General features: G+C 32.5%; 3 protein-coding genes across 5 annotated transcripts; 1 reads left to right on the top strand and 2 right to left on the bottom strand.

Moving 5' to 3' along the window:
* The first annotated feature begins 61908 nt into the window (after positions 1–61908).
* Positions 61909–178640, top strand: LOC143922301 (discoidin domain-containing receptor 2-like). Its single transcript, XM_077445527.1, has 13 exons — positions 61909–61959; positions 72390–72496; positions 83118–83223; positions 116080–116311; positions 162433–162580; positions 163827–164107; positions 174386–174593; positions 174708–175286; positions 176783–176919; positions 177076–177198; positions 177277–177386; positions 177602–177856; positions 178202–178640. The coding sequence occupies exons 2-13, from the start codon at positions 72400–72402 to the stop codon at positions 178638–178640; spliced, it is 2715 nt and encodes a 904-aa protein (XP_077301653.1). The 5' UTR covers positions 61909–61959; positions 72390–72399.
* A 7555-nt stretch (positions 178641–186195) lies between these two features.
* Positions 186196–264490, bottom strand: Mical (Molecule interacting with CasL). Its single transcript, XM_077445742.1, has 29 exons — positions 264387–264490; positions 210424–210479; positions 210134–210340; positions 209880–210056; positions 209558–209807; positions 209293–209480; positions 209041–209211; positions 208327–208723; positions 208031–208231; positions 207711–207932; positions 207493–207626; positions 207325–207403; positions 207128–207246; positions 206704–206940; positions 206091–206354; positions 205781–206011; positions 205544–205701; positions 205257–205453; positions 205043–205181; positions 204865–204959; positions 204347–204436; positions 204128–204243; positions 194462–197632; positions 193916–193948; positions 192706–192814; positions 192564–192633; positions 191329–191600; positions 188461–188560; positions 186196–188381 (listed from the first exon to the last, which is right to left on the bottom strand). Exons 3-29 carry the CDS (start codon positions 210317–210319, stop codon positions 188303–188305), a joined length of 7485 nt encoding a protein of 2494 aa, XP_077301868.1. The 5' UTR covers positions 210320–210340; positions 210424–210479; positions 264387–264490; the 3' UTR covers positions 186196–188302.
* A 6720-nt stretch (positions 264491–271210) lies between these two features.
* Positions 271211–279142, bottom strand: LOC143922942 (transmembrane protein 198). 3 transcript variants are annotated; one of them, XM_077446370.1, is made up of 9 exons: positions 278994–279142; positions 274574–274881; positions 274393–274503; positions 273241–273404; positions 273078–273150; positions 272187–272278; positions 271957–272101; positions 271500–271636; positions 271211–271428 (listed from the first exon to the last, which is right to left on the bottom strand). In XM_077446370.1, the coding sequence occupies exons 2-9, from the start codon at positions 274782–274784 to the stop codon at positions 271222–271224; spliced, it is 1140 nt and encodes a 379-aa protein (XP_077302496.1). In that variant the 5' UTR covers positions 274785–274881; positions 278994–279142; the 3' UTR covers positions 271211–271221. The 3 variants fall into 3 exon arrangements, with proteins under 3 accessions (XP_077302496.1, XP_077302498.1, XP_077302497.1); XM_077446372.1 differs by having other exon boundaries at positions 273253–273404; XM_077446371.1 differs by having other exon boundaries at positions 271212–271428; positions 273247–273404; positions 278994–279137.
* Between the last annotated feature and the right edge of the window lie 9216 nt (positions 279143–288358).

Here is a 288358-nt window from a genome sequence, read left to right as displayed (position 1 = left end):
TTACTAATGACAGATAGTTTAGATATAGGACGGTAATTCTCAATAAGATTCTTATCACCTTTTTTAAAAATAGGGGTGATGTAAGATAATTTCCAATAGTCAGGAAATTTACCGTTCGACATAGAAAGATTGAAAAGGATTGTTATGGGAAGAGATAATGGGACAGCACATTTAACAAGGAAAAAAGAAGGCAAACCATCACAACCCGCACCAAGATTAACATTGAGAGAGTTGATGTGACTGAGTACAGTAGATAAGTCAAAATGAAAAGTAGATAAGTTACAAGAAGAAGTATCTGTATTAGAGATAGAAAGGTTAATGGTAGAATCACTATTGAAAGTGGAGTCAAAATAGTCAGCAAAAATGGTACAGATTTCAGAACCATGTGAAGCCGACTTATTTCCATAATACATTACGGAAGGATATGAAGAGGAGGTATTTTTTTTTGAATTTATATATGACCAAAATGATTTGGGATTAGTTTTAATATTATTTTGAATAAGAGAAATATAATTTCTAAAGCAGATTAAAGAATATTTTTTAATTCGAGCTCTTAATAGTGAAAAACTTTGATAATCTAAGGGATTTGAATAAATTTTAAATTTTTTATGGAATTTGTTTTTTTCTTTTATTATTTTAATAAGAGACGAGATTTTAGCTTATTATTCTGCTGGTATTGCATTTCCTAGTAGTCTGAGTATCTTATTTTGTCTGAAGCCTGTAAATTTGGAGTTGTGCAGTTCGATCCAATCAGACCCATTATGTGTCTTCATCTCGGACTAATGCGGTGCTGCTTATTTTAACCCTTTAGTCGCCGATAGCATCAGACCCGTCGCCAGGTGCATTGCGTGGGAGGCTGACATGACTCCTTCCCATTCGAATCATACGATCCGTTTTCGAATTATCGACGCCGCGATAATTATATGCGAGCGAGCAGCGATTACTTTAACCCCTTATCTGACTCGCGTGTATTTTTTATTATTTTTTATTTCCCCCCGGCATCGAGTGGGTGTTGCATTTATCGACGCGCGGAAACAAACGCCAATGAATACGCGATAAATCTTGTCGGGGTGGGTGGGTAGGGGTTAGCGTGGCCGCCCATAGATATTTGGCATTATCCTCTTTACTCTTCCGCCAGGTCGCTATGGGGCCTTCTAATGCCGTAAGAGGATAAATATTGCAATACCTGACCCGCCAGCATACATACCGCATAAATCAGTCCCGTTTTCGCTACCGGCCGTGGATTCTTCCCTTATGTTTATTTCCCGGAACTTCACCCTCAGAGAATCAAATTGCTCCTTGAGTGGATTCCAAAGAAATGGAAAATTCATATTGTCTTTTGAATTGTTGATTTTAGTGAATTCGTTTTAAAAATATTCTTATGCCTTCAGTGGGAACGGTATAATATACAATATACCTATACATATTATCACTTAGGTGATTCTCTGTAGAATGAATCCATTTTTACAACTTATAAAGTTACAAAGTTGATAGAAGATAGAGGTAGTCTCGAATAAATATAAATTTGTATAGCGACACTTTTTACTTTATATTCGTACATACGTAGTAACAATAGATGAAGTTTTGTGATCATACGAAAATTCGAACTCGAGATTTTGACTAATTCGAACTCAGAATCGTTAAATTATCATGTTTCATGGTTAAAAAAATGTGTGTGTGTGTTAGTATGTGTCTGTGTATTTTAAAGATTTTTTGATCACAAATTGCAATTTTTTTTCAAATTTAGTAAACCGGAAGTGGTACCTCCCCTTATTGGTGTCTTCTTTTTTAAGTTTTGGGATTCAATCATCTGCCAAGCTGCTCAGCAAACCAGCAAACAGAAATAATAAATTTCATACATTCATATTTTTTAAAAGTATTACTTTTACTCTAAAGAGCCAAAGTTCCTCATGCGTTTCTCAGAAACCTTTCGGTGTATTACACTGAAATTTCATACCTGGAAGTTGTAAATTATTAAATTGTTAATTTATAAAGTGGCAGTTTACTCTTGTTCGATTTTTTTCAACACTTCCAGTATAATCCTTGTATCAATATCTTCCAGTATAATCCAATATAATCCTTGTATCAATACCGGAAGTGGGATTTTTTCGTCTTAGAAAAGTAAAAAAAATGTTTGTGACCACACGATGTATTCCAGACTACTGAACGTATCGAGCTGAAATTTGTACTAACATAGAGTTGATAAGGTTTTGGTTAAAATTTGTTAGCCGGAGGAAGTAATTATTTTATTTTGACCATTTGATTTATTTCTATAATTTATGCTTATAATATTTATAGTGATATAAAGTAATAAAATTTTTTGAAAAATATCCGACAACCATGACTTATATCCGACAACCATTAGCGCTCAAACTTTTATCGAAAATGCTATCAAAGTCGATATGTTTGAACGTGTATGTGTGGGTCATTATCGAATTTTGTTTCTTATAGTTCTTATATTCCTCAAATATATAGATAAAATCATGGGTTGGTCACATCCGAATTTTTTGTGTTGCGAAAAGCCGTAGTTTTACGTCGGTAAAATAAAACGAATTCACGCGATGAAAATCATTTGGATTTGAACAAATTTTCCGACTTTTCCGGTGAATTGTGCGGTTAGGCGCCGCTAAGGGCCACGAACGTACCACCTGTACCCCGGCTCGAAATCTAGTTCAACGGTCCAACCATAAATTCATTTGATACAATCTCGCCGGGCGAATCTGATCTTATCCGAGGGCGAAGGGCTTCGGAGGGACTCTGCCCTCTTCCCGTCCCCCTACATCGCCCCTTTCTCCCATTCGTAATATTTATAACGCGACCACTTGAACCGCACCGCTCCGCTCGGACTCGGAATTTCTCGAGAAATCCCCGTTCGGAATTGAAACGTTCCGAGTGGATAGTGCTGACAGTCGAAATCCTGCCGAGGATTTGGCCGGCCGGTACAGCCGTTATTTATTTTCCATTTGCAAAAAAATCCTTTTCCACATTTTTTTTGAGGGGAAATTTATATACTTCCGCCGAAATAGCCGCAACACAAAACAAGAAGTCCATACATACATACATATATTTATGTATGTATACGTCCGCAGCCATAAACTTTACATATACAAAAGTGTCCGTCAAAAAAGAAGGAGACAAATGGTCAACTTGTCTCAACAATTTTCTTGGAACATTTTAAACCGAATTATAAACACTAATGTATGTATGTAAAACTTATATGTAGTATCCTCTACTTTAATATTATATAATAGTATCCTCTACTCAAAATACATATAATAAAATCCCACTTATATGATATTTAATACTTAAGACTTTCTTTATATTTTTAGACCAGATTTTTTTTTTAGATATCTTTACTTTTAACTATACATAAATCGATTTTATTTGATGGATGCTCCAAATTGTCTACAAATACAAATTTGGAATACTCATATATATCATAAGTAGAATATTTATAAAAATACAACCTTCTTTATATGCAGCTTAAAAAACGAGAGTGGAAAAATTAGCTTTACTACTGTTTCAATGAGTTGCAAAGAGGTGGTAGAAAGAAGCGTATGGAAAGCGAACTGACATCGCTCCAATCTGATACTAGATTCCGATGTAAATTTTAATGAGCTCCTTAATGATTAAACTCCTCTAGCCTCATGTCGGAGACATCAGCTTACTTGAATGTTGGCTAACCCCCATATGTCGATAGTAAAGATATCAAAGAGTATATAGTAAAGAGTGGAAGTGATTCAAAATCAAATCAAGTTTTTGTTATGATCTTATCTGAATGAAGCTAATAAAAAGCTATTTTTCGACAAAAATCGAACAAAGTAAATTTTTCTGAACTTATAGTGTGTCATTACTTAAAGATTCAGTCCAAATTATGCAAAAAACTGGTTATTAAAGAGAAATATGCAATTTTCATTATGAGATAACGCCACAGTGACCCATTTTTATTATTTTTTAATAGATGTTGTTTTGGTACGGTATTATATTATTACAGGATACGTAAATTATTATTTATAAAATTTACATTTTTCCATAATGCCATTACGGGTTGTCCCTGAGCGTCACCCATGGTTTTGATCTTGTACATAAATAAATATGTAGATAATACATTTTGAAATCATATTCAAATAATGGTGACATAGCAGGTATGATTGTTTTGCCAGTTTGATGAGGAATAGTTTCAAGCCACGGCTTAAGCCCGGGTATTTCTCAGTGGTTAGCATTAACGCAATCATCAAACTATACTGCTGGATAACAAATTAATTCGCACTTAGGTCTTTCAACAATAAATTATCTATGTATAAACCCATTTTTGTGTAAAACACTTTGAATGGGAAATATGTGTAATTAAAATCAAGTTTCGATCCTTCTCCTAATTGAATGAACGAAACAGCTGAAAAGGGCAATGAGTCCAATGTATTAAATTTTGTACTTTCATTAAGTAAATTTTGTGATTCACATTGAATAGATTTATTAACACGACTTAAAATCGACCATTATTTGTAGTGAATGCTCTAAGCGTGTTTGTGCGGTCACAAAGTCGCGGCACGCACGGGGTTAATCCTCGTTTTCCACACAGGTAACCGAGAGAGAGAGAGAGTAAGAGCGTATCATACGCATTCCACGTGAAATATAATACAAGCTCGCGTTATTAATTGTACCTGTCGCGTATCGCTTAAACGCCATAATTTATTTTACATTTAGAATGTCGACGTGGTAAATTATTATTAATTCTATGTGCATTAACTAGGAACTTTATATATTTTCTCTCGACGAAATACGATCTCGACTTATGACGAACGGTTGACTAAGTGCGAATTTCATTCATCGGATCTGTTTTTGCTCCAAACTTATAATGGATATAATGAATGTACACACAAGCTTACGAATGCATGTATATTTATATAATATAATTTAATTGATTATATAATAAATTAAATCAAGTTTATTAAAAAATTTGAATTTTGTCAGGAATATTTATATACCACAAAGGTTTTGGAATCGGTCTAAATTTCTCAATGTATGTTGTTAAAAATGAAAATCATAAAAACAACGGATTATCAATTTTATTTTCTAATTTTAACTCGATCATATTTCGAATATATATTTGTAGATGCGATTATTCCAGGTCTGAAGACGAGCAGATTCATATCGTTCATTATTATCTATGCTTAGTTGAAAATTTGAAATTAGCTGACATTTAGGGGATGAATTCGCTCACCGATGCACCCGACGACTCGGAAGAAATCATACATCACCGTTTCGGACGGCGCCGTTGAGCCGGGGGAAGAGGGGGAGGGAGAAATAGAGGGAGGGGTTGGATGGTGAGGGTAGCACTGGGGTAGTATCCGCCCCAGGATTTATTTTCCGGCATGTATACTTAGCATACCATTATTGCTTATTACAGAGTGCTCTCCACCAAACGAACTTTATATTACGGGGTGCAATCACCGCCCCTCCATCCACCTAGCCCCCGTGTTCGAACAAACATGACGTATATTAAAATTCACGTTAAACGCTTTGGCATGACGGCAAATTGCATCGCTTCTTGTTCTTTGTAAGAATGAAGATTTTGTCAGTTTGGGGTTATGTGGAGCCGGGGTGGTGAGTTAGGGTAGGGAGAGGACGGTAGACTACCCAGTTGGTATCCTTAATTACTGTCTGGTATCCTTTAATCGTAAAACCACCCGAGAGCAGATCCTCCAGACGACATAAACTTGATTGAAAAGCTTCTATGCAAGATGTGCACCAGGACGCAATTAAATGTGTACTTAATAATTATTAAAATACCACTCAGATTTAACCTTCCGAGGCTATAAATTACGAAGCACTAATATATTTAATATGCATTTAAATTGAACGTTCGCAATATTGGACTTTAGTCAATAAATCAAATTTCAAATTTAGTATATTACCAAGCAGTAGAAGCTTGTTAATTGAAAGAGAAATGCGAATATGGTAAAGCAGTGTTTTAAAGACAGTTTTTTTTAGCGTACCCCCAGTTTTTACAAAATTAATTGGGATTTAGAAAATATGTACACGTTTTCTTTTTAATTGCCTAAAGATGGAATGTACTTAAAACCTTTTTCCGACCGAACTGAATAAAAAATGTTCAAATAACTAAAAGTTTTCAGAAGTTTGTTTGGGCTGGTTTTTTTTTTTGAATTTTGATTAATATTTGGTACGTAATATTTAAACACCGGTTTGGAAAAGATTTCAAAGCCATTCAAAATCGTCAATATTTAAAATAGAAATACTTTTAGTTACAATTAAAACAATTGAAATTATATGGATTTTGATTTTTACAAAAATGATTTAATTTTAAAATTTGGTATTCTAGGAACCCGGGAATTTTAAAATCCGGTTCCCGAATCCAGCTTTGATATCATTACCCGGCGTGTTCTAGTACGTGTCTTCCCGAGACAGAAATTACCAGGAACTCATGGAATTTTTGATGTCTCGAATATCTTGAATCCCATGAAAAATATAACAATCAAAATGTTTTTAAATGGTTTGATAAAGGTGAATTTACATATGTACATATATGTATCCTCCGTCCCATGGTCCCGGGATTAAAAAAATCTGGGAAATCAGAAACCATAGTACACATACATACATATGTATATTCCTATATATACTGAGTATGATCACATGTATGTCGTACAACATCGCAACGTATTTTAATAATATTCAAAATGCCTAATAATAATAATATATGTATGTACATAGGATACATAAAATCATCGCAACAAGAAAAGTACCAATTGAAATTCGCAAAATGCGCTTTTGAATACGACCCACGCGCGCCTATTAAAAAGCAATTTTGAAAAACCAGTGGCGGCGCTGATTTATCGACCGACCGCAGAATGACTACATAATAATAATAATAATAATAATAATAATGCGAGATGCGTACGCCTCTCGCATAATTATTATCACGCCGGCATCCGTTGACGTACAATTCGTATACCCACAGACGTGACGCATCAATGTATTGTCCGTCAAATCTAACGCTTTGATCTCTTCTAGCTGCTGTTTACTTCTACTTCTGTCATTATTCATTTCCGATCGTTTTATGATCCGTCAACGATGATAACGTTAAACTTTATAAATTTGTATCACATATACTTCCTACGTATGATTTGACACGTGTGAAGCTAATTCACAATTTATACTCAATTTGCATTTATTATCTACAAATTTTAATTCGAGTGAAGAAGTGCTAGATTGGTCCCCGAGAGAATGTTAAAGGGTGCAAGAAAGACTGCGGGGGAGATGGGTAGATGAAATTATAATAGAAAAATGTTTTGGATGAGACGGATGAGAGTTGCGTAAAACAGAAACGAATGGAAGTCAGGGCTCAAAATGGACGGGAGCGCATGGGAACGCAACTCCCTTTCGTGCAATCCAGAAACGTAGCGCTCCCTCTCGTGAAAAATCCAATATTTCCATTCCCTTTCGCAAATTTAAAAATCCTTCAGTCTTGAATATCCCTCCGATGAGAAAACGAATTTAGTGATTGTATCAAATAAATTAGTAATAATTAATTTGAGAAACCGTGATGCACCGCACACAAAGATGTCGATCTATTATGAATGCATATGTACGTATGAAAACTTTTGAAGATACTCTTCTTCGAACAGTGCCCATTAAGGTTATATTTTACACGGATATTTTATACAGACATTCTCAAACATTCGAAAAAAAAATCGAACGTTTTTAAAATATATTGAATAAGGATTAATATTTTATTTCTGATTAAAAAATACTTACATATTTACTAAATTTTTATTTTATTTTATTTTATTTAAAAAAAATCAATACCACAGAGACTTGACAGGTTGCCCCAAAGCGTCAATATGATTTTAATACAAATAATAAAAATCATAAAAATTATAAAAAAAACATAATAAAAAAATAATAAAAATCATAAATAAAAAAAACATAAAAAAATAATAAAAATCATAAATAAAAAAAAACATCATAAAAAAAATAATAAATATACTATAATACATAGATACAATAAAATAAATCAAAATCATGGTTTGAAAATTATCGAGCGCTCCCATTCGTGAAAATTTCGATTTCGAACCCTGGTCGAAGCTATTCAATTATAAGCTTTATCTACATATGTGCCATTATATTTGAAAGTGGCGGAAATCCAATTTTCAGTTTGACTTAATTATCAAATAGTTATCACTAATTTTAATTCGATACGTCCAGAATCCCGAAAAAGCATAATAAACTTATTACAAGCCACCAGTACTTTTAAATATTGTAAAACGCAAAACATTATATTAAATGTTTTGCGAGACATTTCTCGAAATGAAAGAAAGTGGACTTGGATTTTTTACGGAATTGATCAAGAGCGATATTTCCCGTATGCTGTTCCGCTTTTTGTATGGTTGGGCAGAAGAGTAGCGGGGGTGTAATCTTCTTGTGGGTTTGATTTCTCAAGACTGTATCACCACTGCAGTATAACGATATGAAATTTATTCATGTATACTTTCAATATGATCATTAAAAATGCATATATACGTACGTATATATACATATGTATGTATGTAGTGATGTACATACATATGTATGTGTGTATAAGAAAGCGATACAAGCCCATCGCTTCATTAGCATGCCGCATTCGCATTAAATTCTATGACTTGTTTGCAATAAAATATTATTTATTATGACCACATTGTTGGGCTATAAAAATTCAACCACAGTAATGATAAATTAATTTCGTAAGGCGATCAAAACGACCGACGGCGCAGGAAATGCGACTTGTCATTCAAGGATGTCAAGCGGCGACACTGGCGCCGAATTCGCATTCGACAATTGATTTATGCGATCGCCAATGTGTTTAACCCGTTCCGTGCCGACGCAAATGAATTCGTGATTTTTTTCAAGCATCGATCTTCATTGTATGTGACACTTTAGGCCCAATCCACGCGAGCGTTTCGGCGGATGTGACAGAGTGTAACGTCCGCTTTAGAACAAAGTTGGAATAAAATGGAGTGGTTGCACGAATAACGTCTGAAAAATATATGTACGTCATCATCATCATCATCTCCAGCCACTCACCATGAACTGCTGGATAAAGGCCTCTCCAACACGCTTCCTCTCGTCTCTGTTTTGCGCAACTGTCATCCATCTCACCCCACACATTTTCCTAATTTCGTCTACCCATCTTCCCTGCGGTCTTCCTTTTACCCATTTGCATTCTCTCGGGTACATTCTACATAGTACTTCTTTTATCCACCTTTCGTCCATTATTCTAGTGCCATGGCCCGCCCACTGTCATTTCAATCTCTTTATTCTATCCAATATATCCACTACCCTTGTCATACTTCTCACCCACGTATTCCGCTTCCTGTCTTTCCTCGTTATGCCGAGCATATAGCATTACATACTTCTTTGAGTGCATTGGACTTGAGTGTAGCATCTAGGGGTTCAATGTTCACATCTTTTTATTCGGGCAAAGTGGCATTTTTGATTTAAAAACAAAATTCATTCGTCCAAATGCACTACATCCTAGTTTCATACGTCTCTTTATTTATTCTTCTTTACTACCGGACATGTCTATTATTTTACCTAAATATAAATAATTATTTACTACTTCTACTATTTCATCATCTAATGAAAAGCTATCAGGCATGCTATTGAACATTAGGTTGGTCTATGTATAATTTTTTTAAATGTTAACTCTTTTTAGCGAATGTCGTATGTTTAATTCAGATGTGTAACGAAACGCTTTAACTTAGTGAGTCGCATTCGCGACACATATCGGTTGTTTGGGAAAGTTCGACAACTTTTCCTGTGACGTTTTGATGCGCATATATTTTTTACAAACATCCTTTACGTTTCACTTACGATTACAATTCAGGAAAAGATTTGCCTCTTATCCGATCGTTTTCATACTTTGCCATATTGCTCATTTTGGTCATCAATATAAGTAAATGGATCTTCCGCCATTACGATAGAGATAAAATATCGTTTAAGACGCGTTTCAAGTTTGCAAATTTTAAATCTGGGTGACGTCTATGTAGTCTTTATTTTTATATATAGATGGCGGTAGTAAAATAAAATTATTGGTATTATTATTCAAAATAATAATTTATATATCTAAATATTATATACAAAAGTAAAAAAGAGATTTGTTTATAAAATACTTTTTATTTACTTTATCTATGTATGTAAGTAGTAACAAAAGATGAAATTTTGTTTTTCGATATATTACAAGATTAAAGGTCAGTTTATATTATCTAGCACTGCGTGTCAGAAGCTCAGCACAACACTGCGGAAAAGATTACTATTAATACTAACAGCACCGTCCGTTTTCATCACGTTCATACTTATTTTGGACGAGTGCAAGGAAAAATTGCCTTACATATATGTACATACATACATTACAGAGTGCGACAATGCGGCGCAATAATGCCTGCGTCGTATTGTTGAGTCAATATTGTCACAATGTGACGCTTCCAAAAATATTATTTTACGCAAGCCCGCACTTTTGTTAGTACGAGTGCACTCGCCACTTTGACGCCACGTCTTGCGTGAATATTTCCACAGTGGCCAAAGAAAACCGGTCCTGCTTGATACGTTTTGTACATATGTACCTTTTGTTATGTACTGCTGTATAATATGAATACATCGTGTTGGTGACCGCTGTTTTGGATGCGCCGAGTTCACATTATTGAAGATATGATTGTATCCAATTATAGAATGTACTAAATATTTTTCTTGCTGCTATATAAGAATTGATTTTAAATTTGATTTGAATTGTCGGTGGTGCCAATTTTGTATGGAACCGTTTCAGCAATTATTATCAGATAAATATCAGCCAATTCTGACAGGTGGCGGTCGATCTAGATTTTATAATCATTCATATCTTACCAGCCGAAATTGTTAACATCAATAATTTTTTCGATAGATTACGGTAGAGGTTTTCAAAGGATGTAGGCAACGAATAATATATAAACTGTGTACTTTCAGTAGTCCAACGTTGTGAATGGATAGAGAAAACACGAAAAACAGAATAAAAAATGAATAAAGATATAGTGATAAATATCTTTCTTTTTAATAATTTGACAAAAAACCAATTACATATGTAGTCCATATATTAGATCTCCTTTTGGCCATACGTCGCGACGAGCCATTCCTATGGAGCAGTCGTCTTCTAATATAAGTCCCTCTACAAATAGACGACGGAGTCCCAAATTGCCTGCGAGGAAGAGAGGATGAAGGGAAGATGGAGGTGAAGCCTCTGTACCGAGGGGAGGGGGGATGGTTTGGTATCAACCGGCGCCCCATCGACGCCGTACCCGCGAAATGATTTATTGCATATTCGGGTAGAAGGGAAAAAATCCCGCCTATCCAGCCCTCGAATGTGCATACATTCCGTGAAAAGAGGAAAATCCATTCGTGAGATCACTCACGCGCGTTTTATTAACCCAATATGGCCGCCGAACGCACCTGATTTCGAAAGGTCAAAATATAATATTTTTTAGTATAATAATCTTATACTTGTAAAGGAAACTATGTCATATCGTTCGAATAGAGAGCTTTATATGTATGCTTGGATTAAAATTTACTATAGTACTGTGACGTCACTAGCCCTTTTCAAGAATCAATTTAGTGTTTAAAAAAAATTAAATGATTTGATTTAAAAAAAGCGTTTTTTTATCCTAGTATCTGCACATACATGTGAATATATGTATGTATGTACATACATATGTACCTATATTATAAAGTTACAATGTTTAGGATATTGATGCATCATCTATCAAACCCAAATATGTATATCCAACTGTCTGCCGCGTTTCGATTTCTTAGTATGACAAGACTTCAATTAATTTTTTTAATTTTTACTTATACGCTCATTGAGGTGGAAAATATCACATTAAGGCACGGCGGCAAAGATTTCATTAAGAAGTCAGATAGGTCTTGGAATGGAAATATTAAACATATATACATATATACATAAAATTTCAACAGAATGAATGAACATTATAATCTAAATAGTATAAAAAATGCACTTTTGAAAATTTTATTTCATTTTAAAGACATGTGTGAATATTTTCAGCAAAATAATTCGGTTTTATTTTTAAACTCATTTTTGATACGTAATATTAAATTTGAATTTGAAATTTATGTACATATGTTGCTCGAAGCCTTAGGCCCAATAACAGGATTTGATCCTACGTATTAGCATATTGGTAGTAACTGATGAAGATATCAGTTTGGTACTATTTACAATTAAACGAACATTTATAAAATAATATACATTGTACATTATACATTGTATGTAAGTACAAGCATGTAAATTGAAATTAGATCGCATTCGCTCCGTTGCTTTGGATGTGTTCGTCGGTCGAATGTCTTCTCCCTTCCCGTCGGTCAGAGTAATAAGATGAACAGAAGGTGCATTCACGAGTGCATCACATACAACGCTCGCTATACCACTTTGAATTTAAATTTCGTATAATTGAATTTGCGAGAAGACTCGAGTGAGCGCGCGGTCAGATATAAAACAAGGCAACATGTGGCGAACACTTCGCTCGGCGCGCATTCTTATTTCTTTTTTTTTACTTCTTTTTCATCTTCTTCATTCATTTTTTATTCCTCTCGTTAGAATCTGGGCTTCTGAATTGAATGAAAATAAATAGGTGCTCTTTTCCTCGCACCGAATCATTTGTGCAATTTCAATACAAGCACATTCGAAACCGGCTTTTTTCACGGTGAAAGACTCAAAACCAAATTTTACAGTAGCCATTGTTTGAATTGAAATTTTTGCATGAAAGTGAAATAATACCAGATACTACATACATTTTATGATATTGAAAAAATATACTTACGGAAAAGCCTAAAATAAATCACTGGCAGAAAAAGTCAAAATTGAATGTTTTGAATTTTTTTCCAAAACATGAATAATGATTTAAGTCACAAAATGGAGAGCTTCAAACTTCTTGATTTTCGAAAAAATCGATTTTCACAAAACAAGGATTTTAGACTTAAAGCTTTCTGCCATTATACTGACAAAACAACGTATACGTACATACATGTTCAGTCGAGTACAAGTGTATTAGACCACTTTTAAAAAGTAATTATTTAAAAAAATCACTATTTGCATCATATTTTACTAGGAATTCTCCTAATTTATAGGTATATATGTACAACCTACTTTCTCTTCCATGGGTTGCTTATTATTAAAAAAAATCAAAATTATCCTTTTAATAAGTTTAAAGAGAATTCATTGCGTCGCGTTGTTTCGATGGATACCTTTTTTTTTTCTTTTTTGTCTTTTTTTAAATTAAGTGCATCATATTTTATTAAAACATGCCAAAAATACGGGAATCGAATATAAAAGATAGAGCTCAGATTATTTTAATAAATTTTTGAAGGTCGGGTAGATAGAAATTTTCGAACTACATATGTATCTATGTAAATATTTTTAAAAATATATATAATCAGTGGCAATCCCTAATGGGCCACAATAGTCGAAATAAAAATCATAAAAAAGAAAAAGAACAAAATTCTCGAAAATGTACATATCATAAATAAAGATTCCTTTTCCCCACCAATTTAAATTTTAAAGATTGGAGAGAAAAATAAACCGAAAGTTCTCAATGAAAAACGGCTGTCGTGAATAATACAAGCAGAAGAAATCAAGCTTTTTATCGAATAATCAGGCTCGCTATATTATTGTAGGTTTGCTAGTTTCCTTGTATCCAATATATGTATGTATATGTATATAAATACATAGATGTGCAGTATTTCTTATAATATAAATACGAAAATTTCATAAATGAGACCGGATCTCATAGTAACATGTGTTTCAAAAGGTAGGCCAAGGTTGTCGAATTGATAAATGTCGGTTAGACCCAAATTCATAAATTTGTACCAAAAGTCAATGGAAGACAGATCCAACAAGTGCTCGAATAGCCAAGTAGGCATAGAAAATATCTACAAGAAACAGATGAACTTTGGAAAACATTTTACGATACATGAAACCGCAGAGGCCTTCTTCGGTAGATTGTGAATGGTTGACGAGTTTAATACGAAAACGAAAATACACATGGAATAACTTTCTGAACACTAGTATTCCGAGCATGTTCACCGCAACATCCACTTATCTCATACGCCGAAACAATGGTGAAAGATGTGTTAGCTCGATTTATGTATAGTATGTATGTATGTACATATAATACATTTGTACATATGTCCGTACAAAACGGAATTCTCGCCCTGTAGAGAAATATTTCAAGATGAAGTGACGTTAACACTCAATGGTTCTGATGCTTACGTTTATTACTAGCTCGAGAAGATGATGATGACTCACGAATATACCGAACATCGATTTTCTGGGTAGTTTTAAACCAGGAGTTCTTAACCTTTCTTGTTATACAGACACCCCTCTGCGAGTCATAAGATTCAACTTATAATTAGTTTTTTTTTATAATCGTCATTGACAGGTCCGCAGACTCCTTGGATGAACCCCGATTCCATTTGGAGTGAACCATAGTTCATATTTTAGCTATATTATTATTTATTTTCTTAGAGCCATTTCCAAAATATTCTTTAAATATTGTATTTATTTAGAAATGTTTAAAGGTCCGTTTATATTATTCAGTACTGCACCGCACTGCATGGAAAAGAATACTTCTATTCATACTTTACAGCACCGCCCTGTTTTTCGGCACGGCTTGTTTTAGACGAGTGCAAGTCAAAATCGGCTTACATATACATATATTACATTCGAGTCAATATTATCTCAATACGACGTTTCTGTCTATATTCTTATGCGCAAGACAGCTTTTTTGCTAGCACGGGTGCTCTCGCCAATATGACGTCACAAAATGTGTGAATATATTCACAGTGACCAGTTCTGCTAGATAAGTTTCGGCGACATGCACTGCTGTATAATATTAATAGATTGTGTCGATTATTGCTGTTTCGGATACGTCACGTACACATTACGGAAGATATTAATGTATCTATATATGTATAATGTACTAAAGAATATTTTTCATACTGCTGTTTAAGCAAAGTCTCCGGATTGAGCTGTGCTGGCTTAAACAAACCTTTATTGGCTAAAGAGATTTTTTTTTACTTTTTATTATTCAATTTACCATTACTAGTTTTCACATTTGATGACGCATTACATACGTATACACATATTTTGTTTTAAATTGTTAGATATATATATATATATATATATATATATATATATATATATATATATATATATATATATATATATATATATATATATATATATATATATATATTCATTTACCTAGAACTGGTAGATCACAAGTTCAAATCGAAGGTGTTGCATTTTGGCATTTTATGCAAATACGTGATTTAAAAAAAACATGTCGGAAAAAATCCGTATGGTAACCCTATAGCCACCAAGAGAAATAACTACATATGTATGTGTATATATACTATGTATGAGTTTTCTGTATCTAATTGAAATATGTCCAACTAATGGCAATCTTGGTCGGTGCTCTTCAACGTAGATACAACGTACATGAATGCCTCAATACAAGTACCCGCTTGCGAATCTTAACAAATCGAATTAATCAATTAATTAATTAGTCGTCGTCGACGAGCGGTTGTGGCAGCCCTGGTCGTCCGGTCTCAAAACGATTACTCAGCCAATTAGCTCGGCTGCGGCCCGCACGAAATTTGTGGCGCGAATAATTGAATTAATTTGGCACCTGAGCTATTTCCATCGGCAACGAAGTGTCACTTTTCAGGGCTGCCAATTTAGTCCAAGACGACTACAATGTGAGTCAAAATCTTACTTACAAAACGACTACAATATGAGTCTAACTACAAAGAGTTTAATATGAAACTGCGATTTATTCATTACAGTGAAATTATAATCACACTGGCCTTTCCGTAAATTCATATCCGATTACACATTCACTTGGTATTGTTATATTTTCAGTACGGAAATTACATATTCACATACCCTGATTAGTGAAATTATAATTTTTGAAAGATGAGTGATAGTGTAATACAAACTTTCATACAACTATTTACAATTAAATAAGTAATTATTGACATCTCGTAGGCTGAATAATCAAAATTTTGCTATATGTTTCAATAAGAATCCTGGTATAGATCCACCTTGGCATAGGCGAAACTTTGAAATTAATATTTTCGTTTTGCATGATGATATTAACGATGTTCCATTTAACATGAATGTGTTGGATCTTTCAAAAAATTTTAGATCTATTTTAAAGTATTTTTCCGGTAAACTTGAAATTGACATCATGAAAAAATTTTCATTTTATTCAACATAATTAACTCATACAATATGATTACTACAAGTAAAGTTTCAAAACCATTTTATATCTTATTAGATATGACAAAGTGTTTAGCTTTTACATATTTTGAAAAAAAATATGTATGTCAATACATACCTATGTATGTATGTATGTATATAAATATGTATGCTAATACATACCTGCATATGCCGTAGAAGGATATTGTGATAAAAAAAAATTGAGAATCATTTTGTAGTGTATTCAACTTGCCACCCACCGAACGAAACTCAATATTGAATTGATTTCTTTCCAACGAAGAATTTCCACTTGTACCTATTCTGAAGTATCCGTTCAGATTTTAATGAACCACTATGATAGAGATATTATCATTCGCGCTAATGCAACTCAATCAAGTGCTCGACACGAAGAGCAAGCTGCTCCGAATAGCTCATTGACGTCATTTATCTTCATTTCAAATGCCCGCCTCTCACTTGTCTGACTGATCTTTCCCGCGAGTTTTGCTCTCGATATTTATTTATTTATATGTAAATAAGTACCTACAGATCGGCTCTTCCTTCGAACCGAACGTAAAATTTTATATTCAAACGCTTGCTCTGTGTATTTTTTTTTTCACCAGAATACGAAAGAATAATATGGCGTAGCGTTCAGCAAAACCACCATACTATTCGGCTGTAGTTGGGGTAGAAAAAAAAGCGGTCCGTAAAAGAGAAAACGTTTCCCCATAGAATTACATTATGCAAATGGAGATGCGTACCTCACTTAAACTATAAATCAAGACCAGAAAACTATATACATATTATGTACATACATACAGAATGGCTGGAAAAGGAATAGTAAAAATACCTCCAACAGGAAACATTATTAGCTCGAATGCGAGAAAATAGTATCGAAAAAAATTTGCAACTTGCGTATAATGTATTTATATACGTATAATGTATACATATGTATTTATAATATATAAAATGTTTAGAACGTGTATTTATTGAGTGTCGCTTGGGTGATTGTGTTTTGGCAATAATGGTACGAGCGTTTATATTTGTTTGACTTGTCTGTCGTTCGGGAACATTCCCTTCTCTTCCCGCTATTTTCCTCTTCTACCACTCTCTCCCACTGGGCAAACAAAAGGGCAAAATTGAAAGAAATAATCCTGGGACGTTCTTACGGTCGGTCAAATATTATATATGTAATTTCTTACATATGATTGTACCCATATATTATATCACGTCGGAATACGAAGAACTGATAATAACAATTAATCAAAAACCACTTAATTTTTTTTTGAGGCGATTTTTCTAATATACAGTTCAATATTTTTCCCGATACTATTATGATCAATATGAAAAAGTCTAAAAAATATAATGTAATAGAGATTATTAAAATGCATTTATTTATATTTTTCTAATACTTTCATTCAAAGATTAAAAAAAAATGTGTGGTGTTGAAATTTAAGTTTCAGGCAACTAAATTTCAAAATGATTTACAGAATATATGTGTATATAGATTTACATACATTTCGAACTACGGCAAAAAAAATAAGGAATACGTGAAAACTCCCGACTTAGTGTTAATAATATATGTACACCTGTACATATAGTTATCTTAAACGTAGGTATATAGGATATACATACAGTTATCTTAATCGTAGTATCAATAAAATTTCAAATGCAGTGTACTCTATTAAATAAATCTATTTCCATATTAGGAATAATCTTTCTCCATGATCGAACCAGTGTTTTGGTTTTACTTTTTTACTTTAGATTTTGAAATTCCGTGTATTTCATCCAATATACTCATTTTGTTCCTAAAATTGATCAAGTTATCATCTTAAAACAATATTTCAAGTTTATGTTTACCTTTTTGATATTTTATATTTATAATCTTTAAAGTAAAATATTAAGAAATAAAAAATATGAACAAAATCCGTCAACCAAAAGTGTGGCTTATGTCTTAATAGAAATCTATAATGTGAATCGAAAACGATCTCATAGCCGGTGCGTCATTTTCAAATTTTGTTTTTTGATACTTCTTATATTCCTTAAATATATTAATGAAATCATTCAAATTTTTGAAGTAGTGTCAATATAGCTTTGGAAAAAAGAAACTGACGTGTTAATTAAATAATTGAGCCGTTATATTTAAGAGGGGTGGAAGTCCAATTTACAGTTCCAAAAAAACTATTTCTGTTTGACTTAATTCACAAGTTCTTATCACTTCTCTTAATTCAATATGTCCTGAATCACCGAAAAGCAGAATAAACGAATTACAGGCCATCATTTTAAATATTGTTAAACGCAAAACATTATATTTAAATGTTTTGCGACATATTTCTCGAAATGAAGATAAGTGGACATGTGCCACTTTGAATAGAATTAATAGTTTCAGAAACGTGTTCAGAATAAATTATGGTCCTTTGTTAATATTTCTATAATATAAAATTATAATATACATTTGTATATGTACATATATTACTATTATTATTATATATGTTTGTCCCGGTGTTAAGCAACGATCTGCCATATGTTTAAGATGATGATGTCGTTCGAAAATGTTTTAGTGTCGAATTTTATTGAATGCTTAAGCGTTATTGATGTCTTTGTTTCAGGTCAGATAGGCCTCTGACAGGAGGGGTGTGGGCGGTAGCCGCCGGTGAATAAATTGTTTCGCGAGGGGGGCGAAAACGGGAAGGAGGCGCCATCGCGACAGTGAAGAGGTACGTACATACGTGACGTGTGTACATGTCATGACACCGGTCACATTCCACACACGAACTTTTTTGGAAATTTATTTTATTTATTTTCGAAATACGAACGGTGACGCCGGCTAGTCATAGCTCATTCTTCGATTGATCCATATAAACAAGCCGATACAACGTTTTCTTCCAAATTCAAAACAATTCAACTAACATAAAATTGAAATTCCTTTTATTTCGGTACTACTAGTAGTCTATTCTGTACTACCCGTAGTACAAAATGGATGTCTTAGTCAAAAGGGAATAATTGGACAGTTTATTTCTTATGAAATATGATTATAAACGCCGCAGGGGGATGTTTTCCCCGAAATATACCAATATTAGTGTAGTTACATATGTACATATAAAAAATGATTTTATGAAACGGAAATTTGCTGAAGGTAGACTGTATCCAAACTATAATTTCATTGATTTTTAATAGGTTTTTTTTTTGTAATTATGAAATGTTTTGTTGAAAATATTTGAATTTTTGGATATTCTTCAAGTAAGTGTTCGTAGCCTTCAGAGGAGCTCGTAATTTTAAATCTCGGAACTACAGTAAGATGAACTACATATGTACATACATATATGCACAAACATATCATGCAACTATTTTTGATATGTATTTCTATAAATACTCAAAAATATTAGTATTTAAAATAAACCAGCAACTTAAAATATTTGGTGTAAATCTACATCTACTATGTTTTTATTAAAATGCAAAAAAAAACTTCTCTTTGTCAGCAACGCTTAGAAATGATTTTTTTGCTGAGAAGCCGAATCCGTGTGCATATTTCATTTACTACCTGCTACGCTATATCAATTGTGAATGTAACTAATCTCAACAATAGATTTTTTCAAAGCTGTAATGGATTTTTAATAAAATTAGGGAGATTTTAAATGTAACAACTGGTTTTCGAAAACTTCGGTTTTTTAAAAACGCGTTTCTGGAAACCCTCGGAAACCCGCTGGGTGAGAGCACTGTGATACAACTACATATGTATGTACATACATAAGTGGTCGATTCATAAATGATGTCGGAGTTTCATACTGGAAACGAGTGTGTCACGTATAAATACACGCTAGTCTGATTATTTCATATGGATAAAAATAAAGGAGGAAAGTCGGAGAGTGGTTTTTAATATATAATAACGATTGTCGAACGTATGTGGTGGTGAGTTATGACCGTTCCGGAGTTCCGGATCGCGCGGTACTGCCGCTCGATTAGGTTCCGGACCCATTAAACTTCATAAATCAGGACACGTCACCAGCGCGTTATTAGCGCAAACGTCACAGCCACGACCCGGCTCGTTTGATTAACGGAAAATGGAAAAGCCGATGTTTACATACGAGCGTGCGTGCACGATTGTTTTATTCCGGAATGGGGAAGGGGTTCGGAAAAGGAACGGTGGGGAGGGGAGGGGTGGCCCTTATCGACGCCCGGGGGACCCCCGAAAATATGACTATCAATTTCCGGCGAGGACGGTAATTTCCGGAGAAATTTTAAAGTGTGCTCCCAATGTATTGTATGGATATGTATGTATGATCATGTTTTCGAAAAAGGCGTCCCCTTTATGTGCAACAGAAAAGTTGATCGATTGATCTCTCTGCTTCTACTTTATCCCTTAAAATATTTGGAAATGTCATCGATGAATAGTATACACATATTTTTTTGCTTGTTGTACTTTAAGATGAAAAAATTCGGATGTGACCAACCCATGGCTTTATCTATGTATTTGAGGAACATAAAAAGGTCACAAAACAAAATTCGATATTGAACCGCACATACACATTTACACATACCGGCAGCATTATGAAATACTAACAGCTATGACAGCATTTTCGATACAAATTGAGCGCAAATGTATGGAAACTTTCACAAGACAAAAGTTCTATTATACATCCGGTTGTCGGATTTTGTTCAAATCAGTCGAAATCTCGAGTTCGAATTTTCGCACGATCACAAAACTTCATCTATTGTTACTACGTACATAGATAAAGTAAAAATGGAATATTATTCCTTATACATAATTAAATATCCCAATATGAAATTTTGCTTAACTAAACAAGCGCCTCAATTCTATATATTTTCATTTAGCCAAACGAATTACTTGGCATTTCTCAGACGGGTGAGAGTTGGAAAAAATAATAAAAATTCAACGTTTTCAGAAGATTTCGTATTAGTCTCAAGCCAGTTTCAAATAGGCTACAGTCTAAGTTATAAATTATAACTTTGTAATTTATAAATTTTTACTATGTAAATTATACATAACTTTGATTTATTTACTTATAATACTAAGAATTATTATTATAATCTTAATTGAAAATAGTAAATGTGCATAGTTGACTAACAGACAAATATTGAACGTTATATAGTAAATTTAGTGGTTTTAAATAAAAAAAAAACTAGGTTATATTGCAATTTACAATGTATTTATAATATAATATACGTACATATATGTGTATTTATATATATATATATATATATATATATATATATATATATATATATATATATATATATATATATATATATATATATATATATATATATATATATATATATATATATATCCATACATATGTATATCGTTAGTTTGGTTATCATTAAAATTTAACGACCGGATAGAAATCCTTTGTACAGTCTCAATAACCTACTTAATAGTATATATGTACATACATATATGTATGTATGTCCATATTTCCCAAGGTGAGATAAAAAGAGAATAAAAACGGAAAGGAAAAGAAAATTTTCTGTGGTTGTTGAGGATCAAAGTTACGGCGTGGACCCGAACCTTCATTATTTTTACAAAGAAAAAATATGAAAAAAATGGTTTTTATGTCGGAAAAATGCAACAATTTATTATAATAACTATTAGAAGGTTTTTCTTTATCTAAATGTATTGAAATATAAAAAAATAATCCGAACCTAAAATATTCCCTGACGTATTTAAATTAAATATAAATTAAAATAAAGTTTAATATAATTATATCGCTCTTAATTTTAATTTAATTAATATGTAGGTAATAAAAGCTTCCACGAGCGTTTGGGGTGGTTAAAAAATAATCGATTGTCATTGGTATAAGTGTTATACATAAACGACAATGTATTCGTTTCGTACACAAAGGATAAAGCTCCTCGGATATCCAACTCAAATCCCGTTGTGCGCGTTTTTCATCGTCGCCCAAAAGGAAAACAGTTTTCTTTTGACCGTGAGAGGCTCTCCGCTTTCCCCACTCGACGATCCCATAAATACGCTTTTCGTCATTAAGTCACTCGATGGCGTGGTAAATATTTAACAGCCTTTTTACTCTAGAGAAGCTGGGAGGAGGTGGCTGCCGTCTACGTGCCTGAAGAAAAGGCCAGGGGGAGGCTGAGGGTTGTACTTCTCGTACACCCACCCCATCCCCAACTGAGGGTAGAAGAGCCTGCTAGTAAGTGGCACCTTTCACGGATCAATGGCCATCAGAGGAGGCAAACAAAAAAATGATAATACCGGCGGACTCTTGACGAGGCCCTTTGACTTCAAATATAAATTGGCGCTCGTGAAACCTCCCACCCTCTCGCAAAAGTGGGCGGGTGACTCTCCGCTCATCGGTCGTCTATATTAGCCCAGCTTCATCCACTTGTTTCATATTTCCAATATCGCGAAAAAATAGAAAGAATGGGAAAAAAATCGACACGAAAAAAAAAAGACATTTCTTCGTAAGCTTTCGCTCTGTTCGGTGCCCTGTTCCAGTCTCCTTCTCCTCCCCTTCTCTCGTCCGCTTCCGCATCCGGTGGAGAGGACGTTTTAAAATTCAAACCGTGCTCTGATTATTATCGTCGGAGGGAAAATCGAGTGCGAATATTTATCCAACAGATTTTAAATGCTAATGTACGTCGGATTCGAATGCCATTTATAATGAAATTTTTTTCGTGACTCTCACACGGCTTTTTATGTAAATATAATTTTATTGTTTATGCACCTGTATAGCTTAGTTTCGCTGATATTTTTTTTTGTAAATGCCTTGTACTTATAATCAAGAACCTCTGATACTTCTTATATTGTCTCTGAATTCAATTGGATCAAAAAAGCTGTAACTATAATAAAATGTAGCTTGAACAATCTGATCGGTTCAACGAGTCGGAGATTGGACTTTTCCTCTTGTTCTTTCCACGTTACTAATCACTACAATTCACTAAAAATTGTCCATTGAATATTTATTCATTTTCATGCCAATTTGATAATAACAAAAGCTTGTGTAATAAAAATCAGATATTTTGAATTCGAATAAAATAAAATCTTACCTTTTGTGATTTATGATTTTTTTATAATGCAAATTGATTTTAAAACTCGCGAGTATGAAAATCTTTTTCTAGATATTATTAACAAACTAAACAGAGATTCTATGACAGAGTTATAACACTAGTGAAGAGTCTCGCTGATCACTAGACTTCGGCGGCCAGGATGCTTGTACCCACAAAAAATGGTTCACATTTATAATAATCGCTATTAGGTTTTTAAGATTTGTGCTTAAAAAAATATGAAATAAAGATAAAAATTGTAAATTCTAACAAAATAAAAGTGTGAAATAGATAATAATCAGTTGCTATTACATAGAATAGATTTAAGATTTACTTATTTTGAACATAATTTATGAACAGTAAAAATCATATACATGAAACATGGAGAGGAAACACTACAATCAATGATAGTCGGTGTTCACTTCGATTAAAATAATACATTAAAACCAATTATTGACAAATGAATATATGTACTATGTATCTAGGTTAGTAGTGAACTGAATCACTATCAAAGAACGTAAAAGATACTGCTGAAATAATGTCGAAGGATTCCAATTTTTTAACATCAAAATCCAAGTAGTTAACTATTAGTGTTTCCACTATTTGTATTTACATAATAAAACAAAAATGGTACAACAATTTATGTAGACAATTATGGTGCATATTTCTTAAAAAAAACATTCAGCGTTTTATTATATTTATTCATCGATTCATCGCGGTTTTCGGTGTAAAACGAATTTTCGAAAATGGAATTTTATAAATCTGTTAAATTTTTTATTGTACATGTATTTATAAATATACTTGTGCCGGGTGTCTGTGTGCAGCTGTGTGTGTGTGTGTGCGCGCGAGGGGGTGAGTTATTTGGGCAGGCGGCGTAGCATGATTTCGGCTCGGGTCCCATTATGGGCATAACTGAAATAACTCAGGGCCGAAATGGTGTAATTAATGCGCTCCAGAAATACTTAATTACCGCGCCGGCCCTCTCGGGATGTGATTTGCTTCTGAAGTGATCATCGCTACACTGCCAGCTTCTTCGGGGAACGCAGGGAGGGGTTGAAATCGTTTGTTTTCCCACCCGCCCTCCCCCTTGACTCCTATTCAAAATCAACCCTATCTGTATCTTCTTTGTATTCGGCGGGAGTGAAAAAGAGATTCGATTCAATAAGTTTTAATAGTCAATTAAAAATCCATATATAAATTTGACAAAAATCGTGTGACCTTTTAAATTAATTAAAAAAATGTTTGTTTATTTTACTGGTATGCAAATTCATTTTGTATAATGACTATTGGATTTTATATAATACATATATCATTATAGTTTAAATTAAACCGAACATATTTAAGTTTTGGAGGGACTCGAAGGTTTTATTCTTTAACTTAAATCCACCAGGGCAACGCCAGTTATGTAGTATTTAAGTGAATATTTAACTTTAAGTTGTGACCTGATGTAAACGATACATAAACATGTTATTAATTATTAATTGCATAGCAATGATATTTATGAATATTAATTGAATAATATTGACCCATTATAAAATAATGATTCGTTGGTCTGATGGTTTAGAAACAAGGATGAAATGAATTAATCTTTTTATTTTCGCAAGAAATCCTAAGCTGTATGTGTAGTTCTAAATTTAAACATACATACGTATATATGTACATATATGTATAATTTTTTTTTCTTAATATTTTTCTTAGAATTATTAGGCAACTTTGCATGATAGATGATTTCAATCCTAAATACACTTTTAGATATATGTACTCAAGGTAGTGCTATATGCATATAAAATAAATCTTTCCGGCACTGTACATACGAGCAGAGTGAAAGCCGTAAATCTTTCACTATGAAATAAAAGGCGAATTTTTTTTAAATTCATACACATTTCTGCATATAAAAGGTGCGTGTAATGTACTACTTGATTTATTATAGGTATTTATATTAAATATGTTTTTAAAATTATACTCCATTGCTGAATATCCTTTTCATGCTTTCTGTGCGGTATTATCATGCCGTTGCCTTCATCCCCACTTTTCGGTTGTTTATAGGGGTGGGTGGTTTCCGGTCTACCTGCTACCGGTTAATTTCTGTCCGGCCATATTGGATTCTGGCCGATACATGCCGTTGACATTCCAAGTTTTGAGACGCGGCGTCGGAATGTCGGGCTCCACCGGAAAAACATCCCGGTTCGCATTTTCCGAATTCCGGAACACTAGACGAATGTTCGAATGTCCTCGCGCCAGAGGCTGACGGACGCCTGTAGTGAGACAAACTCACACTCGTACCTTTCATTTGGGTTGGACCTTTGATTTTTCCGAGTTTTCTGATGAGATTTTCTTTGAACTATGTATTTATTGCCCTTACACAGAGATAGTTGCTGAAAATCAAGGACAATATTAAAATCGAGTAGCACATATGTATGTATATGTATATAGTTGTGGGGTGAATGGATGAGAATTGAGCCAAAAACAGACGAGTGAAAACGTGTTGGATAGTTCTTCATCCAGCAGTGAATGGTAAATGGTTGTAAATGTAATACATTGTATATACCTACGTATATATTGCACTTAAATTTGAGAGGATTTTTCTTCAGCAAAATCGCATCAAATATCCAAAAACATACATACCTGTAAGTGAATTATTAAAATCTTTCATTATATTTCAAATTAAATTAAGTTAAGTAAAAAGTTACTTTTCATAACTTAATAAGTAAAATACGTAAATAAGAAGTTTTTTTCTATATAATCATTACTGTTAAAGCCCCGTTACTAAGATAGACCTTGCAATTTATGGAAGTAATCGTCATTTTAAGTTATCAAAATTATTTTGACTAGATGATTCCAGTCCAGTCTACATTTTTACATTTCAAGATAAACCTTGTATTAGCGAAATAAATGGGCATTTAAAGTTATTAAAATCGTTTTTGACTGATTTCATGTTGCAAATTTATTTTAATTAAAAAACTACTGAGATTGGTTTTATACACTACTTTATAACACTTATAAAGTGTGCGGTATCTTTTTACTATGTCCTTTTCACAATTTTTTTTAAATTTTTAGTGACTGAAAGGGTTTGCTCAAAATAATAGTTAGTTCTTTAAATAGCATTTGCGAGATAAATCACTAATTTTTCAAATAAAAGTATATTCTGCAAAACCGTATAAATTGAGGATATGTTCTCATACATATGTATATTCGTAGCCACAGCATAGCTCACTGTAGTCAAGTAATGATTCGATTTATATTTGCTGCTGGCGAGATCAAGGTGGTTATTAAAACTGCATTCAATTATGAAAATAGCGATGAGCGCAGGCAGGCTACCAGACAAATTGGTTAAAATTATATCTAAAAACCTACGCTCACTGAGGTGAAAAATATCACATTCAGGCTCAGCAGCAACGATTTCATTGAGAAGTCGGATAGGTCTTGAAGTAGTAGCCATTCGATAAATAACTGTGCGAGCAGAGGTACAACCATCAAATGATGATGTCTACCACGCACATAATTTTTAAGGACATAAAGTCCCAAATGTTCCAGCAACGACGGAAAAGACGTATTACCACGTAGAAACTGGAGAACAAAATTAATTAATGAGAAGTTTTTCCAAAGTTCAAGTGAATTATACCCAGGAAGGCCCAAAAGAAAAGGAGTGGGGTAGAGATATGGATAATACCCATACTCTTTCCTATATACGAAACGAAAGAGTGCGTTTGGACTTTTTCAATCATTAGAGAGTAATTTTCTTCATGCGGATTCCACACAATCGCATTATACTCTAGCTTGCTTCTCACAAGCCAGTTGAAAAGCATGCGAGAAGACAAAGGGTTGGAGAATAACCTATCACATCTCGAGACATATCCGAGTCGACAAAAGGAAAGTCAGCGACTGTATTATAATATTTAGAATTGTTAGTACTAATGGAAAAAAATATATGAAATACCTGTCGCCTAGGTACAAGTAAAAATGTAAAAATATGCATAGCAATTTACAATTTTATACAATTTTTGATATACGGTTGTCATAGTCTTTAATGAATTTCAGTTATGGTTGAGATTTACATACATACATATATATATATATATATATATATATATATATATATATATATATATATATATATATATATATATATATATATATATATATATATACATATATGTGTACATATGTATCGATGAGAGATTTGGTTTCACGTGCGACTTTTACACCTAGTCTAAGGTGTTTTTAATACTCACAAAGTTAGGTGTAGATTTTTCGTCGCGATAAAGCTGCGAGGGTCGATACGGTCACGTTGATTAATATTCAAAACGTTTGGGTCGCGGCTATCTATCGGCCCAAAAGCATGTTTCCATTGGCGACGGGCACCTGGTACCCCCAAACTCCCCCCTACCCACCCCTTCGTCCTCGTCCTCTTCCTCACCCACCCCTGTGGTTTAATTAATGCCAGATCCGGAGGGTTGATTATGACGCGCCGACGTTCGAATTAATCAAAGCGAGAGGAGCGGCCCTCCTAGATACGCCATATACTGTGAAAAAAGTCAAAATGTAAAAAGATAAAAATACCTTCGATCGGAGGATTTTTATGAAATTGTCGAGTGAAATTAGCCCGATCTTTTACTTGAGTCGTCATGAGGAATTTTTTTATAGAAAATTACTCAATATCTGAATTCCCAAAATTAATTGTATCCTTTGTAAATTTTTCAATTGTTTTAATTGACCTGAAATATTATTTGTATCGTAATATTATTCAAGTTCCATTAACACTCGCCATACTGTTCTAAGAAAATCCGCTAGCCAATGTGCTGGACACCGAGCGTCCATTTATAGATGTGTGTATAATAATATCCAGATATAGATAATGATTGTAATTAGCTATAAAAATAATTTTTATCATAAACATTGAATATTATAAAATAAGTGCAAGAAATGGAAAAAAAGAACGGCTGAAGTAGAGCCATCATTCCAAGGCGGATATCATTCTCACACTGACCGTTGAGCGTGGCGCATACTGAATTCCCCCTCTCTATTGAATCTGTGGGGCACATGTACCCTTAAGGGCCTTCCCACGAAGATAATTAGTTTATTGATAAATATTAGTAAATGCTTATAGAGGTTTTGATGAGGAATACCCTAATAAAAATCCTGCATTCAGGGTATTTGAGGAAATAAAATAAAAGTGGTTATAGATTTAAATTTATTTGTTCCTCCATATTACGGTGCTATATGTAAATGTTCCTCCACACTATGGTGCTATGTATGTATATGTAAAAAAAATAATTAAAAATTTAATATTTTCCATTGCTTATATATAAAAAAATTATAACCCGTTTCATTCCGTTTTATTATTAGGTTGTATAGTTTGAAAATAAATGACACCCTGTCTTATATTATAATCAAAGAAATCAGACCCCGGACATTTATATAAAACTAGGATTCGTTCAAGAATTTTTGAAATTAATCAAAAGGTTTGAAGTGGCAGAACGACTGTAATACCTATACATTAATATCGTTGTAGTTTTCAGATGTGACGGACTGATGACGTGCGGGACAAGCACGCAGTTTTTGAAATATTTGCAAAAGAAAAGAAATGCTTACAATTCTTCCCTAAAAGAATGAATCGAAATTTAAAAAGATACTCAGATAAAAAGATAAAGATATGCAATAAATTTTCAAAATATTTTGTCATATTCTGCTCGTACTTAAAAATTTCCATTTACATGCATATGCACTTATATGTATGTATGCAGTTTGAATAAAGCAGTTTCTGGCCACATCTATAGCGTTTTCGTTGAATGACAGGAAATGTTTCTTTTATTTCATACACACAATAGTCACGATGCAATCCAACGTAGCGAACGAGTATTGAGACAATTTAACCCCTTTGGCGCCGGCTGTCTAGTGCGAAAAATGTCACACCACGATTTCCTCCCCCTGCCATTTCGCAGAACAAATATACAATGAAAACGAGCTATTTTTCCAACGTCGACCATAACACGTCGATCGACCGGCTAAAATCGCTTTTACTGTACCTCAATTGTAATGTAATCATTAAAACCCTGTAATAGTATACAATTGAACTTCGGGGTAAGTAAGTATAATGAATCACGTGTAGTTAATTTAATTTATTTTTTAATTTAACACGTTCGAGACTCTCTCTCTCTCTTTTTAATTTAGTATTGGTTCGACATCGTGGTGTACGTGTTTGAGCGACGAAAACCGCAATTTGTGTGGATTACGTCATTCGATAAGCCCTTGTGACAACATTTTGTCACCATAAGGCAAACAGTCCGATGTTGCGACACGTCGTTTATTCTGTTAATTACGAGATAATAAAATACAATTGACATAATTTAATTAGTTTTAATTATTAATATATATGTAGAGTCTAATCGATTTTTGTTTTGTAAATTATTTTCATTATTTTCAAATCAAACGATTCTCGTTTTAAAGTGAAAGGTGACTATTTAAAGGAATCATACTCATTGCGATAATTTTTAATGCTCAACTTTAAGTTTAGCATGTTGTTTTAAATTTTCGTCTAAAACAACATGTGTACATATACATATGTACCTACATATGTACATACATATGTAGGTATGTATCGAAAGGTATGTATGTATGTAGTATCAAAATCCCTTTACAGATCTATAAAATAAAATAAACATATTTTAATGAAATTGCAAACTTTTGACGTAGAAATATAAATATTAGGAACTTAATGAGTTTTCAGATCTAATATAATATATTATATTATATATTACAAACAATGGAAGTCTTGGAAAGCAATCGTTATTAAAGTTTCTAGTTGAGATCAAATACGGAACGTGGATAAAAGGAAATCCCTGAAACTTTATTAGTCTCTTCTTTTTATTGAGATTTCCTAATTAAGCTATAGTAATTAAATGATTAAAAAAAGGTTACTGTACTATATTTGTAGTACTTACAAATCATTATTAAAATTAGTTAAAAATTTATTTCTGAATTTTAAATAGTAAAGTTGCTATTTCATAAGGATTAATAACATCATCTTCTATACTGCGATAGTTTTATTCCGCAAAAAAATAGGACACCTATAAAAGAAGGTACCATTTCCGGTCGACTTAAAAATTAAAAAAAAATTACGCCGTATTGATAAGAACTTCAATAACCGACACAAAGTTTCATTTCGATAAAACAAACGGTGTAAATCCCCAAAATACACACACTCAATTTTTTTCCCGACCATAAACACATGATCAGTGATCGATACTGAGTTCGAATCAGTCCAAATCTCGAGTATGAATTTTCACATAATCACGAAACTTCATATATTGTGAATACGTACATACATAGATAAAGTAATGATGAGATTGATACGCTTTCTTTGATTTTAACTTACTTATTTCAATTTTTCCTCTTAAGTTTCTCAAGACTGTTTGCTAACTGTTCCAGCGTATTTTGGGAGTGTTGATTTTTGAATATCATTGAAATGAATATTTCGTTTATTCATACAAAAATTTCATAATTTTAATTATTGATTTATTTTAATACACAAGTATAACAGTGTCTTCACAGGTCACCCCAATATGACACTGTGGCCAGAAAATAAATAAAAGATATTTGTATAAAATATAAACAAAATAATAATAATAAAAAAAAAATTATTAAAAAAATTGTACATAAATATAGAAAATTAAAAAATAAAAAATTGAAAAATTATAAATGAACAAAGTCGTAAACTGAATCACTCAACCATGTCACAGTGAGTGCAATACAATCATGATGCTGTGCCAAGACAGAGGAAAGGCATACTTGAAGCAGTATCGTGAATTGACTATAAATTACCAGGCCAACTAATTTTATTATAAAATGTCATTCTAAATTTATACTATATATTATACTAGCTGAACCCGGCATGCGTTGCAATGCCACAATAACGTGTGCAATTCCCGTTCCCGAGCACATTCGAGTGCGAGGTAGGCGCGGCGCGATTATTGTCACACTCGCGGCGTGATGCGTTAAAGGCGGGAGAATACCTTTACTTTCGCGTCAGTAAAATCTTCATTACGAATATTATTATTAAGAGGTTTTTTCCCATTTTTTATTCACAGTAATCTTCCCAGACATGCATACAACAACTCCATCGTAATCGGTTCAGTAGTTTAGGAGCCTATTCGAGACACACAGACAGACACATTCATTTATATATATATAGATAACAATAAAAGAATAATTTCATCAAAGACATTTACTCATGTCAAAGTTTCCTAACGAATAGACATACATAGTTAGTTCTACATTAAAATGTTAAAATACAAACCTCCACACTATACGATCAACAGCGTCGATTAGTGGTGAAGTTTGTCGGACTTTCGACATGGCCTGTCATGTGATGTCATGGCGTCACCATAAACTCACCCCGTGACCATATCTAACCTTACAGCGTGAACTGAAATAAAATAAATAAGCCGAAATGTGTGCGAGCGTGTATCAAAGAGAGAGAGTCGTGCCAAGCGACAATCCATTGAACACATGTAATTATTTTATTCCACTCCAGCAACGTTTTTCGGCCAGCGGTAATTCTTTTTTAGTGGCTTTCGTGAGTGGAAGGAATGGCGTGCGCTCGTAAGTGGCTTAACGACCTGGCGAAGGGAGGCCCCAAGGTGGGGCCCGCGGGGGTGGAAAATGGGGAGGAAACGGGGTGGCAAGCCGGCACGCCACGTCCAGCAAACCCTACTAGGAATTACACCACCTCCGTGCATGACCCGTTTTTTACCGTTCCTGTTATATTATTATAAAGGAATTTTCTTTTTTTTTTTTTTTTTGGTCCGTTGTGTGATTTGCCGGCACGTACGAAATTGCGAATCGACCGCAAATGTGTTGCGAGACCAATAATAAATCAATAGCGTTTTGAATGCGCGTGTTTTTCGTTAAAACCGCGACGGAAACGCCTCGATCGTAATTCAAAGTTAATGCCACAAAAAAAATAAAATACATCCCTTGCGAAAACGTACGCCATGGCTCTATTTAACGAATTCGGATTTAGCATATTGTACGTACATTAATGCTTTATCAACTAGCGATTTTTTTTATTACTTTGTATTATATAAAATATACTACTGGAAGTGTCTTGTCAATGTTATTTGACCAGCAGCATAGCTTGGTGGTTGCGTTAATGCTAACCACATATATGTACATTATTAAATAATAAAAAAAACATTAATCTTCCGATTTAAACACGAAATCAGAGTAAAAGTCAATCCAAAAATCCACGACTCCACGAGTACAACTCCACAGCCATGCAAAATATGTATATATTGTATGTATGTATGTACATATGTAAGAGACTCATTGACATACATTTGAACATATTGTATGTGTGTAGTTACCGGTCCAATGATCGTTAAATATTTTACACATTTTTTTAGTATTTATAAAAAAAATCTAAATCAAACTTAAATAATCAATTAATCTCAAATTGTGTTAAAGATTTAGTGGAATAATTAATAATTAATTATTTGAATCGGGTATATTTTTCAATTAAATAAAATCAATGAGTTATACATACATACCTGTATAAAAATAAAATTTTCTCACAAAAATACTTTATTTTGCGTACTAATGAATCGATCGCCGTACTTCCATTTAGATTTGTGTCTCTCTCGAGTATCGTCGAACAACGATAAATCTTCCAAGCATCCACAACAGGTGTTCTAAAAAAGATATATAGCAGCGAACGCGACATTTATTTAGCCTTTGTCTTTGGACTTGATAGTTTGAATGCCACATGCGCTTTTATACCAATTCACATATACATACATACATAGGTATATCTACGTACCTTTCACGTATCATAAAATTTCCCTTTTGCATTTTCCACAGTCACTTTTCACAGGGAAAATCAATTGAACAGAACAGGGGTTGTTGATTTACTACATATGTATGTACATATATGTATGTATATTTTATACTGCGTGGTCAATCCGCAAAACCGAATTCGGTTGAATTTGAATATGCATGTGTATGTCTGAATGTATGGGAACCACATTGCGGATCCTACGCTTGACGACACCTGCGTCCCGTCCCGTGAATTATACACCGATGGGGGGATGGATATTATTACGCCGAGATTTAAACGAAGGTAAACATCCGGCGCCTGAGGTCCCAAGCGACGTGACGCCCCTGGCTAAAGACTCCGCAAGCGTCTTCCCATCAATCACCAATTTCAAGGATGGTCTGAAAGTAGCATTAATTTCAATTTAAAAAATATCATAATGAAAATACAACTCTTGCAACGTTACTCTTTTGTGATCGTCATCATAACGAAACTAGATGAATGAAACTACATATGTAGACACATTTCCTCTCTTTCTCTACCACTTTCACTTGTGATCTTCCTTGCACCTTTGTACATATACTCTCTTGGGTACAGTTCGAGCAATATTCCTTCCCAACTTTTGCTTCTACCGATTTACATTATAATATATTTACTACGTCAGTCAATTCATGTACATACATAGATCTTTCGTTGTTTGTCTCCTATCGATGTATCGAGCATACAACTTAACTAAATAAACTAAAATAATTAGAGCACCACCCATAATTTTCTCATGTCATCTGCTCATCTCATTTGTCACCTATTTTACTTGAATACTTTTTGATGCTCTTGAATACCATTCATTATATACATAGGTAGTTACGTGACCCGTCCATTAGAATTTCAATCTCCACTCACTTAACTATGCCAAATACTCATATATTATGTACATCTTACCCATATATTCCGTTTCCTGTATTTTCTCATTATACCTAGCATGCAACATTCCATGTTTGAGTGCATTAGATTTTAAGCAACATTTCAGCATTCGATACTCAAGTTTCGCATACAATACTCAAAACAAAATCATTCTTCTTCAGACAATTTATTATTTAAAACTAGCATCCATTTATCCAAATGTACTTTATTTTAATCTCCTTTTTTATATCGGCTTTGCAACCAGATTCATTTGTGATGATAAAATAATACTGTCGCTACAATTTGTTAATAGAAACCGTGTATGCAGGATTGATCGTAAGATAAACGTTTACACCTCATAGTAGCTGGGGAAATATTTTGACGGGAAAAAAGACAAGTGGAGATTACCATTATTTTACCATAAGAAATGTATGTAAATACCTCGGCAGTGGCGTGCTTTAAATTGAGGTGAAGAGTTTTTCTTTTCAACTTTACGCGCTTTCTTTCTACTTGCGCACGGATTGCTATATGTATGTATGTATAGTAAAAGTAGGTACGAAAACGAAGTATGGAGAGAGCGAGTAAATGCGGTAAAGCGCGAGGGCGGAGGGAAAGTGAAAAGAAAAAGGGAAAAATAAAATAAAATAAAACAAAAAAAAGGAAAAGAAAAGTTCGTTCGCGGTGCACATAATTCAGGGCGCGGCTTAAAGTACTCCCTCGGTGAAATTTCGCATACGTATATGTGAACATGCGTGTGTCAGTAAGTATGCATAAGACGTGAAGTCAAATTTAGAAATAAAATATGAGTAAGTAGAGAGGGCTCTTCGTGATGTGGCGTGATGCAGACAATCAGCGAGAGTTTCGTCGTTTATGACTGCGATTTTCATCCTTTTTAATACGCGTATACTAAAAAAAAAATATTCTGCACATCTGAGCCTTTAGATGTCAAATATTATACATAAATGATCCCTATTTTGTAGTCCCAGATCCCTCTTGGGATGGCCACTTCGCGGCCTATTGGAGGAGATAATAATAGGGTGAAGGGGGACTGTAATTTGGTTGGTCGGAAAAATATTCAATAAAATATTAAATAAAAATATAGTAGCAATAATTGGCAAAATTTTGCAAAGAACAGGCGATCGCGATTTAAGATTGTTAAAATGTTGCCAAAATTTATCAAACTAAAAATCTTTGAAAACCAGCAAAAAAAGTGGATATAATTCTTACTTGTAATTAAGTTTGAATCATTTTCTTATTATATTTTATCCAATAGGATTATGACAATCTTAAAAACAAACGCTTTGTTTTTAACCATTGTACAAAAACAAAATATTTTTTGAATCTAATATTTTCTATTAAAATTTGGGGACAATTTAAGTGCGCATTTATCGTAAACATTTCATTATATATGTGCGAATTAAAAAAATATATTACATATTTCAATTAAATATGCATTTAAATGTGCAATTCTTTTCTCAATTCTTATTTATTTAAAAAAAACAGCAGTTACATATATAATAAAAACAAAATAACACGTAAAAAACTTATATTCCTTAAAAAATGAAATAAGTAATAAAAAATTAAATGAGCAATAAGACCTTTAAGCCTCTAATAAATAAATTTATAAAAATACTCATTTTAAAAATTACAAATTCACTGCTTTATTTGGGTCAGTATTTTAATATCAAATTCGGGCATTTGATTACTTACTTATACAACAAAAACATGGATAAAGTAAAAATATTAAGCAACCTAAAATGAACGAAATGTGCATTAACGCTGAGCATTAAATATCTCGCTTTTTTTTACATACTACAAATTAAATATTTCTCGATGTAATATTTTTTATTTAACAGAAATATATTTATTTAATGCCCAATCACTTTTATTCCAAGGAACATTATTTTCTTAAATGCATCGTTAAATCGTATTCTTAAAATTTACTTTAAATTATAACATCTCATTTGGAATACATCCTTTATTCTAAAATAGTTTGAAAATTTCGTTTGCCTCACTATCTCCTGAATGTTAAACTTAATTTATTTTCGGAGTAATATTTAGATTAGTATTTGTAAGAAATACTCATACATATTTACTGAATTTAATATTTTTTATTTTATTTTATTTTATTTTATTAATTGAAAAATCAACAGACAGGATGTACAGAGATAGGTATAAAAAACACAAAAAGTAAATAAATAATATATGTAACACCCGAGTCCAATAATGGATTTTTACAAAAATGAAAAAGATAAATATAAGGAAAACAAATTAAAAAGTAAAGAATAAAGGCATGACAAAATATGTAGTACATTGCATAATTAAACTATAGTATTAAAATAATTGGAAAAGGTTATAAGATAGAATATAAGAAGAAATTGAAATTTACAAATATAAAAAACAAATGAAAAAGGTAAATACAAAATAAACAAATGAAATGGAAAGGAATGAAAGCTATAATATGATTAAATAGCACATTACATAACTAAACTAAAGTATAAAAATAATGGAAATATTGGAAAAATAGAATAGAAGAAAAAATGAATCAATCGGTCAAGATTCTCTTGATGTTAGACCTGAATTGATGTAGGGAAATACCAAACAGATCAACCTCATTCAGCTCTCCGTTAAACATACGATAAACGCGCTGCAGATAAAAATATTTTTGGGAATTAGTATTGAAAGGATCAAGTGAAAAGAGTGCAACGCGTCTAGGGTATCGAACTGGGATTCTGAAATTAACCTTATTCAGTAAATCAGAACAAACAAGGAAACCATTTATGAGCTTAAAGAAGAATATAGCATCAGAATGTCGTCGCCTGACAGAAAGATTGTTAAAAGAAAGGATTTTTAAAATGTCGGAAACAGTAGAATGGGTATAGGTAGGAAAAAGGTAGCGTAAGGATTTAATAAATTTAAGTTGAACTTTCTCAATACAATTAATATGGGATAAATAAAAAGGTGACCAGATAATTGAGGCAAATTCAAGGTGAGACCTTACAAAGGAAAAATAAAGTAATTTTAGTACGTAAGGATCATTAAAGGGTTTTGTTGAGCGGAGTAGGAATCCAAGAGATTTAAATGCTTTGTTGGTAATAAAAGAAATATGTTCAGAGAAATCTAGTTTATTATTGAGTATTACACCAAGATCCTTAATAGAAGATGACGTGTTAAGGATTGAATGATTTAATTGATATTGATTAGTAATAATTGACTTATTTCTAGTGAAATTTAAAATAGAGCATTTTTCTAGATTAATAAAAAGATCATTATTTAAACAATATATAGAGAATCTATCTAGATCTTCTTGTATCTTATGACAATCGTCTATGGTGTATATAGGTTTGTAAATTTTTAAATCATCAGCGTAAAGAAGTATAAAGGAATGTTTGAAGATGTATGAGATATCATTAATATAGAGTAAAAAGAATAAGGGACCTAAATGCGACCCTTGTGGGACACCGGAAGGAATATGTCTAAGTGATGATCTAAAACCATTGAGAATTATGATTTGGTGACGATTTAGTATATACGAAGAGATCCAACGAAATAAATTTCCTCGGATTCCGAGGGACCAAAGTTTATTGAGTAAAAGGTTGTGATTGATTTTATCAAAAGCTTTAGAGAAATCCGTATAAACGACGTCTATTTGGATTCGTTTGTCCATATAAGATGTGAGAGTACTAGTGAAATTAAGCAGGTTAGTCTCTACCGATCTCCCCTTAAAAAAACCATGTTGTTCAGGTATAATGTAGTTTTTGAAATTGGAGAAAAGGAAATTATAGATAATTTTTTCAAAGATTTTACTAATGACAGATAGTTTAGATATAGGACGGTAATTCTCAATAAGATTCTTATCACCTTTTTTAAAAATAGGGGTGATGTAAGATAATTTCCAATAGTCAGGAAATTTACCGTTCGACATAGAAAGATTGAAAAGGATTGTTATGGGAAGAGATAATGGGACAGCACATTTAACAAGGAAAAAAGAAGGCAAACCATCACAACCCGCACCAAGATTAACATTGAGAGAGTTGATGTGACTGAGTACAGTAGATAAGTCAAAATGAAAAGTAGATAAGTTACAAGAAGAAGTATCTGTATTAGAGATAGAAAGGTTAATGGTAGAATCACTATTGAAAGTGGAGTCAAAATAGTCAGCAAAAATGGTACAGATTTCAGAACCATGTGAAGCCGACTTATTTCCATAATACATTACGGAAGGATATGAAGAGGAGGTATTTTTTTTTGAATTTATATATGACCAAAATGATTTGGGATTAGTTTTAATATTATTTTGAATAAGAGAAATATAATTTCTAAAGCAGATTAAAGAATATTTTTTAATTCGAGCTCTTAATAGTGAAAAACTTTGATAATCTAAGGGATTTGAATAAATTTTAAATTTTTTATGGAATTTGTTTTTTTCTTTTATTATTTTAATAAGAGACGATGTAAACCAAGGGGGATATTTGGTACGTTTAGATTTAAGAGTAAAAGGGACGTGGCATTCAATAATATTTTGTAAGGTATCGTAAAATTTTTTACAAGCTAAATCAATATTTAAATTGGACAAAAGTGAATTCCAATTGATATCGCTTAAAATTGGAATAATTGTAGCATAGTCAGCTTTTCTAAAGAGGAAAGTTTTATTATAATTATAATTCAAGGGTGAAGATTTGTTGTAAATTATTGAGATGCAAAAGGATAAATGATGAGAATCTTCATGGATTAGCGTAGAGTCAGCACGAGAAATATATAAGGGGAAACTACTAATAGCTAGGTCAAGAATACGATTATTAGTATTTGACAAATAATTGTATTGATAAAGTTTATTATAAGATAAGAATTGAGTAAAGGAAAGGGAAGAAAAATTAATACAATTGGAAGGAAATAGATGCAGATTTGAGTCGTATTTTGTCCAATCAATAGTGGGAAGATTGTAATCACCGAGTAAAATGAATCGATCCTCTGGATAATTGGTTATTAGATCAGATACTTTATTTAAATGGGTAACTAATAGAGTTTGGTGAGAATTACCAGGAGGAATATAGACAGTACAGATATTTAGTTTAAAAAATTTAGTGGTAATAGTAATCCAAAGGTCTTCTGTGGAAGTTAACCAATTATTTTGAATGACAGAGGGTAGATTATTTTTCACAGCTATGATTACACCACCACCAAATATTTGGTTATGAAGAGAATAATCTCTGTCACGTCGAAACACCTGATATCTGGCATCAAAAAACTCACTATTATTGAATGAGTCATTTAGCCAAGTTTCTGATAGACAGATAATATCATAATTATTAACTAATACATTTTGAAGAAAAGAGTCAGATTTAGTTCGGAGACCTCTGACATTTTGATAATAAATGACAAGACGATTAGAAGACATTGTAAAAAAGGAAGTAGATAGAGCACGTAGTGATATAAATATAAATATCCATATGCATTAATGAAAATAGATATATGCATATAAACATACACATAACTGCATACACAGATAAAGATATGGAATTATTAAGCAAACCATCCTTGGTGATACCAGTTGAAATACAAAGGTATACATGGACACAAATATAAAAATGAACTCGTACCTTTTTTAGTTTATGAGTAAAATATATGTAAATAGCATAGTTATATAGTAATAATAAAAATAATAAATTATATAGCCATACGTACATAATTGTTTGCACATACATTATAATATGTGATGCAGACCAGTAGACAATAAATGCATAGATAATTATTAGGTTATTAAAATTTAATATTGCACTTAGTCATTTGATTTTGCAAAGATCTGATTCTTTTGAGATTTGTATGATATTGGAGCTCGCACTTTTTCTAATCATGATCTTGCAATCTTTAACCCACAAGTAGGCGTAGTTATATTCAGTTTTCAATTGGCGTGCTCGCTTCAATAATAATTTATTCGTTGGTGTAAGGTGATCCGTGACGTATAGGGTGGTGGGCGGGCCTGGAATATTGATGTGGTTGGTGGTGATGCCGCGGCGGGCGCGCACGGCCGCCATCAGCAGCTCCTTACGACGGCGCTGAGTGAACCGTACGACCACTGATGACGTGCGCACACTCACATCGCTGTTGCCCTCTCGCTGTTGCTGTTGCTGTTGCTGTGAACCTGCAACGCCCTGGGACGGGTACGGCCGCACACGGTGTATGGTGTCAATATCTGTGTCGCACAATTTGTGACCCACGACAGCACATAAGTCATATAATATAGACACTAGATTTTCACCCTTTTTCATAGGTATGCCGGATATTTCTACATTGTTTTTTCTAGAGAATTGATCTTGCAGATTGTTTTCTTGTTTCAGTTCAACAATAGTATTTTGCGCCTCAATTAAACCTTTATTTACATCAGAAAAGCAGGAAATTTTCTTTTCAGCAGTGGTTAGTCTCCCATCAAATTCATCAGACTTAGCCTCTATTGTGAATAATTTATTGTTTATGTCTGTGATTACAGATTTTATGTTTTCAAACTCATTTTTCATGGTATTAAAGTCTGCTCGAAAGCATTTAATTTCATTAAGTATATCAAATAAAGATGGCTGAGGACTGATGACTGAATCTTGAGAACTGAGCATTAGTGATGAGGACTGAGACGGCGGAAGGGGGTTAGGATGGATACGGCAAGAAACGCATCGCCATTTTTCCTTATTCTTTGACGTCATTTTTTTGTATTTTGTTTCCGAAATCCCCACACAATCATGGTGGAAAGGTTCTTCACAAAGCTCGCACAGCACATAATTAGTCAACAACACAACACTTTTGCATTTATAGCAAATCATTGTTAAGTATTATTAGTTATTAGCGTCACAATTTATAATTTAAATAAGAGAATATTCTCAAAATTTCGCACAAAAATATGTATGAAATAAATAGTTTTTTGTTTAACAATGTTGTATTATGCTGTAATATTGTAAATATGCTCTGGGTTCGAGAGTTAATATATAATTTCAGAAATCAGTTTGATCACGTTCGTTGCCAAACGAATATTATTTGAAGAAACAAAAGAACTTTTTTTTTTTTTTTTTTTTCTTCTTCTTTTTTTTTTTTTTTTCAAGTGAAAATTATCTTTAAAATATAACCTTAGAAATCAGTTTAACCACTGTATTTAATCACAATTGCAAAAATTTTAATCAAAAATTAAAGCAACACCAATAACTCTACACAATATGCAAAGCACGACACCATTAACCGACAATATTTACGAAAAAAGCATCCAAATAGCGGACGAGCAAAACAACGAACCAGCTAGTTATTATGCTACCTAGCAATATGCTAGTTATTATGCTACCTAGCAATATAATCAGCCTTTCTTGGAGTGTTTCTATTTATACATTTTCTTATAAAAATTCTTATGAAACCTGATGATTTATTCTCTTTTTAAGCTACACGAATAATGCGAATTTACATAAAATCAAACGTTGAAATTCTGATTACTATGAACGAACTAATGAATTTATTCTGTGTGATGTACAGTATAAATACATACACTATCAAAAATTAACTTACATACGTGTCACTTACAGATTGTTTGTAATAATAGATTTTATGTCGAATCTTAAACTGTTAATTTATTAATGGCACAAATTCCTCCATTACTTAAATAATATATGTACATATACATTGTATGGTGAATGAAATCAACCCAGCTTTGTTACGGAAAAAAAACCCAACCATGGGATTCGTCGTACTTATGTATGTTCTCAACAGAATAGTTTCGCGGTAAATAAAGACTTATTAACCCTTTGAGTGCCGTTAGCGCCACATTTACGCTTTAGTTAGTCCGTTAACGTTCCCCGGATACGCAACTTTAGCACACACGCACACACAAACTTCAAATAAATATTAATTACACACCTACGTATGTTTTGCTCAAACAATACCACAACTTTAAAACTACACGTTGCCGTAGGTACACGTACACATATAACGAGTGCAATGGCTACATACTATTGCTGAAATTTAATTAAAGTCAATGTCCGAATGCCGGTTTATGCGCTCTGAAAACGAGACTCATTAACGAACCGACAGAGGGTAATATAATCTTTCAGGGCGTCCTTTATATCCTAGTATATTTTTTATGGAATAAATACATTTGCTATTTAAAAAAATGCTTTTCTATTTTTTTTCGCGTTAACCCTTTCGTTCGTGTAATTTGACGTGGGGCTTTTTGGCTCGGCCGTCTAAATTATTCATTTCGGGTATGGTCGCTCTCGAACACCGGACAGTGGCGTGTAAATATTTTATCATATCGTAAAAAGCGACCGTAAAAGTCAGCGGGGGGGGGGGGGAAGCGGTGGGAGGGATGATGTGAGGATGGGGAGGTGATGGAGATGGGGTTTTGTACGCCATAAAGCTGAAGAACGGCGTACGGGCTCGTCTTTACGACGACGTCAGCGTCTGCCGATGATGATTGATTGATGGCGTATCCCGGGAATTCCCGCGGGATCTCGACTCTCTAATACGTGCTCGACGGATCGATCGATCTATAGGAAGTGAAAAAATTATATCCAATTTTCTGGCTGTGGCCGTTTTTGCTATTTTCCGCTAATAGTATTACTTTTCGCAGTAAATCTGTCACCCGAAAGGTTTTCCATTTGAAAATTGACGCGGTTCATCATTTTATTGTGTGATCGATTTCCAATGAGACTATTAAAGATTGGAAGTAAAAGTTGATCTATTATACATATACATTAAATTCAATTCTCACACTATGGTGTGTTTCAATCCACGTTTACATGCAAACTATGGGACAAGTGTCTCACCGGTATCCATCACCGTCATCAACGAGAAACCGTCAACGTATCAAACAATCAAAGCTAGTTTACACTCACAAAACTATTTAAAACTACATATTCAGCAAACCTGTTATATATAAACAATCAGCCTAATCCGTTAGACGGATTAAGAGATAATTCAATTACAAAAACTTATACAAAAAAACGTAAAGGAGGTTTGTAAAAAAGAGGAGACCTCTAAGAAAAGGTACCACTTCCAATCTGATCAACCTAAAATTTAAAATGTGTATTAAACTACATATGTATTAAAATTTAATTTTCCAATACAAAGTTACAGTGTAATTGGATTAACGATGTTTGAACTACATATCTCTAATTTACAAACACACTCACACACATTTCAAACTACGGAAATGTGACTAATGATCGATTATAAATTCAAATCAGTCGAAATCTCGAGCTACATCTTTTTTCAAGGAAATATATTAACAATAGCCGCAACACAAAACAATTCCGCCTCTACATACCTCCCACCCATTTCTTGAAAGGCAATGATATTTGTATCTTTAAATAAAGCAATGCTAATACTTTAATGAGTAATTGATCTGGTGACTTACAATTAGTCCGTAGTATTGCTTCAGATCTATGAGAAATGCGTATGAAGTCCAGTAAATGAGGATACTAAATGTAACTATTGTTGATTTAGAAGACAATGGCAACAACAATAAAACAAACGACTCTACGTATTAAATATTTCGATTATCTCAAGAGATCCTAAGCTAGAACTAAGGATTCCAAAAATACTGTCATTTTTCACTACCGGTACTACCAAAAAACTTCGTGATACCGGTAGTATCGGCATTGATTTATTGATGCAATAAAATTTAATAATAACCAAAACCGTTCTACAGCGTGTGAAATACCGATCAGCGAGTGAAAAAAAAATCAAATAAATTTTTGTATAGAAGGTTGGTTTTGCCTTTTAAATATTACGAATGTATTCAAATAATTGCGTCAAGTGAAAAAATACGTTTCCAAAAAAATTGGGAATCGACGATGCTCCCAATTTCTATATAACATTCAGTTATCAAATCAACATCAAATCAAATATGTACATACGTATATACTACGTATCTGGAAATAGTCTCTGGAATAAGTACGATATTATCGGTATATTTTATCTTTGATTTTAAATGTAAGATGCACTTGACAGCTCCTTTGAATCGCAAGTCAAAAAAGATGTTGAGTTTTCATTGGTGACTCATTCTTTGACTAATTCATACAAAACGATATAACAATATAACGATTTCTTTTCAAAATAATTCAACTAACATAAAATTGAAATTATTTTATTTCGATACTACTGGTAGTCTATTTTGTACTACCGGTTGTATTGAAGGTTGACATTTGACAAAAAACCAATAGTACTGGTATTGGAATCCCTAGATGAACGTACATTTAAATATGGTGGGTGAATCTACTTCGGCCCGCGCATTTTGTACTACAACGAAACTTTATGTTTAAAATTATAAAGCAATTGGAAATACTACCTTCTATGGCTTTCCGTGCAGTGAAGTACATATGCACATACTTAATAATGTCTAATTGTTCTTCTGTGTAGTCCTAGCACATTCATCACGAGCTAAAAATATACGGTATTTTATAATTGCAAATAGTAAATACTAAAAAAATACACGTCAAAAACACGTCTAATAATACTGCCAATATTATACGTTTCAAAAATGAGCACTTTGAATGCTGAAAAAAAAAATTGAACCTTTTCGATAAGAGCGAACGCCACACTTTCAGTCTACTGACATTTGCGCCGCCATTTGCTTTATCGACTGGCGCTCGCTTATTACGGCACATAAAATCGCATATTTAACAACGTAATACACCCCTGGCACACTTTATTACTAGCGCGATTTGATCAATGTTTTCCCATCTACAATTTTACACGGAAGCACAAAAAAAGCGAAGGCAGAAAAATATTTCGATATTTTCCGCAGACAAAAATATTTGTCGGGACGCTTTAGTATGTACATATGTATATGTACCAGTTTTATTATAAGTAGATATATGTACATATGTATATATGCATATTAAGATGAGGGGTCTCTTTGTAATAATAAAATAAGATTTCCCTATCCCTTTTTGCATTTCCGTTTCTTGCTTTGATTATCTTGTTTTCTTCGCAGCCTACATTCCTTTGAAGGGAGCTAATGCGTTTTGGCATAAAAGAAGCAACGCAACTGAAACGCTGAAAAATCATTCTTTTCCGTTTCTATAATATATTTTACTATAAAAATTGCTCTCTATAGATGGCTACGTAGTGATTTTCTGGCTAAATTATATATTACGAGTATTTTTTAAAATTATATTCCCATCTTTCGCTATTACAAAAAGTAACTCTGATGTTGTTGATAATACATTTATTTTATAACTGTTCATATGTGAACTAAAATTCGTGACAATTATAATATGCCATTAAGGCATACTAATTAGATTTTTTCTTGGAGAGTGAAAAAAAATTTTTTCGCAACGTAATACATATGTATGTATGTATTTGTCAATTTAATTTCACTGAGCAACAAAATAATGACATTTTTTACTTACCGGAGCAAAGACTAATCTATCATTACCAAATTTGACCAATTGAATTAGATAATGACAATATTTTTTGTCGACTTACTCTCGTTTAAGAGATGTGTGTTTAAAAAAAATATTACATTTTAAGTGCAGTCTCTACAGATTTTTGACTTTTGAAGTTTAATTCAAAATCTAATATTGCTGTGCCAAAAGTAACTATTTAAATCAATAGTCAAATGTTTTTTCTATATATGGTGATTTTTTGTTATTTTTCTAAATGCCTATAATTAATTATCTAGTGAATTTTAGAAGTCAAATTTACGCATTTTTTCAAATTAGCTCCGTTAATTTAAGCTAATATAAGCTAATTTTTCACTTTACCACGTTTATTAAAATTTTTCACTTTTCAACGTCAAAAATTGCCTTTTTTTTAAACGCACATCTTTAAACAAGAGATAGCCATACAAAAATAATTGTCATATTCGAATTTACTGAGTCAAACTTAGTAAAGATTTATAAGTTTCCACTCTGGTAATATACATATTTTGTCGTTCAGTGCTATCGACAAAATTGGATTATCCATAGCAGATTTGTAAAAAATATATAATGTAGAAAGTCAAATATTATTTATGTAAATTCGATTTTAATATTTAAATTGTTGCGATGTGAATAGATTTTAGACTCATAAGAAATTCAGCTTCTTCTTGTGTCACTAATGAGTTTTGCATTTAGATTTTAAACTTATTTTGAAATCGCATATATTAAAGTCATGATTCCACAGCATGACGCTAATTTTGACATGATACTTCTCAGAACCGAAACTTCAGTAATCTGTGGAACTTTTTAACTTACATCCTTACAACGCAAAGGTGTAACTCCACGAGATATTTCAATTGATGGTTTTAGAAATGAATTGTAATCAAATATATATATATATATATATATATATATATATATATATATATATATATATATATATATATATATATATATATATATATATATATATACATATATATATATGTATGTATATATATATATATATATATGTATATATATAGATTGAATATATCATATGTACATAACCAAAAATATAGCAATGCTATAATATATACATACGTATCTCCAAGATTTTTGCAATACGTGATCGAAAGAGCGCGAGGGCGCCGTGACATTTTCATCGCAGTTTAATTCTATTTTGCGTGTTTGGTTAGTGAGGGGGTGGAGTTAAGGAATTATCATCGTTATTATTATCCCAATGTCCATGTTCGAATCCCAGTGTATGAGGGTACGGTCACGAACCGGCAACACGTTAGCTCGAAGCCCCAACCAGTGGACTATCGATCAGTACCAGTACTCTTTCCTCGTACCTATGTTCGTTCTGTTCGTCCCTTATCCTCTTCACTAAATGACAAGGTGAATATCGAATTATATTGCCAAATAAGTTGTCAAAAGATCGCGTGTACTTCAATCGGATACTACTGTCTTAGGATCTCAGTAATGATATCAGTATTTAAGCATTTCCGTTTAAATTTCTATGATTTTAACTGTGAAAAATCATACTTAATTGTCAACAAATGAGTTTTTGAAATAAAACTTATTTACGGACGGTAGCGTATCTTTTGATGCTTAAGTCAAGAACATTACACAAAATTAAATTTGCTTCCACACTTTTTTTCTCGAGTAAAACTCTTATTTTATGAGTTTATAGAAATTATCTGCGGAACGAAATAACATTCCAATGACCAGCACAGCTTTATTTACAATCATCCAAGGTCAAATTGTTCGTAATAGCATAGCCATAGCGTAGCTCACTTGAAGAGCTATTATTTACAAATAAAGTTAGTCTTAGTTTCAAATTCCGGCCAAAATTCGCTGCTGACGAGATCTTGGTGGTTTTTAAAAACACAGATAGACCGTTTCTTGCTTGAATTGTCCTATATACGAATCCATTAAATCAGTATCCTCCCCCCCAGTTTCTTGCAAATTCGATTTTCTAGCATCTTCAATTTGTTGATTCTTGTACCTATACGCCTGATTTCACTAATTCTTGTTAAATGAACTCTTCGTTTCTATACTCGAATATTTTAATTTGCCATTAATTTTGAATAAGACTAATAGTTTTATATTTACCACAGCTACATGCATATGTATTATGTATGTATTTTATAATTATAATATAGTCGATTTATAGCGGTCACATATATTTTATTATTAATGGAAATTTATATTTTTTAGACGGTAAAAGTAATTGTCAACGTCATGTCATGGACAGCAAAACTAACAGTAATATTATTAAAAACCTTGCATTGAATTATATTATAATAATATTATATAGTTAAATTACAAATAATTAAAAAAAATATATAGAAATTATTTTACGTCATTACAATGTTACAACACATTGCAAAAATGCGACAGCATGCTCGGTTCTCGTAAGTCTCACGCTACATCGAATCCACTATTCCTCCTGTCTAATTCCTGTCACCAATGATAAAAATGTATGTAATAAAATATGTCAGTGGATCATTGGTATCTATTAAATATGGTAATTAAATTAACTCCTCTTTAAAAATGGTTGTATACCACTGCTCTAGATTGTTATTTTATGGCCCTGTTCAGTATGTATAATAAAAACTGAAACATTGTCAGCTCAGAGTTGTCTTTTGGTGCGAACTATTATACATATATGTACATATACAATGGATGTACATAAACACCATACGACCGTGACATCCGCCCGCATTTTAGGAAATAATCTGGTCAGATCCTATGTACCTTGATGTTTGTACACCAGTGGCACACAATCTGCAGTCCGCATGTAAGATACGGCTCTTCACTTCATTTTTACTTACCTCTTATACAGTTCACATGGATAGCTTCTTTTAAAACTTATCTTCGACAACGACTAGTAAAACTGTCATTTGTCAGTTGGATACCGCAAACAATTACAGAATAGATAAATTACAAAAAGGTTTGCAGTACTATTACATATTTTGGTAAGATCCTGCGAAAAATATTAAACGCGACATAATTCCAATAGACTTCATAGATATGAAACCTGTTATCACGACACGGATTGTCAATAAAGAGCACACGAGACATGTATACAGAGAGGATACACCTGACGGTTAAGGCAATATCGCTGCGTCTTATAGGTTTAACGCTCGCGCGTGCTTTCGCGCATGAAAGCTCGCCAGCTCCGATTTGCGGCCTGGAACACGAACAGAGGATTACCTATTAATCTGACAAAGGTCCAGGGACCTGTATCCGGTATCTATTGGCGAGATTTTAGAACGCGTCGACATTTTTTGCCATGAGCCGAGCCGCATTGATCTTTATACATATAGAATAACTAAATAACTAAACTTTGATATGATAGTTCAAAAATAGCCTAGTAATCGAGTAAATTTTATATTTCTTACTGGTATGTACATAGTTCTCAGGATAGATTTAAAATGTGTAATAATTGTTTATAATTTATAATAGATCGACTCATCGTTCAAGGTCCTTTTCATTTTTAAAAATGTACGTACATAAATACCAAAAACATGCCTTAATTAAGAATCTGATAATATTTTCAAAATTAAAAAATAGATAAGGTTACGATAATGAGATAATTCATACGCTATCCCAATGAATTTATATATTTAATATATGTATGTATGTATATTAGGCCAAAGCGAAAAATGATAATGCTTGAATACCATCGATGGGTTTAGTTGAAAACTTGCATCGTATCAAGAAAACGTTTAAATAAAATAAATAATATTTAACCAATTTCCAGTGTCTCCAACCAATCGATTTATCGTGACGAAAATTTCGAAAGAGTTGGCTATTTTCATATATATATACTTTTTTGGAAAATAAAATGTCATATTTTAGGTCAAAACGAAAATAATCAACTTTTTTTAAATTTTCGTTGAAATAAATCGATTAGTTTTAGGCACGGGACATTGATTAGCACTTGCCGCACTGTGACGGATGGCGAGTGACCAGGATTTATGTTTTATTTTATATCTCCAAATATAATTAATGCATATTCATATTTTATGTATTCCTCATCAAAGCCTCTATGATTCGAATTATGTCATTACGAAATAAAAACATTGATCAATATCAAAAGAAATAATTATTTTCGTGGGAAGCCCCTTGTACACGTTCCTCACAGATGCGAAAGGGAGGCAGAATTCAGTACGCACCGCGCTCAACGGTCAGTGTGTTAATGATATTCACCTTGGAATGACTGCTCTGTTTCAACCGTTATTTTTTTCATTTCTTGCACTTATTTTATATTGTTCGACGTATAATACATGATAAAATTATTTCGAAATATAATTACAATTTTTTGCATTTTTTAAATTTGCATTATTTAAACATAAAACACACATTTTGACTAGACATTTAGCGTCTGGCACAGTGGCCTGCGGATTTTTTTAGCACAGCAAGGCAATATTATTATTTAACGTTTCCTTGATAGGACAAAAATTTTCCACTGGATCCATAGATGGAATTCCAAAATTCGCGTTTTTCGCTGCGACCTACATATGCACATATGTACATACATATTTTTGTTTAAATAATAATAAAAATCATTTTAAAATCAAAATCAAATATGTATGAGTGTAAATTTTTTGTAGGTTATTATGGATAGATTAAATTCTTTAACATGTATGTATCTGCAAATGCATACTTTTATTTTTATTTCGTTTCATATAAAACGCAGCACAGTTACAAAAATAGTGCGTGATGCGATCGCGTTACAGTAAATTCTGAAAAAATAAAATAAAACAGAACAAAAAATAAAAAAGGAAAACACTTTACGGTCGCTAAAGGTTAACGGCGATAGAGAAATATATATTTTTATTGCCGTTTTGCCGTAAAATATTATTATTTAAAAAAATAACACATAGAACCTCAAAACGCGGTTTTTCTGTTTCTTCCCTTTTTCCCGGTGATTATCGTAAATGTGAAATACGGCGGGTCGAAAGGGCTTTCCCCGCTTTTGAATTTTCCACGCATTTTATTCACAAATTTATCGACCCCCCCATTCCTATTATTACTAAGTCGATAAAAAAGTCAGAAAATTAACGACCTGTTTACACCGACCACCATTTAAGTTTGAATTTACATAAGTTTCAACAAATATGTAAGTTCACCTCGATTGAAGTAAGATATTTCGATAAATAATTTCAACTAATATATAATAGTGCATAGTTTGTATATAATTTTGTGCATACATAGTTTGAAACAATCCGTTTCACAAGAAATGCAATCACCATAGTCTGGAATTAGGCTCAAAGTTTGAGCAATCAATATGACCGAAACAGGCCTCATATTCACTGGCCCGAATAATGCGGCCGTTTATGCAACTGTAACAAGTTTCAGTACGAAGTTTCTTGAAATCGCGAATGCATCGTGCATACTCCATAGTGAGTATAATACCTGGCGTTGGCATGGAGTATTGATTCGGGTATGAGAGGGACTTTGCTTGCGAATTGCACTTCGCTACCGTGCTTTCACTTTTGACAAACATTGCCATTATACAATTACATCTGTATTTTGACTCTAGGATCATTGAACGTCAATTATTCAAGTAAATTGCTTAAATCTGACGCAAATTGTACACTTGTCCAATATGAACTTTGATCCAAATACAAATACATTTGTACATACATATATCATACCACAATTTTAAACGTTATTTTTCGAAAACAGATCTTAAACATTTATTCATTATAAGCTTTTTATTAGATTCACTTGGTTATTTTTAAACTATACTTTTATATATGTATGTATACTTTGTATAGAACAGATTTTTCTGAAGTTGCTCTTGCTAAAGACATGTGTCTAATCATGAATTCTAAATAATAAATATCATAAAATCCCCGATTATAAACTGTAATATCTTGACGATGAAACGGTTTGGAGAAGAACCATTATTTAATTTAAAATACCACCGTCCAAAAATTTATTTAGGTCACAGTTTAAAGCTTGCATCTCCTAATTCCAACCTACATATATTTTTGAACATTTTTCTATGCTTGAACTTGGTATCACCAAATCATCAATCAACCAAATCAAAGAACAACAGTACCACTTTTTAATTATGAATTTCATATATGTACATATATCTATGTATCTGCGAGTAAAGGCATTATATCCAAATTCACCGAAAATTAATGTTATACACTATTTTATTTGAATTCCAAATTAAAACTATCAATTATTATATATTAATTAATGGAATTATCTTTCTCTAAAAAAAACATTATAGATTATTATCCTTCGAATGATGAACGAATATCATCATCATCATCTACAGCCATTCATCATATACCCATATTCACTGCGATTTTCTATTTACCCTTTTGCATTATCTCGGGTATCATTCTAGCACTTCTTTTGTCCACCTTTCATCCATGTGGCCTTGGGTATCTTCTAGCCATGTGGCCCGCCCATTGGAGTTTCAATATATTCACTCCATCTACTATATGCACAACCTTTGTCATACTACTCACCCACGTTTTCCGTTTTCTGTCTTTCCTCGTTATGCCAAGCATACAGCGTTCCATACTTCGTTGAGTGCATCTTGGACTTTGCGTATCATCTTAGCATTCAATGTCCAAGTTTCACTTACATATGTACGTCATCACTAGCAGGACACATTGATCGAAGATCTTTTTCTTCAGGATTTTTTTTCTATATAAAGATAAATAAATAATTGTATTCACTTGAACAAAAATGGACTTAAACACTACACATAGAGAATTGTTTTCATTTAAGTTCTATTGAAATGTAAATATGTATGTACGTGAGGCCTAATTTAAAAATGAATAAGTAGATATGTTAATAAAAATCATTGCATACTATGTATTATAGAAAGGATAGCTTTCATCGCAAATAAATATTATATGTACAATGTAATTGAAATAAAGTACGTAAATATATTATTATATCTGCAGTGTTTGTTGTTACACAAAAATTATGATATGGTTTTAATCAAATCATAGGGGATGCAAATGCGTCCCTTTAAACGAATATTTTGTATGCATTGTTGAAAAGCCGATTGAATATATCAATAAATATTTACGAGCTGGGGGAGACATTTGCATACATTTTGAGATCGTCGAATCATGTCGGTGTTGCAATCGGTCGCCGATAGTCGGCGCTGGCGTGATCTGGTAAACAGCCCGCCAAACAAATTTCAAATACGCGAGAAGCTCGCGCCCGTAAATCATCGGTAACTTTGCGGCGTGTTGGGTGGTAGGCAGGTGTGAGGGTGGTTGCGGGTGGTGGAAGCTGATAAGCGAAGCCTTACGGAAGTGGGCTTCGCCCCCTTTGGCCGCACCTGAGCCACCCCTCCACCCCCCCCCCACACTTCTCTCGCCCAACAATGGAGCCGTCGCGGGACGATTAATGAACACTCGGTTAATAGGTTAAGTTCCACAGAACGTTCATAACGCGACCGGTTCGCTACTACGATTCTACATATTGCAAGCCTTCTAGTACAATGGTTAATCGATTGATACTTACGATGCTTTTAACGGAAATATTCGTCGGTAGATCTTTCAACAAAAGAAATGTTGGTATCAAAATTGTTAATAATGCCAATTTTATAAAATACTAGCTGAACCCGGCACGCGTTGCAATGCCACAATAACGCGTGCAATTCCCGTTCCCGTTCTCGTTCCCGTTCCACAGACATACATAGATATATTTGTTGACGTGGGCCATCCGCTGTGTGTTTGTGGTACATCCCTGAATGGTCAATACATTTGAGTGCGAGGTAGGCGTGGCGCGATTATTATCACACTCGGGGCGTGAGGCGTCGAAGACGGAATAGCTTTAATTGCGCGTCAGTAAAATCGTAATCACAGTTATCTTCCCGGACATGCATACAACAAATCCTGAAAGTTCCATCGTAATCGGTTCAGTGATTTAGGAGAATATTCGAGACACATTGACAGACATTCAATTTTATATATGTACGAGTATATTGTATATATGTATATATATATATATATATATATATATATATATATATATATATATATATATATATATATATATATATATATATATATATATATATATATATAGACTAGCTGAACCCGACATGCGTTGCAATGCCAGAATAAGGCATGCAATTCCCGTTCCCGTTCCCGTTTCAAGTGATGGTTGGAGCTCAACTAACGTCTCTTCAACGCCGTGTCGTCATAAACTAACTGGTAACATGGTTACCAACGAACACATTTCCTTGACTAGACAATGGCGCTTCAAACCTTCGCGTCGGTAAAATCGTAATTACGGATATTATTATTTAGAGGTTTTTTCCCGTTTTTTTTTCACAGTAAGTTTCCCGGACATGCATACAACACAATCTGAAAGTTTTAGAGTGGTTTAGGAGCCTATACGCGACAGACGGACAAACAAACAGACATTTAATTTTATTTATACATAGATAATGTGAAAAAGATAAAGTTTAAATAATTCAAATCTGGCTAAACGAGTGGGGGGCGGAAAGTCGAAGATATAAGGCTACAGGCTAGTGACTGTCACCGTCTCCAAAATTCTTAAACGTTTTTGTTACGAAGTGGCGGGACACCCTTAATGATTCAAATGAATTTAATATCAAAATACCCACAGTTAAAATACCAATGTTCAAAATAATAACTTTTAAAGTGATCGTTTATTGCTAGTTATGATATTTTCAGAAGCAATAAATATGTACTTATGTACGTACTTACATTTAATACACTCGTTTATACACAAAAATACGTATTTCAAATATTATATTACACTAGTGGCCTGTGTGCACTCGGTAGAATATCGCAATTCGGATCAACGCAATTAGATCGAATAAATTAAAGATACGATTATTTTTTCAAAGAAATTAATGATATTTTAAAAATTATAAATGTGAACGAAGTGATATGCGCACAGTAACAGCGAGTACTTTATACACACGCACGCATTAGACAATTATTGTATACGATAGCTTCTTGGATCACATTTGATGAAAAGCGGTATTTTTCATTTAAAAAATACAATATTCATCTAATATATATTTACGAAAGAGACTGTGTGTATGTTTGTTTGGTTCGTAAAATCCGTGAAGTTCAATTTAATAAAAAAAACAAATGAATATTCAAATAAATTTAAATAAAATAAAACTATTCAAACAAATTTAATAAAATGTTTACTATTAGATTAGCCATGTGTAAGCGGTTTATGTTACAAATACCGAGCAAAGCTGGGTAAAACCACTAGTATATTATATTTTTTCATAGCGATCCATCTTTAAATTTAAATCGTATAATTTAATTTTTTTTAATAAAATTGAAAACAACTTTTTAAAAATATAATTTAAAACATCCACATATGTGTGCATGTATCAATAATAACGAAACAACTATTTTTAAAATAAAAATACATGAACTCACTGGTTTTAATATTTTTGGACGCTTTTAATTCAATGAAATATTTACGGGACACCCGGGCTCCGCTCCAAAGCCCTGATTTTGTACATATTATGAATGTATATGTATGCATGATGCATGTGAAAGTTAAATGTTTTGCGTCTAAATGTATTTTCTCAGTATTTTGTTGGACATCATCCAAATAAAAACGAGACAATGTGTTGGAAAAGACACTTTCTTTGGGAAAAACATTTTTAATCATCTCAAATGAATGCGATTAATTTCATATTTTTATTTGTTCATTAAATCTTTGCTTGGATACAATTTTTTTACTGCGTATTATAACAGAACCTATTTATTAAGGAAAAATTTTTGTTTAATATTATGTATTTGAAAAAAGAAATAAAAAAAACATAATTTTGCATTTATTTTTTTTTTATAAATACAGATAATGATTTGATGCTGCGACAAAGGGTGTTGTTGTGCCCTTAGTTAGTGCAGGACCAATGATCGATCGTCCTCGCCCTGTCTCGCTTTGTCCGGCGATTTATCGTCGTGTCCACTTAGCCACGATTAACGGTGTCGACGCGATATGATTTCACTTTCGCCTTTTGTCGTGTCTGCCAAAGTGTCCGATGGTGTGGTGAGTGGGTGGAGTGAAATGGGAGGGATGAAAAGGGAGGAAGGGCATGGTGATAATCCTCGGCTCGGTTGCCCAAAGACAAAACAGATTTCGCGCGTGAAAAACGAGCTTTTCGCGTGTCGTCCCTTATCTGTCTCGACGCGGAAAAAATAAACGTTCCTACACGCGTATTCGCGAAATCCCAACCAACGTTTCCCGAAATTCGGCTTATCTGAAAATTGTACGTGTTCTGAAAATTTCTCGCAAAAAATTTACCGACGCCGTAATTGATTCAATATTTTTAAGAATGTCAAAGTTACTATACATACATAATATATAATATATTGTAGCAAATGCTAAAAGGAGCCGCCATTATAAGTGGATTTCGAGGATTATCTCCAGGCTTAAGTGTTGTCGGCTAACAATGGAGACCCCCCCAAATGGACAGCATTCGGTCGCTTCCCGCTAGAATTCTCAGAACTGACAGCGCGAGACTGTGAGACTGCATATCTGGTACGTGACTATAACAATAGGTAAACAAACGCGTCGAGGAAAATGCAGTGAGCGACCTGCCCTTTATAAGCAGGTACTAATGCCATATGAAGGCATTCTGGACGGAGCACTGGCAGTGCGTGGATCTCCTTAATCACTCAATAAATGCTGTGAAGCGACTTTTGCCTTTTCTTTGGATTCTCCACCCACCCCTACGCAACAATATATAGTATAAGAATAATAAGTAAATAGCAGCATAGATCAATTGGTTAGAATGTAATGCGTTCAATTGTGTGATCATTGGTTCAATCATTGGCTGTGCTGCTGGCCAGATATTGGATATACCAGATACACCAGGAAGGCTTTACCCCAATGTGCCTTCATAGACAATTAATTACAAACAATGCAGCATTATATTACACAAATCACTGTATTTCGATAGCCTGAAGAACACAAATTAACAATTAATTAATCCATTGAGACATCTATGGATATAATTTTATATAATTTGTACATAAAAGACTTGTACATAATTTTTTACACATTGTACATACATTAAATACAGAAGATTTGTGACAGCAGGTAGGATGATTTTTTTGCCAATTTTGATGAACTGATAAGAAACTATCGATTTGAACCAACAGTATTAAATATTAGCCCGGGATCTAACCCAATAACCTCTTGGTGCTAAAAATAAACGCACCCACTGAGCCATACTGCTGGCTATGTATGAATATAGCGTAACGAGGAATGGTAGAAATGGAATACATGGGTAAGAAGTATGAAAGTAGAGAGATTGAAATGGCAATGGGTGGTTCACGTTTTTGTAAGAATAGACGAAAAGTGAACAAACGAAATGCTAGAATGGTACCTGAAGAATTGCAAAATGCCGGATATTAGAAGGATACTAGAAAAGTGGTGGGATGAGAGTTCTGCAAAACAGAGACGAGTGGAAGCGCGTTGGAGAGGCCTTCATCCAGCAGTGCATGGTAAATGGCTATAAATGATGATGTATGTAGGTGTGATGAACCGTTTCCGCGAATAAAAGAGGTAGGGATTGATTATGAAAATTTGCAATCAATACGACATGCAAAAGCTGACACGATACTAAAGCAGCATTTTACGACCAGTACCGGCTATAATCCCAAAACTCGGACCAAACATTCGGTTATTGGGCCGCTCGTTGGCCTCCATAAAACGGCAACGTTTCGCATTTGCATTCGCGCGCGTTCGCCGACCGGAAATGGTGGCGCTGGCGACTCGGCGAAAACCGGAGGTTCCGGTCGCAAACTCACATATCGACATGTTCGACGTTCCGCGAAAACTGCGAATGTAAATTTTTAAAACCCCCATCGAATTGAATCCACTTGCATAATACATACATACATTACACAAATATCACTTTGTTTGTAAGAAATGTTTTGTCACAAACTAATAACAATTTGTATATTTTTCATTCAATGTATCTTTTAAGTTAAAGTACATAAAAAAATTTGTTAAAAGAAAATAACAGTAGTTTTTAAATTAAATGACCAGTTGCTACATATACGCGTTATTACTTTTGTAGAATTCTTCAAAATGGCCGTTATAAAAATTGGAAAGTCACTCACGTGTTTTTGGCTTCAAAAAACCATTAAATTGTGGATAATAGCAAAAGGGAACTTCATATGTCAATTAGCGAACTACGTGTCTGTTAAATTAAACTGACCATGTAATTGAAATACAAATTTTTAACCATGTACAAATATATGTACATATATTTGTATAAAGGGCTCATTTCGCCACACACTGATTACACTGAACAAGAAAAAACGCGTTCTTTACTTAATGTAGCGGAGAACAATCAATAATCACTAAGTTTGACCCACTGAATTAGAATATGAGAATTATTTTTTTCTTGTTTATGAGATATGAGCGTATATAAAATTTTTACAGTTTTTTGGCATATTCAAATTCACAAAATCATTGTCATATTCAAATTCAGTGGGTCAAACTTGGTAAAGATTTATTAGTTTGCGCTGGTAATTTATTTTAGTAACTGACCCCTGAATTAAATATCATTAGCAAAAAGAAACTGTCATGAACAAACCAAACATTTTTAAGATCTTTGGATCAAGAGACGAGTTTGATAATGATTTGTTGAAAAAATCAGCCAGTTCCTTGAACTATTTGATAGAAATTTGGTGGATATTAACAACATATGCATGTGTTTTCCAATTAAAAAATCTTTTACTTCCCGAAAGAGATGAAATTCAAATTTTTTGAAAGACAATCAACTGGTGGGATTGAAGATCAACATGGTGAATACGTAACTGAAGAGCATATACAAAATTGCTCCATGTAACTGACAGCTTCACATATAATACAATTTGAGAAATGTTTCATGTTGCATTCCAAAGCCTCAACTTGCGTTATTATGTAGTATTACATACATATATGAAAACGATTCTTACTTTAAAAACACAGATATGCACACATGCATACATACTAGTAGTGTCGTATCGTTTTATATCGAACGAACGTAGTCGTAATCGTTATGGAAGCGCGGTAAAGAAAAGTCGTGAAAAACTTACACCGCCCGTTGGGAAAAACTCGTTGAATTTAAATATGCCCTTAAGAATATACGGCGCTGTCGCATAAAACCGTCGGATGCGTTTCGTTTAAATTAAAATCAAACTTTGGACGATCCCGACTGTATAAGTTTGGGTGCACGGTACTTAAAAATTGAAACGGTGCTATTATGAGATCTAATATTATCTCTTAACCAACAATATCATGAATAATGCATCGGTTGGTAGAGCGGTCGGTTAGAACAGTTCCATTCAAACTTTCTCTCACCAAGGCACCACTGTGAACCCTTTTGAATACACCCTACAACAATGAAAGTGAAAGCATAGTCTATTCAGTAAAAACTTTTCATAAGTAATCAAAACTAAACACTTTTCAAACTACCACATATTCAAAATGTGCATACAAATTTAAACGCTTGTAATTTGTATACGTAAATATAAACAAGTAATTTTCTAATTATTCAACATTTTGTTGCTTTTTATATTCAATAAATTTCTGAGGATAATTGACTTTTATTTAACTTAATTATTTATGTTGTCTCACAAAAATAAATATTTTTTTATAAATCCGGAAGCTAGCGTTGTAGTAAATGTCCTAACTTAAATTAAAACTTTTTTCAATTTTTGAAATAATCTTTATGCCTTAAAAATATACATATACTGTTTGAAATAACGGGATAATGAGAATAATTGCGCTTTTTTATAATTGTAAAAGCTTTTTATATTTGATAAAATATATACATATGTATTTACATACATATTATAATAGTTACTACTTTGCCAGGCTTCATCAATTGAGCTTCATTTATTTTAAACACATTTTTTGTTATTAATATTTGTTTAACTTTAATGTTAGTATTTACAATTCTCTATTTCCAATCTCAAAATCCTATTAACAATTTCATTTTTCATTGTACTGTTGGAAAACTTGCTGTAAACTTTCTAAAATACGCTGTACACTTTTTGAAATTACGTATCAAAAACATATTCAGTTGTGTATTTAGCTTTTAGTTAAAGCCTGTAATTTAAATTGAAAATTTTCATATTGAGAATGATTTGTATAGATGAAAATAAACGGAAAAAATTTAATACATTACATAGAAAACAAGATCATAAATTATACATATTATCTCATATTTGGATTGACTTCTACAAACTTAAATTAAGATTCGCACTTACATACCTCCAATGATATTGTATTTATATTTATTATATTTAGGTGGAACTATAATTATTTACTATTGAAGATTTTTAAGTCCTTAGGTTATCTCTATCTCTATGACGTATAGCGAGGTCCCCAACCTTTCTGAGAAATGAGCCGATTCAGAATTTTGAAAAGTATGGAGGGTCAGATGAAAAAAAAACATATTGGAATCCAATTCAAACAATTTTGCTTATATTTTTTATATACATATGTATGTATGTACATTTTTTCCAATAAATTAAAAAGGTAAAATTTATTTGCATATTTGTATATAATGCGAACATGGATTTTATACCTAAATTATGCATACGTGTTTATGTATGTCTGTAAAAAGGTTGGTAGCTATTAAAAAATCATTAAAATTATTACATTTATTTATTTTATTCTTTTTACATACAGGTGTGTACATATAATTCAAAATTATTGATGGAACAAAAATATGTTCAGATTTTAGAAACTAATTTTCAGAAACTAATTTTATAATGTCTGGTTTCAAATTTCAAATCTGGTAAAAAAATTTCCTGATGCCAATCGGTTAAACGCGATTTTTTAATTTAATATATTTCATATTGAAAAACGTCTGTTCGCAAATGTAAAATCGCAAAAATTGCATATCGCAAAAAAAGATTTTTCCAGCAAATGCTTGTATATTTGGATAATCAGACTCCTCCAATATAGTATAAAATTTAATTAACGTTTCATTTTTGAATATTGACTTCAAACCATCATTCGCTTGAAGATCGATTAATTCTAATTGAAAATCTTCTTCGATATCGTTGATATGGATATCAAATGAATTTGGAAAAATTGAAACTTTTAAATTACTTTTAAAATCTATAAGTCTATCTTCAAACGCTTTCTGTAATAATTTAATATTTTGAATACAATTTTCGATCAGAAAATTCTGAATAGGTATAGTTTTAGATAAATTCTCAGAACAAGGAAAACAAATGACGCACGGTCGCCAAGCTAAACGGAAAGTTGTTTTTTGCATTTCATTTGGGTCTTAACGACTTGGAAGCCATACCCCAATAGAAATTGTGAAGGAATTTGATTTTTTTTTATATAAAATATCACGATCAAGGCAATAATTTTAATAAGCTCAAAAAGTTTTCATTTTAAATTAGTTTTTAAAAATCAGGCCAATATCGCAATATCCTTGGGCCGGATGAAAATCTTTCGCGGACCGGCTCGGGCCTGCGGGCCGTAGGTTGGTGACCGCTGACGTATAGCTTTCAGTTTTAATATCCCTGTTACTTTCATCCCTGGTATTCGTGCAAAAAGGCACCATTATTGTGTGCCGGTGCTAATTACGACTTCGCAACAAAGCGCGTCTCGATTTATCAAAATTTACGTACGTCAAAAGCATAAAAAAGTATGAAATAATAAAATAATAAACGCACAGAAAAAGACGGAAGAGACTGTTAAAATTTCACTGAGTAATAAAGACAAATGTTCCTGGCGCTGAGCTTAACGATATCTCACTTTTATTATTTTTCAGCATAGCCGATTTATATTCCAAGATTTATTACATTGAGAACAATATATGTATGTTCATAGGTACAATAATAATAAATATTTTAAAGGCACTACTGATAAGTGGATATGCAAAAATTTCAATTGAAAAATTAACTTTTGAAATTTCATAAAGTATGAAAAAAATAATGTATGTTATAAAAAAGCGCTAAATGAAAATAGAAAGATAAGAAATAATACATACATACATATACATATACATGTACATATATTTATACATTTCTACATATGTATGTAATTATAATACACATGTAATATACATAGGTGATAATGACAAGAGGCTAAATGATTTTGGTAAACTACAAAATAGTGAACGTATGCTTTTTAGCAAGGTAATTTTCATACTTTCTTAAATTGATAAGGTAATTTTGCGTAACAAATCTAACAAAAATTGTTTGAACTTTCCTAAAATGAAGCCCTCGGAATGCTTTCGCACTTTATCAACATTAAAAAAATAACCCGATTTATATATAAATTTAAAATAAAAAAAATTATAAAATATTGAAATATAAAATTTACTTTTTAGAATAGATTTTATGTTTTTTTTTAATACATACATATGTACAGATGTACTTATACTCAAAATCTTTGAATCTTTCGAAAAACACATAGAAGACACATTAAGTATTATAAAATTATAAATATTATATAACTAAAAGTATTTTTTTAATTTGTTACAGATATCGAAGCCCACAAAGCTATTCATTACATCAAAATCCGCAGTTTCAAATGTATGTACATAAATAAATATGCATATGTATGTCAAATTCTAACATTCCTTGCTTTGGCGACAAAATAATCATTATAGATTATCGAGGAGACACGCACTATCACTGTATCGTCTATAATACATTCGTATTTGTACATATCTATCGCCATTGTTGCGTCATAAACGTTTAAAAGTAGAGTTGTAATGCATTCGTGTTTGTAAACGCGAAAGGCACGTACGGCACGAAAGACACGAACTAGTCGGAGGCCATAAAAGTCATCCCTCATTTTATGGCCGTATTTATGGAATTGCACCGCACCAAATAGACATAGTCCATTACGGACGCGGGTGGGGCAAAACCAAGGCGTTGTAAGGGGTTAAAAGCGGGGGATGGTGGAGGCGATAGTCCAAGGTTGGAAGTGCGCTAGACGTTATTAAAAAAAATTATTAAATAAACGTGTTCGCGGGAGTCTTTTGAAAATTTGCCAAGTCACATGAAAACTGCAGTATGTAGAGCGCACGCCAATAAAGGCGCCGCAAAGTGAGTGCTTTGAGGCTTAATTAGTCGTTAAGTGTCGGAGAAAAACCAATTTTCTAACGGCAACGTCATTATAGGCGAGATTGCACTCTTCTGTGTACATCTTTTCATTCGCGTAATTTATCAAATGCTACATAACATGTGGTGTTGTAGGGATTTTCCGTTTTTTTAACACTTACCACACTATGATGGATAGCATGGTCTTCATATTTTATGTACATATATTCCTCATCAAAACCTCAATGATTCGAATTATGCCATTACGAAATAAAAACATTGATAATTATTTCGTGGAAAGCCCCTTGTACACGTTCCTCACAGATGCGAGAAGGAAGCGGAATTCAGTACGCACCGCGCTCAACGGTGAGTGTGAGAATGATATCCACCTTGGAATGACTGCTCTGTTTCAGTCGTTATTTTCTTCATCTCTTGCACTTATTTTATATTTTTCGACGTTTAATCTAATATATAATTTTGAAAGAGACTTTGTATGTAACATTCGTTGGTTGGTTCGTTCGTAGGTGACAAGTTCGATTCATTTTTTTTCGATTCATAGTCGCCGATTTGATTTTTTTCGATTCAAAGGATTCAAAGTCCACGGGGGCGAAGCCCTAGAGGGCAAATCCCTAGGGGCGAAAGCTCCGAGGGCGCTAGCGCCGGATTCTGGTATACATATAATTTCGAAAGAGAGTATATATGTTTAAACGTTTCTGCGTGACAGTCAATTAAATAAAAAAAACTATTCAAATAAATTTAATAAAATGTTTACTATTAGATTAGTCATATTTAAACGGTTTATATTACAAATACCGAGCGAAGCCGGGTAAAACCACTAGTACATGATAAAATGATTTTTAAAGCTAATTAAAATAATAAACCTCGCAAATTTTACATTATTTCAACTTAAATGACGCATTTTTTACTGGACGCTTGCCTTTCAGCACAGTGGCCTGCGGATTTTTTTAATACAGTAAGGCAAGTGCTAATCCAGTGAAAATATGATATCGAGAAGTGTACTTAGACTTATAAATGAACCATTTTCATTTTTCATCGGCTATAAATTGAGGATGGGATATCTAAGTTAATGACCGAGCTTCGTTTTATGGCTCCGTAATGTGTACTCAGGGAACTGTTTAGATTAGCGATGGTGAACCTTTTTGCCAAAATTTGAGTTTGAAAAGGTGCCGCGAGTTTATAAACCTCATAATTTGGCAATACTTTGCCTTTTCGGTTAAAAGTCATTAGATCGGTTCAGTAAGTAGTATGAAAATAGTAAGAAATTTAAGAAGAAAAAAAACTGAAGACAATTGTAATCACGTGTAATATTTTCTTTTTTCTTTTCATTTTTTAGTGGAACCAATATTTTACTGTTTTTCATTATGAGAATTTTCCAAGGGCAATTTACAAAACAAAAATGTTTCTACGGGACTACTGTTGAATAATAATTGCGTCAAAATGATTTAAATAATAAATTTTAATTAAACACTTATTTTTTTAGTATTTTTTCACCCAACATATAAAATAGGCAATGTATAAAAGTAGCCATTTTTCATTTGAATTACCACTTATCTACATACATGCAATAATTGGCAGAATAATAATCATACTAACTTTCGTAATATCCCAAGAAAAGAGGTTTCATTAGAAATCTGGAAAACTTTAATTTTCCATCACACTTTCATGGCCAATTCACTATATTTGTGGCGATTAGCGACATGGCTACTCATTCCGGTGTCAAACTAACTTTTCTGCGGCTTACCCAGAACCGTTTAAATGTGTAGATACTTATGTATGCATAGTACATAATTCGATCAACCATTTAAAAAATTACATTAGCAGATACATATTAGTTTTAACATATCATTGGAAACCGTATTATATTTACCGCTAATTAAATATTTACTGAAAATATTGAATTGATATTTTAGTCGATGCATGCACTTTTTATGTCAGTTTTTATTTATTTATTTTTATACTAGACTTGCATCGTACCGAGTGTCAGACCACATATGTATGTATGTACATACATATGTACGTATTATACAAACAATGCACAGGAAATCATAGTACGAACAATGAGCATTTTCCACACGTGACTGGTCTTTTTGTCATACAGAGCTAAATAATAATAATAAAAAAAAAACTTGCACACGCACATCTGTTCTAAAAATCTGGAATATCCGGACCGGGATTTTCAGATGACAAAGATCTTCCTTTTCGGCCATTGTCTTCTTACTGGACTGTGTTATGCGCTAGAGTTGTTTGCGGGTTCGTCTATGCATATGCATTTTTTCCCGTTTCGCACGTATACTTTGTACAAGTACGACATGTACATATGCACATAAGTAGAGTATGTAGTTTTTTTTTGCACTCTGTTTTGTATGTCTATATATGTACATATTTTTTCTAAACAAGAACTGAAGCTCTTCCCTGCGCGAGTGGCTTTGTTTCGTTTGGAAAAACAATGCCATCGTTGTTTTGCTGCAAAAAGAGAGCTTTCCATTTTAATTATTGAAAATCTCCATGGAATATGTACACTCGTAGTATCTACCACAATAAGAGTTTTTTTAATGGACGTAAAGCATCAGTATCAATCGCCTGCCGATATAGTTTTTCATCTCTAGATCCCAAATTTAATTTCTTAGCTTACTACATGTAATAAATAATGACTCGTAGAATTAGCTGGCATTTTACAGATCAAAAAGCCATTTTTGACAGATGAAAAAATTAAAACGCTGGCTTATATCACTATCCACTACTAATTTAAATATATGTTACTTGTTTCGAAATTAATCCCAGGAACTATGTAAAATATAAATCAAATATATTCATCCAAATAATAATATTATTATAAAAATATTCATTCAAATCAAAATCTTTTCAAACAGTTTTAGAATATCTTGTAAGCACTTTCTTCTACAGACTATTTTAATATGTATAATTATGATCCATCAAAAATTATTTACTACTACTCACACTGTTGACTGTTTTTTTTATTTAAGTTAAGAAAGTCAAAAATAAGTTTTAGTTCCAAATATTTGGTCCTATTCAGTAACATCGATTGTTAGGTACTTTGTTGAATTTATTTCAAAAACCCAAAAGTACTTAATAAATATACATAATTCCGTTTAATTTAAGTTCAAGAAATTAAATAAAAATAGCCAACCATCTGCATATGAGCAGGTGGCAATTTTAAGTTCAACTATCAACATTTTAAATTGTATGTATTGTTGTATAGATATTGTGAAAATTGACGAAACGCGTAAAATTTTTCCACCCCTCTACCCCACTCCAATCAACGATTCAGCGAAGATTTATCGGCCATTTTAAAATCAATTTGAAGGCATAGAATGGCCGTCGCGGTTGATAAATTAACCCCCCCCGCCCCCCAGAATGAGAGCGCTCCGCATATACTTTTTCCACCTTCCCTTCAACGCGTCCCATTAAATCAGGAGGGGCTTGCTAGGAGGGTAGATGGAGAGCAGGGGATGTCAGGGATGTCCCGGACCGGTAGAGATCGGATCGGAGCTAAATCCGAAACTCGATCTGCTTAATGCGTTGAATATTTCACCTGTTGCGTGTGGAAACTCCCGTTTCGCTAGCCGGAGGCCTATCTCCATTAGTTTTCACATATCATATGTGCCGATATAACGAGCTTTGAATTTTCGAAGTTTTGAAGCAGGAAATTTACACGATTTCCATTCCGAAGCGAATTTTCCAATTACCGATGTAACTTTTATCGCCAGCTGCACCAGGTGCGGCCAATCTTATGACGCGTTCGTGCCGACTTTACAATTTATTTAAGTATGAACGTGCCAATGACGATTTTTGCTATCGCTTCGGCAGCGCCGAGTCGATCGGGAAATTGCATCTTTTGTGCCATTTTCACGCGAGGTCTGATGATTGGAATATTTGACCCGATTCCCTTACTATTAGCTGTCGTATAATATTTATTATTTTGTTGTGATGGAAAACTTTCAGCAATTGGTTATTGTATAAATTCTAATTTTGGTTTTTGGTCGATGGACGTTGTGGACAACTTTTGCCGTATCAGAGGATGGTTAAATAAAAAATTTCACTAATTTTAAACAATGTAATGTGCCTCCAACCAGTGGATTTATCTCGACAAAAATCTAGAAAAAGTAGTTTATTTCATATATGTACATATCTCTTTAGGCATCAATATTATACACATTTTAATATTCACCTATTGAAGTTTATTTGAGACGTTTATGATATTTTTACTGATTAAAGATAATTTAGACGCCATTTTGTTCGAAAGTCCCCATACAAAGCGCTCAGCGCTCGCAAGTAGTGTTTGTATGAAGGAAGCGCTATTTTCAAAAAATCGACATTTTTTTTCATGTTTCCGTCGTTACTTTGAAAAAAGAAGTCGTTGAAAGCTTCTTAGGTTAATTACGGATTTTATGAAACTTAAGGAAGCGAAAATGACTTATGTATTTTGAAGTAAAATGTCAAAGTTTACATCTAAACAGGCTATTTACACATAGGTCTCCTTACATTTCTTAAAATCATTGATTTTTTTCAAATATTTTTGTGTTCACATTAAAGATATATTTAAGGAAGTTTTTAACGACTTTTATTTTCAAATTATTCCCGAAAACATGAAAAAAATTACGATTTTCTAAAAATAACGCTTCCTCCATAACAACACCCATTGCGAGCGAAATCTGCTTTGTATGGGGACTTTCGAGCGAAACAGTAACTTTGAATTCTAATTTACCAGTCAAAACTCATCATAATCGACCCAAATTACACCTCAATAGGAGAATATTAAAAGATTGTTTTTTTTTTTTGATTATACGAAATCAAAACTATTGTCGATTTTGATATTGAAAATTTTTGTTAATCTTGTATATAATTTCAACAGAGACTTTGTATATATGTATGTAAGTATTTTTGATTGGAAATCGAAAACAAGTCAAAGTTTCTAATATTAATATTTAAGATTCGCCATATTTAAGCTGTTTATATTACAAATACTAAGCGAAGCCGGGTAAAACAACTAGTATTATATAAATCAATTGGTTGGAGGTGCAGGACATTGTTTAAAACCAATGATTTTTTTATTTATACTTCTCTTGTTACAAAGAAATTTTTCCACTAAGTCCATCGATGAAAATCAAAATTCTCGTTTTTCGCTCCAATCTAGTGTATGTATGTACGTCTTTGATAAACAGTCAATTTAAATTTATTACGAGCTAAAAATGGTGAGACTATATCCTCACCATTTAACTCGTCGTGTAATACTAAAATATATCGTTTTATTACAAGATCGACACATTGGATTATATAGTGCGATTTAATAATAGAGTACTTTCTATTCGTTGGATTTCATACCCGACGGCTATTTAAAACTTTTACTTTGGCGCGTCTGGAGCGTAGCGCACTCGCCTTCTGTCGAAGTTTTCCTCAATTTTTCCGACGGAAAATGCGACACTCGCTCTCCAAAGTGGTGAATAAAGACGATATGAACTTCTTGAATCCTTTCAAGTTGGTTCCGGCGCCGACAGTAACACGATAGCTTGGGCCTAGGAAAAAAACAACCCCAGATGAAACGAACACGCCAGTTTCGTATTACGCACAACAAAAATTATTAGCGACAGACTTCCCCTCATATGTATGCGCTGTATTTTCACCTTAAAATAAATACTGCGAACGCCACGCAATTTCTTCACAGAAGCTTGAGTACGCATTATGATGTTTTTTATTGAAAATTATTGCATTACCACTGTTTTTAATTGCGAAGATTGCGAAGAAGTATGTATGTATGTATATGTACATATGTGCTGAAAAGCGGCACAAATATGGTATAACACCAAGCCCGGCATGTTTTCAAATGGAATATTTTCCTATAGCAGTTATTGAAATAATTTCAAGCGAAATGAATCTTATTTAATAATTAGAGTTCAGTCGCCCATGCGAATTGAACGGGGCGGGCCTGGTGGTCAGCACGAACAATAATTACGATGCCTTGAAGCTGACTTAGTATACATATTGTATGAATTAGAACGAGCGAGGGTTTTTCTTGAGGGAAGACTAATCTGAAATTCTTTGAAGTCCGCCCCTGGAGTTCGGCCGCCCGTGTGAACTGCACGTATTTAACAAGTGAACAGCACCTGTATAATACCAATAATAAGAATTAGATATTTTATTTTAATAAATCAGATATGGCTGATGTGGATTAAATAACATATACTCTGGGAACTCCGTACATATCTTATTGATATACGCAGAGTTTTTATGTCAAGCTATGATTCGCACTAGTAAAGAGGTCGTATTTTATCCCCTGGAAAATTGTGATTATACATATTTCAACATTTTTTTAATACAGAAAAAGTTTGCCTATTTATATATTTATACACATATGTATGTATATATAAAAATGAATATTTATAATGGATAAAAATTTTCAATTTAAGACCCCCAAATTTGACTGTCGACGCTTTTTGGAAGTTTCCATCTGCGTGAAATAAAAAATAAACTTTTATTCATTATATACATAGATACATAAGTACAGAGATATAAATTGTGTATTAAAAACTAGACTCTGGCTTTGACTTTGACCTTATTTTGACTCTGGTTATAAGCCTCCCAATTTGCATTTACGACATCTATTTGCCAAATATTAACCTTATAATTTAAATATCATGTAGAAGTTAATAATAAACTCATACATATTATATGTACATATATTATTCTTGCGTACATTACATATGCTATTTTCGAAATACGACAAAGGGATAATCGCATGCCGTAGTAAATTTTTATATCTTTGAAGTTGAAAAAACGAATTGTTTTGAAAGCTTGCAGCATTAGCGTATCTGTAAGAATGCCTCGAAAAAAATCAATCGTCGTAACTATGTATTTGAAACAGTACACTCGCTCCAAATTGAACCAGATGAGATCCATTAGTGCTGCGGTCACGGATGGGGAACGACTCTAGAATTTTTCCATGAACTCTGATGCACATTATCATATATCAAAGGGCTGTCCAGGGAACGGGGAGCGAGGGGAAGGAGGAGAGGGACAGTCGAATATCCCTTCCCACCCATTACTCGATACGTTTCGTTATGCTTCATAAATTATGAACTTACACATGTTTGCGGTGAAAATGCACAGTCAGCTCCGGTTGCTTTGTTTATTTACACGTCTTTTGAGATGAAATTTTTCCTTTTCCGAACCGCGAGATGATACTCGTAAAGTGTTCGCGGTTTGCATACTCGGATATTGAGTTTAACAGCACTTCCAACTATTGTGTTCCATATATTTTATGTACATTTGTACGTATATCATTGTGGTTGTAATAGTCAATAACTTTTAATATTTCTCAATTTTTATTTTTCCATATTTTAAAACTGCACTTCCTATATATAACTGCTGATTGATCACTTTTGTTGGGATTTCAGGCCCAAAATGTTAGCCTACAAATACTGAAAAGTTGTGATTAGTTCACACATATGTACATACGTATGTATGAACCTTTAAGAAGTCTCTCAGTGGTGATCAAAAATCAAATAAACAAGATGACCAGTTGATAAATACACTACTAAAGAGCTGTTTAAAAAAAATGAAAAATCACGATTTCTACACAAACTTTAATGGGCTCCAGGCAGTGTAAATATTTTTTTTTTTCGAATTTTTATATTATTTCTTACGCAGTCCCCATAATGCAAAAGGTCTTCTCCAATTTAAGCTATTACCAAATTCCAAAATCCGTTTTCTGCAATTTACAACTCACTTGTCAGTTGCAAAATCGTAACAACACTTCTTCGCTCACTTCAATATTTATCTTCCTGCCATTATTATATATTTTTGAAGTATCTGCGGCAAAATAATAATTTTGAGATACTTTTTTCGAGAACGTCGTTAGATGCCCCCGAGTGAAGTGGTGGTCCGTTCCTTCGGCGAAGGTACATACTTTCATCCACTATACACAAACCGAGAAAAGTACCACTGGAGAAACATGGCACCACCCCTCGTCTTGTTTGAAGGGCATGTTGACACTAGGATGGAGAAGAAGTGGAGGATGGGAGCGGGCCGTTGTTGACCCTCTGACCTGTGGTCGTAATGAAGCGCTGAAAGCTCCCTTCTCCAAGGAGAAAGAAAAAAGCCCTCCGAGGATTATTTTAACATTAAACCACCGACTTCGTTCGATACACAACTTTTCCCATCGCCGAGTTTTTTAAGTGAGCACTTCTTCCTCTTCTCTTTCTGGTCGATTATGAGCACTTTACATTTCACCGTATATAACAAAAAAGTATATTCATTTCCAAATCATCCTGCAATCCTGCTATAACCCAATATGAAAATAAAATAAATTTAGTACATACATATGTATATATGAGCCGTTATATTAGAAAGTGCAAAAGTCCACTTATCTTCATTTCTAGAAATATTTCACAAAACATTAAACATAATATTTTACAATTAACAATATTTAAAAATAATATTGGATTGATGACCTGGAATACGTTTATTTTGCTTTTCCGAGATTCTGGACATATCGAATAAAAATAAGTGGTAGCAATTTGTGAATTAATTCAAATAGAAATAGTGTTTTTTTGAACTGAAAATTGAAATTTTGTCACTTTCAAATATAACGGCTCATACAATGTATATTGTATTGTAGCTAACTTACCAAAAAACAATCGCCTCCTTTTAAACTCACTCTATGTACATATGTTTGGATATTGCATACTAAAAGGCACACTAAACGTTAGTCAAATCGACATTAAACCTCATTCGCATTTTAAACTTTAATTTGAAACAGACGCAGATACACGTGTACATATGTAGATGGGTTTATCATTTATATACACAGTTCTTACACATTCTCCAGTGTATATTTCACACAATAATAATGCTGAATGTCGAGTTTCAGGGGAGCATAGCCACCGTTATGGGCCACCGGTTGAATTGTATTTTTGTGCCAATTTCGACCGAGCCACAAACCTCATAAATATAACTTTTGGGTGAAATTTTGTTATGCGCGGGTGGAGTTTCGGATGTATTATATTGTATATATATGTATATATGTATGTATGGCCAGAGGCGTATACGTACATATATATATATATGTATTACTAATAAAGGTCTCGCCCCACAATGTGTTCTCGTTTGCGGAAAATTCGCTTTCCCCTGCTAGGTCTCTGTATTTCTGACCTGACGTTATTAGACTTATTTTTCAATGGAATTTTATACGACGTACATACATACATATATGGATGTATACACGTTCGTATCTGACAGCGTTTTAAATAATACTTGGGCTATATTTAAAATCAATATGTAAACATTTTTAGACATATCGGGATGCACCTTAAATTTCTCTATTTTTGTATGTTTTGTAGCTACAAACATATGATGAACATTTTTTTTACCTTTTAACAATTCATTTTTTGGCTTTTATAAGCTTGCGTATATTGTACTATGTAAAATTTTACATATAATAAAAAATATTATAAAAATTACACATAAAAAAAAAAATTATATATAAAAATTTTGTAGGCGTTTTCAATTGGAGTGGTATATACATATACATATGTATATACATATGTATGTATACCATAACGGCTCATACATATACATATATGTATGAGCCGTTATATTTGAATGTGGCAAAAGTCCATGTTTCTTCATTCCGATAAATATCTCGCAAAACATTAAATATAACCTTTTACAATATTAAATAATAATAGTGGCCTGTAATACGTTTATTCTCATTTTCCGAAATTCTGGACAAATCGAAATAAAATGATAACAATTTGTGAATGAAGTCAAACACATATTTTTTTCGGAACTGAAAATTGAACTTTTGCTACTTTCAAATATAACGGCTCATATGTTTATTGTATTTTAGTTATATTAAATATATATTGTAATTGTTTCAGATGAGAATACATGGCACGACACATTGAACTCATATTCAATATGGAAGCTTATTACATCCTTTTGCTTGCCACTGTCGTCATGGGAGATGTTCCAGCTTTCGAATCAAGTGAGTACACTTAGTCAAGCAATTTCCGAATTTTCAAGATAGCACTACTGTACCAAGTCCACGACACGTTGTATAAAAAATCATTTCTCATTTCTAAATATTTTAAAACTCTGTATTATAATCAGTACTAAATAGCAATAAATTGGGCAACAACAACAGTGTGTAATTGCGTAGTAAAATCAATGACTAACTTTTTTTATTCTTTTACTTTGAATGATTTTAGTCGTTTGCTATTCTGATAGTAGAAATAAATTAGTGAATTAAAAATGTGCATAAGAAATAGTGACAGCTTCTGATATAAAATTTATATACAAGATAGTGTGAAGAAAGAAACTGTCATAACTGTTGAACTACGAAATGTCTAAAGTTGTTTGGAGGTTGTGAGGTTGGTGTCGATCTGACAGATGATTTCAGTGTAATTTTTAATGATTTTGTTAATTATTAAATTCCTCAAGCATCATGTTGGAGAAATTTGATTTTTTATTGACAATAAATTATCAAAGCGATCGGAAGATTAGATGTGGTTAAAAATCAACTCACAAAATGTCGAACCCCATCTAAAAGAGTTAAAAGAAAGTAAAGTTAGTTTTATTTTATTTCATTACATCATTTGTGCCATGGCAGGAATTATACCAAAGAAACATACATATATGATTAGATTATTTTTGTAAAGAAGTACTAACAGTTTTTCAAACATGACAGGACATAGAATAAAATAAAATAAAATAGAGACATCTATGGAAACAAATTTGCGAGACATACATACATTATGTAGGTAGCATTTTAAAAGACTCAACAAATTTGAACTGCTAATAACTTGAATTTGCAAAAAACTAGAGGGAAGATACCGATTTATTGGATCTGTATTTTAATAACCGCAAGACCTCGCCAGCAGCGTATTTGGCCGGGACTTGAACCCGTTACCTCTCTACTGGTATGCAGTAGCTCTACCAGTGCACTACGCTATGGCACTGGTAATAAAAAGTTTGTAAGAAATTATAACTTAATAATACATATATAACTAATAATTGATTGTATCGATAAAACAATATTTCATCCAAAAGGGTCATAAGGTCAAACATTTTATTTGACTCAGCATCTGCTCGAGATTCGTTGGCTCCTTTCGATGGTCACGAAAGGGTTGAGCCTGACCAACCAGAACGTGTCTCATCTTTAAGGGAGTGCGCGGGGGGGGGACATTAAGGGGTTAAAACGCACGCAACCAAACTCCCACCCCACCCTCCCACTTCCTACCCGCACTTCCGGTCACAGCTAGCAAGCCGCACAATAGCCGCATAATTCACAGATGAATATTTCATCGTCGGGGGCCGAAACGTCATTTGCGACACATTGTCGACAGTGCGACATTCACAATAAACACGAGCCCGCGTGATTAATCGGCTGGCCGTTAATCATCGGCCGACGCTTAACGGGTCATTTTGCATTCGACGGTGCCAAGTATGCGGATCGTTCGCATTGTACTTTGTATTAACACGTTGGCGGTGACAAAACAAGTGTGTCGTTTTCAGCGTTTGGCTTAATCATCATTCAATTTGGTGATGTTGGTGTTTTCGTTTCTTGTTCGATGACACTTCGGAGCTTTCTCTATACATATGTATGTATTTCATTGCATGGCTGTTTGCAGTAAGGAGAAAAATACGCGATTCTTATTGATCGGGGAAGATGTTCAAACGCGTATAAGGTTCACGTTTATAGCAATGTTTTTCAACCAATGGAATTGAAAACAACCAATGGATTTTTTCTACTGGAAACATTTTTGAATTGGAATATAGTCAGCATAGTCTGCGTAAGAAATCTTTAATCATTGGCTTTGGAATTTTAGATTTATTAAAATAATACATATTGCCTGTTTTATTAAAATAATACATATTACAGTTGAGATTAAAACAAATTATGGATTAATTTATATTGATTTAAGATTAGAAGTCGATGTTAGACGATTTATTAAAATAATACATATTACCTGGAGAAAAAACGTAAAACTCCGAGGAACAGTTGAGATAAAACAAATTATGGATTAATTTATATTGATTTAAGATTAGAAGTCGATGTTAGCCGATTTATTAAAATAATACATATTACGTGGAGAAAAAACGTAAAACACCGAGGTTATACAGTTGAGATTAAAACAAATTATGGATTAATTTATATCGATTAAAGATTAGAAGTCGATGTTAGCAGATTTATTACAGTTTGTATGTTTAACGATATACATATTACAATCTTTTTAGGTACTAATAATATGAGCCGCTAAATTTGAAAGTGGCAGAAGTCCAATTTTCACTTCCAAAAACATTATTTCAGTTTTATTTTATTCACAAATTGATATCAATACTTTTAATTCGATATGTTCAGAATCTTGGAAAAGAAGAATAAACTTATTACAAACCAGTATTTTTAAATATTTAAAAACGCAAACATTATATTTATTGTTTTGCGTTTTATATTTTATATATATTTCTCGAAATGAAGAAAAATGGACATGATGCCACTTTCAACCGCTCATATGTAGGTATGTGTTTTTTTACCTTATTTGTAATTGTGTATATAAAATTATGAAATTACGTATAAAATGTTAAAGTTTGTTTGTTGGTTCGTTGATTAAAAGTGGTTTTGGAATTATATGACATTACAGTTACCATTGAATTTATTGACTGTTAATCAAATTTCATTGGTCATAACTGGGGGTGGGACCGGAATACTAACAGAGCCGAATTGGCAACGAGTCACTTATACATATTATTTATGTATTAAATATGCAGATAAAATACTGAGAAAGGTAATGAAAAAACTCAAAAAAAAAGCGAGAACATTTCCTATTCAATTTTTTTTTTATTTTTCATATATTGTTAGTAAGTTATATCAAAAGTAAATTATAATAAAATACTATTTTGGTATTATTTAAAATGATAGTGATACATGTGAAAACATACTTTTTATAGCACACACTGCAATACAAATGTTGATTAATTAACCCAGTCTATTCCGTTCCATTTATTTATAGGGTGGATGGAAAGGTTAGGTTTTCGTATAAACGTCACTCGACTAGTAAAATGAATTGGAAAGTCACATTTTTGTTTTGGACACATTCTTAGAGTTATCGTAAAATGATAGTCATTGCCATAATTATGTATGGATGTATTTAATTATGTATGGATGTATTTATGTTTATGTTTAATTGTTATTTTTTTTTTTTGTGTTATATTTTTTGACCATTGTGGCGCTTTAGGAATTCCTGTTATGCCACAATGGTCTGTTTAGAATAAATAAATAAATAATTCGTAATACCTAGCAAATATTAACGCATTATTAAATTCTAAAAATCTTTAAGATGTGTCTCAACTTCTTCCAAAAGAATTTTAAATTCTCTTCTCTGAGCGTTTAAATCTAATAGAATTAATATGTTTTTATATTTTATTTTAAAATATGGAAATCATTATTATATTCAAAATTCACAATCGTAATTTACTGATATCTACCAAATTTTGCTTCGCGATCGACCGGTTGGGAACCTTTGCACTAAATGCATCGTGAGGAATTCAAAATTTTCGTTTTTGGCTCCGGTCTAATGGACAGTCATCATCATCATCTACAGGTATTCACCATCCACTGCTGTATGAAAGGTTCTCCCACACGCTTCCATTCGTCTGTTTGGCGCAACTCTCATCCATCTCATTCTGCATATTTTCCTAATTTTGAGTGCGTTGGACTTTGTGTAGCAACTTGGCGTTCAATGTCCAACTTTCACATCCATACGTCATCACTAAAGGTCGGAATCTGAAGGGGCCAGAAACGTGCCGCCTATTGTTCCTTCCTTTGTAAAAAAGGTTCGGCAAACCTTTAACAATGCATTTACAATCTTTGAACAATAAACAGCCCCTTCATATTCCGGTCTCTAGTCATCACTGGCAAAACATATTGATAGGAGATCTTTTTCTTCGGGCAAAGTGTCAATTTTGATTTACAAACCGCATTCATTCGTCCAAATTCACTACATCCTAATTTCATACGTCTATTATTATTTTAGTCTTATATACGTTAATTTTTAATCTTACCTTCCCTGTCCAGCTGTGTTAGTCTGTTAAGAATGTAAGTCAGCTGGATCGCGAGCTATTAAAACTATATCGTCTGCGAACCGAAGATGACTCAAGAAGCTGACCGTTGATATTTACTCCTGCTGTGTCCCATTCCGAGTTCCTGAAAGCTCCCTCAAGTACAGCATTGAATAACTTGGACGAGATGGTATCTTACGCCTTACTGCTTTTCCTATGCCAAATCTATCTGTATCAAAGGTTTTAGAAAAAAGTTTTACCGAAGCTGTGGCGCTCTTGTATATTGCAGCTAGCAGCCCCACATAGGGTTCCGGCACTCCCTGTGTTTGTAGAGCGTTAAATTCATGGACAGTATGGGGTGAGAGATAGTGGTTAGCCAATATCCTCAATGCAGTATTTCATGCGGACAACGTAAACATTTCGATTGGCTCAAAAGTACGAACCAAACTGTTGACTTCCCTGTTGAAGTGTACGAGCATGTATAATAGAATAGGTCTTTGGCGAGTGGAAAACGTTTGTACAAGAGTGTGGATATGATTCTCAGTAGGAACGTGCCACACACAATGGCCGTCACAAAGGATGAAGGAGCAGAGCAGACGTCAGCACCAATTAAACTGTCAACGCCGCCAAAGCGGTCGACGCGCAACCGCTGATTAGCAACTTTGGTTATTCCAGACGCGTCGACCGTCGTCAGGGGTCGACAAGCATTTCGCCTGAGACGTTCTGCGCTATGAACGTTATGTATTGTAATTGACTTTGAGCCAATATTAGCGAGTGCGGCTGGGAATTGAGCGCGATTTTGTGGACGTGATACGATTAATTTACGGGTTTTCAAATTGCAAATTAAACTTGCATCTATTGATTATTGTTTCCAATTTGCTTTGAACGCATACAATTGCAACATGATTCGCCAGTTATGATAATTAACCTAGTCAATGGCGCGTCGAAAAGTAATCAAAACTTTTGTATACATACGTACATCGTTGAACGCCAAGCTGCTAAACAAAGTACAATGCACTCAAAGAAGTATAGAGCGTTGTATGCTTGGCATAACGAGGATATACAGGAAACAGAAACGTGGTTGAGAAGTATGACAAGAGTAGTAGAATTTTTTTTTATTTTATTAATTAAATTAATCATGCACACTCGCCTAACAGATTGCTCCAAAGAGGCGAGTATGCTAAACATATTAAGACTCAAGAAATTATATATATGTACATACATACATACATATCTATATATATATAAAAATGAATGTCTGTGTGTGTGTCTCGAATAGACTTCTAAACCACTTGCGAACCAACCGATTGCGATGGAAATTTCAGGATTTGTTGTATGCATGTCCGGGAAGATTGTGAAAAAAAGCGGGAAAAAACAGGAACGGAAACAACGGAACCAACTGCCTGCGTTTTTCCGACAAATGGGAACGGGAACGAGAACGAAAACGGGAACGGGAACCGGGACGGGAATTGCATCCGTTATTGTGGCATTGCAACGCATGCTGGGTTCAGCTAGTATTAAATACATAATTATTGCATACATACATAGATCGAAACAATACGTGACATCTATGGTCAGACATTAGAAACATCGTATACAATACGATCAATAACATTTTCATGTGACAATACGAATTTTTATATTCAATAAACATCCACAGGGACATCTATGGAGAGAAATCTGGTGAAACCTGAGATATAACAATAACTCAAGGTTTGCAATGGAAAAGCCAATATTACAGGAACCGCAATATTGGCTTTCATTCAGCAGTGGATGGTGAGCGGCTGTAGGTGAAGATGATGATGATTAGGATTGTATATAATTGACAATTGTATATTGCAGCCAACAAACCAACATTTAAGATTTACATTTTCCATTGAGAAAAAATAACGCACTACTATTGTATTTTATAAGTCTTCATCTAGCAGTGGAGTTTGACAATAGATGTCGTGTAAATTAAAATAAATGGGTGTATATCCGTATAAATAAATAAATAACACGGCACAAACAAACAGCGGTCGAAGTTATGCATATTTAATAGTTTAATAATTTGACATTGTTTTTGATGACTTTTAACTGCGTTTCTTTGTATTCCGAAGAACGACCTTTTTGACAAGTAGATGACAGTAATAGACATTAACACGTAAAAATGCAATCAGAAGTACTTGAGCCGGTCGAATTTTTTTTGTATTGTATTTTAAAATTATTCTAAATCCACCTCTTTAAAAAAATTTAAAACCATAACTATTAAAATTAAATTTTATATTCTCCTAAACAAAATGTAATTTTCGATTTCATTAGATCATGATATGCTGAAAAAATATATTTGTCATATAAAGTAACTTATTCTGCTTTTTAAAATAAGTTATATCACACATATTTTTTGCATAACCAGAAGAATTTTAATTATTTTGAATATACATTAATAACTGATACAATCTTTATAATCACTGGTACATTTGTGAAAACAATTTCCATACTATTTGATGTTTGGCTGTGAATAAAAAAATCGACACTTTTCAGGTGATACTATTGTAGATACATTGATAAAGTAAAACCTGAAAATTTTTAAAAAAATATGTATTTTGAAGAAAGTTTCTAGAACTACGTAAATTTATTTGCAGTATATACATACATATAATGGGCCATCATAAATGTTGAAAAGGTTTACGACAGACTTTCAAGACTTTGACGCGTGCCGCCTATGGCAAGAAATAAACTATACCAACACTTACGTACAACAGTGTACAATAATTACAGTGCCTAGAACAACCAATTCAGACACACAAGAAACGACCGACCATTGTTTCGGCTAAAGCCACCATTAACCAAGTTGAAAAATCATTGATAACTGCATTTTGTGATACGTCTTTATTTTCTTTGAAGGTCGAGTAATCGTGTCATAGCAGAAAGCGTTTCTCTAATTTCACCCTACGTTGCAACATTAAAGAAATTGTTTCATCCCGAAAAAAAAAATCTAATTTTTTATTATAATTATTTTTAATAATCGAAGAAATACGTGTACTCCCATTTATGAAGCACCTACAATGATGAAATGTTTTAATTTTTTTAAATAAAAATAAATTGACAGTACTAATTGAAGTTGGACCCAGTCTTCGGCAGTTTTTTTTATTTCATTGCGAATAAAACTTTTCATCTTAAACTTTTAATTTAAATTTATTTTAAAAATAAACGATCGTATGCTTTATTTCTTACCTACACAGTTACATTACAACAAGTAATCTAAGAACCGGCATTTTAATTTTAAAAAATGATAAATAATTTTCACAACTATAAATGCCAAATACTCCTATTACCTTATTGTTATGTAGATAGTTCAAAAATTAAGCCTGCAAACTGTATATTTGATACTTATGTAAAATAATGAGCCAATGGCATAGCTTTGTGGTTGCACTAATGTTAACCAGCGACAGGTTGTTGGGTTCGAGCCTTGATTGTAAAGAATTGGTTTGAGTTCGATTGAAAATAATGTATGCCGAGTATTTCGGTGCTGCTGGTCAGGCTTAGATATTTATGACTCCAATTCAATCGTTCTCTATCAGAATTTCACAATTTATTTGATTTCATTGTTGAAACGATTCCTCATCAAATTGTCAAAAACCATCCCACCCACTTTTTCACCAATAATTGAATATAATTTCAAAATTTATAATATATAAATTTATATACATACATATGTATGTACAAGTTTAATACCATATACTTCGTTTAGGGGCAACCCTTAAATGGCATCATGGGAAAATATAGAATTGGGTCCATCGGCTATTCTAAGTATGGTAATATGATTTGAAATCCAGAACAGTTTAATAGTTTATAGCTAGCAGTTTGCCAACAATAATTCTCGAGATGATTTCATACAAATTGTCACCACAAAAATCATAATCCAATCTACTCCAGAAAGCAAAACGAGATAATATGTATATACAATATTTTACATGATGAAGTCTGTTATACTCAGGAAAAGTTTAAGAATTGAACGAAGGTTGGGTTTCAAATGAAAAATAGTATCATTATGAAATTAATATATCGTTTTTGAATCTTATTCAATTATGTGTATGATTTTGAAGCGGCATACGTAGTTTCATATCGCACCCCTGAAAACATACGCATTTTTTTCACGCCTTGTGTGCACAAACAGATTATATTTATTCGGTACTCTACGTGCAAAAAATGTTTGCATAGACGCTCGCCGGTGTCGACGCTCCATTACACCGTTTTCGTGTAATGTATTTTCGCGCTTTCGAACGATTTATCACACGTTCGTGCGCGTATGGCAACCGCTAGATAAAAAGGACTCGTTTGAATTTATGCCTCCTCGGCGGATGGGTGGATCGGGGGAGGCTGGGAAACGATGTCGACATATTATTGTACGCTCAGAGGACGTCCCGATGCATCCGTAATCGGCGAAGACGCCAACCCTCTCAGAGGCGTCATGAATCCACCCCTGGATGGAAAAAATTATGCGGAAACACGAACTGCGTGAGATAAGTGGCATTCTGTTCGAGCATTCGACCAATACTTGTATTTATTGCGTCTATAAGGTTTGCCTTAGCACGTGTAATATGTATGTATGTATGTATGTACGTTTACAATAGTGGGAGACAGTGTGGGTGGTGGGGAGTTTGGGATGGTGATGGGGACTTAAGTGGTGGGGTAGCTTAGTTTGAATTTCTGTTTGAAAATATCCTTATAATGTGATATATGTGAGGACGTGTTGATTCTGACGCGTAATCAATTCCCTTGAAGTACTATCATATGTATAATGGTGGTGTAAATTGTACATAAATAACATTTGTTTTTACTTTGTGCCATTTTTATGTAGATATTTATGTACGTTACAGCCAATTTGTGGAGATGTCAAAAAATGCTTCAAGTTTATGAACGGTGTAAGCCTGTTGCTCGATTCTTATACTCGATTCCAAGTATAGCAAATTTCACCTTCTCAAATATTTATACTATTAATATTGTAGTAAAGTTGTCTTTGAAAATGTTTATATATCTAGTGGTTTTTCATTTTGGCTGTAAAGAATGAAAATTGGAAATATTGAAATGATGATTTTTATGGTAAGGTTGGATTTTTAGCGATGCTTATTTTTATATCAAAATTGGAAAAACTCTGATCAGCATACATTGAACTATTCATAATCATCGAGAAAATCGAAAAAAATTCCGGTTTCGGTCTCCATCAAATGCCATCTTACGTTTCGTGAAGAATATTTTATATTTCCTCTGGGTTTACTGAGTTTTTACTTACCTCCTTTACATTTCACATGGCTTTCGTGTCAGTGGTCATTTTTTTTATCTCTTATCTCTTATCCGATCGTTTTCATACTTTGCCATATTGCTCATTTTGGTCATCAATATACGTTATTTATCATCTGGATCACTAATCAGGTGGACATTATATCGGGTGGATCTTCTTTCGTGGTACTTTTGTCGTTGGATCTTATATAATTGGACCTTATGTCGTGGAAACTATTCTCAAAAAAGATATACATATGAAATTCAAAAAAAACCTACTTTTTCTAAATTTTTGTCGAGATAAATCAATTGACATTAACAATTAACAATTAACAATTGACAATCAAGGACATTGTTGAAAATCAATAATTTTTATTATATATCGTTTCCCTGATACAATGAAAGTTTTCCACTAGGTCCATGTATGAAAATCCAAAATTCGCGTTTTTCGCTCCGGCTTAATGTACCTATAGATGCACTGAATCCTCGTTTACCTATTTTTTAACATTTGAAAGTTGATCTAATTTTGGCATCATTATGACAAGAAAAATATCAAATATGTCAGAAATGTCTACGACAAAGGCACTGTTTTAGATAAGAATATGGACTTTTTTATACCCGAAACGTTGTTATGAATTTTCCCCTACCGAAAATTCTCACTCAGAAAGTTATTAAATTAATTATTTCTTTGTATTTATGTTTATGTAAATATCACAATTGTGCACATGTATACTAAACACGTAGAGCGAATCAGGTGTAATTTTTTTTGTGCCCACATATTTTTTACCTTATTTTGAATAACGACACCATTAATTTGGATAAGTGTGACAAACGCAGAAGCGTCCATAATTCAAATATAAGTTTTGTTACGTAAACAGATTTTCTTTTTATTAACGAGCGGAGGATGGGCGAGGGGTGTAATTTTTTCCAACCCTCACGGCCGTAAAAATGGATTACTTAGTCGACACTTTTGCATTGGTGGGGTGGGATGGGAGGGATGAAAACAATTTTTCCATTGGACTATGACGACGACATTTTTCCCATTATTATTCCGGCAATTGAATATGATAAACGAATGATTTATATGCGGCTAATTTTACCTTTGCCTTTATCTAGTGACATGATTTTTTTATATTTCCACTGTTTTGTTGGTTGAATTCATGTTTGAATTCATGACAATATGTTTATAATATTAATTAAACTTATTTAAATGAACAAACATAATGTTACATATATATTGTAACACATCTTTTTAAGATATATTTTTAATTTGTTTTTATTTTCAGTGCACTGTGGAGCGCCTTTAGGAATGGAAAATCGCGCAATACCAGATCAAAATATCTCTGCAAGTTCATCCTTTGACGATGGCAACGTCGGTCCTCAGCATGGCAGGTAAACTCCACAATATAAATATATATCGCGAGTCATATAACTCGGGATCTTCTCTTATATACAAATTTATCATCGAAAGTAGATATACCCTTAGATAGCCCTTATTGACCCACGGGAAAAAGAAGTACGTCGAAGTTTTCGTCGAACAAACATCTCTCTGCCGGTATCTCAGATATCTCGCATCGGAAGGAATAACAAACGGAAATCAAATAAAAATAAATATTTTCGCTGGGAGACGAATATCGAAAGCCGCTGGAAAAATAAGTCAGAGTTTTCACTCTCGACCGCAAAAATAGAATACAACGTTTGAGAAACGTCGCGATAGATACCGAGGTTGTATAAATCTTGAATAAATTTTGGCACATTCAGATCAAAGTCGATTTTAGTTGTGTAAACAGATTATTTTCAAACCATTAAGACGAAAGAAAAACCATTTTTATGGTTCTTATTCTGTATCAAATTTTAAAATATATTTTAAATAAATCAAAATAAATAATTGAAATAAATTACATTAGCTTCTCCAATGTTGTATTTTTAATGTTATATTTAACTGTCTATAAAATAATTGCAAAATTCGGATGCTCTATCGGTTCCATATTAGCTTGATTGTATATGTAAAAAAATATGTTCATTATAAAATAAGACTAACAACTTGTATCAATAATGATTTTAATGTATATGCATACATACATACATAAATGGCAAATTTGTATAATACATTAATTAAAATTATACATACAAAATCATTATTGATACAATTTGTAAGTCTTATTTTATAATCAACATATGTACATATTATATACAATCAAGCTATTATAATATGGAACAAAAGTTTGTTCTTTGATTAGCTTGACTGATATAGCACAATTTACAGAAAAAAATACATAACACAAATATAACATACCTAGAGCGCAAACTGCACTAGATAAAAAAAGGCAGCATTTTTAACACTTGTCGCACTGTGATGGATAGCGAGTGACCAGGACTTATATTTTATTTTATTTCTCCAAATATACTGAATGCAGGGGTCTTCATATATTAGGTATTCCTCATCAAAACCTCGAATTACCTCAAAACCTCAAAATACGAATTACTTCATTACGAAATAAAAACATTGATCAGCATCAACAAAAGTAATTATTTTCGCGGGAAGCCCCTTGTACACGTGCCTCACAGATGTGAGAGAAAAAGGAAATATTCAGTATGCGCCGCGCACAACGGTAGTGTGAGAACGATATCCGCCTTGGATGACGGTTCTGTTTCAGCCGTCATTTTTTCATTTCTTGCACTTATTTTATATTATTTGACGTTTATTACACGATAAAATGATTTGTATTATTAAATATTAATTTTTGCATTATTTTAACTTTAAAACATACATTTTAAGGATTTTTTCATGACATTTGACATTTGTTCATAATTCACACCAGAACTAACCGTCTTTCAATTATAAACTGTTTTAACTTTTATTATTTTTACCGCTAGACATTTCAATTGGTAGTTTTTGAAATGAATTGGTGCATGATTTTCATTTAACCTTTTGAGTAGTGAGTTAATTTGAACACCAGAAACGTCTCAGGAGTGAGTTTTTTTTTCGGAATCAACTGACTTGAAAAATCCGAGCGAACACTCTTATTTTGTGGGAAGTTTTAAAATAAAAAAATACGACTTTTGTGCATTACACTGCCAAACTTAGAGTACGTTATTTTGAATAGTTATCAATATGCATTGATAAAATTTGTAAACAGGAACATGGCTGCATTGATAAATCATTTTAGCCGAATTGTAGAACCTTTAGACGATATTTTTTTTGGGTCTACCTCACGGCACCGAAAGTCAAAAGATCGAAAAATCAAATATCGGAAGGCAAAGATCGAAAATCGAAAGATCTTAAGTCGAAAGATCGAAAAAAGGGTGCATGGTAAACGGTACTATATATATATCAGTGGCATGCGGTGAAATTATCTCTCTTTTTGTCATACAGCCTTGTTTAATGTGCGCGCGCAGAATACGGGAGGAAAAGCCTGTTCCTCTTGTTCCTGTTGTATCCTGCTCGTGCAAATTAAGTGAGGATGTACGACGGGGGGAGAGAGACTTTTACCGTACGCCACTAATATGTATATATACTAAACGTTTTTCATATGTATGTATGTATGTTAAACGAACATTTTCGATTTTTTAACATTCGGTGCGGTGACGGTCACCCATTTTTTTTATATTATATATGTACATATATTTCAAAACGAAAAACGTATACATCGTATTTACCAATTCGAAAAATTCCACGATTTCCAATTAAAATCAAAATTTTTCACTACTGGTCGCCATGACGACGGACTTAAAAACCTCCATCCAATTACGTATCAGAAAAGCGGCATGGAATCAAATGTCGCCCCAGATCAATTACGACCGAAAAAATGTATATTTGCACCATTGCGAAACTTTCTGCGACAATAAAACTTTGACACGGGAGGTCTCCATCCTCCCTCCACGCCCCCTCCCCCACTCAATCGTCCCACACCCTCCCACCACCCCGTACATACTTCGGGGATGCCGAGTCAGCAGAAAAGAGACGGAGACGAACCCAAAGGTGACCAAGTTTTGTCGAGACATCTTGTTTTCGCCCCGGGATACCTAAGATTTTTCCTGGAGGGGCGTCGAGACGCTCCGGGGACAACTGCCAAAGTTCCGACTGCACGCGTCGAATTGAATTTTATTATGGTATCAAACTATATTTAGGAAGTTGTTATCGTATCGGGTGAACAAAGGAATGTGTGCAACCTATCCGGCTAAAAAAACTTAACTCTGAGCGCAATACGTATGGTGGAAATCTTCTTTCTCAAAGTAGCAGTGCAAGTATGATATATTCGATTAAATACTGCAATGTATGACTTTCTCTATATAACTGGACACATCCAATTTATTTCTATCCCTAATCCACTGAATACATTGAGCTGAAACTTTCCATACTTTTAATCGCATTTTCTTATACACACAACTTTTTCATCTTCGAATGTAAAATTATAATAGCATATACATACATATATCGTGTACATACATATGTTTATTTAACGTTCAAGTTCGCGGTACGAATTTTTGATTCGGTAGGTTAATTAATTCTCCCCACACAAACGTATCAGATGAGGAGCGAGATGGGGAGGTTGAACCGCATTCGCGAGTGTATATACAGAGGGGGTGATTAAAAGTTGAAATTGTTTTTTAACTACCCCAGGATTCGAACGCGGCCCCTAATGATCCTAAAGCTACCCCACAGCCACCCAATCCCTGCCCCCTCACCTGCCTTCTCCTGTCATCCGATATCCTTTGTGTGTACATATACAACGCGTATTTACCAACATATGCGTTTCTACCGTCAAATCCGCCCCCCGTCGATTCCACCCCCCCCCCCCATGTGAATTTTTGTGATATTATTATATTAAATTTAAATTATGGAGATTCGCGAAATTCGTGTAAATGTTACTCTCCTTTCTGGTTAATTTTCAATGAAAAATTTATTCAATACAAAAAATTAAATAAGATATTAGTTTAATTAGGTTAAAACGTTTCTAATTCGGGTTGTGCTTTTTTGTAGAACTATGTTTGCATATAATTTAAAATAAAAAAAATTAATATTTTGTGTTAAATTATTCATCCTACAGTTTGTATAATATTTTGCCACAAAACTATTTATGCATATCTTACTGAACAATACATATGTATTATCGTCATTAGATGGCATATTTTTATTGAAAAAAAATCATAGTAATAGATATTCTTCAATTTAAATTTAAATTCATTTAAAATTATTAAATGAATGTTTTTAATGTCCTGTATTATCCATATGTATATTCTAGGGTTTATTTTCTCTAATTCAATTTTTTTCAGTCAATAGATGATATATTGTTTACTTTCTTTATATTTTTAAATAAAAGAATTTTATATAAATAAAAATTCAATTCAATTGAAAAAAAAAATACATATGCCCCGGGATTCCTGGGAACAATCCTGAGCTCCGTACCGTGTCCTGGGAATTGAAATTGTTCGAGAAATCAGGAACTCTTATACATACATATGTACATACATAAATAGCCAAATTAACCAGCGCCCCCTGGTTTCAATTTTTTAAATAATAATTTGAATATAATTATAAAAATAAGCATGGTTTCACTGAGATAGCGAACAACTCGAAACCGTCTACAACTCGCGATACAATCTTCTGAAATTTATCGAATTCATTTCGAGATATATAAATTATTATGCTCCAAAAATACTATTCCAAAAATACATACATACAAAGTGATAATCCCATAATTTGGCTAAATTGCGAATTTGTACAATTTCATGTAATGTAATTACAAATCACATATCAATTCCTTTCTGAAACCACCAATTCGAAACTTTAATCTATCTAAATGAAATTTACAATTAACAGTTATCTGGGGTGAATGATAGTGTTTCGGGGTAGTACATATTTTAATATACATACAATTAAAACACTGTCCTTAACAAGTCTTACACATTAAGCGCTCCAAGTCGCGATATACATATCATAAGCATAGTTACGCGAGAGCAAAATTGCAAATAAATACGCCAATACTCATCATTTCACTTGAGACAAACAACATTAGTAGAACGAAGATATGCATGCGCCCTGGCACTGTCCCAGGCAACGCCGAGCACTCGCGCCCAGCAATCTTTCCATATCGTTCGGCGGCTCCTCGAGACAGTCGCAATGCCTATAATGATCAATCATTTCCGGTCCCGCGGGTAGCACTCGGTTTCGTCTCGACCGGAAGGAATATGAATATTTACGGCACTCGCTCCCCGTATATATAACGTTATATTACTTTCCGAACTCGGTTTGATATCGCCGACTATTGCGATCTAAACCAGCCACCCCCTCTCCTCGAACCGGAAGTGCACGTATGCACGCATGAATCATTGGCGGCTCGTGACTCGAGGCCGTCCCTCGCATCGGCCTACCGCGTTTATCAACATCATTCTCACCCCTGTTTAGCATATTTTTCTTTATAATATCCCCGCAGGCGGTTGAGGTGGAAATAAGGGATGGAAAGGTTGGCTGCGGAGGGAGGATGATGGAAAATGCACTTTTCTCGCCGATCGAATATCAATCGCATTAAGGTGTTCCCACTTAACCACAACGCACCCTATACTTTCACTTGGGGTGACCATTTCTATGTGTGAGCGAATAATATTGGGGGGGAAATTAAGACAGTTTCAATTAAAAACAAAATGTATTCAGCTTTAAGCGGCTTAGACGAAGAGAAAAATTGTAAACAGCCCCTTGCCAAAAATAATTTTGACGAGGAATTATATCTATTCGTTATTATGGTTAGCTGTAACATGAAAAAATACCATCTGTGAAAGTATTTTCAAATTCAATATTATCTAATCTAATATATAATTTCGAAAGAGACTTTGTATATATGTATGTATGCATATATGTAACATTGGTTGGTTGGTTGGAAACAACACATTCGATTTTTTCGATTCATATGTAGGCGCCGATTCGATTTTTTTTTTCGATTCATATGTAGGCGCCAATTCGATTTTTTTTTCGATTCAAAAGATTCTATGGTCCCGGAGGCAAAGTCCCCGGGGGCGACGGCCCAGGGGGCAAAGGCCCAGGGGGCGAAGGCGCTGAGGGCGAAGGCACCTTAACGCCAGGGGGCAAAGGCCCCAGAGGGTGCCGGGGGGACCGCCGGATTCTGGTATACATATAATTTCGAAAGAGACTTAGTATATACAACATATGTTTGTTTGTTCGTGACAGTCAATTTAATAAAAAAAAAACGGATATCAAAATAAATTTATATAAAATAAAACTATTCAAATCAATTTAATAAAGTGTTTACTATTGGATTAGTCATGTTTAAGTGGTTTTTATTACAAATATCGAGCGAAGCCGGGTTAAACCACTAGTAGTTTATAAGAAAAATCGCGCATTGCACGAATGCGACAGCATGCCCGTTTCTAGCAAGTCTCACGATACATCGGATCGATCAAGTTACCAAGAACCTTTATATATAATACTGTCTATATACATACAATAACTTTTTTACATAAAAATATCTTACAATGAACATACATTTTGAAATGCTTTTAATTGTTTATAATACATATTCGGTATATTATAGTAGTTTCTGATCTAGTGATCATCTATTATTTAAAATGTATCTCAAATAATAACTTCAGTGAACCGTTGAAATTGTTCAAAGCTTGCATAGTGCACACATTTACAAAGCCGAACGTTTGAGAATGCACAATAAAACAGGGCATTTCTTCGAAAACTGAGTCGTTAGGTTACCCTAGGATGGCCACTCCCTACCTTATTGAAGTGCAATAAAGGGACTGCAGTAGAAATATCAGGGAAGGGATCCAAATGGCCGCTGGCCCCTGCATCTGTTGAGCCCGGGACGTTTCTTGAACTCTCATTTCTTTTGGGTATATCGACAGTACTTGAACTTTTCTTGTTTTATTACATGTTTGCACCGGTCTTGTTACACATATCGACATTTTCCCTTGTGAAATGCGATTTTCAACAGACGAGTGTTGGAGTGAATGAAAAGTTATATATGTTTTGTATTCTTCCTTTGACGGATTTAACAATAATTTCACGTATGTACATACATACATATGTATGTACATATAAATATGATTAAAAATTTCCAAAATAAAAATTGTATATAAAATACTATTAAATTTAAAAGAAAATTGATTTTAATTTGAAATTTTTCATGTGTGTATTAAAAGTATTTTTTATCATTATATGTAGATACAAAAATAAAATATTTGGCTACATGTTCGAGCCATAAAGAATATACCAATACTTTATCACTTCATTTACATTTAGATCCGAGTCGGATATGAAGCTGCCAAGTTCGTTTATGTGCAGAAATCTCAATATTTCAATTTGTATTGTAATTTTAAATTTGCATTCTATGGACTTTACTTTCGCCAAGCAAATAAGTTTACAAATATTCAAACATACATACATTTTCTTATTCAATTTAAATATTCATATTCTGAGATGAAATTCGAACTGAATGATATTTTTATACATGCATTTGTACATAGATAAAAATGTACATATGAAATCGAACACATTAAGCGTAAATTTCATATACATATAATACAATCGAACCAATAATTATAACGCACCCTTAAACTTAGTGAGTGAAAGGGACCAAAGGTGGACGGTTAAGGGTTCAGAGTCATTTTTGGCTTAATGACGTTCTCGGGTCAATTTACACGTAACCCATATATAGCGGGTGAGGGGGTGGTCGAATTTGGGACTAATTGCCGACGAGGGCAACCATGAACGCACACACGGATCGAAGGGAGAATTAAATTATTATTATTATATAAGCGAGACCCTGGATATATGTATATATAATATGCAGGGGGGAGAGAATGGAAAATTACATTTTGAATTTAATTAAAGTATCGGTGATGCATTATGCCCGAAACATCAACATTATAATGGGCAAATATAATATTGAAGTAGTATATTTTGGAAACAGAATCTGGCAATTGTGCATCAAAATCGCGGAAAAATAAAAAAAATATTTTTAAATACAAATATGTTCACACATATTGTGATCGCGAGAAAGTTCGATTTCTATTCAGTATATTGATTCAGTATTGACACCATTAATCATATCATTGTGAAACTTCATATTGTATAATAAATTGCTATGCTTATGCAAAATGTAATTATTTTTTTGATATTTCATATCAACATCATCATCTACAGCCATTCGTCATACCCTGCTGGATGAAGACATCTTCAATACGCTTCCACTCGTCTTTTTTTTGCGCTACTCTCATCGATCTCACTCCACACATTTTCCTAATTTCGTCTACGCATTTTCACTGCGGTCTTCCTTTTACCATTTTGCATTCTCTCGGGTACTATTCTAGCACTTATTTTGTCCACCTTTCGTCCATTCTTCTAGCCACGTGGCCATTTCAACATCTTCACTCTATCCACTATATCAACAACCCCTGTCATACTTCTCACCCTCGTATTACGTTACCTGTCTTTCCTCGTTATGCCAAGCATATGAAGTTCCATACTTCTTTGAGTGCATTGGACTTTTTATAGCAACTTGGCGTTCTATGTCCAAGTTTCACATCCCAAACGCTATTACTGACAAAACACATTGAACGAAGATCTTTTTTTTCAGGCCGTATTCCTCAAATATTTGTATGCAAGTCATAGATGTTTATTAAGTCGCCTATTTGAGCAGCAATCACGTTCGATGTTGCTCCTTCTGCAACTAATCGTGGTACGATTCGAAGTTTTTCGCGGACGACGGATACGGTGTCAAAACTTCCGCTGCCAGACCGGAAGTTAATAGTTCGCGGCGAAGATGAAAAGTGGGCGAGCTTTCGCTGAATTTTTCCCCCGGACGCGCCACGTAATTGAGTCATTTTTCAAACGAATTTTGTTCCATTTTCTTTTTTTTGTGGCTTTTTTCATTTGATGATTTTTACTTTCGCCTCTTGCGACTGTGGCGAGCGTAGATTATGAGTACTTAAAAGTTTTAAGTTAATAATTTCAACTAGTCGTTCGTCGTGATTAATGAATAGTATATACATATAATACAATGTTTTTACAACTTTTTTTACTCAAAGCAAATACTTCTGTTATTGCTATTGAAAACTTATGTACGGTATTTTTTGATTTGTTTTATATTTGTCTGCTAGCAAAAACAGTATAATAGACATTGGCGACGCTAGACGGTGAGCCATCATTATCCAATTTTCGCATTTGGCCTTGACATACCGATGGATCCATTTTTATATACCGAATGATTCATACATAGATTTAAGTATAATTGGGATACATTGAAAGTGACAAAGGAGCCTATTGAAATATACATCATCCATACACACATATGTATAACAAATTCAAAAATTTTAAATAACAATATCCACGTGTAATACATATGACATATAATATAGTCTTACTTTAAACTCATTGATTCAAACCCAATTTGGTTGATTTAGATTTGGTTTCACACGTATTTGAATATTTTGTATTACATAAGGTTTCCAAAAGGTCTCTTGAAAAAATAATTTTTCTCTATCTTTTGTTAAATATGCTCAAATTTAGGCTTTGTTGTGATTTTTTAATAAAATTAAATATCTAAAAAAAAGTCCTCTTTTCTAACTTCTCAGTTGACAACCCTAGTATAACATCTTTGTTTCCAATATCAAAGTTCACAACCATACGTCATCACCGACTTTAGCGGCGAGGATGCTGCCATAAAATAACAATAGACCTCTCCATTGTCCGAGAAAGCAAGATAGCAAAAATAAATGGTTGACAATAGTGAACCATTGTTTTTAGACGTCGAGCATCGTATCCGCCAGTCATCACTGGCAAAACATTGATCGAAGATCTTTTTCTTTAAGCGAAGTGGTATTTTTTATTTAAAAACGGCCTACATTCGCCCAAATGTACTCCATCCTAATTTCATACGCCTCGTTATTTCCTCTTCTTTACTACGTGACATATCTATTACATATGTATTTGCCCTAAATATAAATATGTAATTACTGACTACTTCTAGTATTTCATCACGTAATGAAATACTATCAGGCATGCAATTATCTATTTAGCATTAGTTTGATCTCATCTACTTTATTTAATTTCCCTGTCTAGCTGAGTTAGTCGGTTGAGTAATACAACTGAGAATGTATGTAAGAGCACGTAAATAAAATAATAATCGGATTATCACTTACAGTTCAAGTTAATATTTCAAACCAAATTCCAGTATCAAAATCATGCCAAGATATTCCAAGATCACATTCTATTTATTTTTTACTGCTGCTTATAATAAAAAATAATCTAACCCTTAAATAGAATTTAGAACGGAAAAATAAAGGAAGTTGAGCAGTTTATATTTATTATAATAATATATAAATAGTACATGATTATAAATTAGTATTCTTGTAATAGAATCTTCGAGCAGGAAACATGTAGGGTGAGTCAGCACTAATTTGTAAACAATATCTACTGTAGCGTTGAGAACGTGTCGCAAGCCAACGTCACTAATGAGCGGTAAGATGCATCTCCAGCTCCAGCTGACAGAGCTGCATCTACTGGACAGATTAAAGCTTGATTTTCAACCACCCACCCATCGGTAGAATTATAAACAAATTAACGCGGCCCGTTCGATGGCCATTAATCATCGTTTTAACAAACTTCTGGTGGTGAGCGGGGCTCCCTCGCCCTGTAAACGTGTTTCAGATGTTGAGTAATGGATGTTGGACTTTTTTTTCAGCGAGGAAAAAAATATATTACGCGCCCGAGTCTGGCCCTCCTCTTCTCAGATGCGAAACGCTTTTTGCGTCCGTGCGTAATTAACTGATACGACACGTTTCATCAAAACGTACGGAACAAGGTTAGACGCCCTTTCACTCGTGTTATAAAATGTACATACATAGTATGTATTATATGTACACGTGTTAAGTGCGGTTTAAAAAAAAAACACTTTTTAGCACTTCGTACGGTTTTTTTATTCGTAATTTCTGAGACTATTGTGAAGTAGATTTACTTTTTTCATACCGATAGGTACATATGTACATATACCTACTACAAACATACATATTTTACATGATTTATTATGATAAAACCTACCGAATCGCGATATACATTTGTATGTAAGTAATATAGACCTTTGATTGCTTTCATGACATGATTTGAAATTCAAGAGTGGTTCAAAATACTTTTATCTTATTTCAGATTTTCTGCAACGCATATTATAAATTTAAACCCGTACTGAATAGTTGAACAATACTACTAGTTATTTCTCGTAAATTCTCGTACAAATTTATTTAAATCGAGTGCCGAAAATCAAAAACAATTAATCATTGTTTATATTTCGAATAGTATTTAATAATATTTACCCATATACCTTTAATTTAGTTATTAATAGTATATATCCAACCCGTTTCCTTTTGGGCATGCTTGGGTATAATTCCCTCGAACTTTGGAGAAACTCCAGCTTCTAAGTGACTTTATGTCCCTAATAATTGTATGCGTGGCACCATTTGATGATTGTACCTCCTGCCCACCCAGTTTTTTTATCGGATGGCTCCTATTCCAAAGAGCTTTTCGACTTCTTAATAAAATCGTTACTGCTGTGCCTGAATATGATATTTTTCACCTCATTGAGCGTAGGTTATCGGAGATTATTTTAACCTATTTATCTGGTGGCCTGCGCTCATAATTGAATGTGATGTATGAGTTTAGTTATGAGTCAACCTGGAATACTCTCTTCGATTTAAATTTCATTGTATTGGATGAACCCATACGGGCACCAGTTACTGGTAGCAATTTTAAAAGCTTTGTGTTGAGTTCCTTCACATCCAACTTTATTGAGAAGAACTCTTCGCGGAATTTATTCATTTTTAAGGTATCAGCCGGTACGATGTGGCTTAGAATGCAAGTGGAGGGTATGGCTGGAGATTGAAACTTACTTTTCACGACGAGTGATAAAATGCGAGCGTCTAGTCGGTTGGCATTTCAAAAAGTTTTAAAAAAGAATTCGCGTAGTAGAAAAAATATTATATTTGATAACGAAAAAGAAATACCCCACCTGAGCGTTGCCTTTCCTACCAGTTCTCTTTTTCGCTTGGAGGAATTCTAGAGGGTTGTACGGGGGGGGGGTGAAAATACGGGGATGAGGATGAAGAAGGGTGACTCCGGTCGCCCGGAACCGCCCTGCCCGTTGGCCAGACGTTGCGAAATCGGTCGGAAACCGGTGTAAGAGTAATGGCCACAATCAACCGCCTCTACCCAAACTCAATACCGTTCGACAGTGGAGCGTTACTTTAACGAAATAAAAAATTAACCCTTAACACCCGATCGAAATTCGTACTGAAGGTATCACGGCTAAACAATCAAAGTAATCGAATAAATGACGAATACATTTATATACGAAATATATAAATATATAATATAAATACGTAACCAGTGTATTGTGTTCCAAACTCAAGATAGTGACTAAAATTTTCAAATTATGTATTTTATATTGCAATTACTTTTTTCAAAATTTGGTTAAAGCATTTTGCCGCAAATACCCAGCTGACTCTAATAAGCGAAGCTGAATGATTACTATTATTGACTGACCCGATTAATTGCCGTCCTAATTAAGCGGAAATCACTGTACATTTATGTACATGTATGTATGTTTGTAGGCATAGTAAATTTTGCCAAAATATTACAGTAAATAATATAAACGTATATACTAAAAACCCGAAATATTTTAAATAAACCTTTAAATGGAAGTAAAAATTCCATATATACATACATATTTATATGTATGTATATGTATGAGCCGTTATATTTGAAAGTGGCAGAAGTCTAATTTTCAGTTCCAAAAAAATTATTTCTATTTGAAAATTCACAAATTGGTATCACTTCTGCTTAAATCTCGGAGACGCAGAATAAACCTATTACAGAACGCCAATATCTTTCAATATTGTTAATATTTCTCGAAATGAAGAAATATTTCTCCAAACGAAGAAAAGTGGGCTTATGCCACCTTCAAATATAACGACTCATATATTTAGATAGAATAGAATTAAACTCCGCTACTTTGATAATGACCGTCGAACAATTTTCCAGCAAAATTCAGCATGACTTATTTTATCTCAAGAGGGAATAATATTTTTAATGTGTTTTTTTTTTTAATTACAAATCGACTCATAAATTTAAATAATATATAATACTTTTCCCGATACTCATTATTCTCCTATTACATATTTATTATATAATATGTATATCCATTCGGATACATACATATATGTACTTGTTTGCTTAAGAACATCATCAACATTATAAAGTGAAATTACATCAAAATTTCTCTTTCATTTTTAAATTTTGAAACGACAACAAAGGTTTAAAAATAGAATCAATAAAAACGTCAAATATGTTTAAAAAAACCTTGCCGACTTTGAAGGCAGTATGAATACAGAACGTTACGTGGAAAAAAAAGGTTAAAGCCTACCATGAAAAGCGAACATCAAAAGCTTATTTACATTTGCGACATATTCGTTTTCGAGCTGAAAACCACCCCACCACGAATGAACTCTAAGGACAATGCGCGAAAGGGTTATTTGCTATGTACGCTAAGCTCGCACGGGTACATACCTATTCGAGCGCCCATTTCCGGTTCACAAACATCGATTCGAAGAGATTGAAACGAATCTCCTGGATATATTATACATACATAGAATCTTCGTTCCGATTCTGAAATTTCCGTATTACCCGGGCCGAGAGTTCAAAATGCCGAGACGGCCATTAGCCAGAATCATAAAGGCGAGTCTTGTCCGGCCACTTGAGTTAATTTGCCGATGCAAAAACAAGGCGAGACCAAAACGGCGATGCCAAAACTTTTCTCAGAAGGGTGTGGGTGGAAATTAGAGTGGAATGGAAGGGGATAAGCGAGAGGGTGTCCTCGTTTAATTCTCGACAAAACAATCGTTTACACGGAATCGAGTCACGACCGAGTGACGCAGATGGTAATTGAGTTTAATTAGTAGTCAGCTGATTTATTATGAAGCTGTTATTCGCTTAATTTCTTAGGAAAGCCTTTCTCAACGTACGGTCCGCGGCCAAAATGTAATTTCATTAGTGAGTTAATAATTTCATTTCTCGAATTGCCTCTTCGACTGCGTACATTTTTACAACAAAAAAAATTGTTAAAACGAAATATATTTTTTTTAGTAATTAATAGCACATCATCTATACACATATATATTCGTACATATATGCACGTAAATGATGTTTTTTATAGGTTTGTTTTTTAATTGGCAATACTTTTTTCAGCAACAGCCAATTTAATAAATGACAGCTGATTTTTGCTCGGTTTAGTTTCCCATTCTACCATTAATAGACTTAAGCCAGAACAACACTTGAAAATTATGCAAATTTATTTTAAAAATCGTGGTTCAGTTCGCGAACCTTACCACGCGCTACGTCCATTTTACGGTCGTGAATTGGCCTTCAAGATCGTGCAATTTAACACCTTTGGACTATTTTCTGTGGGGATATGTTAAGTCGCTAGTTTACACCGATAAACCAAAGACGACTTCGAGAAAAGAAGCCTTCGACGCGTTATTGCCGATATACGACCCCAGCAGCTCGAAAAAGTGGTCGCCTATATGTCCAATATATGTAATACTTAAATACTAATGACATAACATTATCTTCCAATAATTATCTTCCATGGCCATTACCATGATTTTTATGTGTTTTATTTAATTTTAAAGTTATATATTTATATAAAAAAAAACACCTTTTTGTTTTTATGATCAATTTTTCTTAAATAGGAACAAAATTTTCCTTCCCTTTTACCCTCTGTGTATCAAGTGCATGAATTACGTACACCAATAAATTAGTACGTATTTGTACATACATAATATGTTTTTACACTAAATCCAATGTTCAACTTGTAACCACCAAATTTGGTATAGGTACTATCTGATAGTACCATATATTTTATGTTTGCGATTTGTATGGGGCTAAAGACGTTTGAAGGTTCTTTTTGCGACCTTTATCCACCCGAGCAACGCCGGGCAATGCTGTCTAGTATGTTAATAAAATCACATGTGCATGCATGTCTATAAAGATGCAGAAATAGTTTAAGCCGTTCGATCATGCAAACAATCGCAGTCATCCATAGAAACACCTGTCATGCAGTTTATCCATGTGAGTACAGTTTGGGGATCACTGTCTAAGACTAACGACTAATTTCGTTATTAAAAATAGGCGAAGGCGTCGGATCGACGAACCGTTTGTCGCGGCGCGGCAAGTGAAACGCTTAATCGAGTTAAAAATTCGCAGACGGATTAAAGTTTAGCGAGTGGAGACGTTCAGCGGCGCCATTTAAACTGTTAATCCAATCAAAACTCGCTCTCAAAATTACTATTCCTCATTTGAGAGTTATGTCTCTCCCTCTCTCTACTGCCTGTCTTACTGTTGTTTTTGATTCAATTTCTAACACCTAATAATTCGTGAAATTATTTTTATCGATTTAAGTACCAATCTCATATTGTTGAATGTATATAGGTATGCAGCCAAAGCGTAGTTGACTGGTTAAAACATTATTTACTAGTAGAGAAGATGAGGGTTCATATCCAGGCCGGAATCGAATAATTATTCGATTTATAAACGCTGCTGGCAAGATCTGGTTGGTTATTAAATCCAGGTCGACCGTCTCTTGTTAGAGTTAGCTACTTTATCTAACTTAATTGTTATGATCTGATGAAATTGGTATCCTTCATACACACACACATACAAAAATGTGTAGAAGAAATGTATAAAATTTAAATAGAATAAAAGCAAATTTAAACGCGAGAAAATAACAGGGATTTAATTAAAATGCTAATTTAGATTTAGTTGAAAAACAATTTCAACTCAATAAATATCTGGAAAATGAAAATAGTAAGAATCTAATAATAAGAATATGTAGGAGTTCTCAATGTGTATTACATACATACTGGACACAAATATCAGCTATGACGTCAGCATTACCGGCAAACAAGCGAGCGAATTTCTATAAATCCTATTTCGCGGTGCGGAAACGTTAGAAGATTAATGGATCGTGTCCGTATCGAAAGTAAAATTTCAATTTCGCACTATCCACTGCATTATTTTACAAATATAGTACGAATTTCTTTATATAAATTTATGTAGTTTTTTTTATTTTTGTATTGTATGTACATATATATGTATGTACATATATATACAAATATATTTTATTTTTACCATAGGTGCCATGAAAGGCTGCCCCAAAGCGACACCTATGGCCAAACTTGTACCTTCGGCCATATTTACACTCTACAATGTACATACATACATCAGTGGCATGCGCTGAAATTCTCTCTTTTTGTCGTACAGCCTTACTTAATGTGCACGAGCAGGATACAAGAGGAACAGGCTGTGCCTCTTGTATCCCGTTCGTGCACATTAAGTAAGGCTGTACGACAAAAAGAGAGAGAATTTCAGCGCACGCCACTGATGTACATACATATCTACAAATGTAGGTATATTTAACAATAAAAAATTAGGATTTGCGAGAAAAGAAATGTGGGGGGGGAGTGTGATGTCGATTTTATTGGATCTAAATTTTTATAAATAAATAAGGTATATTGTATATATAAATAAGGATATGTGTATGTACCTGACTTCTGGTTGATCGTTTCGTATCAGAGTATACTAATTTATCTGATTTCATTGTTGAAACGATTGCAAACAAATTTCCAACCCTCATTTTTCGCCATTAATTAAATATACATATGTAATTTAAAATTTATTTCTCACAAATTCGTCCAATATACTTTCTCATAATTCGTTAAAATATACTTACTAACATTGTATGTATGTAGAATGTGTTTCTCGCAAATTCGTAGTACTACATATGAACATACATACATACATATCGAATTTGTTGATTTATACAGTTTCTCCATAGATGACGCTATAGTATTGTATAATAGTAATTTTATTGTAATGCCGGCAATGCAAATTAATAGAATGTAAAAGCTTCGTACAAACCAGCAATATACTGGGGAATCTGACGTTTGAAATCTTATACCTCGCATTCTTTATTTCTGTCAACAGTTTGTAGTATTTTAGGGACAGCCCTTATGCAGAAAGTTTGCGCGAAAAAAAATTAAAAGAACGGCATATACGCTTCAGTAAATTTGAATAACGAGATTTGTTTCTTATTGGAACAGAAATAATGCGAATGCATCGAGCCAACGTTCGACGAATTTACATTAACCTTTCGTAAACATTATCAAATACATTATCCACGAATTATGTGGAGGGCGTAATTTCTGGGTCATAGCTGATAATTTAATTAGTTAAAAGGTTTATCCTCTTAAAAATAAGAAAATAACTACGGCATCAATTCGGACGCGATCAATTTAACGGGTATACATATGTATATACATGTAGTTCAATACATTGAAAGCACACGTCAATGTAACTAACTCTCACGTTGCAGGAAACGTTTAGAAACGTTAATTGTAATGATTATTACTTTTTTTACGAAATTCAATTGAATAACACGAACGTATTTAATTTCATTCGAGTTGTTGAAAATTATTTTTATTGTGTTTCAAAAACACGTGAAAAGCAATTTTGCATTTGCGTACACGTTACGTAAAATTATTTCCAGTAAACAAATTTTTATGTTGTTTTATGATATATAATCATTAATGAATCGAAAAAGTTATGAGGATTCTTATAAAAAAAATGGCTTTGAAGTAGCATTTTCACAGAAATTCATACCCGAGGGGAAATATGTACATAATATCGTTCTATAATAATTGTCAAAGTTTAATTATCGATGTAATATTTTTAAAGCAAAAAAATTACATTCATTGAGAATATGGCATGTTTATACAACGTCATTTTTCATTGGTACACAGTTTCAAATTGAAAAGAACCACAATTTACTTGTTTTTTTTTTTCATTTCAATTTTTTCAAAACAAAAACGCTGTTTTTCTTTGTCTGAAGAATAATTTAAATGAAAACAAATATTCTCCTAAATTACATACGCACTCACGCCACTGAAACATTCTACACTCTAACGTACAGGCATTATATTTGTATAAATTTGTGAGAAATTTTATTATGTAACGAAGTAAAATTATATACATAATACCGGTGCTGTTATTTTAAGTATCGCTGGTTCTTCAAGACCGAACACTTTTTTAACCACCAATTTAAACTTGCGTATTTTCATAGTGCCATTGTACACTATCATAAGTGAAATCAAAATATTGGTTTGATTATATGGAAGGAACTATTACGGTGTTTGTCAAATCCAAATCTTTGACATAAATTATTTCAAATATAGATACAATGGGAAAACCAGCTGCCAGAGGGGTGAATATAAAAATGTTGTAATTGTCATTCGTAATTGTCATGGTTGTTGTACAAAATTTGACTATATGTAGGTATCGCCTTGGGGCAACCTGTCATGTCACCAATAATAGGAATGTATTTATAATAAAATTAAAATAAAATATGCATGTATCAACCTCGTAAATCGAAAATGGCTGTATTGGTTCCGTTTGGCAGTCAAAAACTACGTTCATCGACGTTTAATTCAGTGTCGTTGAAATAAAGTTTAGCCATTCTTTTCGCCGATAATGTTGAAGGTGGATATGCTGGAGGAGGATAGGGGAGAGAAATTGGTGAATGGGGATGGGGATGTGGTGCATCTGAGTTGCACAACCGCGTCAGCCGAATCTGCACATTAATAACGGCCCACTCCGGAAATCCGCCGCGCGAACAACGCTACACCCACACAGTTTATTTTATAGATATACATATGTATATGTATTCAATAATTCATTTTTGTTTTCGCACAGCCCTCTAGCTCTATATTGAGATTTATGCGAGGGGTTGAGCTAACTGTCCACGAACAGACGGACCTACGTCGCCAATTCCCTATACGCCCAAACTTCCAAATTCTCCCTCCCTTCTTCCAGCTTATCATGCTCTTGCCACTCTCCTCCTCTTTCTCGCTTCGGTTTGTGCATACGTAATGGAATATTGTTAAGTTGCTGTTGTACAAAGCCTCAAAGGATTATACGCTATGTGTGCTTTTATTGCCACGACAAAGGGGTTGAAAGACTGGAGACGGGTGAAGCGGGATGGAGGATGATGGTACGATTTTTTATGTAAATGTATATTTTTTCTGTTTGGCATTAATTCCGTCCGAAATATTACTTCGCCTAAGAAAGAAATATATCCGTAATAAATACAATGTTTGTATTTATTATAAAAATATAGTGACTCTTCTGGTTGACACCCTGTTCACCAAATTTCATACATAACTTTGTATTAAGCTTAAACTTCTAGATATGAAATCTCAGTTCAATACACCAAAAGGTTTCTGAGATAAACATAAAAAACCTCGATTCTCTAGAGTAAAAGAACTACTTCCGGTTGGAGTAAAAATATTTGAAAAATATTATTGTATAAAATTCATAATTTATATTAATCTATTATTAAAAAAATTCAATCTGATTTGTTGAACGGTTTAGAAGACAATTAAATTAAAAAACTTAAAAAAGAGAACACCTAGAAGGGGATGTACCATTTCCGGTCAACTTAAAATTTAAAAAAAAAATTACGTCGTATCGATAAGAATTTCAGTAACTGATACTAAGTTTCAGTTCGACCAACTGTGTTCAAAGAATCCCCAAAATACACAGACACACACAATGGTTTTTGATTTTTAAAAGCTTTTTATTATTACGAAATTATGTTCACAATACATCTTATATCTATTTTAATAGCTACTGATCTACTGATCATTTTCTATTTTACAATTTAATTTAATTTGGTTAGTAATCATAGTATTATATTATTCTAATGTTAATCTACAGCATAATAGGAAAAAGAGCTCAAAAACCTATTTACAATCCTTATAAATGTTCATAATACATCTAATACATAATATTAATTAAAGACTCTCTAAAGTCGATGACCTAAAGCAGATTGTGTTTAGGTAATCTGTGTTTATACCTGAAGGGTATATACATTTTGTTGTAATCACCGAGACTCTTTAGTTATTAGTAATTCTGTCATAGAACCAAGTAATCATAGTAATCATAGTGTCACAGACAAACACATACATTTTTTCTAAAGCATGAAAATGTGATCAGTGATCGATTCTGAGTTCGAATCAGTAAAAATCTCGAGTTCAAATTTTCGCATGATCACAAAACTTCATCTATTGTTACTACGTACATAGATAAAGTAAAAAATAGTGGCCCTCGTACATTAAAACGTACATACATATGTATGTATGAACATTGAGATTATTTTAGATCGCCTTGGATTATTTATACGAAATGTTAATTTAATTTGTGGCATAGACGGGATCATCGCACTTACATAAGACATCCAAAGTGGAATTTTTCACACGTGCATTAAACAGACAAGGTAACATTAAATTTTCACGTGTATTTCAAAGCTATACCGCCGAGGAAGATACGATTATTCCGGACCGGAGGTCTAAGTTTTCACATTTGCAATTTGCCACAGGTCGAAAGCTTATTTTGAATGTTTTAAAAGCCATAGTAATTACACCGTACGTGTTCAAGTAGTTGCATATATCGAAGCAAAATATTTTACGGTAATTATTATACACTAGTGTTGTACCCGATGAAATATCACCGCACAGGTGTTGGCATATTAAGTTATTATATTAAAAAAAATTAGAAGAAATGTGTCGGTCCTGTGTTCAAATACCTTTTAAATATAGTTAATTTAATATTTATATTTACTTGTTTAATATGAAAAAAAATGTAAAAACTCTACCTATATAAAAACAATATATGTATAACACCAATAGAAAAATTAATTAATTAAATAAATTTTCAATTGATGGCGGTAAATGCTCATAGACTTAGCGCCGTCTATAAGCCTAGAGGAAAAATTGGTAGCAAACAGTATACATATATAGAAGTTTTTTTCTTCGTATTATATTATATTATATTGTACGTTTTTTGGCATTGTTTTAGCTGTGACGTACACATGTATGTCGAATCGAAACGACTAACCGATACACAGACACACAGAATAGCAATATTATATATATGAAGCAATATTATATATATGATATGTAGAACAAATTCGTTATTTTATTTGAATGATATTTGATATTTGAAGCAAATGAACCACGGCTGGGGAGTTCTGTATGTAATAAGTATCGGGTTAAAGTGCATTAAACGTCCGAAGCAGATGCACACACACACACACACACACACACACACACACATACATAATGCATTTGCAGTTTACGGCTTCGGTTACGGGATAGCACTTCACGTACTGTGAAATATGTCTCTATTATCGAAGTTATTTATTGTTCCATGGAATGGATACGTTCCCTGTTGTTTTGTAAGTTTTTCTTTTTAATTTGTTTTTTCAACCCTACCCGTGTGGCTAAAAGTCAATTTCAATTGCAACTGCATATAATCCGCACCGTAAACGAACGTATCCATTTTGTCCTAAACTGCAAATGCATTATGTACTAAATTTATTACTCACTTCACATAACTTTTAATATTTTGTAAATTCTCCTTAAATCTGCATATGACCTCAATGGAAAATCACAAACTTCACCCATCTTATAGATTCAATATTATAACCGCATGCATGGATAGTTGACCATCGTAAATGTCAGAGTTGACATTGTTGAGGTTTTTTTATCAAACAGTTTAAATATAGGACTCGAAAGCTATGTTTATTTGTATACATACATACATACATATATGTATGTATGTATATTAGATCAGATCAAAAACGCGAATTTTAGATTTCGGAAAACGAGCGTCGTATCAAGGAAACGTCAAATAAAAATTTTACGGAATATTTATAACATCGTTTCGGGTAAAAAAGTCCGTATTTTTATCTGAAACAGTGCCTTTGTCGTAGGCATTTCTGACGAATTTGATAATTTTCCTGTCACAATGATGCCAAAATTAGATCAACGTTTAAATGTTAAAAAAATAGGTTTGAGGATTCAGTGTATCTGTATCTGTATGTATGTATGTACATTAGGGCGGTGCGAAAAACGCGAATTTTGGATTTTCATACATGGACCTAGTGGAAAACTTTCATTGTATCAGGGAAACGTTAAATAATAAAAATTATCGATTTTAAACAATGTCCTGTGCCAATCATTCAACCAATCAATTTATCTTGACAAAAATTTTGTATAGTGTGTATATGAAAAAAAAATATAGAGTACCTACATATAGTGTGTATTTGAAAAAACCTACTTTTTTTAATTTTGTAACATTAAATTCAAACTTCAAAAGGTGAATATTAGGTGTTTTGTTTTTTTTTGAAATTAATAAAAAATCGAATAATAAAATAAAATATTCTGAAAAAAGAGAGAGAGAAATTTTTGTTGAAATAAATCGATTGGTTGGAGGTACAGGACATTGTTTAAAATCATTTTATTTAACGTTAATCTTTGATACAGTGAAAGTTTTCCACTTGTTCCAACGATGAAAATCCAAAATTCGCACTTTTCGCTACGACCTAATATATTATCCACGCATACATCGTAAAATGAACAAATCTAAACTTAAAAAAAGAAAATTAATAGAATGATTCTACATAAAGCGGTGGGGAGGGAGCCTGGTTGGTTTGCATATTCACGAGGAGGTTCAAATTGGCGGTTCGAAAAAGTTTGTTGTGCTAGGTACCAAAGTAGGTTGGCTTATCCTCGCTCGGATTCCTTCCCGCTCTCCTGCGGCGAATCGTTCTGAAATTCATGAGCTGAAAAATTCAAAGGGTGTGTGTTTACATGGGGAATCCCCGTACGCGCGAGCTCTCGTTTGAACACCACTGCAATTTACATTCGCCTCTCGAGCCTACTGGGTGGTTCGGAAATCGCCGAAATTTAAAATTATCGACCAATCGATCAACGTGAAATATGCATATACATACGTACATATTCAGTGTGGTGTATCGAGTTATACCATTTTTTTACATTGGCAAGTTATTTTAAATTAAATTTTACGTACAATTATCGTATTCCGTAAAAAAAATTATACAACTACTACACGCTACAAACATCGTAGCGTGTAATAAATATCTCGAGAAGTGATAAATTTTTGCCGATGCGAAGTTGCAACCGAAAAAGCATAATGTAGTAATTAATGTTCGGTAAACTAATTTAGGGGAATTTTGCAGATTACATCTGCGACTCAAGGAAAACTTAGTTCGAAACTTGGTGTTGCCACTTTAAAACTGCGCCGAGCAATTAAATCGCCGCAAAGCAAATTTTCAACCGGAAGTGTAAAATCTCGCGCAATATTTAAAAACTCCGACCGCAACGTCGACTTGCTCAGCCAAAGTTTGCGAATTGTTTCCGCAAACAGCAACCGATATAAACAAACGGGGAGGGAAAAAATCGAAGCATTTCATAAACGCGCGAGCACATATTTATTATTATTACACGTAGATATGTTATTTTATATAATGCTCGCAACTAGATCGAATAATGTGAAAAGTTTCTTTCATTTCGAAGACGTATAGTTTTTCGCGTCGAACTTTTGCTCTTTCCCCAAAGTAGAAAAGTTCCCACTTGGTTTGTTTTGTGTGCGACGATTTAGCATTTCGACTTTCTTCAAGTTTACATAAAGTTTGCAGAAACAAAAATACGAAAAAAACGATGAAATTGTAAATTACACACGAGATAGCAGTAAGGGATTTTATTAAATCAACAAAATAAATAATACATATGTTTGATCATGAAAATAACGCGTCACTAACTTATAAATAAATCCCCAATTCTGCTAGGGTTAAAATTTCTATATAATAAATGCACTTCAATAAAAATTATTTTGATTCCTTATATTTTATATTTTTCAAAAGCAAATAAGTAAATATATGTATACAATATATGTACATAAGTATATTTTACAGTCGAAGTGTATTTTCTACTATACGTATGTATGCACATAAATACATTATATTATATTAAGTGACGTTTTAGGTCATTCATATTCGAATACAATTCAAATAGTAAATTATATCACTACAAATATACTTTCAACAATGTGCGCCAGTTGTAAGTGTGCCAGTTGAGTTTTGACAGGTCTAATGTTTTAACGAATGCTTAAGAATTCAATAATGCGTTAACATTTGCTAGGTATGATATTATGAATGATGATATTATAGCATAGATCGGCGGCCAGGATTCACTATTGTCAATTACTATATAGTAATTGACAATAGTGATTAAATTATTATTATTTGTTTGTATATATATATATATATATATATATATATATATATATATATATATATATATATATATATATACATATATTGTCAATAACTAAATAGTAATTGATAATAGTGATCCACTTTTTGTGCATAAAAGAATCCCAGCCGCCTATTTCAGGTAATAAGTATCGTATTACGATAACTCTAAGAATGTGCTCAAAACAAAAATGTGACTTTCCAACTCAGTTTACTAGAATTTACTGAGTTTGAGTGACGTTTCACGAAAACCTAGCCTTTCCCACCTGGTGCCAACTTATAACTGAACTGCATTTTAAGTTGTAATATATTTTGACCAGATAGAATGTAATTTGCCATATGAATCAACTTACGTAGGTTAGACAGAATATACATATTTCAACTAGTCAAAATATCTCACATCTGAAAATACACTTCAACTATAATGGTACTTGGTATAAATTAGATGGAATAAATTAAAATTAAACGAAATATATTTTACAACTGTAAGATACACTTCAACTGTACTATATACATATGTATGTACATATAAGCCGTTATATTTGAAAATGGCGGAAGTTCAATTTTCAATTCCAAAAACACTATTTCTGTTTGACTGAATTCATAAATTGTCATCACTTTTAATTCAATATGTCCAGAATCGTGGAAAAGCAGAATAGACGTATTACACTATTGCGAAATGTTTCTCGAAACGAAAAGTGGACTTACGTCACTTTCAAATATAACGGCTCATATATACATGAATGTACATATGTAGATATGAGAAATAGTTCAACGAAACGAGACACCTTTCCGTAGATCAAGAAAGCCGATGTCAGACCGTTGGACTACGAATATGTGCACAAATTTAACACCTGAAAGCATCACCGGTGTCGACATCTACATTCCACACCCCTGGCCACGACGTTAGGGGTAGTCAAACATAAGCCAAAGCTGATGGATCCGACCTGAGAAATCCTAGACACCATTCGTTGCATGCATAGATTTTTTCATGTGGTAAATTGATCAAAAATTTAAAAAGTTCCCCCCAATTAATATACCACCACATAGGACACACACTACAGTCGTTAGCAATGTTAAAATCGTTGATTACTAAGATTTAAACAAAAAATAAGAACCTGTGACATTGCTTAGCACAATTTATATCTTGTTTCTACTACTGATAGCAATATTTTTTATTTACCAGCAATTGGGTTTGGCGTATTATTTCAAGTATTCTACACGCAGAAATCAAACAAACTTTACTTTCCACGTATTAAATATATTATTAAACTAATTTTCAGGCTGTGCCAAAAAAATTAAAAGAAAAAACTTACCAATGTATGTACATATGTACATATTAGAGTGTCAATGAAAACATACATACATAGCATTTTATTCATTTTTAATTACACTATTTCATCTGAAAACTTTATACTACCCACCTGAATTGTCTCGCATGCCACAGATGCACTTCTCCTGAAATGTAAAGCATCCAAGCAGAGAATTTAATTTTAATATAATTCATACAGCGAAACGTTCATAGTCCTTTATTAAAATGTTCAACACGTTGAGAAAAGTTCTTTAATATTATACGAAAAGTTTGAAAAGAAAAGCATTTTTTTATTTTACTTTTAGTTTAATATAATAGTAAAAATTACCAACAGAAATACCACATATAACCAATATAAAAAACTGATAGAAAAATTAATTAATTAAATAAATTTTCAATAGATGGCGGTATATTATTTCTAAATTATTTCGGTCTATTTTCCTAGCGAAAACATTCGCATCGAACAATATATATGAACACTTTTTCTTTTGTTATTATTCGTATTACATCGTACGTCCTTTTGTTGGAAGCGGTCTAGCTTAGGTACACATGTATGTATGTCGAATCGAAACGACTAATTATAGAACGGCGAGCGTTATCTCAGACAGACAGAAACACAGACATACAGACGGAATAGCGAAATTATATGCATGATATGATGATATGATATGAAATATTATTCAAGGCCAATTAATTATACAAACATCGATCTTCAAACATTATAATCATCATAGGTGACATCTATTTCAGCATCTCACCAAACTATGAGATGCTGTAAACTCAAATTATGCGAAAAATAGAAAACGATTGCCAATATTTTAGAACCGTTTCCAATGAAATCAGATAAATCGGTAAACTCTGAAAGGAAACGATCGACCATGGAGTCACAAATTCAAGGTCTAGCAACCAGCAACAAATCCAGAGACAGAAACCGTGACCACACAATCTAAAGCATTACATACTAACCACCGATCTGTGTTGATGGTTAAAATTTTTAAAATAAATAGCACGACTTTGGAATATATTATACAATAGACACTCCCGTCTGAAGATGATTAATTGGATTCAACACACATTTTAATCGTTAAATTGGCCATCTTGTTAGCGTTTATAATTACTTTTCCCACCAGTATTTAAAGATGAGGCTTCGCCGAAATTTTCCTCGAGGGTGCGAGAAATGGGGGGGGGGAGGGGCACGTCATAATCGAACTCGAGAGTGTTCCCTCCTCTCCGCTGGTAAACTAGCGTCGAACTCGAATTTATCAAAAGCGAACGAACAAAGGCACTATTGGCGCGAGTTCGCCGTAGCGAATCCAGTCGATTTGTCTCTTGGCGCGAAAAATGAGCCTCACTTCCGGTCGCCGATGCGGTGCAATTCTCGATTTCGCGTGCGAGCGAACGCTATCCGAAACAAAAACAATAATACGGGTGGGTGGAAGTGAGGTGGTGCAACGACAATCACTTCCGGTGTATTGATTTCGACATACGTGTCCGGGTTTACGGCACGTACGGATTTAACAAAAACTCATAAGCGTTGATCGATTTACATATGTCAAACAAACATTCATGCGTGGTTCTTTTTTGCACGTTTTTTAAAACTATTTTGAAATAACTCGGTTTGAAAAAACGGAGACACATACTCGTACATACATACACACATAAACGAACATCGCAAATTTTGTTTACTTGAAAACATTTCAAATATTAATACAAGAAGTAGTCATCATACATACAATGGTTTTCGGGGGTTTTCTGTGACCCTTTTTAACATTTAAAATCTTGGAAAAACTGTTCTTGAAGGTTATTCACCTATTTTTGAAGTATTAAAAATGGAATAGTTTTTAGAATAAATAAAATACAGTAGCAGTGCGTTATTTTTTCTAAATGGAAAATGTAAATCTTAAATGTTGGCTTATTGACTGCCGAAAAATATACAATTGCCAATTATATACAATCCTAATCATCACCTACAGTCGCTCACCATCCACTGCTGGATGAAAGCCCCTCCAATACGCTTCCACTCGTTTCTGTTTTGCGCAACTTTCATCCATCTCACAACCCACGTTTTCCTAATTTAGTCTACCCATCTTCCCTGCAATCTTCCTTTTACCTTTTTGCGTTCTCTCGGGTACCATTCTAGCACTTCCTAATAATCATCGATAAATATAAATTAGACTCTTTGATGATCATCCATCAAAAAACAGGTTGTCAAGAATATTTAGAAATTATCTACATACACATATATTTTAATGTAATGTCATACATACATATGTATATACTCGTATTATTTTTATAACTACATTACAGTAACTTTTATTGAAACCGGTTGTCACGGATTTTGCATGAAACTGTGATCTTCCAACAATCTTGCAACGTAATTTTCAAAATGCAATCGTTAACTCGAAGCAGTATAAATGTGAGACTATTCGCCTATTCGAGGCAATATATGGTATTTTGCAACATTCCTGCAGCGGCACTTTGAGCTGACTTCAGCTCCAGAAATTCCGTATGAATCGCCTCGGTAATGAGCTCCATCCGCTCGAAAACGCTCCTCAAGTGATGATAATAATACTAAAAAAAATGCTAATTACCCGAGAGCATTTCCTCTCGCGCCGCTTGCATCTTCCAGAGATGCTCAAATAAGTGCACCTGAATATACCTACTATAAGTATGTACATATGTATGCACTAAATTTTTAATTCAAGCTAAGCGAGTTGAATGTGCTCGTTTTAGATAATCGTTTTCTGTAATACATTATATGTATGTATGTACATATGTATCTGTAAGAATTTCACAAATCTTTTACCATTTTATCGAGGAGAATAAGAGGACTGTTTTATTTTTAAATAACAAAAATTATCTTGCAAATAATCGAAATAATCGAATCGGTGTCTAAAAATGCGTGACGATTAAGTGGTTAATCCTACTTTCCCCTGTCCAGCCGTGTTAGTCTGTTAAGTACGTAAGTCAGCTAGATCGCGTGCTATTGAAACTATATCGTTTTCGAACCGACGATGACTCAAGAAGCGACCGTTGATGCTTACTCCTGCTGCATTCCATTCCAAGTTCCTGAAAACTCCCCCAATTACCGCATTGGATAGCTTGCCTTTGCCTCACTCCGTTTCCTATGCTGAATCTAAATCTCTTAGTATCCGAACATGTCTAAGATTATATAAGTGTTACGCTTCAAAATCGGATTCTTCAGATTGTATATGGTGGGCGTAAAGAGCATAAATTCACCAACGATATCTGGCGTATCTCATTTTCGAGATGAAATCTCAATCTACATACATAGACAGGTGATACAGCGGATTTGACTTTACGTTTAAGCCGGAATGTCCGTTCCGCGGTCACATACATATGTATGTATGTATTATACATAGGTGTGGGTAACACGTTCCCACCCTAAGCCGCGATAATTTAATCGTCAGCAGGTTATTTCGAAGTTTGTGCCGTCGTAATTGACGGCGTCCGATGGCGTCCTCCGATAGCGATAAAAGATTGGTCAAATTAGCATTTGGCGTCCGTCCTTAATTAGCGTGCACATCAAGATAGGAACGCATGCGCGCCGATTGACTCGTTAACTTGGACCCTTTTTGCACTTTACCATTTATTTTCAGTTCGTTTTGTTTTGTACGGTTTACTTTTTGCTATGGAGATGGACAGCGGCGAGTTGCCCGTCGGTCAAGACCGGATCGGTTGGATGAACGACTTCATCAATTTCACAGAAATTGATCGATACAGCCAATTTGTCGATACCTTTTTCCATTAAGCAGTGTACAAGCTAATTTAATATTGTTATGATGAAATTAGAAGCTGACATATGTGTCGTAAAAGCACTTGCAAATTCCAATCTTATACATAATAATAATTGTCTGATGCGTGCATGCGTGCGTGCGTGTGCGCAAAGTACTCGCTGTTAACACCATGCTCTCTTTCTCCCCTTGGAATCGTATATCGTAGAAAGAGACGAAGCTTGGTGAGTGTTTACGAAGTACTCACTCATCATGCTTCGTCTCTCTTTCTCCCCTGGGAATCATATATCGCGGAAAGAGACGCGGCATATCACTTCGTTCAATATGATCGCCCAACAAAAACAAAAGGGTTTTTCAAAAAAAATGATTAAATTTAAAATTATTAATTCCACTGATCCGGATTGCAATATTTCACCGAATGCACAATTATATTCACACAGGCAACTATTTTATTTATAACAAGCTAACATGTGCATACATATGTACATACAATTTTTTTCTGTTTTTATCCCACATCCTTACTTACGTGAATGTAAGCGGGATAAAAGATAACTAAGTATGACGTTACTGCGTCCCTTTGTATCCTGCTCGCGCACTGCAAAGAAAGGCTATGCAACAATAAATGAAAGTGAAAAAAGTGAGAGGAGTTGCGAAGGGACGGTAGAAAGACGTGTTTGGATAATTAGCTGTCATGGCTTCAATCTGATACAATTTTTAATGATTAAACTCCTCTAGCTTCATGTCGGAGACATTAACTTACTTCAATGTTAGCTGACTCCCGTATGTTAGCCAGCAGCATATATCAGTGATGCGACCAATTTTATGGTGTGATTTGCTGCTGGCCCGAACAAGGTCGAACGTTTTTTATCAGAGTTTCATTGAAACGGTTCCATCAAATTGGCAACCCTATCCTATTTCTCGCGAAATTCGAGTTCACAGCATCTCGAATTCGCCGAATTATAAAATACTGCAAATTTGTTCAAAAATGTCTCGCAAATATCCATTTTTCAGCATCTCAAAGTTCAGCGATTTATAAACAAAAATGCAAATTTACCATTTTTGGATAAATTTTGACAAAATATGTCAAAATTTATCCATAGATATCTCTATGATGTCCTGTAAAATTACTCCATAGATTGTTTATGGAGTGTTTGTAATTGGAAGGTGCATTGGGGCTTATATGTCAGGACTTCCTGGTATATGTACATATAATGTATGTAAATGTCGGTATGATATATCAAAGCAACCTGAAGAGTGAAAGTGGTTCAAAATCAGATCACAATTTCTGACGGGCAGAAATGTTATTGAAATAATAGACTGAAGCTAATTGAAAGTTTGTATAAGTAGAATGCGTTTCTCCCAAAATCGTAGTATTTTAAACTGATTAATAATACTACTATGTATATATGTAATTGTTGATTATACTAGTTTGTCCATAGATGACGCTTTTATATTTCACAGGCATAATAATAGCTGTATGTTTAAAAAAAAATAATTGGGCAAGGAGGAGCATTGGGTTTACCTGCAGGCCATTCTTGTATCATGTACATATAAATGAATATAAATTTTTTGTTCGATGTATGAAATGTTATACCATAAATTCAAAATGTAAGCAGTAAAAAGCTACAGTAAAATTGAAAGACGATGTTAATTGTGTATGTGTGGAAAAAATATGCTTACAGGTAAATTGCAACTGCGCGGAAAATTAATTCTCTCATCTTCACTGCAACCTGAAAAGTTAAATATAATATTTAAAATTAACATTCATGTATTATAAAATAAAGTCGCATAGCAAAACAGTGTGAAAATTTACCAGGTGTACATATGCTGTCTTCGTAGCAATAGCTTTTAATGCCTTTGCTAATCAACTCCTTCAATATATTTATGCATTTAAAAAGATTGCACATTATTTAAAAAACAATGACATTTATTTACATATGACTCGATTTAAAAATATGTTAATTATTTTCAAAATTTAAATTCACTTTATAGAAAAACAAATGAATTTATTTTTCACACGCGAAAAAAGTTTCGAAACTGTTATATGAATGTATGTATGTCTGTGATTAAAATTATATTTAAAACCCGTACCGAATTCACTTTGTATCACAAGACGTAGCCAAAAGTCACTACTAACCGATGCGAATGATGATATATCTAAACAAAATACGCGGATGCTGCTTACGAAATACGGATTCGAATAAAATTATGTATGTATGTATTGTACATATTTATAGTCCACATTTCGACTAATTTTCTTGAAAATTCATTCGCGAACTATCTAATTGTATTTATTATGTTTTTGATCACACAATTTTTGACTAGTGTAAAGCTCGACCGTTCTTCGTCGACTAAATTTGAATAAAAATAAACAAGTGAATTATATTTTTGTATAATTCAAATGAATGTGCATGCATTTGACTACTTCTTAAGTAATAAATTCATTAAATTGAAACGTCTTTCGTGTTTTGAACTACTATGTATGTAATTGCAATAATATTTGCTTTAATTGGATTGGGCCTCTGAATATTGATTATGTGTATGTTGGTGTTACAATCGAAGTTTATTTTCAGTTGTAATATAATCCAACTGGCGTTTTAGGTCGTTCATATTCGAATACAATTCAACTAGTAAATTATATCTCTAAAGCGCCAATACACTTTCAACAATGTGGGCCAGTTGTAATATAACGTTGACAGCTCCGATGTATTCACGAATGCTTTAGAATTAAATAATGCGTTAATAAGCTAGGTATTACGAATAAAGGTAATGAGTAACATGTTGCGATAACTCTGAGAATGTGTTCAAAACAAAAATGTGACTTTCCAACTCAATTTACTAGTCGGGTGACGATTTCACAAAAACCTAGCCTCTCCATCTAGCCTGATACCTACTTATACATAGTTGAACTGTATTTTCAGTTTTAATATATTTTGACAAGTTGGAACGTAATTCGCACATGAATCGACTTACGTAGGTTAGACGAAATATATTCCAAAAGCATAATATGTATGTATATTATAACTGAAAATACATTTCAACTACAACGGCAGTTGGTACCAGGTTAGATGGAATATATCCAACTAGTCAAAATACATATATCACAACAAGATACACTTTAATTGTAACATTGGCATCGATAAAATCACAAGTCATCAAACGGCTTTTTTGAAAAACGACGATTTTTAGCACCTTAACTTCATAACACTATAATTATCATTCATGCGTCAAGTTTTTCGATTCTTCGTGACATACCCAACTACATATATTATATAATATAATACATACGTAGTTTATCTAAGATTTTAACACTCTGTACCTAACTTCCGCATCAATACGTCATTAAGACATAAGACATTGATCAAAACCTTACATCTTACTTACTTTCAATAGTAATACCATCCTTGCACTACATGTATGTATGTACTGTGACAAATAAAGTAAAAATGCAATCCAACAGCCATCTTAACATAAACATGAAATTAATAGTCGCTGACCTTTTTGAGCCTCGATGATTATCACTCCCGCTATTTATTACACACCTGCTCGAAACGTTTCAGCTAATTATAATATAATGAATCTCTCCTCCCAGTAAAAATATAGCATGACTAATCGCAAGGCCTTCTCGATTTTCACTCGAAGTCCACTCCCCCATCGTTTAGAACGAGAAAGAGAGAGAGAGCACCCGACGCTCGAAGGGTTAATGGAGCGTGTATAAATGATATCACACGTCGTGCGAGGGCTGGAGATGTGCTCATAAAGACATGATAATTTGTGACAAGTCAGTCGTCAACCGAGGTTCTACTACCCGATAATAAATACCCGCTAGAACGAATTGATTTATCGCCGAAGTCATATTTACCAAAAGGTTTTTCTTTGGCATATATGTACATATGTACATAGACTTTTTTTCACCGAAAATTGTATGTTTGTCTTTCAGATTGCGCAGCGAGAGCCATGGCGGAGCCTGGTGTCCCAAAGAACAAGTGACGACAGACAGCGATGAGTGGCTACAGGTCGATCTTGGTCGGGTGGCTCTAGTGACCGGAAGTGGAACTCAAGGTCGATTTGGAAACGGTCAAGGGCAAGAATTTGCAGAAGCTTACCTTCTGGAATATTGGAGACCTCGTCTCAGCAAATGGCAACGCTACAGAGATACGGCAGGCGAAGAGGTCAGTCTTCATATATTCACTTACATACATACATACATATGTAATTCGAGTTGTCCCATTAATTATATAATATATTAGAGATTATGATTGATGGAAGAAAGATTATATGATTTTTCTAGGGGCCGTAGATAATCACACAAAGTTATTTATATCCATGACGAATGATATGTGTGTATGTATGACAAGGAAGAGGAAATGAGACGATGCTTTTAGAATTGTGGTTTCTAACCTTTTTTAACTCGCGAAAACCTCGACGGCACATTTAGTATAAAAAATGTTTGTAATTCCATTAATTGCTAATATTTCAAACGACTTCGTGACAAACTACACAAATCATTTGAACGTACTTACATATGTACATATAATTAGTATGAACTTAAATTTAATTAAATAACAACGAAGATTTGTCGATTTTTAAAAATCGGTTTTGAACATTTTGTTTTGGCTATTCGAAAATTGGGAAACCTATATAAAACTTGGATTTATTTTATTTATAAACATTCGTTTATCAATATTTTGAAAATTTTATTTTCAAATGAATTAATGAATATTTTTTTAATGAATGAATCAAATTTTATTTCAAATGAAATGAAATAAAAATTAGTGATTTTTAACGATATCATTAAATACATATACTCAACAGTTTTTTTTTTATATAGTTCATTAAACTTTGTTATATTTGTCAGTGCTTGATTTTTTTTTATTTGAATATTCGAATTTTTAGAATTCTTTGATATATTTTTACATTTATAGATTTTTTTGATATATTAGTACATGTATGTAAATCGGTTTTTGTATGAATTCTTATACCAAAAAATTAATTAAAAATGAATATAAAACAAATATGTATAGGAAAACGTCCCATGAAACGATTATCAAAATAGATAGATAAACATACATATGTACATAATTCCATAGCTCATAGCTCTATCTCGACTCAATTCTCGCCTAGCTAAAATGGTTTGTCTTAACTTATATTTAAAAGAACTTAGTATACGTATGTATATTGTTACAATCGAAGTGTATTTTCAGTTTTAATATATTCCAACTGGCGTTTTTTTAGGTAATTCATATTCGAATACAAATCAACTAGTAATTGTAACTATAAAAGCGCAAATACATTTTCAAAAATGTACGCCAGTTGTATGTAATATCTTTGACAGTTCTGATGTTTTTACTAATGCTTAGAATTCTATAACTTGCAAAGTATTACGACTTTTCAACTCAACTTTCTGGTCGACTGACTTTTTCACGAAATCGTATTAATGATATGAATCAACTTGGGTTAGACAGAATATGTATATTCCAACTAGTCAAAATATATTACAACTAAATATATGTACACTTCATCTATACTAATTGGTACCAGGCTAGACGCAATATATTTCAACTAGTCAAAATATATTACGACTGGAAGATACACTTGAACTGTAACATATACATATGTACATATGTATATGTATATCTAATGGTTCTCATCTACAAACTAGCTAACATATCGCAAATATTATAAATAATAGATTGTGAAAATATATATGGTGATAATGTGTCATGATAAGATTTAGGCTAGGGATTAGTGCACCATTTTTCATTTCTTAGAAAACCATGCTTGCTTTAAACACAATGGAACAGTCTATTGTTATTTCCAATTGCACCGATCCCTAGCTTAAATTTGGTCATGAAATTAAATTCTACAAAAAATCTAAGAGATCATTTTTATTAAAATTGAGGTAAAATAAATGATTATATGTATTATAGAAAAAAGCTCATTAGTTGAACTAACTAAAAAAATGTATGGAAAATAGCTTGATAATGCATTGCATTCTACATGTATATTTATAATATTAAAAATTATCAATTTGATATTAGAAATATATTTATTTATTTATTTTATTTTTTCATTTAATTTACACCAAGAAGGCCTAACAGGTAAACCCAATGCACCTTCCTGGCCAAAGACAATTATATAAACATATATGTATACCATCCATATATACACAAATTCTTACACGTATACACAAATACAGATACATACATTCATAAATATAAAAATACACATATATACATATACATACATACACACCTACATATATATATATACATACACACATACATATACATATATACATATACATACACACATATATATACATATATACATATACATACATATATACATATACATATACATACATATATATATATATATATATATATATATATATATATATATATATATATATATATATATATATACATATATATATACATATACACACATATACATATATATATATACCCACACATATATACATACATATACATACATACACATATACATATACATATACACATACATTACATACATCCATAAACATACAAACATTATACATGCATATACACATAAACACATCAATACACATAAATAAAGATAAATTACTCATATATATATATATACATATATATATATATATAAATAAAAAATAGCATACATATATAAATATAGATAAAACCAACATACATACACATTATGCTAAATAATAACATTACAAAATGAAAACAACATGTGTAAATATGTATGTAGCTAGAAGTCATTTAAAATATGCTGCCTGACAGAACTGTATGATGAAGTAAAAACATCAAGGCTCCCAGAAAGCAGGTTAAATAGTCGAATGGCTCTTGAAAGGGGTGAGTCATCAAGCACATTAGTCCTGGCCCGAATAGGTAGGAATAGAGTTCTGGAGCGAGATTCTCTCAGTTTCTCAGGTACTCTAAGTTTAAGATTACACAGAACTTCAGGAAGATGATATTCACCCCTTAGAATTTTTAGAAAAAGCTTACCAAGATGATTGTTTCTACGTGAAGCTAAGGAGTCAAAGCCCAAGGAGCCCATGACAAACTTACTAGGAAATAAGTAGGGATAGCGCCCAAACTCTCTCATGTAGAGATAGCGAAGAAATTTTCTTTGCACCCTCTCTAACATTAGCGTGTACCTTAAATGATTAGGACTCCATATGGCCGAACCAGATTCAAGCAAACTGCGCACCAATGTAGTATACAGTAAACGCGTCACTCTGGTGCTATTAAAGGCGCGTGAGTTTCTGATGACGAAGCCTAAAGTTTTTGTAGCCCTATTGCACACATCTTGGATATGAGAATTAAAATTCCAGATATTTGAAAAAGTAATTCCCAAATCCTTGATATGTGTGTGACGGGCAAGAATAGAGCCATCAATATTGTAACCAAATTCAATTGATGATCGAGATCTGGAAAAAGAGACAATGTGACACTTTTCAACGCTTATCGGAAGACAATTTGAGTGTGACCAAATAACGAGTGAATCTAAATCGCTCTGTAGCAGTAGAGCATCGGAAGAAGATTCAACGCACCTAAAAAGTTTTAGATCATCTGCATATAATAAGAAGTTGCAGTTGTGGAATATTTCCCTAATATCATTAACAAATAAAATGAATAGTAAGGGGCCAAGATTAGAACCCTGTGGAACACCAGAGCAGGTTGGGTATTCAACAGAAGAATAAATTCCATATTTTACAAACTGACGTCGATCCTTGAGATAATTTGTGAATAACTGAGAGAGACCATATGAGAAGCCATAACCAATTAGTTTATTGATAAGGATGGAGTGATTTACTTTGTCGAAAGCCTTTTCGAAATCCGTGTAAACAGTATCTGTTTGAATATTAGCATCCAAGGAACCTGTTACAAAACCAGAAAATGACAACAAATTTGTGGTCGTTGAACGTTGTGGACGAAATCCATGTTGCTGATCAATAATCATACTCTGGCAATGATTGAAAATATACCTATGAAGTATAATTTCAAAAAGTTTTGCAGAAGAGGATATTATAGCAACCGGGCGATAGTTTCTAATGGAATACTTATCACCTTTTTTATGGATCGGAGTTACTTTCGAACACTTCCATGATACAGGAAAAACTGAAGTCTTCAGCATTAGATTAAAAATAAAAATCAATGGAGGCGAGAGTCCAGGCTCACTACCCTTTAAAATGAAATCTGGAATGAAATCTGGTCCAAAAGATTTAATATTTTTAATTTTACCAAAACCGTAGCGTAAATCAGATAAATGGAACTTGTCAACAGACAATAATGGAAACATGGAGGAATCTAAACTAGGGGAAGTCATAACAGTAGTCGAATCAAAAACCGAATGAAAATAGTTAGCAAAGGCATTTGCGATGCTGTCATGACCAATAAAGTCCTCATCCATATCGTGCATTTTCGTAAGTTTTGAATCTATAATTCGTTTGCTGTTGATGAAGCTCCAAAAATTTTTCGGATTCTGAGCAATTGAATTTTCACAATTAGTAATGTATTCCTCGTAAGCGGAAGTCGAGATCCGCTTAATTATTAATATTAATTATATATAATTAAGAGATATTAATCTTCAGCAAAACAAGCACAACTTTATATTCACTCAAATAACCAAATCATTGTTCCTGTCAATAGATATGTCAATAGAAATAATTCGAACAGACTTCACATGCAGGAAACTCGCGATTAAAATAAATCAAAACCATTCGATTTGTATTGAAATTAAACGACCACATTTTCACGTTATTTACATATGGATTTTAATAAAGTTAAGCTGCACTAATAGATAATGATAATAAAATAAACTCAACCCGTTAACCATTTTGGTAGGCTGGGCTACTCGTTATTATTATTCATGTGCGACGTGTACACAATAACCGCATCAATCGAAGCGTTTTACGATCCAATCGCACTCGTGTATTATGATGCAGATACATATGTATGAGCATACGGTCATGTTGTATAATACATTGTATGTACTTAGTTTTATATAATTTGCACTCGTACTATCCCTTTGAGGGTCGCATGCAACTGTGCTTTGGAGTGATCGTTTTTTTTGCGCAATTTTGGTACTTAAAATTAAACTCGCAAATCCAATTTGTTTGAGGCGAGCTTTTCATATTTGCGAATTGGAAAAATGTTTCACCATGTATGTACATATGTACACACGTGCATATGACGAGACGAAAGGTGTATACATCGCCACTATGAATTTCATAGTATAATTTGCATGGTGTATGCAGACCTAACGTCAGACCTCATATCGATTATACTTCTCAATCATTTAACTTCGTGTTCTTGTTTAACTTTTAACGATGAATAATAGTAAAAACATATAGAGTTTTGTATGTGCAATAAAAGCTCTGGTAGATCAAATCTGTACCGTTGCGTCTCTTCGCAGACCTCACCCCCCAGTAACGTTTTCTTTGTATTGATACAGGTTTGACAGTGATTGATAGCCGTGATTCTTATATTTGAAGAAATGTTCGAGAAACTTGTCGAAATAATACGATCCTAATAATTAGCAATGAAATAAAGACACACCTATAACAGCTCGCGTCCCGTGCCGTACTTTTTAGTGTGTTCTTAGTAAGAACTTCTTACCAATATCGCCAAAGAAAGAGCGACTATTGAACATTTTTATATACAATATTTTATTTATCGCTACTCTTGATATTTTCTAATACATACATATATGTATTATTCTCCAAAAAAATACATATATTAAATGCTTATTTTTTTAGTGAAAATATTATATTTTTACTATGGTGTCATTACAGGTTGCCCCAAAGCCATACCCATAGTTAAACTTTTTCATAAAAAAAAGGAATTCTATTAAAATAGTATCTATTTTGGTTGCCAATTTTGGTGAGGCACCGTTTCAAAAATGATATCAGATAAACTGTTAAACTCTGATAGGAAACGATCGATTCGGAGTCACAAATATCCAAATCGGACCAGCAGCACTGCAGAAATACTCAGAGTAAATTCTTCTAGGTCAAACTAGGGCTCGAACCCGAGACCTCTCATTGCTTATCACTAACGTAATCATATAGCTAATTAGTTTGGATAGTTTCCGTGAAATTTTACCTGTTATATCATACTCTCTAGTTCAATTATTTCAAAAAATAAAGTAATAAACAACAAACATATACGTACATATGTAGTTATTTTCTAATCGTTTTGATAGATTTTTCGCAATATGGAACTATTAGATTATTCATTTTTAATTATGGAACTATTAGTTTATTTCCCAAGGGAACGGTATTTCTCTCGGTGGCCCTGAATGTACATATACATACATATGTATGTATATATTTTTATGCGATAGGGATTTTTGCTTATAGCCGGTCATTATAATGTTTTTTCTTAATATGAAGATTGTAAAAATTGATACTTAATTTTCATTAAAAATTGAAACGTAAATTACGTGATTGTTTATAGCAGTCGGAAAACTCGTATAAATGTTTGCATACTCGTATAATATATATATATATATATATATATATATATATATATATATATATATATATATATATATATATATATATATATATATGTATATGTATGTATATTTTAAAGGCTAACGTAAAAAATAAAAAAGCAAGACATCGCATTACATACATCATTGCATTTATTCGGTATCGTTACGTGCGGGGTTGAATTCCAGTGGAAAAATTGTTTATGCAAAATGACTTTACAAGAACTCATAAAAATGCAAAACTTTCGCGAAACGCGAATCCGCACAAGTTCCCCCCCTTCCACAAACGAGATCAAAAACAAGATTTATTCGAGTAGACGCGACGGACTGTAAATAGTATTTGCAAAAGTCGCAATATTTACATTGAAATTCTGTTAAAACAACACTTCATTTTATATTACATACGATATTTAATGCGTACTCTCAGTGAGCCAGTTCTATTCACCCTTTCTTTCAAAGCTATTTATTTAAAACTATTACAAACATGAAAGTTTTACTCTTGTGCAGTGGACAGTAATGAAAAACTTCTGAATTTGGTCCAGATTTTAGCTGAGTATTCAGTATTTTGGGTCTATTTGATATAAATTGGCTGTTCCCATATATGTATGTACAAATTGCTAGAAATTTTACGAATTATGAATAGTTGAAATTCGCCTGCGAAATTTGCCTCCACCTGATGGAGACTGAGACCGTTACCTAGATTGTATATACAAATGTATATATATACATTTATACAAGATTATATACATATATACAAGATTATATACATATATACAAGATTATATACATATATACAAGATTATATACATATATACAAGATTATGTAATATACATACAGTACACATTATATTGTATGTATATTACACATATTAAGTCATACAATTTGGTATAACTTCCACAGTGTATACAAACAAACGGTTATTTTTTGAACTGCGGACGTACATGGAAATTTATTTGCTGAAAATAATAAAAATGAAAAATTCGCAACCGCGTCCCGCTAACCTGTCGGCAGCGTGAAGCTGGAAAATGGCAAAGAGCGCACCGCACTGTTAATGAATACTGGGGGGGTTGTTGATGGTATGAGAGATCAAAACAGTCGCTTGCAAACTTTTTTTATGAACTTCAAAAAAAATTGTGATTATTTCATAACGTTTATATACTAAATCTTTCATGTTATTTCATAACATTTATACAATCGAACACATATGTATGTACACGCCTTTACAGATTATAGAAAATGCGATTTATGACGAATATCATCCACAGTGTTGCTTTGGAGAAATTTTTGCCGCATTTTTTTATACAAATTGGTGAACCTTAAGACGCTTAAGAACCTTAAGACTTTGATAGGAAACGAACAACCTGGAGTTACATACAAACCAAGGTCTAGCCAGCAGCTACTAGTGGGATTAGAACCGTGGCTACTCTGCTCGAAAGCATAATATGCTGACCACGTATCGACGCTTCTGGTTATTTGAACCACTATTCCACGCTGCTGGCTGATTTGAATATAATATATACTATATTAACTTTTAAAAGCTTTTAATTACATATACTAAAAGCATCGTCTACGCTTATTAAAAATTCTAAATGCGCCGCGAGCAAAACTTCTTATTTGAAGTGATAGTATTTAAAATAATTTATTTAAACGGTAGTCTTTATGTACATACATACATATATCTTGCAAAATTATCAACTTTTGTATTACGTATGTATGTACATATTTATAATTTCATATGTACCTATACAATATCTATGTACATATATATATATATATATATATATATATATATATACATATATATATATATATATATATATATATATATATATATATATATATATATATATATATATATATATATATATATATATATATATATATATATATATATATATATATATATATATATATAATACGTAAATAGTTGATGTAACTATCGACTAAACTAAAGACCAGATAACTATTAGTTGCGTAATTTATTATTTATCTTTTTTTTCTGGATTATTTAAAATTTTCCTTTCTAGTTTGATTGCTCTCTTAAAATTGACATCTTCTCAACTTCAAACGTCTACTCTATTTCTTTCACTCGTATAGTTTTCTTGCCCAAATCTATTCGAAAAAAATCGATTGACTTAGAGTCATAAATATCCAAATTTAGCCATCAGCACCGCAAAAATGCTCCAAATGATACAACGTATGTTTCTTTTCAATCGAGGTCCAATCTGGGATCGATTCCAAGACTTATCAGTAGCCAGCAATATATGTACGTTAACCATATGCTGCTGGTTTTTTTGACTTATTTACTCGCGTACACAGTCAATTTTAAAAAAAATGCGCCGCCGCCAAAAACTGTATCTGCGGTCGTTCAACAAATTATGAAGCAATAAAAATTCGAATCGCCTCGTTTGCAAGCCGGCCAAAAGGACGGGTGTGGGATGATTGCAAAGGGATGAGAAGGGCGGTGGTGGTGTGTGTAAATGGCAATATGCTAATGTGGCCGCACATCGGCGAGCTAATATTTGTCGGACGTGAAGTGGCCTCATGGCCGGCGGCCATGTGGTATAAATCATGACCACATGGCCACTTGGCTGCCGTCACGATTTCGTACAGAGTCCGTCGCGTGCACATGCGCGATTAATTAATTCGCGCTAATGCGATTAAACCGCCATTACAAATAAACACACTGCTTGATATATACATACATACATGTGTACACGGTGGGGTAAATCAATAAATAAACGCGGTTTTTGCGTAAAAATAGCAGCCTTCCGTGCTTGTTGATCGCGCTCCCATTGCCATGACTAGTCACCGGACCTAGAAGGTGCCGCGTATTGTTCAAAGGTTGTAAATGCATTGTTAAATGTTTGCCGAACCTTTTTTACAAAGGATTTACAACAATGGAACAATGGATAGCACTGTGACTATCCTACCTCTAGTCATGACAAGTGGATATGAGTCAATTTCACACTGTTTACGTACGATACTAAAATCGATTGAAATCTCTTGATTTTTGTTTAATCGTGCAATTTATCGATAATCGAGCTGTTATATTTAAAAGTGGCTTAAGTCCACTTTTCTTCATTTCGAGAATTATTTCGCAAACCATTAAATATAATGTTTTGCGTTTAGCAATATTTAAAAATACTTGTGGCCTGAAATACGTTTATTCTGCTTTAAATAGATTCTGGACATATCAAATTAAAAACCAGCGGCATAAACTAGTTTTTTTTATATATATATATATATATATATATATATATATATATATATATATATATATATATATATATATATATATATATATATATATTTTAACTAAGATCAGTCTTCGTCTTTTATTAGTTTGTTAAAAACCAGCAGAATAAACCAGTGGTTAGCATATAATGCTTTGAACAGAGTGGTCACGGGTTCAAATCCTACTGGTTTCTGCTGGCCAGACCTTGGATTGGATTTGTGACTCCAGGTCGATCGCTTCCTATCAGAGTTTACCAATTTATCTGATTTTCATTGAAACGGTTCCAACAAATTGGCAACCTTACCTATTTTCTCGTAAATCTTGACTTTTCAGCAATATCGAATTTCGCTGTGTGGGTGTTAATTCATATATATGTATTTATTTTGTATAATACTTGTATCAAATGTACAATATTTCTGGCCAGAAAGGTGCATTGGGGTTACCTGATAGGCCTTCCTGGTATAGATTAAAAAAATAATAATAATAAAAATAAAAATAAAAAGTGACAACAATTTGAGAATTATGTACATAAGTAAAACTGAAATAGTGTTTTTGGAAGTAAAAATTGGACTTGCGCTATTTTAAAATATAATGGCTTAATTGATGCAGCACAATTATTAGCTAAATATGGTTTGGTATAAGGATTCCAATACCGGTACTACCGGTTGTACAAAAAAGACTATCGGTAGTACCGTATTATAATAAATTTATTTTTATGACATTTGATTTGTTTTGAATTTTGAAAAAAAAAGTTGTATTGGCTAGATTGTATGAACACTCATCATCCTTTTTTATCTAACATTCAATGGAACTTCAAAGTGTATCATAACTTTAAATCAATAAATATGCCGAAAATATCGTAATTCCACTTTAGATTATTTCCGAATACATACATAATATATTGATTTATCTGCATATATTAGTCAATTGACAATTATGTAAAACATTCCTTCCACGCAAAAATTCTCCAAAATGAGAAGCCTAAAAATCTCGCTCATCGGTAATTCGCGCTGTGTATATAGAAAGACTCGACACATCTTATTTAAGTGTTGAAATAATTCATGATTAAACAACAGTAGGTATGTTAACATTTTATTGGTAATTAATTAAACTTTATTGCATAAATTGCTTCAATAAATCAATAACTGTGGGAAAGATTTTTTTCGGTAATACTCGTAGTGACAAATGTCGGTATTTTTAGAATCCCTAATTTGGTATGCATCGATTATAATCAAACCGGGTTCTCCAAAAAGTGTAAGAGAGACAAATAGTTCATCGTTGAATATCGCTGTAGTTTCTACCAAGCATCGACAGGTTGTTTATAAATCATGCTTACGCATTTTTAAATTATATATAGGAATCTAAAAAGTGGTAAACTGGGAAATTTAGTCGTCCCAGAAAGTATGTTCAAGACACCGAAACACGAGACTTAGCCCTATCCTTACGGATGACCGCTATATAAGTCATGCGCAAAATTCCAGTATCGCAAATGGCGTGACTCACTGTGTAAACAAACTACTTCAGGCATGATTTACTATTTAAATAAATACTTCAGGTGTCAATTGGCATAGCTGGTCATTTAACAACGGTGTCAATCCCGCTTAGATAAATCGAGACGTATTTGAATTACAATTTTAATTAAGAAAATACTCAAATCGTGAATTTTTAATCGTAAACTGTCATAGGCATGATTTGGCATGAGACCGTTATAGAAATGTAATGAAAAATACGTGATGTTTGTAAATGTCTGATAGATATTTTTCAAGTAAATAAAATTGATCATTTAGAATCAAAATAAATATCGTGTTGTACTTATAATATTATATACCATGTATAAGTTGAAATAAAACCTCTTGTAGTCCTAAAAGGATGTCATTTCTATGGGGGAATCCCCTCATCGGATATAGTAGCCTACAAATACATATATATGTATTTATGTACATATATATGTATGTATGTACTTAACTACATGTAATATATATTTTCGTCGAGTTTTCGCCCAAGTTTTTTCGATCGGTAGAGCAAAATATTATTTTACAGTAACAACCCGTGTTGAATTATTCATGAACGACCCATAGAGAGAGCGAGAGCATAATGACGTCATCATCCCGTAGCTAGAATGGTACACTTTTCGAATGTTTAAGACAATGTACAAAACGATAGATATATTTATACTTTGTATATATGTATGTACATATATAATACATACAGAATGGTCTTATCTTCTTCATCACATTAGAAAATAAGTTTGTGTGTATACGGCGGAGGCCAAGAAATATGTACCTGTATTTACATATCTATAAGACAAAAATAAGAGTAAATGATACATTTTCATTTGTTCTCATTTAAATTTATTTACAAAGAACTCTAAATTTCGTTAAAATCTACCGATTTCAAACTTTTCCAGGATATTTTTAGACGTCAGTCACGTATTATGAAATATCTTTTAGCTTTCAGCACGTCATATTGTGCCAATATTGACTCGGCGATCTGTATTGTATATGTGACCTCATTTTGCCTTGACCAAAGCTTAACCAAAACAAGTCTGAATGTGCCAATACGTGCACTGCTGTATCGTATGGATAGAAGTAGTTTTTCCAGGCACTGCTGTGTCGGACTGTTACCGTACAATGCTGGATAATATAAATAGACCTTAATCTTCAAATTTATACATTCAAAGAAAATCACACTGTAATTATCAGGTAGTATTTTCGTTTTGTTTAGAACAAATATATACATAAATTTATTGTAATGAAGAAATTATCTTTGATTTTTTACTTAACTCATATTTGTCCAGTTTTCAGGTCAACAAATTTATCTCTAAATACGTACATATATTAATGTTAATTGAATCGATCTTTTAGCTACATATTAAAATAAATCAAATCAATCTTCATAAAAAACTTATATACATATGTATATTACACTATTTTCTTCAAAACCGTAATCAACATTCGTTCCTTATCCACATTTTTCTTTAGCCATTTATTTCCTTTTCATGGTGATAAAAACAAAAAATGAAACCATGCAGCATAAATTTATGCATATATGTATGTACATATGTATATATGTATACATGAAAAGTATTGGATAATTGTGGTTCAACTAGCACTCATCCAGTTGTCTTCCTTTATTCGCCCGATGTAGCGTAATTGCCATAGCGACGATGATGCCGATGATGACATTTAGAATATGTATCTGCATTTAGACAACATAATGCTTCACTTCCTCTCATTGTGCAGAACAAAGACGCGGCGTCGATTCGATTCTAATGGGTCGTAATTTAAGGTAATTTTATACCTACGTGTGTTGTGCCTACTTCTCGATAATGTTCTGTTACGATTCGTGCTCGAACTTAGATTGAAAAGTACATAAGCACGTACCAAACGTAACCCAGATGAAAGTTTCTAACATTCCGTATATGTATGTATGTACATATATATATTATAGATGTTTTGAAATTCAAATCCGGATAGATGATCAACGATCAGTCGGTCATACGTAAATTCGCTCTCATCCGCATCAGAGTTTTGACACACCTGTATGATTAAAAAAAGTCTGCAATATCACAAAATTATACTGCAATGACCCAATGATTCCAGTCAAAAATATATTAAAAAACGTACGGCAGTGGTGGCCACGCGGGCTTTTTTTGGGCGTAGTTATTTTTTCCAATATTATCCTATTATCCATATTTTTTCCAGTATTTTCTATAGATGCAGTTGAAAGTGGTTTTCATTATGAAATATAATATGTATTTTAATAAAATAAATCACAATAAAATAAATAAACAATTACTATGTATTGTAATAAAATAAATCAATTTAAATATTTTAGATAAGATCCGTCGTTTCCTTTTTCTCTTTTTCGGGGAGGTTTATACCTACGTTTGTATTTAGGCTTGCATTTACATATGTATGTATGTATATTTAACATCCGTAATAAACATTAATGCCTGTTTTCAACTATTAAGTTATTTTGAGAGTGTTATTTTTTAATAAAATGAATTTATCTTTGCTGGCAGTTAAATAATGTCTTGTTTAGAGAAAAAAGTATTTAGTTAACAGAAAGTTCATACAAAAATAGTCTCAATGCACGAGCATTGCAGGTACTAACTAATATACCATAAGTATTCATTTCAGTTATTTTATTTCAAAAGATGCGAGAATTATATCAATTTATTCGCTGGAATTCGTCCTTTATTAGTCGAAAAAAATGTTCACACCCAAAATATAAACTATGCCCAAAAAAGCCTGCTTGGCTACCACTGATGTACTGTATAAAGTTATCAATTTTGTTATCTAATTTATTGGTCAGTTTAAATTTTATATAACAAGATTTTTCAAAATCTATATTACCATAATTTAATGTTACTTATAGCTCGTTAAGGATAAATTGAAAATTTGACAAAATTAATGTCTTGATTCCTATTAAGCGACGATCGTTCTTGCGAACTTATGGATAATCGATTTCTATTGATCGGAACATCTCTCAGACTAACGAATAATAATCGCATATTTTCTTTCAATTGACTATAAAGATATGTAGATACGATTTAAACATTCTGTTTGAATGTACATATATAGAAAATAAGTATATGCACATTGAAACGTTTATTACTAATACATATATTATATTAGAGATATAAATAAATTTAAAAAAAGTAGATAAATAAAGAAAAAAATCAAATTAGAATATTCGTTGATGTGCGGAAACACGTCTACCACTTTTTACTCACGGAATTCTCCCATTCATTTTTTATTTATTTTACTATCAGTTTTCCCGTAATTTCCCGTAGTTTCGTTTCGGACAATAAAACTGATCAATATCTATTACAGTATCACATTCAGTCTAACCGTAGTCTGGTGCGGTTAGGCCGTTACATTAAAACCCAAATGGCTTTCCACAAAATTATACGCAAAAGTGAGCCAAGTACAATATATATGTTGATATCTAAAAAAAAGTATATGTAGAAAATCCGGTTGTATTGCTTCACAGGCTTTGTTCGCTTTGACTGCAAGCGTAAGTATTTTAATATGAAATTAATTCGTTGGGCGTGGTCGTCATGTAGGATCTGTCTGATGATTGTGATGACTTGCCCTGTCATCAATTCCACAATTCACAGATCGCAGTAATCGCTCCCGAAGCAGTCAATTATCCCTAGATTAAATATCGTAAACAAAGGGCACGCGATCATTTCAAATTACCCACCCCAAATTACCCGGATCGAAAATATGTAAATTTCAGTAATTGTACGAAACTTCAATATGACGAGTCTAATTAAATTGAGCGTACTTTTATTTTAATACTAGCTTATTTTCTGTTGACGTTCAACATGTGGCTCTCGAAATATGTATACAGATTTATTAAATATATCGGATTGTTCAACTTAAAATCATGCGATATTTTTCAATATGCATATTTATTTACACGAATATCGTGTTGTAAATCTAAATCAATGTTGTGTTATATTTAAGATACTTGATGCAACTAAAATTATAATCAAACTTTGTGATTTCATATCTTAAAATATGTTCAAAACAAATAAACAAATCACCTTTTTCTGGTACATCTACTTTGTAAGCATCATTGAGATCGAAAATAGACTCGTTTATTACAATCATCTACAAAACTTCACACATCTTTCGCATAACTTTGATACAATGTTGCGGACTGAGTTAAACCTTTTCCACTCTAGTTTTATTTACAACACTAACCAGCTACTCTGGTTAAAATTTGTGACGTATTAAATGATATAAAAATAAGAATTTTGGATTTTTTAATGTACCTGATTCGTATGTTTGCTTTATTGCACTTAAACAAATTGATAGGAATACGTATGCTCTCAATATGTTTTATATGCATCATTTCTATCTATTTCATACAAACAATAGTGTCTTCAAATAGTGGTGACATAGTGGGTAGGACGGTTTTTGCCAAATCAGAAAAATTGCCAAAATCTGTTAGGAAACGATCGACTTGGAGTCACAAATATTCAAGTCTGACCAGCAGCAGTAAAGATTATACTCAGAATAAATTATTTTCAATCGCGGTCAGCTCATGGGATCGAACCCGGTGACCTCTCGGTGCTTATTACCAACGCAACCGCCGAGCCATGCTGCTGGCTATAATAAAATAAAAATAAATAAAATATATGTACATATGTAAAATGTATGCCAATCTTAGCGTACAAAATTCCATGTTATATCCAAAATTGAATCTCATTGAATCAAATTGAAGCATATCACATCCGTCCGTCCGGTCACCCTTCGGCGATATTAATCGGCTGACATTAATAAAGAGAATAAAGGAGTGTCAAGGTGTTTACCTGTCGTGCGTGACTGATCACCGGACGGGAGCACCGTTGCGCACCCCTGAAATAATTAATTGTATAATATTCGCTAATTCCCCTCGAAAGTCATAATAAATTGAAGCGATCATTCATCCGCGGCCGCTGGGAAATCTCTGACGCTGAACGTCAAAGACGATCAAACGGTTTAAATGCGTATTCCGTTTCGTGTGTTCGAAGAAAACATTATACGTACATTATATGCTAAACGTAATACGTAAATATGCATATATGTACGTGCATATATACATACATACACATATCGATGAAACCCGTGACCATCATGATCATCGCCGTCATCAAATTGAGGGCAAAATCACACAGCTGTGAAAGTGGCACGTGGTTTTTTTTTTTTAGATAGTTTTAAACGTATAGAAAAAATGTGACGTTCATTGTCCCCATACCCATATTATGGGATACACCGTTATCGATCACTGTCAAGCAAGGATACTGTTTTACCGAAAATGGTCCACAGGGTCGTTTTACTATAGATCACTGTCAAGCAAGGATAAATACTACCATAGATATTTAACGAAATAGATAATAGTGTTGATTTGAGACGACGCGTTCCACAACGTGCCATGCATGCGTGCCATGAACGTCACATTTTTTCTATACGCCACATTCAATGCTGTGTGATTTCGCCTTAAGGCTTCAAATATATATATGAACATATCTTGTGATTTTCTCTGTCTTGATACAGGATCTTTGCATATATTGGTAGCACAAAACTCTTCTGGTCAGTTCTGTCTTCAAATAATGTATATAGTATGTAGTTTTCAAATGTTTTTAAAAACCATTTAAATTTTTCGGTAACTTGATGTTAATATCGTCGTAAATAAACTATCACCGTTAGCAACGTGTTTTTGAATTAATGGTTTTTGAATTATTGTTGTGCCCGTTGATTTCAACGGTTGGTTTCATAAAGGAATTGATACACGAATTAAAGTTATATGTTATATTTAAATATATTGTAAGGTAATTTCGAAATTATGAATGAACGTGTGTGTGTCTTCATCGACGTGTGTATGTGTGTATGCTCCCGCGCAGCGCATCTGACGCTGACGCCACCCGTTCCAACTCGCTCAATATCTGGAGCACATGTCAGATGTATGAGTCATCATATTTGAAAGTGGTGGAAGTACAATTTTTAATTCCAAAAACACTATGTCTGTTTGGCTTATTTCACAAATGTTTATCACTTCTTTTAATTCGATATGTTCAGAATATTGTAAAATTGCCCGCAATTCTATATTAGAACATAATTGGAAAGTAATTTAATAGCATGCTGTGTTAAATCATTGAAATCTAGACCTGTCAATCGATATGCAACATCCGGCTCGTTGTCTGAAAAGAATAACTTATATGGTGGATAAAACGGAACGGATAAATTCTATGGATCACAAATGAAATTTGCATATTAAAATGTATATATATATATATATATATATATATATATATATATATATATATATATATATATATATATATATGTGTGTATATATGTACATATATACCCGGTATAACCTCACCTGAAAACCATGTTTCAATAGACAATGTACCTGTATAGCTTTTATTCTCCATTATCCACATTGTTCCGCGCAAATATCACAAGGGCAATTTACGATTGTACAAATTTTTAACATTAACGGCAGGCGAATGTCCCGTCAAGATAATGTCGCATTTTAACTAGTGGTCCCATTATCTGTGTGTGCTCATCCGCAGCAATGAAGCCTCCCTCCTTCTGTAAACATTTGCACAATAGTGCTGAGATTCGCAACTTCGACCTGCCCCATCCTCACGTATACAAACACAGGGTGTGTGCCGTTTTCAAGTGCAAACTTGCACGATTTAATTTTTTTTTCTACTTTCACCTTATTACCTAACAAGCTACATTGATGATTCTGAAAATAGATAGCAACTCATCACACCCCCACCATTAGCTCAAGCTTTCAGGCATACATGTGTGTACAGGTATATTAGGGCGGAACGAAAAATTCATATTTTGAATTTCCCACAAAGGACCTAGTGGAAAGCATTCGTCTTTTCAAGGGAATGCTAAATAAACATTGTTTTTTAAACAATCTCCTGTGCCTCTAACCAATCGGTTTATCTCGACAAAAATTTAGTTTTTTCATTTATTTCGTTGTTGAGAATATAATTTTTTATATTTTAACTGTTAAAAAGAATAAACACTCAGTATTCACTAATTGAAGTTTATTTGGGTCGATTATCATAAGTTTTGGTTGATTAACGAGAAATCGAAGTCGTCGTTTCGCTAGAAAGTCGCACCGCACTCGCAATGGGTTTTTGTATTGGGGAAGCGTTATTTTAAAAAAGTCGTCATTTTTTCATATTCCTGTGATTATTTTGAAAATAAATGTCATTGAGAGCTTCCTTGGGTATATATACCTTTAATTCAAATACAAAAACAACCAAAAAAATACGAATTCTATTAAAAATAAAGACGCCGAAATGACCTATGTATTTTAAAGCAAAATGACAATTTTTTAGATCTTAAGTCAAAACAGACCATTTTGGCCCTCTTATATTTCGTGAAATTCTTAATTTTTTGTATTCAGATTAGTGTTATATACTTAATAAAGGTCTCAACGACTTTTATTTTCAAAGTAATCTAGGAAACATGAAAAAAATTACGATTTTTTGAAAATAACGCTTTCACCATACAAACATCAAGCTGTGAATCAAGAGTGTGATTCGACAAATAAAAAGTATTTATGTATAATATGTAAGCTCGAGTAGACATGCATACTACACACCTTGCGAGATCTTATTATCTTGGTTTTATTGCACCTGTGTGTATTTGGATGTGTGTGTGTGTGTGTGCGATACAAAAGTGCGATTTTTACGCGGCCGTCGTCGCACAAAAGCACAATCTGCAATATTTTTGCACGGGTTTGAATGCGGGTATCCTTATTTATAGGCAATTATACGGCGAAAAGATGTTTTTCCCCTCGCTAAATAAACAAATTGAATGCGAGCAAGTTCGCCGGTGCGACGGTAACAAAGGACCTCCCGCACATGCGAGAATTTACTTACATATGCATATATACCTACATAAACCCATACCTGGAACGTTAACAATCAAATGTCGCACTTTTTCGCGTGAATTTATTTTTAAAAATTGTAATCTACAACTGTCTGCTTTGGTTACAGCTTGATAAATATGTGAATGTTTTATTTTTTGCTTGGTATAGTTCAATTCTTTTAATCCACATACATGACTCATTTTTGTCTTTTTTTAATTTATCTGTATTTCCGTAATTAAATTTTAGATTATTTTTACTGGCCTCTTCTTATTACAGTTGAATTAGAAACTTTTATATTGAATGGTCAGTAACCATATTAATTACCATACGTGACATGACAAGTTGCCCCAAAGTGACACCTATGGTCAAACTTTCTACAATGTGACTATATTTAACAATTAACCAATTTGCGACGAATTTCCGAGAAAGATGCCGATTTTATTGGATCCGTCACAACAATTAGGTTAGATAATTTGGCAAACTCAAAATGAGACGGTCGATCTGAATTTAATAATCATCCAAATATTGACAGCAGCGCATATAAATCGAATAATTACTCGATTCTGGGCGGGATTTGAACCATCGACCTCTCTACTGGTAAACAATGACTTAACCAGAGAGCTACTCTGTGGTCAAAATTACTGACCGCTTTGTTTGCTAATCTGTAAAATGTGTTCTTTTCAGGAAAATAATTTAAAAAGTAGGTTCTTGTAACAACTAATACTATATGATGTTTTGAAAAAGCCATTATGGAACGTCTATAGAGCAGCGATGGCGAACCCATGCCGTGCGTGCCATACATGGCAGAAAAATCAACACGCGACGGTTTTCTTAAAATTTAAGAAATATTTTCTTACAATTGATAAAAAAATGGTTTTGGTTTTGAAAATTTCGCTCGCATACTGAAGAAAATACTCAAATTTTTTAAATAATTCGATGCAGAGGCTAATTACTGAAAAAACTCTTGTGTTCTCAAAAATATGCGTCATTAGAAAAAATTACATATGTACAATTGTCAAATACAACGTAATGTGACACCTTTTCAAACCATGATTTTCAGACCTGAACACGTAAACTCAAATATTGAAGTCACATCTGCATACATATGTACATACATATGTATCTGTTACAGTCCAAGTTTTCACTCCGGTTTGTTCATACGAGAACTATTGGTTTTAGTTTATGATAATAGTGATAAAATGATAATAGTCAAAAGCTTATGTGCTAATCTTCAAATAGACTCACCAGGTGTCGCATTAAACTTTTAGCTGTCAAAACTTTTGAGCTCTCAAAACCTTTGACATGTCAACATGCCAAATATATAATAGGTAAATCACATTACAACCAGTGTTGTCACCCTAATGGTTTCCATGGGTTTCCCGAAACCCGTTGTTAAAAATCAAAAGTTTCCGGAAACCCGTTATTTAATATAAAAATTCATATAATCTTTGTCAATAATTATACAAATCTTGAAAATTTTATGAACTTTCATTTAGTGCCTTGGACGAAAAAAATGTATATATGTACATATATACATATATTTTTTTTGTGTATATTTTCAAAATAATTTTGGACACTCGTTGTTCCAAAATTGGGGTGACACCACTGATTCCAATAATTTTATAATTCTATAATTCCCGTTTCGTTGCTATAATTCCCGTTTCCGCTAATTTGTAATATTGCAACGAAAGGTTAGCATACGTATGTATGTATTTACATACATAAAGGATGGGACAAACAATTAAGAATACTTGAACTTATGCCTAATAGCTTGTGCATAAACAAACTAGTTCGTTTGTTTGTTCTTTTGTATATATTACAGTTGAAGTGTATCTTCCAATTCTAATATATTTTGACTAGTTAGAATATACTATATCCAACCTGATACCATGTACCATTATAGTTGAAGTGTATTTTCAGTTGTAATATTTTTTGACTAGATACAATATATTCCGTTTAACCCACTTAAGTTGATTCATATGGTGAATTAAATTCCAACTGGTCAAAATATATTACAAATGAAAATACAGTTCAACTATAAGCTGGTACCAGGTTAGATGGAGAGGCTAGGTTTTCGTGAAAACCTCATTCGACTTGTAATTTGAGTTGGAAAGTTACATTTTTATTTTGACCACATTCTTAGAACTATCGTAATACGTTACTCATTTATTCGTAGTACCTAGCAAATATTAACGCATTGTCAAATTCAAACGCATTCGTAAAACATCAGAGTTATCAAAACTCAATTGTTATATTACATCTGGTGCACATTGTTGAAAGCGTATTTGCGTTTGTAGAGAAATAATTTACTAGTTGAATTGTATTAGAATATGAGTGACCTAAAACGCCAGTTGGAATATATTACAGCTGAAAATGCACTTCGACTGTAACATACATATACACAAACGAGCCAAATTTGTTCATGAACGAACAAAATGTACACTTGAACTGTGACATATTATAAATATATACATACATACATACCTAAACATATAAAAGGCTTATTTATAGTATGCTAATAAATAACAATCGTTATTAATAAAATTTCAGTGTTTTAGTAGGCCAGATATAAAACGACAAATTGAAAATCATACCCTATGTACTGGCATACATACGTACATAATTCACCCGTATAAGAATATTAGAAAACCTTACATTCCTTCATGAATAATTTAATGTTGCATTGAATACGTTTCCGAAGAACATTTATCCTCGTGTAAAGAACGAAATTATGAGTGAGATGAACTGTCGAGACGAGATATACACTCCCTGGTAAACCGTCACGAGTGGCCCTCACAGCAAGACTCCTTCCTTCTTTCACTCTCGCTACATTTTACATATAATAAGGTATACATACATATGTATATAAACACACGAAAATGTACACGGGAATTCCACGACGACTCGGGACACCATTCACCATTATTTTTGAATGGCGTTATTTTTACCGGTGCCTCATCCCGAAATGTTCACCCGTAACTCAGTGTCACACTGTCATAATCGTATACATACGCTCATACACACCGCTCACGACTGTATCCACCTAGTATGTACACGTACATGTAGTGTTTTTCAAACTGTGTGACACTCCATGATAATGACCCGGTGGACGTGTATAGGAAATCCGTAAAAAAGTCATAAAATTTCAATTGTGCCTGTGTGAAATGCTATTCATTTTATGACGCAAGATATTTTCATATGTTCTTGTCAATGTAATAAGCCCAGTTAGTGGGTGATTATTTCAATTTTATTGTTTTCAATATAACCTAACCTAGCCTAATATAATATTTACTTTATCTATGTACATACATACATACGTAGTAACAATAGATGAAGTTTTGTGATCATGCGAAAATTCTAACTCGAGATTTTGACTGATTCGAACTCAGTATCGATTACTGATCACGTTTTCATGATCTAGAAAAAATGTGTGTGTCTGTGTATTTCGGGGATTTTTTGAACGCCGTTAGTCTTATCGAACTGAAACTTAGTATCGGTTACTGAAATTCTTATGGACACGACCTAAATTTTTTTCAAATTTTTAAGTTGACCAGAAATGGTACATCTCCTTATAAGTGTCCTCTTTTTTTAAGTTTTTGAATGCAATTATCTAACTGAATCGGACTGAAATTATTTTACATAGAATAGAAATAATAATCTTTATAAGTTTATATTTTTTAAATATTTTTATCTGAACCGGAAGTAGTACTTTTACTCTAGAGAATCGAGGTTTTTTTATGTTTTTATCAGAAACCTTTTGGTTTATTGAACTGAAATTTCATATCTAGAAGCTAATAATACCCTCAACCGGAAGTGGCAGTTTACTCTTGTTCAATTTTTCTTCCACTATTTTTTTTTGATTTTTAAATACTTTTTATTATTACTAAATTATGTTCGCAATACATCTTATATTTATTTTAATAGCTACTGATCTACTGATCACTTTCTATTTTACAATTTTAATTAAATTTTTTAGTAATCATAGTATTATATTATTCTCATGTTAATGTACAGCATAATAGGAAAAAGAGCTCAAAAACGTACCTAATATAATATAATCTGTACTTTTTGTTTGATTTGTATTGTAACGCGCTGGATCGGTTCAGAAAAATGACGTGAAAAAAAAGTGAAAATGTAAGAGAAAAAAAATGTTTTTTTTCATAATTTTATTCTTTTTCTTTTCTCTTCTTACTTTTTCCGTTTTGTAGTGACACAGATCTTGTGCGTTGTAATAAAATTGACTGTACATATACATATGTATATAATTTGTATTTCAAAATAGTTATTTGATACCAATGTTTTAAATTTGTATTTTCGGTATCATTAAATATTTTTTACTTACCTCCTTTACGTTTTTAACCACTTCATCGTCATAAGCGCACCGGTACGCGCTCCTTCATATTTAAGGCTAGAAAATAATTTTGGGTTCTTCACAGCGACATCTAAAAATATCCTGTGATACTAGTGAAATTGAAAAAAAAGTCAATATTTTTCGTTAGTTTATGACATATTCAAGAGGTAGGTGTCAAGGATTGGAACTAAACACATATAATAAAATAATCGAATCGGTTTCTACAAACGCGTGGCGATTAAGTGGTTAACAATTCTTTTAGAAATTGATAAAAATGATAATTTATTTATTTGATGGAAAAATTCAATCCGATCGAAATTCATTTTTATGCCACGAACACATCCCTACAACTATTAATCAATCTATTAAAACAGTTTTTTCGCAAACTAGCATTTGCCATTATTACAATATCACATGTTCCATTTAAAACATGTTGAGTAGTGAAAAAAAAATTGAGAAACATCGCAATAGACACAGACTCATTCTGAAAAAAAAATCATGCCAGTATTTAATTTACGAATATGTTGTTTTTTAACTCTCCACAACGCCAAGGCGTGGTTCACGTGATTTTTTTTTTAACGTGTAAATCATGCGCCTATCATCAATCATGTCGGATCGAGATCAAAGATCGCCATCGATCAAACGACGAATTGTGCGCGATTTTTATTTACACTCGCCAATTATATATTGTCCAGCTATGAATTGCCGCGTAATCTTGCAAAATTGAACCCGATTGAAAATTTGATCTTTGACCGGGCGTGATTTATGATGTTCGGACGCTTATTAATTTAACTATTGAATGAACCGATCGGGATGAGGGTTTTGTATTATATTAATGTACACTGTATAATTAATTGATTTTCATTGATGTTCAATAGCTTTGTTTCATTAGAAGTGTTGAAATTTTATACACGAGTCTCGGCTCTTGAACGTATAAGTTTAGATCAACTTTACCATGTTCGAAAAATAAGTTTTTTCGACAAAAAAAAAAAACAAAATAAAACAATAACCACCTCCTTTCCGGAGAGAAAACACAACTTTTTGATGAAGTTTTCGTCATTCCCATAGGACTGATAGTTATCGCCTTATTTTGAACCTCCTGCTAGCAACTCGCCCTTCGTGCGAGCCAACCCACCTTTCCCTTCCGTTATGATTGATGAGTGTTACGAGATTTTTTTTCCGTACGGAAACGCGATTTATTAATTCCGTCGTCCTTCCGGTATAGCCTCCCCCTCCCACAATCTCCCTCCTTCATCTACTCAATGAACAAAGGAAGAAACGTATCCGGCCAAAGTTGCATTAGAACGCGAAACGCGCATGAAAGAAACTTCCAAATTAATATCAAAATATGTATACACATGTGTAATATACGTGTGTATGCATATACGAAAATATATTTATTCAGGGGTATACCCAACGGGGGGTGGGCATTGTAGCCACTCCACCCCATTCTTCATATACCAAATTAATTTTAAATAATTCAAAGTTTTTAATGTAAAAAAACACCGTATAAGCTACACTGTGTCATAAAGTTTCTTTGATCTTTGTCCTTCGAATATTGAAAAAAAATCACTTATACCATTATAATGCAAATAATGAATGTTGATTTATTGATATATGTACTAATGAACCATGATTCCAATAAACTTTATTTAGTTACAGTTTTCAGTTGCAGTTGCATATATAATTTTCTTAAAGAACAGTATAATGGTAAAGCTAAAGTCGCCAGAACGGCATACAAATGTCAGTATTTAGTTCATGGGCTTTGATTGTGGAAGCTTCTTAAAGAGCACGAATTCAATTCGTTTATTTATCTATTAACTCATTTTTGCCGTTTAAACTTATAGAAGTAGTAATGAACTTTTTATAAGCCTCATATCAGCTTGCTTTCGATTTTTTCGTCTGACGAAATCTTTTAAAACCAAAAAACGATCATAAAATGTTTGAATCTTCGATGAACCTCATAATTTCTCAAAAATATGTAAAACAAACTTCAATTCCTAATCTCAACACAATCGGTTTCCTTAAAATTGTTTTAAAAACATTATATTAAAAAAAAAACATTAAAAATTGGTTTCATTAAAATGCTATTCTTATTTCGCTTTTTTACTCAGCTTCAGTTACATTCAGATTTCATTCCATTCTTCATTTATAAATTGACTGAACTGCTGCAATATAATATATAATGGAAATAATCAATATTTGAAGTTTCAAAAACAATTCAAACTCATCAAAAATTAAGTATTGCAATATCTGTCTATATCCTATAACAAGATTAACATTATGACGTACATATTTAATTTTCGAACATGATAAAAAACATGTATAATGACGGGAAGCATTTAATACATACATAATTATAGCTCACAAATATAGCAATTATTTAGCTCAAAAAACATTTTTTAATTAAATGACTTTCACTATTTTGATTAAAAACCGAATTAAAAATGTACCGTAAATTCCACTGAATTAAAACAATTATACCTGTGTCTAAATAATCGATTCGATTGTCGAACTATCGATATGTCGACAAATTTTTGACCCAAAACTAACACCGAGTTCAATTTCCCGACACGATATTTCTGGTGTCCTTTGATGTATTCTAACCCTCCTTTGACACTTCCCCTGAGTATTTATAGTAGTCTTTGGTCGAAATTATCGCCAGCAGAGAGCTGTCATAACATCGACGTCAATTTAAATTCCTATGTCTTCAGAGAGGTTGGCTCTCGGCGGTCGCAACGACGACCATAACTCGACCACTCTTCAAAACAGTCATTTTTTAAATAATATATGAAGATTATACTTATGTATCATAAAATTCTTTCGTCCTGCTTGTTCTTTTCTCTATATTTGACATCACTGTCCTAAAAAAGTGTCGCCAATAAAGAAGTTATGTTGAATGCATACCCATTCATTATCAATTGACTAGAATTTGGTGCTATTAAAATAAAAGAGGAGCATTTTTTAATCACTCTCATACAAGTATACATGTACATACATATATAATTCTGTAATTTACTGTTGTTTCAGTAAATGAGGATCTTTTTTAGCCACCAAATGTTAATCCGATCGATTCCTTTGTGAGTATACCTAAGTGTGAGTGGTTCGCTATGGAAGCGTCTGTCTGTCCGTCTGTTGGCTCGTTCGTGTATATTTATTTATATAATTCGGACCGATAAATCTAACAAGTCCTCGGAGGATACGCGGCCAAAGATTTATTGCGACCTTTTCTTTGACCGGAGGACGAGGTTCAACAACGTCAACTTCTGAAACAGGAATTTAAAACGTTTATTAGTTGACTCGACTGCCGCGTTACGTTTTCAGTTTATGAATATAAAAAAGAAACGAATGCGTTCAAGTCCTTCGACAATAATGGGTATACGTACATATGTATGTAATTCGCATAAATCAAAACCTTTTTCTTATTCAAATGAAAGGAAACCTTTTGAACCAAAATTTGAATATTTTACGTGCGTTTAGTTGAATTCAATATGAATTGACCATTATAAATTTGGTATCACCGGCGCTAGTGTCACTTGGCATTGTATTGCATTTACCTGACAAGGCTGCTGTTCGACGTAAGGAGTTGTCATTTAAATTTATAATTATTTCTGTCCTCCTTCAATGGTCAGAAAACTATTCTAACGGCAGAACTTACAGTTTAGTGTTTATTCTGAACTGAAATTTTTGGATATATTTTTTTTTAATAACATTCCCTTTATACAACGCAAGTTTTCCACTAAATCCATCATGGCAAATCCAAAATTCACTTTATATATGTACAGCATAACATTTTATGCAAAACAATACACCATGCTACACTACCAAAAAAGTAAAAAAGCTTCATGGCCTTCCATAATATCCCGTTACTTCCTTGGCCCGGCAATTCACTAGACCTTAATCCTATTGAAAGTGTCTGGAAGCTTTTAAAAGTTAAAATAAGTCATTTCCCCAGTCCCGATAAAGTCCCCTATAAAAAATATAAAAGAAGTATGGTATGGTGACGTTGAAATAAAACATTGCATTGTTTCTTATATGTTAAGTATGCCGCGACGTATCGCTGCCGTTTTACAAAATAAAGGCGGATCAACGAAATATTAATCGTAAAATATTTATGATTATGTATATTTCATTGCCAATAAAAGTATGTGTTCAAATAGTATATAGAAGTTTTTTTAATCCAATCACTAATCCGAAAAAAATGCAACGAAACTTGAAAATGCGATAGTGTTTAAATTTAATATCGAGCATTTATGTAGGCTGGGCCAAATAAAGTGCAATCTGGGATTCCAATTTTCGACCACTTTTTCAAGCAGCTGAGACCGTATATCGGCAATAACGCGGCGAAGGCTTCCAAGTCGTCCATCATCTCTGGTTTATCGGTGTAGACTAGCGACTTCACATAACCGCACAGGAAATAATCCAACGGCGTTAAATCACACGATCTTGGTGGCAAATTCACTACCGTAAAATAAACGTAGCGCACGGTAAGTTGCACGAAAAAGCGTTTCTAATTTGCAAAAAAAAACTTTACAAAACAAGCATTCTTTACATAGGCTTAGCCTGGGTTGCAATATTTTAAATATTAGTCGAAACGGGAATTATAACAACGTTGAATGCTGTTTCCATAGGATTTACCTTGTAAATACTTGGCGTTTTGACAGCTCACAGGTTTTGACAGCTAAAAGTTTCATATGACACCTGGTGACTTTATTTGAAGATAGCTTTTAACTGTCAGCACTTCAATAGTTCGTATATAAACAAACTAGTATGTTCATGAACGAAGAGGAGTGAACACTTATACTGTGCCATACATGTGTATATTATTATATTATTGGTCATAATGATCTGCTTGTTGAGAGATTTTGAATTTTTGGAACCTTTCGGATTTAAATATTTGAACTCCGAACTTTGACAAACTAAATCCAGAAGCGCAACGGATAGAAATTCATCCGTTCAGTGTTTTATTTTCGGTCGACAAATTTGTGATACTTCACACAACAAGTAAAAATACGACCGGTGGCGTTGAACCTGTCAAAAGCGACAAACACCATCTTTCACTAATAATACATAATTCATACATGTGTATGTACGTATGTATATAAATTGGAACGAGATCACAATTAGTAGAAGTCATATAGTAGATATAGAATATACATATATTCTATATCTATGGTACAAGCAAACCGAACTTTAAAAGGTTAACGATTTCAACACTGCGATATATTACAAGCTCGTAGCAATACGTCCAAAAGAACACGGGTTTATTAAAGGTCCAAATGACTCAAGTCGCAAACTCGCATCGTCGATCTCTATAAAAGTCATACGTGCGTCTATCCGATTATCCGGCAAATTTATGCCCCGATTAACCGGTCGTTAAGTTTTGTCGGAAAAAAAATTAAATAAAATAAGGAAACCCCTCAAGCCAATTATATTTAATTATGCACTCTACGCATGTGTGTTCGTGTGTACGAGTCACACGTGTCGTTGCCGTAAATCGAGCCGTTAATTAATTCAAATGCACGCGCTTTAACGCTCGATGTACGACGCGTAAATATTGTTAACGCCTCACAGTTTCGGAAACGCTCTAAGCAGGGATGCTTAATTTTTTTTCATTTATTTATTCGATTTTTTTGTAGATTATCAATGAAAATATTTTGTATTCTTTTTTTTTAATATGAAAATGCTAATTCTAAACTTGCTATTACTAATCTCCGCAATAACAATACATCATTATATCTACTATAATAAATTAATCAGTCAAAATATAGACAATTCTATGTAGCGTGCAACTTACGATAACTGATGGATGCTGTCGCATCCGTGCAATAATTTAAATAATTTCTTTATTTATTTTTTTAATTATTTCTCATTCAACTATATAATATTATTAAAATATAATTCCATGCAAGGTCTTTAACAATATTACTGTAAGTTTTGCTGTCCATAACACGACGCTGACTATTACTTTTATCGTCTAAAAAATATAAATTTCCATTAATATAAAATATATACGTATTCCATAAATAAATTAATAATATCAACAACTTAATTTTTCATATTAAAATTTTATTAATGTAAATATTTCAAAATACGAAACACGAACTCAAAATTAACAAAAAATAAAAGTCAAATACTACCGACCACTATACGCACGAACAATGTTGTATTTTTGACCAAAAAGGCAATGCGAAACTGAAACGAAATGTAATTGGCCATCGCGGGTCGAGGGGGGTTAATTGCGATTGCACGTACATTTTACGTAAGTCTCATGCTAGATCAGTTCGACTGTAGTAAAGGATCATATAAACCAAATCAGTATTTATTTTCATCCTTAATGCAAAATTTTATTGGTCAGTACAATTTATTAAATTGTTTCAAATCGAATGCGTTGAAGTCTATTTATAGTAATGGCGTATTAGGATTGTATTTTTAATTCCAGTAGCATGAACTAATGGTTAGCATACTTGTTATGGTCAGTGCTGCTGGCCAGACCTTGGTTTGTGACCAGGTCGGTCGTTTCTTATCAGAGTTAGCCAATTTTTCTGATTTCATTGTTGAAACGGTTCCCTCATCAAATTTGGCCAAAATCACAAATATCTACCCGCTGTCACAAATATCTGAATTTGAATTATGTACAATATGTAAAAATGTATGTACAAGTCTAAATCCATAGATGTCTCTATGGATTAATTCATTAGTGAATTTATTGTTAATTTCGTGTTCTTCAGCTTTTCGAAATACAACTATGTATGTAATAAAAATTCTGCAATGTTTGTAATTAATTGTCTAGGAAGGCGCATTGGAGTCTACCTGTAAGGCCTTCCTGGTATATATCCATGTAAAATAAAATAAAATAAAACAACATCACCCATCCATACAAAGAACTGATTTTTCGTATTGTATACGGCGAGCACAAAGAGTCTAACATCACTATAAGAAACAAACTGTAGGTATTTACAATCTGTGAGACGCATCACCACCTCGGGAATGCCTTACGACATAATTGAATTCGATCATATAATATGATTTGTTAGTTAGTACATATAAGACATTCCAGCCCCGACATTAATTCATATCGTACATCAAGACAGGTACTCGGTACGTACCGAAAGTCCTGCACTGGCTTCTGTATCGCAGCGATGCAAATTACCAAGGGGGTTGGACTGGGGCGAATGGGGGCCGGGGGGCGTAGGCTCCGGGGGGCCCCGGTGCGGTATGTCTGCACCACATGCCGGAGCCCCTGTGCGTAAGGTAACCAAGACACACGACCGCCACGCAAAATATTATAATTGGAATGTCAAAAGCACGCCGACCGTCCGACCACCCTCTCTCAACTCACCACCCACCCCCCACGATAGTGGCTCTGAGTATAATTGATTCGACCTTTCGCTTTGTAATCGCCGACAGAGGTCTTTCAACGGGCGATTTGCTTCGCGGTCGACCGTGTAAACCCACCCGCTTTCGAATCGTCAAATTCAAAACAGCGAATATCAGATAAAACTTCTGATAAGTATGGTAACCCCTCCCTCCTCCCGCCCGCCACCACACCTCCTTACTTGCATCAATGGTCCTTTTTCATTTTAGGCAGGTTTATAGCGATTCAGTTTAATTTCCTTATATGCAATTGAGTGAGTTCATTTCAAACTGGGATAAAACATACATATGTACATATGAATCATCTTTGATTCGCAGATGATATCATATATAAAATATTGCTATTCTGTGGGTGTATCTGTGTGCGTTAACGCTCGCCGTACTATAATAGTCGTTTCGATTCGACATATGTACATACGTCACAGTTAAAACACTACCAACAAAACGTACGAATATAATACGAACATAATTTATTTATTTATTTAAAGTTTGGACCATTGTAGCATTACAGGAATTCTTAATGTGCCACAATGGTCAAAAATATAACAGAAAAGAAAATAAACAAAATAATAACTAAAGAAATTAGACATAACAAAAACAAAACACAAACAACTAATAATAATTAAAAATTATAAAAAACAACAAAGAAGGGAATGTCTTATAAAAGGAAAGAGAGAAAAAAATATACAAACATATGTACATATATACACAGACAATAATACATTTATACATAATCATAAAAAACAATAGCAATTTTAATAGCAGATACGTAAAAATATCAAATACAAAATATAACATAAGGAATGCCTTGCACCTACAGCCAGTTCCAATAAATAACAACTAACTGCAAATACAAAACATCCCTGTGGGGCACGATAATAACAAATCAAAAAAAAATTCTATATATATGTATACTGTTTGCTACCAATGTTTCCTCTAGTAAATCTCTGAGCATTTAGCGCCATCTATTGAATAATTATTTAAGTAATTTATTTATTTTTCAATTTGTGTTTTAATATTGTTTATATGTAGGTAGGTAGATAGGTAGTGTTTACCATTTTTTTCATATTAAACAATTAAATATAAATATGAAATTAAAATGTATTTGAAAAAAATACGATCGCATGCGGATCGAATACAAAACCGACCCATTTCTTTTATTTAATAACTTAATATGCCATAACCCATGCGAGGATATTTCTTGCGATCTTGCTGACTTACTTAACAGACTAACACAACTGTACAGAGAAAGTAGGATTACAAATTAACGTAGATAAGACGAAACTTATGTTCAATGACTATTGCATGCCGGATAGGATTTGCCGGTAGTAATGTTCAAATTTTGATTTCGTGTCGCTGAAAGAGGCATAAGTCCATTTTTCTTCATTTTGAGAAATATTTCGCAAAACATTAAATATAATGTTTTCCGTTTAATAATATTTAAAGATACTGGCGGCCTGTAATACGTTTATTCTGCTTTTCTGAGATTCTGAATATACCGAATTAAATAAGTAATAACAATTTGTGAATTAAGTCAAACAGAAATAGTGTTTTTGGAAATGAAAATTGGACTTCTGCCACTTTCAAATATAAAGGCTCATATATTCAATACGTATATAGTATAAAAAATGTTCATTTTTTTTTTTTTGGTTTTTCCGGCATGACAAATCTAATTTTTTTATTAAAAATGAATTTGATATACATATGTACATATGTACTACTTCATGGTACTATAACTTAGACCCTATACGTAGGCTTTTGAAAACGACCAAACTATATGGGGCTCTCTTATATGGAGTATAAGATAAAATAACTCGTGCATACATTTATTATATTTAAAAATAAGTTATTATGAATTAGATTTTATACAAATATTCTGTATCATAGCTGGCGCCCATTCGAGCGCAATACATTGCCGGCAAGGCAAAGAGAAAATATATTATAACAGTAAGAGCGCAGCAAAAACAAAAACGCGAGTGAAAAAGCAGAAATGAGATTCCGGATGGAAAATAGAAGAATGCATTCCGGAACGGTGGGCCGGTATTTAAAATTTAAATTCATTATTCCGGGAATCTCGACCCGTTGGAATTCATTACGACCGCACACAACCCCTACCTACACCTCTCTCCGTTCCTTCGCTCAGATCCTCCCTCAGAGGCCCTCCCTTCAAAGGGCTGACATTCTATATGACCTTTTGCTCGCGTGCCAGTCAACTTGACCGCTCGTTTCATACGAGTGATCATGACGAATGAAATCACGCTCAAAGAGCAAAAACAGCGCTTCCAGCTATGTATATTTCGACACTTACAACTCTTGTAATAAACGCTACGATAATAATAAATAGAAATATTAAATTGACAGAAAATATGAAAATAATAAATTCTACGCGTCAAATGCATACAAGCTCTGTCTTTCGATGGCTCAACATTATACAGATGATGATGATTTATGTAGAGTCAATTTGTAACACACCTCTATGTGTATAAATTGAGAGGCTTCAAACTGAAATAATGTTGAAAATTGAAAAATTTAAATAAAATACCACCACTTGGAAGTTTGTCCGTTTGGAATTCGATTCGTTTTCAGGGGTAGCCCCAAAATAATTAATATTCGAGTTAGTCAGGGCGCGTGGATTAATTAACGAAGCACGCGCAACTAATTTCGGCCTTGTTAAATTGCTCGAAAGAATTGCGATGATTCTCGGACGAATTTCACGGACTGCGGTTTGTTGCGATGCGATAAAAATATTTTGCAAATTGCCGAAATTCCGGATTCAAACCAGACCGATGCACAAAACTAAACGGATTTCACAATACGTCTACTTTATTTGTATACATATATGTATTGTGTTTATATTTCATACATAAATTAAGTATATCAATTAAAGTTTTGGTCAGTAATTATCTTAATTTGGTCAGTAACTATGTACCTGCATATATACAATAAATTAGTTCATCTATAGGTTTGATCAGTAAATACTTTTATGATTTTCATCAATATGTATGTCAATTGTGTATATGTGATTAAAAAACCACTCATGTGTTTTCATTAATTTCAATATGCCTAGTATAATGAAATACAACTTCACACGTCCAATTATCTCATAAATCAAACTTCCATGCGGTGCTCACTATAATAGAAATATTTTCTTTTTTTTTGTATCTTTTTTATTTCACTCTATTTCTGTTTTATTGTATTTGTAATCGGTATGTGTGCCATTATATTTAAAATTTAAAAATAAATTATATACCTTATCATCATTTACGGCCATTCACCATCCACTTCTAAATGAAGGCGTCACTAACACGCTAAAAAAAATCGAAATTAAATCGATATATTATTTTTTTCACATTTTCTGGCGCGGTTTTGTATCTTGCGACTTTGTCTCCTGCGGTTTTGAGACCTCGCAATTATTTGATGAAATATGTATGTACATATTTGATGAAATACGTATGTACATATTTGATGAAATACATATTTGATGAAGTACATATTTGATGAAGTACATATTTAATGAAATAAGAACGTCAACGGAAAAAAACACTAGTAGAAAATAAAAATTAGAGTTAAAAAAAAACATTCAACATTGGAATTAGGTAATAGGAATAGATTGAATTGTACTTGATTCTATTATGTATGTACATACATATGAGACGTTATATTTGAAAGGGGCGGAAGTCCAATATTCATTTCCAAAAACACCATTTCTGTTAGACTTAATTCACAAATTGTTATCACTTATTTTAATTCGATATGTCCAGAATCTCGGAAAAGCAGAATAAACGTAATTACAGCCCACCAATGATTTAAAATATTGTTAAATGCAAAACATTATATTTAATGTTTTGCGAGATATTTCTCGAAATGAAGAAAGTTGAACTTATACCACTTTCAATTATAACGACTGATATGTTTGTACATATTCTATCTTATATAATAATATAATAATCTATCTATGTATATATATATGTATAAAATTGAATGTCTGTCTGTGTTTCTCGTATAGCCTCCTAAACCACTGAAACGATTACGATGAAACTTTCAGGATTTGTTGTATGCATATCCGGGAAGATTACTGTGAAAAAAAATCGCCCATAAACAGAAAAGGGAACGAGAAAAACGGGAATGAGTGTCATTGCAACGCAATAATTTCAAATGTTTTCGTATCGCGACCTGCGTTCTTAGGTAAAATAAACAAACAACCCGTTTTCCCGACAAATGGGAACGGGAATTGCATGCGGTATTGTGGCATTGCAACGCATGCCGGGTTCAGCTAGTAAATGTATAAAAAATGACTATTTTATACAAATGATTGGTCTTTCAAACGTTATACCGACGATGCGCATGCGCAATCTGTTAGCTAACAACAAGTACAATATAAAACTTAGTCTGTCTGCTTAATGCGTCGTTGGGCTATTCTTTTTAAGATTTCAACCATTTTTTTTTTCGCCATAAGTCATAACCATGTCAGTGGCAGAGAGAAATCAAATATTTATCCGACTCTTTCGATCAATTATCAATTATTTTTAGTACGACCCGTTGAAATGAAACACCGGCATGTAATAGAATCGCACACGTATCGTTCATTCGTGACTGGTGATATGTAACACAATTTATGTGTCTTTTAAATTAACGAAATCGTCGCAGCGGAAATGTGACGTTATTCGGGGGTGCGCGCTAGACGCGTTAAGCGAGACGTCCGGGTATTTCGACCCCCTCCCACACTCTTCTCCTCCTAGCTTAATAGTCGCGTGCCAGAAACGATCAGCACCCGGGCTAAGGGAGACCGCTTTTGTTCCACAAAAATATAAAATATTATTACGGAAAGGGTGGCTGGGTCGCGAGGGAGGATGGGAGTGGTAGAATGTTTAATTCGGTAGAGGTTGTCGCCCGTGTTTTCCACCGAAAACCCCGAGGTTGTATATTCGGGATGTGGTATCAAAATGAAATGACGTTCACATCAATCACGCTACGCCACTGTTTTTTTTTTTTTAATATATATTTTTTCACTATATATAATATGTACACACGTTATGCATACATACACGTGCATATATGTAATATAATGTAACGTTATGTATTAATGTAACTAATGGACCACGCGACTACGCAGCTTAACAGTGGCGTACCGCTTAAGATCATGCATTAATATTTAATATATATTATAATATACATATGTATACACGCATTGTACAAAGAAGGGACTGTACGTGCCTGCTTAAAGCTGTATATGTGATACGGGGATTATATACATATGTACATACATGGATATATAAAGATGTTTTATTAATTCCAGTTATACACTACAGATATTTCATAAGTGTACACAAAATATCAAAACAAATACGATACAAATAATTGTATGTACAGGTGATTTTATTACATTATGTAAAAAAAAAATCATTGCAGAAGATTTTTTGTTAACAATAAATAATCTTTTAATGATGCATATGAGAAGGTGTAAAAGCCTGTAAGACAAACTTTATATGATATGGTGTGTTTAAAGTAACTGTTAAGGTAGAGACACATAAGCGGCATGTGTTGTTTTTTTAGATAGTTTTGCACATGCAAAAACGCTAGCACACCCGATCTATAACATCGCGATCCTTTCCAAAAACTATTTTCGCGTTGTATGGATATCGGTTTGATAGTGATCGACAACGGTGATTCCCATATTTGAAGAAATGTAGGAAAACTTGTCAAACTAATAAGACAGTATGAATTATCAATGATATGAAGATCACACCTGGAGTCCAATCTAGACGTGCCGTGCCGCACTTTTGAGTGTATTCTCACCTTTGTAACTGTTAAATTGGTAGAAAGGTGCGTTTTGATAGCTGGCTGTCATCACGTCGATCTGACAGATAATTATGATGTTTTTTTAATGATATCGCTAATGATAAAATGTCTCTAGCTTCATTTCGAAGACGTTTGATGTATGACGGTATGACGGTAAAATATCAATGCGACCAGAAGAGTGGAAGTGGTTTAAAATCAGCTCACAAAATGCGGTGAAACTATAAAAAGCTTGTAAATAAAATAAATAAAAATTAAAAAGGATAAGGCTTTCAAATACGTATACAGGAGTGTGAAAGCTTGGGTCAGTGTAAAAAAAATCTAATTTTCTAGAATAATAATAATTTATTAATATATTTATGTAATACGAATGGTATGAATTTATTCATATATTTATGTAATTTTAACAAGTTCGCACTTAAAAGAATTCAAAAAGAATTTAAGCAATTTCATTTCACGAAGACGTATTTTACATGATTTTAAATAAATAGAAATTAAATACATGTACTATATTAACACTCTTTGTGTATCAATAATTGTCAAAAGTGTATACATACATATTTATAAAATTTGGTTATACTGACTTTTTAAGGGTACAAATTACTTTCCATTTACTGAGATAAAATACACGAAATAAAAATATTCTGCATTCCAATTTAACGAAACGGATATTATTTTTTAAAAATATGATATGTCATAAACATATAAAACAAAAATATGCTTTTTTTTAATAATAAAATATCATTTTGAATACTATTAATGAAAATTTCTCCAATTTTCTACGAGTTTTTTGTACCGTTTTCTATAGAACGTCGCTACTGTTAAAATTGAAATACTGGCATAGTTAAATTTCATTTCTTCTTATTTCTCGCAAATCAAATACGCCGAGACGAAGGCGAAGGTAAGAAAATCGGCAAATGGGAAGGAGGCTGAGGGGGGGGGGGTTCAAATTGAACATAACTCGCACGTCGTAATATGTATCTTACGCCTAAAGTGAGAATTGCAATAACCGCGAGGCGAAAAGGCCATAAGTTTCCTCGGAGAAAATGTAGATATACATATATAAAATGCAAGTTTTAATTTAGTTGAAAAACCGCACGTTTTCCAACTTTTCACAATCAACCTTCACTCTCCCCCGTGTATGTGTGGGTTTTTATAAAGTAGCGTGACTGTATTGGGCACCTAGGGTTCGTTCGTGCATACAATATGCATGTGATGTATGCATTGAATGCATGGCCGAGTTGAGCCGTTTTATTTTATTGTGATATTAATTGTGTCGTGCCACGAAACGGTGGAAAACAAGGGTGCGTACGGGGAAAACCGGGAAAAATAGCCAAACACCCCCCCCTCCCCCCTCCCCTCTCGACCCCTGCATTTTCCGACCAAACGCTAAAAAATACTACAAAACCAAACGGTTTGGCCACACGCTCGACATTTATACCTACGTGAGCATTTTTTTTCACTCTCTTTTGAACGTAAACAGTGTCGGAAACGAATGGATTTATAACTAGCGTGTAGTAAGTAGGTGGGTCTCATGAAAAGGAAAAGTTTGAGAAAACCAATAAATTTTTCTATAATAGTAAAATATAAAAAAAATGTATTCACAGAAATATTAATGTCATTTTTTTCAATGCTTTTTATTGTACATATATTATGTTAACAATACATCTTAGATAAATTTTATTAATTATTTTTCTTGTTAATATCTAATTTTATTTTTTTTATTCACATACTTTTTGCCAATGTGACATAACCGAATACTTTAAGGGCCAAATCACACAACGCGGTATGTGGGACGTTTTTTTTAGATAGTTTTAAATATACAGATAAAATATGGTGTACCACATACGTGGTATCATGTGGTACCATACATAGTAAATTTTTACCGAAAATGGTCCAAAGAGTCGTTTTGGTATATATCACTGTCAAGCAAGGATAAACAATAGTATAGAATTTCAACGAAACTGCTCCAATGTTTCGTTTTGAAAAGACGGTTTCGTTTTGAAAAGTACCACATGATACCACGTACATATGTGACCACGTATACCATATTTTTCTGTATGTTTAAAACTATCTAAAAAAATATAGACTACATCCCACATACCGCGCTGTGTAATTTCGCCCTAACGCGTCACCGTGACCAGACATATAAGCATAATACAAATAATATATATATAAGAATACATATTTATTAGCATAATACAAATATTATATTAGAATTAGCAAGACATCTATTTTATAAATACAATTTTTTTGAAATCATATTCAAATAGTGGTGACATAGTGGGTAGGTTGGTTTTAGCCAATTTGATGGACGAGCTGTTTCAACAATGAAATCATATAATTTGGCAAACTCAGATAGGCAACGATCGACTTGGAGTCACAAATATCCATGTCTGACCAGCAGCATTTAAGATTATACTCAGAATACATTCTTTTCAATCGAGGTCAGCTTACGGGATCGAACCTGGTGACCTCTCGGTACTTAATATCAACGCAACCACCGAGTCACGCTGCTGGTTTTATCTTTTTTTAATTTTGGTGTACATGTTACAGTCCCAGCGTTCACTCCAGTACGTTCATGAATACACTGGTTTTTTCATACACGAACTATTGGTTTTATAGTAAGTGCAAACGTTAAAGTTATCTTCAAATAGACTCACCAGGTGTCGCATGAAACTTTTAGCCGTCAAAACCTTTGAGAAGCCAATTATTTAAAAGGAAAATCCAATGGAAACCGCATTGTAACGTTGCTATTCCGCTTGTTTTAAAGATATTACAACCCGGGGAAGCTTACATACACAGAAGATTGAGAATATTTCGTTCCTTTGTCAATTAAACTAGTATGTTCATAAACGTTGTTATAATTCCCGTTACAAACCAGGGTAAACATACATAGTACATACATACATTTTGCTTCGCCAAATTGCAAAAGTATGTTTTTAAATTGTAACGAACCAAAAAAATACAAAAGTTTCCGTTTCTCTCTCTCTCTCTCTCTCTCTCTGTCTCTTAACCATACGTAGACTATACAGGTACGAAATTAGTTATAATATAATATTTCCCCTCTACTGTAAGTCTAGTTGAGAAATGAGCGGAATAATTACTTTCTCACCCCTATTCTTAAGCTCTGTCGAATCGATACTTTCATACAAAGCTCACGCCACTTTCAAAGGGTCAAAATCTGATGTCTTCTCACCTGTTCGATTCACCAAAAATCTTCATATGTACCAAATTTTCATAGATTGAACACAATTTATCGAATAAATCCCAGTTCACGAGATTGATTTACCGCATACGTTAAAAATAAATCCCTCAGCGGCGTATAAAATGAATAAATCACATTAATTATTATTAAATATTTCGTGCAGATACGACCTCGCGATATCGAAATTTTACGTAATATATTCTATAGAGAACCATAAGCGCTTAAAATACTCTCATTTAATGTGCTCGATTTTCGCATGAGATTACTGAAAAATTACGCTTAAATATTTTATTATTACATACGTATTATACAAAGCGCGCACGCCACTTGTAAGATTTCTAACACGATTGGGAGATTAGAACAAATTCAATGAATTTCTTTGTGTTTTTTTTTTCTTTAATTTTATATAACGTTACACCCCCTCCACCCCCATAAAAACTCTCAATAAATAATTATCAGTGTATATCTGCCGCGAGAAAAGTTTAATAATGTAACATAATAGACTCTCATATATTTAATTGAAATTCATTCTATCGTAATAATGAGTTTTTCATATTTTTCTTATATTTTGAATTTATTTATTTATTTATAATTTGGAAAAGAAGGCATAGCCAATAGAGCCAATTTTATATTTTCGTACGATGCCGTTATCGGATTGCCCCTGAGTGACATCTATGGTATTAAACTTGTACATATTTAAATTTTATGGATTATAAATTTTGGAATCATAATCAAATAGTGCGTAGGTTGATTGCCAATTTTGGTGAGGAACCGTTTCAACGATGAAATTAGATAAATTGTCACAAATATTCAAGTATGACCAGCACCACTACAGACAATACTCGGAATAAATTATTTTCAATCAAGGTCAATCCACGTGATCGAACCCGACAACCTCTCGGTGGTTAGCATTAACGCAACCGCCGTGCTATGCTGCTGGAAATTTTGTGTAATAAATTTCGATTGTTTTTTTTTCTGATAAATCGTTCGATTTATTGAAATAACAACTCATTTTATTTTTATTTTATTCAATTAATCACGTGTCTAACAGATTGCACCCAAAGCAACGAGTTTATTATACAGATTAAGAAACATATATCAAATTACATACATACAATACATAACCGTTATATACTTTTTACATTTTTGTAGACGACATCTACATATTGGTCAAACATTGCAAATTAACATTTTTAATTATATAATACGCTCAATAAGCATTTTATACAGTACGAATATTTTTGTACATTAATCATCCACAGAGACATCTATGGAGAATTTTTTGCAGCATTTTTGTATATAATCAGTGAAGCATGAGACACTGAACAACTCAAGGCTTGCGAGGGAAATTGGGGAGGAATGCCAGTTTTTACAGGAACCGTTTCAATGAAAATCAGAAAAATTGACCTAGAGTCACAAACCAAAGTCTGGCCTACAACGGGACTCTAGTGGGAATCGAAGCCGTGACACTCTGCACGAAAGCATAAGATGCTAACCACTAGGTCACGCTGCTGGTTATATATAAATAAATATATAATTTACAATTTACATAAAAAATATTTTTAACATATTCAATGTAAATGTGATAATGTTTTTTATTTAATTTATAGAATCGTAAACTCGGAACGGTTATGAAACCGTTAATGTCTCGTAGTTATGTATATAATATTTGCAGTCTCGTACAATATAAATCTTGTCTCAGCGGGGAGACGATGTGTAAATTAATTTAATCGCTTTACGGACGTGCTCTCGAAGATCTTACGATGCGTAATTTAATTTTAACCCATTTCTCGCCGAAAGCGAATTGGTCTTCTGGTAGTTTTAAATCCGCACAATGACAATACATTGCAAAATATAATAAAAAGGGAAACATATTGTACATGAACATTCAAACATATGTATGTACATATGTAAGTGTTTTTTTTTCCAAATGGTGCATTTGAGCCTGTACGTGCCGCTTGTCTTACGATTAACCCTTCGCTCACCGGTGCGGCGGCAATAATTAATTGATATTTGGCGAGAGCTGTTATTAGCTCGTGGCCTCTTTGTGTGTTTAATAACAGAGCGCACTGGCGGGGCAATTGCTCGTAATCGGTCGTCTCGGGATACGACGATTATCGCACGTCTTGCGAATTGAGGTGATTACATTTTGCACTTTTGAAACGTTTAACCATTTATGACAGCGTGAAAAATATTTTCGCTTTGACTCGGTGACGAATTAGATCAGTGTACCTACGAGTAGCTACCTCTATGGCGGGTATGTGCCATTGCACGAAGCTATACGCCAAATTTGAAATTTATATATATACATATGAGAGTTAAAACTATAAATATTTATATATTAGAGATAACGAGAACCTACATATAAAGCAAATTTTATAAAATATAGAGTGAAAAAAGAAAAAGTTATAGGCGTTTAAACAATTGAAATCTGACATGGCGAAAAGTGAGAATAGGCTAAACAAACGGTGAATAAACGTCAACGACTATCTCGCCGGGCAGATTTCAAACGCGTCTTACACGATATTTTTGCACCATCGTAATGGCGGAGGATCCGTTTACTTATATTGATGACCAAAATGAGCAATATGGCAATGTATGAAAACGATCGGATAAGATATAAGAGATATAGAAAAGTCGTTTTAGTGTGAATCGTAAACGAGGTTTGTAAAAAGTCAAGAGATCGAAAAAGCAAATATCGGAAGGCAAAGATCGAAAATCGAAAGATAAAAAAAGGGTGCAATGTAAACGGTACTATGTATATATAATATACATATATCAGTGGCATGCGGGGAAATTATCTCTCTTTTTGTCATACAGCCTTGTTTAATGTGCACGCGCAGGATACGGGAGGAAAAGCCTGTTCCTCTTGTATCCTGCTCGCGCAAATTAAGCGAGGATTTACGATGGGGGGGGGAGAGAGAGTTTTACCGCACGCCACTGATATATGTATATACTAACCGTTTTTCATATATATGCATGGTAAACGAACATTTTCGATTTTTTAACATTCGGTGCGGTGACCCAGGATTGGAATACATGTTATGACGATTTTTCCGTTGCTTATTTTATGAATTAGGTAAATTCAGCCTTACTATAACACGCCAGATCTGTTTCACAATAAAACGGAATAATACTAAGTAGTGAATAGAAAATAATGAAATTGTAAGAATACATGATACTGAATGTAGCGACCTCTTACATTTTAATTTTCTTCTTTTCTTACGTTTTTATACCTTTTTTTCTGAACCAATCCCGTGTATGTTTGATTGCATTATACATACATATTATAGATTGATAAAAGAATTGTTATGCATACAATCAGTTTTTGTTTTAAATAGAAAAATGTCAATTTAAAATAAAAACTTCATCAATGGCGCCATCTTCATTATTTCTAATGAAATGAAAGATTTTTATTTTTTCTTAAAATTCCTGTATACATTTTTAAAAAATCTAAATTTATAAAAAATGAACTTTTTAATAAAACAAAAGATTGTCTTTTAAGTTTTTAGCTATATCGTTTGTGTGATTTTGCCATGTGCGTTAATTTTCCGTTTTTTACATGGTTGCCATTACAGGTTGCCCCAAAGTGACACTTTTGGTTTTCAACTTGTACATACATATATAAATTTATAGATTATAAATTTTAAATTACAGTTGATCTGCCGTAGGAAGAAACTTAGGAATAAAAAGTAAGAAAACTCTAATAGGATACAAATATCCCAGCCTGGCCAGCTGCATTGCGGAAATACTCCGAATAAATTATTTTCATTCTAGATCAAACCATAGGCCAAACCCGGGACCTCTCGGTGGTTAGCATTAACGCAACCACTGAGCTATACCGTTGGTTTTATCCATTCGTAGTAATATTTTTAGACATTCATTTATTTATTACTAGTTGTTTTACCCGGCTTCGCTCAGTATTTGTAATATAATCAGCGTAAACATGGCGAATCTAATAGTAAATATTAATTTGTTTGTTTATTAAATTTATTTGAATCGAAAAAAATATAATATTCAACCAATTGAATTGTCGTCATTGAAACTTTGTTTTGTTTACGAAGTTCCCAACCAACATTACAAATTTTCTTAGATACTTACTTTCAAAGTTTCTTTCGAAATTATATTTTAGATTATTTTTATCATTTCTTTTTTATCTTATCTATTTTTTTCAAGAAATAATAATTTAACTATGGAAAAAATGATTCAATAAAGAGCCCCGCGAACTGAGTAATTTTATTTTTGTGAACGGAATATCGGTTAACGAAATGTCTGCGAACGACATGTCTGTGAACCAACGGTCGAGATATCGGTGAAACAAATTTGCGAACGCGATATCGGTGAACGAAATGCCAGTGAATGAAATGTCGGTGAACGATATAACTAACTAACCTTTAACCTAACCCTCTAACCCTTTATTTTCCTCGTGAGCCCTTGTGTCACATTGCTTAATTTTTAACAATTTTCCGAAGATATACATTTAAAATTATATAGTACATACATACATGTAGTTTGATAATTGCCGTGTAAAAAAATGACCGCTTGTTGAACGTATGTATGTACATATATAATCATAATATACTTCCATGTGTATAATATGTGTGTATGTATGTATGTATGTATGTATGTACTAGTGTGTACAAGATAATTAGGAGCGTTGAAACGCAACACCAACCCAGCTATTAGGCGTTCCTAATGACGGGTTGTTTGTTTGAATTATTTCGAGTTATTAATATGAAAATTGGTGTTAAAACGCTTCAATGTTAACCGAACACCGACAACGAAGTGTCCCATCGAGATGTCACGCGATCGTCGTTCCTTTCATTTTATATACATATTAGAGTTTCCTCGAATTATAAATACCGTGTCCTACATATACTACATATGTATGTAGATACTATAATATTTCGTGTATATAAAATTTAATAAACGATTATTACTCAGGCCATTTGAATATTAAAGTACAAACAGTGGCGGATTTACGTACAGGTGGAGGATTGGAAGAAAAATGCCCCTAGCATTTTTAATGAATTTTTATAGTTTTTCTATAGTCCAAAACGACATCATGAAAGTTGTCTCACTTTCCTTAAACAACAATGCGTTCGTTATTTTACTGAATTTGCGTGACTCCTTTTTTATTATCTTTTTTAATTTATGATCTTCTCTAATCACGACTAGGATAATAAAAAATCAATGGAGCGCTTGAGCGTGCACGCTCATTCATACATACCGTGAAAAATATTTCTGGGAATATGTACATATGTGCATCGCTTTTGTACATCAAATTTGAGTTTACAACATCTCATAATTTGTTAAAAATGCTGCAAAAATTTGTCCATAGATGTCTCTATGATAATTGAAATGTTTGGTGATCGATTTTTGTAATTGACCTAGAATAATACTTATGTATGTAATATGTTGACCATAGATGTCGTGTATAAATGGATGTAACCTGTAATTCTCGTTAATTTGTCAAAACTTATCATAATCGACATTTAATGGTTTTTTTATTGTAAAAAAATTGGGAATATTAACAAAAACCATTTTCTGAATTTTCAACGAGATAAATAAAAATAAAAAATAAACAATTAAATTTGCAATTTATATTTTTCTTAAACTCTAAAACTAATCTGTGATACATATTATACTGATACATATACATACATAGTATATACTTTTTATATAATTTTTTTTTTAATTTTCAAATCCACTGCACGAAATACTTCTAGTAACAATTTATTTATTAAAACTTGAACAATCAAATTGTTATTTCCAACATCGATGTTGGATTTAACATGATTTTAATCGCTTTGATTAATTTCGTTCTCCAGCTGCGAGTTCTCCAAAATTATATGTCAGATATAAAATAGGGGAATAATATAATACTTTTTGAATTATGTTTTGAACCGTATCTTGATTGATTAATAATACACGCATTATGTCGTAAACGTTGGAACAAAGCTCGTTAACTGAATATTTAATAATTTGACGAATTAAATCATTTCGATGGAAATAAAACGCTTTGTTCTTATAATCAATAAATTTATCTACTTTTTACTAGCAGCTGAATAAAATATGCTCCATTTGATAATACATACATACATATGTGTCATACATACAACGCATTATTTTTCATACATTTTCCCTATATAACAAATATTACGAGGCAGATACTCAAAATGTTTTCAACTTTTTAATTGAATCACCGGTGCGGTATTTTAATGAAAAAATAATTGTAGCTGCCTTTGTGGCTGTTTTCACTTTGAATGCTGAAGTGTACTCGACTGAAATAACCCCTGTTTAATTTCACATTTGAACCAGATGCAACCGTATTTCATTATATAATTAATATACACATACATACATATATAACGGTGTTGAAAATTTTTATTAAATATTAATTTTTACTCTTTGCAGGTTATCACTGGCAATACCAACACTTACTTGGAGTCCAAAAAGGAGCTAGACCCACCATTTTGGGCATCTAAAGTGCGCTTTCTACCGTATAGCTACCACCGCAGGACCGTTTGCATGAGAGTGGAACTTTATGGATGCTACAGAAATGGTATGCAACTATTTTTTATTTAATTTTCTTATTTAATGGTCCAGTGGCCGTTTTCTAGTTCACACTTTTTATTATTGTTAGTACTAATAATGTTTCCCTTTTAATGTTATTATTTTTGAAGGGTTCCATAGAAGCTCAAAATACAATTTACAATTATTATCATGTTATTTAAACACTCTTTATAATTGATAATCGAAAACAAATTATGCTTCGTTAATCTGTGTTTTATATCTGATGAGTAGAGACTTTTTGTTGATCACCAGGATCTTTCAATAATTTGTTAGTTTAGTTATTGTTAACCCTTTGAGTGCTGACGTCTTTTCTGTTGAAAGCCCACCACGCTGAAAATTTCGCCAAAATTTCCAACTAGAATTATTTAGAAATCCAATAGAAAGCAGGTATAAAAATCGTAAGTGTAAGTAAGCAGAGGCCAGTAAAAACATAGAAAAGCCTAGTAAAAAATTTAGCTAATCCAAATAAACCCTAGATAACTACCGCCGAAGATTTCGAGTTTTTTAAAGCTGTGCTTACACTCTCTAATATATCTTGCAACAATATAAAATAAACAAAAGAAGTCTATTAAGAAATGTTTTTTTCAAAACTAGTTCCATTTTCTTCATTGCTGTTAAAACGTAATGCTCACAATCTAAATGCCAAGCCATAATCTAAAATACGAAGCAGTTAGAGATTTCCATTAGGAAATTCTGCTATGGTTACAAATTCAGAAATTACGGTGTAAACCAGTCTTTATAAACAAACGTTGACAAATGAATAACACGGATTACACGACCCATGTTCAATGCATTTTTTTTCAATGCTACCTCGAAATGCTTAGCGGGTAGTATTCTTGTTTACTTTATACATGCTCAAAATACAACGCCTATCAGCGTTTTTCACGCCCATGGACTTGTTGGCAAAACACCGATCAACATTCAAAGGGTTAATAAGTATATCATATTTTTTAATAACATTTACAACTATCAATTCAATTTTGGAAGTGTAATATTTTTAATTTTGTAATGAATTGATGTGATTTATTTTGAAGTACTTAGTATTGGAGGTACGATTTCACATACATACATAGGAACAACACAAGTTTATGTATTTATATTCTATTTTGTAATGAAAACATTTATTGCCTGACACTTCGCCGCCTTTATGTAATAGCATATGTAAATGATTTAAATTAAATTTATTCATAGTCAATATATTTGATTAAAAAAATTAATTTAATATTGTGTTTCAGACGGTGTGGTGTCGTATTCAATGCCACAGGGGGATAAACGAGGAGGTGGTCGTGAGTTTTTCGACGTCACTTATGATGGACATTGGGATGTAGAGCTTCGACGAGGGCTAGGGTTGTTAACGGATGGACATGCTGCCCCCGACCCTTGGGGTCCTGGATGGGTAGGATGGCGCAATGATTCTAGGATAGATCCTCTCTATATTACATTCGAGTTCGACACTGTCAGAGAGTTCTCAGCAGTGCACATTTACTGCAACAACCACTTCACCAAAGATGTTCAAGTGAGTACACCTACAAAAATTATTAAGTGAAGTGTGCAAATTTATTTAACCATCTCAACAAAGCTCAAATCATTCAGTGTATTTCATTGGATAAATAATTTATCTTATTTATATAAAAGATTTTTCATTTACTTTTATTTAAGTTTTATATTGAGATAAAAATGTTTCCAAAAAGAAGAAACTAGTAAAAGCACATAAAACTGAATTGTTAAAGTATGTACTTATTTTATAAAAGCCATTAGTCGGTATTAAAAGTCGTCACAAAAAGTATAATAAAAGTCATAAACATTACATGTAATTTAATGAAAAATCTCTTTAGCCTTAATCGCAATTTATGGACTGGAAAACGTGATATGCTACGAAAAAACCCTTGATATTCTGAAACTACTATTCACATAATAGTATTTATTCTTAGTGTGAAATATGTGGGTGACCATAAAAAAGTCTAAAATGTTCGTTTACCATACATACATATGAAAAACGGTTAGTATATATATATATATATATATATATATATATATATATATATATATATATATATATATATATATATATATATATATGTATATATATATATATATATATATATATATATATATATATATATATATATATATATCAGTGGCGTGCGGTAAAAGTCTCTCTCCCCTACCGTCGTACATCCTCACTTAATTTGCGCGAACAGGATACAACAGGAACAACAGCAACAGGCTTTTCCTTCCGTATTCTGCGCGCGCACATTAAACAAGGCTGTATAACAAAAAGAGAGATAATTTCACCGCATGCCACTCATATACATATATTATATATACATAGTATCGTTTACCATGCACCCTTTTTTTATCTTTCGACTTAGATCTTTCAATTTTTGATCTTTGCCTTCCGATATTTGCTTTTTCGACCTTTTCACTTTCGGTGCCGTGAGGTAGACCCGAAATATGTGTGTAGGTGTAACAAAATATTATAGTTACGCCTGAAGCTATGCAATTTTTATAACCCAAAACTATTCAATATTATATGTATGTACAGTAAATATTATACAGAGTAGAAACATTCTATTGTGTCTTTTTACACACTTTTTTTTCAATTTATATTTGAACTGTTTCAACAATGAAATCTGATAAATTGGCAAACCCCTATAGGAAACGATCAACCTGGAATCATATATATCTATGGTCTGGTCAGCAACACCAGGCCAGGGATTGAAACAATGACCCCTCATATTATTATTTATTAACTGATAGTATTATTTATACAGGTATACACCAATTTATTTTATTTTACACGACATATATGGTCAAATATTGTACATAAGTATTATTCAAGGCCAATTACAAACATGGATTAACAATCATATAGCCATCCATTGACAAATTTGCAACATTTTATAAATCAGTAAATTCGATATGCTGAAAACTCGAATTTTGAGGAAAATAGGACAAGGTTGCCAATTTGTTGGAACCGTTTCAATGAAATAAGATAAATTGGCAAACTCTGATAGGAAACGATCGATCTGGAGTCACACATCCAAGATCTGACCAGCAGTACCGGGCCAGGCATTGAACCCTTGACCAAATAGTTGAAAGCACTACACGCTAACCACTGATCTATGCTGCTAGTTTATTATTATATGCAACTTCAAATTAATTTGGTGCTCTTTTTATGATTTATTAATGCATTTATGCCATTCCTGTTCAAATTTTGATTTCGTGTCGTTATTTTTTATACGTAGATAATATCCAGTTCTGTCCTTAAACATATGAGCCGTTATATTCGAAAGAGGCATGATATTTTGCAAAACATTAAATATAATGTTTTCCGGTCAACAATGCTAGTGGCCTATAATACGTTTATTTTGCTTTTCCGATATTCTGGACGTATTAAATAAGTGATTACAATTTGTGAATTAAGTCAAATAGAAATAGTGTTTTTGGAACTGAAAATTGGACTTCTGCTACTTTCAAATATAACGGTTCATCTAATCAATTATTTCTTTATTTGGATTTTTTTTTACTTTTTATTACAAATATTATATTAGTGATTCGTGAGTTTTGTTTTGTTTATGAATAATTAATTGAAAAATATTGAACTAACCCTAAACTATAACGTACATATATACTTATCATTCGTAATATTTCATTCACCATTAAAGCTTTGCAATCAATCATTTGGGTACCTTTGCATGGTACCTATAGAACCCCTAGTCGCGTGCATAACTCCTTACAATCTACATACATACATACATAAATATGTTTGTATTTACCAATACATACATACATAGTATAATACATTTTTTCATTAACTCCGTTTCTTTCAAAAACAAAAATTGTATTATATGAAAAAAACCTTTTTTAAGTTTTCGAATTTAATTTTTTCACTCGACACGCTAAAAACACCAATTTTCCAAAAATCGCTTAGTCATTTGTGTCGTTTACAACCTCGAAAAGGAATACACCGATACTAAAAGGGAAAATAGCCCTCCGTACAAAGCAGATGCCCAATGATTACTTGCACTAAATCGTCGATGCACAAACTTTTCCCTTCTTCATCTTACCGAAACTTTTAATCATCCTCAATACACGATACGCAATCAATTACGTATAACCTTCAAAACAACCATAAATCTAACATAGATTCCCAATACGACGATCACAATGTCTTTCGATAAAATCAATAGGTCCATCCGTGTAATATGCGAGAACGATAGAAGTGTCAATGAGAATGCATCTAAGGTACATGAATAAAAATGAGAAAATATGACTAAGGAATTAGAAAGATTTTACCCGCATAAAAGCAAATGATTTACGGTACACATTCGCGTGAAGATTTGTTTGCAAATAAATCGGCAAACAAGTCTTTAGCCATTCGCTACTGTTTTTCAGCGACTGACTTGGCCTACAATTAAGGTTTCTGTCTATTTATTATACATTGTATGTACGGTTCCACGAAGAAATATCCCCGGACACAACGGCGAACGACACAACGTCCCCGACAAAATGAATACGCGACATAATATCTACAGACAAAAATGATAACGCCACATAATGTATACGGATAACGCAACATATGTAATTTCTACGATCCATAACTGGACTTTTTTTTTTCGTTAAATAATTCGTTTTTGAACAAATAAACGTCATATTTTGTCCCGTTGTCATTTTGTCCGTAGACATAATTTTGCGATATCATTTTGTCCGTAGACATTATATCGCGTATTAATTTTGTTGGGGACGTTGTGTCGTGGGACGTTTCGTCATGACATCATATGTATGTCCAATACAATCGGAAAATTCTAGATGTGTCGTCAGTGTCTCTCAAGTACTCGTAATATTATAAAATAATGAACTAGAAATTATAATCATATTTTTTATGTACGTAGATTGTAGATATGTACAAAATTTCGAAGGTTTTTATTTACCAACTTGTACATATTTTGCATTTAATCATTTTTTTATCTCGAAAACGAAATCGAAAGATTTCCTCCCCATATTTTTGCCATAAAGTCTCTAATATCGTAGCCAGAAATCACACGAGAGACTTACATACATATGTACATATGTATGTATGTGCTGATAAAGCTCACCGTGAATATCTTTTGATTGTGATTTATCAAAGAAAATATATCACAAAAGTCGATACATATTTCGATTTCAATGATTTAATAATTACACACACGTAAGATAATATTTATGTTTCAAATATTTTGTTTTAAAATCTATTTATTGCTTACAATTTATTTAAGATGCATATGTAGGTACTATATTCCGGTGAAAATAGTGCCTTTTTACAAATTCTTTATTGTAGTTAGTATTTATGTTTAGTGTTTCTGTTATTTTAAAATTAGTTATTAACGGTATAATAAAATAAGATAATTCAAAACATTAATATAGTATCACAAAATTCAACGTATCCACATTTCGAGAAAAAAAAGATATGTAAGGTTAAAAATAATAAAATGTCGCGGAACGAGTGCGCTTGACGCAAAATGAAACCATGATAAATGAACACAATAAGGGGTGAGTTGGGTTTAGCGATAACATTTGTTTTGATGTTGTTTTCGACTACAATTGCAGTCCAAAACAATCAATCCATGACACCAAATTATTTTTTAATGTCGGAAAATCTTTCCACTTTTATTTACATAATTGAATTTCCATAAAACTTGTATAATATTTAATTATATATGTACGTATAGTGTTTTTATAGAAAATTATTTTAATTTCTCATTTCTCGAGAAAATTTTATGATTTCTCGAGAATTCTCGAAAGATAAAATAATGATAAAATACATTTAATTTTTTTATGTATTTCATATTTTATTATATGTGGAATTCTTCAAATATCAAAACTATAATAATGTGGTAAATCTAAATACTAACATATTATTGTCACTAGCCAAATTAATATTTAATAAATTAATTAAATCTTTTCTTATAAATTTGATGCGTCCTAAAATCGTGACGGTTTCAGATTAAATAAAAACTGAAAATTTAAAATAGCTTAAAAACAAAAAAAAACTCAACTTTCAATTTAACATAATATAAAAACGGAAAGGATGTATGTATGTGAGTTTGTTTGAGTTTGGCCAGTGCATAGACAAGTATAGAGTTTTCAAAAAAAATTATTTTCGATTTCGATTCGAATTCCTATTTCAGTTCCGATTCCTGATTTCTATTTCAGTTCCGATTCCAGATTCCTATTTCAATTCCAATTTCGATTATGATAACGATTACGACGACAATTATTGTTATATAATTATATTTATTCATATAACACTATTTTATCAAAGAGCACAACACTAGCTTAACCCTTTGACTGCTACAACAACGATAAATCGTTGTTTTGAAATCGGCGAAGATTGCTACGACGATCGTTGTTGACGTCATTAATTGTCGTATTTCAATACTTTCTTTGAGCCACCAGCGCATCAGTGGCACGAAACATTTTTTTTATATACGTATTTATATTTATTTTTCAACCAAGCTTTATAAATATTTATCAATTTTTTAAATAAAAGCTCTTCAATTTCGGGTTCATCATCAAAGTAAATTTCGGGTTCGTTGTCAATGTCATATAAGGAGTTATTACTTGGGAATTGATTATTGTCGATAAATTCATTTTCAGAATCAGTAGAGCTGCTGATTTGTCGAGTTCCTCGGCGAGGAGCTATTATTTCGCTTTCATCACTTTCACTGTCCGATATCATTTTGCAGAGTTAAAATAAATGGCAAAAAACAATAGAAATCCGCTTTCAATTATATAGGTCACGAGACGTCACGAATTCATGCAATCAATCAAATGCAACTGAAATGCATACAAAATGTTTATGATACATGTTGAAAAATTATTTGATTATTAGAAACTTCGCATCCTTGTGTGTCTCGCTCACACGTACACAATTAAAACCAAGAAAGAAAGAGAGAAAGACCGCTACCTGTTTCGAATATATCGCATGTTGTAAGGATACATCGATATCTAAAAATAGATTATTGAAAAGAATAAAGCGTCGGAAAAAAATCGTCAAAACTTATTTAGTGTATATATGTAGGTATCTCTTTCGCACGCACGCATGTAAAAGCAAGACAGAAAGAGAGAGCACGAGTTCACGACTGCTTCTTAAAAACGTATATAAAGTATTATAAAAATTACGAGTGTTCGGCGAAGTAAGTATGTAAAAAAAAATATTATATTTATTTTTTTTCAAAATAATTACAAATGTTAGCATTTTTCGCTTGGACATTGAAAAACCTCGTAGCAGCCAAAGGGTTAAGAGAGCTGTACACCCGAAACCTTAATTTTGTTGCCGTTCCTTTCTTTGATAAATATATTGAGTGAATGTATATATTGAGTGAATGCGACAATATATATCAATATATATATTGAGTGAATGCGACAGTTGCGCTTCGACCAGATAAAACGTATTTTAAATTGACAAAATCGAGGTTTCGTATTCTCCTATTTTCTCCTCCAAAACTGGACCAATTTTTAAAAAGAAATTCATCATCGGTTTTTCTATTTTCTGTGCAACTATGCGCGTATTTTTTTTTAAATCGACCGTTAAATAAGCACGCTGGACTCTTTTCGTGGGTGTAAAAAAGAGGCGATTTTATTGATGTTTGGCGGCTCCTAGCTCCTATAAAAAATAACTAATCAAAAAAATAAAACAATAGATGCAACCCAATAGTGTATATATTGCTGTCGGTTCCCTCATCACTGAGGATCGTGACTATGATGTGCGGTCAACCAGCTGCCTCCATTCAGTTCTAAATTCGGCCAGGCGAAGACTTGCTACCGTGGAAGCGCCCGTCGCTGCAGATACTTGGTCAGTCCAGCGTGCGGGGGATCTGCCTCTGGCTCTTCTGCCTTCGACGCTACCAACCACAACCAACCGCTCCAGGCTCTCCTCACCTCTTCGTGCAATGTGGCCGAAGAACTGCAATATACGTTTCAGGCATATTGTTGACAATCTATCCTTGATTTTCAATTCTTCAAGAATAGACACATTCGTGCGTTTGTCGGTCCAAGGCACGCGCAGTAGCCGTCTCCAGGACCACATCTCGAAGGCATCGATTCTCCGTCTATCCGCCGCCTTCATGGTCCACGTCTCGACACCATAAAGGCAGACAGAAAAAACGAGACTCTTCACGAGACGGATTTTGACAGCAGTTGTAATGGCTCTATTCTTCCAAATCTTCGTTAGTTGTGACATTGCCGATTTTGCTAATGTAATCCGGCGCCGTATTTCCAATTCGCTGCCGCCGTTGTTAGATATGAGTGACCCCAGATAGACAAAATTATCAACCACATCTATACCGTTTAAAGCTGAGTTGTTGTTTTGCAGCTGTTGGTGACGGTCAATTATCATAATTTTTGTTTTGGGGCGGTTTATCTGGAGGCCAAGCACATTACTCTCTGTCTCAACACGACGGATCAGTTCGGCCATTTCTTCATGATTATTAGCTATGAGCGTTGTGTCATCCGCATACCGAAGATTGGATAGTTTTTTTCCACCAATGGACACTCCACCCTTCCAACCATCCAGTGCTCTACGCATTATATACTCTCCATATATATTAAATAGGTCTGGAGATAATATACACCCTTGCCTTACTCCACGTTGTACTCGAAAATTTGTCGAGTTTAGCGAATTGATTCGAACTACTGCATTGTTATCATTATACAAGTTATGTATTATCTTTACAAGATGCATGGGGACTCCCATGTCCAGTAGAACTTTCCACAGATAGTCCCAGTTCACAAAGTCAAAAGCTTTTTTATAGTCTATAAAACAAAGAACGGCTGGAGTTTGAAACTCCCGACATTTTTCAATGAGTTGACGTATATTCAGTATTTGTTCCCTCGTCCCTTTGCCTTTTACAAACCCTGCTTGTTCGTTCGGTATTTGCCATCCAAGGTAACTGCTCAAACGATCTTTAATTATATACAGCAATACTTTACTAGAGTGCGATATTAAGGCTAAGGTCCTGTAATTCTCGCATTTTTTTGTAGATCCTTTCTTGTGTAAGGGAATGAATATTGAATTGACCCAATCTTTCGGCCATACTCCGTTTACCCAGATCTTGTTGCACATATTACATAGCGCCTTTATCGCAGTTTCACCAAGCTCTTTCAGAAGTTCAGCTTGTATACCATCGCTGCCAGGAGACTTTTTACATTTCAGTTTCTTTATGGCATTTACAACTTCAGATGTCAAGATGTCAGGCTCCCTGACATCATCAATTAGGGAAACAATTGAGGTCGACGAACTACCACTGTACAATTCCGAACAGTATTCTTTCCATCGGTTGAGTATCACATCAATATCTGTAAGCGTGTTTCCAAATTGATCATCTATTGTCCAAGTTTTGGGTGAAAATTTTTGAGTGACGATTTTTACTTTGTGAAAAATATCCCTTGCCTGATTCTTTAATGCGTGTTTTTCTATCTCCTCACATATGTCATTTATATATTTAGCTTTATCCCGCCTACAACTCCTTTGAATATCTTTATGTAATATTGCATACCTTTCAAGATATTCTGTCGATGTTATGCCAGTTTGTTTAAGTCTTTTACGTTCTTTTATCTTAACCCAAGTTGAATCAGAGATAAAAGACTTACGATGTTCATTTTGCGGTGTTTGATGTTTTCTGGCATACCGAATTATGAGATCTTTAAAAATTTTCCAAGACTCTTCTACATCTACATTAGGATTTATTTGGAATTCTGCATCTTTTTCTCTGATTACATTGCCAAAATTAATTACATCATCATTGGTGAGTTTAATTGCTTTATTTTGATGTCTTTTAATCATTTTCAATTTCAGTCGAAATTTAGCAACAAGTAAGTTATGGTCCGATCCGCAATAGTGTATATCCATAGCATATTAAAAAATAATTTCTCTAGTGCCATAATTGAGGAAGGGAGAAGTCTAATACGTTTGAATGGACAAGGCGCTGGTGCCCAGCCCTCTTAACACAATAACTTTTACTTTAAACTTGACAGCTCTACTTGCATCAGCATTTGTATGCTCCTTTACTAAACGTGTAGGGATTCTATGGATTCTTGTCGTCAGATAACATGACCTATCTGTCCCCTCGAAGCCTGCTTTCTTATTAATGGATTTCGCGGTGCGTTCACAACACAAAACGCATCTTTTTCCCGCGCATTTATTATTTAGAGTTCAATTTGGCATCAGCAGCCCTCGAGGGCGCCACAGTCTGCGCGCCACAATTGTGGAATTAATTAAACGGCTCTTTCCCTTTGAGCTGGCACTTTTGAAAACATTAATCATCGAAAGGGATGTGATGGCTGGTTGCAGGAGTGATGGGGAGGATGGAGGAGGGCAGGGGAGGTGTGTCAAAGCTAATTTGAATGTGCCATTTATCAAATAGCTTTTGTTATTGTACATACATGTAATATATTAAATGTCGTCGTTTGACGGTCGACGCCCTCGTGAGTGAAGTCGTGTTAATTCATTTGACAGTTATTTACGTGTCTTCCCTCTTCCTGTCTGCTTTTCGATATTCTGTTTACACATTGCGGTAACTTATCTACCTATGTATACGTATGCTCTTAACTAGCTCACATACAAGGCAGGTAGATACGCCAGGTTGAAAGCGAAAGCAGACCTACTAAAGTCATGTTGTTTCCGGAAAACTGTTGCTAAATTTATTTATATATAAACTTTCACTTGCCAGCAATGTGTTTTACATTATGAGCAATGAAATTATAATATACATAAATGCAAATCGAATATTAGCGTGTTCTTGGGTCTCAATTTGGGATCTCAAATCTGTGTATTCGAATTTTATTTTATTTTACATATATACCAGGAAGGCCTTACAGGTAAACCCCTATGCGCCTTCCTGGCCAATTACAAATTTACAAATTACAATTCAGCATTTTTATCTATATATATATATATATATATATATATATATATATATATATATATATATATATATATATATATATATATAATATATATAAAAAAATGAATGTCTGTGTGTGTATGTGTGTGTGTGTGTCTCGAATAGGCTGCTAAACCATTGAACTGATTACGATGAAACTTTCAGAATTTGTTGTGTGCATGTCCGGGAAGATTACTGTGGAAAAAAAACGGGAAGAAACGGGAACGGAAACGGGAAAAACGGGAATGAGTGTCATTGCAACGCAATAATTTCAAATGTGTTCGCTACCTGCGTTTTTCCGACAAATGGGAACGAGAACGGGAACGGGAATGGGAATTGCATGCGTTATAATGTCATTGCAATGCATGCCAGGGTTCAGCTAGTATATATATATATAAATCACTGGATTACGAGACACTGTAAAACTCGTAAATCAATGAGACATCTATCAATTTGTACACAAACTTATTTATTGTACATTAATTAATAACAAATTATATGTGACATATCGTATAGGAGGGGTTTTTAGCCAATTTTTTTTCCGGGAACCGTTTCAACAATGAAATCAGAGAAAATTGGCAAACTCTGATAGGAAACGATCAACCTGAAGTCACAAATCCAGGTCTAACCAACAGCATACTCTGAAAAATTCATTTTGATTCGAGACCTGGACCCGGGGATCGAACCCGGCGCCTCTCGACGCTAATCAGAAGCTTAACGACCGATCTATGTTGCTGGCTACTATTTATACGAACTTACTTTTTTTTTTCAATCTAGAGCACATTTGATTCTATCCGATATACCAGATTAGGGTGCTTTTAAAACTTAATAATTTAATTTTTAAACATTGTTTTTCTTTGAAATTTTAGGTGTTTGCCGAAGCTAGCGTGATGTTCTCCATCGGCGGTAAGATATTCCCGGGGGAACCAATAACTTACAGTTACATAGAAGACAGGATATTCGACAACTCCAGAAACGTGTCCATCAAATTACACCACCGCATTGGACGCTACGTTCGTCTCCAGTTCACTTTCGCAGCTAGATGGATCATGATCAGTGAAATCGTCTTCGACTCTGGTAAATAACTACATTGCAAATCTAATTAAAAATGTTTTTGGATCCTTCCCACTTTGACTTGTTTCATTGTGGTGGGTAATATGATTAACATTACATTCTTCGTTATGTTTTCAGATGTTGCCCATGGAAACTTTTCGGTGGAGTCCAGCGAAGCAGCGAACCCATCCAATGATCATTCTAATGGTGGTAGAGGTGCAAATGGTGGCCGGTCTGAGACTCCTATATCCACAGCGAAACGTGAGGATGCCAACTTCATGGCAGTTGCCATAGGCGTTTTGATGGCCATCATCATCCTGCTGGCCATCGCTATATTCTTCATTGTGATCAGACATCGACATCGCAAATGTTTTGCCAGTCCTTTGGCATCCAAAGCTGCCATGCCCGGTGCCACATCCCAGCACATTCCACTCGGTTCCACTTGCGGCATCTCTGAAAAGAACACAGCCATGTACCATATTAACGATGTTGACGATTATAACCAAGATTCGAGGTGTGGAGGTAACTCTAGCAATATGTCTACGCTTCCCGTGCCGCTGATCAAGAAAGTCAAGAACGATTATATGATGGATGATAAAATGGATGATTATCAGGAACCTTATCAAGTACTGCGCTATGCTCCTTACTACAGCTACAGTTCCGTGGTGATGGAAATGCAAGACATGGGATGCAAAGATCAAGACGGATGTGTGTCAGGTCCGTATCGTTCCATACAAATTCGATGTATAAGGCATTGGAAGAAAATGTATGAAACATACATATTAGTATTCTTATCCATAGTTTATTCAAATATAGTTGAATTGTCTGGCGTTGTTTGGGTGGATGAAAGTTGAAAAATAATCGAACTTCTTCAAAAAAAAAATACTAAAAATTAAAATATTTATTATGGACAGTACAACAAATTTGGTGCTTCTAAATTAAATAAAAATTATATAAACGAATAAAAATTGATAATGGGAAATATTTCTGAAATAAAATATCCTTAAGAATGTTATTATCTTTTGAATTTAAGTAAATCACGCCTAAAATATTTAGAAATGTTTGAAATGAACTGCAACAAGCTGATATTAAAAATCAGACTCTAAAAATATGTATGTATGTTCTGTACAATTTGTTTGAATGCCTTGTGTAATATTTAAAATATTCATATATATTTATTACATGATATTCATGTGTACATCATTAACTTTTATACGAAAAGATTTAAGAAACGACGTAATATAAAATATACATAGTTATATGTAGATATATGCAAATTTACACTTTTCTTATTAAAGGAATTGAACTATATAATATCCAAAATTGACAATTCTTCCATATAGGGGTTCCAAAACAGAACCAAATTACTAATTTATTTTTTTTGTATTCCTATCTCGCCTATGACTTCGACTTTAAGCCTTTGGTAATAACTGCATTAGTTACAGATTCCATTTTAAATTAGTAACTTTAATAGTGTAATATGATGGCATACAAAAATGTGAAGCTTAAAAAAGTAAAATTTTACTTTATTCATCAAACAAATTTTAATTTTTGGTAAAAAATAAACAACTTTCGATTTTTCTATTATAATCATGAGGTCGACTGGTTCATTTTTCACAGTATTGTTTTGTTAATTTCGATTTATCTCAATTTGGAACCCCTACTTTCGTGCTGTCATCCTTCAAACTTCTGAGAAAGCTCACTTCTGATGCATTCAAAAAATTATAGCAATATTACTTTTATTGCAGTTTTAAAGATGACAATAAGCACATTATGTATTTGTTAATCTTCGATTTTATATATGTATATTTTTTAATATTACTTTCTATGTATATTAATGCAATATGTTGCGATATATGTATGTTAATAATCAATCATACAATTTGCATGTTATAAAATGCGTCTATTAAATGAATTTTCTTAATTGCTGTTTAAAATTTTGTTTATAAGCGCGACATTTAAATACCTGAATTGGATTATTTTTAAAATCATATTGTGAACTACTAATTTTAAATTACTTGAAGCTCACAACATGTTTTTATATCTTCACTACGCTTAATTTTATAATTTCTTTTGCAAGCGATAATTTTAAGCAAATTTATTAGTTATTACAAAGTTGCGCTATAGAATATTTTATAAGGTAAGATGTATTGTTAATTTTACTAACTTTAGTAGACTCATTATGTTGCAACCATATGCTATGCTTATTACAGATGCTTCTACATATGAGTATGCAGTACCTGAAGTAGGGGCTGCTCCGCTATTGCCCCCGAATATATCACATGCACCGTCTCCATCATATGCCCCAGATAGCTTACATTCCTCCCGGTCATCTAGAAATGGAAAAAAGGTAAATTAAAATGATACATATCAAGTTCAATGTAGTATGATAATTTATTGCTGCGCATATTTTTAAGAAGCTTGCGATTCACAAATGTATATATATTTATTGTCAAATTTTGTTTGTCAATATGTTGATGCGTAACATGTTATTTTATAATTTCAGTCCCCAAGTCAAATTGAAATGCTGGAAGCTCTGAAAAAGAGACTGGAACAAACTACGGTGCCTGAATTTCCAAGACATCGACTACGAATGCTATCAAAAATTTCAGATGGAGCTTTTGGAACGGTCAATAAATTTAACATGACTTTTTTACTACATCTATATGAAAATATCTATTTTGTAATACAATATTTTCTTCTATAGGTTTACGTGGCAGAAGCTGAAGGCATTCCTGAATATGGATCAAGCATTTGTTCGGAAAAACGTTTAGTAGCCGTCAAATTTTTACTTCAAGATGCATCTGAAAAAGAAAAGTACGTTCAAATGTTATAAAAATTAAATAAAATACTCTCAATCTTGATTTATTTTTTAAATCTTTATTTTCCAATTGCAATCAATTTATGTGTCAAAATAAATTAGTTAAATACAATTTTTATATTTATGTGAAACTATATTATTTTTAAAAATTGATATCTAATAATTTAATTAAACAGATTTTGACTATTAATTTTATTATGCTCATTTGAAGGAAGGACTTCAAGAGGGACATAAGAATTTTAGCTGCCTTGGAAGATGTTCATATTGCTCGGGTGTTGGGTGCATGTCGTCGAGATGAACCTCACGCAGTTGTGCTTGAATATTTTGAACATGGTGATTTGAGACAGTTTTTGCAATCTCGTACACCACCACCATTGCCTTGTTTGCTCTATATGGCATCTCAAATAGCTGCCGGTATGAAATATTTGGAATCTCTCAACTTCGTTCACCGAGATCTGGCAGCCAGGTACTAAATACAATATAAATCAAATTGAAAAAACATGCTTTCAACTATGATTTTCAATACTTACATAACTGTCGATTAAATAAGAAAATGCATTAATTAATAAAATCAATTTTTTGAAATATTTAACCTCAATAACTATTAGAAATCAAAAGTGCAAAGTTTTTTTTTATGATTTTTTTAACTAGCATTATTTTTATAGGCAGATTAAATTTAACCGATAGATTAAATTAATGTACTTACATTAAAATATAGATTCCATTCATATTGCAGCTATTACATTTTTCAATAAATTTACATATATATGTACATACATTATGTATATCATAAAACATTTTTTCATTTTAGAAATTGTCTGATTGGAAAAGCCTATCAAATAAAAATCTCAGATTTTGGCGCAGATAATGATTTATACACGGCAGATTATTACAAGGTGGATGGGGGTCTTCCATTGCCGATACGCTGGATGGCTTGGGAATCGGTATTTCAAGGAAAGTACACTACCAAGAGTGACGTCTGGGCTTTTGCAATCACATTGGATGAAATTTTAACAGCTTGCCGGCAAGCACCATATGAATATTTGACTGATCCACAAGTATTAGAGAACTTGTCTCAACTGAGAAGGAACTGCGATCGTTTTCGCCCACTTGCTAGAGCATCGACTTGTCCGAGAGACGTCTACGAGCTTATGAAAGAGTGTTGGAGGAGAGAAGAGCGTGAGCGACCTGCTTTCATGGAAATACACCTCTTTCTTCAAAGAAAAAACCTTGACTTTGTGCCTGCGTGACATCAGGAGAATCTCCAAGAGCATTATTACGTATGGGATAATATGCCACCCCACAATTCTGTTTTTGTTTAAAACACTATCGCTTATATTATCATAGTAACCTATTACCCCTTGCCTTATATATATATATATATATATATATATATATATATATATATATATATATATATATATATATATATATATATATATATATATATATATATATATATATATATATATATATGTATATATATATATATATATATATATATATATATATATATATATATATATATATATATATATATATATATATATATATATATATATATGTTATATATATTAACATAGATTTAACAATTATAATTCTTCCAGTCTTTTCTATCAGTAGGTATTCTCCAAACTGCCTTGCACTCGACATCGGTAAAAAAAAACAAGCCATCTTATTTCCGATACCCCTCGACTGATTTGTAAATATTTCAAATTTACAGTTCACAGATTAATAATATATCTTTAACATTGAAACGAGATAGCAAAGGGTATACATAATTTATATTTTCAACATAACTAGGACTGGTCATTTTTATTTATTTTTTTATATAACTTCTATCCCAGCTCTAGGTGATTTGTATCAATGATGACAAAATTGTATAAATTTGTGTATATTTTTTCATGAATATTTGTAATTTTTAAAATACACACACTTACATATATTAGGAGACGTATTTATATGTCAAAATATTTTAGTTCTGTTTCATAGTGATCTATCGGCAAAATAAAATGCAATAATATAAATATATAAATACATAATAGCAGTATTATTTGCTAACAGATGAGAATATTTTAGATGTTGTACAATATGAGGTACTACATACATATATAAGTGATCTACGATAGTAACAAATATAAAAATATAAAAAGTAAACAATTAATATATATACATATGTATATACATGAATGCATGTATGTATATACATATGTATGTATGTAAATATATGTATATGTAATAATTTGTGTAATGTTATGTTTATCTTACAAAACTCATAGACAATATTAAATATACGAAAATTATCATAGTTTATAGATTGCACATGTATTTATTATAATGTTTATATGTAGGCTTTTGTAAATGTAGTGAGAGTCGGAGGAAAGAAATATAACTTTTAGGTTTACAAGAAAGGGATCAAGAATCTGGTAAAAATTATATGTCTTCTTATGAAAGTTTGTAAAATAAAGAATATTGATTGATTTAATGTTATAAATTATATACATACATACTCTGTGTTGTATTTAATACAATATATACGTATATATGATAGATAGATATTTCATTCCTGCGACCATTGTTGAACTTGTTCAGGTGTAATGACAAATAAGATAAATTTAACAAAAAATCTAATCTTTTATACATATGTACATACATATATAATATAATACTTGATTCTATTATGTAATGGGTTTGGTGAACCAATGGAACATGTAATATAAAATTTTGAATTGAAATAACTGTCGAAATTCATGAAATAAATAAATATCAGGAATACGTAAATATATTACAATTATTATTATGACTGGATATGCCACATGTAACTAAAGTCTCAAATATTATTTATTTAAAAAAAATCATCCTTATAAAAGTGACAGTATTTAAATATGTAGCTACAGCCAATATTCCAAAATTTTTTACATCAAGTTTATATACCTACATATGTATATACAAATGTACGTGTATTAGAGTTGCCCATATTAATTCGAAGAATTCATTCGATATTTGTATATTACATACCATATTGTACAAGCTTTTTATTATATATTATATTTAACACAAACTTGAATTTTATAAATTAATTTAGAATCACTGCTGAATGAATCTATTTACTAACTGGGCTAGTATGTAATTACTATATGTACATACATATGTAGCGTGCTGCCTAATAAAGAAGTGTTATTTCAGTTGAATGATAAATGTAGAAGATTTTAGTTTTTAATCCACAAACTTTTTTTATCATAAATGAATTTTCAAAAACTGTAACTATTATATTTATACCGCAGCATCTTCATATGTAAGCATCCTCATATTTATCTATTCTAAACAGTGTGTACTTGTAGAGCGTTTATCGGTCCAAGCTTTTCAGTAGATATTTATAGTTTAATGAATTAACCATTGTCAAAGACGAATATATTTAATATTTAATATCACTGTCTGTCTCACATAAAATGTTATTTTTTTTATATTGCATAATAAATGGGTAGTGTTTCAAAAATTACCCATTCCTAAACATTCATGTAAATGTCAATACTGTAAAAATTTGGCAATACGTTTAATTTTGTAACGGCTTCTACTTCATGTGTATTTGTTTGTCAAAATTATAAATAAGAATAATTCTCTTTTAGCATTTATATAATATAATGGTTGATTAGTATTATCCACATTTCTTATATGCATACAGATATACTATGTAACATTCATAACAAAATTATTCATAATTTAATGCAATTGATTTGAAAATTTCTAATTTCACTTGAAAAAAATCTTGGCCGTGTCGGCTGTAACTGACATTAATATAGATAATCAAAAAAATGCCTTCTAAGATTTGTTGTATATAAATATATTTACAAAATTCCTCGACTATTATCAAAATAGCAATTATTGTGATATTTAATAACATTGTCATACGCTATTAAATAAATAATTCATCAATTAATTGTATGTGTATAATGTATGTATGTATGTGTAGTTATAATTGACAAGCATACAGAGTAAAGGTGGCTTTGGTATGTTTTTACTTATTTCTTATTGTTCATATAAAACGAAATGAAAAATACGAAAAAGGTTGAATCTAGAAATTAATGTTATTTTGTGTACTGAATATTGTCAAAGTAAATCTGACCAAAATATGCGTCTCGTAATTATTACACAATTCGTATGAAACGTATACTGCACATAATCTGACGAGACCAATAAACTTACCTTTGCATTGTATGTGTAAATGTATAGTAATAAAATAAAATACATAAAGATTTGTGTGTTGATCGAATTATAGAAATGTAACTTTGTTATTGTATTGCATATGAAATAGAAACTAGTCATAGGGTAGAAATGGTTGTAAATACATACGAAATTATATATATATATATATATATATATATATATATATATATATATATATATATATATATATATATATATATATATATAAATATTCTGGGTTAATCTGAACGATATACAAAAAAAAAAATATAGTATCAGCTTCAATTCGTCATACTTAAATCGCTATTCTCACCAATGGACCATGTGCACATTTATTATTCAGATATTTTATTTTTCAAGGCTCACAGAAAGGACTAAAGGTAAATGCATTTATAAAGTTAGGGAATTTATTGAAAAAAATCATTACTTGACTCTGAAGTCACAGCTTTATTTTGTTTTAAAAATACTTGAAACAGTTTTATAAAAATAAATTCAACAAAAAATATCTTGTTTAATATCTACAACTAATTTTAATTTCAATTGAAACTATATATTCTTTTTTACAAAGCTTTTTAATAATCACGAGTAAGATTTATCTTGTAACTACTACTAATGCTACATTTTGTGAATATGTATGTTTGTGGAAAAATAGTATGTTTAGGGTTTAATTTTTATTATTTTCAACTAAATTCCCCAGTTAAAGATTTTTTTAATAAATTTTTATCAATACACATAGTTGAATCACGATAACACAACGTAGAATCTATATATTAGTACATATATTAATAAGATCAAGGCAATGAATTAATAATGTTATAAAGACTTTGTAGTGTATTTGTCTAAAACTTCTTTGTAAATAATGAATTTAATATCACCCTTAGTATGGTGCACAAAACTGTAATAAATATATAATAGGAATTGTATATCTATAAAGCTTGATTTTGCAAGATTTCAACAGGTTAATTTTAATGAATTACATATGTATATATATATATATAAATATATATATATATATATATATATATATATATATATATATATATATATATATATATATATATATATATATGTGTGTGTATGTCAAATATTGTTTATTCTTTGTGTCTACATATCAATGACCGATTGAGAAACGTGTAAAAAAGCAAATAATTATGATTGCTTATTAATGTTTCTTATTTTATAATTACTATTATAATAGATACTAAGTTATGTTATGAACAATTGATAAATAAAATGTCGGCTTTTATTTTTTGTTATTTGATTTTATCATATTCCTTTTTAATTTTGATTTAGCAGTGAAGTAACTACTGGAGCCAATATCGAATTCAATAAAATTCGACATAATTTAAATAGTATTGTTGCGTCGGGGTGGGTGGAGGATCCAAGTAAAAGGCCAAAGTCGTGACACAGCATTTATTGATGATTAAGGAGATACACACACTGGCAGTGCTCAGTCCAGAATGTCTTGATATCGCCTAAGTACCGCCTTATAAGGGGTAGATCTCTCAGGAGATCTTCGACGTCTAATTTGTTTACCTATTGTTATGGTCACGTACTCGGATATGTATTCCCACGACATTCGGTCCCACGGTACCAAGGTATCAGTCACTTCTGAGAACTCCACGGGAATGCAACCGAGTACTTGCACTTAGTTTGCAGATAATCCTCGAAACCAATTATAACGGTCGCACAGAGTCAGGGATGCACCGGGTAACCGTCACTGCACCGACAGTCAAAAAATCAAAAAATCATATGTATGCATGGTTCGTTTACCATGCATACATATGAAAAGCGGTTAGTATATATATCAGTGGCGTGCGGTAAAAGTCTTTCTTCTCCCATCGTACATCCTCACTTAATTTGCGCGAGCAGGATACAACAGGAACAAGAAGAACAGGCTTTTCCTCCCGTATCATGCGCGCGCACATTAAACAAGGCTGTATGACAAAAAGAGAGATAATTTCACCGCATGCCACTCATATATACTATATATACATAGTACCGTTTATCATGCACCCTTTTTTTATCTTTCGATTTTCGATCTTCGCCTTCTGATATTTGCTTTTTCGATCTTTTGACTTTCGGTGCCGTGAGGTAGACCCGATGGATACTAGTCGTTTAGTATAAATACTGACCTTTCATATTAAAATACTGACAAAATATAATACTTACCAGCAGTGGCGGCTCGTCCATATGGCTGCGGGGCTGCAGCCTACCAGCACAGTACAAATGACTGCAGGGCTGCAGATCATGGTTCTTGACCAAGTATTGTACATATGCAGTGTTTCTGTTTTCTTTTGATCACCAGTATGGTCAACGAGCTACTACAGCCTGATAAATCTCTGCAGCCCCTCCACTACAAATTCTCACGAGCCGCTACTGCTTACCAGTGAAATACAAACTATCAAAATATATGTATGTATGTATGTGCAATTCAAAAATTTTATTTGTGATGTAATTTATTTATTTATAATGAAATTCGGTGGATTTACTTCAATTAAATTGGAAACTATAGTTTACACATACCGTAATACTATTAATTAAGAAGCTAAGAGGTATGTAAAAAGATAATAAGGAGTCGTAGTCAGTTAATTTTTTATAACTCGGACTCCGCTTGAAATGCTACGACTCCACAGCCCTGGTATGTGCATATTTTTGTGCAGGCGCTTTTCTGAATCAGCTATCATAGGCTGTTCGAAATTCGAAATAAATACTGTCAATATTAACGAATTTTAAGAGATTTGTTGCCGTTGTCAAATCTGCTGATCAGGACACTACAAGATATTTTTAGAGGACAAAATTGTTTGTCATCTGGACCAATTATGGCAGCCCTACACTAGTAGCTTGTTTTCCCCTGGTCACAAACTACCCTAGCTACGGCTCGTGATTTACATAAAAATTTCAGTGGATAATGACGTAAAAAAAGAAATGCTTAATCAATGATGTTTATTATGTGTATTTACAGATTTATTAATAATAAATACATTTAACATTTAGAAAATTAATCATTAATAATATATGTAGTACATAATTAAAACAAATGTGGACTAGAATTCAGCAAGAGAAAAATAAAGTTTATATAAAAAAATATGCTTGTAAAGGGCCTCCTCTCCCAACTTTCGCATCATAAAATAAATTTCCAATTGGCGCTTCACATTACAATCAGGAGTGGTGACTCATCCAGTATTTTTTCTTTTTGAAAAAGCATTCATGAACATTTTCAAAACCAACGTACATTCACGAGGAGTGTGATCTTTGTGAATAAAGCTGTTATATGTAACAAACTCGAGCAGATATATGTACTATGTATGCACGCATATCATTCAAAAAATATTCAAACCTTACATTGAAGGTCTCAATCTTTTCACTGTTCAGCATTTTCTCCAACATTACTCATTAATAATTAGCCCAGTCTATGTATATTGAATGGTCAATGTCAAAAAATAAAGCTCTTTAATAATAAATCCAGCTCTTTTGCCCCATACTTGCCAGATTACCGAGCAATAAATCTAATCTAACATACACTTTAATTGAAAATACACTTTATTGACATGTAAATAGTTGTATTTAAATTAGTTTTGAGTAATATCAATGATGACGGTAATGTTGTATTATTCATAAGCATTACCGACAAATAGATTTTTGTGGTTAGAACAATAGTGATTTATATACTAGTTACATTTTGACAAGCTTTGTTTTAAATGCGACTGCGGGACGCAAGTAGAAGCATTTCAGGTTAGTGTACAAGTACAGTAACATAATGTTGAAAGTATTGGATTAACGTAATTAAATACGTACATAGTATGTTCAAAAACTCGGATTTCAAACTTGTACGAAATTAACTTTGACAAATGTCCACTTACTAGGCTTAGCCTGCATATCTACTGGCATCAGTAAGATTATTTCAAAGGTCAGTGTAAATTGATGTACATTATATGTATATCAAAAGCTCATGTATACAAAATAGAAAACATTCAATACATGTAATACAAATATTATACTAAATGTATGTATATGAAAAAATTATTTTATAATATAGTTACAATAAAAATGAATTAATATTAGTATAAAAAAAATCCATAATAATATTTTGATTACTTTTTTAATAAGAGATTTTACGACAATGTTAAATTTAAACAATACAAACTCTGAATAGAGTTGTGAACTTTTCTCAAGTTTAAGAAATAACAATTCGTAAATGATAAAATTTGTAATTGAATATTTAAATGACACACCATTCGTCGATGACTCGAAAGTCATATTCCCCACTCAAAGTTAATAGTCTCGTCTAGTGATTGATATCACGAATAACGATAAGGTTACATAATTAATTTGTGAAAAAGGCACAAATTTACAGTAGAAACGTCAAATGAAACGACCATGTAAAAGAATCCTGTTATCATTATAATAAGTATATGATGATTATATGTATATATAGACATACAAACATACATGGATCCTTTGTGCATATACATAATATATAATGTATACAAAGAATATCATAAATTTTCAATAATAGTAAACTTTTTGAGACCTTCATTCTTGAGATATTCGGTCTCTTAAGTTGACAAAAATAAATCTTAAGGAAAACTATTAAATTTTAACATAGTTATATTTATTTATTTAAAGCATTTTATGTACAATAAATTCATACAGTACCCTTCATTTACCGTCACCAATCGAAAGTTCTCTGATTTGAATGTGCATCGTCTCATACAAGGAGAACGTCCTAGCTATACAATATATTTGGATCTAGATACATACAAATGTATACATCTATATGTCAAGATGAACTTCCATTTACATTTGATGATGTCGTTTAAGCTGAACTTCCGTGGAATCAATCAACCGCATAAATAAAGGGACCACTGTATACAATACGATATTTTAAGCGAATACAGCAAATTCTCCATCTAGGAATTTTTTTGTAAATCAAAATTGCCTAATTTACATAATTTTTTTCATAAATACTAATGATGAATTAACTCATTCGAATTTTAAAAAAATGGTAATACTTTTTTTTATACAAAACAAATCGTCCAATAAGGGTAATATATATCTAACTAATGCAACAACAGGCCATAAGTTAATTATGAAGCGATGTTGAAAACATGTATTGCTCTTGTACACGTGTCAAAAATGAAACTAAAACTTACAATGGTATTTAATCAATACATTAATACAATATAAATCTAAATACATACATATGTAGATTACGATTAATTTGTTTTGAGCACAGTCATCACTAATAATTTTATATACTGTTTCTGAATTACATAGGTATTGCGAAAGGCGTAAGTTCGGAAATTCATACACGAAAGAATAACACAAAACATCACCATTAAATTAATAAGTTCCTGGATAAACATCACCTGTACATGTTGAGAAAGAATGTCCAAAGTAAGGTACTAAAAAACGAAAGATTTAAACTAGTACCCTGTCTATTTCAAAACATGAAATTTGTTATTGTTCTTACTATCAGTATGTACAAATATAATATTAAAATTCGTATGAAAATATCGCCATTTTTATTATATTCATTTTGTATTAAAGGTGAGGGGGTATGTTAAATTTAGTACAAAAAAGAAAACGATTTATATTAGCAAGTAGAAGTATTTGGAAATTTAAAAACCATAAAACAAATTTAATTCACTATTTCCTCTGAAAGTTAAACTGTATTATCAATTTACTATTAACTAGCATTGAATCAGTCTTCTATTGTTCAATTGCATATTAAAAGAATAATTATAATGAAAACGTGTTTTATAGCATTCATCAAAGTTGTATAAAGGTAAAATGCGAAAATAAATCATTCAAAACGGTGTTTAAACAAGGGTACACATTTCAAAATATAAAAATATGAATACATACTATCACTTTCAGTACCAAGCAAACGAAGACAGTATTTATGTATGTATATTATATAGTTAAACTTGTTTTGTTATAGTTAATATGCATTAAGAATACTTCATGCAGTTGATTACATACATAGTTTTTATTTAAATTTACGATGCATTTTCTGTACAGCACATTAGATATGAATAAAAATTCAACTAAGCTTAAGATGCATATAAGCATATGTATGTATAACAAAAACATTCAATGACATATTTATGATTTGCCTCAAAATTCAATTTCGGCTAGCTAAAATTGAGACATTATTCATATGTAGACCATATGTCCGTTTTCATAGTTGTTGAAAAAAAGCTTTAGCCATTATTTACATTTGCTTTTCGATTGAACAAAAAATGCACAAAACACAAATATTCAAATTAAGTACTCAAACTATGCAATCTAAATTTGAAGAAACAAGTAGAGATTTTGTCATCGCAATAGGTTTCAAAAAGGTCACTGGTATAATATGTATGTACATACATACATATAAAGATGCCGTGTTAGTTGTCGAATTTTTCACATTTTCATATTGAACTATAAACTTGGGAAAACGGCAGTGGTTGCAAATATTTGGTCATCTTCTCATATTTCAATTAGTATTTGAGATAGATTAATTCAATTTGGGTTGACTTACAGAGATCACTAATAACTTAAAATAAATTGTTTGACAAATCGACAGTGAATAATTCAAATGACAAAATTAATTAAAATAAACAATTTTTATTATAAGGGAAAATAATTTGTTTTAAATTTTGAGTTTCAGATACTTAACAAATTCGTATTAAAATTATACTGGGTAAAATATTTTTTAAGCTTATAAATCTAAAGAATCTTTGGAATTTGATGAAAATTCATGTTTGATGACTTCTTCTTCAGCTTCCTTTGAATGGTATCTGTAAAATAGTTATAGACGGGATGTTAAATAGAGTGTAAATGTGACATACATATATTGTAAGTATCAACGGTAAATACCTGGCAGTCATTTCTCTCAATTTATCTCCCAAAAATCTTCTACTGCTGACAATATCCATCATATCTTTGTTGATTAGTTTTGCTGCATTCGAATCCCGCTCTGAAAAAATAAAAATATATCCCACAAATCATAAATATACGTAAAAAGAAAACGTAATGTAACATTGATAATGTATATTTACACCGTTACATGCATTTAAATAACAGATGTATTGATTTCAAGCATATCAACATAATACACATGTAGAGACAGAGAGATGAGTTTTTACTTCAGATTATACATACATATATCATTAGACCCAGATAGAAAAACTATGGGTCTGCTATAGAGTTTAGTCGATCATTTTCTAACAGGTTTAAAAGATTAGATCGATTGCTAGCAAGTAATTATTTATGTAGTTACTAGTTAGGCAGTTTGATCACAAGTTATTATGCCTAACTAGTACTACATAAATAATTACATGTGACCAAAATGCCTAACTCGCAACTACGTAAATAATTAATTGCTAGCAAACGATGAACTATACTCTAGAGCAGACCGAAAAACTATACAACAATGTTAAAGAACCAAATTAGTAAGAAATTACTTGATTTATCAAATACTAGTGGTTTTTTTGTATTTTGTCACAAGAAAAATAAAGTTAAAAGGGGATGCCACAATGGTCCAAACTTAAACTTAAATAAATAAATGTGTGTATTATGTATGTATATATATGAATTTTTGATTGATATATTTCAATGCAGTGATATTTTTTTATAGAATATATTGAAAATGTATGTTTTAAGGTTTATTTATATTATTCAGCACTGCACGGAAAAGACTACTTCTATCCATACTATACAGCACCGCCCGTTTGCAGTACGTTCATACTCAAAATCGGCTTACATATACCTATACACATTACAGAGCACGACAATACGAATCAATATTGTCATAATAAGACGTTTCCGAAAATTTAATTATGAAGATACAACACTTTTCTTAGAACATACATACACGTCATGCGTGAATATTTACACAGTGGCCAAAGAAAACTAGTTCAACTTGATACGTTTCGGTAACATGTACTGCTGTATAATATGAATAGATCGTGTCGGTTACTGCTGTTACGATACACCATATGAATGTGTCCATATAAAATGTACCAAAGAATATTTTTCGTACCGCCGTTAACGTGCAGTTGCCGGTCTGTGCTGTGCTAGTAGAAATGAGCCTTTATATAAGGTAAATCGAAAAGAAATGTCATTTTTTTATGATACAACAAAACATTTATTTAAAAAAAAAACTATACATAATTATTCTATTAAATATTTTCCATCATTATCTATGATCTTCCTCCACAATATAGGCAGTTTTTTAATACCTCGATCATAAAATTCTGGCGGCTTATTATTAAAATAGAAATCCAAGTGATTTTTTACTTCTTCGATATTTGAAATTTTTTTATCGCGAAGAGAATGTTCCATCGATTTAAATAAATGATAATCCGAAGGTGCTATATCAGGTGAATACGGTGGATGTTGAAGAACTTCCAAATCCAGCTCTCTTATTTTATCCTGGGTAATCCTTGCTGCATGAGGTCTTGCATTGTCATGCTGTAAAATCCTTCTTTGATTATTGACTAAAACTGATCTTTTTTTTAACAGTTCCGTCTTTAATCGTTCCAATTGAGCACAATACAACTCTGCAGTAACCGTCTGTCCAGGTTTCAACAATTCGTAATGAATTATTCCCAAAACATCCCACCATACACATAGGAGAACTTTTTTCAACGTCAATGTTGGCCGAGTGGTAGGTACAGGTACCTGGTTCGATGATAACCATTGTTTTTTTCTCCGAGAATTACTGTAAAGGACCCACTTCTCATCCCCAGTAACAATTCGTCTTAGAAATGGATCTGTTTCGTTTCTGGACAATAGAGATGAACATATTGTTACGCGTTGATCTATGGCCGTTGGTGAAAGTTCGTGCGGTACCCATACACCCTGTCTATTTTTTTTTCCAAGCCTTTTTAAATGGTTTTGAACTGTTGTACGTGGACAACCAAGGTCTTGTGACAATTCATGTATTGTTTTGCGCGGATCGGATTCCACTAATGAATTCAGGGTGTCATCATCGATTTTAAGGGGTCTTCCTGTTTTTGGTTTGTCCTTTAATGATCTATCGCCACTTTTGAACTTTTTAAACCATCTATAGCACTTTCGAGTATCCAAGATGTCTCCATAAATATCACAGATGGTCTGGGTAGCTTCTTTTGACTTTAATCCTTTGTCAAATAAAAATAGCATAAAATATCGCAAATGTGTTTCTTCAATCTCAGGCCTCTGCATTTTTCTACTAAGGCCAAAAAAATAAAACAAATGTCAAAAATGAAAGATTACTAATAGAGCTTCAAAATGATACTAACCACGACGTGTTAACTCGACGGCAACCGTTGACAAACTGATTTCAAAGTGACGCAACAAAAAAATGACATTTCTTTTCGATTTACCTAATATAATACATAAAAATATCAGAAATGAAAGCACCATTGAAATAGAGCAACTAATGTATGTACATAGTGAGAAATAACGTTACACAGGTGTTAGTCAAGAGTAAGACAGGAACGTTCTGAACACGTCACAATGTGACTAATTTTTTTTTTAATATAGCTATAGAATATATAGCAAGTTGCATAGAAAATAAAATTCACATCTTAACGCATAACAGTTTGGTTCGGAGTCCTAAGGAAGGAAATATTTCGAGGAAAAATTATATATACTGTAATAAGGATGGTTTAATTAATTGAAAATAATTGTCTACGTAGTGTTGCTTTTTAAAATGTTCTAAGTATTACTATCTACAATAAAGGAATAAAAGCTACATACTTGATTGCATAGGTTTTGTCAATTTAAGTCGTAACTCGTAATATTTATCTTCGAGAAGGAGATCTTCGACTAAGAAATTTTCCACCTGATGTTGGAATTGTAACATCCGCAACTGTCGTTTTAAATTTGTCAAGCGCAACATGACGTGTCTATTTGAATGCAAGTTTCTTTTTTTAATAGACGTGAGCAACTCTTCATATTGTTCCATAATTTCTGACTCTTTCGTCTCTAGCACTTTTATATTGCACCGAATTTTCTTTATTCTTTTGTGTCTATTTAAAAAAATATAACAAAATTGAAAAATAATATTAAAAATATATATTTTATGGTCTCACAGGCCATATTTAAATTGTCCAACGCTAAAAAAACCCCAAGTATGTTAGTATATAAAGTCAATTAAAAATATCATTCACAGTCTTACACGTAGACTAGAGAAATAACTAACTTTAAATTTTGATGTAAATTTAATCTTGAAGCCTGGCAAAATAAAATGTAGTCAAATTGACGCTAGTTTGATTTTCATTTTAAGTTAATGTTAAATTTGAATTGACAGATAAATAACAGATAGCTCAGAAGTATCACATAAAGCACACAATTCACAAGAGTGTGGGTTAGCATTGATGTGTAAAATGAAAATATGACATTTTACAATTGAAGGACAATCAATTAAATGATGAACATGCTCATGATGACAACAAACATGCACTCTTCTTAATATGAAATTATTTAACTTAAAACTAAACACTTGCTGAATATTATTACAAAAAGCCATTAAATATATAAAATTTACTAACTAGTATATCTATAAAATAAATGCAAAGCTTTTGTTTCCAGATCATAAAAATTATATATCATTTTACTATAAATATATTGGCAGGAAAAAAAAGCAATAAAAATACTAGATCTATTTTCCAAACATTAAGAAATTAATTAATTTTAATTGGATTAAGTTACATTTTATACCTAAATTCTACATGAAACCTGGAAATTAGGATTCAAACCACAAACTGATTGATGGCACAAGTGATTATGTATGTGTGACATGTAGCAAACAGTGATATTGTTTGTTATTCATACCCTCACTAAAATTTAATCATCAATCAGAAAGGTAGCTTGATTCCGATTGACAATTCTATAGAAGCGTTCTCCGTATGCTTTTTCGAAAAATGGATATTTTATATTTGCCAACTGGAATTATGCATTCACATTTATTGCAATATTAAATAACACAATACCTTTCAGAAGCGAGGAGACATGTGCTTTCCGGCTGCACCGCAGAAGCCTCCATATGTTTCTCAGCCTCACCTGTTTGACAATTGAAACTTTAAATTTTTTATGAACTCCTCAAATTGAACCTTGAATTATACAATACAATACCTGAAAATTGGCCGATATTCGTAGGTAATGGAGGTATTGGTGGTGGAGATGCTTCTTCTTCAGAATTTGGATTTACAGTTGCCGCAGCTCCCTCTAAATGACACTGCTCCTGTAAATGAACATATTAAATGAGCATTGTAAAAATATGCCAGCAATTTTACATTCAAGTTACACATTGGAAGTCTAAACAAATAACAATGAAAATACATTAGCACATCATGCAGAGATACGTTTGTACCAGGAGTAAATACAAGCTCGAATATTGGCTTTGGACTTTTAAATATCGATTATATGAAAAAATCATCTTAACAAAATTGACTCAGAAGCATATCAATATGCCTTGTAAAATGTTCTATATTTTTTGCAAAGACAATCAACATCTTTTACTGACACGGATATAGTAAATTAGGATACTCGATTTGAAGGGTAGCAAACTTCATCATGTCAAACATTTGTACTATTTTCAATGTAGTGAAGTTGCCTTGAAAAATGTTTTTATATCTAATGGTTTTCTGTTGTCTTTTGGAATGGAAAAGATAAGAAGTGGGAATGGATTATGGTTTGGGTGGGATAGTTGGATTTTTAGTGATGCTAATTTTGCATAAAACTGTCTCTACGACTATTAATAAACAAACTCTAACAGCAGATGGTAGATTTTTAAACCATCTAGATCTTGCACTCAATGATAAACGATTTGGATTTGAACCAAAAACCACTCAACTGGAGAACAATCGCTCAAATATTGAGCTATAGCGGTTATTCATTTTATATAACTGACATTTAAAAAATCTACGGCCAATATTTCATATATTTTACACCTGATATAATACAATAGATACACAGTAGGAACACATAAATATTACATTCACTTGGTAGTTTTGATCTGTTGTGGAGTTTGAAGTTTTACTGTAGAGAAAGGAGCGAGAAGTATCTAAATCAAATTTCAAGCAGTGAGTGAATAAAAAATTAAATAAGATGATCAAAAATGTGCCTCGGAAAATAATTTAACACAAAACAAATACAGACAGACGCATATAAACGGAGAGATAAATTGACATCTTTGAAATCAAACTGTAACAAAATTAAATCGAGTCGTTGACCGCCAACACAACTTTGATGCTAAAATACAAGACAATTACAACGACGATATATGTAAAGCACAGCACACACATACGAAAATAATCATGCTAAGCAAAAATTCATTTCTTACTGGTTTGTCAGAATAATCCAAATTATAGCAGGACTGAAAATAAAAGAGCAATTATTAAAATTAGGATATTTTCAGTACATTTGCGTGTCGATAAATCTTCAAAAGCTTTCCGCATACCATTTATGATGTATTTTTATTGATCATATCACAGAAAATGTATGCATGTAAATACATAGGAACAACTATACACATTTACCACCAAATTAAATAAATGATAAACTTCAGTAAATGTAAAAAAAAACGATAAAAAAGACATGTGTTTAATCTGAATTGAAGTGAACTGCTACTCCATTTCTATTGATAGTTTTTCTTTGTCAATGCACACTTACCGATGTCTGTGCATGGGCAAATGTGCACATTCCAGCATACATTTACTGTGAAATTTGTAAAATAATAGATAAAAATGTATACAGCAAAATAAAAATTTAAATAGTGATCACTGTCCATAAAATAGTATTGATAAATTAGCTTTATACAAATGTTTATTTATTTTGAACTTGTCGAGGGATTATAACGAAATGTCTAATGATAATAAAATGGTATTACCTTAGATTTGTATTTGTCCCTTTTCAATCGGTTCTTCTTTTCTCCGAAGATGGTGAGCTGTCCGGTAGAGTCACGGCGTTTGAAAAAATCTGATACAGTTTTGACAATACTTTTTCTTCTCTCACTGTCTCTGTTTTTATTCTTCTTATTCAAATGTTCAGAACTATATTCACTCAAATACAGGTTGTTGTATGAAACAGATTGAGTATTTGCCATATCGTTGTTAGAGCATGTATCAGTTTTTCTCAAAGATTTCACATGTTGGACCAATTTTCCAGAGCAGTCATCTAAGGATAGCTGTCGAAATCCGGGAACAATTCCTGTCGGATGACACACTGGTAAATCAAAATTTTCCTTAGGTAGCGCTGGTCTGTCGAGGACGTCTTTGAAATTGGACGTAGTCAAGTTGGTGTTGAAGTTCTTTGGCTGTTTGTTTGCGGTGCCACACTCTTGCCGAACAGCTTGTGGTAAATCCGGCAACGAAAATGCTTCCGAGTTGCTGGGGTATTTTATTTTAGATTTTCCATTTGGTGTCGGAAATGAAGAGTTTAAATTTTCCAAATATAAATTCAGCATATTCTTCCTATCTGCATTTTCGTCATTCAATGGTTTCAATTTAATATCGGACGTGCGTAGTTGGTCGTGTTTGTTATCTATCCCAAAGGTGTGTTTGTTTTGGTCGGCAGTGGAAATGGGTTCACCTTTTGTTTGACCATTATCTGTGGCAGCTACGGCAAATCTTTTTCCAAATGTCTCTGGATTTATGGAACTTCTAGATCTTCTATTCATTCGTTTTTCAGAGGTGATAGAAGATTTAGACATTCTATCCATGACCATTTGGTGGATGACGTCTTTTTGCTTAACTTTTTCTTTGGATATTTCTTCTAGCTTTCGAGATGTTTTGGGTGAATTACACGATTTTTTATGTAAACTCGAATCGGCAGATTCCGATACACTCTTGGATGTATCATCACCGATATTATGCTTCAGACTTATACTTTCAGTATTCGTTTCGATTTCGTTGTTCATAGGTAATGAAATTTCATAATTTTGAGAGTTTTGATACAATATTTCTGTATTATCTGAAACTTCCTTACTTTTTTCTTCGGACGTTGTTGCAATCATTTCGATTACAATCGGCGGTGCAATATCGAGATCAGAGCATTCTAAATCAATGTTCTTCTTTAAAATAAATTGGTTATTTTCATTATTATCTATATTTTCATAGGTGTTTGAAGGTTCATCTGCATTAACTTTCAAAATATTATTTAAGTAAGTATCATTATTTAAAACACAAGCTCCTTGTTCTATGAAATCCATCGATCTATCATTTACAGGCGAGTCGCAATGACGATTAACAACTTCAATTATTTGAGGCTTGCTTGTATTAACAACCGAATTATCCATACCAATTTCTACAAATTCTACAAAACCTCTATTCACAAGCAATTCTCTATTTTTGGATGATGTTAGATTTTCAATCAAGCTTTCCTCTGACCCATTGTCCATAAAATCAATATCAGAGTGATCGTAATCAAGAATATTTGAAGGTGACGAATCAAGCTTTTTATTATCAGAAGTTCCTTTGCCACAAACATGTTCGCTGCGTAACAAATCCCATGAATTATCAATACCCAATTGTTTACGATTATTACGTTGGTCATTAACATTAGTGTTGCATTCTATGTCAATTGATGAACCATCCACAGCCCAATCTAAAGCTTCGTTATCGGTGAAGAAAGCTGTTATATCATTCCCAGAATCAGAATTAGGACTGGCATGGCCATCAGATTTCAACGCCTCTTCGGGGGTTACAGGTTTTAAATTTTCACTTTTGATTTGGGTATTGACAGTTTCGATTATTTCATTGTTGTTTAAGGTCCGTGTATTTGGAAGGGGCTCTGGATTTTCGTCTTCTGATCCTTGAGAACCAATATATTTACCATCTACAATCATCAAACTATCCAATTGCATAACTTCACCGCACGGCTTTCTGATTTCTACACGCGGTATAGCTATACTCTCTTGTCCTCCGTCTTTACTAGAATGATCTTCACTTGAAGAATCTGTGCTCAATAAAGAGTCAGATTCCATATCAGTACCAGAGAGCTCATCATTCTTTGTTTTCTTCCATGGAATATTTGGCACCATTATAGAAGTTTCTAATAATGGACTCTGACTTTGGACATATTTTGTAGTGCTGTCCTCAACAACTGCTTCTTTATCATCAATTTTCATTTCTTTCATTGCTGGTAGAGGATTATCGACATTTGAATTTAAATTGGGATTATCAATATTTGAGTTATTTTTATCGGTATTTAGAGTTGAAAGTACAGTATCATCAGTATTGCTTTCTGTGGTAGCAGTTTCTAATTTCGTATCACAAACATAGCTATTATTGTTGCTATTTTTGTTAAACGTGAAATTAAATGATGGGATCCTTTGTTTTAAATTCATATCAAAATTATTCATCGGTAAAAGGTTCATATTAGTTGGTGAAAGTAAACCACCATTGCGTTTAGAGGAATTTTCTAAAAATGCTTGCATTGAAGGACTAATATCTGCCGCTGGATTTAATAATTTTTGACACTCTGATATATTGCTGTGAAAGTTTTTCAATTTAGTATCAAGCTGAGATGCAGAATCTGATTTTTGAAGTCCAATGCTAGTTTGAGGACTTAAAAGATATTTCTTTTTTAATTCCAAAGCACGCTTAGTAGCAATACCGCTTGTACTTTGTGTTCTATTCAAAAGATAAGCACCTGTGAGCGGATGGGCTATGGGTACTTTCGTTTCAACGGGTACCAAATTCTTAAGTTCCAAATGAATACCAGGGCTTTCCTTTTCTTTCTTTTCTGTGTTACCATTGACGATAAACTTTGTCTTGACATGAACTTTAGTGAGATCGTTAGTTTTGTTGTCTTTCAACGGAGCAACTTTGAAATTTTTCTTTTTTGTTTTCGATATACCATCTGGTAACTGGAACTTTTTGTTGTCATGCTTCATGTAATTGCCGCGAATTTTACACACAAGCTTATCGTTGAATGTGATCAAAGGCAATTCGCGAGTTGGGGTAGGATCGTCATGTGCGAATTCACTGTCAGTTGACACTTCAGTTGCGGAATTCGCAGCTGCCGATGTTTCGGAGCTGGATTCTTCGTCAGATGCCACCTAATAAAAAAGAAAATTGGCTCATTATTTTCTATTCAATTCAATATTTTACCAAAAAAAAACATAAGTTGTCAATTAATGTTGATTTTATTCTAAATGAAATATGAAATGTAGTTTAGATTGTTATCGAAAACTTGGTGATGATGACTTGACGATGGCGTTTATTGAAATTTCTAAAAAAAATATCCAAAACGCAAAACCTGTGTGTTCAATAAAGCAATGAAACAACGATACAATTAAACAGTCTGGCAAAATCAATTTCATCGAATGCATTTTGGTTTTAGCAGTTTGACGTAATAAGCACAACTGTTCAATAAATCAAGCATGTTACGGAATAAATGTAAGCAGTTGGAATATGTTTAATTCAAACAAAATAATTTATTTCTAAATATTAATATACAAAAAAAATACCTAAAAAAAATCACATGCTCATCATAAGTTATTTTTAATTAATTACATCACATCCAAAAGTATACAACGGACATGTTTGGTTAGCACGCACACTCAATTATTAACAAATTCACTTCTGATCAAAAGGAAATTACCTTACATGTCCGTTGCTACCGCCAATCATCATCCATCATAGAGAAATTATGGAAAATTAATTATGTATTCGACTTATCCTAAAATAAATTTATCTTCAAACATTAAAACTGTGACGCGAGCGAAAAAATTTTCCAATGTATATATAAAATATACATACATAGTTGCATACATATTAAGAATATGAATAAGTAGCCATAAAGCGTATACAACATAACACATTACTCTAAAGTAAATTATTTATTTTACTGAATTGTGATAGTTGAGTAATAATGTTTGCTCTCAATGTCGATTCTTCTTTTTGTTTCTTTGAGGTTTTTGAGGGGGTGTGAGGCTTGGTGATTTTCTTAATTTTTTCAATCTGATGGGCACTACAGGTGCTTGTGAATGATCAAACTGCGATACGATTTCATTACAGATATTAACATCTTTAGTATTTGTATTCATTGTAAATTCTCGATGCATGCCAGCCTCACTATCTTCGCTTTCTGTCAATTGTCCATTGCTAACGTGAACGTCTTCCGATGATGAAGATGTGATGGAGTGTGTAGTGCTTTCAGAGTTGCATTCTTCGACATCAAATTGGTTTGAGATCGTTTGATTCAGTATTTTATTTACAGACGGTGATTCTAATTCGACGTGATCAGTGTGAGGTATATTATTAATACTAGAACTATCAAATTCAGAGATGTCATTGTTATTTATTTTATCTGAAAGCAAAATATTTTCGTCATTCATCAAAGTAAGATTGTCAATTTCAATCTTATATTGTTGATCATCAGTTAATAAGTTCTCATTTTCATGCACGTGCATATGAGAAAAGATTTCATTCGGAATTTCAGATTCACAAACAATATTATCAAATACACTATTGAAACTTTTGGAAGCGTCCATCTTTGGAGAAAGGTTGTTATTACTGCATTCATCAGTTAATTCTGAAGAACTATTAGAAGAGTTACTATTATTTCGTTTTAAATACATTGTTGTTTCAGATTTTTCGCTACCGTTCATCACATTTTCTTTTTGATCTATTATTTCCGACTCTGAATCGATTGTTTCATCATCATGCAATTTAGTATTTTTCTCGTCGGAAGATGTGCAATTATTCAATTCTGACGTATCATTAATGGAAGTATTAATAAGAGAACATGGGATGCAATCAAGTGCAGCAGAATTGTAACAGACATCAGGCACTGAATCAGTTGTATGATTCGAATCATCATTAAAATTCAAGGTTGAGTTTGCTACATTGTTATCTGTCATCGAATTAGCATTATTCGTAGTGTTTTCTTTATTACTTAGGACTGGTGCATTGTTTGAATCATTCAGTAATTCATTGGTCAAAGATTGAGAATCACTCGGTAAAACTGCACTTTGTTTTGAATCCATTTTGAATTTATTTTGTGAAGGATTGAGGTATTCAGATTCAATAGAAAAACTGCTCATGTTATAAGCATTGAATGGATATTCCAAATTTTTAGATTCTGTAAATGCATCATCATCGGAATATTTAAATTTTTCAGCCAATAAATCGTCAAAATCTTCACGTTCAATAGAAAAATTTTCACGGCCACTATTTTCCAATATTAAATCATTTACGCCAGTTGCACTCATTGGATTTTCAAGTTTTATGGGTTGTTCAAAATTATTTGACAGTTTTTTTAATTCTATATCATTTGATGGAGATACGAAATCTCTAATTTCAAGTTTATCAGAGTGTATTGAATGTTTCAATGAAACATCAGATTCCGAAAAAAAGTTTTCTCTCTCTTTATTTATAGTAATACAATTGGATATATTATCTGATGGAGAAACTAAATCTTTCACAGCAACAATATTTTGATCAAAATCATTTTCTGCTAACGAATCATCAGATTCTGAATTTTGAAGAAAATGAATTTCATTTACTTCTCTCTTCAAAGTCAAATTATGTACTCCAGTATTATTTGGCAACATAGGACAATGTGGTTCAAGAAATTTGATGTCAATATCATTCGATGAGGGCATTTCAATAGGAATCAAATTTTCAGACTCCGAAACATCAGATTCTTCACATTCTGAAGAAGAGATTTCACTTTCCTTACTTTCCAATATGAAATTATTTACCCCAATTGTATTTATTGAATTTTCTGACACCAAAGACTGAGATTCAACCATAATTTTGTTATTATCGATACTACTTGAAGTGATCAAATCTTCAGACTCGGAAACTTCAGATTCTTCACTTTCCAAAGAAGAGTTTTCGATTTCTTTATTTTCCAATACCAAATTATTGATTTCAGCCATATTTTGTTTATTTTCTAATATCAAAGACTGTGGATCAATTAAAATGGTGCTACTTGGTGAAGGTATTTCAATGGCAATCGAATTTTCAGATAAAGAATCATCAGATTCCTCACATTCTGAAGAAGAATATTCAGATTCCTCATTTTTCCCTATCGAATCACTGAAACCAATTGTATTTATGGTATTTACTGACAACAAAGACTGAGGTTCAACTATAGTGGTATTGCTTTCGATAATACTCGATGGGGGTATTTCAATATAAATCAAATCTTCGGACTCGGAGACATCAGATTCTTCACATTCTGAAGAAGACATTTCAATTTCCTTATTTTTCAATATCAAATTATTCACTCCAATTGTATTTATTGAATTTTCGGACACCAAAGACTGAGATTTAACCATAATTTTGTTATTATCAATACTACTTGAAGAGGGCATTTCAATAGCGATCAAATCTTCACATTCGGAAACATCAGATTCTTCACATTCTGAAGGAGAGATTTCATTTTCCTTACTTTCCAAAATCAAATTATTTACCCCAATTATATTTATTGAATTTTCTGACAACAAAGACTGAGATTCAACCATAATTCTGTTATTATCAATACTACTTGAAGTGATCAAATCTTCAGACTCGGAAACTTCAGATTCTTCACTTTCCAAAGAAGAGTTTTCACTTTCTTTATTTTCCAATACCAAATTATTGATTTCAGCCATATTTTGTTTATTTTCTAATATCAAAGACTGTGGATCAATTAAAATGGTGCTACTTGGTGAAGGTATTTCAATGGCAATCGAATTTTCAGATAAAGAATCATCAGATTCCTCACATTCTGAAGAAGAATATTCAGATTCCTCATTTTTCCCTATCGAATCACTGAAACCAATTGTATTTATGGTATTTACTGACAACAAAGACTGAGGTTCAACTATAGTGGTATTGCTTTCGATAATACTCGATGGGGGTATTTCAATATAAATCAAATCTTCGGACTCGGAGACATCAGATTCTTCACATTCTGAAGAAGACATTTCAATTTCCTTATTTTCTAATATCAAATTATTCATTCCAATTGTGGTTATTGTATTTTCTGACACCAGAAACTGAGATTCAACTACAATTTTGCTGTTAACGATACTACTTGATAGGGGTATTTCAATAGCGATTAAATCTTCGGACTCGGAAACATCAGATTCTTCACTTTCCAAAGAATAACTTTCTCTTTCCTTATTTTCTACTATCAAATTATTTACTTCAATCGTATTTACACTATTTTCTGGCAACAGAGACTGTGGTTCAACTGAAATGTCGTTGATTGTCATATTACTAGAAGACACATTGATAGGAATTAAATTTTCGAATGGATCATCTGATTCTGAATTTTGTTCAGCTGGAAAACTTTCACTTTTTACAATATACGATATAGGCAATAATTCTATGGTATTGATAGTATGTATTTTTTCAGAAAATGAATCATTAGATTCTCCGATCGTAGGGGAAGAATTCTCAATTTCTACATTTTCTGGTAAATCTTTTACTTCAAAAACATTAGTAACGTTTTTAGACAGCAGAGATTGTTGGAGGTCAACTAAGGGATTATTGATTTGAATGTCACATGGTGGAAATTCTATATATTTATCGATAATAGAATTATGATCAGAATGAATATCGGATTCTTCGCTAATCGATAATGAATCTTTATTTACAATTGAAAGATTACTGATTTCTTCATTGTGTGTTAAATTTATTACAATGTTTTGTTCAAAATCTATCAAGCTTTCATACAATGAATCATTAGAATCTTCACATTCAATTTGTTTACCTTCTGATATCAAATCATCAATTGTGAAACCATCATCTTTCAATGTGAAATTTTTCAATACCGAATCATAAAGTTGTTCAGATTCCAATGATAAGTTATAGATATTGTCATCATGTAACAAATATGAAGATTCAGCCTCGATTTTATCTAATTCAGTTAAAACTTCTGATAATGAGGATTCAATATAAGAAATATCATTTTCATCTAAGTTAACTGCATATCCCAGACAGTTATTTAAAATTTCTTCTAATATTTCAATTAGTTGGTCAGATTCACGATATATCTTTACAATTTCTCCGTTGAACAATGGCACCGAAGGATTGATTTCAAGAAGTTGATCTGCCTGACGAGTTGAATCTGTCAAATCATCATACAATACATTATTTCCGCTATTCGTAGAGACTAATTCACCATTAGTTTCAAGTGTGACTTCATTAGTATCTTTGAAATCTTCAATGAGCGAATTGGTTAATTGCTCAGTTTCAACGCGTTCACTATTTCGTTTATGTTTTAACCGAGACAACAACTTATTCACATCTATTTGATCGGAATCAGTTAAATCTTCGGGTAAACAACTTATAAGTTCCTCAAATGCTATAGAAAAGTATTCATTTTCTTTATTATTTAATGGTGAAATTGAACCGTTTTGCATATTTTCGTTATTTCTATAATCACATTGATTATTGTATTCATTGTCATTTATTAATGTTTCATTGCTCAGATTTAATTTAACAAAATCATTACCGAAAATATTTATCTCTTCGAGTAAAGATACATCGATAGAAGATGCCAATTCGTCAAACAGATCTAAATCTGATTGAATTTCATCACTTAGCGTGTTTTGGTTATCCTCTTTACAATTATCATATTTATCTATGAAAGTTATTTCTTCTATTGATTGAAGATCAAATGTCATTGAAGGTTGATTAATATTTTTGGGAAAATATTTGTCAGGTAATGTGAAACAATTCACAGTCGAACTCAGACCGAAAAATGATGTCTGATCGACAATTTCATCGATTTCAATTTCTTTTAAAGAAGAAATTGTTTCTTCTGATGGAATGCTGTCATCAAACGAAACCTTTTTCACCTCCTTGGTAGTATTTTGAAGAGAGATGACTTGTATTTTTGACGGATCATTCTTGTTTGGAGAGTCTTTTTGGATTTGGGGAAGATTTTCGGAGGATAACAAACATAGCGAATCTTCTGTTTTCGAAGATGCAACTTGCGGAAAATATTTTTCAATGGCTATTTTCGATAAAGTTCGACATGGTTGAAGAGAAAGCTTATTTTCAGAATTTTTCAATTTACTTGGAGGAAAATATTTCATATGACTTTTCAATTTTTCTTCATCTTTTAGAATTCTACTTGAATTTTGCAATCTCTTCTTCTTTTCTTTGAGTGGTATAATTTTTTTGCAATTTTCACCTTTGACTTTGGACTGAATATCAAGAGCAGTTAAATTTTTCTGTTTCTCAATATTAATATTGTCATGTGCAGATGCAACAGAATTTAGTGAATTCACATTTTGTTCTAAGAGAAACATCATATCGTCGAAATTTAATGTATCATCACAAGAATCAAAAGCGTCACTATCAACATCAGAATCACTATCGCTTAATAAGGTCATTTCCCATTTCTCTATATTTGAATTTTCAAAATGATTTTCTTTTTCGTCAGGTGCTACAAATCTAGTACTTAAGGATTCTCTCACAAGATTTTCAGAGGAACAATTGTCGATGCAAATGTTATTAATATTAGGAACATTATCACTAACTGATGTTTTAAAATCAACATTTAATGAATGACATTGTTTTATATCAATGATATTTGAAGAAGTAACCTCAGTATCAGTAGGAGAGCTGGTTAGTGGGGGTGGTCGAATAGCTACTTCTTGGCGTCTTTGCTCTCTTGCCACACGTTGTTCAGATTCTTCTGTTCCTGAGCCACCATCTTCATCTGTGCAAAAAAATATAATTTACCATTAATATTAACAAAATATTGAATATTAAATCACCTTCATAATTAAAAAATAATATAATGAATATAAAAAAAATAATACCACCACTTGAATATTCATGGTAGCTAAACTGATCACTACTTTCAACCGAAAATTCACCATCTGAACCAACATCGGAGCCTTGAGAATCACCTGAAAACGTTATATAGCATTGCTATAAGTTCTGTTTATAAAAGGGATGCAAACGTAACGTAACGATACCCGATAACGTTATAATACTAATAAATTAATTTGATTTAAACAACAGCGCATTGTATTTTGATTTTCATATATCATTATCGTATGTGAATTTATTTTTTGGTTTTCTATGTATTATATACATACATACACACATGTAGGTTCCGAATATAGTTGCATAGCTATTTCTCTCATAATGGGAAAGTAAAGCTAAATTTTATAACATATTTTTAACTTGTTTTAATGATAATAAAAAATAATAATTATAACATTACAAAAAAAAATTGAATAGTGTTAGTATAACGTAACGAATTCAAACGTTACGTCATCCCTGATTTATTATTAAATCAACTAGAAATTTAATTAAGTATTTCAGTACGGACCAGACACTATGTCATCATCTGATTCATCTCGTTCATCGTCTAAAGCTTCTGAATATTCATCGTCAGATGAACTTTCCTCCCCATCACCGTTTTCACTAAAATATATAAAAATCTAGTATTAGTACCATATTTGAACACTACTTACTTGTAAAATATAACAATGTGTATATAAAAAAACCTTGATTCATTCTCGACTATAAACGAATTTCCGAAATTAATATCACTCCATTCTTCTTCGTCCATTTCATCACATGGTTCTTCTAAAAGAGTAATATCGAGAGCTTGATTTTCTAATTCAATTCGTTCAGGGGTTTCATCTAAGAAATTGCATGCATTATATTTAAAAAAGCTAAGTGATAAAAATTTAATATGAACTTTAAAATCAAAATTACCTCTAATCAAAGCCTGTGCAGATGATTTTTTATCTAAGGCCAAAGTACGTGGTACTTCTGCATGGTCTTTCTGATCTTTGGATGGTACTTTGGGTATCACCCCAGGAACTGTTTTCGAAACTCTTCCTACCATACCGAAATGATGTTGACAGAAGAAATTAAATCCAAATTTTCCATCACGGTCATACGAGTACGAACTGGAGGTTAAAAATTTATTATTTTATTTTTATAGAACATTTCTGAATACATACCATACATACATGTGCATTTAATTTTTGACAACTTACCCCACTTTTAGCGTCAAAGAACAGTAATGGCATTTAAAACAGCTTTTATGAAAAGTTAAATTATCCTCGGGACAAATTTTTTCCATTAAATAAACTTTCTTCTTACAAGCATGACATATATCTAATTTACCATGTATTAATTTAACTGGTTTTGAATTCTAAAAAAATATATATATAATTATTTTTTATCGCAGGAAATCAAAAGCAATTAAATATTTTAATGTATTCATCTCATACATTGATTACTTTGAGTATTGGCTGTTCTTCTTCATTATATTTTTTCTTTGTAAACTGACCGGCTAAACTGGCGACTTTATTCTTTCCCCTTTCACCAGTTTCCAAAATATTTCCTTCTTTCAGCTGTCTGTCCAATTGTTTTAATGAAGAATCAATTTCGTGAAATTTGCCATCACCCGTTTCTTGCTGCTCAACAGCATGTCCAACAATCTTCGTCTGACGTGCCAAAAACTAAAATATTAAAATAATAGAAAACACCAAATATTAATTAGGTAGAATTTATAGTCTACACGATAATTATCCAACAAACCTGTTCCATATTCCATTTTGGTACTTTTTCTTTTCCATGAGCTGGTGGTCTACCTAATTGATTTTCTTGAATTTTGTCTTCAATTTGTTTGAAGTTCCAATCTGAAGTTTCAATTTTTCCAATTGCTCGTAAAAGATCACGGGGCTTCTTTGTAGCATTTGCCGAATTTCCGTCCATTATTTGATCTTCCATTGTTTTGATTCTTGAAGAAAATTCTATAATTTGAGCAGTTCTTTGAGCAGGTTGTGCAGAACGTTCAGCATCCTAAAACCATAATTGCCAAATATAAAAACACTGACTTGATGAAGCGACAGTTTGTATTTTTAATCACATAAAATACACAAAAATCACATGCTGTCATGCAGATTAATAAATCCAATATCAACTCAATTTGTAGTAACTTTGTACATATTCATTCGTATTATGATTAATTTGAAGACCTAAATTTTAGTATACTGATTGAAGTGTTTACATTTCTTACAATAAAAACACTTTTTAACACATCTAAAGCAAGTCCACAAAGCAGGCTTAAATTTGTTAATTCTTTTTTTAAAAACAACAATATAGGATACAATAACTGGCTACTCAAAATTCAATTTGATTAAACCCTTACAGGATACAATAATTTCTCCAAATCTTTTACGCGTGATTTAAATTCAGGCGCAGTCTGCCTATATGATGATATATTATAATCATCATCAACACGGAAAGACTGTAGTGGTATTGCATTTGATTCCAGCATTTTTAAGCTTTTCGCCTCTAATCTGGCCAATAGACATGATTTAGCAATGTCTTTTTTCTTTTGTTCTTCTTGATGCTTCTTTTCCCGTAACTTTTTCATACGTTCAGCCTATTATTTCATTCACAATAATAAATAAATATTTCACGAAAAATTATAAAAAATATATTACATAACAATGGCAAAAACTAAAATTCACTGGACTTTTTTTAAGATCCTCGGGGTGTATTAATCTGTAATGATGTATGTAGATAAATCTACATGGATCTATTCTATAAAATAATCAAGTCATACTAACGATGGTTTGTCCATGGTAGCGAGCAGAACTCCGTCGTTTCCGCGTTTTTTTCTGGCTACTAACATTTTCCGAATCGGATGTCCTGTGGAGTGTTTGAGAGATGGGTCGAGGATTCGACTCTGTAATAAAAATTACAATTTTTACACCAGAAATAAACATAGATCAAGTCACATAGGGTAAATGGTTTTTAAACCAACCTGGATTAACTGAAGTCGGTTCTTTGTTAGTAGAAGTTCTAGGTGTAATACTTCTTTTCTTATCGGGTTCGGGAGATCCCTAAATATAAAATGTTATTATTACGATACAGAAAAAACGATATGGCTACGCTGATACAAAAAATAAATAAACAAAAGCAATAATTTTACCGTTTTTGAATGACGAATAAAGGGTATTTCACCTCTGAATAGATGATAAATTTGCGATAGATAAATAATAATGACAATTCTTTCTGCATTATCGACTTTTTCAATTTCTTCTAAATTCGTTATTTGAGGGATGCCTGAAATAATTGTTTTTATGTTATTCAAATCATAATTTTTCATATATATGTATGTAAATTCTAAATATTTATATCATAACTCACTGTATTCTTTCTCCAAAATACTGAAAGCTAGTTTTAAATTTCCGCTTGAATTATTTACATCTAGTGTTGTAAAATCAATCAAATCTGGGCGATATCTATGAAGTACTGCACACAAAATGAGTCCATTTTTAAAAGGCGTCATAAGATTATCGATTTCTAAATTAAAAATAGTAACTTGTTTCCTAAGCCAAGCCAACAGAGTTTCAGGATGTACTTGGGAATCTAAAGAGTAAATAAGATAAGTAAACAAGCACGAATATACTACATTAATATAAAATTTTATACTCAAACACAAGTACAAGCATTATTTATATGCTTACCTCTTTTTCTTTTCTTGGTGTGAACTTGCGGTGTCAATTCTAATAGATTAATATTTTGTTTGGATGATGGATCGTCTGTGTCGAAAAAGCTGAGAACTTGATGAGGAAGAACAGCACTCTTGTTTAAAGTTCGGTAACGAGTGGCCGGATCTACAGTATAGTGAGAAAAATCTGGTGCCACATTCTGGGGGGTAGTTTGAGCTAAAAGATTTACATTTTCATTTTAGTAACTTGTAACTATCTGTTTCAAATATTGATATAGAAATGTTACATGGGAAAGAGTCGGGAGAATTTACCTAATAATCGGTAAATAGATTCTCTTTCTGCGATGATACCCAAAGGATGTATACCCAAAGACCATGATCGTACTGCCCAACAGGCGTCAAGTGCTGACAAAAAACCTCGAGCGCATCCCGAGCCTGTCGGCCAAAATGGCTCCAACAGGCCGTCTCCCACAAGACAGATCAACAATTTGTAACCGAGTTTTTCAACAGCTCGACTAGCATTTTCGGCAGCAAACATTGATGTGAAATCAAATACGGCAACGTCGGGTTGTCCATAATGATTAACGGCAAATTCCAATTTTGGCAATTGAAAATTTGTCGCATAGGCGGCAGCATCCAAAGCATATTCCCTGAGAGCAGCATAATTTATGTTCTCTCTCGATAGTAGACTGGTTGTTTCAGAATAGTCCTAGTAAATAATTCAATATATAACTAAATTCAAATGTTAATTGAATAATGTAAAATCATTTTTACACTAAACACATTTAAATCAAGCATCGCAAAAATCGAATATAATTTAATTTTATCGCTGCAAATACAATAGCGCAAGGTACATAAATCAAGTATGCAAATATTAATGAAAAATAACAATTTCGCACAAAACAAAAAAAAATAAAATTCAATTTTCTCAATAACAATAAATACATTTTAAGTTTCGCATTTTAGAGATTCAATAAGCATAGCTAAATTAAATTTTTATCTGTAAGTGAATAATATATTAATTACCTTCAATAAAACATTTCTTTGCAGTAAACTTTGTTTCTTTGCAGTCATGACAAAATAATGCGTTTCTCCTTTGTAGTAAACCAAATTTTCCAAGTCTATGTAGAATTGTTTATTTAAGTCGAGAAAAAATTTTTGTTTAAAAATAAATGCAGTACCACTTATTTCAGGAACCTAAGATAAAATAAAAACAATGCTTACATAAGCGATAATCATCTTCAAAGTTTTCAAAAAACAATGAATTCGTTTACTTACAGCTGCTTCCTCTTTCGTGTGTTTATTTATAAAATTGGCAGTAATAGCTATTGCTAATTTACCACGAAATTCCTTTCTTTTGAAGCCTTGCAAGGTGTTCCTCTTTCCATCGGCCGCCATCAGTACATCAAATTCATAGTTAGAAACGGGGTGATCAGCTGGTGTAACGGAAGCTCTCCAACCGAATCCTTTAAATTAAATTAATACTAAATACTTCACAAAAAACAACCAAATAAGTATACCAAAGTAAATCATATCCACTCACTTTCTGTTCCAGTATCTCTAGGTTCCAAAATGCCTTCAAAACCGACACCCTCGTGCAGTTCAACGCCTAATATTAACGCCACTTTCAACAAAATAAACTGAAGTTGTCTGATACTGATGTGATCGATTGACCCAGCGCAAAACTTTCCGAAAAACTTCTTGGCTGCTAAATTTCTGAGGTCTTGTATAACAAACGGCCACAAATGGATGATATTATTCCGAGTCATGCGGTCGCGTTTTTCAATAACAACCTAATATAACGATAGAAAAATGAATTATTTATAATACTATAAAAGGGCCATTCAATGCAACATTTCACTTACAACTTTTGCACCTAAGAGCTGAGCATCAATAGCGGTTCTTAAGCCACAAGGACCACCTCCGATAATCAATATTTTACAATTAGCACAAGTTCGGCCACGGTTATAAACTTTAAAATTAGAGCGTACATCAAGTTTCTTAAAAATAGCTTGAGCTCTCCATGATTTTGACAATTTTTGCTAAAAAAAATGAACCGCAACATAAATCAATATTAAATTCTCACATCGATTGAAAAAAATGTAAAAAAAAAACATACCTTAAGTTTTGTATAAAATTCGGGCATTACAGTCGGCTTTAATTTTAATATTCGGCACATGTCTCTAAATAAACCTAATATTTTGCCCATAGTGGAGGCTGCACAAAAATTTTCAAAAATTTGTACAGCCAAGGCTTCTTCATTCGGCCCCGTGACGGGCATTTTGACATCCATGTTGCCATCCATCTATTTTTATAACAAAAAGATCTGAAAAAAAAAAGTTCCTTTTAATAAAAATCTATCAACATTGATTGAATTATACGTTTTAAATAGAATATACAAAATATTACAGTTAGGCAACAGAAACACTCAAGATGGGATCAGCATGGCATTGAAATTGATGGCCCTGCAAAGAAAAAAAAAGTAATGTTATTAAAAAGCACAAATGCTTCCAACATACGTTATTATACATAGTGTTATATAGATACTTTTATAAGTAGTCATGTGGAAACCGCAAAAATAAAATTATGGCTTATTAAAAAAACCCGCATTTTTTATATCATTAACAAATCATTATACCATGATAGAAAATGAATAACTGCGCTAATTTTGTGGTCATGTTTATATTCATAAGCGACAAAATAAAATCATAAGTAAAAGAAACCACAATAGTTTCAACTGGTTGAACCAAATAAGCCACAACGGGGTCAACATTCAAAGCACCGCTTGAGAAAAATTAACAATGTCCTATTTTCAAAGTCATCATTTATTAAAATGATCAATTGTCAAAAGTCTAATTTGATCAATTACTTTCAACTGTCGTGTAGACAACCAACGCAAATTTTAACGCACTATGAGCACATTGTCGTTGATTTATATTGTACTTACGTTACCATCACTAAATTATTTATTATTTATTTGTGGCTATTTGCAGGTACTATATCTGCGAATTATTGGCTATTTGCAGGTACTATATCTGCGACAGGCGCAACGCCTTCTGCGCATGCGCGTGAACTTATAATCCAATTATAATTTCTTAAATATAATGTATGCTAGACTTGTTTATAATCAATCGTTCATTATACATGAGGCAAATAAATTTCGCACGTTATTATAATAGATTTATATCATTTAGCTAGTTCGCGGCTTGTACTTACTTGTATGTAAGTTTTACACGTTGTATATGATAATAATTTTCTAACAATTAATAATATTAACTAATTTGGATTCAAAGATTATACTGGAATTTTTTCGTGAAGAGCACAAATGTTCAAAGGGTCGAAAAAATAGTGGAAGAAAAATCGAACAAGAATAAATTTCCAGTTGACGGATAATCACTATTTTTACTTTATCTATGTACGTAGTAACAATAGATGAAGTTTTGTGATCATGCGAAAATTCGAACTCGAGATTTTTTTTACTTCTTGATTTGAAATTTCAGTTCAATACACTGAAAGATTTCTGAAAATACCTCGAATATCTAGATTAAAGTACTACTTTCGGTTGAGGTTAAAATATTAAAAAAATATTAGTGCATAGAATTTATCATTTCTATTATATGTAAAAAAGTTTCAGTCTGATTCGGTGAGCGGTTTGAGAGATAATTGAATCCAAAAACTTAAAAAAAAAGAGGACACCTATAAGGGGAGGTACCATTTACGGTCAATTTAAAAATTTGAAAAAAATTACGTCGTATCGATTAGCATTTCAGTAACCGATACCAAGTTTCAGTTCGATAAGACTAACGGTGTTCAAAAAATCCCCAAAAAACATACACACACATTTTTTCTAGACCATGAAAACGTGATAAGTGATCGATTCTGAGTTCGAATCAGTCAAAATATCGAGTTTGAATTTCCGCATTATCACAAAAGTTCGTTTATTGTTACTATGTATAAAGTAAAAATGTTTCGGAAAATGATAGCTAGATACCTAAAACCTTAAACGATTGTAACGTATAAAATGTCACAACGATTTGTTTACTGTATCGTAGCTTTTTTTCAATCGCCCAAATTAAGCTGAGAATTTAAAAAAAAATACAAATTTGAGAATCTCAATTGCTGCTTAAAAGTTTGAGTTCTGGAAAGAGCTACTTACTACCTAGAACACACTAGTTGTCTGCCGAACGACAAATCGATCTACCACGATAACTTTTTATTTTCATTCTTTCAAAAGCATCAGCATCGTAGTACATACATACATACATACATACAAACATGTGTCGTTCTGTCGAGAATTCCGGATTGTAGCCGTCACCCAGTCAAATAATGGTCGAACTACACAAGCCGATTTACACCAGCATCTATGAATAAAATCGATAAATCCGAGACCACGGGCAATGTGGATTAATTTTCGAGCTGTGACGTCATCGTCAATGTGAAGACACGAGAATACTATGCCGTGAAAGTGTGAAAAATCTAAATTTGGATGAGAATGAATGGCATCACTCTTTGGGGAGGTCGACCAGTAGTCCAGTACATAAATATAAGCAAGCTGTACGTATAAATATGTATAGTACAAACACAACTAACGATCAGGAAACGCTTGGTATAAAAATAAAACCAGAACAGATGAGTAAACATAACGACATGTTTACTTTCAGTACACGTACTGAAACTCCCTTATTGCAATTTCAAAAGGTTAAACAAGATTCTAACTAACGAGATCATTTCGCTAGAAGAAATTGTAGAGTATACTTATACTTGCGACAAAAGTTACTAGGCCATGTGTAACGAGGGTATCAGACAGAGCGAACCCGTAAAGAAATTTAATATTCGACAAATTACAGTAATTTTCAATGTACGATACGGTTGAGAGCCACCGTTCTGTGGTTATATACATTTATATGTACTACTCTACTAGAACTTTGCCTTTATCTCATGAAAGATCCATACATAGTAAGTACAAAACAACTACGAATTAATCAGTCTTACGTCATATCTTTGATCTGCCTAAAATTGAGAAAGATCCCCTCCAATGACCGTTAGCTAAGAAAACGAAACGCGAAAACCCATACTAATGCTGAAAATGAATTTGAATCACACGTTGGTGTAGTTCCACATTCAACAACACGACGTGTCGCCTAATAAATCTTCCCTAATATTTCAACAAACCAATCTGGCCAGTTTTAGGTCGAAAACACACTGAGTGGTATGGAACGTCACGTCCTATGCTCCACGCTGTGACTGTGGGTGTTCCCCAAAACGAATTCGGGTGCAGAGTGCACATATTTCTTCAAATATGGGATTCACTGTTGTCGATCACTGTCAAGCAAAGGTAAATGCAAGGATAAAATATCACCGAAAACATTCTGGGGGTGATTTTTGGGACTGTGTACCATGTATATGGCCTAGGGGTGCTGCGTTTTTTTCGCACGTTTAAAAGTATCTAAAAATAACACGTACCATGTACGTGTTCACTCGGTGTGTTTTCGCCCTTAGGTAGAGCTGCCAAATTTATTGATATATGTACAAACTGGGACATTTTAATTTTATCCCCCCCCCCCCCGGGCACAGATATTACAAGAATGATAAAATAAACTTTGTAAAAAGCGTAAAATCAACCAATTACATTTAAAATCCTTCCTTTTATAAAGTAGTATTCCCTTTCTTTTTTTCCAGTTTATTGAGTTATTTTAATGAAATTAATTACATATTGCCAAAGATTGAAAAAAAAATGATTTCCTCAATCTCGTTTTTCTTGCTTTTTTGTTTAATCGTGGTTGTGGATCTATTATGGTGAGATTGAAATTCGTGCATTTTGGTTGAAATATTTTTAATATTAGCGAAATTATAGCAACGTTGTAATGTGGTTTCCATAAGATTTCAATTTTAAATGCTTGGCATTTTGACATGTCAAAGGTTTTGACAGCTAAAAGTTTCCTGCCACGCCTGTTGAGTCAATTTGAAGATAGCTTACTAGTATGCTCTTGAATGAATCGGAATGAACACTTGGACTATAACATATACATACAATGAAAAGAAGAAATTTGAAGCGCGACACGATGCGTGTCCCTGAAAGTGAAACTTCACCTTTACATTTGTAGTTCGACAAATTTACCGTATGTACATATCCATTCATACAAGATGATGGTGTGAATGTTTAAAGCTACATAATTACAATGATATTATAATATAAATCTGTAGCAAAAATCAAAAGAGAATTTTTAAATAATAATTAAAAAAACGACACGATTCTTCAATAAGCCACATTAAAAAAAGGTTGAGAGCCACTGCCGTAATTCAAGGTACGTCCTTTGTATCTACATACATACATATTTATGTGTGTGCTAATACATAATTATGAAAGTAGCCCAAATCAACAAATATGATGAAAATAGATAATAATACAAATTATTATAGTTTACATACATACAAATATCGTCCGAGTGACTTATTTAATACGAAAAATGTGAATATATTGTATGTATAATTGAACATCATATGATATTAAAATGATGTATAGATTTCAAAACCAGAAATATAAAAATAATTTATCTTGTTTATTGGCCGCATAATTTCAAAAGGCATCGATAGTCATTTGTGAAACAAAATCAAAGAACCTGTACATCGGATACGTTAAAATTTAAGCTGAGCGTATATGGATGAATCGAAGCGTAGCATTTGACAGGTGACAGGTAGTGCAAGTGCAGTTGCACCATAGACAGAGAGGTTGTGGGTGCGGTCATTCTTTGTCCAACACAATGACTAAACAGCATTAGCATTGACAAAAAAAAAACAAACAATTCCGTCTGCACGTGGTTCCACTTCCTTTCGGATTCAAGACAATGGGATCATAAATACATCGCTCGAGATAAATTGGCAGGTAAACCAAAGTGCAATCGAATCGAGTATAAAATTTGGACCATACTTTTATCGTCACACCAAACAAACTTGAAAGGAGAGAAAGACGATACTTCCATCAAAAATATGCGTGTGTGTGTGCACAGTGTGGTTTTCCATGTCAAATAATAATGGACAACTGTTGTCAAAATAGGCACGATAGACCTGTAGGTCAGGGGGTAACAAATAAGTGAATTCGACACGCGATAAAATTTCCTTGAAAGGCACGCGAGTAAATATTGACAGTAGTACTTTTCGGAAAATGTCTGATCAATTGTCTTTCAAATCATTTCGTTGCAGGTTTAAGTTCTTTGGTAAAAATAAGTTAAATATGTAATCCAACAAAAAAAAAACTTTTTGTCACCCAATACTATTTTCTATCAACTTGACAAATTCCAATACAATCAGTTGTGAAAATTTTGGCTGCAGGTCAAAAATTCAACACGGTAGTCTTCTATCCGGTTAGTTTGTCAACCTAATTTCTACATCTTTAAACTAATTGAAAGAAATTTCGACCAAATGTCGAAGTCACATAATGTGCTTTTTTCTAAATCCGGTTTTTTCAAGTTCGCATATTTTTGTACGGAATGTTCGTGTTCCGTTTTATAGTATTATATAACACCAGTAGTAGTGCAAGGGTATCGGATATTTTTTTAAATTTTAAACTATGTATAATAATTTTACCCCTCAATTTGAAGTTTTATTTTTAATTCATAATATGAGCCGTTATATTTGAAAGTGGCGGAAGTCCAATCTTCAGTTCCAAAAACACTATTTCTGTTTGACTTAATTCACGAATTATTATCACTTCTTTTGATTCGATATGTCCAGAATCTTGAAAAAGCAGAATAAACGTATTACAGGCCACCAGTATTTTTAAATATTGTTTTACGCAAAACATTATATTTAGTGATTTGTGAGATATTTCTCGAAATGAAAATAAAAAGTGGACTTACGCCAATTTCAAATATAGCGGCTCATATATTGAAACTCAGTGTATAGATATATGTAATATAGCCATAATACAATAAAAACCATAAAAACTCATACAAATTTCAAACTCAAAATCTCGATGTCGATTTTTCTTACGATCACAATCAGGGGCGACTCATAACTAGAGGTAGGACCGGAAGCGTGCCGTATATTGTTCAATTGTTGTAAATCCTTCGTAAAAAAGGTTCGGCAAACCCTTAACAATGCATTTAAAACATTTGAACAATATACAGCCCCCTCAGGGTCCGGGCTTTACTCATAACTTTAAAAGCAGGTTAGGCACGATCCTCCCTTCCCCCTTAAACATTTATTTTTTTCCAAATACATTTTATTTGTAAAAACATAAAATGTATTTGTTCATTTTTATGGTGAGCCTTTTTTTTGCTCTCTAGCTTTGTAGTTTGCCCTATTTCCTGGAAAATAGCCCCAAAATGCCCTTTTTCCTGGAAAAAGCACGCTCCACCGCCGAAGACTAACAGCACCCATTCGGAGAAAGGACTGATAACTATCCAATTTATAAAAAAAATAGGGCATTCCATTCAGGAATCAAACAGTCCCCATTTGAAGTTTTATTTGGACAAACTGCAAAATTTGTTCTAACATCATCAAATTTGCCTTCGGGTGTAAATAAACATTTACACACTGAAGAAGATATCAAATAACTTTTGTTTAGGGGTTTAAGGAGAAGACACAATATTAATAGAAGTACATATAAGTAAATGTAAAGTTTTCATAAGAATTCCCTAAAACGACAACTTGAAGTATACTTTCACCATTAGTATAAACTCAATATAACATTAATATTTCTTAAATAGATAAAGTAAACAAAAAAACATATGTTTGGACTTTTATTACCCCCCAAGATTAATTGTTACCCAGTTCCGACACATCTGCAATATATATCAATTAAACTAACCTTCTACTTGAGTAAGTATCTATCGATTCAAAGACCAATGCATTATATATAGTCTTTCAAAGCTTTTATTTATTCAATAACACGCGAGCCACAATTCGCAGACCTACTCGACACAAAGCCCCGTTGGCCATCTTTTTAGCAATGCCCAGTTGTTCGTTTTTTTTGCACCAAGTTGAGAACACCAACGAGTAATAAACATAAAAAAGTGATCAAGAACAAAATAAAAGATAATGTGTGGTTGACGATAAGAATGCCTACTTTATGTATGTATACTTTCTTCATAAAGCAGTTGTGTTGCGTAAAAGTAAATTAGCTCCTACTGAGAGAAGTATTTATTTGGTCCATGACTCACTTTCCTACTCGAACACATACCATAATTAAATATGCCGACGTATAAACGACGCAATAAATAAAGAGATAGATTTTGAATAGCAATCGACAGAGCGATTGTTTTCACAATAAGAAGAGTTGGAAGGCGACTCGCTAAATAATAATAAAAAAAATTAATACAATATCATAATATACACATATCCGAATGAGAGTTATCGCACGTGGGACAAGGGTTTGACATTTCACCGTGACATTAGGATGTAGTATATAAGAGAATACACACATGGATATTATCGACCTTAGTGTACTCACTACGTCATATGGGCGCATCATCAAAAATACAAAGTGCAAAATGTTTGGTTCATTTGGTTTTGGGATATGGACCAATATGATCTAGCAACAATTGGTGATCGCAGTACCGTTAAACAGATACACCGGTCAATAAACAAAATGTCTCCATCGGTAAATACCGGTTAAATTTTAAATTTACTATTTTATAAGCGAATTAAGTGCATATAGTTGCATAATATTACATTAAAAATTGATGTAAATGGCGTATTTCGGATTAGGTTGTTGTGAATTTGTTTATGTTTAGTATATAAAATGTGGCAATTTCAAATATTGATAAATGCACTGGCAGCACAGTCCAACCAAATCATGACAAACGCTAAACATACTAACATACAAACGCTAAACAAACTAAAAGAGATTTTAGTAAAAGTAACCACATACAGTAATCTAATCCACAAAAAAACCTTGTTTTCATGTACCGGTAAATACCGGTATACCGGTAGTAGGAATAATCATTACCGTCAAATTTCAATTACTGTTTCAATTTGATGGTAAATTACAATTCCTAGCAACAATGGCATAGCAAAATTAGCCCCGCATGTGTATTATATTATGAAAGGGAGGATACGTCATATTTGATAACGGATGACGATGATAAGTACGTGTACGGGATTTGCATGTCAATGACTCGATAGTAAATTTTGGGATAGGTTAGGTCCAATTTGAACGAGATTATATTCGAGTTGTCAGGTAATTATTTTAAATTATCATTGATGGGTGGACACTAATGGGATGAGGTGGGAATGGTCGAAACTTGACTTGCTATGATAGATTGCTTATAATGGTGTGCAACGACTATTGTTTGGGAGTGTGTGATCTGTATTTGTTATTGAATAAGTACAGATGGAAAACTCACAGGCCAGAAAGGTAATAAATCAAATCGGGTCTTATTTCCTAGACCAGATTAGCAATGTGTCAATGTAATAAATTGATACGTCTTAATGTAACATTTTTTTATATAATTAGCGAACCAAGTTGCATTGGATTAACCGAGCTTGTTCCTTAATATTTTTACTGGCGTTGTGCCCGATGATCAATTCATGAAACATCGGCAGTTATTTTAGACAATTTCATGAAATGAGTAAAAGCCGACATTTTGCGTCAAAATGGGTCATTAGCTTACTTTTATTTCATAAAATTCGTTAAATTTTTGGGTATTTCTTGTGTTCAAATTAAAGGAATACCCAAAGAAGCTCGCAGTAAATTTAATTTTTAAAATAATCACGGTAAAATTAAAAAAAATACGATTTTCTGAAAATAACGCTTCCCCCATTGAAATACCCATTACGTTAAATACACATTACGAACTCGTCACGCTTACGGGAATTTTCTAGCAATACGGCGACTTTTAATTCTCATTAATCTCGTTAATGAAAACTTATCATAATCGACCCAAATGAACTTCAATAAGTGAGTATTTTTTAATCCTTTGCCCGCGGATGACCGCTATACACGCCATGCGTGAAATGCCAAAAGCGAGAATGTGGCGATTCACTATTCATTTCGAGAAATATCTCGGAAAACATTAAATATAATGTTTTGCATTTAACAATTTGTGAATCAAACAGAAATAGTGTTTTTGGAACTGAGGACTTCCACCATTTTCAAATAGTATAACGGCTAATATGTTGGTTGTAAATTCTGCATTGTGTCAGTTAGGAAGTTTTTGAACTCTAAACTATAGGGAACGGGGAAACTACGCGCAAAATACTTATGGTGTAGGCAGGGAGGGGAAGCGAGATAACCTACATTAATGTACTAGAAAACGAATGGATCTTCCGGTATATCCATAGTGAATGCACTGTGGAATCTGGAATATGCTCGGTGGCTCTCACTACTGACACTTATGTACATGTAATAATATAAAAGTGATTCAAAGACATAAAAGACATCACATCATTGACTTACGATGCGCAGTTTGAGAAGAAGCAAAAAAAACTAAGCGGTTATTCTAGAAAGCCCCCACATTCGGAGTTTCTCGTCGAGTGTGTGGGTGGGTGTCGACGAAAATAGCGAGATACGCGGAGGAGTGCATATTTAAGCAATCACTGCTTGCTGCTGCTGATGATGATGATGAAGCCGAAGCCGCCAGTGGGGCACCAGCTTGGTCAGATCGTCGCTACGTGAAAGCAACGGAGGCTGGAAGCTTTTCAGATTAAAACGAGTTTGAAATACGACACGTCGGAAGTGAGGTCGAGGACGGTGGTCTATTTCGATCAAGTGAGAAGACAAAAGAAACAGTGTCGATATTATTCATACGCGCGATCGTGAAACATCGATGACACCTCATCGATGACACAGATCATCGAGAATTAGATGACGAACTTTAAACTGTGAGGAAGATTCAATAATAAGAAGATGCAGTCTCATTCGGAAACAATGGCGGGGCTTCCATCTTACAATATCCTACTCGTAAAGCTTGGTCGTGGTCACACGATATCGAAATTTCAACAGTTTCAAATGGAATTTGGCCCCTTAAATGAGCTTTCCCAAGGCCGTGGCTCATTTCTTTGTGATTTTTGGGCCAGAATTGGGGGATGTCAAATGATTCGGCAGTATCGTTTGTCTAGTTTTTGAAAAAAAAATGACAAATATTAAAAGATTAGCTCGTTTAATAATATAAGATATATGTATGTATGAATGTATTGACGTAAATAGCGTCAGCTGTGACGGGTCTGACGAAGGAAAATGTTTACTCGTTACATCGTTTGACGTGTTTCTAGATATACGTAATGTTGAATCTACGTATGTACATATATATTTAAGTATCAACAGCGTCTTCCCTAGACTATGTACTGCCTTAGGCGAAGCACAAAAACCACCCTTTCTAAAAATGTGACACAATTTTTTTATATTTCTAATATAATATTATAGATGGGGACGCGACAATTGGTGCAAGGCCAAAATGTTCAACGACAAAATGTACCCGAAAATTAGTGCACTGACAAAATGTACCCGCGACAAAATGTACCCGCGACAAAATGTACCCGCGACAAAATGTACCCGCGACAAAATGTTCAAAAATGTTCAAAATGTTCAAAAATCCTAAATTATCCTATTTTAATGGCAAAAGTAACTTTTTATTGTATTATATTTATCGATGTATATGGTACTTTTTATCGTATAGATCGCGGATGTTATTAAATTATTATAAATTAAAGGTGTTCTCAACCGTACCAACATATACTTATTTAAATTGAACAATTACATTTTAAGCGAATGTCATTGTGACTCATTGAATATCATTTTAAGATGTCATTGAATTAGTATAAATGACAGGGGTTCCCAACCGTATCCAATATTTACGTATTTAAATTGAAAAAAAAAACTTTCCGAGCGTATGAACTGCAGATTACATTGCATTAGTTTATATGGCAGGGCTTCTCAACCGTCTCCAAAATTTTCTTTATTTCAAATGAATAATTTACTTTTTATCGTACACATCGCGGGCGTTATTAAATTAGTATAAATGACAGGGGTTCTCAACCGTATCCAATATTTACGTATTAAAATTGAAAAAAAAAACTTTCTAAGCGTATGAACTGCAGATTACATTGAATTAGTTTATACGGCAGGGCTTATCAACCGTCTCCAAAATTAACTTTATTTCAAATGAATAATTTACTTTTTATCGTACACATCGCGGGCGTTATTAAATTAGTATAAATGTCAGGGGTTCTCAACCGTATCCAATATTTACGTATTTAAATTGAAAAAAAAAACTTTCCGAGCGTATGAACTGCAGATTACATTGCATTAGTTTATATGGCAGGGCTTCTCAACCGTCTCCAAAATTTACTTTATTTCAAATGAATAATTTACTTTTTATCGTACACATCGCGGGCGTTATTAAATTAGTATAAATGTCAGGGGTTCTCAACCGTATCCAATATTTACGTATTTAAATTGAAAAAAAAAACTTTCCGAGCGTATGAACTGCGGATTACATTGCATTAGTTTATATGGCAGGGCTTCTCAACCGTCTCCAAAATTTACTTTATTTCAAATGAATAATTTACTTTTTATCGTACACATCGCGGGCGTTATTAAATTAGTATAAATGACAGGGGTTCTCAACCGTATCCAATATTTACGTATTTAAATTGAAAAAAAAAACTTTCTAAGCGTATGAACTGCAGATTACATTGAATTAGTTTATACGGCAGGGCTTATCAACCGTCTCCAAAATTAACTTTATTTCAAATGAATAATTTACTTTTTATCGTACACATCGCGGGCGTTATTAAATTAGTATAAATGTCAGGGGTTCTCAACCGTATCCAATATTTACGTATTTAAATTGAAAAAAAAAACTTTCCGAGCGTATGAACTGCAGATTACATTGCATTAGTTTATATGGCAGGGCTTCTCAACCGTCTCCAAAATTTACTTTATTTCAAATGAATAATTTACTTTTTATCGTACACATCGCGGGCGTTATTAAATTAGTATAAATGTCAGGGGTTCTCAACCGTATCCAATATTTACGTATTTAAATTGAAAAAAAAAACTTTCCGAGCGTATGAACTGCGGATTACATTGCATTAGTTTATATGGCAGGGCTTCTCAACCGTCTCCAAAATTTACTTTATTTCAAATGAATAATTTACTTTTTATCGTACACATCGCGGGCGTTATTAAATTAGTATAAATGACAGGGGTTCTCAACCGTATCCAATATTTACGTATTTAAATTGAAAAAAAAACTTTTTAATCGTATTGGAGATGTCATTGAATTATATGTATATATATATATATATATATATATATATATATATATATATATATATATATATATATATATATATATATATGTACCACCAACAGCATAAAACGGAACGCTTGTGAATTTTGCGACATACGTGTTTGTTCTAATCATCACTTCGTTATTTGTAAATTTATCTTAGTTATTTCTTCTGTATATTGGTAAAAAAACGTAATTCTCTTTAACTATGTACAAAATACAGTTATCTTGTATGTATGCAAAATAAAACAGACTAAGGTACAAAAAACCCGTAATATACCTGCTAAGGGTTCGCCTTTGTTCATTGTGCGTCAAATGCTTTCAAACATTGAAAAGATCATGCTCAGCTGAGACCTTTTGCTGTATGATTGTTCTAAGGGTAATTATGGGTTTAATAGTTTTTATTTTATAAAATTGATGGATTTAATATTTAATTTTGAATTTTTAAATTAACAATATCGATTCTTCAGAAATTGGTCGCTGCAGGGATATTTCCGCCGAAAAAAAACTTTAATTGCTGCGTATTTGAAAGCGAAGAAGGTGTCCATGCGAAAAATTGCCAGAACAGAGTGTTTCGGTAAACACAGTTTCGATAATAACTCCGGAGTTTAGTTCTTGTACTAACTTCTCGGTTTTGGCTTGGAGACCTTGAAGGGCTTTCAAGAACTTCCACAGGTTTGGAAATTGGGCTCTAATTGTATAGCCAACTTTCATATGGAAGCCTTCCACTTCGTTGTCCGTTTTTCCATAATTATGTAATATTCGGTCTCGAACATTCCATATGTCTATGGAAGCTACACGAGGTTCACGTCTGACATATGGCCAAATGCGCAAGTAACGGGTTGCTTTTTCCATCTGTCCCAAAGTACCTACAGAAAAATCCAGGAATTGGGATTATCTGAATTTTACGATAATCAGGAAAATGCAATTGCATTTAAAATGGTATTGGCATTAGCATTTGTTCCTCCAGAAAATGTAGTCGAAAGCTGGGAGGAACTCCTCCAAATTCTCAACCCATGGCTATTGGCACAAGAACGAGAAATCCAACAGAAGGTCGATGATTTCCTCATGTATTTTGAGGTTAATTACATTGGGAAAATTATTTTACCAACCCTAACTACATAAAAAATGTTAAGATTCCTAGAAAAAGATTTGGTCGAAGCATATGCGCTTCAATACTTCGAAGACAATAGGTTCTTTTGAGCTGAAAAATAAAATTCGATTTACAATCATTTTATTTTAACCATGCATTTTTTTTCTCAACGTGTGAATTTGATTAGCAAAAAGTTGAATTTGATTTACAAAGGAGTGAATACGTAATAAATAATAAATGTAATTATTTAAAAATTCATCATTATCAGTATATAATAAAAAGAAGACACTAGACATTTCCATGTTTTAATATTCATATAAATTATTGATATATTAATTATCTATTAACATATGTACAGTCCATCCTAAAATGCCAATGTAACACAAAACCGGACTACGGAATGACCTTAAAAACAAAATTAATTATGGTTGAAAATTATAATACACTGCTTGAAAGATAGTCTTCTTAATAAATATTGTGGTTCTAGCTTATTTGCCATAATTTTAAAGCCTATAAAATAATTTTTCGTAAACTGGTCAAGTACGGTTTGCATATTGCAAGATAAGGTTTTTTCTATGTATATTCATTGAAGCTCAGGGTGCTGTTAGTGCTAAATTAAAAAGAACCAGGTCGGTGTTTAATTTTTACGACCCCCCCCCCTCGGTTTTTTTTTTACTAAAAAAAATTCGGGTGTGACCAACCCATGACTTTATCTATGTATTTGAGGAATATAAGAAGGTAACAAAACAAAATTCGATATTGAACTGATGACTATGATAGCGATACAAATTGAGCGCAAATGTATGGAAACTTGCACAAAACAAAAAAAGTTCTACTTCCGGTTGTCAGATTTTGTTCAAATTTTTTTATTACTAAAAATCACTATCAGTATTATACTCATTAAATATCAAGAAAATAAAAATAATTTTAAGGGTCAAAATAAAATAATTAAATATTGTTTTAAAAAAAAATACCACTTCCGGTTTACAAATTCTGACCAAAACCCTACCAGCTCTAAGTTAGTACATAAAGGATAGAAATATAAATTTTCAGCTTAATACGTTCAGGGGTGTGGACAGAGTAGTGGGCACAACATTTTCAACCTTTCTAAGAGAAAAAAACCCACTTCCGGTTTATAAAATTTAATAATTTTTTTTTCTTTTCATCACATTGCTACAAGAATTATACTTGAATTTTTTGTGACGAAAACACATGTTTAAGGGGTCGAAAAAAATAGTGGAAGAAAAATCGTACAAAAGTAAACTGCCACTTCCGGTTGACAGATACTTACTAAATTTTATATATAACTTGGTATTGTTAACTTGATAACCTTATTAGAACTTTATAATACCAGAGTAATTATAAATTAATTACATACATATATGTATATTTTTCTATAATAAATGTGATCGAGCTTATCAACTGTGAATAGCTAAAAATTATTATTCCATTGCTACAAACCGACGTTGAAGAGGACATTGAAGAGATTTCGAACCCACCATTTGCCTATTGTCCTAGGGTTTTACGCAAAGAAAAAAATGCATTCAATAGCCTCTAACATGAGGGTAGTAAAATTTTATAACCCATTTGTCTTTTTACATATTTTCGTCCATTTGTGTAGACAATTCATCTGTCAATCATAGAACTAATTTCAAAATATATTATTGTTTTGCCATATCCATTCAACGCGCGTGATTTTTTTTACATTTACATTTTAATTGTCTTTTACATGTCAAAATTAAATTTTGTATGCAACCCTTACGCATAATAGTTAGTTGTAAATGATGCAATATTAATGTGAAACATAAAGGAGGTATGTAAAAATAATTTTAGCTGTAAATTTCTAATGTCTGCCTTTTTTACATACCTCCTTTTTTCTACAATACAATGTCCGATTCATACATTTGTTTTTTGCTAAACACTAAGTAAAATCTCTCCATCGTTAATCCGAATAGTCGTAATTCGAGACTTGACTGTAAAATAATACATTAAATTTATCTAAACTAATATTTGATATTCTTGCCTTATAATTGTATAATGAAATATTAAGTTTAAAAAAAACTTTCATTATACATATAGCTTGCGAATGTACACTAGAAGACTTATTTGCAGAAGAAATAAAATAATTGCATTTTAAACAAAATTTTGGAAAAAATTATGTGAATTTGATTTAGAGACGCCGTAAAGGTCACATTCAATGTTAAAACTCGAAGTACACGTGACCGCTGGCTGGGAACTGTTTTATCAAAATAAAACGTGGCGTTCAACGTTTATTTATTTATATATTATCTAAGCTATAAAGCTAATTTTAAAAATACATCTTAATTACTTAACTCTAAATAACACTAAAATTTATAATTATCTTATATGTACTGTCCCTCACAGAGGTCTTCGCACCTCTGTGAGGGTGTTAAACTAATTCAATGACATACGCTTTAAAAGTAATTTTTTCAATTTAAATAAGAAAAAATTGGATACGGTTGAGAACCCCTGTCATTTATACTAATTTAATAACGCCCGCGATGTGTACGATAAAAAGTAAATTATTCATTTGAAATAAAGAAAATTTTGGAGACGGTTGAGAAGCCCTGCCATATAAACTAATGCAATGTAATCTGCAGTTCATACGCTTATAAAGTTTTTTTTTTTCAATTTAAATACGTAAATATTGGATACGGTTGAGAACCCCTGTCATTTATACTAATTTAATAACGCCCGCGATGTGTACGATAAAAAGTAAATTATTCATTTGAAATAAAGTAAATTTTGGAGTCGGTTGAGAAGCCCTGCCATATAAACTAATGCAATGTAATCTGCAGTTCATACGCTTAGAAAGTTTTTTTATTTTTTTCAATTTAAATACGTAAATATTGGATACGGTTGAGAACCCCTGTCATTTATACTAATTTAATAACGCCCGCGATGTGTACGATAAAAAGTAAATTATTCATTTGAAATAAAGAAAATTTTGGAGACGGTTGAGAAGCCCTGCCATATAAACTAATGCAATGTAATCTGCAGTTCATACGCTCAGAAAGTTTTTTTTTTTCAATTTAAATACGTAAATATTGGATACGGTTGAGAACCCCTGTCATTTATACTAATTTAATAACGCCCGCGATGTGTACGATAAAAAGTAAATTATTCATTTGAAATAAAGAAAATTTTGGAGACGGTTGAGAAGCCCTGCCATATAAACTAATGCAATGTAATCTGCAGTTCATACGCTCAGAAAGTTTTTTTTTTCAATTTAAATACGTAAATATTGGATACGGTTGAGAACCCCTGTCATTTTTACTAATTTAATAACGCCCGCGATGTGTACGATAAAAAGTAAATTATTCATTTGAAATAAAGAAAATTTTGGAGACGGTTGAGAAGCCCTGCCATATAAACTAATGCAATGTAATCTGGAGTTCATACGCTCGGAAAGTTTTTTTTTTCAATTTAAATACGTAAATATTGGATACGGTTGAACATTTTGAACATTTTTGAACATTTTGTCGCTTAAACATTTTGTCGCGGGTACATTTTGTCGCGGGTACATTTTGTCGCGGGTACATTTTGTCGCGGGTACATTTTGTCAGTGCACTAATTTTCGGGTACATTTTGTCGTTGAACATTTTGGACTTGCACCAATTGTCGTGTAACCATTATAGATAAGGTTATAGATAATATTATAGATAATATTATAGATAATATTATAGATAAGATAAAATAACATTTAATATAGTAAATTTATTTCGAAACACAAATATTTTGAGAAATACGTTTGAGCTCACTGATTAAGCGATTGTTTACTAGTAGAGAGGTCGTGGGTTCGAATCCTGGCCTTTTCCCGATGATTACGAGTGCGACTAACATCTGAGTGGTTATTAAATCTAGATCGACATGATACGCATGTTAGGATTCTAATTTATCTAACTTAATTGTTGTGACGCATCCGAGAAAATTCGACTAGTTCGAATTTGTTGATTGTTGCAAGCAGAGCTTAGTCCTTACAAAAAATTAAATTAGTAAGCACTAATGAATTGAATCGAATTAAAAAAAACCACATGTTCAAAAAATTCCCCGTCACTAAAATTAAATCCCGGATGAGCCACCGAGAAGATACATAGGACGATCATTTTTCTGGTCGTGTCAAACTCGAAAATGCTTTACAAATTGTGATAGAATTCTGTTTAGAAATTACTTGCTTCATCATAATATGCACTTACAGTTGTACTCATGTTTGTAAAAACACGTGTTTCAGTAAGAAAGGACCATACTCCAATGAACCAGCTAACATAATGTTTTCAAAGTCATCGTATACACCGTTACAGCTGCCATAATTGTTGAGTTTGGAAATTGAATGATAGAAGGTAGAATTTTAAAACTAGCAGTTTTATTTTAATATTCTTAGCTCGCAAGCATTGATGTATAATACACTAGATCCGCCCTCACGTCTTATACTGGTCTCCCTTTTGGCGCATGCAAAATACATGGCGCATGCACAGTTTCTCTTAGTAGGTAGGTAAGTACCGCTGCGTCGTAGGGAAAAAAACATTTTTTTTCCCAACTTCCCCGCTAGTTAAACCCCCCGCACCCCTCAGTTAGTGAAGACAAGATCTCCGACCAAAATCACACGTCAGGGCCCATCTATGTGTATTATACATCAATGCTCGCTATTTAGACAGAGGTGAGATGGATAGATGCGCAAATGTGCGATGACCAAATATCGGGGTTGGGTGGATTCAAACAACAATAGACCACTCCGCTAGTATTCAAAACAAGAGAGCAAAAAAGCATGGTTTTTCTTAGAAATGAAATTAAGAAATGACCATAGTGAACCATTTTTTGTTCGAAAAGCATTCATCCGACGCCAATCTTTGATGATGACGATTTTGGCGCCCTCAGATTTTGAAGCCCAGGACCTTCCCACGGCTTTGTTTATACGATAAAGTAGTTGCAGGTCACGTCATTTACCTGTTTTTCTCAAGTTGTTGAAAACTGACTCGTGAACCAGAACACGGGGGGGGGGGACAGATCTATAAACTGGGACATGTCCCAGTCTACCGAGACGTATGGCACCCTTAGCATAAATGTATTGACATGGCAAATTATATTTTACGACTCATAAAAAGCATCGATTGTTCTTACTGTCTACATTTATAAACTGCCTATTCAGGGTTTGGCGGATTTCGCAGATATTGGAAAGCAATTATGGCTCCTATGGTCTTTAAAATCTAGCAAATTGCTCATACAAAGCATTAGACTTAAACTAAGCTCTTAACTTTTTTAGCTTTAACTTTAAAAGCCAGCTTTCTCTGATCCCGTCTTGACTGGAGGTTATTGAACCAGTATTGATAAAAGCATTCATAAATAAATAACAATGTATGAATAATGTATACACATACCACCGTCATCGAGACATCAACATACAAAAAGTTCAGACAAGTTGCCGTATAGAAATTACATCTTAAAGGTCAACAAGACCGTAAATTTTACAATGGGGATAGATATGCAAGAGAAAATACACACGTGACATTTTATTAAAAAAACCCAAAAGTTATGGGTGTGCATAAAAAAGTGAACCAACTGGTAGCGGTTTAGTTAGTGTACACAAATTAACGGTCATCATTGGATACTTCCGTCGACATTAGCACATTAAAATGAAACATAGTACATAGTAGATACCATATATACCTACTACTATAATATAGTATGTGTAATTTAAGAGACATACGTACATTTGTGATGGCATATCATATCTGGAGTACAAATTACCATTGGGATTATTTGCGAGGGTGTTAGAAGTTGTATGTTTGAAACTGCAACCAATCAAAACTAACAATGACGACGATAGTGAGGCTTTTCAAAACTCGCATCAACTTTTTGATAGCGCATGAATAATAATTGTATCAATGATAAAATATAATTTATCATAAAATTGATTTAAATGAATACACATATGTATGTAATGAAATAATCTAAGTTCATTCTAACAAAGATTATATAAATCAGAATTGTAGAGTAAGCGTGGGAATCGTGGACTTTCCTATTATTGATGAAATCAGAATCCGTAGTGATTCAGACCGACAGTTATACAATAACAAGCAATATTTATATCTATCTACATAAATATAATTGGCATTTCTATTTCGATAAACTTCGGAAAACATAACATGAATCGAACCCAAACCATCAGCCGCTATCGAGATATATTATTAATTCAAAAAATCTTTATAATTGTCATTATATTATTGTATAATGAAATACATCATTTAAAAATAGTTGAAGCAGGACTAAAGCATTCCTTTTAAATATATACAATACTGAAATATTCCTTTTAGATACGTATATTATATATGTATGTCATCATCATCATTTACAGCAATTCAACGCCCACTGCTGGATGAAGGCCTCTCCAACACGCTTCCACTCGTTTCTGCTTTGCACAAATCTCATCGCTTTCACCTCACATTTTCCTAATTTCGTATACCCATCTTCCTTGCGGTCTTCCTTTTACCCTTTTACATTCTCTCGGGTATTTTTGTCCACCTTTCGTCCATTCTTCTAGCCACGTGGCCCGCCCATTGCCATTTCAATCTCTTCACATATCATCCACTATATCCACTACCGTTGTCATACTTCTCACCCACGTATTCCGCTTCCTATCTTTGCCAAGCATACAGCGTTCCATACTTCTTTGAGTGCATTAGACTTTGTGTATCACCTTGGCGTTTAATTTCCAAGTTTCACACCCAAACGTAATCACTGACAAAACAAATTGATCGAAGAATATTATATTTGTATAGAGATAATAAAAATGGACATCGAGAACAAAGCTGGACCCCAGGAAAATATAATTTCTGGACCTGTTGTATTTGGGGTGTGGGGAGGCTTATTTTAGAATTCCGAAAACATTCATATACAATATTCCCCTCATTGGACATGCTTAAATATTATGAAAGAAATAACCGTAGGCGAAAACATTTTTTTTTTGATCACCCTTAAAAATATGTACATATATTTAAGACATTATTTAAATATCAAAACAACACGATCTACATATATACATAAAATACGGCATAAGTTAGGCCGCAGGCTAAATATAAAATAGAAAAGCTTTCAACTATGCGATATTTGAATTATATAAAAATTCTATTTGAAAATATACAAATTTGTATTGCACGTTGCAAACGAATTATGAATAAAAATAATGAAAAACTTGTAATAAACCTATTTTTACCGGCCTCTTTTAAGATTTCATCCAAAAATATTAATATACCTACATATATTCATAAAAAGATTGTTTTAAAAATGAATCCATGTGACCCCAGCGTTTTATTAATAACAGCAGATTTATTAATAACTGTCGTTTTTTTAATATATTCCTGTTAGTCAAGTAGCAAAGGCCCCGGTAAATTGCCTCCCCCCCCCCCCCCCGTCTATTGTCTGAATATGAGCAACCCGTGAAGTATTTATATTATTATAAATATATAATACAAAACATTAAAATGACCCACCGTTGCAGCGCTTAATCATAATAAACTACTAGTTAATACACACGTAGCAAATTCCCAAGTCTCAAAATGCTACTATGTGTATAATTGACCAGACACTTGAACTATAATGCAGGGAGCAGCTGCAATAAAGTTGAAACCCCCTCCTCACTTTCAAATCAAAGAATAAATGGAAAAGTACTACAGTCTACGAGCTTGAATAATAAAACATGTATCGCCTCCCTCCACCTCCCTATAAAGAATCGGAAATTGCTACGACTGCGGAATCCAATAATTGATTTGAAATATTTATTCTAGAATTGGATGGAGGGAAGGAAAAAACACGAATTTTCATTATGCCTATGATTATAATTAGGGCATGCAAAATTACCGGAAAATTACGTTACCGATAAATCGTTAAAAATTCATTGATTGCCGGAAATATTTATCATAAAAAAAATCAATACAAAGAAAAATCACTATTTTTATAAATAATTCATTGGCGAAATGCTAAGAGACGATATGCAACTTGATTCACGATACTTCAGAAGCACACTAATAAACATTTGTTCGAAAGTTGGAATACTGAAATGTCGCCAAATGAAAATAATGAAAAAAAAAGTAATAAAAACAATGTTTAGTTCAAAATGATCAAATGGAACGACAAAACATAAAAAAAAATGAAATTGCTAACAAGTTCATCATGAAGTTCAGCTTGACTCGTAATTTTCAAGATGGTTTTTGATCATTCATATAAATATCTTATATTAATTAAAAATTATATTGAACTACTTATTTTTGCGTATATGAATAAACGTATCATATTAACACTAGTAATAAATGTTATTACTAATTTAAGTCAATACTGTGCAGTACTTGTGCACTCTTTGTCATTACGCCGGAGAAAGTCTCATAAAATTCTACGAAAAGGCGCAGACAAAGGTCGCGGCACATGTTTTTTTTTATAGATAATTTTGAACATGAAATTAATAATAAACTGATGAAACGCCTTTCCCAGCTGGAAGCAACGAGGACGTGCATGGCGTACGATTCAGTATTAAACGAAGCATACAACAAAACACATTTCTACTTTCAGCAAATATCGTAGTTCAAAAATTTGATCATATAATCATATATATAACGACGGTAATCTGTGTGTGTGTGGGTGTGTGTGTGGGTGTGTGTGTGGGTGTGTGGGTGTGTGTGGGTGTGTGTGTGGGTGTGTGTGTGGGTGTGTGTGTGTGTCCTAACTCTCGCCGAACATAATGAACGAATCGATAAAAATCGATTAATTCATTTTTCGACGAGACGACTTCGTCGCGACTCGAACCGATCACCCCAAATAGCCTGAATATGGGTCTAATGAGGTAATGGTCTCGGACATCGTGCCAAATCCAATTTTTCATTTCGCCTTTTTTTTTTAAACATTAATTGAAATATTCCTTCTCGCCATATAAAAATACGTAATTTTAATTAGCGAGGTTTTGAACCATTTTTTTTTCTTTTCATATAAAACAATTAAATATATATTTTTAATTGAAATTATTGAAATTAATTTATATTTTAGCGATATTTGAAAAATAAAATTAATTCCAAAACGCGGGATCGAGCTGGGGTCCCCGCGTTCAGAACATTCACGCTAACCACTACACTGCCGTCTCGATAGAAAAAATGCTCTAAATTACGTACATAATATTCGATTACCCTTTACAAGTATGGGGAACCAATCATTCGCGTATCTTCGGCTTTCGTCGACAATCGACAATTGACTTCGGCTTTCGTCGACAATCGACAATCGACTTCGGCTTTCGTCGACAATCGACAATCGACTTCGGCTTTCGTCGACAATCGAAAAAAATTTTTTTTTTCATTTTTTTCATATTTTTCATATTTTTCATTTTCATATTTTTCATTATTTTCAGTTTTTAGTTTTTTTCAGTTTTTTTCATTTTTTTTCATTTTTTTCAAATTTTTCATCTTTTTCATTGTTTCCATTTTTTTCAGTTTTTTCATTTTTTTCATATTTTTCATTTTTTTCATATTTTTCATTATTTTCATATTTTTCATTTTTTTCATAATTTTCATTTTTTTCTGCCTTTGTCTTTCCGAAACCAGTCAATTCCATATCTTTAACTTTATTTTTATTCGAGTTTCAATTTCTTTTCGAAACCACCCGTTGAAATCAACGGGCCCTACACTAGTTACATATAAAAACCGAAAAGTAATTGACCAGAATTACCAGTAATTATAAAATAATTTAGTAGTTCGATTCTGAAACGTATCCATATTTACCGGTAAACCAGTAATGCATGCCCTAATTATGTATAATATGCAAATGTCAATTTGAAGAAATTATTATTTCAATAAACAAATCAACATAATCTTTAACAATGTAAAAAGAAAAGCTCCGGTGTTGACAATCAAATTTAATTTCTTACCCACAAGGGTGAATTCTTGCAAAGCTGAAGCCGATTAAAGCCCAAGAATATCGACACACACAAACCAAAGTCCTGAAATGCGATTCGGGGAAATCAGCCAACCCTCAGAGCACACGAAAGGGGTAAAATCATGAGTCACACGCGTACACACAAGCAGTGTGACCAAACACTTGGCAAGTGGCGCAAACACATCACACGTCTAATTGTGGAGAACCCGGCTCGAAAACAGGGACAACTAATTCGGTTGGACTTCCCGAAACTAAATCAATCGCCGGATCCGACGATACGAGACCAAATGCACGTCCGAATGCTTAATATTCTGGATCGGAACTACCGCGAGAGGGGTATCGCGACGTGACGTAACAATGCAGCAAATTGCAACAGGGTCACATCGACCCGTGTCCACGTACTTATGTTTATGCTTCAGAGCTGAAAATACGGCTGCATTTACCAAGGAATGGAACAGGTCGAGGTGTGGGGTAGACGAAGGATAATATTAGGCATATACACAGGCTGTCCCCTTTGATCGAGACGGGTAATAACCTTGGGCCTTTATGCCTGTTTCCAGACGAAACGATCGATCGCGGTTTTGCGAGCCGTTTTATTTCACTCATTTTAAGTTCACTCTCTCTTTCCTTATGCGTGTGTGTGTGTGTGGTTGTGAGGGAAATTTTCAGGGATATTTATCCTCTTCACTTTTGTGGATGCGGTGACGTCTAGCCGACGGGTGGTAAGTTTAGGTAGAATATTAAGAATGGTAAGTTTCATGTGAAAAGCTCGCCTGGGTATGACATTGAAGGTTCATTTTATATATAATTCGCTCAGGTTCAAATTATATATTTAAGACTTGTAAATAGGTTTTTGAGCTATTTTTCCTATTATGCTGTACATTAACATTAGAATAATATAATACTATAATTACTAACAAACATAAAATAAAATTGTAAAATAGAAAATGATCAGTAGATCAGTGGCTATTAAAATAGATATACAATACATAAGATGTATTGTGAACATAATTTTGTAATAATAAAAAACATTTAAAAATCAACAAAACAAATTACATATTTAAATACAAATAAAGCTGTAAAATCATAGATATGTATTTTATATCGTGATTTGCATTAGTAAAAAAGGGGGTTTTTTCTTCCCTAGGATAAATGTTATCAATATTGATGCAAGATATTTACAATTATTGGATACAAATACAATTCTGATGTACACGTGTTTGTTCCCTATGCATTTTAAACGTGCCCGATTGAAACGTGCCTTTTCTAAAATAAGAATCTATGTAGTTTTATTTTCCACTCACAAAGAGATCGATATTTTCATTTAAAAACGGCAATCCTCCCTTTTAAAGTATTGTTATTTTTTAATAAGTAATATTGTGGGATTTTGGTTGGCATGATTGCGTTGATGAATGCTTGAGTTGTCATCTTGTCATATGACACGCGAGCGATCAGTTCGCTGTGGCTCTCCGTCAAATAAACAATGTTATAAACTGCGAGTCTCATTTCACACCACCGTCAATGTCTACTAACAACTAGATCTTACATTATATTCAATGCCTTTATAAATTAACCATAGAGATGTATTTTATATCACGATTTGCATTAGTAAAAAAGGGGTGTTTTCTTCGCTAATTGGATACAAATAAAATTCCGATGTACACGAGTTTGCATTTTAAACGTGCCTGATTGAAACGTGCCTTTTCTGAAATAAGAATCTGTGGAATAAAAATAGTGTAGTAGTTTTATTTTCTACTCACAAAGAGATCAATATTTTCATTTAAAAACGGCAAACCTCCCTTTTAAAGTATTGTTATTTTTATTTAATAATATTGTGGGATTTAAGTATTTAGCCTAGAAAAATGCATGTACGAATGATTAGGTTGGCATGTATGCGTTGAAGAATGGTTGAGTTGTCAACGTGTCATATGAAACGTGACCGATCAGTTCGCTGTAGCTCTCCGTCAAATAAACAATGTTATAAACTACGAGTCTCATTTCACACCACCGTCAATGTCTACTAACAACTACATCTTACATTATATTCAATGTCTTTATAAAGTAAGCATAGAGATGTATTTTAAATCACGATTCGCACTAGTAAAAAAGTGCACGTGTTTGTTTCCTATGCATTTAAAACGTGCCTGATTGAAACGTGCCTTTTATGAAATCTGTGAAATGAAAATACTCTAGTAGTTTTTTTTCCCACTCGCATAGGATCAATATTTTCATATAAAAATGGTTATCCTCCCTTTTGAAGTACGTGTTGTTATTCTGAATAAATAATACTATTATTAGTGCGATTCAATGATTTTACCTATGTACAGAAGTAACCGAGGAACTGGCCGATCGAAATTTAAAAATGAACAATATTTATGTGTATGTAACGATTGTTATTATAATATAAGTATAGAGCTATTATTATCAATTAAATAATTATAAATTTAATTATCGATTTTATTGTGATCATGAAAGGTATCACGCTTTTTTCGGTTAAATTATAATTGCCTTTTCGGCAATAACAAGTGGTGTAACCCCTATTAGATTTTTATATAACATGAGAAATAAGAGGGTCACGTTGTCATAGCATGCGGATACTAGGAAAAAAACACGTGCAAGTTATGTAGGCAAGATCTAACCAAATATCTTATATATTTTTCGTCTTCAAAGGGTCTAATTGCTTACAACTTGAGAAATTCCATATAGTTAAATCTCAAAATCTTCACTGACACGGACACAGCAGATCACGAATAAATTGAACAATCTCAAAGGAGTTGATTAAAAAATAAATTACAAACTCAATTTTGAAACAATTAATATATGCAGACAAAGGAAATGCGTGTATTTTACATACAGTGGCGGTCACAGAAAACGGAACATCCACTTTTTACGATCTTTGAGTGATAAAACTTATGATCGTTAAATATTAGTACTGGGGTTTTTTACTATGCAGCTATTTAAATACACACCCCATATAAGATGTGAGCTCATTTTCATTTGAGATTTCGGAATATAAACGATGACATATGAAAAATCATGCCGAAAAACAGAAAAAACACTTACGAAGAGAATCTGATTGTTTCGGTGACCGGAAAAATGCACTCGAGATAGTTGCACTCTCGAGACATCAAAACTTTCAAAGATGCTCAACGAGACATAGCGCAATAGAATTCCATAAAAAAGCGTCAAGGGGTATTTGTACGAGTATGTTATCCAAGGGTGCTAACCTTTTTTGTGGAATTCTATTGCGTAAGTTCTTTTTGAGTGCCTTTGAAAATTATGATTTCTCGAAACTGCACTACTATTCGGTGCAATTTAGTGCATATTTCCGGGAACCGATTATTCCAAATATGGCGAATTGCAGGGAATCCATCTAAGTGATTTCGGCAAAATAGGATGTTCCAAATCCACTTTCTTTAGAATTAAAAAAAAATAAACAAAAATCTAGAACATCACATCGGGAAAAAAGGACTGGAGCGAAATTAAGTACTTGAGAGAAGATCGCTTATTAATGCGCGAATCAATAAACAATCGATTCAAAATTGGAACAAAAAAATTAGACTAGGGTTAAAAAAGATACACAGTTGACCAAAGAATTGTTTTTTTTTGTTTTTGTTTTATTTTCAAATTATTTAGAATTTTTTTTATTGAAACATTTTGAATAATGAATGCGCTACGACTAATTTGTAACCACGATGAATTGCCCAACTGATTGTTAATACGAATACAAAATGTAATAGTACATCTCTATATATGTACATTTTATACATACATATGTGTATATATGGGACTTTGCACGGTATAAATAATTTCAAATTCATAAAAAAAACAGAAACATTATAAAATTCAATTTTAATTAACGCAATGAGTGCAAATTCAATGTTTTATTACTCGTCAATTTGAAGTCAATTAATTCTGGCATAGTAGACTGAAATTTTACAAATATTCTTAATGATCAATTTTACATATGCATATACACATGTATACATACGACCTCCATACAGTTTGAATCTACATATACTTGTAATTTAATACTCTCCTTTACTATCCAGTATAATCCAGTATAATACAATCGATTAACGTCCTTTCCACATTTTTTTATCAAAATCTGAAAATTACTCGAATGGTTTGGTCCCATTAGACAAAACAACATATTTATACAGCTATTTTTACTTCGATATAAAAGATCATTAACAAAAATAAGTTGAAAAAATTCGACAACTGCCAATAGAGCGTGATAAATATAGTTATTAGAAGCAATGAATCATCTTGAACTTGAATTCATTTACACTTGGCGTAGTTCTAATTTTGAAGTTCGGCAATCGAACGAATTTCGCAACGAATCACAATGATCGTTATTATAATTAGCGTCAATTAATTATTGCCGTAAAAGTAACGAATCTGTATACATATACGTGTGTATAATATACCGAATAATTCGTGAAGAAAGTGTGTTAAATACTGAAAACGCGCCAGAATGCATCGAATTTCTCCGACACGTCAAATTTTGACAGCAATTTTATAAAATTTCAGCTGAACAATTCACTATTATAAAGTATGAGTATCGATTTGCATTGAGTACTATGAGTACAATGCGTTTATGTAGCTTAAACCGCATTATGTTTCCATTCTTTACTAATGTTTCCATTTTTTTGCTGACGATTTGATAATGCATATCGATGATACACAACGAGTTTCCATCAACTGAATGGAACATTAAATTTTTACAAATTTTTAAATTTAAATAGTAAAGACAAAGACATGGTTTTTTTCCCCACTCAGTAAAATACAATTTGTAATGTATATTTTGAATACAAGAAAATGGAATGGACGAATTTAACGTAGTGAGATAGTTTTATTCCACAAAATAATTCGGTAAATGGAATTTTATTATATGTATGTTGACAATATGTAAGATAAAACAGCAACCGAACGAAAATAGGCAGATGTGACGCATTCGACCTATTTCAAAGATTGAGTATTTCATATCTACATACATTATTTGTAGGTATATCGTTTATAAAAAATATGATGTCAATTTTAATTTAAAAGCGCCGACTTGATACATTTGATTGATTAATCTGCACAAGAAATTGGAAGCCGAAAACACTATCGGGTGTCATCGGGCATACGCTAAAATCAAATCATATTGAATAACTCGACGCCTATCAGATACCAAACATAAAAATAAATAATCTCAATCTTACACAAAACACCTCTAGAAATAATGACGGTTGGCGGTTTATCAACGACGTGATAAATCAGTCTTAAAAAAATGCACACTACATATGTACATACATATGTATATGAAGATCAGTGGTTGTCATCTACAGTCACCTCAAAAATATTCATCAACTCTTTTACCGGTGAACCAGTATATCGGTATTGCAATCCTCAGAAGATTCCGACGAATAAATATAACTATTTTTACAAGCATTTTCATAAAATTATTATAAATGAACATTTTTTGTATGATCAAATTTAAATTACATCAACGTAAAGTGTATGGGGAATTTCACGTCTAAGCAAATTTTGTTGCGTTGTAAATACATTTTATAAAACTTGACATTTTTGTTTGTTTGGTTGAAATCTTGTAAACAATTTCTGAACCACTTAACGGATTATTTATACGAAGTTTAAATTGACCCCTCCCACCCTCCCCTCCTACATAAAGTTATTTACAAAGTGTCTGAATCTTCAGCGAGAGTTTTTGAAGCTATTTTGGATAAACGAAATCTGTTTACTTGACTTATGAATTAATAAAACATTCAATATTTGCATTATAAGTGAATATGTCATTTGTCAATGTAAATATTTTCATCAATTTGTGTTAATTAAGGAGTGTGTTATACAAATATGTACGTATTTATGTAAATTATAGCAAAGAAATCTCTGTCGATCATACCGAAGAATAAATAAAAGTTTTTAAATAGAAGTACCGTCAAATCAAAAAGTAACGATATTGTTTCCGCAAAGAAGCACAATAATCTTGGTCCCAAAATTGAAATGCTTCTGTAAGTTGTTTCTATGCAAGCACATCAAAAATTTGCTACATATATAGTATAGTAAATGTAAACATAAACCGGGATTCTTAAGAATATTGCAAGCGCTGTAACACCTGGGGTATTGTACCATATAAATATTCCAGCAGATGTTATGAAGATATTATTATAATAGAAACTCATTGGTACCATGGGGTTTGCTGCATATCTGAAAACATTCTCAGCATGCGTACGAAAATAATGATGTGCTTCGATTGGATATTTTTGGCATTCCTGGAATAACTCGCAGCTTGTGCTCAACACACTCTTTCCTGTGTTACGTTTGCGGTCAAACATCATCACCTTTTTTCTTTGAAAAAAAATGCAGTTGAAAGCAATATAACATATGTATATGTCTCTTTAATAAGATACATTAATCAACACGAGTTTATTTGATGAATTGCAAAATGAATCATGAGAAATCGAAGATAAGAATCGTTATCTTTAAGCTTATTAAGTACGTATGTACACAGCCCGAACACAGATATAATATTAGTAGGTGCAAAATTGTGGAATTTGTAAAGTTGACTTTTAGATTGATTACAATATAAGCGATATTAAACGATAAAATCGACTTTTATTTTCTTGACTTAGACCACTTTCATAATTATGGGCACATATAAATTTAAACAAAATTGAATATAGTAATCACCACAATATGATAAATACTAATCTGATCGTTTATTCGGTTGAAGACAACTGTAAAGAAGCTGTATTCCAATTTTCAATTTAATTGATAGAAAGGTTTAGAAGTTATGTTTAATTTACAAAACTTATTTATTTTTAGAGCCACTTCGCGAAAAATACACGGACTATCATAGGGTTTTCGGAAAATTCCGGCGGTCCACAGTGAGTCAATAATTTAAGTAAGGCGTAACCAATCGTCGTATAGTCGCAACAACATCAGAGATCATTAAAATTTAATTACATAAATGAATTCACCATGATGGAAAACGCATCTTGTTAAATCGAAAAACCACGAATTGAGTAAATTCGAAGTGACTAACTGGCACACATCGTCAACTTATGTAGTACATATGTTTAAAAAAAAAACGAATGAATCCAAATAGACTTTCATAGAACCAGGAAACATTTTAATACGTATAACAATATTGCGAGCGTATAAAAGTCTTCATAAGAAAAAAATGACAAACAATTAATTGACACACGTCGAGAACGACAACAATTACTCGTATGCGACAGCAATTGGACCAAACAACGGTCGTTTGCTTACCCCAGGTCGGTGACCGAGGATGTACCATAGTCGTCACAGAGATGTATGAATTCGAAGCTTAAATGTGTCAAAGGAACACTTCAAAAGCACCGATATTATTGAAACGAAATAATTGCAATACAGAACGTGAAATATAACGTCTTTTCAAAATAGAATGTCTGCATATGCTCCTCATAAATCTACATAGAAATCTGCTGACTAATCGAGAACAAACGTTGAGCCTATGATCCAGCATAGCTGAAACATGCAAAAGTATGGTGATTTCAATTGAACTCTTAAATTTATTATATAACTGTTGGAAATAGCATTATGAATAACAATAGAAAATTACTGAACTGATCTTGAGTGGTGACACGTGACACTGAAATCGAACGTATTATTCACGTAAGTTTACCACACATTCCTACAATTGAATTTCATTTTAAAACGAGATCCAAATGATCTTTGAGGTCAATCGTTAGAAACAATCATTTTATAACGTTCGAAGTTCAATAATCGCATAATTTGCAGAACTTCAGCATTGCAACAACAAAGAGAAATTCGCCACAAAATAAGTCTTTGCAGTTATAAATTTAAATATAAATTTTAAATATAAAATTAATTTATATTTATTTTAAATATAAAATTTAAATAAAATATAAATTTTCAATATCAAATTTAATCAGTTAGCAATGCTGAATTATCAATCCTAATATATTACAGTGTAAGTTGTCGTTGTATCGTCGAACTACGAGACAATACGTCAATTATCATCGAAGACAACAATGAATAGTGAAACGTGTCAAGGCGTGTGAGAAGCGATGTTTGCGTATTCAAATTATGCATATCTTGTTTGCAAAGTTCTTATTCATTACTCTTAAGGTGCTATAAAAACAGTTAAATTGAGTGTAATATCACGATTCTTCGAGTACATTTACATCAACCCGATGCACTCACTCGGATATAAATACACATGCATATTCAAACGGATATTGGACGTCAATTTTCATTATCTTGGAGTCTTTGTCACGTCGAAGTGAGACAGATAGACAGAGACGAAGTGAATTTTCTAAGCAATTGATCAATTGTGCAAAACATGGTAGCTAATCGAGTGCACTTTGATTACAAGCTCGGGGTATTCCAGGAGGTCCTTGATCAGTGATAAATGTGGTTTTTCTTTTACAAAGAAGATGGCTTAACCGATATAAAACTTACTGCAGTTTGTGATAAACTCAGAAAGAAGCCTATCCTCGACTTTTATTTTGACTTGAATTTCATTTTCAATAACATATTAATGCTCATTGGAGTTTTCAACATTTTTCAACCAAAACAAAAACTCAGTTCAATTAGATCCAAATACGATACACATGTTGCCTAATCATACCTAAGCCTTAAGAGATAAAAAAGCCAATACATTAATGTCTTTGCAAATTAAAAAAATATGTACATATGTATGTATTACTAACATATAATATGATATGTTTTCAACGTTAGTGATTTTATTTCAATATAATTTTGGTTTTCATTGTAATTTTATTGTATGCATTTAAACACTTTGTTAGAAGGGGCCCATAGCTTGCATCTGACTGACAAAGAAGTCCATAGAACAAAGAAAGTAGATTGTTTTAGACTACATGAGCAAAACTTACTAAAGTAAAATCTACATACACACCAAGTAAGCAACAGATAAGATTGGTAAGGTAATTCTCGAGGAGAAAATGGTACCTTTCCAGCATCCCGCTCTATAAATGTAGTTTCTTACAATACACTAGTTATTTTGTAAAGCGTTCAAACCATCGATATATGTGCCAATTATTATGAAGTCATGTTCCTTTCGTTGCGAGATATTTAAAGGTTTGCGTTTGACTTTGTTAAAATATATTTTTATATTACACAAGTGTTTCAAAGTTTATTTAGTCTACTAGATTTACAGTTTATTTTGACATAACAATTTTGCATGTAGCTTATAAGGAAATATGATATTTAAGATTCAAATGACTTGAACCGTTTCCAAAATTAACAGAATGACTTATGCTCATTATTATGAAAGTGGCCTAAGTCATGTTTCTTTCGTTTCAAGATACTTAAGTTTTGCTTAACACAATAAAAAAGATGTTCATTAACATTTTTATTAATGTTATATAGTTATTGTTTTTCATCGTGTCTTTTTTATTCTTTGAAACCTGAATATTCGATTTTAAGTGATATAAAATATTCCTAGTAAATTGGCGAATATAAGGTAGTAAAGAATAGTGGAAGAAACTTGATTGTTTCGTATATTTTTGGCCTTCCTCTTTTGGGTAGAAAGTCTAAAATATAAAAGTCGGCGTCATCATCTAAAGAGGTTTTATAAAACACCTTATATGATGCATTTTTAGCCACAAGATTGATTCACCGGCGGTATTTTTTTGGTTCTTCTCGTTATTGATTCTTCCAACGGTTTTGTATAAATAAAATCACTTTGCAACATTATTTCTACCAAAAATGAATTTCCTTTAGCACGTGGTTCTATTAATTCATAATAATGTTTAGGGATTTATAAGTGATTCGTTTTTCTTATTCTCATTTCTATCAAGCCAAAATCGATTTGGCAAAAAATTAATGTCCCGATATTAAAAATGTGTGATCACTCATTTCAATATTACTATCAGAAGCTTGAACTATTTTCAGCCATGTTAGTGCCATTTTGATGTTACGATTTTGGCCTGAACAAGCATCACTGTATGCTTTTTATACGTGTTTTGAGTAGTAAAATTTTTACAATGAGTAGTTATAAAAAAATTAAAGAAATAATTTTGTACCTTCTGCCAAACCTTTACACACAATTTAAATGTTGTGTATGTATAACAAAGAAGTGCCGATTTTTTTTATTATTATCTTAACTATATTTAGTCAGTTACCTGAGCCACTATTTGATGATGACATAATGAAATCAAATTCAGGATTGCAAGTAACACACAAAGGTAATAATAATCATGTAACAAGACACGCTGCACCTGTGCAACTGACTTAGTATATTGCCATACTAGTCAAAATCGGCATACCGTTGAAAGTGACATCAACACACTGAATAAAATGCTTTCAATTCTACAAAATTTTCAAAGTTTGAAATATATTATATTATTTTATAACAATGTGAACCGAAATTAACGATAAACTCTCTTTTACATACCTCCTTTACGTTTTTTCAATTTCTTGACTGAGGCCACTTTCATAATTATGGGCACATATAACTTATCGTATAATATATCGATTTTTCAGACACAAAAACAATTAACTACAATACAAAGAAGATTTACTTCAAAAATGTTATTAATTCCTAAACGAGAGCTATTTAGAAGAACTAAGTTTAGCTTGGTTAGTTTTAAGTACATGTGTCAAATGGAAACCGAAAGTAGACCTACCAGAATTATATTATAGCATTGCATGAATACTGACTTTTTAAATGCTAAATGGTTAAACTAACAGTTTTTAAGTCATTCTTTTGCCAACCTTCAAAGTATGTGGAGGTTCAACCTTCAACTTTTAATTTTTTACATACCAATATATCTATTATACTTGCATCGTGCGTAATCCCTTTTCCAGACAGAAAGAGCGAGCCAGACGACAGTAATCTCAATACAAGTTACATATACATACATATTTATCCGATAAGTCCTAGTCGAGGGTATTCGCATTGAGAAAACACAGTACTATGTAGTGGCAACAGCATGCATAGATACATGTGTATAAATGTATTTAAGATCAACGATTTAGATATATTACAAACGGTACAGCACGTGGATCAGTGACGGTACATGGTAGTACCGACAAAATAACAACCGATCGCTTTCTTTCCGTTTGCAAAGAACCGCAAAAACATTTTTCATTCACCACATGGATATAGAAATTTATGGGTTGTATGTCTGTACAGTGGAATAATTAAATGGCATCTCGACACGGCTCTGAGGGTGTATGTATTTGCGTAACGATCGTGTTGATAATGAAACTAATGCGAATTGGATCCTCTTTGCAGAATCACGTCCCAGCTTGAATGAAGATTATCAATGCAGATAGTTTAATTTCGTTCAAAATAAACAATAAAATAGGATTAGGTGAATATGAACACCGCTAAAGTCTCCATATAGAATAAAATAAAAGGTTTTGAAGCTATAAGTTTCGAGTTTTTGTAGAGGAAACTGCGAAATATTTACTTTAACCCTTTGAATGCTGAACAACGCCAATCGGCGTTTTGCCAACAAGTCCATCAGCCTGAAATGCGCCGATGGGCTTTTTTTTCAGTATTTCCAGGTAGCATTGAAAAAAATGCATTGAACATGGGTCGTGTAATCCGTGTCAATGTTTAAAAAGACTGGTTTACATCGGAATTTATAACCATAGCAGAATTTCCCGGTGGAAATCCTTAACTGCTGAGTATTTTAGATTGTGGTTTGGCATTTAGATAGTGAGCATTACATTTTAACAACAATGAAGATGTTTTGGAAAAATACATTCATTAATAGACTTCTTTTGTTTATTTTATATTGTTGCAAGATATATTATAGTCTGAACACACCTTTACAAAACTCGAAATCCTCGGCGGTAGTTATCTAGGGTTTGTTTGGATTAGCTACAATTTTTATACCTGCTTTTTATTGTAATTCTAAATAATCCTAGTTGGAAATGTTGGTGAAATTTTCAGCGTGGCGGGCTTTCAACAGAACAGACGTCACCACTCAAAGGGATAATACGTTATTTGGACCTAAAAGAAACTAAAGCAACCATTCTCACCCTTTGTAAGTGTGTTTTCTCATTTTAAGTTGAATCTGTTCCAAAATAAAATACCTAGAATCCAAATACGTATATAATATAAATAATATTATATGCTACGTACACAGGCGGTCACATAAATTGCATCACTTTGAATTTTACGGTTTTCAGGTCGTAAAAGCTCTACCCCATTCTGGGTTCGAATTTTTTTTTAGGCTTTTGTTTAAATATACCCTCCTCGATATTTTGAACTCAATTTAAAGTGATTTTGAAGTGGAAGCAGCGTTATTCTTAATCTAGAAATAGTGATGTCAAAACACCACCAAACAACTTCGGAGAACAAAGTGAAAATTTGAACTTTTTAGAAATGTGGACTTTCAACACGAGAGATTTCAAGTTAGTTGGGATATTCTCAATCAACAATTTCAATAATACTGAAGAAAGAACGAGAAATTGGCAGTGTGGACCGACGTAAAGGTACTGGACTGACTCGAACGATAAATTCACGGGAAGATCGTTTGCTGACACGCCAATTTATTCAATATCTTTTCAAAACTGCTTCAGATTTAAGAACAGACATTTTAGAAGATTTTTCAATTAATATTAGTGTGGAAACTGTGCAGAGACGATTGATAGAAGGTGGCTTTTACGCTCGGAGACTTGCAAAAAAGCCATTTCTCTCAAATAAAATGAAGGAGACACGTCTTCAATGGGCCAAAACTTATGAAAATTGGACAGTTTTGTATTGGCAGAAAGTGATACTCTCGGATGACTCCAAGTTTAACCTCTATGAATCGGATGGATTACAGTAGGTTCGACGCAAAAGTGGTGAACGATACAACCAAAAGTATACTGTCAAAATAGTAAAGCACCCTCACAGCCAAATGGTTTGAGGGTGTTTTTTATACTACGGGATTGGAGAACTTTGTTTAAATAATGGTTTTGTGAATGAAGAGATGTACAAATCAATATTGGAGGAAAGTTTTGTCCCATCGTTGGAAAAACATGTTTCATACTGCGGTGAAGTAATATTCCAAGACGTATCCGCTCCATGCCAGCGATGAAAAACGGTAAATAAATGTTTTATTTTATGCTTATGTATGTTATTAATGAAATTTAAAAATAAAAAATAAAAAAAATTAAACGGTTTTTTATTGGTAAAAAAAAATATACAGAAAATGGGAGTTACGACGTTACCATGGCCTGGAAAAGTCCCGATATGAACCCGATAGAAAATTTGTGGATGATTATAAAACCTCGATTAGGCAAAATGAACATCAACACTGCGTCAAAATTAAAAAATGCCATTTATAATGTGTGGTACAATGAAATGTCGCGATGCATTATGATAAATTGATAAAATTCCATGCCTGCTAGGATTAAGGAAGTCGTAAAATAAAAAGGAGGGTCCACTAAATATTAAGTTTTATTTTTAAATGTGTAAAATATAATCAATAATGACATTGAAATGAAAAAGTTCGAAAAACAAATAAAGTATCGTTTCAATTATCTCTCATGCATAACGATCCTAATCCCCCACAAAACCATGCATCGCAAAATTTGGTCCCTAAAATTTTTACGACATCCCTTTTTTATTTAACTGTTACAATAAGGTACCACAGGGATATAATCCACTTTCTAAATCGATTTGAGTAGGGATTATAAACGAAAGAAGCCCGTAATACGAAAAAAACACGTTTTTTCAAAGTGATGCAATTTATGTGACCGCCAGTGTATGTATGTACATATATAATTGATTTTTACGTGTCCGTGATGGGAATGATTTAATTTAGAATTTCAATTAATAGACAATTGTTTTTCCTATGCATTGTAATATCTAAATCTCCGCTATTACGAGGAAATAAACGCTATCATTTCGCTTCAAACGATTCTTCAAAAATCGATTAGCTATATAATGAAATCGTCGTGGATTGTAATTGGAAAAATAATCGTATATTACACATTAAAAAAGTGTAACACACATACATATGTACTCAACAAGAAAGAAACGCGTTAGATTTGTGAGAACATTTTCAAGAAGGGGTAGATAGGAGTCTTGAAATGGTTCAGCGTTGCAAATAAAAGTACTTCAAAAACCAATTCTAAAAAAACATGTGAACTGTATAAGAGGTATGTAAAAATAGGCTCAGTAATCTATCGATACATAATTACTTTTACCGGTAAATCAAAAAAACATATTCGCTGTGTTTTATCACATCCCTTTCCCTTATTTCGTCTTCTGACAACACTGATCCAACCCAGTGCTACAACTACACAACTACATATAGAATGTACCAAAGAATACTTTTCGTACTTGCTGGTTACGCCCAGTTGTCGGTACGTGCTGTATGGATAGACCTTTACTCGATTTCCTTCAGTTGTTTTTGTCCGACTTAATTATGACCAGACTTGGGCAGCCAGAATGCTTTAAACCCACAAAAAAAGTTTCACTATTGTCAATTACCATTGTCAACCTTTTTTTTGCTCTTTTGCTTTGTAGGTTTTAATTTATAAATAACTTTAATTTATAAATAACCAGTATTTGTAATATAAACAGCGTAAACATGGCGAATCTAAGAGTAAATATTCATTTGTTTTTTTATTAAATTTATTTGAATCGAATCGTCGTCATTGAAATTTTAACTTGGTAACGAAATTCCCAACCAAAGAAACTTAGATACAAAGTCTCTTTAGAAATTATATATTAGATTCGATACCATTCATACCTTTTTTGTACAATATATCTTGGGTACAAGATAAATAATATTTATTAGCGTTTGTTAAATATATTTTGTGCAAATATTAAGTTCATTTTTTTGATATTGAAAAATATCTACAAATAGCCGATAGATAAGCTGGTAATTGCTAAATTACGGATTACCGATTTGATAAATTGGACTCTCTAATAGATACGTTATCGATACATTTCCTGCAATTTTGAACATATTTGCAGATTCCACTTTTAGTATTGAGATTTGTATTATGCAATTTGTTCAGGGATAAAATACACATGCGGACCTTGGGTGGCGGCTTGAGCCAAACCTGGTTTAGATCCCTTGTGATAATTAGACTCCAGTAGACAATTAATAATAATGGAAAACATACGACATTAATAAACAACGGTATACCGTATACGACGAGAACGCTTTACACATTTCCGAATCGAAAAGGAGATGCAGGAAATTGCACTGCGTCATGTGCCAACGGATTAATTACAGTTGCAGATTGTCAGAATTACTTAGCATTTTGTATTATAATGAAGCAAAAACGACAGGTAAAACGATTTCATGTGGGGCGCACTTGCAAACTGACGGTATACCACGTACATATTATATGTATATGTATGGTAATCAAATTGTTTCAAATTTTCGTTGAAAGATTATCGTTATACGGAAATTTGGATAAGCCATTGTCGCATCGGTAGTAACGCAATTAACGTAATTGACTTTCTCATACATGTATTAAGATACTTTTGTCGACCATATCGTATACAGAAAGGATGAAACTCGATATTTAAAGAGTTGTCAGCTGCATAGATAAAACTTCTTCCGGTTGTATGAAGTTCAAACTTATTAAGGTGCAGGCTAGGGTTTCTGACCCGGGACAGACATTCCCGGAATTTGTGTTGTCCCGTGTCCCGGGAATTCTTATCTGGAATCCCGGGAATCGGATTTTAAAAAAATCTTGAAAATATATAACATTTTCACTGCACGAAGGGAAAGAATAAATCAAATACACAAAGAATCGTAAAATATTCTCAAAGGTTTGTTGTTTAGCAATAAGTACAGCGCATTCCCCGAACGTGGAAATTCTATGAGCATAATGGTTATGTGCGTTTGGCCAAAATCATTTCTTGTAATTCTATTTTTGGAAAAGGACTTGGCCTTTCCGATGAATTATTCCGAAAATTGAAAATTAAAATCGAAGAAAGCAGAAGCGTAAGACTGCTGTTAACACAAATTTTAAATAATTCTGATTTTATACCGAACAAAACATTCTTTAAATGTTGTAATAAAAGTGAATTTATATCCTATGGTGAAATAATTATGAAGCCAGTATACATATATCCTTGTTGTATTGATGATTCCACAATAGAAGAAACTTTAGATTCTGATGAAGATGAAACAATTGTGTGTTTGACGATGAATGAAGAATTAAATAAGGAGTTATTAAAGATAAATATACAAAATAACGTAAATAAAAATAGCCTCGACTTAAAAAAATAAATTAAAATATAAATGCTGACAGAAGAAAATAACGATAATTTAAAAAAAATGTTTATCGTCCGTTTTAACAATAAAACCAACTTCGACCGAAACTGAAAGAGTTTTTTCCATTGCCGGAAATTTTTGTACCAAATCTAGAAATAAGCTTTTGGATTCTCTTTTAAATATTTTAGTATTCTTAAGAAGCTACTTTAAATAAGTTTACTTTTATAATTAATTTTTTTCTAGTTAATAGATATATTATCTATTGTTTACATTTTTATATATTTCGTAAATAAATAAATATTTTTTTATTAATGAAAAAAAAATAAATTGAAAAAAAAAAAGTTTTTTCTACATGTGTCCCGGGATCCCGGGAATCCCGGGAACGATCCCGAGCTCCGTCCCATGTCCCGGGAATTGAAAAAGTCCGGGAATACAGAAACCCTAGTGCAGACAGTGTATAATTTTTTTGTTTTGTACAATTTTGCACATACAAAAAACAGCTAGCTTCACGATCACGATCACGATCTTCCCAAAATTCACCACCTGGAGTGTTTGTTTGACAGCGATCCATAAAGTTGATTCCCATATTTGAAGAAATATAAGAAAAACTTGTCGAAATAATAAGATGGTGCGAATTAACATTAACATGAAGACACGCCTATCACAGCTGGAGTCTACCTAGGCGTGCCGTGCCCCAATTTTTAAGTGTATTCTTACCATTGGGGCATAAACACACGAGTGGTATGCGGCATGTATTTTTTTTAGATAGTTTTGCACATGTAAAAGGAGCGCTTACACGTCTGATCTACGCTATGGGGACCCAGATCAAAACTCACCCCCTGCAGTGTTTTCGATGATATTTTACGCTTGTATTTACATAGGTTTGACAGTGATCGATAACGGTAATTCCCATATTTGAAGAAATGTAGGAGAAATTTGTCTAAATAATAAGATGGCGCGAATTAACATTGACATGAAGACACGCCTATCACAGCTGGAGTCTACCTTTTGAGTGTGTTTTTACAATTACATGTATGGCCCAATGCCCAAAACATCCGTTGAGTTTATAAGATTATTTAATCCAAAAACAAGTGAAACAAGAGGGTATATCACTTCCGGTCAACCTAAGATTTTGAAAAAAAACTTACAACGTAACAAGAAACATTACAATATCCGACACCAAGTTTCAGTTTGATAAGATTAACGGTGTTTGAATTATTTCCAAAATACACAGACACACATACTGGCGCACATACATATTTTATAAGCCATGATAACGTGATCAGAGATAGATCCGAATTCAAATCTGTCAAAATGTCGAATGTCACAAAACTTCATCTATTATTACTATGAACGTGCATACTAGATAGCGTAAAATCAGAAAAGTCCATTAGATCTGTTTATATATTCATGAAAAACTCACTAAATTTGACAGCTCGGATCCTCGTAAAGACAAGGTATTGTATGCCATGTCAAATACAAAATTTATTTTTGAGGTTCATCAAAAAGGTCGAAAAGATCCTAGATAATTTTGTGTGGAGCATATGAATGTACCTGTGAATTCTAAAAGCGTATACACGTGTATGTAAAAAAATGGAAATTTCAAACAAATATGACAATGATTTTCTCGACGAGTGGTGAACTTTGAACGTGAATAACCCATATACAAATATGTTTGCCAAACTGTATTTGTCAGATGTATGTACATGTGTATGTATGTTTGCATGCAAATCGTGAAATATTAAAAAGCATCTAAAGTGCTCTATTTTCCAGGAATATTCCAATATAAAATGCGCATAATTTAATAACTTTTAAATAAAATTATCAGGAACAATATACGAATTCGGTCAGTTAATTTGCCAGTTTATTAAATTTGCCAAAAAGTCCATTTTATAAAATTAGAAAAACAAGTGAAACGCAAATCAATGTTTCACTCACGTGTTTCAGTCACGGGCAGAGCCGTATGAAAAAAGTTTCACCAGGAATAGAGCGCGAATTTAGCGACCCCTCTTCGAGTAAAAAAAAGCATTTACATAAACAAAAATTTTCAGAAACATTTTCAAGAAATCCACTGGTATTTCTAAAGCCTGTATCGTGAATTTAAAATAACAAATCATCACTCGTCGGTTCGCAGTTTATCGATATTAAGTTTGAATTAACATATCATTTCATTAGATGATAAAATAGTAGTAGTAGTAAATAATTATTTATATTTAGGTCAAATAATAGACGTTTCCGATAGTAAAGAAGAATAAATAAAGAGACGTATGAAATTAGGGTGGAGTGCATTTGGACGAATTAATTTTTTATATCAAAAATGCCACTCGGCCTGAAGAAAAAGATTTTCGATCAATGCGTTTTGCCAGTGATGACTAGAGCCCGGAATCTGAAGGGGCTGTTTATTGTTCAAAGATTGTAAATGCATTGTTAAAGGTTTGCCGAACCTTTATTACAAAGGATTTACAACAATGGAACAATAGGCGGCACGTTTCCGGCCCCTTCAGATTCCGACCTCTAGTGATGACTAGACTGCGGATAGAAAACGTGCTTTTTCCAGGAATCGGGGCAGTTTGGCTCTATTTACAAAGCTAGAGTACAAAAAAAAAAAAGGTTGGGCGAACCTTTTACAACAATTGAACAATAAACGGCGCGCTATGGATCCGGCCACTAGTGATGACATATGGATTTGAAACTTGGACATTGCACGCCAAGATGCTACACAAAGTCTAATACACTCAAAGAATTATGATAAGGGTAGTTGAAATAGTGGAAAGAGTAAAGATATTGAAATGGCAATGGGTGGGCCACGTGGCTAGAAGAATGGACGATAGGTGGACAAAAGAACTACTAGAATGGTACCCAAGAGAATGCAAATGGGTAAAAGGAAGACGGCATGGAAGATGGGTAGACGAAATTTAGGAAAATGTGTGGGCTGAGATGGATGGATGAGTTGCGCAAAACAGAAAGGAATGGAAGCTTGTTGGAGAGGCCCTCATCCAGCAGTGGATGGTGAGCGGCTGTAGATGATGATGGATGAATCACGTAACGATATGATACAATTTGTTAAAATTGACGTATATGTATAAAGATCAAATTAAAAATTCGGATTTTTATATTGTAAGCAAATCAGTTACTAAAATTGGGCAATGCATTGTAGCAACAATACTGTTGTATGAAAAAAACTTAATTCGTAACGTTTGAATTAAAATAGTCATCCAAACTTTTCAATAAGTAGGATGTTTCAGAAAAAAGAATAATTTTGAGAACGACATACGAGAAAGTGCTACCAATTGTAATAATAAAAATTTCTAACATAAATTAGAGGGGCTGTTACGAGATGCACTTTCGCTGAAGCAAATACCGTGAAGGTGGAGTCGGACACAAATTAAAAACGAGGAAAAGTCATCGGACGTGAAAAACTACCGATAATCACGAAAAAATAAAAAGAACAACAAATTTCGATAACAATCGTAATGTCGACCGGAATGGACTGAGCTAATGAATACGAAACAGTTGGATTGTTTAAAATACATTATACAATATGCATGTGAATTATGGCACCTGCAAATGCATTCACCGAGGCAATCCATTCATACATACATGCATGCATATCGTTCTATCGCAGAATGACCAGCATAGTGTTTTTGCTCGAGAATTCTCGAAAAATAAAATAGTTATATAATTTCTTTCAATGGGGCCGTCGAAATATTACTTAAAATATTTTCCGTATCCAGTTCCTAAATTGCCACCAAAGGTGGCTATATGGGAACTGGATATGGAAAATATTGTTGGTCTTGACGGCCCCAATGTATAGATAATAAAAACGAAATATTATTTTAATATATTTATTTTAATTTATGTAGCTTCAATGAACAAAAGTTATCAAGGCTGTTTGAAATATTTTGTTAAAAATGCCAATTATGAATTAACAAAATGCAGTGTTTGTTCAAAAACTCTCACGTAAATATTTTTGAAGATATGTATACACACGGCTACATACGGAATAAATTTAATAAAAATGCAAGTACAAAAAGCAATATCAAAATGCAAGCAATGTTTATCCTATCTATTGATGAATGAAATATACGTACATAGTATATAGATACATATATTGCAATTCTAAAAATTCATACAATATCGTATCGGTACCGAAAAATGGAAATTACCAGGCTGAAAATTTTTTAGAGTTCATTACCGCAAAATCATATTCTTTTGGTATTTCTTTTGACAATGACATTGTATCTATTAATTAAGAGCGATAGTTTGTTAAGTTTATAGAGATAAAAAAATTTGGAAAATTGTCTCCAGCACATTATAAACTTAATCGATAATCTATACTACTTATATCAACCTAAGCTATAATTATAGACTCCATTTACCAGTTTTGAGTGTTATTTATGTTAATATGTAAAAAGATGACAATAACGAAGATACTGAAGACAATGAAGAAAATAATGGATATGTGAACAGTGAATACAACTCAGATTGCTTTGATGTTCTAATAATAGAGGTCATAGGTGACCAGATGCGAAATATGTATAGTAAAAAAATCTTCGGTTAACAATAGTACATACATACATATATTACAAAAATGTAAAAGTTGAAAAAAAAACTATCGCTGATTTTAGACTGCAAAACAATATGGAATATCATGGAAAAAGTTATTGAACGATTTAAAAAAAATGTATTAGCAATTTTTTGAAATTTAGCGAAAATTCATTTTTCTAGAAAAAATCAATATAGTACAATATATCAATCATAGTAATCAATATACGTACAAAGATATGAACATATTTTTGACCCATGAAACCAATCCACATGATTGCAACTTCAAAATTGTTTTGTAAAAGCAAACATATCCGAATTTTTTCTCTAGCGGCTTAGTTTCATTAGACAAAACTGCATAATCTAAAGGTGTAAACTGTACCTCAAAAAGTCAAAAATTCTTTATCTATAATTGATACATACATATCTACCCACAAAAAAAAGATAAGGTAAAAATAAAATCGAACTAATTTTAAATCATTGTTACCGTCGTTAATCAGATGTTTTAATTATAGAAAAAAAACACAATTTTTAAATATACGCATTCATAATTACATACATATGTTCCATTCAATAACCATTCCATTCAATAACCGGAAATTGACATTTTGTATTTAAACAATAATAATAATAATAAATCAAGCTTAATAACAGTTTTATTTTCATTAAAAAAATTGAAAAGGGATCCAGTGAACAAAGATCGCAATACAATTTTCACAACTTTTTTACGAATATAAAATTATACAAAAATTTGAAAATTCTCATATCGTAAAAAAAGAGACAATTAGCAAATTAAAAAAACTGAAATTAATCAAGTAATTATACTCAATATACCATCACACGGCTATTAAATACGCCGCGTTGTGCAAAATGTCAACACCCCCGAAATAATGAATTAGTGTTGGCTGGTTTTTAAAACGATCAGTTGCATGCCAGGTTTGCAAACAATATTAAAAATGCTATAAAATATATTAATCGCATGAGTAATGCGATATTATTAATCACGCATTTAGCGCAAATTTTTTACAATCAAACTATATATTGATATAATATTGATACCATTATATTGCATTGCTCCTAGAAATTGAAAACAAATATATGTAATTTATCATTCAAAAATGATGATCAAAAGTAATACATATTTTAGACTTTTTAATACACACATTATATGCATATATATATAGAGAGAGACACAGAATCGAAACTGTAATCGAGAGATATTAAAATGGTGGCAGAGAAAATTGAAAACAAAAAACAAATCAACAAATAAACGAAACGCTACATTGCGGGAATCAATTATAAATTTCATGAACAAAATGCGAATAAAATTGAATAACGCTAACATTTGCGGCAGCGAATGCAATTTATTCAATATAGAGTTGAAAATAAAATACAAAATACGTACAAAATATAAATATGTATTATACATTTCGACACAAAGCAAAAGCTACAAAATAATAATGATATATTCAAAAACGTCACGCTTCCGATTCGAACAATGCCGGTACATATTACGAAAATGTTCAAATGAAAAATACATAATTTTAGATAGCTTTTAGAATACAATCAATAGCGAACCAAAGATACGTACAACAAAGTAATAAGTGTGTATGCGTTTGAAACTGAAAAATCACTAGATCGATCGCAAGTCATCGTCATCCGTAACTGTATTCTAATTGCTTCTACATTCTGATTTCGCTTTCTATTGCAGATTCAGACTAGACGAACATTTGCACGCAATAGGTGGTAAGTAACACCAAAAAACATTATTATTTTTATTTATATTTTGAAAAACCATCAGCGTGGACTAGTAGTTAGCATATGTGTATGCTTTCCAACATAGTGGTCACGGGTTCGTGTCCCATTGGTTGCTGCTGGCCAGATCTCGGTTTGTGACTCCAAGTCGATCGTTTCCTATCACAGTTTGCTAATTCATCTGATTTCCATTGAAACGGTTCCAACAAATGTGCAAACTTTACCCATTTCGCGCAATTTTCGAGTTTTCAACATCTCTAATTTCGCTGATTCGTATAAAAATGCTGCAAATTTATCCATAAACATCTCGAAATTTGACGATTTATATAAAAAAAATGCTCCGAAAATGTAAGTTTACCAAAAATTTGTCCACAGATCTCTATGATGCTTTCTTAAAATTATTGTAAAAATTGTATATCGATTTTTGTAATTGGCCAGGAAGGCGCATTGGGATATATGTATCTGTTAGGCCAGTAAATAGGATGGTTTTGTCTATTTGATGAGGAGCCGTTTGAACAATGAAATCAGATAAATTAGCAAACTCTGATAAGAAACGATCACAAATACCCGTTTCTGACCAGCAGCACTGCAGAAATACTCCGAATAAATTATTTTCAATCGAAGTCAACGCTGGGCTTGAACCCGGGAACCTCTCGGTGGTTAGCATTAACGCAACCACCGATCTATAATTAAGTTCAACAGGTGAAGATCAATTACACGATAATCATAAGAAATCCATAAAAAGATTATATATGTACACCTACTTCAATTAGTGAAGACGTGAACAATGCTTGGAAAATGAACAAGTGCTTAAAAAAACAAACTGTAACCGACCATTTTTATTTATTTAATCGAATCAACTCAATTTAAATATATACATATGCGCAACAAGTGTAGAATAAATTCACGCAAACAAAGTTCGAATGCAAAACATCGAATTATATACAATTTAATTTCAGACTCAAGGACTAAAGGAAATCACAAATGTACAGTCAACTATCCTATAACGCTCTGGATTATATCCTATCATATCATTACAGAAAGGTTGACTGTATTGCGTACAATGGAAAAATATGAAGCAATGCCAGCTAGTCACTTCATATAAAAGCTTACGTCTGTAACTTTTCTGTATGTATCCTTCTATCATCTGAAATCGCATCGCATATATGCAAAAAAAAAATAGTCACATGGCTAGTTACTCCACATTAAGGGCGCAGATACACAGAGTGGTATGTGTTTTTTTTTTAATATTTTCCAAGTTGTAAACCACAAGCACGTGCATGGCGTACGATTCAAGGCACACACTTAACCGAACGGCAGGGACACGTTCTTGGCTTCCTGTGGAGATAAATCCGCAGGCGAGAATCACTGTTATCGATTACTCTAAAACAATGTCAATACGATGATTTGAGACATGGGTGCCGATAGCCTAGATTATGCGTGCTAGCGTTTTTTTTTACAATAACCAGCGGCGTGGACTAGTGGTTAGCATAGTATGCTTTCGGGCAGAGTGGTCACGGGGTCGAGTCCCACTAAGAGTCCCGCTGCTGGCCAAACCTTGGTTTGTGACTTCAGGTCGATCGTTTCTTATCAGAGTTTGCCAATTTTTCTGATTTTCATTGAAACGTTTCCTGTAAAAAAAATGGCACCTCTTTTCCTATTCTCTCTTGGTAATCTCAAGTTATTCAACGTCTTGAAGTTCGCCAATTTGATTATAAAATGCTGCAAAAATTTCTACATAGATGTCACTGTGGATGTTTGTATGAATTCGCATTGTATAAAATGCTTATGTATATTGATTGTATCTGTATACGTAAGTGCACTCGTCGCTTTGGAGCGATCTGTAAAGGCGACTGTTCATGTTTTATGAAATAAATAAATAAATGTGCAAAAACATCTTAAAAAAAAAAACCCGCGTACCACGTGCCTCTCCATATATCTGCGCCCTCATCGTGTCTGTGCCTTAATTTGTGCTGGAGCAAACGACTGAGAATACTGTCTAAGGGTACAAAAACAGAAGGGCGGGCGAAAACACACGGCGATGAACGGCACATCGTGCGCCTGGCTACCCGCTGTGGGTGGTCTCCTACATTTCTTCAAATATGGGATACACCGTTATCGATCACTGTCAAGCAAGGATATAATTTAACCGAAAATACCCCCAGAGGATCATTTTGGGACGGGGCGTGCTTGGCGTTCCATGAATATGTGCAAGTTTAAATGTATCTATAAAAAAAAAACCACGTGGCACGTGCACCGCTGTGTGTTTTCGCCCGAATCGTACGCAGCACGTATTTTTTTAGATAGTTTTGCAAATACAAAAAAAAAACGCTAGCACGCCTGATTTATGCCATTGGTTTGACAGTGACAGTGAAGATATTAGAAGAACTTGTCGAAATTAACAATGACATAAGACAGGCCCATGCACAGTCGGAGTCTACTAAGGCATGCCGTGCCGTACGATTATGTGTGTGTCTGCGCCTTAAAGCTACGCCAGACAGATTGCTATCGCGGCTACCATATTCAGATCCGTCGCCCAATTTTGTACTGCAAATTAATACATGGAGAAACGAAAAAAAGCACGCAAAGAAGCATTACATATATTACATATGTATATACACATATTATAAATACCGCCAGTTTCATACCCGGTTTCCAACCACCGCTCTAATCGATTCTCGACGTCCAATAATAATATGTAATTGTGGCCCGACACGAAAGCACCTTATACGAGCTCCAAAGTCAAATTCGGGCGTGCCTTTTAAATTAAATAAAAATAAAAAAATAAGCAAACCCCAAAGCGAGTACTCGACAGAGAGACATTGAGAATTTCTTAGTTTAAATACACAGGTCTAGACTCCAAACCAATCTTTGGAACCATTTAAATGGACATGGGCGTGTACACAATTAGTTGACAAACAATTGAGCCCAGATTGGTTAAGGCGAAACGCCAACCAATAGAATTTAATTTAAATTCTCACTGTGATTACATTGCAGAGTGTAATACATATGTATATATACATACATAGTGTGCGGATCGGATTTACCCCAGCTGAGAAAAAAGTTCAAGTTGTCGCCAACGGGTATTTATTACATATATACGCTAGCTAGAAAAAATCACACTCTTCGAGCGATCGATATTTATGGATCTGACACATTTTTTTCTATGAACAATGTACAAGTCTCGTGCACTAGTGACCTCTGCATTATTTTGGGTACCATTCGAGTGTCTTCTCCGTCGCCGATCTTCGATTGAAATTTCCAGACACACGGCTAAATGCCACTTCACCCCCTTCAATCAATTGACTGAGTCATAATTCCCAAAGTGTTAAGCTTTTCGTCTGCTCGATTACCCACACACAGCAAATGAGACGAGAAACAAGTACCCCTGCTACTTGGGCAGATACGTATTTCAACAACTTGTATTGAATCATATTGTAAATTCCTGAAAGTCTCAAGTACATATATACGTGGATTCCGTACATATTTTGGTAATTTAGAGTTAACGTTCTGGAATGAATTTTTCAAACTTAAAAAATCTTAAGAGAAAAACTGTCATTGAGGTAAAATTTATAGTTAATTTCGCGGTTGTTAGCAGCGGTAAGAAAAAAATACGCGATTCCTATTGATCAATAGGTTTCGTTATTTTATGATTAGCGTATGTTAGAGGTAACGAAGCTTTCTTGGAAATAGGTTTTTGATATAGTGTGCTGTATATTAACATTAAAATAATATAATACTATAATTACTAATAAAAAAAAATGTAAAATATAAAATGATCAGTAGATCAATATTATATATATATTATAATTAGAGGTAGGATAGCCAAGGGGCCGCTCATTGTTCCATTGTTGTAAATCCTTTGTAAAAAAGGTTCGGCAAACCTTTAACAATGCATTTACAACATTTGAACAATACGCGGCACGCTCTGGGTCGGGGCTTTAAATTTATAATAGATATAAGATGTATTGTAAACATAATTTAATAATTATAAAAACAGCAAAAAATAACAAAGCTTTCTTATACCCTTTAGGTATAAACACAGTTTGCCTTAACAAATTCTACTTTACTTTAGATCGTCGACTTTAGAGAGTCTTTAGTTAATTATTATGTATAAAATGTATTATGAGAATTTATAAGAATTGTAAATAGGTTTTTGAGCTCTTTTTCCAATTATTCTGTACATTAAACATTAAAATAAGAAAAAAACGCAATTCCTAATGATCAATAAGTTTTGAACAATGGAAATCGCGTATTTTATGATTCGCGTATGTTAGAGGTTATTCATAACGAAGCTTTCTTGTAAATTGGTTTTTGAGCTCTTTTTCCTATTATGTTAACATTAAAATAAGGTAATAATATAATTACGAACAAAAAAATCTAAAATAGAAAATGATCATTAGATTAGTAGCTATGAAAATGTATAGATATAAGATGGTTTACTTTAGTAATAATAAAAAGCATTTAAAAATCAAAATTCTTCTCTTCTATAATGACATTTTATGAAAATTGCACGAGAAAGATGGTACTGAATCTTAAGCAAAATTCATACATATTAAGCTATTAGAATCTAAAAAAAATACCATTTCCCAAATATAAAATATACACATCAGTTAGATATTTAAAAGAAACAAATGCGCAAATTGACACAACATATAAAAAATACTAAAGAAACGCTTAAATTATTACAACAACAAAAAACCCTAAAGAAAACATTAGAAACAAAGAAAAAAAGAGGTATCAGACGAAATGCTCGTAATCAGTAAGTAACACTTCGTCGGATAAGATATGGCGTCAAATCAAACCCAATAAGCGGTAGAAATCAATTTTGAGACATTGCATTGATATTTCACACGAATATCGACATACCGGAAATGGCACTTATCCTTTGGAATTTTCATGTTTTGTTTATATGTATGTATGTATCTAAGGTTGAATGCACGGTGGTATGACCCGACAAGAAGCGACGAACTATCACCGAAAGTTCGACAAGTTCGTCGGCTCCTTCGAGTCGCGTCGCCTCACTGTGCATTCGCCACAAGGCTTGTCTGGACAATGAAAATTTACGATTGTTCGTGTGTGATCAAATTGGGCAATAAATTTTCTCGCATGCTGTACCATTTTCCGCATACATATGTACGTACATTTGAAAATTACGCATTATAATTAATTAATTGCGACTTTTACTTTTCAATCGAAAGTGTACGCAATTCCACTCGACATAACCTTGATTCACTCGACTTATCTAAAGAAAGCATTTCACTAAAATATTGCGCAAACGTTCTCATTCATTATAAAATATTACATTTGTTAACAATTGCGTCTTGAAAACCCGGCAAATATTCCTGTATTCCAAATACATACATAGAACCGAATTTGCCACATCTACTATATGTATATGTACATACAAAGTCGCGGTCAAAAATATGGAAAGAAACTCGTATCGATGCCATATATAAATCTGTAAATTCGAACTGCAGCCATAAGCTGACGATTCGAAAGGGGGGCAGGCAATGTGCAAATTATAAATTTATTTACCATTTCGTCTACTATTCATGATGTTCGTTTACCATTCTATCTGTTGTGCGAAAACTGACCGACGAATCTATGAAAAAAGATCTTCTTGAAACGCATTTAAAGAAGAAACTTGTGTGAACTACATATATACGCTCTGAATTAATTTAAAAATTTAAATAGAAATTTGAAACTGTCAACAATAAATTAATTGTTCTCTGAACGAAGTGCTAGAAAAAATCGTACGCTTAGAATATTTTTCTTTTCGTGGTTAAATTTGAAAAAACTATCATATAGGAGAGGATTTACTTAACCCTTTTAGTGCTGAACGTCCTTTTTTTTTGTTGAAAGCCCGCCACGCTTAAAATTTCAACAACATTTCCAATTAGGATTATTTAGAAATCCAATAGAAAGCAGGTATAAAAATTTTAGCTAATCCAAACACACCCTAGATCTAGATCACTACCCTAGATAACTACCGCCGAGGATTTCGAGTTTTGCAAAGGTGTGTTTAGACACTCTAATATATCTTGCAACAATATAAAATAAACAAAAGAAGTCTATTAATGAACGTATTTTTCCAAAACTAGTTGCAAATTCTTCATTGTTGTTAAAATGTAATGCTCACAATCTAAATGCTAAGCCACAATCTAAAATACTCAGCAGTTAGGGATTTCCATCCATCGGAAAATTCTGCTATGGTTATAAATTCAGAAATTCCATTGTAAACCAGTCTTAATAAACGTTGACAAATGAATGACACGAATTACACGACCCATGTTCAATGCAACTGGAAACGCTTTGCAGGTAGTATTCTTGGTTACTTTGTACACGCTCAAATTCAACACCTATCGGCGTTTTGCAGGCCCATGGACTTGGCAAAACGCCGATCGGCGATGGTCAGCATTCAAAGGGTTAAACCAGTTATATAAGTTGTTCTCAAAAGAGTTTTGGTAATAAATGATAAAGACGTCAAAAAAATGCCACTGAGCAATTGTACTGTTAGTAATCGAATATATGAGATGGCTATGAATGTAGAAACACAACTAATTGAAAAAGAAAACAAGAAGATTCTCAATACAGATGGATGAGACAGCGAGGCTGTATATTTGAGACAGTGAGGCCGAGATAATTGGCTTCATCAACGTTCTGAAATTGTATTTTTATGTGATCGTTTTTATTTAAAAAAAAAATAGTATTTGATTATCCTTCATTTATTTTAAGAATTTGTTGAGCTATATAATAATGATGCATGGGGGGGGGGCATAGAGATTTTTGGGGCATTGAATGTCACAAAAAATGTTGAGAAACACTGATCTAAGACAAACAAAACTGTCTAAATTTAGCCAATTTAACTGGAAAGATTTAATTGACAGGATATACGATAAGATCAACTAGATTTTATAATAATTTGCACATCTTATCTACTAAACCTAAGTAGTTGAGGATTTTTTTCTAAATTGACTTATTCATCATGTAGATATTCCTTCCGACAGAGCACACTTCGAAACAGGCAGTAAAAGTGTTATTCATTTGAAATGAAATGCCTAATTATATATTTTAATTTACCGGTATATAATATGTAGAATTTTTCTCAAAATTAGTAGTTTTCATATTCAATATACATATACAGTCACGAAAATGGAAAGTGGAACAAGGAGATTATGCGTAAAATTTCAGCTTTAAATATTTAAAACCAACACCCAAAGTCGTTAAAATAGTAGATAATATCGTAGTGCACTATTTAAAGAAGAGAAGTGTTAAAAATATATTGCAGAAAGGGGGCGAGAAAAGTTTTATGGCTGATTGGTTTTAACGACGGTGTGTCGATGTCGCACAAGAATGATATTTGGGATTAAAATAACAGTTTAAATGTACATTTTTCATTTTATTTCAGTCATATAAACTATTTACAAATTAATAAAAAAGAAATTAATATTTGGTTGCGGCTCCTTTTGCTTTTATCACAGCTTTTATTCTACTAGGCATGGAATCTATCAAAACTCTCAGAATTTCAATCGAGAATTCATCGTACCACACTTAAACATTTAAAGCTGAAATTTTACGCATAATCTCCTTGTTCCACTTTCCATTTTCGTGACTGTATATCGATGTATATATGTCAATATAAAAAAAATTATGAACCATCAGCTGTAAGCATGAGTCAACATCTATCTTCGTATAAAAAAAAATTGAGTCGAAGATAACAAAAAAATGAATTTTTGTTGTATATCATACGATACAGATAATATTATACAATTTATCTATTTATGGCATATATATGCATAAAATATATTGTTTTTTTAATTAAATTATTTTCCATTTATGAACATTCCAATAGTACTACGGATTATAATGACAAAACATTCATTTATTGCGTATGATGCTTTCAACGTGTCTAGGTATCATAAATATGTCTAGAACCAGTAATTAGATCTTTACAAAATGTTGGTTAAAAAATAAAAATAAAAAATGATTTAAAATTGTTTCAGAAATGGTAAGTGAACAAAATCTAAATAATCTATCCTTTTCCAATCATTCAATAACACGATGTTGGCGAACGAAGACATTCAACAACGAAAAATTTAAATTTTGAACAAAGGGTTTTTCGGAAATTCTTTTGCATTACAAACAGCACTGCAAAACAGTTATGGATTTTAAATTAACACAATGTTTAGAAGTGTGTACATTTTGTTAGGTTAAAGTCACACATTGTACAAACGATATCCTAGTTCCGGCAACCTTAATGTATAACAAACAAACACACATACAAACTTTAAAAAGAAAAACATCAACAATAAAAAGTACCAAAAGACATAATAATATCAAAAATGTGGCCAAATCGAAGCACTTCAGTATCGTCGATAGGTTTGCACTATTATTGTTGTTCGCGGTTGATGACCACTGATCACGGCAACGGACGCGCGACCGAATTGACAGTTGGTCGCTGTCAATTCGTACTTTTGAAAAGCGAAAAAGTATCGATGGGGTGTGTTTATTTTTCCCTGATGGTGTTAGAATAACGACTGGGGTATTTGTCTCGAATTTAGGGGCAGGGGGCGCAAAAGAGTAGGAACGAAAGCTCACCTGACGGCCACGACGACCGCGATGTGAATGCGGCTCCTCACCGCGAAATGGCCGACGACGCACGCCCTAGACGAGCAATACCAATCGCCAACACCGCGCAATATATCTCCTAACAGACGAAATGTCAGGCATGTCATTGTGACATTTGTGTAATTTTTCAAATGGTAAACGGGTTACATCCCAAAGGTGAATCGCTACCGGGATAACCGCCACTACGAAAATCGCTCGCGTGTATCTCTTGTCGCACGAAAATTCGTCGCACAGAAAAATTGTTCAACACAAAACTGCCCAAATATGGTTCAAAACTGCCCAAATCTTGTATAAAAAGGCTGTGGTGGCTCTATGACATGGTTGAGTTTCGGTTACCATCCTATGAGTTGGGACCAGCTCGACCATGTTTGGAATGGTTCGGTGATTACTGGTCACAAATTACTCGTCACAAAGTCACTAAAATCTCTATAACGTAACATCTGGCAGCCGAAAAGTCCATCATACTAACGATAACTATCATAGTAACGAGAACTTGAGTGCCAAATATTGTGTATTCGAGATTTTCATGGCAAAAATTGTCTTTGTGACCAATGCTATCATCACTTCGTCTTCGGCCGTCATAATAAATCAACGTGCATTAACAAGCCAGTCGTCTCATTCTTTCCATCCCCTATAAAGCAATTTTTGAGCAATATTTTTTATACAATTGTTTTCTGTACAGCAATTTTCATGTGAGACGAATTTTCGGTAATTAGATTATTACGTTCATTGCGAGTGCCCAAAAGACAATTTTTGCCATGAAAATCGTGAATATGGAATATTTGGCAATCGAGTTCTCGTTAGTATGATGGACTTTTCGGCTGCCAGATGTTCCGTTATAGAGATTTTAGTGACTTTTGGGTGAGCGCTTTATGACCAATAATCAACGAACTGAATTTTCGTTCGGTACAGGAAATCCGCGCGATCGATTTTCGTAGCGGTGGTTGTGACGGTAGCGATTCACATTTGGGATGTAATCACTGAATCTTTTCAAACCACCGATTTCACTAACGAATCAATACAAAATGTCTTTGTGGCGGCTCTACGACATGGTCGAGTTTCGGTCACCATCCTGCGAGTTGGGACCAACTCGGCCATGTTGGTCCGTTGCTACTTTACTTCCTTCCCGCCCGTCACGTCAAATAGCCGTGTCTTAACAATTTCGTCGTTTCACTCCATACGTCCCAAATAGCTTTTATTTTACTGGTAAGTATTTTAATCTATTTTTGTCAGTATATAAATATGAAACGTCAGTTTTTATCATAAATGGTCAGTATTTATATTAAACGGCCAGTATCCATCATTTACAAGTGGTCAGTATAAATAATAAAAGGTCAGTATTTATATTAAACGGCCAGTATCCATCATTTACAAGTGGTCAGTATAAATAATAATAGATCACTATTTATATTAAATTCTCTGTATTTAAACATAAATGGTCAGTATTAATGTAAATAAGTTTTATTTTAACGAATGGTCAATATTACTTTTTGATTGACAATTCCATCCAACAGGCATTGTTATTCGTTCTGGCGAAAGTACATCACATTTCCAATTTATTTTATACTGTCCATTTATTATTTATGTTCGCTAACTGCAGGGGGGGGGGGATAACACAGCGTGACTGTTGATGGTTCGTCGTCTCTCTCATCGCTCTACCAGCTCGTCCTGGAATGGTGCGGGGTGGGGTAATTAGTAAAGAGTCACGTTTTCGGGTTATGACCTTGTTTATTATTTGTGGATGATGTAGAGCTAGGGAGTACGCTCGGCGCCTCTGCCCCCTTATGGCTGAGGCTGTGGAAGTCGCAACATTTTTGAAATCCGACTTCCGGTTTAACAAATTTGTTAATGTTTTTTATTTACATAACATTGATACAAAGATTATACTGGAATTTTTTCGTAAAGAGCACAAATATCCAAAGGGTCGAAAAAAAAGTGAAAGAAAAAACGAAGAGTATATTTCCGGTTGAGAGATTGTCACTAAATTTTACAAATTTCTTGGTATGAAATTGAAACTTCTAGATATGAAATTTCAGTTCTATACACTGAAAGATTTCTGGAAAAACATAAAAAAAAACCTAGAATCTCTAGAGTAAAAGTATTACTTTCGGTTGAGGAAAATATATTTTAAAAATATTAGTGCATATAATTTATCGTTTCTATCATATGTAAAAAAAGTATCAGTCTGATCCGTTGAGCGGTTTGGGAGATAATTGGATCCAAAAACTTAAAAAAGAGGACACCTTAAGTGGAGGTACCATTTCCAGTCAACTTATAAATTTGAAAAAAAATTACGTCAGTAACCGACGAAATTTCAGTTGCATAGGAATAATGGTGTTCAAAATATCCCTAAAATACACATACATACAGGTAACGCACACAATTTTTTCTAGATGACGAAAACGTTATCAGTGACCGATTCTGATTTCCAATCAGTCAAGATCTCACTTGATTTTTTTTTTTGAATTTTCACTTGATCACAAAACTTAATCTGTTGTTACTATGTATGTATATAGATAAAGTAAATATTTAAATATATTTTTTTAACGGTTAATGTTTATCTGGTAAAATAAGTATTTCACTGTGTAAAACACATTTTTAAATATGTTTGTAATGCTTTACACCAAGCAGACAAGTTTCGAAATTCCGAGAGAAAAAAATACGACTTGGTTGAACCAAGCGCACCGACATGACTACATACGGGAAAAATTTAATAAAAATTTTAGTACAGAAAGCAATTTCCAGCCAGTCAAAAGTAGAATTATATATCGAAATAATAGCAAAATTTGTAATATAACCGCATAGTATGAGCACCATAGGTTTATATCTCCCACATAACCCTACAGATACATCAAGAAAGGGTCTTAAATCCAACGAAGTTCAAATCTTTGACGAGACTTTTTTTGTGATGGGTAAAAAGGAATGGTATTCAGAACGTATAAAATACAATGTGATTTAATATATGTATATATTTTGAGTGAAAGCAGATTAATAAATATTAAAAAAATAAACTTAAATTAAAAATAATTAAACAATACTAACACAATTGATAATAAAATCGCAAATTTGACCATAATAACAATCTCTATACAAATCTAAATGCAAACAAAACGTAAAAATATTCTAATACAACTCCAATTGCCTAGTGTACTTGTACGCATACCTATAGATTCATACAATCACAGTTAACTATTCTCGATTTGGAAAATTCAATCGTTCACAAACACAAAATTTTGAGTTCTTTGTGAACATGTCGCTTATATGGGCAAGAAAATATAAAACATATTTTGTATACGTAAAAGAAAATGCGAGCAACTTTTCCAGTAGACCATGATACAAGTTTTATAATGGTTATGAAAAAGTTTCACTACACATGCCATTATTTAAATACTAATAAATATTTTCAAAAAAATTGAGCTTCAATGGGAAATCTCGCTGCTATACGAAATGATGAGCAAGAATAGAACCAAGTTTAAAGACGAACGAAGAGAATCACTTTTTTTTACTCGTCCAAACAACAGAAGACAAGATGTGGTATGTTATTCCTAAATATGAATGTTATGTACATACGAGCTTGAGCAGATTCATCTAAACCTAAAAACAAAATAATACATAAACGATATTACATCAACTAAATAATCATCGTATGATCATGACTTTTTCATCACAAAACTCTTTGCATTCAAAATCAGCTTTATTTACCGACTAAATATAACTACAGAAAAAAATATGATCGATTCTCACTACAGAAAATACGATGCAAATACCATTTTTATTAGATAAAAACTTTGGCCAAGAGCTCTTTCAATACTATCTGTCATGTTATACAATTTATCCTTTATATTAATACAATAATAAAGCAAAATAAAATTTCATTAAACAAGTAAAAATAAATTTAAATCTTCAAATATATAATAAATACATATTTAACATTTAACTATAATCAAACTAAGTCATGATAATACATATCTAAATAATATTTAATCAAGTGTGGACCTTAATTATTAATCTGTTGAAAGTTAACATTATCGATGGATATTTTCATTGAAACTCGTAAACGTACTGACGTGCAAATGCAAACTATTTTTTTTCTTCACTACCGTTAATTCCATAGCTCGTTGTATTTAAACTGTTGTTAAAAAATATGTTCGAGATTTTAAATTCTTCAATGGAAAATGAAAACAAAAATAGAGATGATAAAAGACAAAAAATAAAAAAAAAATGGTGTAAAAGAAAGATGTTATAAAAAAGCATACAAATCGCATAAATATAGAGCAAACAAAATTTTAGAGGTTTTTTGATTCACTTAGTTTGGCCACCTCTGATAAATAGACACATGTAAATAGTTATATATGTATGTTTATAATCATATACATATATTTTTTATATGTATGACAAATCATATCTGAGATATCGATTACTTCATACATGTTTGTAATCATTCCTATCAATGTAAAAATATTGTTTTAAATACCTAATATATAATTTATATAATCTGAATTTGTTCAATATATACGTATATATATATATATATAGACAGTGTCACTGTGGAATGCATACGATTTACTCAGAAATACTTAATTTTATTTACATTCCTTATTCGTTAATAACAAAAAATAAATAAAACAAAAAGTGAACATAAATAAAGAAATCAGCTTCCGAAATAAAGAATAATAATACAGTCCACTTGGAACTGTTTTGGCATAGTGACTTGTCAGCTTATTGTGAAATTTCATCAGATTGAATATAGACAGCATCTTTAAATTTTCGCCTCTACAGCTAGCACTAATGCACATGTCAAATGCATCAAAAGAAAATTTAAAACACTTAATTCATATGAATGAGCTGTGCATCTTAAAATGTTACATAATAATATTAAATCAATACATTCACAATGATTTAAAGATGAATGATTACAAGATATATCTTAATATTTAGTTCACTATGTATACTTAAAATTTTCTAATTTTTTTTTAATTTTTTAATCACTATCATTATATTTTAAAAAATCATGTCACAAAACCTTATCACATTTCTCAATAAAATTTTGTTTCAACATATTTCAATATTAATTAATATTAGGATGAAATATTGCAAAACTTTTGCAATTTAAATATATTAAAAATTAAATAAAAACATCTCGTGTTTGGGGTCAAATAATTCCCCATCGACGGTCATTCAATTCCATAAAAAGACTTAATGACAAAGTCTTGAGCAATATGATCAATACAGAAAGTCCAGATTTTTTTCTAAATCATACATAAATAATTTTATAAAAAAAAACTAAAATTCAATACTTTAATCTATCCAACTAGTTCTTAATTTCCAATCGACACAAATCAATGGAAAGACGTATGAAGTAAGATTTACCATAATGTAAAAATATATAATATGAAAAATTGAAAAAAATAGTACAATATGTTTAACTACTAGTACAAGCACGACATTGATTTTCAAAAAATATATTTCTCAACATTTGGATAGGCTTACACATTGAAAAAATAAAACCGATTCATATTCACTCCTTTTTTACAGTCAATAGCGTACACACTTTTAAAACCTTCTGGTTCACACCGCGCGATCCCTCAGTCCATCTTATTTAAATAAACATAATAATTTAACACTCTTCAAAAAGAGAAATACTTGCAAATACATCAACATAAATGATTTAATTTAAGCGTTATAATTTTAGATAAACAACACAAATTAAAAATAAACAAAAGGTGTCCATCATATTAAATATTAATTTTACACCTAATATATATTATATTTATGACTTAACTTTTGGTTTATAATTTTGGTTAAATTTAGAGTTTTAAACTACCTATATTTTATAATACACATACAGTTTATATAAGCATTCAAATACATATTATTTAAATTTTATTATCTCATGCAGACATCCATTCAATCTTAATAAATTTTCAATTAATATAATAATGCTTGTCACATACACATTAGAACTTTGGTATTCACAAAAGTTACTTCAAACAGTAATAATACAGAAACATCGAGGAAACAACAAAAAAATTACATTTATTATAATAAATATGAACATCGATAAAATAATCTCAATGGTGAGGAAAGAAAACTTAAACACGATGACTTGATTATTAGATGAAATGAAGTTTACAATACTTTAAACATCGATACAAGTAGTACATGCATATATGTATTTGAAGTATGAATTCAGAAATATGTAGATTATTTATAAGTGATTTTATCGTGCATATCAGAATTCTACCATATATTATATAGGGTTGAATAATTTACCAATAGTTGTTTTACAATGTTTTCATCCACCATGTGGTTAATTTCTAGACACTAATTAATAGGTAAGCAAGTGACACGATTCTATCACGGTTTACTTTGAGTCCACACAATCATTTAATAAAAATACAATTCTTTTATATACAGGTGATGTTATTACAATTACATAAAAAGCATTACACAAGTGTCTCCTTAAAATACAATTTATCGCAAGACGGATCATTAAATTTATTTAATATCGAGAAATTATACGCATTCTTCTGTCTAAAATATAGTACATATAAAAATATAAACACAATATAATTAAAAAAAAAACGAAATTGTATACGTCTTTTAGAAAATAACATGAGAAATAAATAAATATATTATTATTTATACGCCAAATTTGTGATAATAAAAAAATCTTCCTATTTGTACCAATCAAACAGTTAATGATATATATATATATATATATATATATATATATATATATATATATATATATATATATATATATATATATATATATATTTTATTTTTATTTTTCGTCGCATAACTATGTTGCGACCAACCATTTTCTTCTGTTCAAAGTAATCTCTTCTTCGGAATCAGTGAGCAAATCTAACGGAGGGTTTTCGTTACCCGGCAGAATAGTCAAATGTGTGGCATCGCTTTGCAGAGTCGAGCATTCAGCACCGGCCGTCGTGTTCACACAGCCTGGTCTACCACACTGTGCTTTTTTTTGCAATGCCTGAACATAGCTCTAAAATTATAATTTCAAAATTTAATACTTCAAAATTTGCAATTTATTAAATGTCGATTCATTTTTTTTACCTGTGATATAACATCTCCATGTGCCGTTCTCACTTGATAGAGATACCTGTATTTCCGTTGTCGTATTTCAGCTTTTTGTTCATGAGTTCTTGGTCGTTGAGATACTTTTTTCAAACGTTTTTTACGAGCGCTTATACCTATTGCAAAATTAAAATAAAATAATATAAATATGATGTGAAAAAACGATAAAACCACACTCAGAATGTTTAATTTCAAGTTCACAAAAGACAAACAATACATATAACGCATTTGTAATGAAAAAAATTCACAACATTTATCTTACCAAAAAAACAGCATCTACAATAAACTTGCAAATATTTGCTCTTTTGATTTACAAAATAGCAACTTTAAAAATACAAAAATTCTGGCATAAATAGTTAAGTCTATATACATACATAATGTAGAAATCGCGCCAGTAGTTTTGAAATTGTAAAAATGGATATTAAATTATACATACTCTCTTCGTGATGAATTTCAGTTCCGGTGATACAGCTTTGAATAATTAAACCCAATAAAGTCATTGTTGGCCATACAGACAAAATAATCCAAGAAAACCAACAAGGAACAGGTTCAACGGGCCTCAAAACAACTCTTTCCCATATCTGAAGAGGAATATATAAAAGAAAAATTAGAATAAAACATTGTATCGACTTTTAATAAAGATTGATCAACTTGAACGAAACCTACCCAATTGACCATCGCAAACTTTTCAATAAAATAATCGATGGATATGGTCAAAACAGCACCGCCGTACACCGACGTTCCAAATATCGTCAATCCTGAAATTGTGAAAATGTTTATTTCAGTTTAATTTGTGCTAGAAACTGGGGCTATTGGGTCCTACGTGTAATCAACCACATTGGGTAATACCAATCAGAACAAGTAAATCGACAAAAACAATACTGAACGCGCTGGTGTAAAAACTCCACAATAAAATCGCTTGTTTTCGCTCATTCTGAATACAGACAGCAAAAAATGTAAACAGAATTAATTACAATAACAAAATAAATAACGCAACTAATTTCACACAGTAGAGTTAATAAAAATTGAAACTTTTGACTTTCAATGTGCATCATTTCCGAAACGTTTCTTTAGTTCATTTTTCCAAAACATATTAATTGATTCAATTGCACAACATATGTATGTAGTTATGTATAAACCCAACCCACACGATAAGTATTTATCGTGTAAAAAAAACCACTATATATCTTTTTTGAATAACATAAAAGTGAACTTAAAAAATGTTGGCAGTATCAGTAACGAATATCTATTGCTTAAATTTTTCATATATAACAAAAAATATTTATTCCGTGGGTTGGATCTGTTCACCATCCACACAAGACAAAGTAATTATATTGCAATCACAGAGAAACTATCCTACGCACACATAAGGTAACGCAATGTATGAAATATGTAATCTTTCGCGAAATTTTGTTATTTTTGCAACATGCATTATAGATTTTCGCACACAAAGCATAATGCAAAAGTGACGTATCTCTAGATACGTAAGACCCAATAGCTGAAACTAGAATATTCCTTTTGAAATAATGCACAAATTTAAAACAAAAGGAAATTAACCCTTTTTCCAGCACAGATTCAGAATTGCAAAAAATATTGCGGCACCTAGCAGAACGGCGATACATAGCCACATCTGAAAATAAGAGCAATTTCGAATGTTAACCGAAGACATATTTGTATGTATTTTGTAATTTGTAAATTTCACAATAGCAAGAATTCATACACTGACCGTGACCGTGTACACGATGTTGTTCATGAAATGATTGTAACACGTCAAACCAGCGATCGCAACGAAAAGTCCCGTATGAAGCCCGGTCATGAATAATCCGACATATTGAATGAGCATCGTTATCAGTCCAAAAAGAAATCCAGCCGTTAAAGCGACAGCTATAAATCATGAAAGTTATATTAGTGTCTGCAAAAGTAAAATATATCTATATAAATACATCTCTGGCCAAAAATACACATTAAATCAATACAAAATCGTTAAAAATAGTGTATTTTTCGCTTAGCAGCGGTAAAAATAGTAGGTTTTGTAAATCAAACTCTTAAACCTTTCAATGAATTAAATTGAAAATAGAAAAACAGCTTCTTTACAGTTGTCTTTGACCATTTGAATAATCAGATCAGTATTTCTCAAAGCGAATGCTTTATTCTATTTGTATACATTTCACGTAATGAACGATGTCTACATATATTATTAATCATTGCGTTATTCATTTGAATAAAAGATTCAATCTGAGAAGTATGTATACTATGCAAGAAAAAGCCTTTTTTTGAAAATTATCGATCAATTCCTTGGCAAAAAAAACAACCATAGAAATATAAATCATATATAAAATTAATCTTTTAAATAATACGTTTTTGTTGTATGAAGTTTGAAAGATTTAAGAACACGTTGAATAAAGTTTGATTAAAAAAATCAGCATATGTGTTTACAGCCCATAATAAATTAATATATAATAAAATATATTTTTTAATTATTTAAGATATATTGAAAAAAAGAAAGATTTCTGCCAATTATGAATCTTATGTGTAGAAAAATATCTAATAATAATGAAACCTTTTTTTATATATTTTCTGTATTGTATAAAGTTGAATAAAATTATGTAATGTAATTACAATCAAATGAAAATAGAAACACGTATATGCTAAAATTTTAATTGAGTTTGTCCATCATTTACGTTTCAAAAGTAGATTCTGTGTTCACAACATTGTAAACAAACTCCTTATGAATTAGTTTGTTTTGTTTACATGATCCAACCTACAATTCATATTTTGATAAACATATGTAATTATGCGAGTCAAATTACCATAACTTTTATAGGAACACTTCATACATTTTGACCAGAACCCATCATTGTAAAACACTCACATGCATTTCCATACGGCGGCATCAAATGCTCTTGCAAACATATTAGGTAAACAATTACCGACCCGAATGTGAAGCCAGTAAGGAACATGACAGCTTTGAAGCAGCGATAACCTGAAATAAAGGTTCACTTTTCACACTCAGTCATGAAATCAAAACACAAACAGAAAAAACAAAAACTTACCAAAAAGTGAATACACCACACCAAAGATGATGTACATGCAGCATATGAGCGCCAAAATAAGATCATAATTGTAGTCAATAAAATGGCAGTGTGATGCGTCTATGTGAGGGCCCCCACCGGGCGGGCCCGAATTATTGTTAAGGCCGAGAGACGGCCTGCCCGTGACTGGCGGCACCAATTGCCCCACGGACAATGACATTTCTTCACTCATATTAGTTTATTTCCAATTGGCAACGGCGAGTTGAGCACAGACCTCACTACATACTCTACAACTGACGACTTCTCGATTTGTCAATAATCACCGACACCTAGAACGTTCAAGATATATTTCACCTCTTTTAAATGGCACCAACATTCATATGGATTCTCAGGGTGTGGCAGAAACAACACTTTGAATTTGAACACTTTAATTGAGAAGCAAATATCCATTTGCTATTGAACACATATTTACTTTTCAATCAGTGTTCATTTTGAAGTTATTAATCGTTTCATAGTTTCTAGCACATAAGTATATATGTACATATATGTCACAGTTGAAGTGTATTTTCAGTTGTAATATATCTCAACTGGCGTTTTAGGTAATTCATATTTGAATACAATTCAACTAGGAAATTATAACTTTACAAGCGCAAATACACTTTCAACAATGTAATATAACAGTTGAGTTTCGACATTTCTCATGTATTTACTAATGCTTTAGAATTCAACAATGCGTTAATATTTGTTAGATATTATGAATAAAAGGTAATGAGTACCGTACTAAGATAACTCTTGGAATGTGTTCAAAGCAAAAATGTGACTTTCCAACTCAATTTACTAGTCGAGTGACATTTTCACGAAAACCTAGCCTCTCCATTTAATCTGGTACCAATTTATAATTGAACTGTATTTTCTTTGTAATATATTTTGACCAGTTGGAATGTAATTCGTCATATGAATCAACTTACGTGGGTTAGACGGAACATATTCCAACTAGTCAAAATACATTACAACTGGAAGATACACTTCAACTGTGACATTTATGTACATATGTATAATACAGAGAACATACTTATAAGTCGTTGAATAAACTGATGTTGTCCTTTCTATACAAAAGATAATAATTATTTGATAAAAAAATGAAATTCTGCGAAATCTGATAGTTATGAACAATGTTATAATGAAATTATTGCATAGTGAACTAATGGAAATGGAAATGTTGGAAATTAGAACATTTCGCGCGTAATGAACAATGTAAAGTGGATAAAAATATTGAAAAAAAATTACTTTTTGATATAGATAGTAGGATAAATATAGGTACTGAGAAAAAGATTTATAAACATAGTGATAGCAACAGGCTTATACTGATAAGTCTATGGTGTTATTCTAACGAATGAATGAATTTACTTAATTCGTGGGCGCTTTTCAAATGTACATATGTATATGACCAAAATCAATATACATTTAAAAGATGGGAAATATTGAAAAAAATGACGGTTTCTTTCATCTATATTTGAAGTATTGATACATAAGTATTGTTCTTTACATGACGTCATTTGTTCATAAATTACATTGAATGCAAAGTTGATACATCGATTGATGTAATATGAAGTTCAAAAGTCATTAGCTAAAAAAAATTGGAAAATTATGTGAAGCAAATATTCTTTTGCATTATATATTTTATTAAAAAAAAGACTATAATTAGACTTTTTCTTTTGCATTATATAAGACTATATCTGTTTTGCGCAACTCTCATTATTTTCACATCACACATTTTTCTAATTTCGTTTCCCCATCTTCCATTCAACCTTTAACATTCCCTCAAGTACCATTTCAGCCTTTTCTTTGTCAACCTTTCGCCCATTCTTCTAGCTATGTGACCTGTCCATTGCAATTATAATCTCTTCACTCTCTCAAATTCTGTTTCCTATTTTTCCTCGTTCTGCCAAGCATACATTGAAACTTGGACATTGAACCTTTTGGCATTCAATGTCCAAGTTTCACATCCATTTTTCATTGATCAAAAATCTATTTTTCAGGCAGACATTTTTTATTTAACCCTTTGACTGCTACAACAACGATAAATCGTTGTTTTGAAATCGGCGAAGATTGCTACGACGATCGTTGTTGACGTCATTAATTGTCGTATTTCAATACTTTCTTTGAGCCACCAGCGCATCAGTGGCACGAAACATTTTTTTTATATACGTATTTATATTTATTTTTCAATCAAGCTTTATAAATATTTATCAATTTTTTAAATAAAAGCTCTTCAATTTCGGGTTCATCATCAAAGTAAATTTCGGGTTCGTTGTCAATGTCATATAAGGAGTTATTACTTGGGAATTGATTATTATCGATAAATTCATTTTCAGAATCAGTAGAGCTGCTGATTTGTCGAGTTCCTCGGCGAGGAGCTATTATTTCGCTTTCATCACTTTCACTGTCCGATATCATTTTGCAGAGTTAAAATAAATGGCAAAAAACAATAGAAATCCGCTTTCAATTATATAGGTCACGAGACGTCACGAATTCATGCAATCAATCAAATGCAACTGAAATGCATACAAAATGTTTATGATACATGTTGAAAAATTATTTGATTATTAGAAACTTCGCATCCTTGTGTGTCTCGCTCACACGTACACAATTAAAACCAAGAAAGAAAGAGAGAGAGACCGCTACCTGTTTCGAATATATCGCATGTTGTAAGGATACATCGATATCTAAAAATAGATTATTGAAAAGAATAAAGCCTCGGAAAACAATCGTCAAAACTTATTTAGTGTATATATGTAGGTATCTCTTTCGCACGCACGCATGTAAAAGCAAGACAGAAAGAGAGAGCACGAGTCCACGACTGCTTCTTAAAAATGTATATAAAGTATTATAAAAATTACGAGTGTTCGGCGAAGTAAGTATGTAAAAAAAAATATTATATTTATTTTTTTTCAAAATAATTACAAATGGTAAAATAGCATTTTTCGCTTGGACATTGAAAAACCTCGTAGCAGCCAAAGGGTTAAAAAAACAGTGTTCATTCGCCCAAATACTCTTCATCCTAAGTCTCTTTAATTCTTCTTTATTACCGGACATGTCTATCAATCATTTTATAATATAAATTAAATAATATAATATAAATTATATCATCATCATCTACTGCTGAATGAAGGCTTCTCCAATACGCTTCCACTCGTCTCTGCTTTGCGCAACTCTCATTCATCTCACCCCACACATTTTCCTAATTTCGTCTACCCATCTTCCCTGCGGTCTTACCCTTTACCCTTTAGCATTCTCTCCGGTACCTCAGGCACAAACAAAGTGCTAAACTTTTTTTTGTTCACCTTTCGTCCATTCTTCTAGCCATATGGCCCACCCATTGCCATTTCAATATTTTTACTCTATCCACTATACCCTTGTCATATTTCTCACCCATGTATTCCGCTTCTTGTCTTTCCTCGTTATGCCAAGCATACAGCGTACTTCATACTTCTTTGAGTGCATTGGACTTTGTTTAGCAACTTGGCATCACATCCATACGTCATCACTGGCAAAACAAATTGATCGAAGATCTTTTTCTTCAGGCAAAGTGGCATTTTTGATATAAAACAACATTCATTCGTCCAAATGCATTCCATCCAAATTTCATAGATCTCTTTATTTTTTCTTCTTTACTACTGGGCATGTATATATAAATAAAATTTTATTCATTGTAAAAAACAAAAATTATCACACAAAATATGTATGACCGAATAAATGTTAACAAGAAAAATGAAAAAATACATTTATTAAAAAATGAAGGTACGATCATAATGATGATAAATACATGACTGAATTTTCATTAACCATTTTGGCAATATGTTTTATTCTACATGTTTCAAAAAGTATCTTTTTTCTTTTAGCACATATGAATACATTAATAAAAATATTCAGAATAATTTAAATATTTTAAAAACATTGCTTTTGTTTTTACTAATAAAACAATACTATAGCAATAAATTGGTTTAAAAAACAAAAGCGACACAATATTGCTGAAAGAGCGCGATGAAGGACGATGTCGTGACCTTGCCCACATCAACCTAAATCTGCACCTAACGAAAACATGGTTGTGTTCAGTCACGTAACGACAATATCACCCACTTCATTCAACCCACGTTCTTCAACATTAGTATCATACAATCAAAATAACAAGGACAATGGAAATTTCTTTGTGCAAAATATATACACTGAAAATACATCATATTGTGAAAATTGAGCATGGACACGACGGTGGGGATGGGGATGGGGAAGGTGAGAGGGAACATGTTCAGTAATGAAGATATAACTAGTAATGGAAAGGGGAGGGGGGGTCGAGACAATCATTGTAACAAGATGGGGGCACTTGCGTAGTGACAGCTTGGTGTAGGTGAGTTGGCATGGTTGTGGGATTTATGATACTTACCATGGACACGATTTGCCGAGGGGGCGAAGGCGCCGGGGGCGCCGCGGGGCACACACATTCCCCGCGGGCGTAGCGGCGCGCGCAAACACCACCAACGACAGCTAAGCGCGCGCCCGCATTAACGTCAATGCACCCTCCATTTTGAACACACCGCCTGATTCGAATTGTGACTATGTAATTCGAAACTTTTGAAAAATTTCGAAATAAATTAATGAATGCTATTGTAATCGAAAGAAAAAATAATTACGTGTAGCTTTTAAACACAAAGGCTATTGCATATATGTCCCAGTTTATAATTTCTTACGGAAATGAAATATCATTATTACAATTTTTAATTCGGTTTAGTGATTTCATTAGATTCTAGTAGCCTGTGCAGTGGCGTAACTACTATAAAAAAATAATATTTAATGAAAATCAATCAAAAACGAATGGTTTTTTTTTATATATAAGGTAATTCGGAACTGAAACTGAAAAATAATTCGAATCCGGAACTGAAAAAGGAATTGGCATCTGGAACTAAAACCGGAATCTGGAACCGGAACTGAAACAGGAATCCGGAACCGCAAATTAAAAGGAATCCGGATCATATAATAATAATTCCGGCCACATGACAAACTAAAAAAAAGATCTTATAGATATATTTTTAATAGGCGAATAATATATCAGAACTGGGTCTACCTCACGGGACCGAAAGTGAAACGCCCGAAAACGCTCGTCGAAAGTTGAAAGATAAAAAAAGGGTCTCTCCCCCCGTCGTACATACTCACTTAATTTGCGCGAGCAGGATACAACAGGAACAAGAGGAACAGGCTTTTCCTCCCGTATTCTGCGCGCGCTCATTAAACAAGGCTGTATGACAGAAAGAGAGATAATTTCACCGCATGCCATTGATATAATTATATATACATAGTACCGTTTACCATGCTCCCTTTTTTTTTTGATCTTTCGAGTTAAGATCTTTCGATTTTCGATCTTTGCCTTCCGATATTTGCGTTTTCGGGCGTTTCACTTTCGGTCCCGTGAGGTAGACCGATCAGAACTACATATTTAAAAAATACCTGTGTATATGTTGGTAGCTATTTTTTTAAAATCATTGAATCGGGTCGTCGACAATATTACTAACAATATTTTCCATGTCCAGTTCCTACATAGCAACCACATGTGGCTATATGGGGACTGGATATGGAAAAGTTTGTAAGTACTATTGTTGGTATCGACAGCCCCAATAACAAAATATGATATAACAGGTACGATTTCACACAGACACAAGAACACATAGTTTACTATCGAAAAATAGTAAACATTAAGCATTAAATAAATACATGTATTTTTTATGAAAAATAATATAAAATATCTAGTCTAGTGTTTCTGAAAACCCGGGTTTTCAAAACCCGACGAATCCGGGTTCAAAATTAAAATCAAAAACTTCCAGATTTTAAATTCAAATTTTATTTATTTTTTATTTTGTTTCATTATAAAATTCTGGAAAAATATTATAGAAGGTGATAAAAACATAAATAAACAAATACAAACACAAATATACTAGTATAATAATCTAAATATAATAGTATATGTATACTCAATTAATTTTATATTCAGAAACATTTCATTTGATAATTTACCTTTAAATAACTGATGACGGTTCGTGTGTTGAAATTAGTAGCGAAAAGTGTAGTTTTTTCTTCTTTGGTAATATATTATAATATTCAAAATAGACTCAACTAAAAAATAGGTTATTCGATATATTCTAAAAATATTTTTCAATAACTAAATATAATATATGCATTTTATGTAAAGTAATGTGAAATATCGACAATTAAACAGAATGAAATATTGCTTGTTATAAAAATTAATAAAATATTTTAATCAGGCTATTTGTTTACTGAAGTTAAAATTAATTAACAAATAAATACAGGTCAATATTAATATTCTTAAAACAATTATATCTCAGCAGAGATATAATTATATATCCTAAATGAATAATGAAGAAACTAATGTTGTCCCTATATGTCCGTATGTATGTACATCTAAAAGAAACCCTAATATTGGATGCTGTAATATAATATGGTACACACATTAATTACATACATTTTATATGACAGGGGTATATTGCATGAGTAATTAAATTAATGTAATTGGTATATACATATTTTTAATTCAAATTTTATATTAGCAGTAAATCATAATGACTTCACGTATAGCATATGTACATCAGTGGCGGACGGTGGGTGTTAATACCGGGTGTGCTGTGTATGCCGTAGGGCGTAGGGTATAAAATTAGCAATTAAAAAAAAATACTCGTTTTGCATTACAAAAATGTTTAATTTATTAGTTATTTATACATAAGTTCAATGCGACGTTTCTGAGACATAAACTTTTCAATCACGTCTGCATAGAATGTGTCTTTCTGTTTTAATTCCACCAATAACTTTTTTTCTATTGAAATTAAGCTAAGGCCACATAATCTATCTTGACCTTGCGTACCTCTATAGCAAGTTTTTATTCTTTTCAGCGCCGAAAAAGAACGTTCTGCTGAAGCTGTACTGCTTGGTATCGTTAATATTAATTCTCCCAGCTTAAACACCTCTTTAAAACCAGATTCGAGGTTATTTTTTGTCATGAATTGTATTAATTCATGAACAGGTTTCTCTGGAAATTCAGAGCTGGAATATAGCACAATGAGTTCGTTTTTCAATCGAATATAATCAAACAGTGATCCATAAAAATCTTTTAATTTATTAATTAAAACATTTGGAAAATTTTCTTTATATTCGTCATATTTATCATTACAAAGAAGGTGGAAATATTCTAATTTGGAAAGTGAAGAATATCTACGTTCGACTTGTGCGATTATGCTATCAACTATTTTGAAATATAATTGACGAAATGAAGTTTTATCTTCTACTTCTGAATAATTTTTTAATCTTTGTGGCCTACGATCATGATCATCATTTTTTTCATTTAAATAATTATTCCATAACATTTCAAAATTATTATCCCTTTCGTATTTCAGTTGCTGCAAAACATCATTAATTTTTTTACAACAATATAAAACGTCCGAAGATTTAGATTGAAGAATGTTATACAAAACATCAGTTATTCCAAACAGTTTTGAAAAAATTTGACGAAGTTTAATTGTTTGAAAATCCTCTAAAAAGCCTAAAAACCCTCGTGCTTTTATAACAGTATCTGTGTCCCATAATTCACAATTTTCTATAACATGTCGAAAAAAATCTGTAAATTGACTTCTGTATTGTTGTACTGTGCTACTTAAACGAGATGTAAAATTCCACCTTGTGGGTGCTACAGAGGGAAGTCTTTTTGTCACAAATTCCTGTAAAGCGAATACTCTTTTGGAAGATTTTGAAAAGTATGTAGACAATCCATTTAAAGTTTGAAAAAATGATTTACTTTCTTTAATATCAGAAAGACCTTGCTGCAATACTAAATTCAATACATGAGCATAACAGTGTGTAAAAAGAGCAAAAGGATAAGCATTGAGGACTTTGGATTGCAAACCATTTACGTGTCCACTCATTACACTTGCTCCATCATAAGTCTGTCCAACCAATTTGTCTTGAATTTTAAATTCTTCAACTATGTTCACCACGTGACGGAATAGACCATTAGATGTTTTATCAGCACTAACGTCTGTAAAACTAATAAACCGTTCATGTACATTGCCTTTACATACAAAACGTAAAACTGTTGAGAGCTGTGATTTTGTCATTATATCTGAAGTTTCATCGAGAATAATAGCAACAAAACTTGCTGACTCTACTTCATTTTTTATATGAACTTTAATAACATGAGCGATTGCTTCGATTATGTCATTTTGTATACTTGGAGAAGTACCACGAAAGGTAGTAGCAGTATTTAAATGAGTATCTAAAACAGAATCATATTCTCGAAGAGCATTTAGATATTCAATGTAATTGCCTTTGTTTACGGAATTACATGACTCGTCGTGACCTCGCAGGGACAGTTCTTGTTTTCCTAGATAGATTATTGCGTTAATAATTCGTTTTAAAACATCTCTATTTTTAATTACTTGTTCATTATTTTTTTATTTTTTTATTTTATTTTATTTTATTTTATTTTACGGTCAAGAAAAAATTGACCATTTTACATGTTGGAAATAGAGAAAGAAAAAGAAAAAAAAATTAAAATGAAATATAAAAGAAAAATACACATACATTCATATACTACAAAATAAATTACATTATATTAAAAAAATATTTAAATAAAATAGATTTCATGTTATATTTACTAACAATGAATAAATCGACCATGGATTATTCGTTTCCAACTCTGTGCAGTCTCAACATAGCTGAGTTCAATGAGTAATTAGTGGTAAATCTGGGCATATCAAAAAGATGGTTACATCTAATTGATCTACCCGGCACATGGAAGCACACTAAACTCACCAAGTCAGAGCATTTAATAGTGCCATTAAGAAGACCACACAGAACTGAAATATCGTTAATTTTCCTTCTGTCATATAATTTTAGCAAATTAAGTTTCCTATAAATAATAACGTTACTGACATAGTGATTATGACTTTTAAAAAATTTAAATTTGATGAATCTAGTGAACTTTATTTGCACTGACTCTATTATGTTAATTTGTTTCATTAAATAAGGAGACCAAATGGTAGAATTGTACTCTAATTGGTTTCTAACCAGAGTGGTGTATAAAATTTTAATCGTATTTACATTTTTGAAGTGAGTACTATTTCTTATTAAGAAACCAAGTGTTTTGATGGCATTTTTTGTGATAAAATTTATATGAGAATTAAAAGTTAATTTGTCGTCAAAAATAACTCCTAGATCTATAATTAGCGATGATGATGGTAATGATTCATTATTTATATGATAATTATAAATAATTTTGTTATTTGACCTACTGAACCTGACAACAGAACACTTCTTAATGTTTAAATATAATTTATTAAAAGAACACCAATCGTTTAATGAGTTTAAATTAGTTTGTAAAGTAGCACAATCGTTAGTGTCTTTTATACATTTAAATATTTTTAAATCGTCTGCAAATAAGAGCACTTTAACATCATTAAATATATTTATAATATCATTTATAAAAATATTGAATAGGACTGGTCCCATGTGAGATCCTTGGGGAACGCCATTATGTCGACTTATTTCGGCTTTACGTTGACTGTCAATTAATACGTCGATTCGTTGTTTGCCAAACATTTGTATGGAAAGAAATGATTGAACGTGTGCCTGCGATCCTTCGTGTTTCTTCAGTGCTGCTGTCAAATGGTTGAGATCAGCAAATCCTTCTTTGTTCCACACATTAATATCTTTGGAGAACAATAAACATGGCCAGCAGAAAAGTTTGGATCGAATTTCACAGCCTGTAATCCATTCGAATTTTTTATAATTTGAAACGCAAAAATGTCTAGTGTAAACTTTTGTTTTTTCTTTATGCAAACTGGATAAATTTGGAAGAGACGGACACGGTTTCCCATCTTTAATTATTTTTAATTTTATCTCAAAACTTCTATTTGAAAACGGAATAGTTAAAATGTCTTGAACACTGTTAGCCATTATTAGTTATTAGAGGTAATAATATGACCATAAAAATACGAATGTGCGAAAAAGTACGAGACCACGTGCCGCATCGCATTCGGTCAATTGCCGAGTGGTGCGGTGCGGTGCGGTGCGGTGCGCGGTGCTCTGAAGTCGTAGCACACCGTACGTCTTAATATCGCGAACAAACCTATACAAGCGAATATCCGCCTGCACACTCCAACCAAACCCACCAATTTGCTGCACGGCATAGGTATTCTCTCGTCGCGGCGCACAAACTACATCTAACATCACACAACACGCTGCAGACTGCACACCACACCATACACCACACCATACATTTAGCGCACGCGGTAAATACACCATACACATCAATGCCTGTTTATACAACAACACATTATTTTGTATTAAAATACTACTTTATGTGGTCTTTGGTTTTCACGGGTGTGCGCCGCACACCTAGCACACACCCAATATACGCCACTGATGTACATACATATGTATTAGCCGCAATGTTTGAAAGTGGCATAAGTCCACTTTTCTTCATTTCAAGAAATATCTCGCAAAAAATTTAATATAATGTTTTCCATTTAATAATATTTAAAAAAATACTGGTGGCCTGTAATACGTTTATTTTGCTTTCACAAGATTCTAGACGTATCGAATTAAAAGAAATGATAACAATTTGTGTATTAAGTCAAATTGAAATAGTGGTTTTGGCTCATACCAAAATTATCGGCACATTTAGCAAATATGTGATTTTGTGTCCCTTAATTTCCGAAAAATATAATGAAAACTATACTTATATTCGGTCAAGAATTAACTGATTTGTTTAAGAGAATTACAAGAAATAATTCAAATAAAGTACTTACCGTTAACGAAATGTTGAAACGATGTTTACTCTCTGAAGTCCTAGAGTAGTCTAAGGGAAAATTCTAGAAATATGTAGACTATATATGGGTGAAATTCTATATTTAGCCGAATTTCAGTACAAAATTAGCAAAATCCGTTCGATTGTTCGCAGTTTTCTCATAACTCACAAGTCGTAAAATCAAGTTCTCTAACAAATAAGGTCTTATATGAATCATGTACACGCAGAATCTATAAATAACACATACATACATATTTGGATATTTTCAATGTATCGACTGAAAATCAATTTGAATTTTTACGTTAATACTCGAAATTTTAAATATCCGGATCCGGCGGGTTTTGAAGCCCGGATCCCGAATCCGAACCCGAAGAACGGCACGCTTCCAGTCCTACCTCTATTTAAAACACACATGGGAGTGGGAGGGTCATTTTCACTAAAAAATATTCGGATGTGACCAATTCATGACTTTGTTTATGTATTTGGGGAACATAAGAAATGCCAAAAAAAATTCAAGATGAACAAACATATTTAAGACTGAAAAAATAGTAGAAGAACAAGTGAACAAGAGTAAACTACCACTTCGATTAACGGGTCTTCATTAAATTTTATAGATTACTTGATATTAAGCTTCAACTTCTAAATATTAAATTTTGGTTCGACTCAAAAAACTACTAAAAGTAAACATACTTTTGGTTGAGGTTAAAATATTACAAAAAAAAGCTCTTAAAAATACTAGCTTATGTAATTTATGTACAAAAAGTTTCAGTACAAAGTTTAAAACCAAAAAGACGTATAAAAAAGATGAGACCTACATATGTATAAGGGGAGGTATTATGAATTACGGTCAACCTAAAATTTTGAAAAAAAAACGTCGTAGCGTCGCAGCATTTCTGTAACTGATAACAATACACACACTTTTTTTAAAACCACGAAAATGTGATCATTGATCGATATTGAATTCAAATCAGACAAAATCTCGAGGTCAAATTTTCGTATAACCACAACACTTCTTCTATTGTTACTACGTACTACTACTACATATTTATAAAGTAAAACCGCTGCCACACACACTTAATCATTTCGAATTTTATTGTTGTAAACTTTGAGACTTATTTTAAGGCAAGAACTAACTGAACTACCAGGTTAACTGCTTATTATCTCTAAAAAGCTTCGTTTTTGCTCTATTAAACGACATATATACATATGTAAGTGCTATACAAACCTAATGTAGGATTCCACAAGTGATATCAAATAGATGAACTGGTATTAAATAAAAACGCTTTATAAAAACCTTTCGTCGAGCAGTGAACAATGATCAGTTGGTTTGATCTATTTTTGAGAAAACTCCGGAAGCTCATTTTCACTGATTTTGACACGTCCAATAGTAAGAAGAAACGTTTTTTAGCAATTAAAGATTAAACATCGATATATGAATAATAGGAAAACATTACAATTATATGTTCATTCATTACAAAAAGAAAAAAAAACCTTGTAAAAACTTCATCTTACAAGGCCTACTATTGATAAAGTGCACCTTTTTACTAGTGTATATTATCCGTATAATAGATGTCGTTTGAGTTTGGTATCGAATGTTCGGAATTTAATCGATTGAAATGAATAAATATATTTAAATGTATTTATGTATGTACATACTCAAATAGTTTTTCAGCAATATCTTGACTTAAAGTGATATACATATGTAAATATATCATGTTCATATGTATCATGTATTTATGCAGGCCGAAAAATACGATGGTTAGTCGTTTAGAATATGTAATCGCTCTTTCATTTGCTTATTTGCGTTTTTATTATTATTACAAATACATATATACATGGTTTTGTAAAGGTAAACATCAAATTTAAAAGATTATATCGTAAAACTGATGTTCCTATGTACATATTATATGTAAATATACTGCCATAGTGGAACAAATTGTTGCTATGGGAAATTGTGTGGTTGAAAACTTTCACCATTTTAAAGCCGCATTCGTTCAACCATTGAATGACAAAAAAATATCCGAACGAAATTTGTTCATTTTTTATTTCGTCGTAAAGAAAGCGTTTATAGAAAAATCGTGCTAAGAAAATGTCGATAGTCTTCGAAATCGATTCAGTGCGAAAAAGTCACTCGACCTGGTAGCACGACGGAGTAATCCGGAGAAAATGCTGCCGAAGCTGTCGACGTGGTTCCGATTTATATTCATAAGCTTCCAATTAGTATCATCTGATACTTTGAACGAAGATCTTGACTATTGTGTAGCCAATGATGTCAAACCTAACTGTCAGAAATCAACACACTGGCTTCAAAAAGGATCTAATAAAGGTAAATTAAGATTTTTTTCTGAAATTATACAAGTATTATATGTACATACGTAAAACCATGTGTATATGCTTAAACTATTATATCTTTTTTGATTATTTAAATAGATTCAGCTGAAACTTTACATATTCATATAAAATTAATATGTATAGTGATTTTTACAAAATAATATTTTTTTATCGTATATGTAAATAAATAAATATTATTTTTACAAATAAAAATATTCACGTTTTCCTACGAAACCAATTTGTGTATCCAAGAAATTATATATCTATAACAGGCCTGGGCAAACTTTTCGAATGAAGGGCCGCAAATAGGAATTAAAAGTGAACGTCGGACCGCAAGTAAAATATTATTTATAGAATATACATTATTTACATTAATTAAGTAATATCATAAATTTAATGAAAATCCATCGAATCGTAGTCACTTTTATTGCTCATTCAAAAATATAATCCATTTATATGTATGTATGATATCACTATCATGTAAAGGAAATTAAACGAAGTGTGCTAAGTCGGAAGTGCACCTTTTTCTTTTTAGAAAAGTCAAAAATATAATTAATCCAAAAAAATAAATATTTACTCGATTTAAACTTGATGAATGATTACCACGTTTT

Source organism: Arctopsyche grandis, chromosome 2 (genome assembly GCF_051622035.1).
Source record: "Arctopsyche grandis isolate Sample6627 chromosome 2, ASM5162203v2, whole genome shotgun sequence".
Classification (NCBI taxonomy): Eukaryota; Metazoa; Arthropoda; class Insecta; order Trichoptera; family Hydropsychidae; genus Arctopsyche; species Arctopsyche grandis.
The sequence above is the reverse complement of the archived record's forward strand: the minus strand, read 5'-3'. Positions and strand labels throughout refer to the sequence as shown.

What these genes read in the sequence shown, in the direction of transcription:
- LOC143922942 (XM_077446370.1), bottom strand. Translation starts at nt 274,784, where the DNA reads ATGAGTGAAGAAATGTCATTGTCCGTGGGGCAATTGGTGCCGCCAGTC. An exon ending in AGTTTGCGATGGTCAATTGG is followed by an intron (nt 272,102 to 272,186) that starts GTAGGTTTCGTT and finishes ATTCCTCTTCAG; the next exon opens with ATATGGGAAAGAGTTGTTTT. An exon ending in ATGGAGATGTTATATCACAG is followed by an intron (nt 271,429 to 271,499) that starts GTAAAAAAAATG and finishes TTATAATTTTAG; the next exon opens with AGCTATGTTCAGGCATTGCA.
- Mical (XM_077445742.1), bottom strand. Translation starts at nt 210,319, where the DNA reads ATGGATGGCAACATGGATGTCAAAATGCCCGTCACGGGGCCGAATGAA. An exon ending in ATAGTCGAGAATGAATCAAG is followed by an intron (nt 204,960 to 205,042) that starts GTTTTTTTATAT and finishes TATATATTTTAG; the next exon opens with TGAAAACGGTGATGGGGAGG. An exon ending in TGGATTATTCTGACAAACCA is followed by an intron (nt 192,815 to 193,915) that starts GTAAGAAATGAA and finishes GTTCATTTACAG; the next exon opens with GAGCAGTGTCATTTAGAGGG.
- LOC143922301 (XM_077445527.1), top strand. Translation starts at nt 72,400, where the DNA reads ATGGCACGACACATTGAACTCATATTCAATATGGAAGCTTATTACATC. An exon ending in GAGATACGGCAGGCGAAGAG is followed by an intron (nt 116,312 to 162,432) that starts GTCAGTCTTCAT and finishes TACTCTTTGCAG; the next exon opens with GTTATCACTGGCAATACCAA. An exon ending in CATCTAGAAATGGAAAAAAG is followed by an intron (nt 176,920 to 177,075) that starts GTAAATTAAAAT and finishes TTATAATTTCAG; the next exon opens with TCCCCAAGTCAAATTGAAAT.